The sequence below is a fragment of the Nycticebus coucang genome, chromosome 8 (genome assembly GCF_027406575.1).
Source record: "Nycticebus coucang isolate mNycCou1 chromosome 8, mNycCou1.pri, whole genome shotgun sequence".
NCBI classification, from domain to species: domain Eukaryota; kingdom Metazoa; phylum Chordata; class Mammalia; order Primates; family Lorisidae; genus Nycticebus; species Nycticebus coucang.
In genome coordinates, this window is record NC_069787.1 from 41,510,124 (window position 1) to 41,798,481 (window position 288,358).

The 288,358-nt window shown below is 42.4% G+C and overlaps 6 protein-coding genes and 2 pseudogenes across 24 annotated transcripts in view; 3 read left to right on the forward strand and 5 right to left on the reverse strand.

Moving 5' to 3' along the window:
* Window positions 1–28,165: 28,165 nt before the first annotated feature.
* PDHB (pyruvate dehydrogenase E1 subunit beta) lies at window positions 28,166–34,429 on the forward strand. Its single transcript, XM_053599971.1, has 10 exons — window positions 28,166–28,288; window positions 28,375–28,428; window positions 29,885–29,992; window positions 30,082–30,144; window positions 30,234–30,269; window positions 30,430–30,715; window positions 31,119–31,229; window positions 31,816–31,907; window positions 33,095–33,236; window positions 33,889–34,429. Exons 1-10 carry the CDS (start codon window positions 28,247–28,249, stop codon window positions 34,032–34,034), a joined length of 1,080 nt encoding a protein of 359 aa, XP_053455946.1. The 5' UTR covers window positions 28,166–28,246; the 3' UTR covers window positions 34,035–34,429.
* Window positions 34,430–35,277: 848 nt separating this feature from the next.
* On the reverse strand, window positions 35,278–138,391 carry PXK (PX domain containing serine/threonine kinase like). 11 transcript variants are annotated; one of them, XM_053599967.1, is made up of 20 exons: window positions 138,157–138,389; window positions 102,081–102,131; window positions 90,717–90,764; window positions 77,490–77,676; window positions 70,738–70,815; window positions 70,193–70,266; window positions 69,626–69,700; window positions 65,317–65,421; window positions 64,469–64,570; window positions 63,113–63,274; window positions 62,562–62,679; window positions 61,256–61,334; window positions 57,525–57,573; window positions 53,325–53,402; window positions 52,689–52,775; window positions 51,610–51,679; window positions 48,323–48,382; window positions 41,507–41,536; window positions 38,026–38,058; window positions 36,452–36,538 (listed from the first exon to the last, which is right to left on the reverse strand). In XM_053599967.1, exons 1-18 carry the CDS (start codon window positions 138,256–138,258, stop codon window positions 41,520–41,522), a joined length of 1,542 nt encoding a protein of 513 aa, XP_053455942.1. In that variant the 5' UTR covers window positions 138,259–138,389; the 3' UTR covers window positions 36,452–36,538; window positions 38,026–38,058; window positions 41,507–41,519. The 11 variants fall into 11 exon arrangements, with proteins under 11 accessions (XP_053455936.1, XP_053455935.1, XP_053455945.1 ...); XM_053599964.1 differs by having other exon boundaries at window positions 48,323–48,385; window positions 138,157–138,388; XM_053599963.1 differs by having other exon boundaries at window positions 41,507–41,539; window positions 48,323–48,385; window positions 138,157–138,388.
* RPP14 (ribonuclease P/MRP subunit p14) lies at window positions 90,717–165,194 on the reverse strand. 7 transcript variants are annotated; one of them, XR_008381776.1, is made up of 9 exons: window positions 164,560–164,920; window positions 164,389–164,486; window positions 161,225–161,322; window positions 159,910–159,994; window positions 156,232–156,308; window positions 155,826–155,904; window positions 154,976–155,113; window positions 102,081–102,131; window positions 90,717–90,764 (listed from the first exon to the last, which is right to left on the reverse strand). XR_008381776.1 is itself a non-coding variant. In XM_053599978.1 (7 exons), the coding sequence occupies exons 3-7, from the start codon at window positions 161,299–161,301 to the stop codon at window positions 155,057–155,059; spliced, it is 375 nt and encodes a 124-aa protein (XP_053455953.1). In that variant the 5' UTR covers window positions 161,302–161,322; window positions 164,389–164,486; window positions 165,056–165,194; the 3' UTR covers window positions 154,472–155,056. The 7 variants fall into 7 exon arrangements, 5 of the variants coding, with proteins under 5 accessions (XP_053455953.1, XP_053455954.1, XP_053455955.1 ...); XR_008381775.1 differs by lacking the exons at window positions 90,717–90,764; window positions 102,081–102,131 and adding an exon at window positions 148,522–151,045; XM_053599978.1 differs by lacking the exons at window positions 90,717–90,764; window positions 102,081–102,131; window positions 164,560–164,920 and adding an exon at window positions 165,056–165,194 and having other exon boundaries at window positions 154,472–155,113.
* HTD2 (hydroxyacyl-thioester dehydratase type 2) lies at window positions 153,269–154,936 on the reverse strand. The gene has a single exon (XM_053599976.1). It carries the CDS (start codon window positions 154,934–154,936, stop codon window positions 154,430–154,432), a length of 507 nt encoding a protein of 168 aa, XP_053455951.1. The 3' UTR covers window positions 153,269–154,429.
* Window positions 165,195–174,605: 9,411 nt separating the features above from the next.
* ABHD6 (abhydrolase domain containing 6, acylglycerol lipase) lies at window positions 174,606–227,190 on the reverse strand. 3 transcript variants are annotated; one of them, XM_053599972.1, is made up of 10 exons: window positions 226,847–227,190; window positions 215,434–215,498; window positions 204,797–204,939; window positions 193,863–194,019; window positions 192,161–192,274; window positions 190,796–190,928; window positions 186,745–186,902; window positions 185,025–185,079; window positions 184,714–184,814; window positions 174,606–176,164 (listed from the first exon to the last, which is right to left on the reverse strand). In XM_053599972.1, exons 3-10 carry the CDS (start codon window positions 204,913–204,915, stop codon window positions 175,988–175,990), a joined length of 1,014 nt encoding a protein of 337 aa, XP_053455947.1. In that variant the 5' UTR covers window positions 204,916–204,939; window positions 215,434–215,498; window positions 226,847–227,190; the 3' UTR covers window positions 174,606–175,987. The 3 variants fall into 3 exon arrangements, with proteins under 3 accessions (XP_053455947.1, XP_053455949.1, XP_053455948.1); XM_053599974.1 differs by lacking the exon at window positions 226,847–227,190 and adding an exon at window positions 226,077–226,460; XM_053599973.1 differs by lacking the exon at window positions 215,434–215,498.
* LOC128593102 (uncharacterized) lies at window positions 199,988–200,096 on the reverse strand (annotated as a pseudogene).
* Window positions 227,191–254,686: 27,496 nt separating the features above from the next.
* Window positions 254,687–255,084, forward strand: LOC128592131 (60S ribosomal protein L36a-like; annotated as a pseudogene).
* A 19,872-nt stretch (window positions 255,085–274,956) lies between these two features.
* The window catches only part of DNASE1L3 (deoxyribonuclease 1 like 3), a 20,468-nt gene continuing 7,066 nt past the window's right edge, over window positions 274,957–288,358 (forward strand). The window contains exons 1-4 of the mRNA XM_053599975.1: window positions 274,957–275,400; window positions 281,151–281,239; window positions 284,527–284,616; window positions 285,198–285,310. Of these exons, the coding sequence (XP_053455950.1) occupies window positions 275,260–275,400; window positions 281,151–281,239; window positions 284,527–284,616; window positions 285,198–285,310 (433 nt within the window). The 5' untranslated portion in view covers window positions 274,957–275,259. The remainder of the gene's footprint in view (window positions 275,401–281,150; window positions 281,240–284,526; window positions 284,617–285,197; window positions 285,311–288,358) is intronic.

Consider the following 288,358-nt stretch of genomic DNA (forward strand, 5'->3'; position numbering starts at 1 on the left):
GCCAGATTTGAACCCACCACCCTTGGTATATGGGGCTGGCGCCCTATTCACTGAGCCACAGGTGCTGCCTTCAAAATAGAATTAAAAAAAAAAAAAATTGAGTTTGAAAGCATACCTGGTTTCTGAAATCTCCCTTTCTAAGCATTCTGCATAAGTTCTGATAAAGTGGAAAGATGGATATGCCTTTCATACACAGAAAGCTTCCTTATTCTTTTTACAGCTTCGAAATATTATATTTTGCAACTATACCATATACAACATGTATATATATTTCACATGTCCTTCCAATGAAGTATCATACTATTTTTTAACTCAGACCCTAAGCCACAAATATGCATATTTAGGTTAGTTCCATTATTTTGCTACCATAAATAGCTATTATAAACACAAATAGTTGTCAATGATTTATACATAAATCATTTCATCCATTGTTTTTGTGACTATGTTTGCAGTACAAATTACTCAAAGTGCCAAAACTGGTCTTAAATTATTATTGTTGTTATTGTTATTATTTTTATAAATCCTTGTGTGAAAGGCTGACTATCAGTAGATCACAGTAATCTATCTGCTACATAGGAAACCCTGACCCAGAGGTACGTCATCTAGGAATGGTTTAACCTGGGTTCTCCAGGAAGGTGTTGTGTGACCCACAAGAGGGAAGCCATTTTTCTGGTTCTTCCCTGTTCCCACCTGACTGTCCTGGTGTATGGCTTGCCAGTGGGAACAACAGCCAAAGCCAACTGAGGCTCTGTGGTGGTTTTGTTAATGGCTGTGCTATATTTTTATATTTATTCTGTATTTTAGGCCAACATACAATTTTTTTCAATCAGCCACAAAATTCTGAAAATAGATATTTATATCTACATTCTATTTATTATTACTGTTATTTTCTTTCAGAGCTGGGGTCTCACTTGTTACCCAGGCTGGTCTCAAAACTCCTGGGCTTAAGTGATCATCCCACCTCAGTCCCCCAAGTAGCTGGGATTACAGGTGCAAGCCACCACACCTGGCCTGTATCTATGTTCTAGATGGCAAAAATATTTAAACTAGTCATTTATCTATTGGTGTTGATTCACATACTTTTAAAATGGAATACACTCGCTATTATAATATAGTTCATATTTACACAGATCCAGAAATAATATAGTGAAATCTTGTCTCCCTAAATATACCTACACACAGAAATATAACCACACTCAAATTATTTTTTCCCACTCTATTTTTTCCTTTCCACAAATTATTTTTTCCTTTTTTTTTCCCCCTCAGTGGTAAGATAGGATTTTATTAGACAGAAAGGAATACAGAAGCAGTAAAAAACATCACCAGAGCTTCTGGCAAGGAGAAGACCCAAGTCAGAACAATTTTTTTTCCTTTTCATAATTTCTTAAATCACTGAACCTGTCCCATCTGCTTTAGCTTAAGTCTCTGTCTTAAGCCCCCCAAAAAATAGAAGTAACATAAAAAAGGACTGGAGTTACTACTAAATTAGAGAGACCTTTTCTAACTCCAATGTTATACAGTTCTAATGCCTTTCCTTTAGTCAAAATAATTTTTTAACCTAGTCAAGTAGTCAGCATCAAAAAAGTGTGTCTTTGGTGCCTGGAAATGCGCTTTTTATTCATCTTCTGAAGGTTCATAGCACAAGGTGTGGGCGAAGCTTTTTGGGCAACTTTTACCTTTTCCAGCCTTTGCCTCTTCAAAGCCAAAATGTTGAGTTCTGAGTCTGAGTTTGCAGCCCACAGAAAAAACGTAGCTAAGGCCAGAGAACATAAATATTAATATTGTCAAAAGGGCACACATCTCATGAATCACAAGGTAGGGCCCTGACCTTGGTGCGTGCACCTTCTGGGTTAGTTGAGACTAGTCAAGCGGAGAGTCCGCCCTCTAGGGGTAAGCCTGGGTAACAAAATAGTTCCCTTCCCCTGGGAAAGCAAAAGCGGGAATTCCTGGCTATGCTTGTAAAGCTTTCAAGACTGAAAGAGCAGTAAGGTACCCTAAATAACCGAAAGGATCGATGTTTGCGCATGCACGTGTCTGCATGTGTGCACACCCATATAAACCAAGTATCTCCGTTAGGATGAGCAGTAATCTAGTTTCAGTGCTGGCCTCCTGGAAGGGGAACCCCGTATGAGACATGGGCATAGGAGAGAAGCTCACTTTCCCTTTTCCCCAAGTTTTATTACGAAAAACTTTCAAACAGACATACTTGTTGAAAGCATGGTGCAATAAATCCCCACATACTCACCAAGATTCCACAACTAGTACCATTTGTCGTATTTGTTTTATATTAGTTTGCCTGTATTGTTTGATGTAAATTCACATTCCACAGTAAAGTCCCTTGTATCCTTTCAATTGTGTGCTGTGTATATATCATCTCTTCAAATGAGTTTATTAGTGATAATAATAACCGCCTCTCAGAGGAGTTGTGAGGGAGGGTTAAATTAAGTAAGGAGGTGTGTGTAACATACTTGGCACATTGTCAGACACAGACTACCTACATGATGAATGCTAACTCGAGTCATTATTAGATTTCCTTTCATTTGCTTCTCAGAACTTACTACCTTTGATTTCGTGACAATCAACTCATTGCCTTTGATTTCACAAAGGTGCTGTTAAGACAGGCAGCACAGAGGGCTCCAAAAAGTTCAGTGATTCAGAATCTGCCAGGTAGCAACAGACTCGAAGAGGGGCTTGGTATCTGGGTCTTTTCCCCAGTCAGCCTTCTTTCCACTTTTCTGCACCTCTCTCATTTCTCTCTGGCTCTGGCAGGCACACTCTGGAATACTATAAAGTTGTGAAGATGAATAAGGGAAATCTGCTGGCACAGATGTTCAAAGTCCCTCCGAGGTATATTTCTAAGGAAAAAACAAAGTGGGGGAGGAGGGCATAGGTGTGTCTTAAAAGCTAATATACGTGTCAAAGGATGGGGTTCTGCTTCCAGGGAAGATAAACATATCCACCCTTTTTATCAACATATGAATTTGGTGCTAGTGACCAAACTGAATTTGTTCCCATATCAACATAAGAATTTGTAAGGGAGGGCGGCACCTGTGGCTCAGTCGGTAAGGCGCCGGCCCCATATACCGAGGGTGGCGGGTTCAAACCCGGCCCTGGCCGAACTGCAACCAAAAAATAGCCGGGCGTTGTGGCGGGCGCCGGTAGTCCCAGCTACTCGGGAGGCTGAGGCAAGAGAATCGCTTAAGCCCAGGAGTTGGAGGTTGCTGTGAGCTGTGTGAGGCCACGGCACTCTACCGAGGGCCATAAAGTGAGACTCCGTCTCTACAAAAAAAAAAAAAAAAAAAAAAAAAGAAAGAAAGAAAAAGAATTTGTAAGGGATACAATTCAGCCTACAGTGGGGCGTTAGTCTCCCTGCTCTGGTGCACCCTTATCCCCACGGTAACTGCATCTGGAATCAAAGGAGGACAAAGAGAAGAAAACAATAAGGTCCTCCCGCACTCTCCCTTCCCACGCCCTGGGAACCACACCTCCTTGGGTTAGAGACAAACATCCCTCCTCAGTTTTAAGTGCCTGCCCGCCTGCTGCCGCCACCAACACCAACGAATTGCCTGCAGACAGGGACAAGAAAGAACAGAAAAACAAAAGACAAAACGGCAAGCTCCCCCCAAATCTCACCACCCGCCAAACATATGCTGTCACTCCAGATCAGAAAGAGAGGACGGACCTCCGGGCGGCGCCTGTGGTTCAAAGGGGTAGGGCGCCGGCCCCATATCCCGGAGGTGGCGGGTTCAAACCCAGCCCTGGCCAAAAAACTGCAAAAAAAACGAGAGAAAGAAAAGAGAGGTCTTCCTCTTCCCTTCCCTCTTTCCGTCTGCACCCTACTGCACGCCACTGAGTTCCCAGCAGCTGTCTTTGAGTCCAGGCTGGGCAACAATGAAGGAAAAAAAAAAATTGTAAACTCTTCCTCACCGCGTTGGTGAGACTTTGAACTCTCGTTCTTTCCCCAACCCACCTACTACCATTTGCTTCTCAGAGTCCGTAGGTCGCTGCCCCATGCATTCTGAAAAGATCTGGAGTTGCAGTCAGTGTGATCAGAAAGCACAGGAAAGGTCACAGAGGTGAAGGAGATCACAAGACATCCCAGAGAGACGGGTAGGTGGTGGCGTGCGAGGATTTCCCGCCTCGCGGGGCCCCACAGGCTACGCGAGCCGAGCTGCAGGCAGCCCTCCGCCAGGTCCCGGACCAGCCACTGGGGGGCGCACGCGCAGGACTGACCCCAACAGCACCGCAAACGCTTTCAACGCTGCGCAGACTTTGGAATCACAGCCCGCAGAAGGCAAATTGAAGCTTGCAACCTGAACTTCGCTTTCTGGATTACTTGCTAACATTGAAAATATCAACATTATCTAGCCAGACTGAAAAAGAAATAGAAAATATACAAGTTACTAAATCCAGGAATGAAAGAGGGAATAGCACTATAGTCCCCTGAGACTTTAAAAGGTTCTTACCTTAATATTATGAACAAATTAACGTGGCAACACAGATGAAATGGACACACGCCTCAAAAGATACAAACGATCACCTTTGCCCAACAGCAGATAGAGACCCTAAATAGTCCTACATCTATCGAAGAAATTAAATTTGTAGTTAAAAGCACCCCCCAAGAAATCTTCAGATGGTTACACTTGAAAGTTCTACCAAACATTTAAAAAAGAAAAAAATGCCAAGTCTATACAATTTCTTCCTGAAAAAAAAAAAAGAGAGAGAACACTCCCAACTCATTTTATGAGCCCAACATTACTTGGATACTAAAATCAGAAAATACAGGAAAACTACAGACCAATTATCTTTCATGAACTTGGGCATAAATCTCCTCAACAAAATATTAGCAAATTAAATCCACCAATATGTGCCTGCAAATGTGTGTGTGTGTGACCATGACCAAATGAGATTTTAACCATGAATTCAATAATGGTTCAATATTTGAAAATCAATTAATGTAATCCATCATGTTAACAAACTAAAGAATTTTTTTAATCACATAATTAAATGAATTAATGCAGAAAGCACTTTTGACAAAATTGAATGGCCATTCACAATAAAGGGACTCAGCAGACTAGGAACAGAAGAGAATTTCCTTAACTTGAATAAGGTCATCTACAAAAAAGCCTAAAACAAACATCACACTAATGATGAAAGATTGGATGCTTTCACGCTGAGATTGGGAACAAGGCAAAGATGTCCATTCTCACCACTTCTATTCAATACTGTACTTGAAGTCCAGCACTAAGGCAAGAAAAACAAACAACAGAAAAAAAAAAAGATACACTTATTAAAAAGGAAGAAAGAATTACTATTTCACAGTCAACAAAATTATCTATGTAGACCATCCCATGGAATGTACAAAAAATCCTAGAAATAATAAGTGAGTTTAACAATGTTGAAGGGCATAATGTCAATGCATGAAAATCAACTGCATTTCTATATACTGGGAATAAATGATTGGAAACTGGAAAAAACTTTAAATGGCATTTACAATGACTTAAAAATACTTCAGTGTAAATCTAATAAAATATGTGCAGGTCTGTATGCTGAAAACTACAAAACCCTGATGAAAGGAATCAAAAGACTTAAATAAATGGAGAAACATGCATTCACGGATGGAAAGACCCAGTTAGGATGTCAGTTCTCCCCAAAATATTCTATAGATTTCACACTATTCTAAACAAAACTGTATCAAGACTTTTTTGTAAATCCAGATAAGCTGATTCTAAAACAATTTTGAAAAAGAAGAGCAATGTTGGAAGACTCTACCTGATTTTACATATTACTATACAGCTAACAAAAATCAAGACAGAGTAATATTAAAGAAAGGATAAACACACAGAATGAGTCCAAAAATAGACCCACTCAAAACCACCAGTTGATTTTTTTTTTTTTTTTGAGACAAAGTCTCACTTTTTCACCCTTGGTAGAATGCCATGGCATCACAGCTCACAGTAACCTCAAACTCTTGGACTCAAGTGATGTTCTTGCCTCAGCCTCCCAAGTAGCTGGAACTCCAGGTGCCTGAGACAACACCCAGCTGCCCAGCTATTTTTGAAGACGGGGTGGGGGATCTCACTCTGGCTCAGGCTGGTCTCCAACTCCTGAGATCATGCAATCCACCCACCTTGGCCTCCCAGAGTGCTAGGATCACAAGCATGACCCACCATGCCTGGCCCCAACTAGTTGATTTTTGACAAAAATCCAAAGGCAATTTGATAAAGATAAGATGGTCTTTTCCCCAAATGTTATTGAAATAGTCAGATATCATATGAAAAAAAAGACCCTCGAACCTAAACCTCACACTTATACAAAAAGTAACTAAAATTAAACAAATATAAAACTATTAAAAAACTTTAGGATAAAAACAATAAAAGAAAAACTTTGTGACCTGGAATTAGGCAAAGAGTTCTTAGATATGATACCAAAACATGATTTGTAAAAGCACAATTTGATAAATTGAATTACATAAAAATTTATTTTTACTTATTTATTTATTTTTGAGACAGAGTCTCACTATGTCACCTTTGGTAGAGTGCCATGGCGTCACAGCTTATAGCAACCTCCAACTCTTGGACTTAAGTGATTTTCTTGTCTCAGCCTCCCAAGTAGTTGGGCCTACAGGCACCCGCCACAACGCCTATTTTTTTGTTGTGGTTGTTGTTGTTTGGCAGGCCCCGACCAAGTTGGAACCCACTAGCCCCAGAGTATGTGGCTACCGGCACCCTAACCGCTGAACTATGGGCACTGAACTGAATTACATAAAAATTTAAACTTTTTCTCTGCAAAGGACACTGTTAAGAGTATTAAAAGACATGCAAAGCTGAGAGAAAATATTTGCAAATCACATATTCAACATAGGACTTATATCCAGAATAGATGGATAGACAGATATCAACTGTTAGAAACTGTAAAAAAACAAACAACCCATTAAAAAGCAGGCAAAAATTTTGAACAGATGTTTCACCAAAGATAATATACATATGGTCAATAAGCTCAACATCATTAGTCATTAGGGAAATGAATATCAAAACTACAGTGATACTACTTGGAGACTGAGGCTGGAGGATCACTTGAGGCCAGTACTTTGAGGATAGCCTGAGCAACACCGTAAGACCTTGTTTCTAAAAAAAAAAAAAAACCCGCTAACACACATGCACAATAGGACATCAACATCCTACACACCTATTAGAAAGGCAAAAAACAAAAACAAGCAAAAAGATGATAATACCAAGTACTAACAAGGATATGGGGCAATTGGAACTCTAGTACACTGTCAGGGAGAATGCAAAATGGTATGGCCACTCCTTAAAAAAGTTTCACAGTTTCCTTTTTTTTTCCACATGGGTGTTGGAACAAAAGTTTGCCAGTTTTTAAAAAGTTAAATATATAGTAGTTCTACAGAAATAAGAATATATGTTCACACAAAACTCTGCACAAAAAATTTATGTTCACTCTATTCATCATCACCAAAAACTAAAAACAACTCAAATGGTATTCAACAAGTAAATGTATGAAACGAAAGTGTGGTACATCCATAGGGTAGACAACTACTCAGCAATCGAAAGGAATGACAATATGTATGCACACAATAACTGGGATTATGCTGAAGCATCATGCTGAGTAAAGAAAACCAATCTCAAAAAGTTACATACAATATATTTCATTTATATAACAAGCAATAGTATAGCAACAGAGACACAGATTAATGATTGTCAATGATGTGAGGTGGAGGGTGTGCTCACCCTCCCAAGGGACAGCACTTGGGAATCTGGGGAGTGACAGAGATCTGTTCTGTATCCTAATTGAGATTATCATTACCCAAATCCATATAGCCTTCACAACTCAGAGCTGCGCACACACACACACACACACACACTTCATATTACTTTATGCTCATAGTTGTTTTCTTATTTTGTTTTGTTTTGTTTTTTGTAGAGACAGAGTCTCACTTTACCGCCCTCGGTAGAGTGCCATGACGTCACAGGACTCACAGCAACCTCCAGCTCTTGGGCTTCTGCGATTCTCCTGCCTCAGCCTCCCGAGCAGCTGGGACTACAGGCGCCCGGCACAACGCCCGGCTATTTTTTGGTTGCAGTTCAGCCGGGGCTGGGTTCGAACCCGCCACCCTCGGTATATGGGGCTGGTGCCCTACTCACTGAGCCACAGGCACCACCCATTTTCTTGTTTTTTATTATTATTCTTTTTTAGGTAGAATCTCATTCTGTTCCCCGGGCTAGAGTGCCATGGCCTCAGCCTAGCCCACAGCAACCTCAAACTCCTGGGTTCAAGCCATCCTCTTGCCTCACAGCCTCCTAAGTAGCTGGGACTATAGATGCCTGCCACAATGCCTGGCTAATTTTTTTATTTTTAGTAGAGATAGGGTCTCACTCTTGCCCAGGCTGGTCTCAGACTCCTGAACTCAAGTGATCCTCCTGCCTTGGCCTCTCATAGTGCTAGGATTACAGGTGTAAGCCACTGCACTAGGCCTAAAAATAGTGTTTAAAAAGATAACAGTCGGGGGGGCGGCGCCTGTGGCTCAGTCGGTGGGGCGCCGGCCCCATATACCGAGGGTGGCGGGTTCAAGCCCGGCCCCGGCCAAACTGCAACCAAAAAATAGCCGGGCGTTGTGGCGGGCGCCTGTAGTCCCAGCTACTCGGGAGGCTGAGGCAAGAGAATCGCTTAAGCCCAAGAGTTGGACGTTGCTGTGAGCTGTGTGAGGCCACGGCACTCTACCGAGGGTGGTACAGTGAGACTCTGTCTCTACAAAAAAAAAAAAAAAGATAACAGTCGGGGCGGCTCCTGTGGCTCAGTCAGTAAGGTGCCGGACCCATATACCAAGGGTGGCGGGTTCAAACCTGGCCCCGGCCTAACTGCAACCAAAAAATAGCCGGGCGTTGTGGCGGGCGCCTGTAGTCCCAGCTACTCGGGAGGCTGAGGCAAGAGAATCACTTAAAGCCCAGGAGTTGGAGGTTGCTGTGAGCTGTGTGAGGCCACGGCACTCTACCGAGGGCCATAAGTGAGACCCTGTCTCTACAAAAAAAAAAAAAAAAAGTCAAAAAAAAAAAAAGATAACAGTCATAGAAAGAAAGAAATATAGAGACATACCTGCTTAGACACAAAAAGCCCTTCTCTGTAAATACACAGAAAAAAAGGAGTCACAATGGTTGCTGTGGCAGGGAGAGAGGCAGAGTCGCTGTGAGAAGGGTGCCATGATGGTTAATTTTAGGTAACCCTTTACTAGCTGGTAAAGCATTATTTCTGGGTGTGTCTTCGAGAGTGTTTCTGGAAGGGATTGGCATTTTATTGAGTGGTCTGAGTTAGGACCCTCACTCAGTGTGAGCCAGCACTAGTTGAGGGCCTGGATTGAACAAAAAGGCAGAGGAAAGGCCAATTCACTCTCTCTCTCCCTGTGCAGGGCCACCCTTCTCCTGCCATGGAGTCCCATGAGAACTCCAGGATCTCTGGCCTTCAGACTTTATGTAGCCATGCTGTCCCCTTCCCTGGTTCTATTGCTTACAGATGGCCTGTTTGTGGGACTTCTCGGCCTCCTTTAATCATAAAAGTCAACTCCCTTAATAAATTCTCTTTCATACATCTGTGTTTCCTACTCGTTCTGTTTCTCTGGAGACTCCTAATACAGGCTCCTATTATGCTTTATACCTTTCTGTACAACTTGAATTATTTTTCCTACAATGGGATGAATTTCCTATACAAAAACATATTTGAGAGGCCCACCATACTGTACTCAAGTCTGTAATTCTAAACACTGGGAACCTTTGGGAGCCTGAGGTGTGGGTGGATCTATTGAGGCCAGGAGTTTGAGACCTACCTAAGGAGCACAGTCAGATCCTGTCTCTACCAAAAAAAAAAAAAAATTACTGAAATGATCCAGTGGGGTGGCATGTACCTGCAGTTCCAGCTACTTGGGAAGCTGAGTGGGATCACGCAAGCCCTTCTGGGTTACAGTGAGCTATGATTGCCCCACTGTACTCCAGCCTGGGCAACAGAGTGAGACCCCCCCACCTCTAAAAATTTTTTTAAATCAAAAAATATGCAAAAATTATTTAAAATATTATGTTTCTAAGTGGGACTTATTATAAATCTTCCTTTTTTGTTCATAAACATTGGGTTATGCTACTTCCTTAATTCTTTCTAGGTATTTTTCTATGCATACATATTTTAAAATAAAATTAGGATTTCATTTCAAAATTATATTCTTTTTTTACTCTACATTATTTTATAAACATTTTTGCATATTATTAAATTTCCTTGAAAACATATTTTAGTTATTATGCAATATGTCAACATCTGGCTATACCCTAATGTATCTAAGCATTCTTCCAGAAACCTAAGTAGTTTAAAAATTTTCATTGTTTTATGAATCTTTTTACTTAAATATAATCACAAGCAACCAAAATTTAAGAGGACAAATTCCTACAAGTATAAAAACAAGGCCAAAAGGATGGAGATATATATCTCAATGACAGGGTGCGCACACACACACACACACACACACACACACACACACATATATATAACATAAAAATAATGTATAATATATATGTTCAGCTAGTATAAATTATTCCAATATTTTGGAAAGCTATTAGAAGATACCAAGGACCTTCAAAAGCATATATTCATATTATAAATAAATATATGATATGATTTATTATTTAATAAATATATGATATAAATGTCAAATATTTATGACATGTATGGTATATAGATTCATATTATAAATATTGAATTCATATTTAGATTCATATTATAAATAAATATATGATATAAATGTCATATTTATTTATAATATGAATCTATATACCATATATTTATGTATAATATGAATACATTAAAGTATATATATCATATATTTATTTATAATATGAATATATGCTTTTGAAGGTCCTTGATATTTACTAATAAATAGCTTTCCAAAACATTGGAATAATTTATACTAGTTGAATTCTTACCAGTATTGAGTACAATCACTTAGTTAAAGCTTTGGCAATTCGAAGAGCCAAGAACTGAGGTGTGATTGATGGCTTTGATTTCTTTTCCTTTGGGTAGCAGTGAAGTTGAACCGCTTGTGAGTCATTTCCATTTCTTTGTGAAGGGTCCTTCACATTGTTGCCCACTTTGCCTAGTCATTTTTGTGTTTCTCGTCATACTTTAGAATTTCTTTATATATTATATACAAGGTATATTTTATATAATATATACAATATATTTAAATAAATATATTGTCATATCTGTCGCAAAGATTTTCCAGTATATTTGTCTTGCAATTTTGTTTATATCTTGCACATGTAAACAATCAATTAAATGAAAGAAATACATTCTCATTATTTAAAAATTTATACTATATAAAAGACATTAAAACAAGTTTCCTTCCTTTGCGTTAGGAACCTTCTCCCTCACCCTAAATAGCCTTCATTTTTTTTCCCCACAATTTTTGATGGATTCTTTCAAAACACTTTTTTTTTTTTTTTTTGAGGCAGAGTCTCACATTGTCACCTTCGATAGAGTGAGATGGCGTCACAGCTCACAGCAACCTCAAACTCTTGTTTCAAGCAATTCTTTTGCCTCAGCCTCAGGTGCGAGTAGCTGGGACTACAGGCACCTGCCACAACACCTGGCTATTTTTAGAGACCAGGTCTCCCTCTGGCTCAGGCTGATCTCACCCTGTGAGCTCAGGCAATCTACCCACCTCGCCTCCCAACTCCCAAGTGCTAGAATTATGGGCGTGAGCCACTGTGCCTGGCCCTAAAACATATTTTTTTTTTTTTGCTTCAAACATTCTTTCATAATTGTATTGATTGTGGTAAGGATCAGTACACAGACATTTCAATTTGTACACAATTTTAACATACATACTAAAACTCTAAAAAGCCATGTATTGTGATTCTTTTTTAGAAAATTATTTCAGGGAGTTTCAGCTTAAATTTGGAAGGCAAATTTTCCTTAAGATACCAAGTACTAATATTTCCAAATGTTGATATGCTTTTACATAAGTCTCATCAATTCACAATTTAATATCTTGCATTCCACATACTCAAATTTTGAATGTTTCATTGCACGTTGGCCAAATTATTAGGAAAATTGGACTATCACAACCAAAGATATTACAGAATGCACATCATTCTGATAGGGAGAGCCACAGCCAAGGAGTGGGTTTTTTAAAGAACAATTCTACTAAAAAACAACATAGGAATAGAAGTAATTTTATTTTATTTTTCAAGAACAGATTTATTTTATTTTTCAGTAAGAATAACTAATTATTGTAGCATAATTTGTTGAATGCTGTTTTCCTATCCTGTAATGGGGTAAATGTTTATTAATCCCATTTGGGTTCGCTTTTCTTCTTTAAGCAGTCAGTTTATTATCAATTTTGGGAAAACTTAAGACATTATCTCTTTGAATATTTTTTTCCTGTGTTCTTTCCATTTTCTCTTTCTTATGTTAGAACTCTGTCAGATCTCATTCTATTGGCCATGTTTCTTAGCTTCTTTTTCACACCTTTGATTGTTATCTTGCCTTGCTTTGCAATTTCCTCGGATATAAGTTCCCTCTTAATAATTCTTTCCTTAACTGTGTGGAATAGAATTTTAAATGTTCAAGACATAGTAAATGCACAACTATGATACCAAATTGCCATTCAGTATGCTTTGCGTTACAGGTTGGCTCAAAGGAGTAGGGCACCAGCCCCATATACCGGAGGTGGGGGGTTCAAACCCAGCCCTGACCAAAAACTGCAGAAAAAAACAAAAACAAAAAAACTACTTCCCCTCCTCCCCACAAATGTTAAACTGGTACTGAAGACAATCAAAGCCATCCATGATCCAACATCCCACTGTTTTCTGGTTGTACTAAAAGGAAGATGTAATCTTACAGAGAAAAATAAACTATCTAACAGAAAAAAACAAGGAGAAAACTCAAAACACATAATTGCTCCTTTGAAGAAAAAGATCACAGCACTCAATATCCCTTTGTTGGATTAACTACTTGGGGCTTAACTTGTTGTTTTTAAGATTAACCACCTGTGGCTGCTTAAGAGTTTGTTTTTTACAGCCCTTAAAAAGAAGGGAGAAGCTAGAAGGAGGGTCATTCATCCCCAGCTCCTGCTCTTGTCAGGCCAGATTCCAAGGTCAGCCTCACAGAGAAGAAGGGGGAAAAAAAAGGAAGACTCAACACAGCTGCTTCACAGCCACCTCAGCTTAGAACAATCTTTTTTCTCTCTCTTTCTCTTTATCCCAAAAAAAACCTTGAACCCCTCATCCTCCAAACTGGCACTTCTTTCATTCATATGCAGTTCCTTCCTCTTCCTTGGGAAGTAAAATAAACTGTTTACTTCTTTCTATCCTAATTTTTGTGCTGTAAATTCTATCTTAGCCTGTGCCACGAGCTCCCACTCTAACATATACCCCAAAATAACCAGCAAATGATCTCACCCTTTTTACAAAAAAGCGTTTATGCTTCACAAGCGGGATGAAGAGGGATTCCTTCCCCCTTTAAAATGTTTCAAGAGCTACTAGGAACTTTGCATTTACAAAACAGTTTATAAAAATATTCCTCTGGATTGTACAAGAGGGGAAACAGAGGCCGCTGACACATGGGATGTGATATTAATAAGACTCGGCTTCTTTTCCTCCTGCTTCATTAGAAGCTGGACTCTTCTTATATTTAGTTTCACCATTTTTTGCCGATAAAACTTCTTTAGCTTCTTGTCTTCTTATATTTAGTTTCACCATTTTTTGCCGATAAAACTTCTTTAGCTTCTTGGTTAGGCCCTTGGGCCTGTTTTCCCTTTTATTTTTTTTGAGACAGAGTCTCCCTTTGTCACCTTGGTAGTGTGCCATGGCCTCTTAGATCATAGCAACCTCAAACTGTTGGGCTCAAGTGATTATCTTGTCTCAGCCTCCCGAGTAGCTAGGACGATAGGTGCCCTCCACAACAACCAGCTTTTTTTAGAGATGGGGTCTCACTCTGGCTCAGACTGTCTTAAACCTGTGAGCTCAGGTTTAGGCAATCCACCTGCCTCAGCCTCCCAAGGGCTGGGATTATAGGTGTGAGCAACCTCACCCAGTCTTTCTGTTTTTTTGTTTGTTTGTTTTTTGTTGTTTTGTTTTGATTTTTTGAGACAGAGTCTCACTATGTCGCCCTTGGTAGAGTGCCATGGTGTCACAGCTCACAGCAACCTCAAACTCTTGGGCTTAAGCGATTCTCTTGCCTCAACCTCCTGAGTAGCTGGGACAACAGGTACCTGCCACAACTCTCAGGAGGCTGAGGTCAGAGGATCTCTTGAGTCCAAGAATTTGAAGTTGCTGTGACCTATAATAATGCTATCACTCTTCCCAGGGCAACAAGAGGAGACTCTGTCTCAAAAAAATATATATCAATACTACCAAAGCAATCTACAGATCCAATGCAATCCCTATCAAAATCCAAATGCCATTTTTTGTGAAAATAGTAAAATCCATCTTAAAATTCACACAGAATCTCCAGGGACCTTGAACAGCCAAAACAATCTTGAAAGAGAATAACAAAGTTGAAGGTCTCATATGTCCTGATTTCAAAACTTAACTACAGGCCTGTGCAATAGCTCACACCTATTATCCCAGCACTCTGGGAGGCCGAGGTGGGTGGACTGCCTGAGCTAAGGAGTTCCAGACCAGCCTGAGCAAGAGTGAGAACCTGTGTCTCTAAAAACTAGCTGGGCATTTTGGTGGGCGCCTATATTCCCAGCTACTTCGGAGGCTGAAGCAAGAGAATTGCTTGAGCCCAAGAGTTTGAGATTGCTGTGAGCTATGCGGCCACGGCACTCTAACAAGGGCAACAAAGGGAGACTCTGTCTAAAAAAAAAAAAATCCTTACTACAATGCTATACTACTCAAAACAGAAAGATAGACAAATAGAGGCAGCGCCTGTGGCTCAACGGAGTAGGGCGCCGGCCCCATATGCAGGAGGTGGTGGGTTCAAACCCAGCCCCAGCCAAAAACTGCAAAAAAAAAAAAAAAAAAATCTAGCTCTTCTGAGACCTTCCATTTCTTAGCCGGGCGTTGTGGCGGGCGCCTGTAGTCCCAGCTACTCGGGAGGCTGAGGCAAGAGAATCGCTTAAGCCCAGGAGTTGGAGGTTGCTGTGAGCTGTGTGAGGCCACGGCACTCTACCGAGGGCGTAAAGTGAGACTCTGTCTCTACAAAAAAAAAAAAATAATAATAATACGAATCTCAGTACATATGGGATTATTAGGACTTAGGACATATTGAATTGTCAAGAAACATATTTAGGCTATGCTTTTGGAAATTAACTTCAGCAGTGAAATAATCCTGATTAAATTTCATAGTAAATCAAATGTGTATTATTTAACAACTAGAAGCAGTCTGGCCGCAGAAACAAATAGTGGGAATATCTTGATTCAGTTTTTTTTTTTTTTTAATTATAGGAAGATATTTAGGCAAAGAAATGGATTATAAATTTAAGCACCGTTAGCTAGAGGGCACATTTTAAAGTAGTAAACATTGTATGGTTGCATCCAACTTTATAACTTATAATACTTTGACAGGCTTTTGTGCGGATGGACAAATAGGCAAATAGAATAAAAAAGAGAGCGCAGATATAAACTCTTGAATAAATTGTCAAATGATTTTTGATAAGGATGTCAAGATCATTCAATTCTTGTTTCAAGTGTTTTCAACAAATGATGTTGAGAAAACTGGATATCTATATGCAAAAGAATGAACTTAGACAGGGGCGGCGCCTGTGTCTCAGTGAGTAGGGCGCCAGCCCCATATACCAAGGGTGGTGGGCTCAAACCCCGCCCCGGCCAAACTGCAACAACAACAAAAAAAGCCAACATTGTGGCGGGCGTCTGTAGCCCCAGCTACTTGGGAGGCTGAGGCAAGAGAATCGCCTAAGCCCAGGAGTTGGAGGTTGCTGTGAGCTGTGTGAGGCCACGGCACTCTACCATGGGCAACAAAGTGAAACTCTGTCTCTACAAAAAAAAAAAGAATGAACTCAGACCTTTACCTAATACTATTCGATTGACCATGAACAGCAAAGGTTTGAACTGCAAAGTTCTGCTTAAATGCAGATTTTTTTTTCAGTAAATATATTGGAAAAATTTTTTGGACATGTATGACAACTTGAAAAACTTTGCAGATGAATTGTGTAGCTTGGAAATATTGAAAAAAATAAGAAAAAGTTAGGTATGCCATGAATACATAAAATATATTTGTATGAACTACTCTATTTTGTCATTTGCTATCACAAAATACACACAAATGTATTACGAAAAGTTAAAATGTATCAGAATGTATGCATACACAGATTGTACATGACAGTATTCCCGGGGGAGAGAAATGTAAACAAATGTAGCTATGCAGTATTAAATCACAACTTTACAAAATTCACCATAGTACATACTGTACTATGGTAATAATTTCATAACCACCTTCTGTTGCAATTATAGTGAGTTCAAGTGTTGTATCTGCTTAAAACACCCTATGACACCAATCGTCTCAACATGAGCAGTTTGTCTCACCAGTAAACTGCATATTTCAGTAAAAAGTGATCTCTTATGTTTCTTGCATATTTTTGTCATGTTTAGTGCCGTATCATAAACCTTGACTAACTCCATGGGACTGTTCTGAAGTGCCACTAGTGATGCTGGAAGTGCTCCTGAGAAGCAGGGAAAAGTCATGACATTACAAGAAAAGGTTGAACTGCTTGATATGTACATAGATTGAGGACTGCAGCTGTGTTTCCCCACCGCAGGATAAGTGAATCCAGCATAAAGTGTGTTGTTAAAAAAAAGAAAAGGAATTCGTGAAGCTGTCCCTGTAGCTATACTGACAGGCAGGAAAACCTTGCACTTTTAGCAAAATATCTTTTTAAGCTTGTGCTGAAAATGCAGCTTTTACTAGCATTCTGGGAGGATGAAAAGGGTGGATTGCTTGAGCTCAGGAGTTTGAGACCAGCCTGAGGAAGAGTGAGACCCCGACTCTAAAAATAGCTGAGCACTGTGGCGGGTGCCTATAGTCCCAGCTTCTCAGGAGGCTGAGGCGAGAGAATTACTTGAGCCCAGGAGTTTGAGGTTGCTGTGAGCTATGATGCCATGGTACGGCACTCTACCGAGGGTGACAAAATGAAATTATGTCTCAAAAAAAAAAAAAAAAAAAGCAGCTTTTCGTGGAATTGAAATGTTCCTAAAACACACACAAAAAATGTTAAATGCCTGAGGTTATAGATACTCCAATTGTCTTGATTTGATTAATTCACATTGGATGCCCATATCACAACACACATACCCTGTAAAGCTATACAACTATTATGTGCCCATAATAATTAAAAATAATTTTTTTTTTTTTTTTTTTGTAGAGACAGAGTCTCACTTTATGGCCCTCGGTAGAGTACCGTGGCATCACACAGCTCACAGCAACCTCCAACTCCTGGGCTTAAGCGATTCTCTTGCCTCAGCCTCCCGAGTAGCTGGGACTACGGGCGCCCGCCACAACGCCCAGCTATTTTTTGGTTGCAGTTTGGCCAGGGCCGGGTTTGAACCCGCCACCCTCAGTATATGGGGCCAGCGCCTTACCGACTGAGCCACAGGCGCCGCCCCAAAAATAAAATTTTCTTTAAAAGAAAGAAAATGCAGGCTCGGCGCCTGTGGCTCAAGCGGCTAAGGCGCCAGCCACATACACTTGAGCTGGTAGGTTTGAATCCAGCCCAGGCCCACCAAACAACAATGACGTCTGGAACCAAAAAATAGCCGAGCATTGTGGCGGGTGCCTGTAGTCCCAGCTACTTGGGAGGCTGAGGCAGGAGACTCACTTGAGCCCAGGAGTTTGAGGTTGCTGTGAGCTATGATGCCACGGCACTCTACCCAGGGCAATAGCTTGAGGCTCTGTCTCAAAAAAAAGAAAGAAAGAAAGAAAATGCAGCATTTATGTGAGTGCTGCATTGCTGTCAGAAAGGCATACCTACAGACTCTAATATGATTTGAGAAATGTCATATATGTTATATGACAATTTAAAGCAAAAGGAAGAGGAAGGACTTAAAGCTGGAGAATTTAATGCCAGTAAAGGATGGTTTGATAATTTCAAACCATCAAGTCAACAGGAGAAGCAGATTCTGCCAGCCAAGAAGCCACAGACAAGTTCCCAGACATCATTAAGAAAATAAGTGAGTCCCATTAATTCCCCTCCCTCCCCTCCCTTTCCCCTTTAAAAAAAAAAAAAGAAAAGAAGTGAGGAGAAAGGATACCTGCCTGATCCAGTTTTTAATGCAGGTAGAAGTGTCCTATTCTGGAAAAATTAAAAAAGAGGCACAAGTGATATTTATTAGCAAAGAAGAGAAGCAAACAGCAGGATTTCAGGCAGGAAGGGACAGACTAATTCTACTGTTTTATACAAATGCTTTTGAGTTTATGCTCAGGACTGGCTGTACCAATAAAGTTGCTAACCCCTGAGCCTTGAAGGGAAAAGGTAAACACCAGCTGCCAGTCTTTTGGTTGTAAAACAAGAGGGCCTCAACAACGAGAACACTTCTTCTGGATTGATTCCATCTATGCTTTGTCCTTGAAGTCAGGAAGTACCTTGCCTGTAAGAAACTGCCTTTTAAAATCCTTTTGATATTGGACCACGGCCCTGGCCACCCAGAACCCCACGAGTTCAACAATGAAGGTATTGGAGTGGTCTACTTGCCAGCCAACACAATGCCTCTAACTCAGCCTCTGGATCAGGGAGTCATAAGGACCTGTAAGGCTCATGACTCTTGATAGTCTATGGAAAGGAATGTCAACACTAGAGAAGAGAACCTTGTTATCATGAAGGTCTGGAAGGATCACACCAGAAGGTGCCATCATTGTTATAGAAAAAGCTTTGTAACCCATCAAGCCCTAAACAATAAATTCCTGCTGGAAAAACTTTATCCAGATATTGTGCACAATTCTACAGGATTTATGGCAGAGCTTATTGAGGAAATTATGAAAGAAGACTGTGGATATAAGCTCAAAAAAGCTGGGGAGTGAAGGGTTTCAAAATATGGATTTTGGAGAAATTCAAGAGCAGATAGATACCCTATCAGAGAAATTAACAGAAAACAAACTGATAAAGATGAGTGTTTCTTCCTCATTGCCAGATGATGAGGAAGAAGACAAGAAAAAGCAGTGTCAGAGAACAAAGGAACAGTGTTACTTTTTATATTTGCACTAAAATATTTCCAGGCTGCATTTGTTTTTTGGTTTTTTGGTTTTTGGGAGTTTTATTGAGACAGAGTCTCACATTGTTGCCCTCAGTCGAGTGCTGTGGTGTTACAGCTCACAACAACCTCAAACTCTTAAGCTTAAGCGATTCTCTTGCCTCAGCCCCCCAAGTAGCTGGGACTGCAGGTACCACCAGAATGCCTGGCTATTGTTTGTTGTTGTTGTCATTGTTGTTTGTATATCATATATCTGATAAGGAATTAATATCCAGAATACACATAAAACTCCTGCAATGCTGGCTCGGCACCTGTGGCTCAAGTGGCTAAGGCACCAGCCACATACACCTGAGCTGGTGGGTTCCAATCCAGGCTGTGCCAGCCAAACAACAACAATGGCTACAACCAAAAAATAGCCGGGTGCTGTGATGGGCGCCTGTAGTCCCAGCTACTTGGGAAGCAGAGGCAGGAGAATTGCTTGAGCCCAGGAGTTGGAGGTTGCTGTGAGCTGTGATGCCACAGCACTCTACCCGGGGCGACAGCTTGAGGCTCTGTCTCAAAAAAAAAAAAGAACTCCTGCAACACACAGCAAAAACCCAGCAACCCAATACAAAATGGGCAAAGGACCTGAACAAACATTTCTTTAAGGAAAATATGCAGATGGCCAACAAGCACATGAGAAGATACTCAATCCCTAATCAGAAGGGAAATAAAATTTAAATCATGATGACATATCACTTCAGACACATTAAAATGGCTATTACTTAAAACACGTTTTTGGTTTTTTTTTCAGGTTTTTTTTTTTCCTTGTCGGGGCTTGGTTTGAACCCACCACCTCCAGCATATGGGGCCAGCGCCCTACTCCTTTGAGCCACAGAGATAATAAGTGTTATCAAAGATGTAGAAAAATTAGAACCTTTGTTGTGTGTGTTCTGACTACACCACGGACCAGCCATTCCCCCTAGCACCCCAGCCTCATCTCTCTCCTTCTCCCAGGGCCTCCTCAAACACAACAAACTGAAATGAAGCCAATTAATAACCCTACAATGGCCTCATCTAAGTGTTCAAGTGAAAGGAAGACACACATGTCTCTCACTTCAAATTAAAACTTAGGTGAGGCACGGTGGCTCACACCTGTAATCCCAGCTCTGTGGGAGGCTGAGGAGGGAGAATTGCTTGAGTTCAGGAGTTGGAGACTTGTCTGAGGGAGAGTGAGATTCCGACTCATAAAAAAATAAAAAACCCAGCCAGACGCTGCTGTGAGCTCCTGTAATCCCAGCGGCCAGAGGCTGAGGCAGCGGGATGCGCATAGCACAAGTCTAAGGTTGCAGTGAGTTCTGATGCCATTGCACTCTGCTCAGGGCATAGGGTATGACTCTGACTCAAAAAAAAAAAAAAAATCTAGAAATGATTAGGTTTAGTGAGGCAGGCATGTTGAAAGCTGAGATAGACTAAAAACCATGCCTTTTTATGACACAAAGTCTCATTTTGTTGCCTAGGCTAGAGTGCCGTGGTGTCAGCCTGGCTCATAGCGATCCTCCTACTTCAGCCTCCCAAGTAGCTGGGACTAGAGGCACCAGCCACAATGCCTGGCTTATTTTCCTGTTTTTCTACTGAAGAGATGGGGTTCTGACTCTTGCGAGGCTGGTCTAGAACTCCCAAGCTCATGCAATCCTCCAACCTTGGCCTCCCAGAGTACTCAGATTATAGGCATGAGCCACCATGCCTGGCCTAAACTATGGATTTTCAAAGATGATGAAACAGCCCTCTATTGAAAGAAGATGTCTTTAGAGTTTGATTTCCTAAATATTTTAAGCCCATTAGTGAGAACTACTACTGGAAAAAGAAATTTCTTTCAAAAGATTACTGCTCATTGACAACATACCTGGTCAAGAGCTATGATTAAGATGTACAAGGAGATTAATACTGCTATTATGTAGGCTAACACAGTATCCATTCTCAGCCTGTGGATCGAAGAGTTAATGTGACTTTCCAGTCTTTTTTTTTTTTTTTCTTTTCTATCATCCTTTACTACCTGAAGATCTTATTGAAGAAATACAATTCATAAGGCTATGGTGGCATAGATAGTGATTCCTCTGATGGGAAAGTAAATTGAAAACCACCTAGACCAGGCACTGTGGCTCACGCCTGTAATCCTAACACTCTAGGAGGCTGAGGTAGGTGGATTGCTTGAGTCACAAGTTGGTGACCCACCCTACGCAAGAGCAAGATCCCATCTCTACTAAAAATAGAAAAACTATCTTGGCATCATGGAGGGTGCCTGTAGTCCCAGCTCCTTAGAAGGATCAGGCGAAAGGATCACTTGAGCCCAGGAGTTTGAAGTTACTGTGAGCTATGATGAAGCCACAGCACTCTGCCAAGGGTAACAGAATGAGACTGTCTCTAAAAAACAAAAAAAAAACAAAAAAAAAAAAAAAAAGAAAAGAAAAGAAAAGAAAAAAGAAAACATTCTGGAAAGAATTTACCATTAAGAATACTTGTGATTCATGGGAGAAGGTAAAAATATCAACATTAGCAGGAGTTTGGAAGAAGTTGAATCCAACCCTCATGGGTAACGTTGAGGGGCTCAAGACTTCAGTGGAGGAAGGAACTGCAGATGTGGTGAAAATAGCAAGAAAACCAGAATTAGAAGTGGAACCTGAAGATGTGACTGAATTTCTGCAGCCTCAAAATAAAACTTGAATGGATGAGGAGTTGCTTCTTAGGCTGAGCAAAGAAAGGGGGTTCTTTTTTTTTTTTTTTGTAGAGACAGAGTCTCACTTTATGGCCCTCAGTAGAGTGCCGTGGCATCACACAGCTCACAGCAACCTCCAACTCCTCAGCCTCCTGAGTAGCTGGGACTACAGGCGCCCGCCACAATGCCCAGCTATTTTTTTTTGGTTGCAGTTCAGCCAGGGCCGGGTTTGAACCCGCCACCCTCGGTATATGGGGCCGGTGCCTTACCGACTGAGCCACGGGCACTGCCCTAGAAAGGGGGTTCTTGAGATGGAATCTATGCCTGGTGAAGATGTTGTGAACACTGTTGAAATGACATCACAGTATTTAGATTATTACATAAACTTAGTTGATAAAGCAGCAGCAGATCTGGAGAGGATTGAGTCCAATTTTGAGAGAAGTTTTGTGGGTAAAATGCTATCAAACAGCATCACCTGCTACAGAGAAATATTTCGTGACAGGAAGAGTCAATCAATGAGGCAAATGTTCTGCTGCCTGATTTTAAGAAATTGCCACAGCCACCCTAACCTTTAACAACAACTACTTTGATCAGTCAGTGTTCATCAACATTGAGACAAGATAATTATGACTTGCTGAAGGCTCAGATGATAGCTAGCATATTTTTTTTTTGCACTTTTTGGCCAGGGCTGGGTTGGAACCCGCCACCTCTGGTATATGGGGCCGGTGCCTACTCCTTTGAGCCACAGGTGCCACCCTAATTTTTTTTTTTTTTTTTTGCAGTTTTTGGCCAGGGCTGGGCTTGAACCCACCACCTCCAGCATATGGGGCCAGCGCCCTACTCCTTTGAGCCACAGGCGCTGCCCAATAGCTAGCATTTTTTAGAAATAAAATATTTTAAAATTAAGATATGTACTTTTAGAAGTACTATTTCAGGCTCGGCACCCTGTAGCATAGTGGTTATGGCGCTGGCCACATGCACCGAGGCTGGTGGGTTTGAACACAGCCCAGGCCTGCTAAACAACAACAACCATAACAATGACAAAAAAAAAAAATAGCTGGGCATTGTGGCAGGCACTTGTAGTCCCAGCTCCTTGGGAGGCTGAGGCAACAGAATTGCCTAAGCCCAAGAGCTGGAGGTTGCTGTGAGCTGTGACGCCATAGCACTTTACCGAGGGTAACATAGTGAGACTGTCTCAAAAAAAAAAAAAAAAGAAAGTGCTATTTCATACTTATTAGATTACAGTATAGTGTAAATATAACTTTTATAAGCACTAGGAAACAACAAAACTTGTGTGACTTGACTTATTGCCTTTGCTTTCTTGTGCTAGTCTGGAACTGAACCTGCAATGATTCCAAGATATGCCCATGTGTGCAAAAGAATTGAAAGCAGGCACTTGAACACATTTATACGCCAACATTCACAGCAGCATCGTTCACAAATCCAAAAGGTGGAAACAGGGCAGCACCTATGGCTCAAGGAGTAGGGCGCCGGTCCCATATGCCGGAGGTGGCGGGTTCAAACCTAGCCCTGGCCAAAAAAAACAAAAAAAACAAAACAAAAAAAAAGGTGGAAACAACCCAAATATGCTTCAACAGGTGTATGGATAAACGAAATGTGGTATATGCATACAATTGAATGTTTTTCAGCCTTAGAAAGGAATGAAATCCTGACATGCTACAACATGAGTGAATCTTGAACACATGCCAAGTGAAATAAGCCAGACACAAAAAGACAAATACTGGATGATGCCACTTATGTGAAGTAGGTAGAAGAGTCAAATTCATAGACACAGAAAGAATGGTGATTGCTAGAGGATGGGAGGGGAGGAGAATGGAAAGTTGTTTACGAGGACAGAGTTGTAGCTTGAGAAGATAAAAGTTCTGGAGATGGATAGTGGTGGTCAATGTGTATGTACTTAATGCCACTGAACCATACACTGGAAAATGGTTAGAATGGTAAATTTTATGATAGGCACATTTCACCACAATTTTAAAAACAATCTAATTAGAATATGGTAAAAGGATTTAAAAAGATACTTCACCACAGTGGATGACACTTCACCAAAGATGGATGCCCAGTAAGCACATGAAAAGATGACCAATATCATTAACCATTAGAAAAAAAGCAAATTAAAATTATAAGGGACACCATGTTTGTTAGAAAGACTAAAGTAAAAAGTATTGATATTGGCAATACTGGCAAGAATCCACAACTGGACATCTACATTACTGGAAGTAACATAAAATGAGACAGCCACTCTGGGGAAAGTTTGCCAGTTTCTGAAAAGTTAAATTTACCATACAATTGTATTCTTGCATATTTACCTGGAGAAATGAACCCCCAAACTTGTAAACCAATGTTCTATGGTGAGCAAGTCTACACAAACCTACTCCCAAAGGCCAAGGGAGCTGAGAAGTTGAAGAAAGAGAGTGACCATCCAGTTTCTCAGAAACTTAACAGGGACTTACAAACAAAAGCGATGTCTGCTGGCCGAGAAATGGCAGATCCCTTCACCTGCCCTCCAGAAAATATCTTTTATAAAGCAAGCATTTTTTTTTTTTTTTTAGAAAACATGTGCAGCTGGTCATGGCTCAGACCCTTTCACAACTCCTGACCACTGCGGAAGGTATATAAGGATCTTTATGAGGAATGATCTATGCTATAAGCATTGTTCCTTAACCTTGCTGTGAAATGACTTGGTATGCAGAAGTCGAACATCCACCATCATGGCGGTTTCAGTTCAAGATGGAGTTTCTTTTGCTACGCAACAGGCCGTTTTCTTCCAAATAGTGTTGATAACAGTTTTATTGGAATAGCTAAAATTGGAAATGGTCCAAGTGCCCTTCAGTGGGTGAATAATCTGATACCGCCATACAACTATTCAGCAATAACAAGGAATGAAATTTGATATACGATTTAAATGGATCTCAAGGGCATTAGGCTGATGACAAGAGCCAATCTCAAAGAGTTAGACTGTATAATTTCATGTTTATAATATTCTTGAAATAAAAAATTAGAGTGATTGAGAACAGATCCGTGGTTGCCAGGAGTTAGGGTTGGGGGTAGATGTAATGATGAGGTAACATGAGGGGGTTTCTTTGTGGTGACAGAACAATTCTGTATTCTGCTTGAGAGAGTGGTTACATGCATCTGTATATGTGATAAAATGTTATAGTACCACACACACACACATATACACAAATAGAAGAATGCATATATAATAAAAACCAGTGAGATCTGCTCAGGTTAATAGAATAGTGGTAGCAATGTCAATTTCTGGGTTTTGATGATATGTGATGCCTATATAAGGTATTATCATTGGACAAAACTAGATGAAAGCTACACACAAACTCTACTATTTTTGCAACTTCTTTTTCTTTTTCTTTCTTTTTTTTTTTTTTTGAGACATAGTCTCACTTTGTCGCCCTCGGTAGAGTGTTGTGGCATCACGGCTCACAGCAACCTCCAACTCTTGGGCCTAAGCGATTCTCTTGCCTCAGCCTCCCAAGTAGCTGGGACTACAGGCGCCCGCCACAGCACCCAGCTATTTTCTGTTGCCAGTTTGGCCAGGGCTGGGTTCAAACCCTCCACCCTAGGTATATGGGGCCGGCGCCACTGAGCCACAGGTGCTGTCCTGTTTTTGCAACTTCTTATGAGTCCTAAACTCTTTCAAAATAAAGTTACAAGAAAAAAAAGAGAGCTTGGGGCCTGTAGCTCAGTGGTTAGGTTGACAGCCACTTACACTGGTGATGGCGGATTGGAACCCAGCCCAGGCCTGCTAAACAACAGTGACAATTACAACAAAAAATTGCCAGGCATTGTGACGGGTGTCTGTAATCCCAGCTATCTGGGAGGCTGAGGCAAGAGAATGGCTTAAGCCTAAGAGTTTGAGGTTGCTGTGAGCTATGACACCCCAGCACTCTACCGAGGGCGACATACTAAGACTCTGTCTCAAAAAAATTTTTTTAAACAGAGGAGTAAATTACCTACTGATACCTTTAACAACATATATGACTCTCAAAAATATTTTACTGAGTTAAATGAAGGGAGACAGAAGAGTTTTCATCATATAATTGCACTTATTTCACGTTCTAAAACAGCAAACTAAAACATAGTGTTGGCAAGACCCCGTCTCTAAAAAACAGCTGGACGTTGTAGCAGGTGCATATAGTTCCAGCTATTGGGAGGCTGAGGCAAGAGAATCACTTGAGCCCAAGAGTTTGAAGTTGCTGTGAGCTATGCAATATGGCATTCTACTGAGGGTGACAAAGTGAGACTCTGTCTCAAAAAACAAACAACCACCATAGTGTTGGGAATCAGGCCTGTGGTTTCCTATGGGCTGTTGTGTGGGGGAATAACTAGGAGGGGACATGAGGCAGCTTTCATGGAAATGTGTATTTTACTGTGCTGAAGTTATACCTAAGAAAGAGGGGGAGCATAGGAGGAGTGAAAAGCTCTCTTTAATAAACTTGCTTTCAATGACAAAAAAAGTTCATCAAGGCTGTAGAGACCAAAAACCTTGAAAAGGACCTTCCAATGACTGAGAAAGAACCCCAAAGTGACTTGAGGACAGACGTTCCTTGTAACTCTGTGAAGATTTAGTTCTGAGGCTTGGTGCCTGTAGCACAGTGGTTATGGCACCAGCCGCATACACCCAGGCCTGTGGGTTTGAACCCAGCCCAGGCCAGAAACAATGACAACTGCAATAAAAAAAATAGTTGGGTGTTGTGGCTGGTGCCTGTAGTCCCAGTTACTTGGGAGGCTGAGGCAAGAGAATTGCTTAAGCCCAAGAGTTTGAGGTTGCTGTGAGCTGTGACCCCACGGCACTCTACCCAGGTTGGTGACTCTGTCTTAAAAAAAAAAAAAAAAAAGAAGATTTATTTCTGAGAGAGGCCTAGTTGGCCAATTTACACCTTGTAATTCCTTTCAGGAAAATCTCATGAGCATATAAATGTAGATTAATTTTGAAAAGGCTATGGATTGAAAATTGAGCCTTCATCTTTTGTATCTCTTAAACAAAACTGCACCCAGCCTTTCCAAACTGGCCAGTTAGAATTTGAAAGAAAAGCATGTGTACTAACAAATGTACTTTTAATGTATCTACAATGTCCACAGCCATTATTTCAAAGGAAAATTCTCAGCCAGCCACAGTGGTTCACACCCGTATTCCTAGCACTCTGGGAGGCTGAAGCAGGTGGATTGCTTGAACTCACAAGTTCAAGACCAGCCTGAGCAAGAAAGAGACCCCATCTCTACCACAAGCAGAAAAACCAGCTGGATGTTGTGGTTGGTGCCTGTAGTTCTAGCTACTGGGGAGGCTGAGGCAAGAGGATCTCTTGAGTCCAACAGACTGAGGTTGCTGTTAGCTACCCAGGGCCGCAGTGAAAATTCTGTCTCAAAAAAGACAAAACAAAACAAAATTCTCATCTGAGACCTTATAAGTCACATTGCCTTCCTGACTGAGCTGCTCTAACTAGCTGCACAGACTCACATTCCTGGCTTTTTTTGATCTTTGTGTAAATATTGCTCAGGAATACTGCCCTTTGTTTAGACTGCAGTACAGATTTTGACTTTTTGTTTAGGCCATTGCTCCATCACGTTGAAGTCTTTTTGTTAGTCCAGCTCTCTCCCTGCCACAGACTCCCTGGGGTCTAACTGCTTCAGCCTTCAACCTCACGCCCTCTCATTCCCACTCCCAACCAGACTGATTTCTCCTCCTCATGTAGTGACTCCCCTCCTGCATTGGCTCTCCAGAGTCCTTACTTTTAACCGAGATTCCTGTCCACAAAGCCCTGATGAAGAGATTGCAGACTGGCCAGCTTGCAGCTGCGAACCACAGAAGGGAATGTTTGGAATGTCTTGGGGGCATGTGTCCCTCCTGACCCCACAGGGCCAAAGTGAGACTAATGACTTCCAGAGGATGCCCCTATGGTCAGTTGTTTGGTATCTCCCCAAAGGCTCCCCTCTAAATGCAGATTGTTATAAGTAACTTTCCCCCAGCTGAGACCCCAACTTCTGCTTTAGGAAGTAGTGAGAAAAGACCACCCTTCAGAATCAGACAGTCCTAATTCATATCCAGGCTCATTTAATCAATTCCTGCATCGGCGACGTGGACGCCACATGCATCACGCATGCCGGCCACCGCCTGCAGTCAATGAAGTTGATTTGAACTGGCCGGAGGCAGAGGGGCAGGGCCAACCACACGCCACCTCGGCCCGGCCCCTCTGGACGATGGGCGGGACACGCAGACGCAGCTCCCTGCTATTGGTCCGCTCTCGCGGAGAGGCGGGGCCTGCTAGTGACGGCACACCTGCTGTGTTGTCGGCTGCTAGAGGACACAGTCAAGATGGCGGTGGTGTCTGGGCTGGTTCGGAGACCCCTTCAGCAGGTGGGCAACAGTACGCGGCCCCGATGGCCCCGGGCGACCTCTGCCCCCCTGCGTCTTCTCTCAGCGTCCTTCTCTCTTCTCGCCAGGTCTCCGGACTGCTCAAGAGGCGTTTTCACAGGACCGTGCCAGCTGCACTTCAGGTAGGTGACGGCGGACGTTAGCCGGAGTAGAACAAGAAGGGGGCCTTTCCGCTCGGACTGAAGCCGGGGTCGCGCCTGCGCTGTGACCTGCGGGCGCCGCGGGGAGGGTTTGCGGACGCCCGCATCCTGCGTGGGACCCGTGCTGCCTCTGTCGCCAGTTATACCGGCCTGTCACCCCACCTCAAGACTGGTTGTGATTAGATGAGCAATTGGAGAAAACTGAGACTAAACGTTTCCTTTTTCACTCCCAACTTTCCCCCTTTAAATTGTGGTAAAATATACTACTCGGGAGGCTTAGGCAAGAGGATCGCTTGAGCCTACGAGTTTGAGGTTGCCGTGAGCTATGACGCCACGGCATTCTGCGGAGGGCCACAAAGTGAGACTCGGTCTTTAAACAAAAAGTGTGTGTGTGTATATAAACTGTTTCTTGATATATACGTACACACAACTTTTCGGAAGTGTATAATTCAGTGTCATTGAGTACATTCACAGCTATCTGCACTATTTATTTCTAGAGCTTTTTCATCATCCCAAACAGAAACTATCCATTACACAGTAACTTGTCCTTCATTCACCGTCTCCATCTTCTTTTGTACTTTTCTATCTCTGTGAGTTTGCCTGTTGTAGAATTTCCTATAAGTAGAATCATTTGTCCTTTTATGTCTGGCTTATTTCACTTACCATAATGTCCTCAAGGTTCATTCATGTCATAGCATATGTCAGAAGTTTATTCCTTTGTAAAGCTGAATAATATTCCACTGTATTTATACAAGGTGGCCATAAAGTTCGTGTGCGATTTAAAATCAGACATGGACTTTATGCCACCCAGTATACCACATTTTGTTTATCCATCCATGAACATTGGGTTGTTTTCACTCTTGTGGATAATGCAGCTGGGAGCATTGGTGTGCAAGTGTATGTTTGAATCCCTGCTTTTAGTTCTTTGGGGCATATACCCAGAAGTGAGATTGCTGGATCATGTGGTTCCTCCCCTCCCTTTTTTAACTAGAAGAATCCACCATTCTGTGGATTAAGATAAGAACTGCAACCTGAATGCAAAGCATTTGGCAGTGCCTGGCACCTGGTGATCGATATTAGCATGAATTAGGCATCCTTGACAGTTCTTTGCCCCATAGTACTGCAAGTGTGGCGATAAAACAACCTAGTATATTTTCTACTTTGGAAACTGCCTGTGAACTAGTCTGGCCAGCAAGCAGGTTTCTTAAGCATGGCTACACATCAAGGAAAGTGTTCAGTATGTTTATCAGTAATACATCCAATCGAAGACTGACTCTGTGTGATAGAAGTATTACTTTTAGAATTCTTTGAAAGAGAAGCCTATTCTAGTGCTAGTTTTTATATTGTATGCTGTGGACATTCTAGGTATAAAAGAGAATATCAATAGAATCCTAAGTAATCCTGTATCTTATCAGCTATTTTCCCATACCTATGACAGGTGACAGTTCGTGATGCTATAAATCAAGGTATGGATGAGGAGCTGGAAAGAGACGAGAGGGTATTTCTGCTTGGGGAAGAAGTTGCCCAGTATGATGGGGCATACAAGGTAACTAAAAGTGTGAAAGTTATACAAAATTGAGGCAGCTATTGCCCCCACATACGCTTAAAAGTAATGAGATCAATTCTTAATTGTAGGTTAGTCGAGGCCTGTGGAAGAAATACGGAGACAAAAGGATAATAGACACTCCTATATCTGAAGTAAGGAAGCACACCTTTGAGTATATCTGTTAGCATTCATTATCTTAATTCTTATGGATTTTCACCTGTGTTTGTATTTTACTTTATAGATGGGATTTGCTGGAATTGCTGTAGGTGCAGCTATGGTATGTGATACTTTTTATGAAGCTCATCCAGAGAGATTTCTTTTAACACAACCTTTTAAAGACATTATCTGAATGTTGGAGGAATGGAGGGGTTGTTTGCTAGTCTTCATTGCTGTTTCTCATCTTTATATAATAACATCCATGTTTTTGTATTTGACAGGCTGGATTGCGGCCCATTTGTGAATTTATGACCTTCAATTTCTCTATGCAAGCTATTGACCAGGTTATAAATTCAGCTGCCAAGACCTACTACATGTCGGGAGGCCTTCAGCCTGTGCCCATAGTCTTCAGGGGGCCCAATGGTGCCTCAGCAGGTGTAGCTGCTCAGCATTCACAATGTTTTGCTGCATGGTATGGGCACTGCCCCGGCTTAAAGGTGGTTAGCCCTTGGAGTTCAGAAGATGCAAAAGGACTTATTAAATCAGCCATTCGGGATAATAATCCAGGTCAGCAAAGTGAGCCTTGGGTCTCTTCTGGATATTAAAAAACTAAGATGGAGTCTTCGCATTGAAGGAACCATTTAAGGCTTCTAGTTAGGCTTAGATATAGCATATAAAATGTTGGCTTATAGATATAGTAAAGAATGTGGTTATTTTTCTTATTATAAGGAGGCCAGTTAGGTAAAGGAGACATTTCCTGCATACCCACAACACTGGTTTAACCTCAGTTGATAAAATTATATTGACAACTACCCAGTGTAAATACCTAAACCATCCTTACATCTACTAGACATGAAACAAACAAGGCCTCCTAATCAGCACAATGAAACTTTTCACAGGATAAATGATACTGCTATATATACATTTTTAGTCTTGTTACTTTTGTTTAAATATTTGTAATATTTTGCAGTGGTGGTGCTAGAGAACGAACTGATGTATGGAGTTCCTTTTGAACTTTCTGCTGAAGCTCAGTCAAAAGATTTTCTGATTCCTATTGGAAAAGCCAAAATAGAAAGGCAAGGTAAGAGAACTTAGCATACATTTAAACATTATTTTTAGTTTAGGTCCTGAATTTATGTGGTCAGATGTAATTTAGACATTTTGTCAATTACTCTGACTAAAAAATTACAGGATGAGCTCAGGTTAAGAATATGTGATGTAGGCCAGTTGCAGTGGCTCACATCTATAATCCTAGCACTCTGGGATGCGGAGGCAGATGGATTGCTTGAGCTCATGATTTCGAGACCAGCTTGAGCAAGAGCAAGATGGCATCTCTAAAACCTTGGGAAACTGAGGCAAGAGGATTACTTCAGCCCAAGAGTTTGAAGGTTGCTGTGAGCTATGATGCCATGGCATTCTACTAAGAGCAACAAAATAAGACTCTGTCTCAAAAAAGAAAGTCTGATGCCCTGATTTTTCATTCAGCTGTGCCTTTCTCAGTCTCAGTCCACTAGATTTATATTTTGTTTCTAGGAAGGCTGCCACATTCTTCAGCTCATTGGAATGAAGTTGAGTTGCAGACTGTAAATGAATAAGAGCCACAGCTACATGCAGAGTGGTACAGCATCTTTAGTTTCAAACTCTGATTTGTGACCACTCTGTTTCAGGGACACACATAACTGTGGTTTCCCACTCAAGACCTGTGGGTCACTGCTTAGAAGCTGCAACAGTGCTGTCTAAAGAGGGAATTGAATGTGAGGTAAGTGGACATTCACTTACTCTTAAATCAGAAAGGCTTCTTTTAATAGGCTTCCAGAAATAGGAATTTGAGTTTGTAACAGGTTAACTAGATGTAAAATATTGCTTTTTATCACTCATTTCTGTCTCTGCTTAGAACTAGGAACCTGAGTGCTTTTCAAATACTTAGCTTTTTGCCACTTAGGTTCTGGATCTTGTATAGTAGTACTTAACTTTCTCAAGTTAAGATCCAGCCTTGGAGCTAGATTGGGGGAAAACTCAAAGTCAATGATTCTAACCCTTGTATCCAGAACCTATCACTTGCTAGTAACACTTGGGCAAGTTATGTATTCTAAATCTCAGTTTCATCAGCTACAAAATGGGTATAAGCCATATAAAAATTCTGCTTTATCATAGGGTGGTTGTAAGAATTATACTTAGTGTTGTGTCTGATACATAGCCAGCACTCAGCTGCTAACTATTATTTATTTTGGTAAGAAGAAAGTTAAAGCCAGAAGGATAAATGAACCCTATCAGAACTGAGCTGCCTGTAATAAAGATAAAGGTGTTTTTTTCTTTCTTTCTTTCTTTTTTTTTTAAAGACAGTCTCTGTTACCCAGGCTGGAGTGCCATGATGTCAGCCTTACTCAGAGCAACTCCAGCCTCAGTCTTCCTATGTAGGTGGGGACTATAAGCACCTGCCACAATGCCTGGCTAATTTTTCTATTTTTAGTAGAGATGGAGTCTTGTTTTTGCTCAGGATGGTCTGGAACTCCTGAGCTCAAGTGATTATCCTGCCTTGGCCTCCCAGAGTGCTAGGATTACACATGTGAGCCACCTCTAGCTGAGACTTTTTTTGTTGTAATTACACTTTCTCCTTATACAGTTTGAATACTCATGTACCTGTTCATAGGCAGATAAGATTTCTGTAGACCTCTAGCCAGGCGTAGTGATACACACCTGTAGTCCCAGCTACTTGGGAGGCTGAGTCAAGAGGATCTCTTGAGTACAAGAATTTGAGGTTGCTGTGAGCTGTGATGATGGCACAGCACTCTACCCAGAGCAAGAGAGTAAGACTTTTATTTTTTTTTTGAGACAAAGATTTCCCTAGACCTAAAGATAAAGAAGAAACAAAAAAGGGAGTGGCATTCTGGGGACAAGGTTCTACTTGTGATGGAGTGGCTCTATGAGGCTTATTTATTTGTTTAGGTGATAAATATGCGTACCATCAGACCAATGGACATTGAAACGGTAGAAGCCAGTGTCGTGAAGACAAATCATCTTATAACTGTGGAAGGAGGCTGGCCACAGTTTGGAGTAGGAGCTGAAATCTGTGCCAAGATCATGGAAGGTATTTAAGAAATTGGTTCTAGAATATAGTCAAGCTATAATAAACATTCTGTACCTGAATACCTATTGGATAAGGAGATTGAGAGCTAGGGGTGGCCAAATGACTTGAACTTTAAATCTCTCAGTTTGGAATGTCTCCTTAGAATAAATATTTAAAAAAGCAAAACCAAAAACAATTCCCAGTGCCTGTGGCTCAGTGGGTAGGGCGCCGGCCCCATATACTGAGGGTGGCAGGTTTGAACCCGGCCCTGGCCAAACTGCAACAAAAAAATAGCCGGGTGTTGTGGTGGGCGCCTGTAGTCCCAGCTACTTGGGAGGCTGAAGAAAGAGAATCGCCTAAGCCCAGGAGTTGGAGGTTGCTGTGAGCTATGAGGCCTTGGTACTCTACCGAGGGCGACAAAGTAAAACTATCCCAAACAAACAAACAAAAAACCCACAGGCAGCACCTGTGGCTCAAAGGAGTAGGGCACTGGCCCCATAAACCAGAGGTGGCGGGTTCAAACCCAGCCTGGCCAAAAAAATGCCACAATTCCCCATAATTAGCATTTCTTTGCCTCATGTTATCTCTTCTGAGCTGCCACACCTCTGTGCCAAGGTGATAGTGCTGGCTGGTTTTTCTTGCCTGTCTCAGCTGGGCATGCCTTCTCTCCTAGGTCCTGCCTTCAATTTCCTGGATGCTCCTGCTGTTCGTGTCACTGGTGCTGATGTCCCTATGCCTTATGCAAAGATTCTAGAAGACAACTGTATACCTCAGGTCAAAGACATCATATTTGCAATTAAAAAAACATTAAATATCTAATTTAGACTTGAATATCAAGTCATTGAAATTTATTTGAAATAATTGCTGGCACTTCACCTGAATTTACTGCAAGACTTTACTGTTAACAAAGCAAAATGATCTCTTAAGCAACAACAGATGTTTTTGTACTGGGAAGAAGTTTAAATGTGTTTGTATGTGGAGAATTCTCCACTCTTCTGCCCTATCTCCATTCTATCTTTTGTCTATTACAGTTGCCATGTTATTTGAATAAGATTACTGTAAAATTTTACTTTCTTTCACTCTAAGGACAAAATAAGAATCTTGATGAAAGGTATATGCAAACAAAGGTAACTTATATGTATAAAATGAAAGCATACAATCTACATTTACTGTTAGATTGTTTTGATAAGGAATAAAAGAATACCTAACTATGACTAATTGTATTTTAATATTCTTGAAAGAATAAATGTGGGTGGAAGTCCTGAAATTCTATCAAGACATTAGTGCCAAACGGTTCAGTGCCCATATCCCAGTGGTTAGGGCACCATCCAAATACACTGGAGCTGGCCTGCCAAACGACGACAGCTACAACAAAAAAACAGCTGGGTGTTGTGGCGGGCATCTGTAGTCCCAGCTACTTGGGAGGCTGAGGCAAAAGAATTGCTGAAGCCCAAGAGTTGGAGGTTGCCATGAGCTGTAATGCCATGGCACTCTACTGAGGGCGACATAGACTCTGTCTCAAAAAAAAAAAAAAAAAAGGGAAATTAGTGCCAGAGTAAATAAGCTGGTACTGTACAAAACCATTGCCTGTTTTTATTCTAACGTCTGAAACTATCCAAAATAGCAAAAACTGACTTCATAAGGACTCAGTCCTCACAACCTCCATCAGGAACTAATCACCTAAATTACATCACACTGGGACAGGAACTTGTCCACAGACTCTTCAAGAATGCCTAATTCTAATAAGGACCCCTTTAAAATGAAAGCACAATCTATGTCAGGTATTTTTGCCATTACCAAAACCAGTCTGTCATAACGTTGTCCGCTTCAGAAATTGAGATGGAAAAGATGGGTTTAAATTAGTTATAAAGGCATATTGATAGTACCTAATTGAAGGAGCAAGACAGGATTATTAGCTCTTATTAGGAGGGAAAATAACACACAGAAGAAAATAGAGACAGGATAGATAGGAAGGAAACTTTAGATAGGCTGTGTGAATTTATATGTTCACAAAAGCTACAAAAAGTTCACTTGAATATCTAGCCAACCTATAGACAACACATTTTCTTGACATGGTTTATTTTAATAAAAAATACAGCTGACATTTATGACAGATTACATGAAACTATACACAATGACATTCTCTCTGCATAGTAACCAACACTGATGTGTGTACTTCAATTTTTAATGGATTATTTATAATCCTTTAAAGTGCAATTTATTTAAAGGTTTAAAATCATAGGATGAAGGATCTTTCTAATAAATGAGTAACATTAAAAAGATGATGTATTTAAATTTTTCAAAATTAAAATCGTTTTCTATTGATGCCAAATTTACTTGTGTTGTAATAATGACCCTCCAAGCCCCAAATTTGACTTAATTGCAAGTCAAAGATTGGCAAGAGCTCTTTATGATTTTAAACTTTTTAAAAAAATCTGTTTCGGTACAATAACTAAAAAGAACTATGGGTCTAAAGTTGTTGCTTTAGCAGCCCTGAGTTCTAGAATCTCAATGGTATTCCTGTTAGAACTTAAGAGAATGTTAAGAAACATCCCCATCCTACTTGAGAGGAAAATGAACTCAGTTGCTTCTGACTCAGCAACAGAACTATGCTTTGGGCTACAGTGTTATAGCTAAGATAAAGGTCGCAAAAATGGGTGTTATCTAAGAAATAACCAGAAAATGCTTTAGAGAAATGAACTACATTTCTAGGAGCTGTCTGATGGGGTAGAAGGGATTGCAACACAAAGGCCATTCACTGCTGTGACTGAATATTGTCATTGTTTTTCTGTCCATTTTCTTTAGTTGATGAAAATACTGATTCCAATATGTTGCTGCCTCAAAAAGATGCCCATCAGAGGATGAATAAGACTCCTTTACAATGGTAATAAAGGAGCAAAATATTTCTTAAGGCAGCAGTGCCAGCCTAATTTTATTCTACTTGAAGAATATATCACTCTTGAAAAGCCTCTTACGTGAGCATCTGCAAAATAGTACTGGATGTGGTTGTACTGGCTCAGCAATTATTTATCCAGGAAGAAGATACTTTGTGGGGGGCGGGGGTGAGTAAAAGAAAATAGAACTTTTCTGTCCAAGTATAAACTGGAAGCTTTAGCCAATCTTAGGAGCACTGTGATCACAGGTTTCGGCTTTCCTCAGAGTTCCTTTTTGGAAATTCTGGATGGAGCTGAGCAAGGCTCCTCGGCTCACACCATTCACAGCCTGTGGCAAGAGCTGGACAGACACCTCCGTGCTCGCTGGAGGCAAAGGAGCTGCTGGTGGTGGAGGCGGAGGGGGAGGAGGTGGAGGTAATGCAGACATCCCTGTGGAGGAAGAAGGCCGAAAGGGGACAGTCAGTCATTCTCTCTGCAACAGCTCTGTACACATGCTACTTCTCCGTCCCAGGGAGAATGGACTCAATGTTCTCCTAACTGAGTACGCACTGATTGTTTAAAATGCTAAACAGGGCCTGCAGGGCGGCTCATACTTGTAATCCCAGAGATCTGGGAGGCTGAGGCAGGTCCATTGCCTGAGCCCAGGAGTTTCAGATCAGCCTGAGCAAGAGCAAAACCCTGTCTTTAAAAATAGCTGGGTGTCGTGGCAGGTACCTGTCGTCCCAGCTACTCAGGAGGCTGAGGCAAGAGAATCTCTTGAGCCCAAGAGTCTGAGGTTGCGGTGAGCTGTGAGCTGTGATGCTATAGCACTGTACTGAGGGTGCCAAAGTGAAACTGTCTCAAAAAAAAAAAAAAAAATACTAAACAAAAACTTAGAAGCATCAAAGGGGAAGGATTGTCATTTCCCTCAAATAACAGTCATATGAGAAAAGACTGTAGGGATAAATACTATATATAAATAACATGAAACCATACAAAGTGATAGTCTTAGTACATGAGGCCCTGATCCCACCTCCAAATTTTAGTAATGATCCCCCCACAAGAGTTCCATCCAACTGTATCAGCCAGGTCCTGGGCAGCTCTATCTACTTTTGAGCTAGCAATTAAAGACAACATCTGTATGCACAGAATTGAGCTATCTGAATGTCAATTACTCAGATGAACAGTTCCTTAGCTGCTCCAATACACACAATATTTCAAGGATGTGATTTAATATAAAATAACAAACTACTCAGGATTCTCAGCAAGGAACCACTGTCTGCATTTCTCAGAGGAATCTGTCTGGAATAATCATTTGCTATTAGGTTGCCTTAAAGAACTGTAAAATGTTAATAACTGCTAGCAATGCAAAGGGGGGTGGCAAAAGGGTCTCTACTCTGGCAAGGATATTCTTAAGGAGGAGTCTTTCTCAAGTACCATTCTTTCCACTGGCCCAGTGAAGGGACTGCCCCAAACAGACATGTTGGCTGAAGCATCAGGAGAAACTAGAAAGTTGTGCTATACCCTAGTGGGCAAGGGGAGGGACACTGGACAGGTTTCTAAATCTTTAGCTTTCAGACACATGAACATTTGCAATTTGAATTTTATATTCAATGAAGGATTGTTCTCTTAGGACAAAATAAATCCTGGAAACAGGAAAAGTACTGCCTTAAAGAATTTTCCTGTGCCCCATCTCCAGTGAACCTTGCAGCTCTCTGAGATTGTCTGTCGCTGTCACTTCTCCTGGGGCTAGGAGACATTCTGCTCGTTGGCTTCCCCCAAACTGCCACTGAGCTGTGGTGAAGATAAGTGAAGATACCTGTGACTACTTGAGTTTGTATGGATGAGTGATTCAGGATCACCAATAAAATACCTGAATAAGTACATCCTATTTACCAAGTGTGACAGGTAGCAACAATTCATAGAAAATCACTTACCTTCCTTTACATCTTTACCCAAACCTAAGGCAGCTGAAATTAAAGAATCACACAAATACACATACTCATGCTCTGCAATCTTGGAATTCTCAAATAAAATAGCAATACGAATGGAGATTAAATATAGACAAATGAACAAAATGTAATTTTCATTGGTTCTACATGGTAACAACTAATACATGAAGTTCCATTATTTCTATACCAGTGGTTCTCAACCTTCCAAATGTTGCGGCCCTTTAATACGGTTCTTGTGGATTGCAACCCACAGGTTGAGAACCGCTGTTCTGTACTAAAGCAGATTGTGGGAAAGTGTTCCTGGCCCTATGTCACAGGGTTATAAAGAGAAAAAGGATTTTAAGCCTGTTGTAACTGTTGAGGTGAGACAACTGTGGAGAATAAACATGTAACAGTGACCAGTGAAATACAAGGTGTAGTAGAAACTTCCACTGAACGCCCTTGGAACCGAGTCTCTTGACTGTAGTGTCAAGTGAGCTCAGAGGAGTGAGCTCTGTCCACTTAAGGATACGTGGGTGCCACTGCCCTGCCCTCACGCACTCCTACCGATTGGCTAGAAAAGGGCAGCAGTGGGCGGCGCCTGTAGCTCAGTGGGCAGGGCACTGGCCCCATATACTGAGGGTGGCGGGTTCAAACACAGCCCCGGCCAAACTGCAACAAAAAACATAGCTGGGCATTGTGGCGGGCGCCTGTAGTCCCAGCTTCTCAGGAGGTTACAGCAAGGGAATCGCCTAAGTCCAGAGTTGGAGGTTGCTATGAGCTTATGTGATGCCACGGCACTCTACCGTGGGTGATAAAGTGAAACTCTGTCTCTACAAAAAAAAAAAAAAGAAAAGAAAAGGGCAGCAGAATCTGGACTTGACCAGCAGGGCCCACCCCTCATAAGGAGCTGCAGAGTTTCTTCTCCTAGGTTTGTGCTTCCTCTCCAGGCAGAAGATTCACTGTATGGTTAAGGACGAGAAGGCAGGGTCTGGGCTGTAGCTATAATTGAGGGTTTTATGGAACTGGCTATCCAGAGACCAGTTACACCTCCAGATGAGAATTTTGGGAGGCTAGAAATAGGCCTCAGAGGCTGAGTCAGGGGTATAGCTACCATCTTGGTGCAGGACAAAACTTGGCCTCAGAGAGAACCAACCCGACTTTGGCCTCATTAGCACACACTCAAAATTAAAAGTGCAAATTTACTACCACAGGGTTTGGAAGTCAGAAATGGGGTTCAGTACATGGATCTTCATCTTCCAAGTAAAGGCTGAAATTCTTGTTTTAAACAAATGCCTTTGAAAATGGAGGTAGTGGGCGGCACCTGTGGCTCAGTGAGTAGGGCGCCGGCCCCATATGCCGAGGGTGGCGGGTTCAAACCCAGCCCCGGCCAAACTGCAACAAAAAAATAGCCGGGCGTTGTGGCGGGCACCTGTAGTCCCAGCTGCTCGGGAGGCTGAGGCAAGAAGAATCGCATAAGCCCAAGAGTTAGAGATTGCTGTGAGCTGTGTGATGCCACGGCACTCTACCCGAGGGCGGTACAGTGAGACTCCGTCTCTACAAAAAAAAAAAAAATGGAGGTAGTGACCAGGTGTGGTGGCTCATGCCTATAATCCTAGCACTCCCAGGGGCTGAGGCAGGTGGATTGCTTGAGCTAACAGAGTTCGAGACCAGCCTGAGCAAGCGTGAGACCCCCCATCTCTGCTAAAAATGAAAAACAAAAGAAAAAAAAAAAACTGAGACAAGAAGATCACTTGAGCCCAAGAGTTTGAGGTCGCTATGAGCTGTAACGCCATGGCACTCCACCAAGGGTGACAAAAAAAAAAAAAGAAAGAAAATGGAGGTAGTGTAAATAGATAAACTGCCCAAAGCTCTACAGTGTAGCCTGTGCCTCTAAAGCATGTGAATACTGAGGGCTATGTGAAAGGAGAGGCTGCTCATCCGAGGGTAAAGGACATCAAGCCCTTGGGACTGGTCTGCTCACAGGGTGCCACACCAGTCCCAAGGGCTTGATGTCCTGGGAGGTCCACTCCTCCTCACTCTGGTGGATCTTGATTGTGTGTGTTTAGGGCAAGGCAGGCCAGACCCCAACTTGTCAGATGGGACACTCTGGAGGGGAAAAGGTCTGGGAGTCAGAAGGTCAAAACTGGAGGAGGCAAGAACACAGACCTGGGACTCACAGTCTCTGGCTACAAGTGCCACTGATTGCCTTTGGCTTTTTCTTCTTTCCTTTTGCATGGTCTGCAAGCTTCCTTTAAAGGTTCATCAGGGGTTAAGGTACCCACATGATAGTAACAATATGTGAAACTTGAGGGTAGGGGAACCAAAGGCCATGTTAGTGATTTGGCCTGTGACAAACATGGGAATAACTGCCTGATGCCCGAGCTCCCTCCACGCCTTAAATGTGAGTGAGCTCCCCCTGTCAAGAGGCCTCTAACAGCCCTTATCCCCAGTCCATAGACAAGAGCAAACAGACTCCATGTTAGATTGACAGCAACTGAATTCACACAGGGGATGGGGGTGATGCTCCAGACCAGCCTAACTTTAATTGTAACCAGGTTGGTCCTGATTGCTCCCATCTCATTTTCTCTTAGACAAAAACCCTGAAAGCCAACCCCCAACCCCCAAATCCCCTCCACCAAACAAACGGGAGCCTGGCCATCCACCAAAGGCCTGAAAAGGACACAGACTGATGCAGTGAGAGCAGCAGCCAGACCCAGGGAGCAGCACCAGGCTAGAAACAGCCTCCCAGACATGTGGGAAGGACACCTGATGGTCCCCTTTCCTCAGAGCGATTTTAGTAGTTAGCTGTGGGCAATCTACAGAGCTTGGTAGCTCCAAGGTCCTTTGTGGTTTAGGCATGTAGGTGGGGAGAGTCAAGTGGCCACTAGACCACACAAGAGCAACACCAAGCATACTAGCTACCCTTGGGAGAGAATGGAGAGCTGTGACCCCCAGAAGCAAGTCAGCCCCCCCGCTCTTGGAACCACCTTCTCCTTTTGCTTCAGGCAGATCATGTTCCAACTTGAGAATTAAGGATGCTTTAAAAAGAACTGTTTTCCCCGTGATTAGTAAAAGGCCAGTAAGTTGTCTCTCTGTAATCAGACACTGTTAATTCTTCATCAGAGTAACTAGGAACCAACATTTTTACACCAATGGGACTTGGAGAGTCATGGTTTCCAAAATTAAAATATACCAAAATGCCATGCAGTTGATTTGCTGGTTTTAGGGTTGTATTTTAAAACTAAAATCAAAGTGAAAATGAAGATTTTGAAGGTCATGATGAAAATGAAATGAATATAAGATGAAGTTACTTGGGTGCTTTTTAAAGATGCTGTATTTCATTTAAATATTCAGATAAGGAAATAGTCTCAAATCCGCTTTCCTACTTGTTTATCACTTCAGTGATTGAGATGCATTGGGTCCTATTTCACATACAGAAACAGAGCATCTTTAAAGTTAGAGAAATCAGCATAGTTTACTTTACCGAAAATTCACGTTCAAAATGGTGCATGCTCTACTGAAAACAGCAAAGAGAAGGAAAAAGAGAGAGGGGACACAAGTCATTATCCAGATTTTAGTGTCATTTAATCAAATAGTAACAGACAATAAAACATTAGTCTGAATCACATGCGGTTATTCTTTCTGCAAAACTGAGATATACTTAAATTATCTACAAAATGTACTGGTTTGTAAACTTGATTGTGACCCTTTTAGGACATGGCAAATATGATCAATGAATCACTTTCCTCTTCACATTCTTCTTCTGAGCCAGTTGGGTGCTATTTTTATGTATTTACAAGTACAACACTCACTTCAGAAGAGCCAGGAAGGTTTTACCCCATCTGAAGAGCAGAACGGAGGCAAGCAGTGTACTTAGTTCTGCTATTAAACAAGGACAGTTCATCAAGAGGAGAGAAGAAGGGAAACTCACCACTTTTTCCTAAGCACGTTCTAGAATACAACACACACTCGTCTTTTTAGCACTGGGAAGTGTAAAAGCAGGACGTAGGCAGAGCCCCTGGATAGGTGGCCTTCCAGGCAAAAGCCCATAGCCCCCCTTCCCAGAGGCTGCTGTGGTCTAGAGACTGAACTGAGCAGTGAAACTTACTTAAAACTTTCAAACCATCTTTAAAAAAGAAAGCAAATGCTTTCCCTGTCTTCTTTTTAACTGACCAGATTCTGGGTTAAATGTGAAGAGTCGTGCTTTCCCAGACAGTGAATCCGAGAGTTCCTAGAGACCTACCTCTGCCCCACTGCCTTCTCCTGGGGACAGGCTGGGAAAGAGACTGCCGTGGGGCAAGGCTGGGCAGGCTGATCACGCAGAGCTAGGACAGCTCTGGAAGAAATAAGGATGCGGGGAGACTCTGGGGAAGGCTCACACACTTGGGGCTCGAGCTTTTGAGTGTGGGAGGACGGCTCTGAGTAGGCACAGCAGGCTGCAGCAGCAGACATGAGGACTGGGCCCACACACACCTCAGAGATGCACTGCAGGGCAGAGCTCTTCACATCCAAGATAATCACTGCTTTGTGCATGTGTAGCTTATAAGACAGGCAATTCTCATGACTAGACATCAATTTTGAGCCTAGAATTGGTTTTAGACTATGATTTGGCTATGCAAATTCTGGAAATTCTACCACTTCAGACAAATTATCTCTCTTTATGTGCTTTATTAAGTCTGTTTTTTTTTTATTATTAATTTTTTTTTTAAACTGGAAACTCCATATTGTCCGACTTCCTCATAAATTCTTAACCTTCTTTCCTGTTACTTAAGCTCTCAGTCACTCTCTGTGCCCATAAAGGTCTGTTTTCCCTCCTCTAGCCCTCCAGATTCAAAACTTCCCTTTCCTTCCATTCATTACAGACTGGGTTTTCCCTAAACTGCTAGCTCTCTTGCCTTAAAATTATTGCTCAAAATGTAAACTTCATGCAAGAAGGGCTAGAATTCTCTGATTGCAAGGCATTCATAGCTTCTACTTGGCACACTTTACAGCCTATACAGCCTTGCCATATACACTATCTACCAAATAAGAGCAGGAATTCTCTTAAAAGCAGCTTCAAAGAATGGAAATCAGTTGTCCAAGGTCACAATTAGAAAGTAGTAGAACTGCCAGGTGCTGTGGCTCATGCCTGTTATCCCAGCACTGTGGGAAGGCTGAGGAGGGAGAATTGCTTGAGCTCAGGAGTTCAAGATTCCCCTGAGCCAGAGTGAGATCCCAACTCATGAAAAAAATGGAAAAACTCAGCTGGGCACCATGGTGAGTGCCTATAATCCCAGCAGCTTCTGGAGGCTAAGGCATCGGGATGCCCACAGCCCGAGTCTGATGTTGCAGGGAGCTATGACACCATTGCACTCTGCTCAGGGGCACATAATGAGACTCTGTCTCAACAACAACAACAAAAAAAGCAAAGAAATAAAAATAAATGAGCAAGGAAATAAACAAAAAAAAAAAAAAGAAAGAAAGAGAGTAGTAGAACTATGAAACTAGGACTCAAGCCCAGGTTTGCCGACTCTACGTTCAGGGTTATTTTCATACTAATGAGGTGCAGTGTTTGACAGCAGTGCATCCCAAAAAAAAAGAGACACTCAATAAATTAATGTGCTGAATGAACAAAGAAAGACCAATTAGAATCCTTGCTCTAGCATCTCCTCAACTTGTTTAGCATCTCCCCAATTTGTATGACCTTGGCTAAGGTCTCTTAACCCTAGTGGAGCCTCAGTTTCTTCATCTGTAAAATGGAACTATGTGGGAATCCACACACAGTAGATAGGACAGGAAAGTATGCATGAAGATTAAATAAAACAATGACTATAAATCATTTAAGCAATGCCTGGCACAAAATGACCATTCAAAATATGTTGGATATCGGGCAGCGCCTGTGACTCAAAGAAGTAGGGCGCTGGCCCCATATACCGCAGGTGGTGGGTTCAAACCCAGCCCCGGTGAAAAACTGCAAAAAAAATAAAAATAAAAAATAAAAATATATATATATGTTGGATATGATTATCTTAAATAATAACAATAATTTAGGGCCTCCTGCTTACTTGGCTTTCCTACTTTTTTGTAAACCACTTAAAAAAAAAAAAATAGCAATCTCCACAAAAGAAAAAAAAATAGCAAGGAACCAGGCAGGTCTTCTCCCAAAGGAGAGGGTGGGATAAAATATTTGTGTGTATAAATGGAGACCTTTTAAACTCAGCTCCATGAATTCAGAGTATAAACACTAGTTGGTGACATTTACCATGAAATAAGTGAGGATAAAGAGTTTTAAATTTCTTGACCTTCCTGAGGCAGGAAACAACCTTTAGCAGAAAAGAAAGTGAAATAATAGGGGATTTAGCAAAAGAATAGGATGGGGTGAGGATTACTTATGGAAATTTAGGGAAATGATATTTCTCCCCCTCCCATCAATTTGGTAAGGACCTCAAGAGGAGGCCCCAAGAAAGAGAGCAGCAGTGAGGGAGGGAGGGGCCCCAGCCCTTATGCAACTGCTGCAAAGAGTAAGATTCCTTCACTTAGAAACAGCTGTTACTTCTGCCCTGTCCCAAAAGAAACTGAGATTAAATCCCCTTTAGCTACCATAAATGTGCCTAAAATTGCCACTTTCAGGAAGAAAGTCACTGCTGCCCAACTCAGCTTATTCAAGCAAACGGCCAAAGGGCAGAGTCCACAAAGGATTTAGAGCATGTTCAGTTAGAAAGAACTGTGAGATGGTCTCCTCTAACTTCTGCCTTTTTGCCCCCTCCAGGGGAGGTAACCAAAACCCAAACATGGAAGTGACTAAGTAACTAAATGGTATTTCGAGGCCTCCATGCCAGGCTCTCTCCTAAGCCCCTTACATGTGGAACTCACTAAACCCTCATAATAACCCGACAGGGCAGGCACTGCTATTATCCTCATTTATAAATGGTAAGCCTGAAGCACAGGTAAGTCAAGTGCCTAGCCCAAGGTCCCAGAAACAGCAACTGGTGGCCTTAAAGCTTGGGTTCGCCAATTCACAATGCAGTTCTTAAGGGTTCCCAGGTCAAGCTGTATTTGAGATGCTACATTTCTCAAAGAATTCTCAGGAATTCTTTTTCAATACTAGTTCTTGAAAAGAAAGACTTTTCTTCATTTCTGAAAGCTGAATTTCATTATAAGGCTTGATTTTGCTTCTACATTAGCATGCTTTAAGAAAAAAAAAAAAAACATAACAGCTCGGCAGCTGTAGCTCAGTGGCTAGGGCACCAGCCACATACACCAGAACTGGTGGGTTCAAATCCAGCCCAGGCCTGCCAAATAGCAATGATAACTACAACCAAAAAGAAAATAGCCAGGCGTTGTGGTGGGTGTCTGTAGTCCCAGCTGCTTGGGAGGCTGAGGCAGGAGAATTGCTTAAGCCCAAGAGTGTGAGGTAGCTGTGAGCTGTGATGCCACTCCACTCTACAGGGGGCGACATAGTGAGCCTCTGTCTCAAAAAACAAAAACAAAAACAAAAACATAAACTTAGCCTAGAAGTTAAGATGTAAATTGGAGTAAATATGATTCAAGATGGGCATCGTGCAGAGAGGCAGTTAGATAGGACCAACAAGAAGTCAGCCTCTTGGCCTGCAAAGAGGAAGAGTCTAAGCACAGTCAATGAGACAGAAGTTGCCACCCCTAGGCTCACAGTCTTGCCCTCACGGGGCAGACACCTTGAAGGTAGACCAAGCCTATGAAAATCAAAGGTTTACTATGCATCTCCCACAGGTACAACATCAGAAGGCAAATACCTGTTTGCATCTCCCTGATGCTTTGCATGGATAGAACAGTGCTCAGATGGTGCTTGTTAATGGACTAGTTTTTTAGGTGAAGATTCTTAATTTAAGGGGAACTATTGGGAGAAAAATTGCCCTGGTCAGATCCTGAAGGAAAGCAGTTGCCTGGATTGTGCCTACCATTTGGAGCTCCTGAGAGGTGCTAGAAATGTGACTCCACAAGAGCTAGGGCCTTGTCTGTCTGTTTCTGTAATCCAAGGCCAAGCACAGCCACTGGCAAACCCCAAGCTCTTAATAAATGTACCCTGAATACATACTGGATGAATAAACTCTCTGTGGGCACCCTGTTTAGGGCCTGAAATGCTAGGTTGCCAGGCAAATGCTAAGTATTATTAAAATAGCTATCATTTTTACCAGTTGCATTATAAGAAATGCCCAGCAGAGGTCAGAGTTCCGGCTGAATCAATTTCCTCCACACCAACACTAAAAGGAGTCAGTATCTACTAGGAACGTCTCATCTCTGCCAGGCATTTTCCTTATGGCCTCACACTTTTCACCTCTAAATCCTCAAGACTCTTTTTCAAGGTGGGTACTGTTGAATTCACCGTAATGGCCCCTATCACTCCCATTCACATGAGACAATGTTTTTCTAACACTGTCTATCATTACAAGAGTCTTCCTTTTATTGTCTCATCCTAAAAGTTACCTCATCTCATGCTAACTTGCCACTATATGGGAAAGCTCCCATTTAAAACACAGGTACGGGCTCAGCACCTGTAGCTCAGCGGAGCTGAGCTGGTGGGTTTGAATCCAGCCTGGGCCTCCCAAACAAAAATGACAACCAAAATAAATAAATAAATAAATAGCCAGGCATTGTGGCAGGTGCCTATAGTTCCAGCTACTTGGGAGGCTAAGGCAAGAGAATTGCTTAAGCCGAATAGTTTGAGGTTGCTGTGAGCTGTGACGCCACGACACTCTACCAAGGGCAACATAGTGAGACTCTGTCTCAAAAAACAAAAAAATAAAAATAAATAAAACACAGGTACATTAAAGAATTCCCCCAGAGTCCAAATAGGCTTTAAATTCCCTAAGGAATTTAAAGATGAGAACCGGTAGTTAACTGCCGGGAGTCACTTCTAATGCACACAACAAGGTGCTCTAAATAGACACCTCCCTGGTTAAAGGAGGCTTATAGATTCTCACTATTTTCTCCAGTTCTCTTAATATGTCCAAGTACAGTTAAATTAATCCTATCATCTAGAAAATGGCTCAACATAGTCTGGGCAGTAGATTGCCAGAAATTTCTGATCAACCTAATCAAGTCATCTCTATAAAAGATAGAAGTCTATTTTCTGTCTCGATCAATATTTGGGGGCTTTCCTATAAAATCTGCTGACAAAGTCGGACAAACACAAGAATATCATTCCCATGAGCCAAGTATTTTGCTTAAATAATAATAAATGTGATCTCAACCGATATGTTAAACCCCCACCAATGAGTCTCCCTATTTTGCCCTGTCCTCAGAACATTCTATAATAAGCCACCAGTAACCACCTTTGGCCAGTAAAAAGAGCTGCCCACCAGCCAGCAGTAAGTAAAGTAGTCCCCTTACATCTGCTTATGTTGTTTTCTTAGGAGGGTCAATTAGAAGCATTTGAGAATAGATGAATAAGACTCTTCATAGCTCCTGGGTGCTGCCTTAAACATTAATAAATATGGTATCAACCGATATGTTAATCCCCCACCAATGATTCTCCCTTAAAGCAGGTGCAGAAAGCCATCCAAGCACAGCTGGCAAGCTTTAAGTGGCAGAACGAGCTCCCCGGACATTGAGAATATATGATTCATTTAAGAAGCAAAAGGAGACACTGGTGCCCCAATGTATTTTTATGAGGTTTGCAATGTGGTTAGGAGAGAGATCTTAGTTCAAAAAGAAAAGAAGGAAAGATAGCCACAAAATTAGAGATTTTCATAAATAGTCCCCAAGATAAATTCTTTTTACATTTTTCAAACACTACTTACAGTATCTGATTTAATTCACAACAGTTAACGACAGAAAAACTTCCAGATAATTGAATGTATTACAAAGCAGAATACAGTTACCAGAAAACCAGAAACTCGTGGTTATTTCCCTCCTGCACTTAGGCATCTCACCAGGTTTGCTCTGTGACAAACTGACATTATGCATGTCAGACTCCCTGAGGAAAGAGCTCTGGCAGGACAGGGTCCCTGGGCAGCAGCGCATTTATTTTGTTCAGCCGAGCGTGAACAAAGACAAGCTCTGATCTGAGGAGCCCTGTTTGAGGCATTTTAGCAGAGGGCAAGCTCAAGCCAGTGGGTGGCTAGTGGCCCTGAAACCAGTTCATCCCGTGACATCTGAGCTTGGAAATCTAGACCCTCTGCTCTCCCAAATAACACTATTAATTTACACTCCCACTGGTCTCTCTTGAGAAGGCTGCTTCTGTCTACCCCTGAAATGCTTGGGCCAAGGCAGGAAGAGAAACGGCCCTGCTCCTTCTGTTGGTGAAGTGGAGGGAGCTATGTCACTCTCCCCCATTACTAACCTGATGTAGAGGGTGGAGTCGGTGATGATGGAGACGTGAGAGGCGAGCTGGCCCCAGATCCTGCTAAAATAAAACACAGAGAAACACCCTATGGGGACCAAAGATAGACATTTGGAATTTGGCCCAAGCCGCTGTCTGAGATTCTGCACTTGACTTACTGTGCAGGTCTTATGGAACAAGGTGATGAGGGAAAGAACATCAAGACTAGACCCAGTGATGACAGACTTTAACCCCAGTGTAGGGTCTGCTGCCTTTGGCAGGCCACTGAAGGCTCCTTGCCTCCTGCTGCCTCCCACAGCCTGCCTGGTTTGAAACCACCTTTGCACAATCACTGGCTTAAGCAATCGCTACAGTATCTCATCCTGATCTAACCTGTATCCCTAGATAATGACAAATTACAGTGGTCACAAGCAATATAGAGGTCAGAGAGGTGAAGAGCAGCCTAGTGGAACCCTCTCTAAGGGAAGCGAGAGCTCACTACAGTATCCACCCAGTAAAGCTTTTTGTAGAAGTTCCATTTTATCAGTAGGTACATTCAATTAGATAGGGACGGCCTATTTGTGGATTTGCCAGGCCATTTCTTACCTGAAATTAAGTAAATATACTTAATTATATTAAAACAATGTGCAAAATCCCATGTGTTGCATGATTTTTCTGGACCTAGTAACCTTATTACATTTCTAATATTCTGAAGTTCTCAGCTTAGAATGCATTCTATTCCCTATTGCTTAGAAATGCATAGAAAAATATCCCTTCATTCTGACAAAAATACCCCAATGAGCAGACAAAGGTTCCTACATAATCCTCTTCTATGGAGATATAAAGCCCCCTCTCATACGGGGAGGACCTACGGAGAGGTTAACAATGAGCCATTAACCAAAGCTCCCTAATCTGGTGCTTCCTGGGCTGACATCATAGGCACCTAAAGGGAGGGTTGTAGTCACATGCCCCGAAGAAGCCACCACTGTCTGTCTGGTTAAGCCTCCAGCCATCACCTCACTCACTACCCACAGGACACGTTGGTGCTGCACTGTCACTGGGCATATGAGAAATATCCTAATTAAACAATACCTCCTCCAGTTTAATACCTTTCCATTATTTGCAATATTCCCTCAGCTCCCTATAAAATATGAGAGGTGTTTTACTGGAAGAGGAGGTAAAACTCAATGCATGCTGCTTTTATATTGTTGATAGTGTTATGAGATGTTAATAGGGAGAAAGCAGAACTTGTGATTCTAGTCGGGTCTGGGAATAATCTGTACATTTCCATCAACAACCGCTACTTCACTTTCCTAAACTCCTTGAGGGCACAAAAGTGTCTTAGAGTATTTGGAGCTCCATCTGGCTGCATGTAGCACAGAACTTTGCAGGCAGGCAAGGTCTCAGGAAGGCGGAGAGCACAAAGTTAAGCTTTCTCTATAAAAAATGAGCTGATAGGCTTGGTGCCCATAGCTCAGTGGTTAGGGCACCAGCCACATACACCGAAGCTGGTGGGTTTGAACCTGGCCTGGGACTGCTAAACAACCACGACCACTGCAACAAAAAATAGCCAAGTGTTGTGGCAGGCACCTGTAGTCCCAGCTACCTGGGAGGCTGAGGCAAGAGAATCGCTTAAGCCCAAGAGTTTGAGGTTGCTGTGAGCTGTGATGCCACAACACTCTACCGAGGGTGACATAGTGAGACTGTCTCAAAAAAATAAAAACAGGGGCGGCGCCTGTGGCTCAAGGAGTAGGGCGCTGGTCCCATATGCCAGAGGTGGCGGGTTCAAACCCAGCCCCGGCCAAAAACCACAAAAAAAAAAAAATAAAAATAAAAACAGAATGAGCTGATAGAACGATTGCTGGCTGCAGACCTGAGTCTCAGCCTAATGATGACAAGGACGGGTCTATGTTCATCCCATCCACCAAGGAAAAAACAGACTTTCAACTCTGAAATGACGTGCTGCGCACAACAGCATTCACCCCTCAGAAGCCTGCCCTGGTCCTCACGGGGGCCTCCGCTCCTTCCCCAGCCTGGACTCTGCAGTAGTGGCAGTCCTCAGCCTCCTCCTGGAGTCTCTGGTCTTTCTCCATTCCCACTCTTCTAATTCTCAGCTGGGCCTGTGTTCTCCAGCTGCAGTCTACTCATCCTGCGCACTTGTCAGTTTCTCTCCTACTGCAGGCAGACATCCTCCTTGCCAACTTTACTGAGAAGACTGAGGCATGATCTGTGAACACCCTCAATTTCCTCCCTCCCTTCCACTTCTAAACTTCTCTGCCTCTTCACCTGCCACTCCTCACTCCTCCTCTCTCCAAAAAAAAAAAAGATGCGTAGATTTCCTCCAAAGCAGAAAGTGACAGCTGGCCTCTTGGTTTTCTAGCACTCTAATCATTGTCTTTTTTGTACTTGTAGTCCCAAGTAGCTAGCACCCACCACCATGCCCAGCTATTTTTTTCCTCGCAGTTGTCACTGTTGTTTAGCAGGCTTGGGCCAGGTTCGAACCCGCCAGCCTCAGTGTATGTGGCTGGCGCCCTACCCCCTGAACTAGTAGGTGCCACCTGTTTTCCTTTTTGTATCTTCAAATTCTCCCTCTCTGCTCAGTTCTTCCTTTGCCTAAAAGTATAATCAACTGCCCCAAATCTACCCTTCCCTTGGCCCTCTAGGGCCGAGCCAAACCTGCCTGGTTGAGGTTGAAACCTTCCCTTCTTTATGTGGAACTCTACAGACTCATAAACTGGAAGAATGGGAAGTCCCGGGGGATTATTCAACCTGGATCTGAATTCCGAAGATGGGGACATTAAGGAAGCGGAGCTGGACGAGGGGCAACTGGGAGTGGCAGTGAGGACTGACGACTCAGGCCAGTGCTCTCTGTACCGTGCTGGCCTGTCGGGAGTGATGCTTCTTGCCATTCCCTTCTTTTCCTTATCCACACAGGAAGGCATCCTTCTACCATGTGGGGTCCACAGCAGAGGGCAGGATTTAAGAGCATTTCTGTTCACGTAGGCTCTACCAAAAAGCAGGAGGCATTGCATTTTACGTTGGGTCTGTTTTTCTTCCCTGGCTAATGCTCCTGTGCCTTTGGTGGTCTAGTCTTGCCATCAGGGAAGAGGTTGTGCTACCTGACAACCTCTAGGGTCTTTTCTAGCACTTGAGTTCTGTAAGCCTGTGAATGCTGTTGTAGTCCTCCATTATTCTCCATATTCATTACTATACAGCCTGGTCTTTGGCTGACAGAGCCTCTTCACTGACGAGAATCTCCAGATTCTGACCTCTGGGTCCTGGTCCCACTATAGTCTATAGCCAGTTACCTGAATTATTGGAGTTGCTGTACTTTGCTGAATGTTCTTCACTATTTTCAATAGCAGATCGTTTTGACTTCTTTAAGAATAAAACAAGGGAAGGGGGAAGAAAAGAATAAATACACCGAAGCTGGGAATGAGAATAAAAATATTTTCCAGGCACGCAGTTATACTAGCTATAGACAAGGTCATATTTGGCCTTATAACTTAATATACCGAAGCAGCCACAAGCCAAAACTAAAGGGTGAAATAAAACCAAGAATGCTGACTTTACTATCTCAAGCCAATCATTTCCTCTAATTATATTCTGCCATAATGAGCCCAGCAAGCCAGGAAACTACATGGTCCATTTCTCTGCTGATGATTACATGTTTCTTCTTTAAAAGCCAAAACCAGTCATCTGGAAATAGTTTTAGCTTTCAAGGAGATATAGAACAAAATATGTAAATGTGCACCATTAACCTAGAACTTTCTCCGTATGTAGTCAAGAATTCATAGAGGCCAGGTACAGACTCATGCCTGTAATCCTAGAGTTTGAGAGGCAGAAGCAGGTGGATTGCTTGAGCTCAGATGTTCAAGACCAGTCTGAGCAAGAGTGAGCCCCTGTCTCTACTAACAATAGAAAAATTAGCCAGGCATTGTAGCAGGCACCTACAGTTCTAGCTACTTGGAAGGCTAAGGCAAGAGGATAGCTTGAGCCCAAGAGTTTGAGGTTGCTGTGAGCTATAAGGATGCCACAGCACTCTACCCACAGCAAAACAATAAGACTATTTCCAAAAAAAAGGAATTCATGCAGATGCCAGGCTTACCTTTCTTTTTCGTTTTTTTTTGTTTTTTTTGAGACAGAGTCTCAAGCTGTTGCCCTGGGTGGAGTGCTACGATGTCACAGCTCACAGCAACCTTAAACTCTTGGGCTTACGCAATTCTCTTGCCTCAGCCTCCCAAGTAGCTGGGACTACAGGTGCCTACCACAACGCCCGGCTATTTTTCGGTTGTAGTTGCCATTGTTGTTTGGCGGGCCTGGGCTGGATTCGAACCTGCCAGCTCTGGCATATGAGCTTGAGCTACAGGCACTAAGCCAGGCTTACCTTTCGAGCTAAAATTTTTCTTTTTTTTCTTTCTTCCTCGGATCCATGGTGTGACTGAGCTCTTGTCAGTCTTCGATGCTGGTGAATCTTTAAGAGATCACAATTTGCCACAAATATAAGCATATCCTATAGAAGGCAGTTGCCTAATGAAAATCTTCTCCAACATGTTTTGCCAGACCAAATTTCATTTTGCATTAAAAATATTTGTCCATGTTCAGCCTACCTCCTGGTAAGAATGTGGATGTCTAGGTGATAAGTATGCCAGAGGATGAAGACCTTCTCACTCTTCCAATTTCCTTCCTGCCTTTCTCTCTTTTACAGAAGAGGAATGTGGTCCCCAGCACAATTAGAGAAAGCACAGACCATGAATGCTCCCAACCACCATCACCCACACACCCTGATCACAAAGCATGGCCATCCTTCATGGGCAAATTCATTTCCCCCATCGACTGAGCTCCTGGAGGGCAGGACTGTAAAATATTCAGCTTTGCAAAGCAGTATCTAGCCTAGAGCCTGGTTGAGCACAAAATGTTTGTGCAGTGAACAATTTGTTAAAAGTCAACAACTTTAAACACCATGGTAGAGGATGGAGACACCACAAGATTAATGGAGAATGAGGAACTATTATCGACTTACCTGTTTCTGTTCTTCAATTAGTCTCTTTTCTATACATTCTTTGGCAATTCTCAATGCCTCTTTTAACTTTGTAGGGATCTGAAAGAAGATAAAGCACATAATCCATTGACTAAAGTAGCTGAAGAGTCTCCCAAGTCTTGGAATCAATGAAGGAGTAGTTGGTTATGAAGAAGGTCATCTGGAACAAAGTCAGTAAAATTGTCCACTCAACTCCTATCCCTGTCACTTTTGGTATCCACAACATATTTACTTCTCTAGCAATGATTAGCAGTGAACATATAAAACTAAAACACAAATAAACATGATATGTGTTTCAAGTAATTCAAGTAATTCTCAAGAACTCTGAATTGTCAAAACCATCGTGAAAAAGAAAAACAAAGTTGAAAGCTTCACATTTCAAAACCTGTTGCATAGCTACAGCAATTAAAATAGCGTGGTACTGACACAAGGACAAATACAGAGACCAAAAGAACAGAATAGAACAGAGACCGCAGGAAGAAACCCTGGGGTATATTGTCAGATGATCTTTGACAAGGGTACCAAGAAGACAAAATGGGGAAAGGACAGTATATTTAATAAATGGTGCTGGGAATACTGGACCCTTACCTTATACCATACACAAAAATTAACTCAAAATGAATTCAAGTTCCAAACATAAGACCTAAAACTACAAAACTTCTAAAAGAAAAACACAGGGCTCAGTGCCTGTGGCTCAAGCAGCTAAGGCACCAGCCACATAAACCCGAGCTGGTGGGGTCGAATCCAGCCCAGGCCCGCCAAACGACGGCTGCAACCAAAATAGCTGGGCGTTGTGGGGGGTGCCTGTAGTCCCAGCTACTTAGGAGGCGGGGGCAGGAGAATCACTTGAGCCCAGGAGTTGGAGATTTTGGAACCCCTACTCTACCCAGGGCTACAGCTTGAGGCTCTGTCTCAAAAAATAAAAATAAATAAATAAATAAAAAACCACAGGGGAAAAGCTCCATTGGATTTGGCAATGATTTCTTAGATATGACACCAAAAGCACAGACTATAAAGGAAAAATAATTTAATTAAACTTCATCAAAATTTAAAACATCTACATAACAATGGACACTATAAACAGAATAAAAAGGTAACCAAGAAACAGGACAAAATATTTGCAAATCATACATCTTAAGGGGTTATCCAGATATAGAAAAGAACTCCTGTACTCAACAAGAAAAAAATATAAGTTACTCAATTAGAAAATGGGCAAAAGACCTGAATAGATACTTCTTCGAAGAAAATATACAAATGGCTAACGAGCATTGACGAAAAGCTGGTCAATGTCTCCAATGCAAATCAAACTACACACACCCATTACCTCACACTCATTAGGAAGGCCACTATCAAAATAAAATAATAAGCACTGGTGGATGTGGAGAAATTGGAACCCTTGTGCGCTGCTGTTGGAAATGTAAAATGGTACAGCTGCTATGGAAAATAGAATGATGTCCCTCAAAAAACTAAAAATAGAATTACCATATGATCCAGCAATTCTACTACTGGACATATATCCAAAGGAGTTGGAAGCAGGATCGCAAAGAGACATTTACACACTGGTCTTCATTATAGCATTATTCACCATGCCAGAAGGTGGAATCAACAGACGCATGAGTAAAGAAAATGTGGCACATACATACAATGGAGTATTATTCAGCCTTAAAAAAGAAGGAAATCCTGTCACCTGCTACAATACGGATGAACGTTGAGAACATTATGCTGAATGAAATAAATGAGTCACAGAAGGTCAAATATTGGATAATTCCACTTATATAAGATCTCTAGAATAGTTAAAATCATGGAAACAGAAAGGAGAATGGCAGTTACCAGGAGCTGGGGAGAAAAGGAAGTAGGGAGTCGTGCTATGGGTATAGAATTTCAGTTTGTAAATTCTGGAAATCTGTTACATAACAATGTGAAGACAGTTAAAACCACTGACCTGTACTCTTAAAAATGATTAAGAGGGTTATTTTTACCATAATTAAAATAAAAATATAGGGTGCACCTGTGGCTCAAAGGTGTAGGGTGCCAGCCCCATATGCCAGAGGTGGCGGGTTCAAAACCCAGCCCTGGCCAGAAACTGGAAAAAAAAAAAAATATATATATATATATATATGTGTGTGTGTGTGTGTATATATATGTGGCTTATTAGAACACACACACACACATGCTAATAATCATAATATTTTATAATTTCAGAGGGATTTTCTCTGTGAAAGATTTTTGTTCCGAATTTCACAAGATTAAGATTTTTTTTGTTGTTGGAAAACATTCCTAACAACTGCCCAGTTTGCTTCTGAGTCTATTATTTCTTAATTTATCAGCTTTTCAAACCTTGAGAAGTCTGGGCCTGGAAAATAGACACCCAGATCATATTGAACTTTTTGTCTTTATTGTTCTTTAAAAATTATAAATTAAAAAAAAAAAAAAAACTTTGAGTAGGTAATACAGTCACACGATTCAAAATTCCAAAGGTATAAAAGGGATACACACACATTCAGTGAAAAGTCGCCCACCTAGTTCTCTTCCATGGAGCCAATTCAGCATGGAGGCTGAATACATTTCCCAAGAAGTTTCAGTGAGGAAGAGATCAATTTAAATATTTTTTCTTTCTTACTTCAGATCCAAAGAAGCTATTTTTGTCAGAACTCCTCTGCCTGGCAAAATAGGACAGAGGAAACCATCTCTCTCACCTGTATAATCTTCTAACCCTCCCCACCTCGGTTTCATTTATTTTCTAAATTTATGTTCATCATAATAGTATTACATGTTCTTTTGGAACATAGAGAAAAGAGAGAGAATTACCCTGCAATCTCCCATCTGAATCACACGAATAGTGAGCACTGAGAACCAGGCCCTTAATGAGGCATTTACATAGACGAACTCAGTTGTCTAATGACAGCACACAGGCATTACTCACCAATTTTACATAGAAGCACTTGCAGACTCAAAGATTAAGTACTTGCCAGTAGGTAAGTGGCTCTTAACTGGAGTAATTTTGTACATCGCCCTCCAGGGGACATTTACCAATGTCTGGAGACATTTTTGTCACAGTGGGGAAAAGGAAGGCAGGGAGTATCACTGGGATCTAGGGGGCAGAGGCTGGGATATGCTTCACATCCCACAGTACACAGGCCAGCCCCTACAGCAAAGAATTATCCAAAATGTCAAATGCTGTGATTAAGAAGCCATGGATAATGGCTTACTATTATAATAGCAATGTAAGGCATTAATAGGCATTTTGGGTTTCAAAACCTATTCTCTTTCTTTCTTTTCTTTTCTTTTTTTTGAGACAGTCTCACTTGTCACCTGGGTAGAGTGCCCTGGTGTCACTGAGGTTCACAGCAACCTCAAATTCTTGGGCTCAAGCGATCCTCTTGCCTCAGCCTTCCAAGTAGCTGGGACTATATGTGCCTGCTACAATACCCAGCTAGTTTTTCTATTTTTAGTAGAGATGGGGTCTGCCTCTTGCTCAGGCTGGTCTCAAACTACTGAGCTCAAGCAATCCATCAGCCATGACCTCCCAGAATGCTAGGATTGCAACATGAGCCACTGTGCCCCCCCAGTTTCTTTCTGTGACATACAACATCACTGCTTCCCAGGAGACTTCCTTCTCGTCTTGTTTCTAAATACAGATACATTTTTTTTTTTTTTTTTTTGTAGAGACAGAGTCTCACATACCGCCCTCAGGTAGAGTGCCGTGGCATCACACAGCTCACAGCAACCTCTAACTCTTGAGCTTACGCGATTCTCTTGCCTCAACCTCCCGAGCAGCTGGGACTACAGGCGCCTGCCACAACGCCCGGCTATTTTTTTGCTGCAATTTGGCCGGGGCTGGGCTTGAACCCGCCACCCTCGGCATATGGGGCCGGCACTCTACTCACTGAGCCACAGGCGATACATTGTTTTAAATGCTCTTCTTTTTTTTTTTTTTTAACCTTAGCCCAGATCGTAATCATTTTCTATGTTACTACAGTGTCTTTATAAATTTCACTTTTATTAGATAAAAATATCTTATCAAATAGGTAATATAAATTATTAAATTTAGGACCTTTAGACTATTCCAAATTTTCCCCATCAGATACTTTCTTTTTTAGACTTAAAAAAATAGCCTAAAAGCTAATTTTCAAAGTCAATTTAGTTATGTCACAAACCAAAAAATAATATAATTTGCTTTACCTTAAACTGTGGTTTTTCAGAAGTGGTTAGTAAAACATCACTGAATAATCTGTAAAAAAAAGAAAGAAAAAACCTTTTTTGAACCTGATGCACTCTCAGAATAGGATTCAAGCAGATTTAGCCCATGAGGTCCCCTCTCCTGCTCCACATCCCCAGCTTCTGCACCCAGGCCACAATTCCACGATAGTCACCACACCCAAAGGAATGTGTACACCTCCCTGTGTGAGTCCCCCCCACTGTGTCATCAAAGGTGTAAGCCAGCTGTGTACTAGAGGTGATCTTCCTATAGTAGAGAAACAACATTGTAAGAAGATAATTTTTGCAAATACTAATTTGCAAAAATATTGTAAATACTATATGTAGTAGATATTTCTAAATAGAATAATTGGTTTTCCTCTTTTTTTTTTCTTGCCTCAGAAGAAGATAAAATTTATTCTACAGCTCAAAAATGTTCAAGTAGAAAGGAATTATCCTGATTGGAATCTAATAGGAAAATATTCATTAGATTAGAAAAAATTCATTTTAAAAGACAGCAGGTTGGGCGGCGCCTGTGGCTCAGTGAGTAGGGCGTCGGCCCTATATACCAAGGGTGGCGGGTTCAAACCCAGCACCGGCCAAACTGCAACAACAAAAAAATAGACGGGCACTGTGGTAGGCACCCATAGTCCCAGCTATTCAGGAGGCTGAGGCAAGAGAATCACCTAAACCCAGGAGTTGGAGGATGCTGTGAGCTGCAATGCCATGGCACTCTACCAAGGGTGATAAAGTGAGACTCTGTCTCTAAAAAAAAGACAGCAGGTTTTGGAGTATATCAATTCTCTCTTCATAAGTATGTCATTAAAAATAATAGTGGCCAGGCACAGTGGCTCATGCCTGTAATCCTACCACTTGGGGAGGCTGAGGCCGGATTGCTTGAGCTCAGGAGTTTGAGACCAGCCTGAGCAAGAGTGAGACCCCATCTCTACTAAAAATAGAAAAAGTAGCAAGATATAGTGCCACATACCAATAGTCTCAGCTACTCAGGAGGCTGAGGCAAGAGGATTGCTCAAACCCAAGAGTTTGCTGTGAGCTATGACTTCACAGCACTCTACCCAGGGCAACAGAGTGAAGCTCTGTCTCAAAATAAATAAATAACTAAATAACATAAATAAATAAATTATAAATAGATAAATAAATAGTCTTGCTATGTTGGCTTGACTAGCCCTAAACTCAAGAGATTCTCTTGCTTCAGCCTCTGGAGTAGGTGGGACAACGGGTACATGTCACTACCTGGCTGAATATTCTGCTTTTTGAAAGACAGGAAATGCATCACAAGTAGAAATTATAGGGTCAACTTTTCCCCACAGTACTTCCCAGAGTCTTGTCTGTCCCTTGGCCACATGCCCATTTACTTCCAGATGATCCCTTTTTTTTTTTTTTTGAGACAGAGTCTCACTATGTCACCCTTGGTAGAGTGCCGTGGCATCACAGCGCACAGCAACCTCAAACTCTTAGGCTTAAGCAAGTCTCTTGCCTTGGCCTCCCAAGTAGCTGGGACTTTCAGGTGCCCACCACAACACCCAGCTATTTTTTTGTTGTAGTTGGCTCAGGCTGGATTCGAACCTGCCAGCTCCAGTGTATGTGGCTGATGCCCTAGCCACTGAGCTACAGGTGCCAAGCCTCCAGATGACACATTTTAACAGAACACAGTTCACACCTTTCCAAGTACTCTTTTCAAGGCAGAAGCCCATAGGGTAGAAAGACTTAGGTAAATAAAAATATTTAGATTCTTTTTGTTTACATAAGGTCTCACTCTGTTGCAGGAGCTCGAGTACAGTAGCTCCATCCATCACAGCTCACAGCAACCTCAAACTCCTAGGCTCAAGTGATCTTCCTGCCTCAGCCTCCTGAGTAGCTAGGACTACAGGTGTGTGCCACCATGCCTAGTTAATTCTTAAAAACTTTTTTTGTAGAGACAGGGTCTTGCTATATTGCTCAGGCTGGTCTTGAACTTCTGACCTCAAATGATCCTCCCACCTTAGCCTCCCAAAACGCTAGGACTAAAGGTATGAGTCATCATGCCTGGCCTTGGATTCACCTTACGACTAGAAGACTGTGAGAAAAATGTGAGAGCTTTGGAGTGGGAAGTGCAAATACAAACTCAAGTAAATCAACCTGCATATAGGCTGTTCTCTAACTACAATAGAATTTTGTTCTTAAAAGTCTGTGAGAAGGCTTGGTGCCCATAGCTCAGTGGTTAGGGTGCTGGCCATACACCGAGGTAGGCAGGTTCGAACCCAGCCCAGGCCTGCTAAACAACGACAACTGCAATAAAAAAATAGCCAGGCGTTGTGGTGGGTGCCTATACTACTTGGGAGGCTGAGGCAAGAGAATCACTTAAGCCCAAGAGTTTGAGGGTGCTGTGAGCTGTGACACTACAGTACTCTACCGAGGGAGACTCTGTCTCAAAAAAAAAAAAAAAAAAAATGTCTGTGAGAAAACTATTTTGTTTTCCAAACTGGATCTATTTTTTCATGTTCACATTGTCATGAATGTTGATGGATTAGAGCCTGATGCTCCAATGTTGCTATACATCAGAATGTCACATCCACAGGGTGGGAGCTTGGTTTCTTCTGTTCCTCATAGCCTGCCAAGGGCCTAGAACACCTGGTCTCTAGTAGACCCTCCCTAAATACTTGTGGAAAGAACAGGAATCTGAGGTTATCTCTACCTCCTCTGAACTCTTGCTGCAAGTACTTTGAGCTGTCCTCTGCCTGTTTCCCCATATTATTGTTTCACAGTGTATCTGTTACACAAAGACAAACAAAGCCAGGGAATACTGCACAGTACATGATACTCAAAAAATACTGCCTGAAAAAATATTAAACATAACTAACACTTCATAAGCCCTGATTAAGTACCTGGCACTTACTAGGAATCACCTCATTAAGTCCTCCCACCATTTACTAAAGAGGGGACTATTATTATCATCATCCCCATTTTACATTTGGGGAAATGGGAAACTCCACTTTCAGATGTTGGACACCTTGCCTGAGGTCACCCACTTAGAAGTGGGATCCACCTCCAGGTCTGTATGACCCCAGCTGCATCCTTCTTAACCATTCTGCCGCCTCTCCATGAAGGAATAGACAAGGTACCTAAAGGGAAACCCCCAATGCACTATTTCAACTGTCTTGGTGGATTATTCATAACCCTGTCCAAAAGAAAATGTCTTCTGAGTGCTAATCCCCTAGCACAGTGCAGGTACGTGCTAGATGTTTCGTAAAGAGTACTCAGTAAGTAAAATAACAAATAAAAGCGTGGGGCCCCAGAAACACACTGCCTTTTTCCTAGAGAGCAGACCCTCTAAGACCCTGTGACTATTCACAGAGAGGGGTCAACTGGTTTGCTGATTCAGGGTCAGAGAAGAGAGACACTGACAAGGGCCCTCCTTTGGTGCTTCCTGAGCTGGGGGCTGCCACATGGATACACACACAATGCTAAGAATGAATGAGAAGAGACACATGTGGAAATGAAACTGATCTTAAAGGAGAGCCATCAGACTACGAGAGCACAGAGATCACAAAAGAAAGGGTCATGACACCATGCTGTGAGTGCCCATCAGCAAGCAGGTCACTTCAGTTCTGCAGGGACCACAACTGAGTCTTTACTATAACACCAGGTGCTTAGTCACATGGTCCAGTGTTCAACACAGTTATCAAGATTACAACCAACGCATATGATTGACTTACGGCATCTGTAAGAGCCGGGAGACGGTAGGCATGCCATTTTTACAGGCTTCACAAGACAGCGTAGACTCCAACACGGCCACTTGAAATGAACAGATACACATTTTAGTTCCACAGAACACACTGGCAAATCCACTTGCTGATGAAAAGTTTGACACTGCTTTGCAATAACTGTCTGCAGGCTAATCAGGACAGTGTCAAAACTCTTCACACACAGACAGATGGCATACATGGGGGGGGAATGTTGGCGACACTGGTGTTACTGATGACTCAAAAGAAAGGGTTTAGAAACCACATGCTGACAGAAAGCTAAATATATTTCAAAGGTAATTGGAGGAAGGAGTCAAGATCACTCAGAAAAGTGTTTGTTCTCTTAAAAGAGAAGTAAACACTACACAGAAGTAAAATTCTGAACTTGAGAGACATTTGGCTGTTTGCCTGCTTTTAATCAAAACCAGCACACAAAATGTGAATTGTTAATAGCCATCATCTGACTCTTTGGGTACTATAAACAAGCAGCCGGATTTTTCTAGCCACAGGTCACTGCTCAGTTTCAGCTGTTCAAATTCAACACAAAATAGTCCCAGAGCTTGTTCTCTTGAACTTTCTCGTTTGACACAGTAACACTTGGTGGAGGGTTGACTGGCGTGCTTCAGAGGCACAGTGGTCCAAGGCCTGCCCTCCCCACAATCCCCTGCTCTAGCCATGAGTTCTGAGTTGGCTGTGGAGGGGATGAAAGGGTCCCTGGGCCAGTCTGTACAAGTTCTTATGTCCCTACTTCCTAAAAGTGTCTCTTACCTCTCCTCCAGCTCCGTGTCCACCTCAGGTAATGCTAAAAGAGCTCCTGGATCCTATCCGTCTGGGTGCCTGCCCTAGGTCTGGGTCCACTATACCCTTATCTACTAGGCTTCTGGCCTATGTCTCTCTTGTTCCTTGCAAATCCCAGTCCAGCCTTGGTCTGACTCCTGACACCTGCCAGAGTTCTCAAGATTGGCTTCAAGTCACTTGACTGGAGTCTGCTTACGCATTAGGCTCATGCTGGCCATACTTCTCTTTACCTCTTCCTGCTAATGCATTTTATGAAAAGTTCTGGAAAGATTTCAAATATCCTGAAAATGGACAAACCATTTCAATTTTTACCAAAATATATTTAAGTAAATTACTCAAATTTGGTCTACTTTTACATTGAATATGAATTTCTGGCTGTGGAGGACAGCAACTTCCTCTGGGTCTTTCCTGGACTCTGGAAAAGGTGAGTACCTCTGCAAACCACTGGGGCCCAGAAGACCCCTCCCTATCTCATACTGACCCACAGTCATGGACGGGGCAGGAGGGAAGGAGTCTACAGGCACGGAGTCTGGTGGTCGTCCGTAAGTCATTTCATATAGTAAGTGGCCAAAGCAGTGGACGTCTACACTTTCCAATGTCTGTGGAAGAAAGAGAGCAGCGGCACATTCATCCTTCAGTTTGGCTTTGTCGATCCCAGTGCTCCTGACCCAGACCTCCTCTGAGCAATAAGGCCTGGGGCAGCCCCACTCCTAACTGGTAGTGAAAAAATCTGAAAGCCTTTTGTAAAAGCTCACAAGGTACTGCTCTAACCAGAGGTCTTGGTCTTAGCCTCCAAGGTTTTCCAGTTAATGCTTCTAGTCCCCTCCTTACTCTACCCATCATTTCAAACAGCCTCTCAGGGCTCCAGCAATGCTGCTCTGTGTGACACACAGGACCAAGGAGCAATGCTGACCCCAGCTGGACCTTTCACAGCTTAGTGCATATTTCTTACATGGGCAGATCATGGGTCTTGCCATGGGGATAATTTACACCTAAAAATAAATCTGCTGCTTCATTATTTTAGCAACTTACATTGATTTTCCTGAATTGTGAAAAATAAGACCGGTAGAAGGATGGAAGTCCCAGTAAGGAATTTTCAAGGTCTAGCAACCGGCAAGTGTCCCCATCTAGCATCACATTGGAGGCATGAAGATGTCCATAAGGGAAGCCCTTGTCATGAAGAAACTTTAGTACCTATTAAAAAATATGTAAAGGTTATTCAGATACAAATCAGGTTAAACTTAGTTTTTCAAGTCAATATATTTTGAAACAAAATCAAACAAATCAGTGGGGAGATTGCTGAAGAAAAATTCCACCTGCACCCAATTCTTTGGAAAAGGAAGTAAAACTGAATGCTTTCCATCTGTAGGCAGTAACACCACACCAAATTCTCTCTTTTCCAAAGAACAGAGAAGCAGCCTGTGTCTGCTTAGACTGAGTAACTTTAATGCCAAAAGGCTCTACTTTAAGCACTTTCTGATCCCAACAGGCCAGCTCTCTTCAGGACAAAGTCTTGATCCTCTTAAACAAATGAACAAAACTATCATATCAGCGCTTCCGCAAGTTATTCAGGAAAAAGGGTTGAGTTAAAAATATCTCTAGTTCAATTTCTCCTCAGAATATATTTTCCTGTTTATTAATAGAAACACACCACAAGCTCCCACAAAAAGGAGCAAAGTTTTCAGCTGCCATTTAAGTAAACAGTGGCTCACTCAGTTATAGAGATGAGGCCTTTGTACAGCCCTACAAAGACCTGGTAACTAGAGGAGTGCTAGCCCAGGGAGATCCACTGAGGACTGGAAGAAAATACTATACCTTCTCTTTTCAGTTGCTGCTTTTTTAAAAATCGAATTCTTTTTTAACTTAAAATGTACAAAATAATCTTAGTGGCTGTATATGCATAAAATTTACAGTGAAATATACATAGTATGGGGGTGGTTATGCTTAAATTGGTTATTACTGATAAAGCCACACAATCCCAGAAGCTTGGAGAATACTGACAGAAGGTGATATGGGAAAGGCTTTTCACTGCTGGTTACTATTCTGTAATGGAGCCACTGGGGTATGTATATGACATAACAAAATAAAAAATCTTGGCATAGAGATAAAGATCAACCAAAGATAAAATAAAAGTTGATATCCACACTGTAAAGGTGTTAAACTCAGATACCAAATTCCAATAGTTCAAGCGTTTGGAAGTTTGGAAGTTTAAATTACTGTTACCTTAATCTCAAGCATTTGCTTGTTGAGGTACAATATGACAACACCATCAGTTTATAAGTAATCAGACAACTTAAGTGATTTTGGATACTGCCTGAGAACTTTTCCAAAAACCTAATGTGATTTTCGATGAAATTCCAATGTAACTTAGACGAAAGTACTTCTTACCTCTAATATTTGTCGGCCATATGTTTTTATTTGCTGGAGTTCAAGGCCCTGAATCTTCTTAGGGTTACAGTACTTCTTTAAAAATGGGTCTTTTGGTTTTGCCTTTGGAAAAGAAGAGGCAAGAATTTTATAAAGGCTGGAGTGCCAGAGACAGCCACCCTGCAGAATATGGATTTTTAAAATACAACAGTTTATGTAGTTGAGAGAAAGAGGCTGACCTGGGTTCCATCCCTTCTCTAGCCCAAAGAAGATGTGCCTATTCTTGGTCTTAACAGACCCCAAAGTCTTGCATAGTGCTAGAATTCTTCAGTATTGCTTTCTTCAGGGCAAGATGCAAACTTTAAAATTGACCTAAAGATGTAATCCTAGCACTCTGGGAGGCCGAGGTGGGTGGATAGCTTGAGCTCACGGGTTTGAGACCAGCCTGAGCAAAAAGCGAGACCCCCGTCTCTACTAAAAATAGAAAAATTGAGGCAAGACGATGGCTTGGGCCCAGGAGTTGGAGGTTGCTGTGAGCTATTATGCCACGGCAATCTACTCTAGTTTGAGACTCTGTCTCAAAAAAAACCTAACAAAATTTAAAAAAATAAATAAAACAAAATAAAATTGACCTAAGAGAGCAACCTACAATGTAATGAACATGCTTGTTTCCCCTAGTGTGGGGAAAGGAATACTCTATTTAACCAAACTGGATAGCTTTTATTGCTAGAACAAAAATAAGTTCCAAATGAAATCAAAATTAAAGTAAAATCCTCAGGGCATCTGGAACCTTAGGAATTAAGCATTGATAATGGGTTCTAAAGGGAGTTGAGGACTTCTTTAAGCCCATGGACTTGCATCACAAGTACCTTGTAGATCAGATCCTTCAAAGTTCCTTTTTCATTAAACGTCCTAATTAACAATGCTGAAGATTCATTAGCTGTGGCAAAGGTAACCCGATAGATGTAAGGGTGCTGCCAAAACAAAAAAGAAATTCATATTGAGTTGCATTAGGATGTAGATCTTTTTAGATCCAGGATCTAGTTATGCAGAGCCAAGTGCAACCTTTTGGTTGCATACAAATGTGGTGTTATTCCCTGAACACATGGCATTTTCAAGTTATTTGGTGATCAATTAGTTGTTCCTTCTTCAAGGAAGGGGCATCAACTGTAGTGACAAAAGTATGTGGGTAACTGACATGGTGAGCTCTACCTGTGAAGTGTCTGCTTTGGTGTGTGTACTCTCATAGTAAGGTAAAAGTATGGAAGAGAGAAATAGCATGGATTTTTGGAATAATGGTTTTACTATTCAGCCCCTTTAAATTGATACAGAATATAACCAAATCTCAGAACAGCAAAGTGGAGTTTAAGATAAATGTGTCTTTGGTCACAGCTTTGCCTAACATTCCACACTGCTGTTTGAGTGCCAAGCTAGGGAGCATGACAGCCAGAAAACAAGCAAAAGTAGCATCTTCTGGCATCTCAGCCCTTTTCCAGAGCAGTTGGCATGAATCTTTCTGTTCTACAGAAGTCTGCAGTATGATGATTCACAGTGTCCTTCTCAGATGGGGACACTGACATCAACCAAATGGGGTAGGGGAAAGACAGATTACTTAATCACTAAAAGTGCTCATATGACCTAGAATTTTGATTACATGAAACAAAGTTGTTCCAGACAGGTATTTCAATGCCCATTGGCTCAAAGGAATTACATTGAAAATATGAACCTATGGGAGCTGAGCCATGAGGAATTTTGAGGGACGGCATGGAGTGGGTTGGGGATGAAAGGGTATACCCAGGAAAATAGAGTAATTGATCATGAAGTTTCTCCTGATCAACCCATCAAAAAAGTAGCAGTTTTTATTTATTTATTTATTTTTTTTTTGTAGAGACAGAGTCTCACTGTACCGCCCTCGGGTAGAGTGCCGTGGCGTCACACGGCTCACAGCAACCTCTTAACCCTTGGGCTTACGCGATTCTCTTGCCTCAGCCTCCCGAGCAGCTGGGACTACAGGCGCCCGCCACAACGCCCGGCTATATTTTGGTTGCAGTTTGGCCGGGGCTGGGTTTGAACCCGCCACCCTCGGCATATGGGGCTGGCGCCCTACTCACTGAGCCACAGGCGCCGCCCAAAGTAGCAGTTTTTAATAGCTTTATGAGATATAATTCACATATAATGACAATTTACCCATTTTAAATATACAATTCAATGGCTTTCACATAGTTATGCAACCATCACACAATCTAATTATAGAACATTTTCAACATCCCCAGAAGAAACTCAATAAGTAAAATAAAGTACTTGAGTCTATACGGATGTAAATACAAAAAGAAGGGAAAAGAGAAGTTCTTCTTTATGGTACAATGCCAATTAACAAATACAGCAGGAGCCTGGGCAAGGTGGATCATGCCTGTATTCCTAGCAGTCTGGGAGGCCAAGGTTGGAGGATCTTGAGGTCAGTAGTTTAAGACCAGTCTGTCTCTACAAAAAATAGAAAAATTAGCCAAGCACTTGGGGTACAGATGGTGGCACACATCTGTATTCCCAGCTACTTGGGAGGCTTGAAGCAAGATGATCACTTGAGCTGAGTAGTTTGAGGTGGCAGTTGAATTAAGATCATGCCACTGCACTATAGCCAGACAAAAGAACAAAACTCTGCCTCAAAAACAAACAAAATTGGAGAAGGATTGATAGAGTATCACTCTGAATGCTAAAACTAGTAATTTTGATAAAGACAGGAGATTTATGTAGTCTCAAAATATCTCTCTGTTCATTACTTACTAATTCTAGGTATTAATCTCAAGAAAATAATTAAAGGTGGGTACAAATGTTTAGCTAAATTTGTTCACAATAGCTTTTTTTGTCTTTTTGTTGCAGTTGTCTTTGTTGTTTCAGCTGGCCCGGGCGGCCGGGTTTGAACCCGCCACCTCGGTGAATGTGGCCAATGCCCTTACCCATTGAGCTATGGGTGCCTCCAGGCTTTTTTTGTCTTTTCTTATGGGTTAAGGGTCATCCAAATATCCAGTAGAAAATTAGTTGAATAAACTAAGGTACAGCCAATGATAACTTTTTTCTTTTTCTTTTTTTTTTTTTTAGTAGGGGACAAGGTCTCACTCTGTCACCTAGGGTACAGTGAAATGGCATCATCATAGCTCACTACAACCTCAGACTCCTGGGTTCAAATGATTCTCCTGCCTCAGCCTCTAAAGGTACAGATGTGTGGCACCATGCTTGGCTAATTTTTCTATTTTCTGTAGAGACAGGATCTTACTATGTTGCTCAGGTTGGTCTTGAACTACTATCCTCAAGCAATCCCCTCAGTGTGAGACACTACACTCAGCAGAGCCAATGATAATTCTATTCAACCAAGAATGATATAAGACCTTTTTTACTGACAACTAAAGATGCTCATGGTACACCATTAATAAAAAAGATCAGGTTTTAACATTGTATATATAATGTAATTTAAAAAAATCATACGAATTGTAGAAAAGTAACAACTCAACATTTTGGTTCATAATTCTGATTGGTTGGGATTACAGGTACGTTTTATTTTCTTATTTTTGCTTATTTATGTCTTCCGACTTTTTACAATTAATATGTACCACTTGTACGTACTATCTTTTTTAATTCATTTTCAATGGTTTTAATAGAGACTTATACCTATAATCCTAGTGCTTTGGGAGGCCAAAGAAGGAGGATCAGTTGAGGCCAGAAGTTTGAGACCAGCCTGGGCAACACAGTGAGACTCTGTCTCTACAAAAAATTTAAAAATTAGCTGGGTATGATAGTGTATGCCTGTAGTCCCAGCTGTTCGTCAGGCTGAGGAAGGAGGGTTGTCTGAGCCCATATATTTGAAGTTGCAGTGAGCTATGATCACACCACTATTCTCTAGTTTGGGCAACAGAGCTAGATCCTGTCTCTTAAGGAAAAAAAAAAAGGAAATTTAGAACTGAGTGCTGACATCCTGAGTCACATACCCAATCAAACTCAAAGACCATAGCATTTTTCTTGGCCACACATTATACTTCATTAAAAGCTTGGTTTTGCTAGCTTGACAACACACTATATTTTCAAAGATGAACTTGACAACCCAAGTCTATCTTCAAGAACGAACTTGCCAATCCCAGTGGACAAGTCAGCACAATTGTGCTCAGTCTATGAATGCCTCATTCTGGGGATCTACATCCTCATGCAGATATTAAGATAAAGAACATCAGCACAAATTCAATTTCCTGGCCAGATTAGTCTTTGCTGAAAATATTCTGCATATTTCGAAATACAAGGGCTGCTCAGCAAGTATCCAGTCATTGGTGATACTATTTTTCATACTGCATGGCTGGATACTTCCCAGACAGCCCTCACACATCAATGTGGTTCTTCCCACTGAGGGCCTGTATTAGAATTGTGTATTAGCCTAAATAATGCCATGTACTTCTAAAGGTTAATTAGTTAGCTTGTGAAGAGTAGTAACTCAGACAGCAAAATGGCTATTTTGCCTTTTTCTCATTTGGCTTATCCAAATCTTTATGAGTTCTGTTTTCTCAGGCTAGAAAAAGATCTTTCAATTCCATTGATATTAACACTCTTACCAAGAACAAGAGGCTTGGGCCCAGGGCCGGTGGCTCATGCCTGTAATCCCAGCACCCTGGGAGGCCGAGGTGGATGGATCACCTGAACTAAAGCTAGAGTGAGACCCTATCTACAAAAACAGCCAGGCACTGTGGCGGGCACCTATAATTCCATTTACTCTGGAGGCTGAGGCAACAGAATTGCTTAAACCTAAGAATCTGAAGTTGCTGTGAGCTATGACACTGCAGCACCCTACCGGGGCGACAAAAGTGAGACTGTGTCTCAAAAAACAAACAAACAAAATAAAAAAGAACAAGAGGCTTGGAGAAATAGCTGCTTTCCTACTTTGATATTTACTTAAAATACAAAAGCTATATTTAAATTACCATGTTTCGTGGACGGCACAGATGTCATGAATACATTTCAAATGGCCCATAATCTATGGAAGAAGCCCAACACAACTTCAGTCTGAACCGACACATAATGTATCTCTCTATTCTCTCAAACCTACATGGTTATTTCCAGCTCTTCTGTCCATGTGTACCCACAAAAAAACATTGCCAGTCTGTGATCAGCACTGACAATAACGGAAGGACTTGTACTCACCAAACAGGAAGGAAGAAGTTTGATTAGACACTGAAAATCTTTATCTGACAAGTACTTGTCCGGGCCAAGGTCAGCCTGAAAACAGGAGAGGAAACATTAGGGTACTGCCTTGGTCATCAAAAGGAAAATGCCTTATGTCTTTTCTTTTCTTTGTCAAAATAAATGACTATAAACCAAATATGAAAACCACACTAAGTCTTGCTGCCTCAAGGCCTTTCTGGAGAGGTAGTATACAAAAATACCAGGACTTAACTGTAATTCTACCTAATTCCACTAACCAAATATATCCCTAAAACTTCCAAATTGAAGAGATAAACTAATGCCCAAGTATTTTTATTTTTTTGAGTTAAACTCCAAAACTGTCAATGCTAAAGAGACTCTAGGATCTATTTTATTTTTTTCCAAATGTTTACTAGTTGAACAAATATAATTACCTTTAAATCATCACTGAAGAGCACAGTATAGTTTTGTAATTCTCCTGTCAAATCTTTCATTTACCTATCAACAGCCCTTGAGCCCCTAAAATGAGACTGAAGAAAAAAAACAAACAAACAAAAACTAGCTTACCCAGCTTAACACTAGCCGTTCCTTTGGCTGATTTTTAATCTTCATCAAGAAATATTTCTTCCTTATCCTCCAACCTGCCATAAAAACAGAAATGTGTTAACAGCTGCATACTTTTTGCAATAATTGATATGTTTTACTGATGAAGTAAATAAAAATTACTAGCAATATTATCCACAGCTACCTAGGTACCAATTAAAGAGCCATTTGATAATGTTGGCATAGGGAAGGTGGCATATACTAAGAAAACCAATAAACGAAGAAATCACTATATTCATGGAAATAGTAGGAAAACGGCATTTCACTTCAGGTTTAGTAAAAAAGATAAATGAGGAATTAATGGTGGTTTTGAAAACTACTATGATCCAAGTCCTCTGATGGGGATTCATTAAGTATTAAAAGTTACGGACTGTATCTTCAAGCAATAGGGAGGCAAAAAGAAGTCACCTGCATTTAAGAGCGTTCTTGGGAAACATATCAGAAAACATGACTAAGAATCCAGTTCTGTGATCCATCTTTTTAACAGAATGAGCATGCTAGTTTCTCACCTATGTCTTTCAATGGTTCTACCACCTCCCACTTTGGTTCTGATCGGAAGAACATGGAAACCTGTTGTAAGGCAATCTCTGCAATGACATTTTAGAAATTCATTAGTCAAACACATCAGGAAAGAGCCATATGCTTAAAATATTATTCTTATAAATGAAATCCTGATAGTCTATGACCTTCTTAAAAAACTTAATTACCAAAAAAAAAAAAAAAAAGGACACAGACAAAAAGCAATATGGGATTCTAGATTGGATCTTGGACCAGAAAAAAGCACATTAATAGAAAAATTGGTAAAAATCTGAATATAGCCTTTAGTTAATAGTAACATGTTAATATTGACTTCTTGGTTTTGATAAATGTACCATGGTTACATAAGAGGTTAACATTAGGGAAAACCAAGATAAAAAATATAGGGAAACTGGGCGGCGCCTGTGGCTCAGTGAGTAGGGCGCCGGCCCCATATACCGAGGGTGGCGGGTTCAAAACCGGCCCAGCCAAACTGCAACCAAAAAAAATAGCCGGGCATTGTGGCAGGCACCTGTAGTCCCAGCTACTCGGGAGGCTGAGGCAAGAGAATCGCTTAAGCCCAGGAGTTGGAGGTTGCTGTGAGCTGTGTGAGGCCACGGCACTCTACCGAGGGCCATAAAGTGAGACTCTGTCTCTACCAAAAAAAAAAATTTATATAGGGAAACTCTGTACTATCACTCCAACTTCTAAGTAAATCTAAAATTATTCCAAAGTTAAAATATTTTGGAATATTTTAAAAAACATAATTATTAATGAATAAAAAAATATTTTTAATTAGAAAATCTAAAATATGTAAACTAACTGATCTAAGCCAAGAATTCAATATATGAATTGAATTAATGTTGCTCCAGGTAATATTTATCCCATCTTCATTCTTTGTGGAATTATAGCTTTCACCAACAAAAAAGTGATTAGCCTTAAATATACATTAGCAATAAAAGTGAGGATACAGCAACAACATGCTTCTATTGTGGGAAGTCAACAAGTACCTATTTGCTAGGAAAAAAAAATCCATCCTTCTTTTTGGGTTGTTTTATTATGAGAACTTTCCCCCTTTTAAGACACCAACGAAAAGAGGAAGTTCTTTAACGTTCACTGTATTAAGAAATTATCAGAATAACTGTACTTTTACATTTCCTGTAAAAAGCAACATCTGTAGTTTGCCACTTCCCCTCAACACAGTGAGTAAATGAAGCCACTCCAGATCCTTGAAAGCAAACAGCAATCTTCCAGAGGCACTGTGGAATTTCACTTCTGCCTAGCACTAATTACATTCCCGGCAGACTGGTGAGGCATAAAGGATTTGGCAGAAAAGTTCTCCATATGTCAAAATGACCTTGTTCGGAATTATCATACCAAGAGGCTGGCAAACAGTATCATTCTGATATATTTTATAGTACATTTTCAGTTAAGAGATTCAAGAAAGAAAACAATTTACTAGCTATTTGTTTACAGGCTGAATATGTAAAGTGTCATTGGTATCTGCTCAAGAGAAAACATGTGATAACCAAACACAAAATGGCTCCATTCACTTTTGTTCTAATTACCCCAACATGTGACAAACCATTTGGAGGGACTTGGGTGTAGCAGAAACATACGAATTTTCCCTATCGACACTAGGAACTCTGTACCTCCACTATAATTAATGTCAATATAAAGTGTTTTTAACATTTCCCAAATAACTTGAACCTAAACTTAAAAGGAAATTAAGTGAAAATTATATCGATTTTGAGAAAGACTATGTAAAATAATCTTCTAATGTATACAATGTCATTCCAAGAGACTACAAGGACAGTTGCTCAAAACTAACAGTGACTCACAAAATAAATTATTCAACAATATTTATTGTATGCTACTATGTGCCATACCTTGTTTTAGGAATGAGGAAAACAGCTTTGAACAAATGTAACTTGCTAAATTTGTTACTGATAAATAAAGGCCTGGGAAATAGTTTTTTTTTTTTTTTTTTTTTTTTTTACTTTAAAAGGGTTAGGAAATTTGAGAAAGGATATTTTCTTTCCTTCAAACTGTGATTTATTGTCAAATAAAATGCATGACTACTGTGCTCTCAATATTAACCTCCTCCCTCCCCAAACTCAGGCAACATATTTCAATCCTAAACATCTATCCTTCTGCTTAGAAGGCTTTACTGGCTCCCCACTTCCTTACCCAATCAAGACTAAGCTTCTAAACCTAGGGCTCAACCTCTCTCTCCTCTGTATATCCCCAGGGCTATGTCTGTCTCTCTCTAATGTGATTACCCACTGTATGTCCTGTAATAGGGCTACTCTCTTCCACTAGACTGTAAACTCTGGCTGGAAGGATACATCTTAATCTAAGGAAAGCCCAAAGTCATATGAAAATACTTCTCTCTCTTCTCGTGCTGCTATGCCTGGAGCATTGGGCCCTGCCTTGTGACCTGGCTAACTCTGACTCAGCACTGAGATTTCTGTGCAGGTATCACTTCTACTGGGGAGCCTTCCTCCATTTTCAGGTCTGGCTCATTTGTGTCCTCACCTTCATCCCCAAGGTACTGCCTACTGTTTACTCTGCCACAGCCTTCACCTGTCAATTTCCCTGCATAAGTGTCTTGGGGAGGGGCGGGGCCTATGGCTTCCTTGCTGCTACATACACAGCACCTGGCACATAGCAGGTGCTCAATAAATAGGTGATGAAGCAAGAACAAAGGGTTCAATACATGTTCAGGGGATGTGGGACCTCTCCCCCACTTCATTAGGGCTATGTCTGTCTCTCTCTAATGTGATTACCCATCACAAACTCCATGAAAAGGACAGCATCTGCACTTTATTTCTTTAACACTAACTGCAGAAAAACTGCACGCTCAGAAAAAGTGCTGATGAACAAGTGGAGACAGGAAATGTAGAGCAAAGTCTTCAAGTCCGCCCTGTGTTTCCCATGGAGCTCAGATGTACTAGTGTCTCCATTGTGTGCAGTCTTTGAGCTCCTAGATCTTAGCCCCATGAAGTTGACTGCAGAGAATAAACACCGATTCCTGCGGGCCTGGATCTAAGGTCCAGATCCCCAGTTTACTGCAGCAAGTCATGTTGCAGAGCCCAAAACCTCTCTAAAACATCCTGCTCTTGTTCTGAATCTAACCCCCACCCCAATTCCTCCCTCCTTTTATCCTGAAGTCCACTACTACCCTACCTGTTCAAGAGATTCTTGGTGCTTTTAAGACTAAGAAAACTTAACACTCACTGGTCCATTTCCCCCTCCTCAACTTCTTGTTTTACAAACCTATATAAGGGAAACACTATTAATAACAAAGCTGGGACCAAGATCCAGGCTTCTTGATTTCTGGTCCATAGATGACTTTTGTGTAGACATGACAACCCCTTTACTCTAAGGGTGTCTAAGGCTTGTGGTGGGAAAATGGCTATAGTGCAATAAGGCTTTTAAATGATGGTAGTGCCTTGTTAATAAGATGAATATGGTGGAAGTGGGTGTATAAGAGTCTCAACATAAGTGCCTCATGGCTGGGAGACTCCTGTTTTCCCTGTACAACTCCTGGCTCTCAGTTAGACCCCTCACAACTCCACATAAGACCAATGGCATACCATTCCTTTCTGTGGATTTGCTCATTTGGAAAAAACAAGAAAAAGAAAGAAAAGGCCCAGCAATTCCAGGCTGGGAACCCAGAAAAGACAGAAGCGGCTGCTGATGTTCTGAGAGCTTTTGGTTACCTGTCCCCTGAGGACCACAATATCACAGTCTCCCTCCAGCAAGGCACCCTCCACTTCAGTCACAGCGACAACAGGAAAAGTGTTTTATTGATTTTGGCCACCACTTGAACACAGAACTCAAATCGTACTCAAGTGAAGCTTGGTAGTGACAGCAGACTATTTGGAAAATGAGAAGTGCCACAAGTTGGGAGTCATGCCGGCAACCCTCAGGGAACCATGAGCCATGCTCTGAATTTCAGGAATGTTTCAGTCAAGCTGGCATGAAGGTGGTAGCCTGTGATTCCTTTTCCTGAGGTAGCTGGTAAGTCAGCCTAAACTAGAGGCAAGACAAATTCTGACACTTCACTCAAAGGGAAAAAAAAATGAGGCTGGTTTGGGTTCTGGGAAAAGTTTCTGGGGGTCTTTTTATATCCCTGCCCACATCTGCTTTGGACTTCTAACCATCTGCCATGCTGGGGGCAGGGAGGGGAAAGATCAAGGACAACAGCAGCATGTGGGGGAGGTACAGAAAGAAATACAGAGACCTGACAACCTTCCAGAAGCCAAGTAGCATTTTAAAACTTGAAAGCACTCGGACCAGGGCCGGGCATGGTGGCTCACGCCTGTAATCCTAGCATCATGGCAGGTGCCTGTAGTCCTAGCTATTCGGGAGGCTGAGCCAGGAGGATCACTCAAGCCTAAGAAATTGAGGTTGCTGTGAGCTAGACTGACAGCAACCTCAAAGGCACTCAGACCAGACAAAGTCACACAAATGTGCAACCCCAGATAAAGCCCTCTCTCCCTATCTGCGGTCCTTAGTTTAAACTATCTATAAAAACAGAGGGCTAGTTTTTATACGTCTGCTCTAAGATCTCTTTCAGCTCTGTAGTTTTGGTCCAAACTCACTGAGAACAGGAAGCACATTTGTTTTGCCTCTTTTCCCCCCCCGCACACATCATGTTTGCTGAATGAATGGCATCATTACATGTACACTGTACCTTGATGCTTGCCCTCAGAACATTAACAGGCACTCTCAGAATATGCTGTAGACAACCACTGAGTAGGGCTGGGCTGGGGCTGGGATTTGATAGCTTCATTCCAGATGGCCTGCTGTCTGACAATTTTAGGAACAATCGAGACGTATGGAGAAATCAAAGCCACAAAAGATGCAACTCTGACAGAATTTGAAATGTTTCAAGAGCCCCAGTCTTATCTGTGATGTTTTTTATGTGAACCAAAAAAACAAGTTGGGGAAGAATGGAATCCTTATTAACAACTCATAATGCTCGATTTTGTAACTTGAAGCACATACGAGTTTCAAATAAACTTTACTTCTTTTGGTTACATTCCAGAAAGGCATTTTCCTTAGCCCTACACGGTAGTTGCACTAGCAAACAGCAAGTACATTTCAGAGCAAGGCTTCTCAGACTTCTTACGTGCATGCAAGATCACCTGGGGACTTAGATCCTGATTCAGGAGCTCTGGGATGGGGACTGACCCTACAATTGATAAGCTCCCAGGAAGGCCAGGCTGCTGGTCAGAGAACCACACTGTGAATAGACAGCCTCAAGGATCGTAGTTGTCAAACTTGGCTGAATATTGGAATCACTTGGGGAGCTTTCCAAACTACAAGTCCCACCCTCCTATCCCCCAGACTGAGATTTAACTTGCATGCATGCAGCCTGGGCATTAGGATTTTTAAAGCTCCCCAAGTGATTCTACTATGCAGAAAGTTTGGTGCCTGACAAGAAGGCCTCTATTTCCCAGACTCTGAATCAGGAATAAAAAGGGACTCCCTCTAATTTCTTCAAAGGCAATGTTCTGAGAACTCAACTACCTGATACAATCTATTCTCTTAGCAAGGAAATTAATAATACCCAGAGTTCCACTTAGAAAGCCTCTAAAGCAGGGGTCCTCAAACTTTTTTTTTTTTTTTTTGTAGAGACAGAGTCTCACTGTATTGCCCTCGGGTAGAGTGCCATGACATCACATGGCTCACAGCAACCTCTAACTCTTGGGCTTATGCGATTCTCTTGCCTCAGCCTCCCAAGCAGCTGGGACTACAGGCGTCTGCCACAATGCCTGGCTATTTTTTTTTGTTGCAGTTTGGCAGGGGCTGGGTTTGAACCCGCCACCCTCGGCATATGGGGCTGGCGCCCTACTCACTGAGCCACAGGCGCCGCCCTCAAACTTTTTAAACAGGGGGCCAGGTGCTGCCTGTGGCTCAAAAAGGAGTAGGGCGCTGGCCCCATATGCCAGAGGTGGCAGGTTCAAGCCCAGGCCCCGCCAAAAACTGCAAAAAAAAAAAAAAAAAAAAGACACTAGTCCCTGAGAAACCTATGGATTTCTGGAACCAATTAAACAGGGGGCCAGTTCAGTGTCCCTCAGACCATTGGAGGGCCGGACTATAGTTAAAAAAAAAACTATGAACAAATGCCTATGCACACTGCACATACCTTATTTTGAAGTGAAAAAACAAAAACGGGAACAAATACAATCACACCACCCCATGTGGCCCGCAGGCCATAGAGGACCCCTAAGCATGGTGTGGCTTTTAACAAACCAGTTAAAGTCTATCCACTAGTTCAGTTCTATAGCAGTTTCTATTGGTTTCTTGAAAGCCACCCCAAAGTGAACTAAATATTTAGTTCCTCATTCTGCTGACATCAGCTTTAGGTTTTGATGCTGGCTTTGTGTGTGATCAGCATTGGAAGAGAAGCCCTTTCCACCTCAGCCCTTTGGCAGCTGCCCTGGTCCAGGGAAGATCTGGAAGAGAACTATCTACTTTGTGTTTCACTGAGTGCATCTCAGGGGTCAAATGGGAAAACAAAGAAAGGACCCTTCTGAATCAGTGTGGTGACTAATGTAAATTCCAGACACACTATATATTGTATAAACAAAACCAGAGGCAAATACAAATTGAATTGAGATTACGGTATACATTACTGTGAATTATTTACTCTCTGTTCTGTGAGGGAAGATAATACATAGTACAGTGCCTCTTAGTCATGTGACCACAGCTCAGCAATTCCTTTGCTTACCAGTGTAGTTTGCGGAATAGTTGTTTGGATCTAAAAACTTCTTAACCAGCTCACAATTAGACAAAATATGATTTGTGGTGATAACATTGAGATAGTTCTGAAGACCCTTCTGCCTCTCAGCTATAAATTCACGATCCATGTTACCAATCAATTTTTTGGGAGGAAGAGGTAGACTTAGGCCTGCAATCTTAAAAAAAAAAAAAAAAGTATTATATACAAATAACATTCAATACCAAAAACCTGAACATCATATTCATTATAACTGAGACAACATAGGTTTTATTATACATTCTAATTTCACTGTTATTATAAAAATGTAAAAGAACTTGGCATCTTAGAAATAATAAAACACTATATATATTAAGCATAGTAACTTTAAAACTTTACTTTTAAAATATGCATTTTTATTTTTATTAAAGCTATATATGAACATAATTTCAAGATCAAATAGTTTAAATTTTTATTATTGGCAATCCAACCCCTGCCACCTACCCCTATCCCCCAAGACAGCCACAAAGAATTCTTTCAGCTGATCTTTTTGCATTGGGAAATGCTGATATTGTTATATCTTGATTTTTCAAGATAATTTTTACAGATAATGCCTAATTTCCCATTATAGAAGATGAGGATTAAGTTCTCTTTCACAATCCTGACCTCACACCACACACACACATCCTATCCCTAATCTTCCTAATATCATCATGTTATAATTTTATTTAGTGCAATATTCACATTTACATCTGGTAAATGATATTCACAACTGGGCTGAAGAGCTATGCCTACTTTTCCTTTCCAGCAACTTGTGGTCTTTATTTTCAGTCTTCTATTCAACTCCAAACTCTCCACTCAAACTTTCACTCAATACTCAGATAAACAGAAACATCGATTTCATCTTCTTGAGGAGTACCTTGTGGGGCCCACCCACCTGCTCCAAGCAGGAATGGTGGTCCCTACACTGCTGTAAAGCGGGTGTCCTGAAATCATCCCTTCATACTCATCCTGGACATGCCTTTGCCTTTCTCTTGCTGAATCCCATTCTATATCCCATACCTTTCTTTTTCCTACATAATTCTCTTATTTCTGAGAGATCATACCCTCTCGTCATCTTTTAAAAGGAGACCAAGAAAAATAAATGTTTTGAAAGTTTGTATGCATAAAAATGTCTTTATTCTCCCCATGGCTAGTCTTGATGTGGAATTCTATACTGGAAATACTTTTCTTCAGAATTTTTAAGAACTACTTTATTGTCCTCTAGGTTACAGTACCATTGCCAATGCTTCAAACATACTGATTCATGGGCCAGGCACAGTGGCTCACACCTGTAATCCTAACACTCTGGGAGGCAAGGCAGGACTGCTTGAGCTCAGGAGTTTGAGACCAGCTTGAGCAAGAGTGAGACCCTGTCTCCACTAAAAAATAGCCAGGCATTGTGGGGGGAGCCTGAGGCAAAAGAATCGCTTGAACAGAGAGTTTGAGGTTGCTGTGAACTATGAGGCCAGGACACTCAACCCTAGGGTGACTGAGTGAGACTTTGTCTCCAAAAAATACTGATTCTTGATTTGTTTTGTTGTCATTGTTGTTTCTCCCTGGAAGCTTTTAGGATCTTCTCTTTGACCTCAGTTTATAAATTTCACGTGCCTTTATATAGGTCTATTTTCATCCTTTATGCTGGGCCCTGGGCCCTTTCAATCTAGAAACTAATTCTGTTAAGTTCTTTGGTATTTTCTTACATTAGTTCATTATTTCTTCCCCTCCCTATTCTCTAATTTCCTTTTTTGGAATTCTCACTTTTCAATGTTGGCCCTCCTGGACTGGTGCTCTTAATCTTATCTTCTAATTTCCATCTTTAAAAAAAAAATTCCTTTATCTTTCCATTTTTTGTTTTCACTTCTACCATTATCTTTTTTATTTGTAAGTACTCTTTTCTATTCTTTTTTCCTTAATAGCATCCTGAATATAATGCAATTTCTTATCTAAGATGATAAAGGATAGCCTTTCTGAAGTACTTGAAATATTTTTCTTAGTACATACTTTGTGCTTCCTGGAGGTTCCTTTTTGTCCTATTTATTTGAGATGCTATTTTTCATGTTAAAAGTGTTTCATAGTAGGAGTCAGATATGAACAGGAACTGGCATTTAAGAGCCATCCTTTGGGGGTATCCCAGTCTATTTTCTGTTAGAAACAATGGGGAGATAATGTTGTGGAATGACGCAGTGGAGTTTAAAAAAAAAAAGAAGAGTCCTACAAAATATATCTAGAAGAAGAAAACTAAAAGAGCAACTTACACCAAGCAGGTGGAAAGCAGATGCTTCAGGAACACGTGCGGAAGAACATGGCAAAATTTTACCAAAGGTAAATATGGAACACGATGAAAACGTGAAGTGGTTCTTAGGTATAAAAATAAAGGGATATCAAAATACAGTAACCTCTGTAAGTTGACCACCCAAGGGACCATCCAGTATAACAAACTGGCCAACACATGGAGGTGGTCAACATACAGAAGTAGACCTACCGTACTATACTGACACGTGAATGTGGTGCAGGTCAGGTCTATGAAAACTATGTTAACTTAAGGAAGTGGTCGACTACAGAGGTTCTACTACACAGTAACAGTTGATCAGACTAGTTATATATCTATATACTCTTTTTTGCATATTAATAAAAGAGTACATATAATTAGGTTACTAGGAAAAGTCCAAGTTGTATTTGAGTGTGTGCTGTATACCCTGATATTGTACCCATCAGGCAGGAGCTTACTGAGCTCTTACCACCACCACCACCACCACTTACCTCCTGACTTCTTGAATTTATTTATTTATTTTTATATTTTTAATTTTTTTTTTTTTGGAGACAGAGCTTAAAGCTGTCACCCTAGGTAGAGTGCTGTGGCATCACAGCTCACAGCAACCTCCAACTCCTGGGCTCAAGAGAGTCTCCTGCCTCTGCCTCCCAAGTAGCTGGGACCCACAGGCACCCACCACAATGCCCAGCAGCCGTCATTGTTGTTTGGTGGGCCCGGGCTGGATTCGAACCCGCCAGCTCAAGTGTATGCGGCTGGCGTCTTAGCCGCTTGAGCCACAGGCACCAAACCCACTTCTTGAATTTAATTGTGTTTTTCCTCTCATATGGGCCCAAACTTGTTCATTAAAACTAGTTTTAATATATACTCTTTAAATCAACTTCAAATCCAATCAGAAATTCAAATCTGCAGTCCCCAACTTTTTTTTGTTTGTTTATTTTTTTGGTTTTTTGCAGTTTTCCGCAGGGGCTGGGTTTGAACCCACCACCTTCAGCATATGGGGCCGGTGCCCTACTCCTTTGAGCCAGGCGCCCTACTCCTTTGAGCCAGGTGCCACCCTGTAGTCCTCAACTTTTTTAGCACCAGAGACCAATTTCATGGAAGACAATTTTTCCATGGATAATGGAGGTGGGTATTAGATTCTCATAAGGAGCACATAATCCAGATCCCTTAAGTGTGCAGTTTACAGTAGAATCTACACTCCTTATAGAATTTAATGCCATCTCTGATGTGACAGAAGGTGGAGCTCAGGAGGTGATGCCAATGGGGAGTGCTGACCTCCTGCTGTGTGGCCCAGTTCCCAACAGGCCACAGACTAGTACTGGTCCACCACCTGGGGATTGAGAGGAATCACAGATTTAAATGACAAACGGTGACCCTTGGTTATGTGTTCATATTTAAGAGTGGAGCACCAAAAGCTGACTGGAACTTCTGGGTGAGTAGCTGAGGCTTATCTATTGTAGGCTTTATCTTATCAGATGACCCCAATTCAGCTATTTCATTGGAGAACCTTTAGCTCCTTTCTCTGAGGCTGGGAAGATCCACCAGAAAAGAACCTTCTAGTCTTCAGCCAGGAGCCTGACTGGCAGAATTGTAGGAGCTATGAGGAAGAAAGTTGGGGGGTGAAGGGTATATCCATGCACATTATGTAAATGTTTTCAACTGTGTCTTCATTCCCCAGCCTAAAGTCCCTCTCCAGAGAATAAACTTCTAGTTTTTTACTGGAGAGAGGAGAGCAAGTATAAGTTGCTCAGATATGGTGATCTGTTTCTTAAACAAACTTTCAACTCTAGATTCTAGCTTGACTGTCACCTCCCCACCCCCCCCACCCCCCACCCCCGTGCACCTAAGTTCTGTAATGTGAAGTGGGTCCCATAGGATTATCTGCTTCCATCTCAGAATTCTGCTTTCCCACATCTCCTTAATGAAGTAGTTCTCACCTACTGGATTTAGAGTTTAAAACTTGTTGTTACTGGGCGGCTCCTGTGGCTCAGTTGGTAAGGCGCCGGCCCCATATACCGGGGGTGGTGGGTTCAAACCCGGCCCGGCCAAACTGCAACCAAAAAATTAGCCGGGCGTTGTGGCGGGTGCCTGTAGTCCCAGCTACTCGGGAGGCTGAGGCAAGAGAATCGCTTAAGCCCAGGAGTTGGAGGTTGCTGTGAGCTGTGTGAGGCCACGGCACTCTACCGAGGGCCATAAAGTGAGACTCTGTCTCTACCAAAAAAAAAAAACTTGTTATTACTATTTTTTCTTCTCCCATTCTATTTATACTTGAGGGGGGGTGTGTGTATAAAGTCAATTCACTATGATTTTAGAGTAGTTTGAGGACAGAGGAAAAGTAAATACAGGTACTCAACCTACTTTCATTTTCCAATCATTTAAAACTTTGAGTTTACTTTTTGAACTTCAAAAACAAAGCATCAAACTGGCATTTTAATTTAATGTGCAAAGTCACTTTCAAGGAGTAGTGCTATTCTTTTTTTTTTAGACACAGTCTCACTTTGTCACCCTCAGTAGAGTGCCGTGGTGTCACAGTTCACAGCAACCTCCAGCTCTGGGGCTTAAGTGATTCTCTTGCCTCAGCCTCCCAAGTAGCTGGGACTATGGGCACCCACCACAATGCCCAACTATTACTGTGCTTATACTAAAGCAACCCAATGGCACGTACGTTGATTGGAGAGTACGAGTTCAGGGGCAGCGCCTATGGCTCAGTGGGTAGGACGCTGGCCCCATAAACTGAGGGTGGCAGGTTCAAACCCGGCCCTGGCCAGCTAAAATAGCAGTGGCAACTGCAATAAAAATAGCTGGGCATGTGGCGGGCACCTGTAGTCCCAGCTACTTGGAAGGCTGAGGCAAGAGAATTACCTAAGCCCAAGAGCTGGAGGTTGCTGTGAGCTGTGACACTACGGCACTCTACTGAGGGCAACAGAGTGAGACTCTATCTCAAAAAAAAAAAAAAAATAGCAGAGAGTACGAGCTAAAGAGAAGGGCATCTTAAATTCAGAAAAGGATGTAATCTAAACCATGAACGTGGGCAAAACCTAATTTAGACTGTTGTACTCTGTATTTTTCAAACAACAAAGATGCAGCCAAATGAAGACCTTGAACTTGATACTGGACAAGATGAAAAGGTTGGCTGACAATTCAAAATTGCCTATATCTCCAACATCGCTATGAAAATTGTTGGAGCATACTTAAATTTTCTATCATGGCATAATTCATTTCCAAATAAACACTCAGGCTTCAGTGTTAGCCTAATTCACAAAACTAGGCTTTATCTAATAACAGTTTCTTTATTGACTAAATAAAATGCATACTTTATAGCCAAGTGCTGTGGCAGGTGTCTGTGGTCCCAGCTACTCGGGAGGCTGAGGCAAGAGAATCGCCTAAGCCCAAGAGCTGGAGGTTGCTGTGAGCTGTGACATCACAGCACTCTACCAAGGGCAACAAAGTGAGGCTCTGTCTCTAAAAAAAAAAAAAAAATTATCTGAAAAAATATATAGATATATACTTATCAAGAAAGTAAATCACTCAGCTATTCCATATCCCAGCCAATTTATTCTATTTTATTTTATTTGCTTTGGGGTTCTTTTTTGGTTTTGTTGTTTTGTTTTTCAGACAGAGTCTTACTGTTGCCCTAGGGTTGAGTTGCCACAGCATCATCACAGCTCACAGCAACCTCAAGCTCCAAGGCTCATGAGATTTTCCTGCCTCAGCCAGGAAACAGGCACCTATCACAATGCCTGGCTAATTTTTTTTCTATTTTCTTTTTTAATCTTTTTTTTTTTTTTTAGTAGAGATTGGGTCTTGCTCTTGCTCAGGCTGGTCTCAAACTCCTAAGCTCCAGCAATCTGCCCACCTCAGCCTCCCAGAGTGCTAGGATTACAGATGTGAGCCACCACGTCCGGCCCAATCATTTTACTTTTTTTAATGTTTTGTTCAGTATAGGCAAAAGGCCTAATATGCCTCTGGCCAAAAAGGCAGTTTTAGAGGGGGCAGTGAAAAGACTTTGTGCCGGTATACTTGTGAGAAACTGAGGCAGAATCCCATATGGCCGGGTTGGTTGTGAGCATAAAACCCCCCTGACTTAAGGCCCACATGGGAGCGGAGGCTTGCAGACAGGTTTCTGTATGTCTTAGGAATTTCCTGACTATGCCTTGCTTAAAGACTAAAGTAACTGCCTCCATACAGTGAGACCAGTAAGACAGATAGTCAATCTATTTTTCTCCCCCAGAGCCTCAGGCTTCATCAGATAAGAGCAAAGAAGTAATGGCTAACAACATGTTCTCCATTAAATCATGATTTTTAGGAGGATTAAGTTAGATGAAGTAGTTATCAGTTAATCTGGTTAAATCTTAGCCCATAATGATGCTTTAGATAATGTTAGTAAAATGGTTATCAGTTATTCTGGTTTATCCCTAAAAGGCCTGGGGCAAAGGTTTAAGTCATGTGTTTATTAAGTTATGTGCCTATATAAGCTTTGGTGGAAGAAATAAAGATTGCCACTTGCCACGAGAGTGTAAGTGGTCCTCCTTGTTACTCAGGCTATTTCACTGCAGGACTCTTATTCTCTGCATCATCGATCAATTGGGAGACATTCACGCAACAGTTCAGGGGCATTAAGTATTTAATCAAGGGTAATATATTACCTAAAACACAACCGATATATCGTTCTTAAAACTGTTTTATGAAATTGCAGACTTATCTCATTTGTGTGTGTGTGTGTGTACAGTAAATTCTCCCTTTATGTTCTTGGAAACTGTGACTTTAAGTGCAACAAATAACATAACCAATTTTGCCACAGACTAATTAATACACATGTAAACAAGAGTTAAGTTCCTACAGCATATTTCTGGTCACGAAACATCACCAAACTTCTTTTTTTTTTTTTTTTCCCACCCCAGCCTCTCAAGTAGCTGGGACTGGCTGGGTGCGGTGGCTCACACCTGTAACCCTAGCACTCTGAGAGGTTGAGGTGGGTGGATTGCTTGAGCTCAGAAATTTAAGATCAGCCTGAGCAAGATTGAGACCCCATCTCTACAAAATAGTTGGGTGTTGTGGCAGGCACCTGGAGTCTCAGCTACTAGGGAGGCTGAGGCAAGACAATCACTTTAGCCCAAGAGTTGGCGGTTGCTGTGACCTATGACACCACAGCACTCTCCTGTGGGTCACAACATGAGGCTCTGTCTCAAAAACAAACAAACAAACAATCAAACAAACAAACATAAAAACCAAAGTAGCTGGGACTACAGGCATGTACCCACCCAGGGTTTTCACTCTATAGGGGAGGCACTGGTGAAAATATAGTGACTCCCCCACTCCTAAATTACTCAGTGACCAGCCAACTATTAACATATACTTTGAAAGGGAAATTTCTCCTTGAATTCACAGAGCTCAAGCTCTAACTAAGGACACAGTAATGTATGTAGAAGAGATGAAAGTCTAGTTTGATAAGTACATTCTTAACTGAGACTCTTTATAAGTAAACACCTGTAACTACTGTATTTTATCTAATCCTGAACATTATTGTTTTATTGGTTCTGGAAATACTTGATGATGCAGGAATGGTAGAAATGTCCGGGGATGTACTTCAAATCAAGAATGGAACCTCCGCTTGTTGTCAACAGGTCAGTTTTGTTTCTTTTTCATTAGAAATCGTCACTAGTGACTCTACTTGGGGGCACACCATTGATCCTCCTATGACTTCTCTTCAGAAAAAGAGAATACAGTGTGGGGAATTGGGGTTGAGTTTTTCTTTTTTTTTTTTTTTTTATTGTTGGGGATCCATTGAGGGTACAATAAGTCAGGTTATACTGATTGCAATTGTTAGGTAAAGTCCCTCTTGCAATCATGTCTTGCCCCCCATAAAGTGTGACACACACCAAGGCCCCACCCCCCTTCCTCCGTCCCTCTTCCTGCTTTCCCTCCCCCCCATAACCTTAATTGTCATTAATTGTCCTCATATCAAAATTGAGTACATAGGATTCATGCTTCTCCATTCTTGCATCACCAAACTTCTAACTTAAGACTCAAACAAACACTTCTAATATTAAACATTGACGTAAATGTAAGCTGGGCGGCGCCTGTGGCTCAGTGGGTAGGGCACCAGCCCCATTTACCAAGAGTGGCGGGTTCTAACCCGGCCCTGCCAAACTGCAACAAAAAATAGCCGGACGTTGTGGCAGGCGCCTGTAGTCCCAGCTACTCGGGAGGCTGAGGCAGGAGAATCGCCTAAGCCAGGAGTTGGAGGTTGCTGTGAGCTATGTGCCGCCATGGCATTCTACCAAGGGCAACAAAGTAAGACTCTGTCTCTACAAAAAAAAGAAAGAAAGAAAGAAAGAAACATAAGCTATATATACATTTGGGAAAGATTAATAAAAACCAGATAATTATTTACTCAATTTTCCCAATTCAGGGTCACAGGTAGCCAGAGCCTATCCTGGCAGCTCTGGGTACAAGGCAGGAACTCAGCCTGGACAGGCTGTCATTCCATTACAAGTGCAAACTGACACCCACACTCAGACAGGGACCAGGTAGCCATGCCAATCACCCAACCTGTACGTCTTTGGGATGAGGAAGGAAACTGAAGTACCCAGAGAAACCCCACCCAGACATGGGGAGAATGTGCAGACTCCACTCAGATAGTGGCCCCTCATCAATGTTACAACTAAACATTGCTGAAACAGGATTATTCAAAGTCTTGCTGTATAAACCCAGGGATATGGTTATATAGGCACAAGAACGTGTAAAAGGACTCACACCAACTACTTAATGCTTAACAATAGCTACCTTTGGGAGCTGGCTGGTTAATTAATTTTTACTTCTCCTCTATGAAATGTTTACAATTTTCATTTACTACTTTTTCAATTAAAAAAGGAAAAAAATCCCTTTTGTTTGTCAAACTGATTATATATGCAGCAAGGATTTTTTTTTTTTTTTTTTTTTTTTTTTTTTTTTAGAGACAGAGCCTTACTTTGCCACCCTCAGTAGACTCCTGTGGCGTCACAGCTGACAGCAACCTGCAGCTCTTAGACTTAGGCGATTCTCTTGCCTCAGCCTCCCAAGTAGCTGTGACTATAGGCACCTGCCACAATGTCCAGCTATTTTTTTGTTGTAGTTTGGCCAGGGCCAGGTTCAAACCCACCTAGGTATTTGGGGCCGGTGCCCTATCACTGAGCCACAGGTGCCGCCCTGCAGCAAGGATTTTAAAAGTTGCCACTGGGGTGGTGCCTGTGGCTCAAGGAGTAGGGTGCTAGCTCCACATACCAGAGGTAGTGGCTTCAAACTCGGACCTGGCTAAAAACTGAAAAAAAAAAAAAAAAAAGTTACCACAGACGAGTCTTAACAGATTTACTGGCATTACTTGAGTAATAGCAGACCCAATGGAATCCACTTCCTTAGAATGGAGAGTCATGTCTCATACCACCATGTTCAAATCCCAATATTTTGGCTATTTTTTATTCACAGTGGGAATGTGAGAATGAATCTGATAAAGTGCCTGTTTTGAATTTTGTGGTATCCAAGCTTCAACCAATCTATTTTTCCAAGCTTCATTTCACATTAAAAAATGTATTGATCTCCCCACGTATTCCATCAGTTCTTATAAATCATTGGGTAAAACAGAGTTCTTTTGCCAACAGCTACAGTTATAGTGTCCCTGCTAATGTCAGACACAATGGAAGTGGTTCTCCTGCCCAAGTTTAAGCACTCACAATAAATATTTCTAAAAGTATTCAAACTATACAACTTGTGTTATTTTGAAAGCTTTCCCTTTAAAAAAGATTAGCATTCATATTTTGACTTTTTCCTAGAATTTCTAAAATGCTTATCACTTACAGGATATAAAATTTAAAATTCCAGGCTCGGCACCCATAGCCAGCCACATACCCCAGGCTGGCGGGCTTAAAACTGGCCCGGGCCAGCTACGCAACAATGACAACTGCAACAAGAAAACAGCCGGGCTTTGTGGCAGGTGCCTGTGTCCCAGCTACTTGGGAGGCTGAGGCAAGAGAATCACTTAAGCCCAAGAGTTTGAGGCTGCTGTGAGCTGTGATGCTACAGCACTCTGCTGAGGGCATCATAATGAAACTCTGTCTCAAAAAAAAAAAAAGTCATTTAGTTCAACTCCTTCTTTCCAGATAGGGAAAATGAAGCCCAAGAGAAGAAATGACCCAAGGTTTCAATACTGGCAAGATGCAGAGATTGACTTCTTTCCCTCGCTTGGAAAGAGTTTCTCAGTTTCCAATATTTCAACCTCCTGCTTCTTTCTTTTCCATTATTGTAGCCTGTCTTCCTAGGTGGTTGCCAATTTGATGTGGCATTTAAAATAAAGTGATTTTTTTCTTTGTTGTTACCACAAAACATGCTCACTATAAAAAGTTTGGAAAACATAGCTTTTTTCTATTTTTCTACTTGCATAACTTATATGTATGTTTGTAGAGAACTTGGAAAGTACAAAACAGTAAGTATGAAGAACCAGAAAAAAAAACATAACCCACAATCCCTGTATCTGGGGATTACCATTAACACTTTGGCATATTTACTTCCGATGCTTTTTTGCTAAGCATTTCATGTAACTATATTGCATGTATAATTTTACACTATGCTTTTTTTCATATAGACATGTCCTATTGGACACAGACAGCTCTGCGTATGTGTATTATATTTCTCTTTCTTTAGCAGGAACTTGTTTATCTGTCAGAGGGTAATCGGACACTGAAAATCATGGTCACAGTTTTATTCTGAGGTTTTGGAGTCTTGTTTTATAGAAGTTGTTTTGAAATTATTTTGTTGCCAAAAATCTGTATGTACTTTCTTCTGTTTGTTTACTTGGTTCCAGAAAAACCTCCCACTGAAATGATGTCTGGCCATATTTTGTCTAACACAAGCCAACATCAATACATGAGAATATTTGCATTTGAAATAAAATTCATGGGTGGCGCCTCTGGCTCAAGGAGTAGGGCGCCTGCCCCATATACCAGGGGTCGTGGGTTCAAACCTGGCTGCCAGCCAAAAACTGCAAAAAAAAAAAAAAGAAAGAAAGAAAGAAGATTCACATTGAAAGTGACCATTTTAAAAGGTAAAATTACAAAGAAGCAAAAATAAAATTCATTATATTAGAAAGACCGTAAGTGGGCCAGGCACAGTTGCTCACACCTGTAATCCCAGCATTTTAGGAGACTGAGGCAGGAGGATCACTTGAGGTCAGGAGTCCAAGACTAGCCTGAGAACCTGCCTACAAAAAAAAAATAAAAATTGGCTGGCTATAGTGGTATGTAGCTGTAGTTCTAGCTATTCAGGAGGCTAAGGCAGAAGGATTGCTTGAGCCCAGGCAGCAGCCCTGAAAACAGGTAAATCTTTTTTTTTTTTTTTTGGTGGTTTTTGGCCGGGGCTGGGTTTGAACCCACCACCTCCGGCATATGGATCTGGCGCCCTACTCCTTGAGCCACAGGCGCTGCCCAGACAACAGGTGAATAGTTGTGGAGGTTCAACCTTTTATCTCTAAAATATAAGCAAACAGAAGATAAAACTCGTTTCCCCACACCCTCTTCTCAGCCACCAGGTCTACACAATTTCAATTTCATAAATATTTCTCCTATAATTCTTACTCGGCTCTGGCCGACTCACATTATACAAAGATCACTGCCCCCTTCTTTAATACTGAGCAGAGGTTCACTTGTACATAAAGGCAGAAACACTTACTAGGCCCAGTGTTAACTCCCAAATGCTTATACCATTTGTGGAAATGTCCTGTGGGCCACTGCATAGGGCAAGGGGGGGGCTTGAGAAGAAAATTCACCATTGGCATAAACTGCACATTGTTGCCTTATCTACAATGTCATCATAGGCCCAGCTTTTTGTCTGAGTGCAAATGCTATTAAAATCCAAAAATAAAATCAATTAAACCCAACAATGAGGACAATTCAATCTCTGCCAATATTCTATCTATAGATTTAAACTGGTCATACTAACTCCTCCAGAAGGAAAATAAAGCATTCATGCTTTCAGCAGTGTTGTAAGTAAATGTTAAAGTTTGGGCTCTAAAAATGCTAAGAAGTCTAATCAACAAAATGTGGCCTTTTAAAGGAAAGTAAGCATTATACTCCCATCTAGCCTCTTGACCTTTATGGACAATATCAGAGGTCACTCAGAATAAGTAATGATGGCTAGTTGCTGGTTTACCAACGAAGGGAGCAGTTCTTTACCTCCTGGCTGACCTGGTCATGAGCCAAGAATTCCAGTTCAGATTAATAAGGTTTTAGGTTACCAACCAAATCTGAGGTATAACACAAGTTCAATGGTCTTTGGTAATCCTCTGCACTTGAAGACTGCCAAGTAAAGACCTGGCTGGTATCGTCAGCACTTCCTACGATGCTAAAACCCCTCTTGGACCCTTTAACCATTACTGGCTGTGTTTCTAGACAAAGATTTTGCAGTTCATCCTTCTTTCCATTATGGCCATCGAGTTAGGAACATTTAAATCAAAGGGATTTTGAAATACATATTTAGGAGGGAAAAAAAGTTAAGCCAAAGATGCTGAGTCTCTACAGTTACTGGTGCAATGTGAATCTGCAATGCTGACTGTGCAGCCTAGTGCAGTGGAGAGAGTTTAAAAGACACCCAACTCTAGCAATCAATTTAATCATTCCTAACCTATGAAAAGGAGATAACACGTCAATGGCCTATGATTGTGGTAAGGATACAGCCTGGCACAGGGTAATCAGGTGAAAGGTGACCGTTAATTACAAATTACATGTTTATTACCAAAAGTTTATTTTTAGAGCCACACATCATCTGTTTAAGGTATGAATTTATCTTCCTTGCCAGGAAAATGTACTCTTTTCTTGTTCTTGATATTGGTATTTCCAATCAGTTTCTGAGACACCCCAAGCAATCAACACATACCACTGGAATTTTAAGACAGTTACCTGCAAGTTGTTGTTCAGCAAATCAAAGTCACTATATCTTCTAATAATCTGTAAGAGACAAGACAGTGGTATTCTGATTCAGCAAAGACCATTTTTTTCATTTCCTTATTTAATATTTACTAATATTAGTTATAGTAGCACTCTAGAGCTAAGTCACTAGTACTAAAGGCAGTAGGACATATACCTGATGCTTAACTTGTTTAACTTGACAGGCCCAAAAAACAGACGTAGCAGAGTCCCAGAGTTTTGTGGGCCATGGGAAACAGGAAAATGCCAGCTAATCTCACAAGACATCAAAAGGTAAGGGAGAATATTTGTTATCGGGACAAATAGCCCTTCAAATATCTTTCTTTTTTATTTTATTTTATTTATTTATTTATCTAGAAACAGTGTCTCACTTTTTTACCCTTGGTAGAGTGTCATGGTGTCACAGCTCACAGCAACCTCAAACTCCTGGGCCCAAGAGATTCTCTTTCCTCAGCCTCCCAAGCAGCTGGGACTACAGGTGCCTGCCACAACACCCAGCTACTTTTAGAGACGGGGTCTTGCTCTAGCTCAGGCTGGTCTCAAACCCATGAGCCCAGGCAATCCACCCACCTTGGCCTCCCAGAGTGCTAGGATTACAGGTGTGAGCCAAATATCTTTCGTATTAACCAGGTACCTAGTAAGATGAATGATTTACAAAAAAAAAAAAAACAATTCTTTTTTTCAGAAGTTTCACTGAATGTGGAATGAAACATTTGTTGTTCCTGATAAAACTTCCTCCAGTTGAGATATCACCATCCTGCAGAAGACTGGACTATACGTGCCAGCAGAGCTATCATACCTCACCCTCATTCCCCAGGCTTCTCCCTCCTGGCTGACACTTCACCTTCCATTGTCTAGGTATTCTCTCTTAGTTGTACTGATGTCATTGATTAAACCACTGTCAAATTCTACTAGTTTTTCTGGCTCAAATCAAGGAAATTATTTTGCTTTACAATAGTTTTTCTTTTTTTTTCTTTCTTTTTTATTATTATTAAATCATACCTGTGTACATTAATGTGATAATGGGGCACCATACCAGTGTTAACCATCACACTGGTTAACATAGCCTTCCTGGCATTTTCTTAGTTATTGTGTTAAGACGTTCACATTCTACATTTACCAAGTTTCACATGTACCCTTGTAAGACGCACCGTAGGTGTAATCCCACCAATCATCCTCCCTCTGCCCATCCTCCCTGCTTCCTCCCCTCCCCCTCCCCCTCCCCCATCCCCCTATTCTTAGGTTGTAACTGGGTTATAGCTTTCATGTGAAAGCCATAAATTAGTTTCATAGTAGGGCGGCGCCTGTGGCTCAGTCAGTAAGGCGCCGGCCCCATATACCGAGGGTGGCGGGTTCAAACCCGGCCCCGGTCAAACTGCAACCAAAAAATAGCCGGGTGTTGTGGTAGGCGCCTGTAGTCCCAGCTGCTCGGAAGGCTGAGGCAAGAGAATCGCTTAAGCCCAGGAGTTGGAGGTTGCTGTGAGCTGTGTGAGGCCACGGCACTCTACCGAGGGCCATAAAGTGAGACTCTATCTCTACAAAAAAAAAAAAAAAATTAGTTTCATAGTAGGGCTGAGTACATTGGATACTTTTTCTTCCATTCCTGAGATACTTTACTAAGAAGAATATGTTCCAGCTCCATCCATGTAAACATGAAAGAGGTAAAGTCTCCATCTTTCTTTAAGGCTGCATAATATTCCATGGTGTACATATACCACAATTTATTAATCCATTCGTGGATCGATGGGGACTTGGGCTTTTTCCATGACTTAGCAATTATGAATTGGGCTGCAATAAACATTCTGGTACAAATATCTTTGTTATGATGTGATTTTTGGTCTTCTGGGTATATACCTAGTAGAGGAATTATAGGATTGAATGGCAGGTCTATTTGTAGATCTCTAACTGTTCTCCACACATCTTTCCAAAAGGAATGTATTAATTTGCATTCCCACCAGCAGTGTAGAAGTGTTTCCTTTTCTCCACATCCATGCCAACATCTCTGGTCTTGGGATTTTGTGATATGGGCTAATCTTACTGGAGTTAGATGATATCTCAAAGTAGTTTTGATTTGCATTTCTCTGATGATTAAGGAGAAGGAGCATTTTTTCACATGTCTGTAGGCCGTGCGCCTGTCTTCTTCAGAGAAGTTTCTCTTCAAGTCCCTTGCCCAGCCTGCGATGGGATAACTTGTTTTCTTGCTTATACGTTTGAGTTCTCTGTGGATTCTGGTTATTAAACCTTTGTCGGAGACATAACCTGCAAATATCTTCTCCCATTCTGAGGGCTGTGTGCTTGCTGTACTTACTGTGTTCTTGGCTGTGCAGAAGCTTTTTAGTTTGATCAGGTCCCAGTAGTGTATTTTTGAAGCTGCTTCAATTGCCCGGAGGGTCCTCCTAATAAAATACTCACCCAGACCGATTTCTTCAAGGGTTTTCCCTGCACTCTCTTCTAGAATTTTTATAGTTTCATATCTTAAGTTTAAATCTTTAATCCAGTGAGAGTCTATCTTAGTTAATGGTAAAAGGTGTAGGTCCAGTTTCAGTCTTCTACAAGTTGCCAGCCAGTTCACCCAGCACCATTTGTTAAATAGGGAATCTTTTCCCCACTGAATGTTTTTTTTTTCCTTTTTTTTTTTAATTAAATCATAGCTGTGTACATTAATGCGATCATGGGGCACCATACACTGGTTTTATAGACCATTTGACACATTTTCATCACGCTGGTTAACACAGCCTTCCTGGTATTTTCTTAGTTATTGTGTTAAGACATTTAGCCACTGAATGTTTTTAATTGGCTTGTCAAAGATCAAATAACGGTAAGTAGCTGGGATCATCTCTTGGTTCTCTATTCTGTTCCAGACATCTACGTCTCTGTTTTTGTGCCAGTACCGTGCTGTTTTAATCACTATCAATTTATAGTATAGTCTGAAGTCTGGTAGTGTGATTCCTCCTGCTTTGTTTTTATTTCTGAGTACTGTCTTGGCTATTCGAGGTTTTTTCTGATTCCATATAAAACAAAGTATTATTTTTTTCAAGATCTTTAAAGTATGACAGTGGAGTTTTAATAGAGATTGCATTAAAATTGTATATTGCTTTGGGTAGTATAAACATTTTAACAATGTTGATTCTTCCCAGCCATGAGCATGTTATGTTTTCCCATTTGTTAATATTTTCAGCTATTTCTTTTCTTAGAGTTTCATAGTTCTCTTTATAGAGATCTTTCACATACTCTGTTAGATAAACTCCCAAATATTTCATCTTCTTTGGCACTACTATGAATGGAATAGAGTCCTTAACTGTTTTTTCAGCTTGACTATTGTTGGTATATATAAAGGCTACCGATTTATGAATATTGATTTTGTAACCTGAGATGCTACTGTATTCCTTGATCACTTCTAAGAGTTTTGTAGTAGAATCCCTGGTGTTTTCCAGATATACAATCATATCATCTGTGAAGAGCGAAAATTTAATCTCTTCTGACCCTATATGGATACCCTTGATCGCCTTTTCTTCCCTAATTGTGGTGGCTAAAACTTCCATTACAATGTTAAAGAGCAGTGGAGACAATGGGCAGCCTTGTCTGGTTCCTAATCTGAGGGGAAATGATTTCAGTTTAACTCCATTCAATACAATATTGGCTGTGGCTTTGCTGTAGATGGCCTCTATTAGTTTAAGAAATGTCCCTTCTATACCAATTTTCTTAAGTGTTCTGATCATGAAGAGATGCTGCATATTATCAAAGGCTTTTTCTACACTGATTGAGAGAATAGTATGGTCTTTGCTTTTTAATTTGTTTATGTGCCCAATGATACTTATAGATTTACGTATATTGAACCAGCCTTGAAACCCTGGGATAAAACCAACTTGGTCATGATGTATAATTTGTTTGATGTGTTGCTGGATTCTGTTTGTTAGGATCTTGTTGAATATTTTTGCATCTATATTCATTAGTGATATTGGTCTATAATTTTCTTTTCTTTTTGGGTCTTTTCCTGGTTTGGGGATAAAGGTGATGTTTGCTTCATAGAATGTGTTGGGGAGTCTTCCTTCTTTTTCTACCTTTTGGAACAGGTTGAGTACTATAGGTACTAGTTCCTCTTTAAAGGTTTGGTAGAATTCTGATGTGAAGCCGTCTGGTCCCGGGCTTTTCCTTTTAGGGAGATTTTGTATGGTTGATGCTATTTCAGAACTTGATTTTGGCCTGTTCAACATTTCCAGTTGATTCTGGCTAAGTCTTGGAAGGTGACATGCTTCCAAGTATTGGTCAATTTCCTTCAGATTTTCATATTTCTGAGAATAAAGTTTCTTGTAATATTCATTAAGGATTTTTTGAATTTCTGAGGAGTCTGTAGTTGTTTCATCCTTCTCTGATTGATGAGATTAGAGATTCTACTTTTTTTCCTGGTTAGCCAAAGGTTTATCTATTTTATTGACCTTTTCAAAAAACCAATTCTTTGATTTATTGATCTGTTGTATAATTCTTTTGTTTTCAATTTCATTTAATTCTGCTCTAATTTTGGTTATTTCTTTTCTTCTACTGGGTTTGGGGTTGGAATGTTCTTCCTTTTCCAGTTGCTTGAGATGTCCCATGAAGTTGTTAACTTCCTCTCTTTCCGTTCTCTTGAGGAAGGCTTGTAGTTCTATAAATTTCCCTCTTAGGACTGCCTTTGCGGTATCCCAGCGGTTCTGATACTTCGTGTCTTCATTGTTGTTTTATTTCAAAACTTTGGCAGTTTCCTGCTTAATCTCATCTCTGACCCAGCTATCATTCAGCATAAGGTTATTCAACTTCCATGTTTTTGTATGAGTATGCAGATTCCTGTTGTTACTGAGTTCAACTTTTATTCCATGTTGGTCCGAGAAGATGCAAGGAATAATTTCTATTCCTTTAAATTTACTGAGGTTAGACTTGTGACCTAAGATGTGGTCAATTTTGGAGTATGTTCCATGGGCTGATGAGAAGTATGTGTATTCAGTTTTGTTGGGATGAAATGTTCTGTAGATGTCTGCTAAATCCAAATGTTGGATGGTTAGGTTTAAATCTAAAATTTCTTTGCTCAGCTTCTTCTTGGAGGATCTTTCCAACACTGCCAAAGGAGTGTTGAAATCTCTGACTATTGGGCGGCGCCTGTGGCTCAGTCGGTAAGGCGCCGGCCCCATATACCGAGGGTGACGGGTTCAAACCCAGCCCCGGCCAAACTGCAACCAAAAAATAGCCGGGCGTTGTGGCGGGTGCCTGTAGTCCCAGGTACTTGGGAGGCTGAGGCAAGAGAATCGCTTAAGCCCAGGAGTTGGAGGTTGCTGTGAGCTGTGTGAGGCCACGGCACTCTACGGAGGGCCATAAAGTGAAAACTCTATCTCTATAACAAAAAAAAAAAGAAGTCTCTGACTGTTATGGAGCTGGAGGAAATCAAGTTGCTCATGTCTGTTAGTTTCTCTTATAAACTGAGGTGCATTCTGGTTGGGTGCATAAATATTAATAATTGAAATCTCATCATATTGAGTATTACCCTTAACAAATATGAAGTGACCATTCTTATCCTTCCTTACTTTTGTTGGTTTAAAGCCTATTGCGTCTTCAAATAGAATTGCAACACCTGCTTTTTTCTGATTACCATTTGCCTGAAATATGGATGACCATCCTTTCACCTTGAATGTATATTTATCTTTTAAGGTAAGATGTGACTCTTGTATGCAGCAAATATCTGGCCTGAGTTTTTGTATCCAGTCAGCTAACCTGTGCCTCTTTAGAGGACAATTTAAGCCATTCACATTAATGGAGAATATTGATAAGTCTGACAAAATTTTGGGTATCGAGTTTTTCGAAAGTCCAGTGGACATTTGTAATCCTTTTGCCACTGTGGAAGTTGGAGTTTGATTGAAAGTTTCTGAGTGAGTTTACTTTTGTGGTAGAGGATTAGGCTGGTCATTATGGAGGGTAGGTCTGAGAATATCCTGAAGAGCTGGTTTGGTTATGGCAAATTTCTTCAACATATGAATATCATTAAAGTATTTAATTTCTCCATCACAAATGAAACTCAGTTTAGCTGAATACAGGATCTGGGGTTGAAAGTTATTTTGCTTTAGGAGACTAAGTCAATGACCACCCTTTCTGGCTTGAAAAGTTTCAGCAGAGAGGTCCGCAGTCATTCTAATATTCTTCCCTTTGTAGGTAATGGATTTCTTACGTCTGGCTGCTTTCAGAATTTTCTCCTTCATATTAACTTTAGTGAAGTTAATTATGATATGCCTGGGGGATGTCTTAGTCAGACTGAGTCGTGCTGGGGTTCTGAAACTGTCTGCTATCTGAATTTCAGAATCTCTTGGCATGTCTGGAAAATTCTCTTTCATAATTTCATGGAGAAAGGCCTCTGTGCCTTGCAAGGCCACTTCATCACTTTCAGAGATTCCAATGAGGCAGATATTAGCCTTCTTTGAATTATCCCAGAGCTCTCTGAGAGAATGATCTGTTTTTGCTCTCCATTTCTCTTCCTCTTTGAGAGTTTGGGAGTGTTCAAAGGCTTTGTCTTCAATGTCAGAAATTCTTTCTTCTGCTTGCTCCACTCTGTTCCTGAGGGATTCTACTGTATTTTTCAGATCTTTGAGGGCTGCAAATTTGCTTCAGTGTGTCAAAATCCTTGATGGTTTTGTCTTTAAATTCGTTAAATTCTTTAGACAACTTTTGAATTTCTCCTCAAATTTCTAATTCCAATTTTTGAATTTTTCCTCGAATTTCTAATTCCAAATTTTCCTCCATTCTACTTATCTTGTTTGCGATCCAAATTCTGAATTCGATTTCTGACATCTCGGCCAGTTGTTTATGAATGGGATCTTCAGTTACATCTGCCATATCTTTCCTTGGGGGGGTTGATCTATTCTGGTTATTCATGTTACCAGAGTTTTTCCACTGATTCCACCCCATGATTATTTTACACCATTTGATTTTTCCCCTGGAGCTTTGTTGAGGACCCATACAGTGCTATGGCCTGAGAAACTGGGGACCTGTTTGGTGTGGTGGAGCTAAGTCGTTCTGTCTTGTCTTCAGCTGGTCTCTTTCAACCCTAGTTAAACAGTTACTCTGGGTTGAAGTCTCAGCTGTGGAGAAATACCAGCAATTAAGTCACCCCACCCCCCACAGGCAACAATTGGAAAAGGAAAATCAACCACACACCCAGGGCACCACTTGGATAGTCCTTGGGCGATTGGCTCAGTTCAAAAGGTCCAAATCAATTGTCTCAGTCAGCACCTGTCTCAGGTGGGAGAGTTTAAAAGGTCTCTGGCAACTGGATGGCAGGGGTCTGGTGACAACTCAGATATGACTTGCTCCGGTGCTCCGTGAAGTCAGGAGGACCCACTCAGCAAATAGATTAGTCTGGAAAGGTTGATGCCTCCTTCCCCACCTTGCACCTCTGTCACATCCAGTCACTGATAGCCCCACAAGGCTGTGACCCAGTTGCCTCTAGTGAACAGATACTCCAGGGGTTTGCACCTGCCTGAATCACAAGGAAATCTATTTCTGCTCAGCCAGGCCACTGCGCTCTGCCTCTATCCAGCAGGGGGAGGTGAAGCCTGACAACCTCGGGCACTTGATGGAGGCTGGGGGCGGGGGTTCACTCAGTTCCAGCCCCACCCCTGATTGATGTTACTGACAGAACAGAACAACTTTATGGAAATTTGTTTGTGTCCCTGCTAAATTCCCCTGCAGAAGTGATGCTGTTTTGAGTTCCCAGAGCCTGCGCCTCAGGCCCTGTCTTTGCTCCTACAGGTTTGTATTCGTTCAGCTGTTAGTTCTAGCCTCCTGCCTTCCTTTGTCTATAGGCTGACGATCCCCTGAGGGCGGGGTGCGTCTTAGGCTCAGTAAAGCGGTCCTCTGGGTCAGCCCCACCCTGGGAATTTCCCGGCTCTATGTGTGCATTTTCTAGTCCCCACGCTCCACCCAGGCCCGTACCGCCTCAAGCAAACCCTTTACTCACGGGGCATGCGTTTCCATCCCAGATCTGTTCCACGGTGGTTGCCACCTGAGAAGATGCCCGACCTCCTCTGGTTGCCCAGGGAGACAGGGGGTGTGGCTTCAGAATATCTCAGAGTGAGCCCTATTGTTGCCCAAAAAACGGCTGCTGCTCTGCACCTCGGGGCACCACCGCTCTGGTGTGGTTACCTCTCAGCTGGACCATCCTCTCCTCACTCCCATGCTGCAGAATCAGCACTGACCAGCAGCAGTTCAGGCTCTATCCACACCTCTCGAGAAAACACCCAAGAATATGGACTCCTGGGGGACAGGCCTCCAAACTTCAGAGTGAGAGTGGAGGGGAGTGCTGGGAGCTCAGAACTGTAGGTAGAGAATATATACAGTTTTGTGCCTAGCAGGAGAATGCTGTGGCACCCTAGTAGGGGAGGTAGGTCCAGTTTTTGAGGGTCTCTCCCATGGAGTGTAGTAGGAGGACCTTTGAACTCTGCTCTTTTGTTTGTGGGGCACTCTGAGCCGTTCTCATGTGGAAGGGGACTCCCGTCCGCTTGGTGATGGATTTTGTACCTTTTGTTTGTATCCTTGGGGTTACAGCTTGCCTCAGCAGGGTTGATGTGTGTTCTTCAACCTTCTCTCTTGGTGCAGCTCTAATCCACCAGGTTACCTGCTAAATTTCTGTCCTTTAACTCTCCTTCTGGATGGGAGCCTCCTAAGGCAGGTCTGCTGCCCCAGCCGGCCGCTAGCATTTCCTCAGCTTCTGAGCGCACAGCGCACAGCCCCAATAAGTTTTTCTTCATACTGTATTGGTGATTTTCTTTTTCTTGTTGCAGTTGTCATTGCTGTTTCAGCTAGCCAGGGCTGGGTTCAAACCAGCCACCCTCAGTATACGGGCTTGGTGCCCTACACACTGAGCCACAGGCACCGCCCTGTATCAGTGATTTTCTTTTTTTTATTATTTTTTTTTTTGTAGAGACAGAGTCTCACCTTATTGCCCTTGGTAGAGTGCCGTGGCGTCACACAGCTCACAGCAACCTCCAAATCCTTGGGCTTAGGCGATTCTCTTGCCTCAGCCTCCCAAGAAGCTGGGACTACAGGCGCCCGCCACAACGCCTGGCTATTTTTTTGTTGCAGTTTGGCCGGGGCTGGGCTTGAACCCGCCACCCTCGGCATATGGGGCCGGCGCCCTACCCGCTGAGCCACAGGCGCCGCCTGTATCAGTGATTTTCAAAAATTAGCTGGCAAAAGAACTAGCTAGAGATAACCCAGGATCCTTCTGGGGCTCAGAAAGTGCTGCCCCAATGTATGCCTTTCTGGTATGCTCAGTACTTTGAACTAAGGGAGATTAGAAGGCCTAAGAAGCAAGGTCTTTCTCTGGCATTCTGCCTTCCTGTCTCCAGCCCCTCTGTCTTCTCTCAAGTGAGTAATAAAAACCAGAATCCCTCTTCTTCAAGGCAGGTCATAGAAACTAGAAACCCTCTCTCCCAAAGCAAGCTGTGATACCTAGAAAGGTCACTCTCTCACTTCTCCTTTGAATACTCTTATTCCAAAGGTTGCTGGAGGATGCTGCTCCTACCCGGGAGGATGGACTACTATCCCAAGAGGTCAAGAAGTCTCTGAAGAAGAATCCTCATTCCCCCAGTCTATTAACATTAGCTCATACCCTTTTTGTCCAATCACATTTCTACATGGCTGTCCATTTTTTATCAAATCTAAGCATAAAAATGGACAGTTTTCTATTTTTCCTGGGTCTTTGGGTCTTCATTTCTAAAGGCTATTGTGTCATGTAAAATTTAATTAAATAAGGTTGGGCATGGTGGCTCAAACCTGTAATCCTCGCACTCTGGGAGGCCAAGGCAGGTGAGTTGCCTGAGCTCACAGGTTTGAGACCATTCTAAGCCAGAGTGAGACCTCGTCTCTAAAAATAGCTGGGCATTGTGGCAGGGCATTTGTTTATTTTATTTATTATTATTGTTTTTTTTTTTTGTAGAAACAGAGTCTCACTTTACCGCCCTCGGTAGAGTGCCATGAAGTCACAGGACTCACAGCAACCTCTAGCTCTTGGGCTTACGTGATTCTCTTGCCTCACCCTCCCGAGCAGCTGGGACTACAGGTGCCCCCTACAATGCCCGGTTATTTTTTGGTTGCAGTTTGGCTGGGACTGGGTTTGAACGCGCCACCCTCGGTATATGAGGCCGGCGCCCTATTCACTGAGCCACAGGTGCCGCCCAGGGCATTTGTTTAATTAAATAAATTTGCTATGCTTTTCCCTTGCTAACCTACCTTTTGTCACAGACATTTTGGCCATGACATGTACAATGAGTGAGAAAAGGTATTATAGTCAATACCTTTTCTCCCCACTCACAGAGAATCTCATCAGTAGATCTAGGATGGGGCCCGAATCTATATAGTGTTTTTTTGTGTGTGTGTGTGTGGTTTTTTTTTTGTTTTGTTTTTTTGTGAGACAGAGCCTCAAGCTGTCACCCTGGGTAGAGTGCAGTGGCATCACAGCTCACAGCAACCTTCAACTCCTGGGCTCAAGAGATTCTCCTGCCTCCGCCTCCCAAGTAGCTGGGACAACAGATGCCCGCCACAGCATCTGGCTATTTTTTGGTTGCAGCCATCATTGTTACTCAAACAAAAAGCAGTTTGAAATTTCAGGCAAAGACAAAGTATGGGCCGTTGTGGTTAGAGCCTGCGTAAAGTGGGAGGTTTAGGTTTGAACTGGGCTGCAGAAGACAAGATTTTTGGATGAGAGGAAGGGGTAAGGGATGGTAGTTAGAATTACTAAGTCAGGAAAGAAACTGCCCCTACAAAGAATTTAGGCATCCTCTAAAGTGAAATGGGATGGGAAGGATCTCTAGATCTGTCGAGGAAGTCTTTTTTTCTCTGAGAACACCACTGAAGAAAGCAAAGCCTGAGGTCCCAAGAAGACCTTCACTTAGAGGAAATGAAGGAGCTAGCACCAGAAGTTGCCCACAAGTGGACTTGGAAGTCCATAAAATTTAGTGTCCCAAACTGTATTCAGGACACTATATCACCTTTCTACCAGGTAGAATAAACTTGCCACAGGGAGGAGGTTTGAATTTCTAGAAATAAAACAAGTAATTTGCACATATTGCTTGTTCTGGGTTGAGCTGGAGAACAAATTACTAGACATTCTCCATGGTAACATCACACACAATCTAACCAAACTGAGATCAGACAGGCTTTTATAATATTTGTCTTAAAGCTAAAAGTTTATAGTTAAAACAAATGTGATTTATATTTATTCATGTTCTGATTCTTCCAGATTTTTAGATGTCCCAAGTTAGGGTTTTTGTCACAAATTTAAACATTTTTCAAATTGATTTAAAAAAAAAAAATGCTTACCTGCCAGCTGTTTTCTACAGAAATTCCTCTTTGCACCCGAATGATATATTCCTTTAAAACAGAAGGGGAAAAGAGGCTCAGTTATAAAATCCCCAAGTCAGGGAATTGAAAATAAATAAAAATATCAGATAAACCAGACTTCAGAGCAAAAGAATTTACCAGAAACATAGGGGACATTACATAAAGACAAAAGAATAATCTGCCAGGAAAACAGCAATCCTAAATGTGAATATCTCTAGCAACAGAGCAATGAAATATGTGAAGCAAAAACTGATAACACTGAAAGAAGAAACTGACAAATCTATAATTCTAATTGGAGACTCAACAATTGATAGAACTAAACAGAAAACCAGATAGGATATAGAATTCAGCAATACCATCAACAACAATATTTAATTAGTTTTCAGAGCATTCCATCCAATAATAGCAGAAGGGGAAACAGAAGGGGACCATGAACTATAGACCAATATGAATCTAAGCCTGAGCCATAAGACAAATCTCAAAATAAAAGAATGGAAATCAGGGCCAGGCATGGTGGGTCATACTTGCAATCCCAGCACTGTGGGAGGCTCACTTGAGGCCAGGAGTTCCAGGCAAGCCTGGACAATATAGTGAGACCTCATCTGTACAAAAAATTACCTGAGCATGGTGGTGTGCACCTGTGTTCCTAGCTACTTGGGAGGCTGACGCAAAAGGATTGCCTGAGCCCAGGAGTTTGAGGCTACTGTGAACTACGTACTCCAGCCTGGGTGAGAGATAAGACCCTGTCTCTGTCTCAAAAAGAAAAAGTAAAAAAAAAAAAAAAAAAGAAAGAAAAACAAGAAAGAAAGAAAGAAAGAAAAGAGAAGAACTCACACAAAATAGAAATCAATAATAGAAAGATAACAAAACAATCTCCACAGTTGGAAACTAAACAACACACTTCTAAATAATTCATGAATCAAAACTGAAACTTCAAGGGAAATTTTTTTTTTTTTTGTAGAGACAGAGTCTCACTTTATGGCCCTTGATAGAGTGCAGTGGCCTCACACAGCTCACAGCAACCTCCAACTCCTGGGCTTAGGTGATTCTCTTGCCTCAGCCTCCCGAGCAGCTGGGACTACAGGCACCCGCCACAATGCCCAGCTATTTTTTTTTTTGGTTGCAGTTTGGCCGGGGCTAGGTTTGAACCCGCCACCCTCATGATATGGGGCCGGTGCCTTACCGACTGAGCCACAGGCGCCGCCCTCAAGGGACATTTTTAAAAACACATTGAACTGAAAGAAAATACAGCATATCAAAATTCATGGGACTCAGCTAAAGTAGTGCTGAAAGGGAAATTTAAACACCAAATGCCTCTATTAGTAAAAAGGAGAAGTATTGAATCAATAATGTAAGCTCTACTTCAAGAACCTAGAAAAAAGCAGAGGAATAGGAAGAAGAAAATAAACTCAAAGTAATCAGGAGAAAGGAAATAAAGAGCAGAAACCAATAAAATTGAAAACAGAAATAGAGAAAATCAATGAAATAAAATGCTAATTATTCAAAAAGATCAATAAAACTGACAAACCGCAAGCAAAACTAACAAATGTATCACAAATTACTAATATTAGGAATGAAATAGGATATCACTATAGACTCTATAGAAACCAACAGGATAAAGGAATACTACAGATATGAATTTGACAACTTAAATGAAATGAATCACTTCCTCAGAGAACACTAGGTACTACAAACTTACCCAGTATGAAATAAGATAATTTGAAAATCCCTGTAACTATTAAGAAAATTAAATTTATAACTTAAAAACTCACCTCCTAAGAAAATGACCAGGGCCAATGGTTTCACTGCAGAGTTCTACTGTTTAAAGAATTGACATCAATTCTACACAAATTCTTCCCCCCCAAAATTAGAAGGAATAGATCCCATTTCAAAGAATACTAACATATTACCCTGATAGCAAAGGACATTACAAGAAGGGAAGGGAAAGGAAGGGGAGGGGAGGGGAGGGGAGAGGAGGGGAGGGGAGGGAAGGGAAGGGAAGGGAAGGGACGGGACTACAAATGAGTACCCATATCATTCACAAACACAGACTCAAAAATCCTTTCCAGGGCCAGGTGAGGTGGTTTGCATCTGTAGCCCACCACTCTGGGAGGCTAGAGTGGGCAGATCACCTGAGCTCAGGAGTTCGAGACCAGCCTAAGCAAGAGAGAGACCCTAAGGGGCGGCACCTGTGGCTCAGTGGGTAGGGCGCCGGACCCATATACCGAGGGTGGCAGGTTCGAGCCCGGCCCTGGCCAAACTGCAACAAAAAAATAGCTGGGCGTTATGATGGGTACCTGTAGTCCCAGCTACTTGGGAGGCTGAGGCAAGAAAATTGCCTAAGCCCAAGAGCTGGAAGTTGCTGTGAGCTGTGATGCCACAACACTCTACCGAGGGAGACGAAATGAGACTGTCTCTAAAAAAAAATCAATTAGAAAATGAGCAAATGCCAAGAACAGATATTTCGCTGCCAAGTGTATACAAATGGCAAATAAGCACATGAAAATTTGTTCAACATTACCAGCCTTCAAGTAAATGCAAATTAAGGACGCAATGAGGTATCACTATATACCTATCAGGATGGCTGAAATAAAAAGTACTAATAACTAATCAACGTGGGCTAGGATACAGAGAAACTGCATTACACGTACTGCTGATAGGAATGTAAAACGGCATAGCCACTCTGGAATAGCTTGAAAGTTTCTTTAAAAACTAAATATGCAGGGCAGCACCTGTGGCTCAAAGGGGTAGGGCGCCGGCCCCATATGCCGGAGGTGGCGGGTTCAAACCCAGCCCCGGCCAAAAACTGCAAAACAAAAGAGAGAGAGAGGTTTAAAAAAAACAAAACTAAATATGCAACTACCATAGAACCCAGCAAATATACTCCTGGGCATTTATTACAAAGAAATGAAAATGGTGTTCACATAAAAACTTGCACACAAATGTTCATAGAAGCTTTTTTAATAATAGCCCCAAAATGGACACTATTATCGTTCAATTCTATTATATGTGTACCATGAAATCCTACTCAGTAAAAAACAAATAATGAACTATTAATACATACAATGTGGCTAAATCACCTAAGAATTATGCTGAATGAAGAAAACTAATCTCAAAAAAATTATATACTGTGTGATTCTATTTATAGAATCAGATAGAACAGATTACTGGCTGTCAGAGTTAAGGCTGGAGTACTGAGATGGGCACTGGGGCTGGGGGATGAAGAGGATGTGGCTATAGAAGAACAAAGTGAAGGATGCTTGGCTTAATGGAAATGTTCTCTATTTTTTTTTCTTTTTTCTTTTTTTAAGAAAAAAATAGTTTCACTTTGTTGCCCTCAGTAGAATGCCATGCCATGGTATCATAGCTCACAGCGTCCTCAAACACTTGGGCTCAAGTGATTCTCTCTCTCTCTTTTTTTCTTTTTAGAGACAGAGTCTCATTCTGTTGCCCTTGGTAGAGTAATGTGGCGTCACAGCTCACAGCAACCTCCCGAGTAGCTGGGACTACAGGCGCCCACCACAACTGAGCTGATTCTCTTGCCTCAGCCTCCTGAGTAGCTGGGACTGCAGGCGCTTGCCATAACGCCTGGCTATTTTTTGTTGCAGTTTGGCCAGAGCCGGGTTCAAACCCACCACCCTCGGTATATGGGGCCGGCGCCCTACTCACTTAGCCACAGGTGCCACCCTCAAGTGATTCTCTTGCCTCTGCCTCCCAAGTAGCTAGGACTACAGGTGCCCACCACAATGCCTGGCTATTTTTTTAGAGATAGGGTCTCCCTCTTATTCAAGCTGGTCTCGAACCTGTGAGCTCAAGCAATCCACCTGCCCCAGCCTATCAATATCCTGGTTGTGGCATGTTACTATCATTTCCCATGATGTTACCATTAAAGGAAATTGAGTAAAGGGTATATGGGATATCTGCAATATTTCTTACAACTTCATGTGAATCTCCAATGATCTCAAATTAAATTTGAGAAATAAGCGAGGCAGCTCAGCGCCTATAGCTCAGAGGCTTGGGCACCAGCCACATACACCGAGGCTGGCGGGTTCGAACCCAGCCCAAGCCTGCGGAACAATGGCAACTACAACAAAAAATAGCAAGGCGTTGTGGCTCAAGCCACTAAGGCGCCAGCCACACACACCTGAGCTGGCAGGTTCGAATCCAGCCTGGGCCTGCCAAACAACAATGATGGCTGCAACCAAAAAATAGCCCCACGTTGTGGTGGGCACCTGTGGTCCCAGCTGCTTGGGAGGCGGAGGCAGGAGAATCGCTTGAGCCTATGAGTTTGAGGTTACTGTGAGCTGTGATGTCACAGTACTCTACCCAGGGTGACAGTTTGAGGCTCTGTCTCAAAAAAAATAAATTGGTTCGGCACCTATAGGACAGTGGTTATGGCGCCAGCCACATACACCAAGGGTGGTGTATGGTGACCTGACTCAGGCCAACTAAACAACTGAAACCAAAAAATAGCCGGGCGTTGTGGCAGGCACCTGTAGTCCTAGCTACTTGGGAGGCTGAGGCAAGAGTATTGCTTAAGCCCAAGAGTTTGAGGTTGCTGTGAGCTATGACGCTACAGCACTCTATTGAGGGTAACATAGTGAGACTCTGTCTCAAAATAAATAAATAAATAAATAAAACACATTCCTAGGACTTGCACCAGACCTGTTGAACCAGACTCTCTAGAACAGAAACTCAGGAATTCAACATTTAAATGGCCTACCTAGATGACTTTACTAATAAGTAAGCAAGAAATACAGACCTAGTCCAGCCTCCTACTTATATGCATACATACAGGGAGGTATAGATTAAGTCATAACAAATGTTAATTTTTTCCCCCAAATACTCAGACTTGTTCTACTAATGCCAAGTGTATGATTTAGACATTATTCAGAGTCACTGTTCAACAAATGCATATTAAGTGAGTACTCAACTAATCCTTTCTATTGAATTAATTCCACTGATTTAAATAAGTTATTTAAAAATCAAAGCCAAATAAACATGTTAACCTGGTAACTGAATTTTAAAATTGACCTAATTATACTATAATTCATTTTTATTCTATTTATTTAGCAAAAACTAATAGAGTCCACATAAGCAGTAATTTCTGCCTCTTCTGGAATATATTAAGGATGGTACGTTCAACAATATCCACTCAATTACTATGAGTGAATCAACTCTGTACCTGGCATCATGCTTAGCTGGTTTCATACAGGGTTTATAAAACTGATTTGTGTAGTGTGGCAAATCTCTGAAGCAATATGCTAACATAATTATTTCTGAATACATAAATATAAAATGCTAAAAACTTCTGACAGTCTTAACATTTGGAAGTCAGTCCTCTAGCTTTGAAATTATCTTTTCTTCTTAGAATTGTTTTACTAACACATTTTCTGACCTTTTATATTCTTACAGTTGAACTGTAAATTAGCATATATAATTAAGTAATTCCAAAGAACTACACATAGACAAGTATTTTTTGACATCTAAAGTAGAGGAAAAGCATTAAATCTCAATGGTTACTTTGAGCATCCATTGCTTCATTTAGCATAAGAATAATATTAATTTTTAAAATTCCAGCTCAATGTTGGGTACCTACTAGGTGCTAAGTTAAGTATTTGTTGTCCTGCTTTAGATAAACTTATAAAAAAACACAATAAACTTTGGGCTGGACGCAGTGGCTCACACCTGTTATGGTAGTACTCTGGGAGGCTGAGCTGGGAGGACGGCTTGAGCTCAGGAGTTTGAGAACAGCCTGAGCAAAAGTGGGACCCATGTCCCACTGGTTTCATACAAGGTTTGAAACCTACTAAAGATAGAAAAATGAGCCAATTACTCAGAAGGCTGGATCAGGAGGATCACTTGAGCCCAGGAGTTTGAGGTTATAGTGAGCTATGAGGATCCTACTGTACTCTAGCCAGGGTGACAGTAAAATTCTGTCTCCAAAAAAAAAAGGAATGAGACTCCGCAGAGAGCAGAGATGGGGATGAGGTGAACCAACAAAGATGAGATGTTGTTGGTCAAAGGGTACAAAGCTTCACTTAGATAGGAGTGATTTAGTGATCTGTAGTAAAGCATGATGACAGTAGTTAACAAAAAAGTACATTTCAAAATGGCTAAAAGAGTAGATTTTAAATGTTCTTACCATAAAGAAATGGTAAATACATAAGGTGATGGTATGATAAATAACTTGATTTAATCATTGCACAAAGTATATACAGTCATGCACCACATAACGTTTTACCTATTTACTTATTTATTCATTTTTAGTTCTGGTCCCCCTCATCCCACCTCTCTTCATAACAACATTTTTTTTAGAATGATTATTTTTTTTTTTATTTTTAATTTCAGTGTGCTTGTTCATTCTTCTTTGTTTGAAGTACTCCTTTTTTGTTGATTTTCTTCTTCCTCTGGCGGTGCTGGCTGTTTTTTTTTTTTATGTTTTTAGTAGAGACGGGGTCTTACTCTGGCTCACTGCTGCTCATACAGGTCTTGAACCTCTAAGCTCAGACAATCCACCCGCCTCGGCCTCCCACAGCACTGGGACTACAGGCGTGAGCCACCATGCCCGGCCATGATTCTTTATTTTATTTATTATTATTTTTTTTTTGTAGAGACAGAGTCTGACCTTATCACCCTCAGTAGAGTGCCGTGGCATCACACGGCTCACAGCAACCTCCAGTTCCTGGGCTTAGGCGATTCTCTTGCCTCAGCCTCCTGAGTAGCTGGGACTACAGGTGCCCGCCACAACGCCCGGCTATTTTTTTGTTGCAGTTCGTCTGGGGCCGGGTTTGAACCCGTCACTCTCGGTATACGGGGCTGGCGCCCTACTCACTAAGCCATAGGCGCCAGCCCCATAACAACATTTTAATCAATGATGAACCATACATATGATGGTGGTCAATAAGATCATAATGGTTATAATGAAAAATTGCCATTGCCTAGTGATGTCATAGCTGTCTTAAAATCCTAGCACAGCACATTACTCATGTATTTGTCATCATACTGGTGTAAACAGATTTACTGAACTGACAGTCATATAATAGTACATATAATACTTGTTAATGATAGTAAATGACTATGTAATTAGTTTTCTGTATTTGCTATATTATTCTCCTGTTTATTAAAAAAAAAAAAAACATACATTGTAAAACAATCTCAGGCAGGTCCTTCAGGAGGTATTCTAGAAGAAAGCATTATAGTCACAGGAGATGACAGCTCCACGTGTGTTACTGCCTCTGAAGACCTTCCAGGGGGACAAGATGTAGAGGTGGAAGATAGTGATACTAATGATCCTGACCCTGTGTAGGACTAGGCTGATGTGTACACAGCCTGATGTTTGTGTCTTACCTTTTTTTTTTTAAAAAAAGAGTCTCACTATGTCGCCCTCGGTAGAATGCCGTGGCATCACAGCTCGCAGCAACCTCAAACACTTGGGCTTAAGCAATTCTTTTGCCTCAGCCTCCCAAGTAGCTGGGACAATAGGCGCCTGTCACAACACCCAGCTTTTTTTTATGTTGTTATTGTTGTTGCAGTTGTCATTGTTGTTTTAGCTGGCCTGGGCCGGGCTCAAACCCACCATCCTTGGTGCATGTAGCTGGCGACGTAACCACTGTGCTATGGGCGCCAAGCCTATGTCTTACTTTTTAAACAAGAGTTTAGGCTCAGCATGTGTGGCTCAAGCAGCTAAGGCACCAGCCACATACACCTGAGCTGGCAGGTTTGAAACCAGCCCGGGCCCGCCAAACAACAATGACGGCTGCAACCAAAAAATAGCCTAGCACCTGTGGTCCCAGCTACTTGGGAGGTAGAGGCAGGAGAATTGCTTGAGCCCAGGAGTTTGAGGTTGCTGTGAGCTGTAATGTCATGGTACTCTACCCAGGGTGACAGCTTGAGGCTCTGTCTCAAAAATAAGAAAAAAATTTTAAAAAAGTTTAAATAGGAAAAAAACTCTTTCAAATATAAAGAGCTTATAGAATACTAAAGAAATACTTTTGTGTAACTGTACAATGTATTTGTATTTTATGCTGTGTTATGAAAAAGACAAAATGTTAAAAAAATTAAAAGTTCATAACGTAAAAAAACAATTACAGTAAGGTAAGATTATTGTATTATTCAAGAAAGAAAAATATTTTTAATAAAATTTAGTATAGCCTAAGTATGCAGTGTTTATAAAGTCTACAGTGCTGTACAGTAACATTCCAGGCCTTCACATTCACTCACCACTCATTGACTCACCCAGAGTAACTTCCAGTCCTGCAAGCTCCATTCATGCTAAGTTCCCTATTACAGGTGGACCACTGTCTATCTTTTATACCGTATTTTTACTCTATTTTTCTACATTTACATATGTTTAGATACACAAATGCTAACAGTTGCTTGTGTGACAAATGCTGACTGTTTTTAGTACACTAACATGCTCTCCGGGTTTATAGCCTAGGAGCAATAATAGGCTGTACTATGGAACCCATGCGTACAGCAAGTTAGATTATCCAGGTTTGAGTAAGCACTCTGTGGTGTTCACACAACAATGAAATTGCCAGTTCCTCAGAACATTATCTCAATTGTTAAACAACATATGGCTGTATACATCACATCACATTGTACCCCATGAATATATACAATTGTTATTTTTAATTAAAAATGCAATAAAATCTAATTTAAAAGAAAATTATAAAATTGACCAGACTTATTTGTTAAGGAACCAAATAAGGGCGGTGTCTGTGGCTCAGTGAGTAGGGCGCTGGCCCCATATACCGAGGATGGTGGGTTTGAACCCAGCCCTGGCCAAACTGCAACAAAAAATAGCCGGACATTGTGGCAGGTGCCTGTGGTCCAGCTGCTTGGAAGGCTGAGACAAGAGAATCGCCTAAGCCCAAGAGCTGGAGGTTGCTGTGAGCTGTGACGCCACAGCACTCTACCAAGGGTGACAAATTGAGACTCTATCTCTTAAAAAAAAAAAAAAGGAACCAAATAAAATTATAAAAAGTAAAAAAAAAAAAAAAAAAGAACAAAGGTCCAGTGTAGTCCCCAATCTCATCTGTTATGTGGTTACAGATAAGAAATAGAATGGGAAACATGATAAGGTGATTTAGCTCAGAAATATTTCTATTCCACTTCACTGGAACACGTTATAAAACCATTTAATTTTTTTTAGATTGCTTGATACCAACATTCAGCTGAACAACAGAAAACAGCACAACTGTCTCATGCTTGCAACTAGGTTGTTGTGCTTATTAAAGCAAAGAGAAGAGAGCCCTGGAGACCAGTAGAATCCCCACATTCGAGGTTAGGTCTCTGCCTCCCATGCTGTAGTCAGCAGCCCAGAATCCTCCAGTGAATCATTCCCAACTTTACTACCCTCTCTGATGTGGAATAGAACCTACAGCACATATAAAAGAGAAGAGAAAGAGCCCTGCAGGGCAGCCCTGAGTCAGATGGATCTGTGCCTGCTACCAAACCCTGACATCTGCTGCCACTTCCCCAAAGGGCCCATTCCTTCCTGCTCCTCAACTTGGCATGGCACCCCCAGTCTTGATATGGCAAGCCTTGTGGCATGTGGGCATTTTGGCTAGTCAGTGTGATCTGGTGCTAAAGTTTTTCAAACTGGAAATGCACTAGGACCATGTGATATCTCACTTAAGTGAAGGAAGAAAAGAGAAAAGTAATGTATAATGAGCACTGATCATGTGCAAGAAACTTTGCTAGGCCCCTAAGCCAACATTCTCATTCAAGCTTCATAGTCACCCTAGCAGGTAGAGATTTCAGCCCAGCAAACTTAACATGAGCTGTCCAAGGACGCACAGCTGGGAAGCAGTTGACTGGGAACTGGAACCCAAGTCCTGCTGATTCCCATGACCGTCCAAACTGTCAAACATGACTGGTGACTCCCAGTGACCTGGGGAAGCCCTGAGGCCTTCTGTAATCCTGAAAGATGGGGTGCTCACTAATAGCCTGTGGAACTCCACTAATTCACCCCTAATGATGTAGCCCTATTGACTGTTAGCTGCAGGGGCAGGCATGGCAGCTGTCATTGCTACAACTGTTGATTAATGCTCCCAATACAAACCATTTTCCAAGTAAGCACTCCCACTGGCAATTTGTTTTCCTGAGTTTATGAAAGTGTATTTAGGATTTTACTGCATAGTAACTGGTACTTGAAGTTACCTTGGTTTGATGAAATTTTATGAAAACTAAAGAAGAAAACTTATTTTGACTTTGACCTCAAATTACTTTAGTAGTGAAGTTACAAACACAGGTTACTGTGAAAAAAAAAAAAGGGGGTTAAAGAGCTACAGCAAATCTTCAAACCAGCCTAATCCATGTAATTCTCTCTTCCCTTTTGGCATAGCTATCAGATTTACCCGGAAACACAAAGTACAGAAAGATACAGGCAGCTGTTCAGAGATGTTTTGCGGATACCTGTCAGTGTTCCCATCTCTCTACCTCTAAAAGAGGTTCTCAACCCTGTTGCACTCTAGAATCCTCTAGAGAGCTCAAAAAGAAAAAACATCTATGCTTGGGCCCTATCTCTCAGAGATTCTGAATTAATTTGTCTGGGCCCGGGCACAGGCATTATGGTCTTAAAAGTTCTCGTGATACCAACATGCAGCCAGGAGCAAGGGTTGCTGTCCTAATATCTCATAAAGATATCGGAAGCAGCTCCACACCCCAAAAATAAAAACCTTTGCATGAGGGGAAGGAAACAGACAAACCAACCACCCACCAAACGTCACAGTCTCCTCCACCCCTCACCCCGTATATCCTGCCTCTTCTTAATAGCCCAGCTCTTCTGTCTTCTTGAGCATAGTTAGCACCTACCTGAGCCTCTAGGGATCCCCCATGCTGGACCGTGTGGTGGTGGCTCCATAGGCACCACTTACACCATCTGCCAATGCTCTTTGAGGGAAGCAAGGAAGAAACACTGCTGGCATCTGACAGGGCAATGAGTCTCTGAACGACAGATGCCTTAACTAGAAAGGCAGGCTGCTGCTTTGTCTCCAGCACCTACTAGCTGTACCATTCCTCTGGGCTGACTCCCAAATTCACTTCTCTCCTGGCCTCTTTCTTCATAGAAAGGCCTGAAAGAATGCTGGAAAAAAGTGACCTTGCTGGGCATCCCAGTCTGCTCTGGAACTTTCCATGGCTCCCATTGGCCACAGAATAAACCAGAACTCCTTGGCCAAGCTTCCACAGTTTTCTACCACCTGACCAAACTGCCCTTCTTTTCTATTCAAACCCTCCTTCACCCAGTCAGACTTTGTATCCTGAACACCCCTTACCTACTCCCCTTGCTTTGCTGTTGTAAAATCTAAGAAGCTCAGCTTTATAATCATGTTACTGCTATTTTTGTTCCATGTCTGTCTACATTTGGGAGGGGAACTCTCTTCACCTGGATTAAGTTTTTCAAAAGCTACAATTACACATTTCATTATGTTCCAAATAGTACCTAGCAGAATGTCAGGCCAATAGCAGAAGCACAGCAAATACCCACTCATATTGATAAGTATTTGTTGACTAATTGCTTGCACCTTTGGGAAGGAGGAAGCCTATGCATCCACAAGTAGGTAAAGTCAAATAGCACTTTAAAGTAAAGCTCCGTGAGCTCTCTTAAGGCTTAGACTTACCCCTTTATAGGAATCAGTGTTCAAAATCACAGCGTTTTACAGCACAACAACTGCAGCTCAAGGCGGTGGTCAGCATCACCCTAGCACAATGTTTTTCAACCTATTTTACCTCACAGCACCCTTGAGCCTATACTTAAACTTCTACAGCACACTTAAATTATGTTGGTCAACAAAAAAGTATAAAAAAGAATATACTTCCTGTGCTTTCAAAAATAATTTAATTAACAATCTTTTTTTTTTTTTTTTTAAGACAGTGTGAGCACTTTGTCACCCTGGTAGAGTGCCATAGCATCCTAGCTCACAGCAACCTCAAACTCTTGGGCTCAAGCAATTCTCTTGCCTCAGCCTCCTAAGTAGCTAGGACTACATGTGCCCGCCAGAAAGCCCGGCTATTTTTTTAGAGACCAGTCTCTTGCTCTTGTTCAAGCTGGTCTCGAACCTGGAGCTCAAGTGATCCACCAGCCTCAGCTGAGCCACCATGTGCCCAAGGAGGCTGAGGCAAGAAAATTTGCTTAAGCCCAAGAGTTTGAGGTTGCTGTGAGCTGTGACACTATAGCACTCTACCAAGGGTGACATAATGAGACTTCGTCTCAAAAAAAAATTTTTTTTTCACACCACACTAGTTGAAAATCACTTCTCTAAAGGATAGCAAAGTTTCTAGGAGAAATTGTCATGGCAGATTCAGCTTGCAGGATTTCTGCTTAGCTCACTGGCCACCTGCTTTGCTGTCTACAGCCCTTACTTAATACTTCATTTAAAAGCAAAGATTACTCCTTGTTCTGCTAAACAGTCATTATTTATTGTCCTTTTGTCTGTAGATTTTCAGTGCTAGAACCTACCTTTCTTTTATTTCAACTCTCAAGCAACCCAATAAAGAGCAAAAACTGCCCCCCGCCCCAACATTAAGGGTTTTAAAAGGCAAGTAAGAATCACCACTGTCCTAACCTAAATTTTGGCAGGTGAGTGAAGCCAAATGCATCTCCTTTTCAATCAAGTGAAATAAGTTTCATTTAAAAATCTAACGAACCGACCAGGTCCAGTGCCTCAAGCCAGTAATCCTAACACTCTGGGAGGCTGAGGCTGATGGATCCCTTGAGCTCAGGAGTTTGAGACCAGCCTGAGCAAGAGTGAGACCCCCATCTCTACTAAAAATAGAAAAACTAGCCCAGGTGTACTTGGTGGGCACCTGTACTCCCAGCTACTTGGAGGGTGAGGCAAAAGGATTGCTTGAGCCCAAGAGTTTGAGGTTGCTGTGAGCTACGATGTCACAGCACTCTACCCAGGGCAACAGAATGAGACTGTTTCTAAAAAAAAAAAAAAATCTAACTGACCAAATCATAGAATTGTGGGCTTTAACTTTATGCAAAACAAATTCCCCAGTTTCTAGTCTGTGTTCATAGAAGAGACAAGAAATACATCATAAGCACACTTAGATCCCTGCAGTGAGATGAGAGGCATGGTCATGCATGCTTCTTCCTTCTCTAGGCCTTTTGAAGTCCCTATTCTTCTCTGTGGGACAGTCCCCTGCCCTGCCAGGAGAGCTGGTCTCTATACCAAAGACAGCTGATTTTCCAGCTAGAAGAAATACTTCAAATAAACACTCCAAAATCCTTTGACCTCAAAACAGAACTGCAGATGAACATGGCATTTTAAATAGCCAGTTCCTGCAGCATTCTATAATATAATGGCTCTTAAATGATACCAAAGTAAACTGCATAATTTGCTGAAATGGAAACCCAGTAATTCCACCTTACATCAAAGTAAAGAAACAAACACCCTGGAAAATCTGAGGCTCAATTAAATAGTAATTAAAAACAGAATATGAGGGATGCAAGGCTGGTTTAACATACGCAAGTCCATAAACGTTATCCACCATATTAACAGAGGCAAAAATAAAGATCACATGATCCTCTCAATAGATGCAGAAAAAGCATTTGATAAAATCCAGCATCCTTTTCTAATTAGAACACTGAAGAGTATAGGCATAGGTGGCACATTTCTAAAACTGATTGAAGCTATCTATGACAAACCCACAGCCAATATTTTACTGAATGGAGTAAAATTGAAAGCTTTTCCTCTTAGAACTGGAACCAGACAAGGTTGTCCTCTGTCACCTTTACTATTCAACATAGTGCTGGAAGTTCTAGCCAATACAATTAGGCAAGACAAGGAAATAAAGGGAATCCAAATGGGAGCAGAGGAGGTCAAACTCTCCCTCTTTGCTGACGACATGATCTTATACTTAGAGAACCCCAAAGACTCAACCACAAGACTCCTAGAAGTCATCAAAAAATACAGTAATGTTTCAGGATATAAAATCAATGTCCACAAGTCAGTAGCCTTTGTGTACACCAATAACAGTCAAGATGAGAAGCTAATTAAGGACACAACTCCCTTCACCATAGTCTCAAAGAAAATGAAATACCTAGGAATATACCTAACGAAGGAGGTGAAGGACCTCTATAAAGAAAACTATGAAATCCTCAGAAAGGAAATAGCAGAGGATATTAACAAATGGAAGAACATACCATGCTCATGGATGGGAAGAATCAACATTGTTAAAATGTCTACACTCCCCAAAGCAATCTACCTATTCAATGCCATTCCTATCAAAATACCAACATCGTACTTTCAAGATTTGGAAAAAATGATTCTGCATTTTGTATGGAACCGGAAAAAACCCCATAGAGCTAAGGCAGTTCTCTGCAACAAAAATAAAGCTGGGGGCATCAGCATACCAGATTTTAGTCTGTACTACAAAGCCGTAGTGCTCAAGACAGCATGGTACTGGCATAAAAACAGAGACATAGACACTTGGAATCGAATTGAAAACCAAGAAATGAAACTAACATTTTACAACCACCTAATCTTTGATAAACCAAACAAGAACATACCTTGGGGGAAAGACTCCCTATTCAATAAATGGTGTTGGGAGAACTGGATGTCTACATGTAAAAGACTGAAACTGGACCCACACCTTTCCCCACTCACAAAAATTGATTCAAGATGGATAAAGGACTGAAACTTAAGGCATGAAACAATAAAAATCCTCCAAGAAAGCATAGGAAAAACACTGGAAGATATTGGCCTGGGGAAAGACTTCATGAAGAAGACTGCCATGGCAATTGCAACAACAACAAAAATAAACAAATGGGACTTCATTAAACTGAAAAGCTTCTGTACAGCTAAGGAGACAATAACCAAAGCAAAGAGACAACCTACACAATGGGAAAGGATATTTGCATATTTTCAATCAGACAAAAGCTTGATAACTAGGATCTATAGAGAACTCAAATTAATCCACATGAAAAAAGCCAACAATCCCTTATATCAATGGGCAAGAGACATGAATAGAACTTTCTCTAAAGACGACAGACGAATGGCTAACAAACACATGAAAAAATGTTCATCATCTCTATATATTAGAGAAATGCAAATCAAAACAACCCTGAGATATCATCTAACCCCAGTGAGAATGTCCCACATCACAAAATCTCAAAACTGCAGATGCTGGCGTGGATGTGGAGAGAAGGGAACACTTTTACACTGCTGGTGGGACTGCAAACTAGTACAACCTTTCTGGAAGGAAGTATGGAGAAACCTCAAAGCACTCAAGCTAGACCTCCCATTTGATCCTGCAATCCCATTACTGGGCATCTACCCAGAAGGAAAGAAATCCTTTTATCATAAGGACACTTGTACTAGACTGTTTATTGCAGCTCAATTTACAATCGCCAAAATGTGGAAACAGCCTAAATGCTCACCAACCCAGGAATGGATTAACAAGCTGTGGTATATGTATACCGTGGAATACTATTCAGCCATTAAAAAAAATGGAGACTTTACATCCTTCGTATTAACCTGGATGGACGTGGAAGACATTATTCTTAGTAAAGCATCATAAGAATGGAGAAGCATGAATCCTATGTACTCAATTTTGATATGAGGACAATTAATGACAATTATGGTTATGGGGGGGGAAACAGAAAGAGGGAAGGAGGGAGGTGGGTGGGGCCTTGGTGTGTGTCACACTTTATGGGGGCAAGACATGACTGCAAGAGGGACTTTACCTAACAATTGCAATCAGTGTAACCTGGCTTATTGTACCCTCAATGAATCCCCCCCCCCAAAAAAAAAAAAAAAAAAAGAATATGATCTTCTATATTCCTCCCAATGCCCTAAAACCACTAAAATGTATGAAATCAACATAATCTCAGAGCTACGCACCACATATTTAACTGGTTAGAAAAGACAATTAAACATACAAACTCTGATCTGGTTGGAAATGATGGTTTTTATGGGGCCTCTTCATCCCTCATCCTTTTAGCTAGTACTGTCCGGAGTCCCTGCTGAAGACTGAAATGCTTCCTCCTGGGGCCATGTCTTCTCAATCCTCCTGGGGATCTGAGAGAGGAGCTGGCCAGGGTGTAATGATCAGTCACAATGTGCCATCTCTCCACAATTCCCCAGGGACTGATTAAGATCCACAGAGATCTGTCTTCAAAGTCCAACCGTCACTTACTCACTTACTAGCTTTGTGATCTACCTTCCCTGAGCCTCAGTTTATTCGTCTGCAAAATCATACGTTTCCAGCAGGGTGATGGTGAGTATTAAATGAGTCAGCGCTTTAGAGCAGCCAGCCCTAAGCGCACTTAGTTACAGCCTGCTTTGTAACTGTGAGTTTTCATCCCTAAGAAAATATGGAACAAAGTATCTTCAAGTGAATAAATACATCATGGCTTTAACTGGTAAGCAGAGGAGACAGAAGCAGCACCATGAAGACTAAGAAGGAAAAAGGAAAAGCAGCCATTCTCTTTGAATAGGAGAAACAAATGTATCAGTATCTGATCTCTAAGAAAGAATAACATTACTCCAGCCTCTCTTGTCCCAGGTTCTATGACTACTTTTGGCTATTTTTTTATTTTTCAGGTTCTTATCAATAAACATAAATTAATTTTACAATCAGGAAAAACAATCTTTTTTTTACTTTTTTTTGAAGACAGAGTCTCAAGCCCTAGGTAAAGTGCTATAGTGTCACAGCTCACAGCAACCTCAAATTCTTGGGCCTAAGCGATTCTCTTGCCTCAGCCTCCCTAGGAGCTGGGACTACAGGCGCCCAGCACAACGCCAGGCTATTTTTTGGTTGTAGTTGTCATTGTTGTTTGGCAGTCCCAGCTGGATCAAACCCGCCAGCTCCGGTATATATGGCTGGTACCCTAGCCGCTGAACTACAGGTGCGGAGCCAGGAAAAACAATCTTTTTAAAAGTTTCTTAGTTTGCTACTCATGTAATTTAAAACATGTTACTTTTTTTTAGAGACAGGGTCTGACTATGTTGCCTTCAGTAGAGTGCCGTGGCATCACAGCTCATAGCGACCTCCAACTCTTGAGCTTAAGCGATTCTCTTTGCCACGGCCTCCCAAGTAGCCAGGACTACAGGTGCCCACCACAATGCCCAGCTATTATTTGTTGCAGTTATCATTGTTGTTTAGCAGGCCCAGGCCAGGCTCAAACCTGCCAGCCCTGGTGTATGTGGCCGGCGCCCTAACCACTGAGCTATAGGCACCAAGCCTAAAATGTGCTACTTAAAATAAGGTGTTAGGTAATTGCCTCAGTCACAAAACTCACCTCATCTCCTTGCCCCAATTACTCGCTGAAAATTTCAAACTTATGGCCTGCCCCAACAGCTCTTCCCACTAGAGCAGTAACTCCTTACTGGCCATTCTACCATCCCGTCACCATTCTAAGACTTCCCCTAACCAAACTTATAAAGGTGCATTCTCTCTTTTCTCTCTCTCTCTTGCTCTTGCTCTCCCTCTCTCTCTCCCTCTCCCCCTCTCTCTCTTTCTTCTGCTTTCTCTTTTCTCTTTCTCTTCTTTTCTCTCCTTCTTGGTGCTGCTCTGCAGCATCCCTCCCTCGCCAATAAGAGGGACGAGTGCCACCCTTTCATAAGGAATCCCAAGTGATAAAATAAGGATTGCTGTCATCTGAGTTTAGATAAGAGCCCAGTATGTTATCAATGAGAAATACAGTGATCCCCGTTTTTCCCCTTAACACTCACTTCTATGCTGGGAAGACTGGCATGACAAAAGATGAAAGTAAAGTAACTCTTCTATTTGTATCAGGGCTGGTAAAACACGTGGTGAGAAATGAGTTTCAAACTATGAGAGTACACTAAGCTAAAGGAGTCCCTACTTGTTTTAATAATAGTCACCATCACCAGGGAAAACAGAAACACATTAGTCTACCTGTCCTGAAAATGTCACTGTGTTATCCTGAGACACTAGCTCCAATTTCATACACAACCACGTATGTGACTGTGGTATACACGCCACGCTGCCATATGTTTATCAAAGTGGAAGGTCATAACTGCTATGCGCATGGAGCACTTACTCTCTGCCTTCCAGCTCTCACCTTATTCCATCTCCAACAGTATTGGAGATAGCACTACCTCCCCCTTTTTTTAGAATATAAAAATACAAGTTTATTTTATATTAGAAAGAGGGAAAACAGTGCGGGGAAGAGATGAGAAATAGAGAAAGAAAAAAGCAGAGAGCAGGGAGTGAGAGACGGAAAGATGAGGGCAGGGGGAGAGAAACGGAACAAGAGAGAAAAGCTCCCCTGGCATCCCAAAGAAAGAAAGGACAACTGCCCACTACCTCTCTTTTACAATCAGAAGCTCCACTACCTCAGAAAGGGTAGATGCCTTAAACAAGAGCACACAGCTAGTAAGTGATGAGAGTGGACTCTGCCCCAGGACATTCCTGCATTCTAATGGCCTTTGACAGAATGCTTTCACATAACTGAGGTCTCACTTAGATAAACAGAGGTACCTGGCAGGCAGAACCAGTCCAACAAGCCAAGAGAAAGCTAGTAAGGTGAAGGCCAGAGTAAGGACAAAAACAAAGGCCTGGGTAATTAATATGAGTTAATATAGCAATAGAGCTCTCAAGACACCACCCGCTGAGTTGCCTAACTTTAATACCCTTGTTCTTTGCAACTACCTCCTACTGTATGGACACAAACTGCTGGAGCTGAATGTATCTGGGCATCGCAGTTGTGTACAAATAAGAAAACTATTTTTCTCCACACTGTTAAACAAGTCCCATCATGAACATTAGGCAGGTTCTGAAGAGGCAGGAAGAAGCATTTTTATATGAACACTCCTCAAGGGGACTTCAGGTTTATGGGTTCTCAGCAATTTGAATGGCAGTTAATTTCAGTCATACAAAAATGGAACAGCGTCCTTGAAAAAGCTCTTGTGCTTCTACACTACTATTAAACTCCCCAAGGTAAGGGCCAGGTGCAGGGGCTCACAATTATAATCCCAGCACTCCGGGAGGCTGAGGTGGTTGGATTGCCTGAGCTCACAGGTTTGAGATGCACCTGAGCTGGAGAAAGACCAGGACCCACCTCTAAAAATAACCTGGTGTTGTAGTGGGTGCCTATAGTCCCAGCTACTTGGGAGGCTAGAGCCCAAGAGTTTGAGGTTGCTATGAGCTATGATGCCATGGCACTCTACCAAGGGTGACAAAGTGAGACTTTGTCTCAAAAAACAAAATAATTCCCCAAGGTACTAAGAATGGTTACATATCAATGAGCTTTCTTCCTGTGCTTTACTCTTAAAAACCAAAGAGGTTCTGGGACTCAGTGATCACAAAGTCCCCATGGCTGAAGGACCAGCAGATCCTATGCTCCAGCTCAGTCTTTCTCAACCAGTTTAGCAATCTGAAGACAGCAGCAATATAAGACTTGACACCCAGTAATAGTAGCCACTATACACATGGGACCACACTCTCTTAAAATGTGGCTAGTGTGCCAGATGTGTGGTTTACACCTATAATCCCAGCACTAGGGAGGCCGAGGCAGGTGGATTGCCTGAGCTCACAGGTTCAGGACCAGTCTGAGCCAGAGTGAGATCCCATCTCTAAAAAAATAGCTGGGTGTGGCTCGGCGCCTGTGGCTCAAGAGGCTAAGGCGCCAGCCACATACACCTGAGCTGGCAGGTTCTAATCCAGCCTGGGCCGCCAAACAACAATGATGGCTGCAACCAAAAAAAATAGCTGAGCACTGTGGTAGTACCACTACTTAGGAGGTGGAGGCAGGAGACTTGCTTGAGCCCGGGAGTTGGAGGTTGCTCTGAGCTGTGATGCCAAGGCACTCTACCCAGGGCAACAGCTTGAGGCTCTGTCTCAAAAAAAAAAAAAAAATAGCTGGGTGCTGTGGTGGGTGCCTGTAGTCCCAGCTACTTGGAAGGCTGAGGCAAGAGGATCATTTGAACCCAAGAGTTTGAGGTTGCTGTGAGCCAAGATGCCATGGTACTCTACCAAGGGTGACCAAGTGAGACTCTGTCTCAAAAAAAAAAAAAAAAAAATGTGGCTAGTGTAAATAAGGGGCTGAATTTTTATTTTATTTAATATTATGAAATTAAAGTAGTCTAGTGGCTGCAGTCAGAGACTGTACAGTTAGAGACTATTTGCAGTCATAAACATGGGCATTTATGTTGTAGGGGTTGTACAGTCAGAGACTATTTGCAGTCATAAACATGGGCATTTGTAAAAATGAAAGCATATTAAACATAATATGTTATGACTTTTTTCTCCACTTAATATAACATAGATCTCTTTCCATACAATGTCTTTGGATATTATTGGATATTTTTACTTATTATATTAACCACAAGCCTTCACCTTCCCAGCTTGCTCTTGGCTTGTTAGAATGTCTGCCTGCCCAGGTGATGTCTGTTTATCAAAACGAGACTGTATGAAGTGTGAAAGCAATATGTAGCTACTGAGCACCCCAAGTGTGGCTAGTCCAAATTGAGATGTGTTGTAATTGTTTTTTGGTTTCTTTTTTTGAGAGTCTCCCTTTGTCACCCTGGTACAGTTCCATGGCATCATTTCTCACAGCAACCTCCAGCTCTTGGGCTTAAGAGATACTCTTGCCTCAGCCTCCCTTGTACCTGGGACTACAGGTGTCCACCACAATGCCTACCTATTTTTAGAGATGGGGTCTTGCTCTAGCTCAGGATGGCCTTTTTTTATATTTATTTATTTATTTACTTATTTATTTAGAGACAGAGTCTCACTGTGTTGCCCTTGGTAGAACACCGTAGCATCACAGCTCACAGCAACCTCACACTCTTGGGCTCAAGGGATCCTCTTGCCTCAGCCTCCCAAGTAGCTGAGACTACAGGTGGCCACCACAATGTCTGGCTATTGCTCTTGCTGGTCTTGAACCTCTGAGCTCAGGCCGCCCGCCTTGGGCTCCCTGAGTGCTAGGATTACAGACGTGAGCCCACTGCGCTGAGCCGAGATGTGTTGTAATTGTAAAATACGTACCAGATTTCAAAAACTTTGTATGCCAAAAGTTTGGCGTAAAATATATTACTATTTTTTATATTTACTGCATGTTGAAATTACAATATTTGGAATAGATATTGAGTTAAGTAGAACTACATTATTTAATTTCACCTGCTTCTTTTTACTTTTTTAAAATGTTGTTACTAGAAAATATAAAATTACATATGTGGTTCTCATAAGATTTCCACTGGGCCATGCTGCCTTAAGGCCTCCACTGTATGCAATGAATTAACTCCACTCCTATGCAGCCAGGACAGGAGAACTAGGAAAACAGTCACCCAGATCACTGTCGTCTGGCTCTGCAGTTCATAGGAGACCCCTAGCTTGTCTTCTTTTAGGCCTAGGCTTAGTGCGGCCATCAGTCACATCCACCACTCTGTGGGTCCTGAGAGCAGATCAGCTTGGGGATGGCTCCCACTCATGTCCCTTTCATTTAAAGTTTACTGGTGTCATGCAAACCTTCATTGCATCCATCACTCCCAGCCCTATGGCCTAGGGCAAGTCACTTATCCTCCCTGTCCCTATTTTCAACTATTTCTTCATAATAAATGCAATTCACAATTGTCATAACACTCAAATGAAAAACTAGAACACTTAGCCTATCCCCCAGCAAATCCATTCTAGGTATTTATTCAAGAGAAATTAAAATATATATCTACACAAAGACTTTACCCAAATGTTCATGATAACTACTTATAATAGCCCTAACCTGGAAACCATGTCTGCCATCTGGTGAATGGAACAAACTGTGTTATATACATATAGTAGAATACTACTCATCAGTAAAAAGAAGCACGCAACATCACAGAAGAATCACAAAGCTTCATGATACCTGAAAGAAGCCAAACAAAAGAGGACTAAATCCTATAAAATTCCACTTATAAATGATATTCTAGAAGAGATGAAATAAGAATAACAAAAAGCAGATCAGAGGTTGCCAGAGACCAGAAGGAGGGTACCGCTTTCAAAAGGACATCAAGAAAACACTTGGAGTATGAAAATATTACGCTGGTTACATAGGTATATATATTTGTCAAATTTATCAATTGTATACCTAAAATTGGTGAATTTTATTGTATGTAAACTTTAACAAAGTAAATGAGAATGAGAGAGAGAATTAACATAAAGCACTTAGCTTGGCACACAGTAAGTGCTCAAACAATGTTAGCTGTTAGGACAAGTAACATTCTCTTTTCAGTATTAATCAAAATGGCTAAAACCAAAGTTGACTCATCATCTTCCCGGACGATCAGCTACCGCTCATTTACATTACCCTAGTCATCTAGTCATTTCTGGTGCCTCTGTTTCCCTCAAAACCTTTACGTGGCAGATCTTTGTCGGAAGCCATATAAGGTACAGCTCGGCCTTACTTCCTCTTCAAGTAAAAAACAGTTTTACCTTTTCCCGGTAACTTTACCTGGCAACTTTACCTGGCAACTAGCCAACCAATCACCTTATGCCCCATCTTACTTACTCTAGCCAATTCCCAGTTAACAACTCCTCTGAACCTCCCAACAAGACACACCCACCTTCCCCGTAATGCTTATAAGGCACAAGTTTTTTCAATAAAGTTGGAGACTTGATCAGAAAACTGTCTTGTCTCCCTTTCTCACGCCCCTTGTTTGTTTTTCTCCTTTAGGTGGTTCCTGCGTCCCCCATTGCTGTCCCGCGGGTCGGGACATCCTGGCGCCCAACGGGGGGTGATCGGGACCCCCTGGAGGAGAACGCTTGCCTACAGAAGCCCCGGCCGGGCACCCTTCGGAGCTGCAGCGAGGACCTGCATGCACTCCCCATTCAGATCGCCTCAGTTCACCCGCCGTGAGACGGATCAGAAGAGAAGGTAGGCAAACGATAACTTACAAGATTTCAAACATTTCACCCCTTTGTCTTGGCTGTTATTATTGGCTCTCCCGGATCTAATCCACTTATCAACACTCACATCGCCAAAGCGGGGAAGGATGAGAGGTACCCGTTTCGGCAGTGAGAACTCCAAAACACTTGGACTAGTTTTTCTGCCTAACACTCTCTCACAAACTCTGAGCTCGCTACATCTTATACAGTCGTCCACCTCAAGGGCACTCCCAGGGACGCTGCCTCCCAAAGGCTATGCCTGAGGGCGGTAGGCAGCTGTCCTGCCTGAGAGGGTCCGAGCAGGTGGATTATACCTGCCGACCTATGACACGTGAGCAGAGATCATAAGGCACAGAGAGAGTGGTCACAGAGAAACTTAAGTTCCGAGTCGACTGGAGACTTGCATGAACCGAGATCCTGAGAGAGCCATCCAGCCAACATAATGGGGAATTCGCTTAGTACACATGAAATGTTCCTTGACGGACTCAAAGGATCACTCAGAGTGCGAGGAGTAAGAGTTAAAAGAAACGACCTTAAAGAATTTTTTAATTTTATTCATAACACCTGCCCCTGGTTCCCTTTAGAGGGAACAATCAGCCAAAAACGCTGGGAATGAGTAGGAGATGCCTTGCAGGACTTTTACCACACCTTTGTCCTGACAAAGTCCCAGTTACAGCCTTTTCCTACTGGAATTTAATTCATGATATGTTAAAAGTTCATTCACTAGATCCTGACATTCGAGAGTAGGAGAAGAAGTCCTTAAAGAGGCTTCTTGCCCTCCTTCCACTTGCCCCTCTGTCACGGTAGAAATTCCTGACAACCCCCCAGTTTCCCCTAAAACCCCGAACAACCCCAACAACGCTCTTAAAACTCCAAATGTTACCAACCCTTTCCCTCAAAAACCTTCATCTCCCAAACTCTACCCATCGCTCATTTCTAATAATCAAATACATCATTTAAACCCTGAGGAAGAAAAATCCCTAGAAAATCAGGCTGTCCATTACCATGATAACCCCTGGGGCCTTACAGCCCCTGTCATCAATAAACCCCCCCCTATAACCCACACTCTTACAACCTCAACACCTCAGTTATTCCAAAACCTCCCTCTATACCCAATAATCTCCCACTTGACCCCATCCGACTAGCAAAAACAACACTCACTCAAGAAGTCTCCTCCCTCAAAGAAATATTAAAAACCAAGCGTGAGCACCTTCACCTTATTAAAGAAATTCAGGCCCTTGAAACTGAACTTTTTAAACTAAACCCCAACCTCACCGCCAATAATCCATCTCCCTCACCACCACAAAAAATAGGGAGAACAAAAGGGCCAAAGACAACCCCCCTGTTCTTACATTTCCAGTCACCCGTAGCCAAAATTCTAACCCTGCCATAATATTCTTTACCTTATTAAACACTACCCTAGGTGGCATGGGGCCCCCAATTACCACAGAACAACTACTCCAAAAACTATATGGGGCACCTTGTGACTGTAAGGGAGGAACAACTACAATAATACCCACCTCCCATACTAGCCAAGTTGATTGCAGCGGCAAAACCGCCTATTTAACTTTCACGTCACAGGTAGGAGGAGGACATAGACAAAACTGGCAGTGTGTTAATGCACCCAAAATAATACTCCCAGTTCAAAACAAACCAGGACCTTGTCCCACGGAGTGCGAAATAACCGATCAAATGCACTCTATGTGCTACAGTAGTGTCCAACAGTGCACCCACACAAACGGCAACACATATCTAACAGCCATTTTACAAAGAACTTATTCTGGCTCCTTTGGAGGTGAGCTTGATTCTACTCATAACCTGGGACACTCCAAATATGCCCAAGCTTCCTGCTTAGGCACTATTGGCAAAAATGTTTGCTGGCCACTAAAACCACCAATTCACACATCTGATGGCGGTGGGCCACAGATAGGGTAAGAGAAGATGCGGTCCAAAAACAAATTGAAAAAATAATTAAAGAAAAATACACTCCCCTACAATACCACCCCTTAGCTTTACCTAAATCTTGAGACATAGATCTCGACATCCAAACCTCTGATATTTTAGAAGCCACTTTCAAAGCTTTAAATAATTCCAACCCAACCCTCGCGGAAAACTGCTGGCTATGTCTAACTCTTGGCACACCTATGCCCCTAGCCCTACTAACAAACACCTCCACTTCACATCTAAACAACTCACATCTAAACTGTAGCGACAGTCTACCTTTTAGAGTCCAACCTATAGAATTTACACAAACCCCTTGTATATACAAACCTCCCCAGAACAATGATTATAATGTAAACTTAGGAAGCATCACCTTCACAAACTGCTCCTCCATTTCTAACAACACCTCACACCGGTGCCCCACTCCCGGACATGTTTTTGTATGCGGAGGAAATTTGGCCTACACGGCCCTACCAGGTAACTGGACAGGCTATTGTGTAACCGCCCAACTACTCCCTGATATCTCTATTATACTAGGAGATCAACCTGTTCCTCTCCCCAGTCTTGATTATATAGCTGGACATCCACGCTCTAAAAGAGCTATTCAACTTATCCCACTAATAGCAGGACTAGGCATCACTACAGCAGTAGCCACAGGAGTTACCAGAACAGGAATATCTATACATTCCTACCACAAACTGTCTCGTCAACTAATAGAGGATGTCTCAGCTCTTTCTGAAACAATTCACGATCTTCAAGATCAAATAGACTCCCTAGCAGAAGTAGTCCTACAAAACCGTAGAGGCTTAGATCTCCTCACGGCACAGCAGGGAGGTATCTGTTTGGCTTTACAGGAAAAATGCTGTTTCTACGCCAACAAGTCAGGCATTGTTCGAGACAAGATAAAAAACCTGCAAGACCAGCTCGAAGAAAGAAGAAAGGAACTTCGTGATAACCCCCTTTGGACAAGACTCAATGGACTTCTCCCTTATCTCCTCCTGCTCCTAGGCCCCCTTTTAGGTCTTCTATTAGTCCTTTCCTTCGGCCCCTGGCTATTCAAAAAGGTCACCACTTTCATTAAACAACAAATAGACTCTGCACTAGCAAAACCAATTCAAATTCACTACCATCGCCTGGCTTTGTCTGACCAAGAAACCGACTCTCATGGCTTCCCCTCATAATGAGGGCAGTGTATAGATCAGAGGTACACTTACCCATTCCTAATAAAAGGAAAAAAGGGTATGGGCACCGAGTTGAGTGCACAGCAAGGCATTGCAAGAGAAGGTCCCACAATCCTTCGACCTCCCGATCCCAAGGAGAAGTCAAATGAAGGATCAGACTCCCTCTGATTTTTCTCTGAGAGCAAACCTGGCTTGCATAGAGGTTGGTATCAAAAATTTCGCTTACCTCTCCTCTCCAAAAGAGAGGCAAATAACAAATGTGGATCTGGGAAATCCACGAGAGGAGCCAGGTCACTACTCCCTCTCTTGGTTAATGCCCACCTCCTTAAAACAAAAAGGGAGGAGATGTCGGAAGCCATATAAGGTACAGCTCGGCCTTACTTCCTCTTCAAGTAAAAAACAGTTTTACCTTTTCCCGGTAACTTTACCTGGCAACTAGCCAACCAATCACCTTATGCCCCATCTTACTTACTCTAGCCAATCCCCAGTTAACAACTCCTCTGAACCTCCCAACAAGACACACCCACCTTCCCGTAATGCTTATAAGGCACAAGTTTTTTCAATAAAGTTGGAGACTTGATCAGAAAACTGTCTTGTCTCCCTTTCTCGCGCCCCTTGTTTGTTTTTCTACTTTAGGTGGTTCCTGCGTCCCCCGTTGCTGTCCCGCGGGTCGGGACAGATCTTTCCTCTGTGTGTTCCTCCCTTCCTTCTCTCCCTCTTTTCTAGTCACTGCTCCATTATCGCCTGCCTTCCCTCACCCTTCTCACTTCACCTTGCACACTGAAAGCACATTCAGTTTCCTACAACAACACTTTCAGGAGCCACACATGCATTTTCAAATCCCTTAGCCTGGCATCTAAGAGGCCTCCAAATTGGCTCTGGTATCCCTTTTCCACATTTTACCTCACACCAGAAATCTTCTAAAATCCCTTAGGAAGATGTATGAACCAAGTTTGTCTTGCTTAAACCGGCACCCCAAGTACCTACAACATTCTAGGAACTCAGGACATGCAAAAGTATCTGCCAAATGATCTAGTGAACTCTTTTGCTCTCCTCCCAGATGTCATGGAAAAGTAATGAACTCTTGAAGCCTGCAAAAGCAAACTTAACCTCAGACAACACAGGTAATCATTCTTTGGTTCTTTTTTAAACTGAGATACTTATAGTATAGCGGTTCTCAACCTGTGGGTCGTGACCCCTTTGTAACAATGAAAATATATCATGGCATTAGGAAGGTTGAGAACCACTGTTATAGTAGGTTAGCAACAGTTTGAAAACAGTATAAACTAGGGGCTTCAAAAGGTGTTTCAGATTTACATGCTAAAACATAAGTCTTCCGTTTCTATTCAACTTTTTAAAACTCTATCAACTAGGGTGGCGCCTATGGCTCAAAGGAGTAGGGCGCTGGCCCAATATGCAGGAGGTGGCGAATTCAAACCCAGCCCCGGCCAAAAACTGCAAAAAAAAAAAAAAAAAAAAAAAACTCTGTCAACTCCAGGCACAGTGGCTCATGCCTATAATCCTAGCATTCTGGGAGGCCGAGGCATGTGGATTGCTTGAGCTCAGGAGTTCAAGACTAGCCTGAGCAAGAATGAGACCCCACCTCTACTAAAAACATAAAACCTATAGCCAAGTGTTGTGGTGGGCACCTGTAGTCCCAGCCACTTGGGAGGCTGAGGCAAGAGAATCACTTAAGCCCAAGAGTTTAAGGTTGCTGTGAGCTGTGACGCCACGGCACTCTACCAACGGTGACATAGTGAGACTGTGTCTCAAAAATAAATAAATAAATAAATAAAAATAGAAAAACTAGCTGGGTGTCGTAGTGGGAGTCTGTAGGCCAGCTACTCAGGAGGCTGAGGCAGGAGGATCTCTTGAGCCCAAGAGTTTGAGGTTGTTGTGAGCTATGATGACACCATGGCACTCTACCCAAGATGATAAGAGTAAGACTCCTTCTCAAAAATAAAAAAAATAAATAAAACTCTGTCAACAAAATAATAATTTAAATATTTTCTACCTTTAATTCCGAAGAGACTAGGAGCCACTAGTTGCGCCCACAAGGAAGCAGGGAAGAGGTCACGGAAATCATGTGCTCATAATTCAGTTTGGTTAATCAAGTTCTGACCATTACACAGTATTTTAATTGATTTTGCTCTTTGTCACATATGGTTTTATTTACACACATAATGAACCACTGGCTAAATGCAGGATCGAGGAACACCAATAGCAAAATACATGTTAATGAGAAATTAGTGAGAAATACGAGAAGCAAGAATCATCATAAAAATGGTAATTCTGGGGGGCGCCTGTGGCTCAGTGAGCAGGGCGCCGGCCCCATATATCGAGGGTGGCGGGTTCAAACCCGGCCCCGGCCAAACTGCAACAAAAAAATAGCCGGGAGTTGTGGCGGGCGCCTGTAGTCCTAGCTACTCGGGAGGCTGAGGCGGGAGAATCGCCTAAGCCCAGGAGTCGGAGGTTGCTGTGAGCTGTGTGATGCCACGGCACTCTACCGAGGGCAATAAAGTGAAACTCTGTCTCTAAAAAAAAAGGTAAATCTGCTGCATGAGTGCGGAGGTTCACATCTATAATCCCAGCACTTTGGGAGGCTAAGGCCAGAGAACTGATTGAGTCCACGAGTTCAAGACCAGTCTGAGCAACATAGTGAGACTCTGTCTCTACAAAAAATAAGTAAATTAGCCAGGTGTAGTGGCACATGCTATAGTTCCAGCTACTTGGAAGGCTAAGGTGAGAGAATCACTTGAACCTAGGAGTGGAAGACTGCAGTGAGTTACAATTGCACCACTGCACCCCAGCCTGGGCAACAGAGCAAGATCCTATCCCTAAAACAAAACAAAACAGAGTAGGGTGCATAAATTCTAGCACTCTGAGAGGGCAAGGCAGGTAGATCACCTGAACTCAGGAGTCCAAGACCAGCTTGAGCAAAAGTGAGACCCTGTCTATAAAAGGAGCTGGGCATTGTGGCAGACACCTATAGTCCCAGCTACTTGGGAAGCTGAGGCAAGATCACTTGAGCCCAAGAGTCTGAGGTTGCTATGTGCTACGACACTACGGCACTCTACCTAAGATTACAAAGTGAAACTCTGTCTCGGAAAAAAAAAAGGGCCAGGCACAGCGGCTCACGCCTATAATCCTACCACTCTGGGATGCTGAAGCAGGTGATCACCTGAGCTCACAATGAGATCAGCCTGAGCTACAGTGAGACCCCGCCTCTAAAAACAGCCAGGCTTTATGGTGGGTGCCTGTAATCCCAGCTACTCAGGAGGCTGAGGCAAAAGAATCGCTTGAGCAGAGGAGTCTGAGGTTGCTGTGAGCTATGACGCCACAGCACTCTCTCTACCAAGGGTGACAAAATGAGACTGCCTCAAAAAGAAAAAAAAAAGACAGTCTGCAAATTGTCTGAAGATCTGAAGATGCTATGTCTCAGCATCTTCAGTTGTATTCATCTTATCATAATTTCTTACCATCCCTGCTATTTAAAAAAAAAAAGTATAATTGGGCAGCACCTGTGGTTCAGTGGGTAGGGCGCCAGCCTGAATACCAAGGGTGGCGGGTTTGAACCTGGCCCTAGCCAAACTGTAACAACAAAAAAAAAGCCGGGCGTTCTAGCGGGCGCCTGTAGTCCCAACTACTCAGGAGGCTGCGGCAAGAGAAATGCTTAAGCCCAGGAGTTGAAGGTTGCTGTGATGCCATGGCACTCTACCAAGGGCGATAAAGTGAGACTCTGTCTCTAAAAAATAAATCAATCAATAAAATAAAATTAGCTGTTGTTTCTGAAGAACAAAATGCACCAAATGGAGGATAAATGAGCCCTGATCAAGACCATCCCCACTGAAGATTATTTAAAAAGGAGAAAACTGAGATGAAAAGCTATCACAAGGCTCACAAGGTGTGAGCCGGGCACAGTGGTTGGCTCACACCTGCAACCCCAGCCCTTGGTTGGCCAATTGCTTGAGGCCAGGAGTTGGGGACCAGCCTGGGCAAAGTAATGAGATCCTGTCTTTGTGAGGAGAGTGGAGCTGTCACAAACAGCATATCAACCAGCAAAAATCAGATATGCACATTTGATAATACAAAACTGTCAGTTTCTGTAGGTTTCCATTTTAGCTAGATAAGCATTTTTTTTAGTCTAGTGACTGTAAAAGTTTATACTTTCATGTAGCCAATAACTTATTTTCCTCTTGTCTTCTCTTAGTCCTCCCAAATTTTCTCACAACTCACCTGTGTGGTTTTTTTTAGCAGAATTCTTTTTGTTTGGAAAATCCTCCCCCTTCCTCTGACTTCAACCTGAAAACATCTCCCCATAAATACCAATCCGTCTGATTTTATGGAAGTTGTTTCATATCCTTGCAGCAGAGGCCTAGTCTATTTCTTAAAGCTAAATTCATTGTGCCTCATAAACATAAAATCATTCAAACCACAGCCAGGCACTGAATCACCTACCAACACGCACCCTTTCTGCCAATGAGTGGCTCATCCAAACATATTTTTCTGGTGGTGACCTTGTGTTTCCTTCATTCTTCTGGCACCTGTATTTTCAAATCCACAGAATTTTGCCCACCCTACCAAGTTCATAAAATGTAAACCATTTTCTGCTATAAATTCTGTTTCCCAAGGCTAAACAACCTTGATAAATGAAAGGAACTATGAACAGAAATGAACTATGAAAGAATTAGTGGCAATAATATACTTTAATGTGTCTAACCCTTTGCCCATTGTCTGAAGAGATAGAAGAAGGAAGGAAGAAATGTGCTTTACAAATACTTCATAAAGATTAGGTCATTTGATCTTTGTAACAACTTCGGGAAGCAGTCAGGGCAAGTATTTATTACTCCCATTTATAGATGAAAAACCTAAACTTCAAAAAGGTTTAAGTGACTGGCCCAGCCAATTCCACATGACCAGCAAGTGTCTGCCTAGGACTATATTAAGGTCTTACATCTTCCAACCCAAAGGTTGTCTACTATTTATTCTCTCCCTATGTTTCTGTCTACATCCAAGTAGCAACCTCCTAGAGATTTAGCATCTCAAAGGGAGGGTAGATCTCTGCCTTTTAGGACACCATCTCCCTTCAGCTAACAAGGAGAAAGCCATCTCAATCTTCCCAATGGAAAATAATGCCTTTCTCTTTTACATACCACTCTTAACAACTATTTGTTTCCAAAATAATTCTCAACAGTTCCTCTTTCAAAAAGACTTACTCATGGCTCAGTGCCTGTAGCTCAAGCAGCTACCAGAGCTGGCGGGTTTGAATCCAGCCCGGGCCCACCAAACAACATGACAACTACAACAATGACAACTACAACCAAAAAAAATAGCCGGGCATTGTGGCAGGCACCTGTAGTCCCAGCTGCTCGGGAGGCTGAGGCAAGAGAATCACTTAAGCCCAGGAGCTGGAGGTTGCTGTCGTGAGCTGTGATGCCACAGCACTCTACCCAGGGCAACAGCATCAGCAATTTTCTTAATAAAATTCGAGCTGATAATGGGCGGTGCCTGTGGCTCAGTCGGTAAGGCGTTGGCCCCATATACCGAGGGTGGCGGGTTCAAACCCGGCCCCGGCCAAACTGCAACCAAAAAATAGCCGGGCGTTGTGGCGGGCGCCTGTAGTCCCAGCTACTCGGAGGCTGAGGCAAGAGAATCACTTAAGCCCAGGAGTTGGAGGTTGCTGTGAGCTGTGTGAGGCCACGGCACTCTACCGAGGGCCATAAAGTAGTGAGACTCTATCTCTACAAAAAAAAAAAATAATAATAAAATTCGAGCTGATAAAACATGTCTCAGTCTCAAACTTTACAGCTAAAATAACAAGAACACAGAACAGTTAAATTACGCAAGATAATGTGTTGGGGTTTTTTTTTTGTGAGTCATTGTCTTTGTGTTTAGTCATCGTTATACAAACTGCCATTTTCTACCCTAAATTATTTTATGTTTTATTTATTTATTTTTGAGATAGAGTTTCACTTTTGTTGCCCCTGGTAGAGTGCTGTGCTGTCATAGCTCACAGCAACCTCAGACTCTTGGGCTCAAGTGATCCTCTTCCCTCAGCCTCCTGAGTAGCTGGGACTATGGGCATCCCCCACAACAGCCAGGTATTTTTAGAAACAGGGTCTCTGTCTTGCTCAGGCTGGTCTCCAACTCCTGAGCTCAGGCAATCCACTCACCTCAGCCTCCCAGAGTGCTGGAATTACAGGCATGGGCCACCGCACCTGGCCTTTATTTTATGTTTTAAAGAAATAAAAATGGAATCCTAGTACATCTTTCACCACCTAGCTATGCACTGATCTCCAAGTCCTCAAAGTTATGGTTCCAATTTTCATACTTACCAGCTTTACACAAACAGAAAATGAGACACAATAAGACTACAACTTATTTATTCACTCAACAGATACATATGAAATCCTATCAGATACCAGGGAGGGGAAACCAAAAGTGAACAGAAAGTGTCCCTCCTCACAGCCTAGAGAAGAGAAAAAGTAAAGAAATAATGACACAAACTGATCAAGATTAAGATGGGGAAGGCTGAGTCTGAGTGGCTCATGCCTCTAATCCTAGCACTCTTATGAGGCCTAGGTAGGAGGATTTCTTTAGTTCAAGTGTTCAAGACCAGCCTAAGCAAGAGTGATACCCTATCTCTACTAAAAACAGAAAAAAATAGCCAGGTATTGTGACAGGTGCCTGTGGTCCGAGCTAGTTGGGAGGCTGAGGCAAGGGGATCTCTTGGACCCAGAAGTTTGAGGTTGCAGTGAGCTAGGCCAATGCCATGGCACTGTAGCCTGGGGCAACAGAGTAAGATTCTGTCTCAAAAAAAAAAAAAGATTAAGATGTGGAGAAGAAAAAAAGATTTAGGTGGGGGTAGGCGCATGCCCTGGAGCAGTGGAAATCATGAGATGCTTCCTGGAGGAAGTGGTCTGTAAGCATTTATAAGCATCTGTTTCTCTCTCAGTACAAAATAAACCTAATAGACTCAACTTTATTCCTTAAAAGGATATATGATATACTTGTAGTCAAGTCAAAAATCTAACAACAGAGTTAGAGCATCCTTTAAAATAACTAAAAGGGCGGCATCCCTAGCTCAGTGGGTAGGGTGCTGGCCACATACACCAAGGCTGGTGGGTTCAAACCCGGCCTGGGATAGCTAAAACAATAATGACAACTGCAACAAAAAATAGCCAGGCATTGTGGTGAATGCCTGTAGTCCCAGCTACTCCAGAGGCTGAGGCAAGAGAATCGCTTAAACCCAAGAGTTTAAGGTTGCTGTGAGCTGTGACTCCATGGCACTCTACCCAGGGCGATAGCTAGAGACTCTGTCTCAAAAATAAATAAATTAATTAATTAATTAAAATAAAATAACTAAAAGAGTGGAACTGGAATTTTCTAACACAAAGAAATGATAAATGCCCCCAAGTTATGGACACCCCAATTACCCTGATTTGATTAATTTGAATTGTATCCCTATATTAAAACATCACATGTACCCTATAAAGATATACAACCGGGCAGCGCCTGTGGCTCAGCGGGTAGGGCGCCGGCCCCATATGCCGAGGGTGGTGGGTTCAAACCCAGCCCCAGCCAAACTGCAGTAAAAAAATAGCCGGGTGTTGTGGCGGGCGCCTGTAGTCCCAGCTACTTGGGAGGCTGAGTCAAGAGAATCGCCTAAGCCCAAGGATTTGGAGGTTGCTGTGAGCTGTGTGACGCCACGGCACTCTACCAAGGGCAATAAGGTGAGACTCTGTCTCTACAAAAAAAAAAAAAGATATACAACCATTATATACCCATAATAATTGAAAATTCTCATAGCAGAGGCAGAGGTGGGTGGATTGCCTGAGCTCAGGAGTTCGAGACCAGCCTGAGCAAAAGTGAGACCTTGTCTCTAAAAAAATAGCTTGGCTTTATGGCAGAAGCCTGTAGTTCCAGCTATTTGGAAGGGTGAGGCAAGAGAATGGCGTGAGCCCAGGAGTTTGAGGTTACTGTGAGCTATGATGCCACAGCATTCTACTGAGGGCAACAAACGAGACTATCTTAAAAAATAAATAAATAGGTGAGGCGCCCCTAGCTCAGAGGTTAGGGTACTGGCCACATGTTCTGGGGCTGGTGGGTTCAAACCCTGCCCAGGCCTGCTAACCAAAAGAGAAAAAAAAATAGCCCGGGGCAGCACCTGTGGCTCAGTGGGTAGGGCGCTGGCCCCATATACTGCCCCGGCCAAACTGCAACAAATAATAGCTGGGCATTGTGGCGGGTGCCTTTGGTGCCTGTAGTCCCAGCTACTTGGGAGGCTGAGGCAAGAGAATCACCTAGGCCCAGGAGTTGGAGGTTGCTGTGAGCTGTGATGCTATGGAACCCTACCAAGAGTGATAAAGTGAGACTCTGCCTCTAAACAAACAAACATAATAGCTGGGCATTGTGGCGGGCACTGTAGACCCAGCTACTAGGGAGGCTGAGGCAAGAGAATCGCCTAGGCCCAGGAGTTGGAGGTTGCTGTGAGCTGTGATGCTATGGAACCCTACCAAGAGTGATAAAGTGAGACTCTGTCTCTAAACAAATAAACAAACAAACAAAAAAAATAACTGGGCATTGTGGCGGGCACCTGTAGACCCAGCTACTAGGGAGGCTGACGCGAGAGAATTGCTTGAGCCCAAGAGTTTGAGGTTGCTGTAAACTATGATGCCACAGCACCATACCAAGAGTGACAAAGTGAGATTCTGTCTCAATAAAAAATAAGTAAATAAATAAATAAAAATAAAAAATCTAATAGAATTATTCTTGACTACCAATCCTAAAGTTCAACCTTTAATTTGTACTTCCTTAGGCACAAATTATAGCAAGTTTAATCAATTCTGTCCTATAGAATAGGATTAAAGATACACCCAAAGAAATAAATTGCCATTTTAAAAAAGAATCATTTTCTTAATTGGAAATGAATGCTTTGAACAACCCAAGCCCTACAAAGCATAGCTGGTGGAAGAGGAAACTGAGGTTCAAAGAAGTCCCACTTTATTACAGAATGAAAGGTCTCTTTGAAGTCACCAGAAGAGCTTGAACAAAAAGAGAAACAGAAGGCTATTGTGGGCCTTTAACATCCAGATGATGAACCCCAAACACACTGCAATGGTAAACAAACAAGCCTCTGAGCCTGAATCTGATTCCGTGGCCCAACCAAACATTACAATTTAAGGAATGTCTCTCACCACTCATTACTTCCCCAAAAAGTCCCACTGGCTGGCAGCTCCAGGTTTTTTGCTATTCCCTGGGTTTATTGCTTGTAAATTATAATGCCTAGCATGCCTTTCAAAAAGAGGTATAGGCAAATGAAAACAACCACGGTTTTAAAGCCCCATAAAAGACAGTATATGTAATAGAAATGAACTCTGCTTGCGTTTACTATGAGGACCTATTACTCCTTTATGCTACTCCAGTGGATTTTAAACTCAAATAAATGCTACTGCTGCCCACTAAAGAGCAGGTTAGAAACGGAAAGGAGCACATATACACCTGCCTCAGCCGGACCCAGATCGCCCTGCACTCCATTCCTCCTTCCACCCCTGGCCAGGTCAAAAGGCTGACCTGGAAATGCGGCTGCAGACCTCAGCTATTCACTCTGCTGTCCCAACAAGCAGGCTCTAAAGTCATACTTCCATTTGGCTTGGCACACCCTCATCCCCATCGCTCAGACCTTCAGATGCAAAGAGGAAACTCTATGGCCCCCTAAAGGAGAAGACTGGCAGCAGGCAGAAGTGGATGAGAGGGTCCTGAGCGGTTCTCTTGACTACTCCCCCAGCCTGGGACTCCAACACCTCCCCCAACTCGGAGTCGTTTTCCAGAGCACCGCTGAGCCCTTTACCCCTCGCCTCTGGGGGCTGTGGTTCCCACCTTGGCCCCTCCGGAGGGCCTCCCTGTTCGCCCGGGCCCCGGGGGCCCTGACCCAGACCCACCGTCACGCCAGACCCGTCCCAGCCAGCCAACCCACACCCCGCCCTGGTCCCGGTCCGAAGACCCTGCCTGGCCCGGCCCGCTCCGGGCAGCCCGCAGCCCTCTCGCGGCCCGGGGCCGCCCCACACCGCCCGCCCGACCGGAGGGCCGCTCACCGTGTGGGACTGCAGGCTCTGGCTCGCCTCGATGGCTGCTGTCAGCGGCACAGTGTCGTCCAGCAGCACCTTTCCGGCTGGAGGCTTCTCCATGAAGGCCATCCCGGGACGCCCGGCCGCCGCCGCCTCGGGTCGCGGGGCAGGAACCGGAGGCGCCTACTCCCGCCGCCCGCCCGGCTCCACCGCTGCCGCTGTCAACACGCGCCGCCCAAAGCGCCGCCGCCACCCGCCGGCCCCGCGGGGTCCTAGCGCCGCCTATCCCCACCACCGTTTCTGTCAACACTGGCTGCCTTCTGCGCCGCCGTCTCCCCCAGGGTCCTAGCGCCCACCCGCTACATTGGTCCCGCGGCCGCCAACAAGGGCCACCCACCCTCATCTTCCGCCCCTTCCCTGCGCCTTCCAGACAATGGACCCGGGAACACTCCACCCTCAGCCATCAACACCAGAGATCCTCAGATCCCAGAACACTTTATCCTGAATGCTGGGATCCAGGAAACTTCAGGCTGAGATTTCCAAACCAAGTCTCTCAGAATTGGGCTTTTCAGATCAGGCCCTAAGATTTGAAACCCTTACAATTCGACCTCCCCCACTCAGGCCTTCCAGGCCCCAAGACCCTAAGACAGAAAAAGGGCCTTCAGGACGGGACCCTCGGTTTGAGCCCTGCAGATGTGGAGACAAGCTCTTCAGGCCCGACGTAGTGGCTCACGCCTGTAATCCTAATACTCTGGGAGGCTGAAGTGGGTTGACTGCTTGAGTTTACAAGTTCAAGACCAAACTGAGCAAGAGTGAGACACCTTCTCCCTCCCACTCCACACCACCACCCCCACCTCCGTGTGTACTAAAAATAGAAAAACTGAGGCAAGAGGATCACTTGAGCCCAAGTTGGAGGTTGGTGTGAGCTTTGACCCCACAGCAATTTACAGGGCAACAGCTTGAGACTCTGTCTCAAAATAAAATTAAATAAATAAAACAAGCCCTTCAGATTCAGATTTTACAGGGACTCTTGAACCTTGCTCCTCGGACCTTAGAACTTAAGAGCTGGACAGGAGAACCCTCAGACCTATGTTCTAAGAAGTGGAGACCCTCTGAACTACTCCAGAGACTCCAGCCTCTACTTTTAGTCTCTACTCTCTGCACCAACAGGCCTTTAAGCCCCAGAAATTTCAACCAAATTCCTCAGACTTGGGAGTATTCAGTTCCACTGTACTGGCTCCAAGAACCTCAAACCTAGAGACAGAGAACCTTGGGGTCAACTTCTCAAATCTGCCTCAGTCAGCCTGAATACGAGGCCACAATTGTGGCAACACATTTCTTCATCCTTCCCACTAACCTCCACCATGCACTGCACTCCCTTTACACACACACACACACACACACACACACACATTCTCCCGGACCACCCTCTCCCAGTGCAGCATTCCAGAATGGTGTCAGGGTAGACTTGAAATCAGATGACCAAGATACCCAGGGCTCTGACATTTACCAGCTTTGTGATCCTACGTTACCCAACCTATCTGGGCCTCAACTCCCCCATCTGCAAAATAGAGATATTATCTGTATGGAAAGTGTGAGGAATATCATAGAATGGGAAGGGGCTTGCACATAATAAAAGATGAAACAGTATTAGTTTCTTCCTTCCCCTATAGTTCACAGAAAAGAGTTAAGACAAACTTAGTCTCTATTAAATTTTTACATTTTATACAAGAAGGGAACAAAGTTTCTTAGAAATCCCACAACTACCAAAATTCGACATCACAGGAAAGACCTAGATTGTACATAAAGGTTCCTCTCTACAGATCTCAAGCCTAATGGGATTGTTGGGCAACTCCAAGTAGCCAAGTAGCCATGACAGATTGACTTCTAGGACCAAGACTCGATAAAGAGAGATGTGAAGAAGGAATCATGAAACTTCATGATTCAGCCCTAAAATAATCAGAACTCTTCCTCCATTCCATTTTTGTCCAGCAGTCTATTAAAGTAAAACCCTATGTCATTTATGGAGGATTCAACATTTTACTTCCTTCCAGTTTAAGGTAAATAGATTATTTCATTGCCAGAATCACAGAAACCAAAATCCTGTTTCAGTCATTATGCTATCATGATGTGAACTGAGCAAAATAAGGGTCTTTTCCTGTATTGCTGGTGGGAGTATAAAGTTTTCCAATCTTTTTGGAGGGCACTCATTCATTCATTCAACAATTATTTACTGAGGGCGGCGCCTAAGGCTCAGTGAGTAGGGCACTGGCTCCATATATGGAGGGTGGTGGGTTCGAATTCAGCCCTGGCCAAACTGCAACAAAAAAAAATAGCCAGGCGTTGTGGCTATTGGGAGGCTGAGTCAAGAGAATTGCCTAAGCCCAAGAGTTAGAGGTTACTGTGAGCTGTGACGTCATAGCACTCTACCTAGGGCAACAGCTTGAGACTCTTGTCTCAAAAAAAAAAAAAAAAATAGAATTTAGGGTGGCGCCTGTGGCTCAGTGAGTAGGGCGCTGGCCCCATATACTGAGGGTGGCGGGTTTGAACTCAGCCCCAACCAAACTGTAACAACAACAACAACAAAAAATAGCTGGGAGTTTTGGCAGGTGTCTGTAGTCCCAGCTACTCAGGAGGCTGAGGCAAGAGAATTGCCTAAGCCCGAGAGCTGGAGGTTGCTGTGAGTGTGACACCACGGCACTCAACCAAGGGCGACAAAGTGAGACTCTGTCTCTATTAACAAAACAAAACAAAAAACAATTATTTACTGAGTACCACTCATGTAATAGGCCTGGTACTAGGAGCTGAGATCAGGCAATATACATTAAATGCTTTGAAAATGGTCTCACCCTGTGACTCAGTAATTTTGTCTCCAAGAGAGTATCCTATGGAAATAATCAGACATCAGTGCCAAAAAACAAAAGAACTTACAAGGACAAATATCTAACATAGGGAATTAGACAAATCTTGGTATATAAATGTGAATTTTTTATAATGCTAAAAATCAGATTATGAGCTAGGCATGGTGGCTTGGACTGTAATCTCAGCTACTCAGGAAACTGAACCAGGAGGATTGCTTGATGCTAGTTGTTCAAGACCAGCCTAGACAACATAGCAAGCCCCTGTCTTTACATAATATAAAAATAAAAAATCAATTTGTCAAAGAATATTTATGATATTGGGAAATGCTCTTGATATAATATTAAATGAAAAAAGTAATATATGGATCCATATAATCCCAATATATCTATGGGAGAAACACCAGAAACAAACACAATGTTTGGTGTTGCCTGTGACTCAGTGGGTAGGGCACTGGCTCCATATATGGAGGGTGGTGGGTTCGAACCCGACCCTGGCCAAACTGCAACAAAAAAATAGCCAGGCGTTGTGGCAGGTGATGTAGTCCCAGCTACTTGGGAGGTTGAGGCAAGAGAATCGGTCAGCCTAAATACAAGGCCACAATTGTGGCACCACATTTCTTCATCCTTCCCACTCCACCTCCACCATCCACTGCACCCCCTCTACACACACATACATGGAAATTCAGGAGTTGGAGGTTGCTGTGAGCTGTGATGCCACAACAGTCTACCGAGGGCAATAAAGTGAGACTCTGTCTCAAAAAAGAAAGAAAGAAATAAAAGAAAGAAAGAAAGAACATAATGTAACTGTGAGCCTCTAGGAAACAGAATGAGGATGATTTCTTTTTTATACTTTTCTGTATTTTTCAAAATGTCTCAAATGAAAATATTAATATGATTAGAAAAAAATAATCTTAAACTGGGGTCCAGTTCTCTGTTATCAGCCACTGGTTCCATGATGTAAATTTCTGAGAGTTAAGAGGAAGCCTTCTTTGACTCTAGCATCTGGGGCTTAGCTCCATTTTTAATTTGCACAAACACACAATCCAATGGCTTAGTATGAAAAATCAACTTATCCACAGTTCATACCTTATGAGCAATTTCACGTGTTCTGAGGAATACATTTTACATACTATTTTCCAAATTAGATTTTATTTATTTTTTGAAATAAGAGTCTCACTCTGTCACCCAGGCAGGCAGGCAATAGTGGAATCATAGGTTACTGTAATCTCAAACTCCCGGACTCAAGTGATCCTCCTGCCTAAGTTTCCTAAGTGGGGCTACAGGTGCACACTACCACATCTGCCTAACTTTAAAATTTTTTTGTAGAGACAGGGTCTAATTAAGTTGTCCGGGCTGATCTCAAACTCCTGGCCTCTAATGATCCTCCTGCATAGACATCCCAAAGTGCTGGTATTGCAGGCATGAGCCACCATGCCTGGGCTCTAAATGAGATTATTTTTAATCTCATTTAAGATAATGTGATTAGCCCTGTGCAGTGGCTCACACCTGTAATCCTAACACTCTGGGAGGCCAAGGCAGGTGGATTGCTTGAGCTCAGGAGTTGGAGACCAGCCCGATCAAGAGGGAGAACCCGACTCGGCGCCTGTGGCTCAAGCGGCTGAGATGCTAGCCACATACATCTGAGCTGGCGGGTTTGAATCCAGCCCTGGCCCACCAAACAACAATCACGGCTGCAACCAAAAAATAGCCGGGCATTGTGATGGGTGGATGTAGTCCCAGCTACTTAGGAGGTGGAGGCAGGAGAATCACTCGAGCCCAGGAGTTGGGGGTTGCTGTGAGCTGTGATGCCACGGCACTCTACCCAGGGCAATAACTTGAGGCTCTGTCTCAAAAAAAAAAAAGAGTGAGACTCTGTCTCTAAAACTACCCGGGCATTGTGGTGGATGCCTATAGTACCAGGTACCAGGGAAGCTGAAGCAAGAGAATCACTTGAGCCCAAGATTATGAGTTTGCTGTGAGCTATGACACCACAGCACTTTACCAAGGGCAACAAAGTGAGATTGTGTCTCAAACAAAAAAAAAAAAAGATAGTGATTGGAAGATGACAGTGACAATATTGTAGTGATTTTTTCAGAGTCAGTATTACTAGAAGACATTCAATGTTGTCAGGTCTTATGAAGGACAAGATGGAAAACCAGCAAAGTTCTTTCCCTCCAATGATTTTTTAGAAGGATAGGAAAGACTATCACAGAAAAAATGACTTCTAGACAGCCTGTATTGAGTACTGGAATTGAGGGACCAGGTATTGGGAGAATCAGGGAAAACAGAGTAATGACAGCTAGAGTAGACCATGTGGTAGTTCATAGAAGAGTTCAGTGTGGTCTTTAAGGACAAAAGAGATTTAGTCCATTTTATCCTCCATTTAGCAGGATATGGAGAAAGAATTTTTCACTCATTCTTTTAGCAAAGAACATGTAGTAGATGCCAGATACTGTGTCAGGAACAGGAGAGTTAAAGACAAAAATGTTGCTTGTTATCCAGCTGCTTAGACACACAAACAACTGGAAACCTATATGGACATGCAGTGACAGGCCAGTGCAGAAGTTCATGAGCTCTGGGTATTGTAAAGCCATGTAGACTAGAGGACCAGAGAGAAGGATGTGTGATGGGCTGAGCAGGAGACACTGAAGAGAAGGAAAGATGGACAAAGGAGCCCTTTCACACCCGTATGTCCCTGGGCTGTCACACCTCTCCCTGATAGCTAGGTTAAGGACATTTTCAAGAGATCACATATCTCTGAAGTTTGACAACTTTGGGGAACCACTTTGAGACTACAGTGGTCACTACAACGTCTAGCCTGGGTTCTGCCACTTCAAGGAGGGACACATAAATATTAAGCAGATAATATAAGAGTAAAGGAAGGGGCTCGGGACCTGTAGCTTAGTGGTTAGGGCACTGGCCATATACATCAGGGCGGCTGGCGGGTTCAAACCTGGCCTGGGCTTGCTAAGCAACCGTGACAACTGCAACAAAAAAATAGCTGGGCATGGCTTGGCACCTGTGGCTCAGTGGCTAGGGCGCCAGCCACATACACCGCAGCTGGTGGGTTTGAACCCGGTCGGGGCCTGCTAAACAGCAACTACAACCAAAAACAGCCAAGCGTTGTGGTGGGCACCTGTGGGCCCATCTACTTTGGAGGCTGAGGCAAAAGAATTGCTTGGGTCCAAGAGTTTGAGGTTGCTGGGAGCTGCCATGCCATGGCACTCTACCGAGGGCAAAATACTGAGACTTGGTTTAAAAAAAAAAATAGCCAGGCTTTGTGGCGGGCACCTGCAGTCCCAGCAACTTGGGAGGCAGAGGCAAAAGAATCTCTTTAGCCCAAGAGCTTGAGGTTGCTGCTAGGAGGCCACAGTACTCTATGAAAGGTGACAAAGTGAGATTCTGTCTCAAAAAGAAAAAAAAAAAGAGTAAGGGAAGGAGGGAGATAGGTGAAAAGTCTGAAGAGAGGTAGGGAGAGGTAAGCAGATAGATAGGGGGAGGTTTGACATTCAAGGAAAAAAAAAGACACTTGGATGGAGTTGAAACACATAATTCTAAGTATCATGAGAATGGAAAAACAAGAATCCAATGTACTCAATACTAATATGAAGCCAGTAGACAATCTAATAATGCCCACATAAGGGAAAAATTCAAATCATTTCAAGATGGGGGTGGAGGAATGAAAGATGGAGAAAAGGGAGGAGGGTGAGAGATGGGTGTGCTTCTACTTAAAGGTACAATGTTAGGGTGTATGGCACACCTCTTGGGGGTGGGACACAATTATAAGAGAGACTCTACCTAACAAATGCAAACATTGTAACCTCATTCTTTGAACCCTCAAATTAACCTGAAATAATAATTTTAAAAAAGACAATGTTGGATGCAAGAACTAGGCAAAAAGCTACCTTCATAAACCAGAGGAAGAAGTTAAAGACAGTTTTGGTTGTGGTTAAGGGCTCAAGCTCCACAGTGACACCTGGCTCCAGCTCACTGGCAGTCTAACCTGTCTGCTTCAGCGTTCTCATCTGTAGAAAGAAGATAATGATAGCCTCCACCTTGTAGGATTACTGGGAGTACTCAATGTGCTAACGTAGGTGGAAGACAGGCTGGTACAGAAGTAATGCACAGTATTAGCTCTTACATTATTAAGAAAAGCAGCAGAAGAACCATACAGGGAGAGATAAGTTGTTCTACAGAAAGGAATTTAGGTATTTCTCTCTCTGTAAAGGAAGGAAACAGAACAGGAATTAGATTTGAAGATCAGAGTTGCAAGGGTCACAAAATAACAACCTTGTCTAGTGTTCCTTACTAGAGAAAGGAAACTGAAAGTGAGATATCAGGTATTTGATGGAATGAAGCCAGGGGCAAACTCTCAGTCCAGCCTTTCCCTTTCTCTGGAAGTTCTCAGAAGCAAGTGCCTTAAAATAAATCTCTGGTGAGCCTCATAATTTTTATCTACCCAAATCAGTGTCTTCTAGGTAATCCCCTGAGGATCCTAGACTTAACCTGGATCCCATGATCCACTGGGGACCAGGCCCTACACCCTAGTACAGCCTCATTATCCATTTGGCTTTTTTTTTTTTTTTTTGAGACAAAGCCTCAAGCTGTCACCCTGGGTAGAGTGCTGTTGCATCACAGCTCACAGCAACCTCCAACTCCTGGACTCAAGCAATTCTCCTGCCTCAGCCTTCTAAGTAGATGGGATTACAGGTGCCTGCGACAATGCCTGGCTATTTTTTGGTTGCAGCCATCATTGTTTTTTGGCTGGCCTAGGCTGGATTCAAACCCGCCAGCTCAGGTGTATGTGGCTGGTGCCTTAGCTGCTTGAGCCACAGGCTACAAGCCTCCATTGGCTTTTGAAATGGCTCAGGCCAAATGTGGGGAACTCTTCCCAGGCTAGAGCTAATCTACACCAAATGAGCTTTGTTTCCAGTCTTAGGCTCCAAAGCTAATGAGGAATGAGGGAACCTCAGCTTCTGCCACCTACATAAATACTCAAGGCTAGAAGGAAAAAAAAAAAAGTGTTTTCAAATGTTTAGATGGCCCCTAAGTTGTTTATCTAACAACTTAATGTTTGGCCAGATTGACTGAATATAATGAGTTTTAGTGAGGATGCTTCTAGACCTGGCAACTGCTCTATAAAATCAAATCATTCTACTTGTGAAAAACTGTGTTTCCCAAGAAGCATGGCCTCTCAACTCAAAATGATTTGATTTCTTTAGATAGTCATGATCTAGATATAAAATAATAAAAATCAACTCACAATCATTCTTACTTCCCTCACATGTTCATACTTTTTCACCACATCACAAGAGGATTTCACCCAGCGTTTATAGGATCATTTGAACTGCTTCACAGATAAAAACCACCTTAGAAATTAACTGTGAGTCATGCAGGGCACAGTGGCTCATGCCTGTAATCCTACCACTTGGGAGGCCAAGGCAGGTGGATTGCCTGAGCTCACAGGTTTGAGAGCAGCCTAAGCTAGAGCAAGACCTCATCTCTAAAGATAGCCAGGCGTTGTGTCAGGCACCTGCAGTCCCAGCTACTCGTGAGGCTGAGGCAAAAGAATTGCTTGAGCCTAGGAGTCTGAGGTTGCTATGAGCTATGACTCAATGGCACTCTATTGGGGGCAACAAGGTGAGACTCTGTTTCAAAAAAAAAAAAAAAAAGGTAAATCTGCATGAGTGTGGTGATTCACATCTATAACATCTATAATCCCAGCACTTTGGGAGGCCGAGGCCAAAGAATTGATTGAGCCCAGGATTTCAAGACCAGTCTGAGCAACATAGCGAGACTCTGTCTCTACAAAAAGTAAGTAAATTAGCCAGGTGTAGTGGCACATGCTATAGTTCCTGCTACTTAGAAGGCTAAGGGGAGAGACGCACTCGAACCCAGGAGTAGGTTCCACTCTACAAAGGGTGACAAAGTGAGACTCTGTCTCAAAAAAAAAAAAAAAGAAATTAACTGCAGGTGCCTCTATTAATCTTGTCGTATTATTTATGTAGTATTAACATTAGTGTTGGGTTTCTTCTAGCTTCAACTGAAAATTTCTCTGAAGATGCTGAGAATTCATGTTTCTGCTGTATTGGTAACCCAAAATAAAAGCAAAGATAAGAACAAAGGAAGTAAAACATCTGGGACTCAGATACTTAAGTGTAACCCAACATTAATTCGGCAACATTCCCATTCTACTCAGACAAAGGTAGGTAATAAATTTTGCTGAAGTGTCACCGGATGAAGAGGGTCTGGCTGGCCATCACCATCAGCCAATATGCAGAGACAGGGATAGGTCCACCAAACTTTTTTTGTTTTTTTGTAGAGACCGAGTCTCACTTTATCACCCTCAGTAGAGTGCTTTGGCGTCTCAGCTCACAGCAACCTCCAACTTCAGGCCTAGGCAATTCTCCTGCCTCAGCCTCCCAAGTAGCTGGGACCACAGGCACCCACCACAATGCCCGGCTGTTTTTTTGTTGCGGTTTGGCCAGGACTGGGTTTGAACCCACCACCCTCTGTATATGGGGCCAGTGCCCCACCCACTGAGCCACAGGCACCGCCCAGGTCCACCAAACTTTGTCAGAAGGCTGGGATTCTGAAGAAGAGTGAGAGTAGACTCTCCAAGACTGTTCTGTACTTCCATTTCCAAAATCACAGTTTCATACATAAAAGTTCAAAGCAAAGGCCACATTAACCTTATTTTAAATAATAATCAGCATAATTCAGTGACCTATTATAACATTCCAATGTCCTAAATCAATCCACCTAACCTACTCAAGATAGGCATCTTTAACACGGGAGTTGATGGGTGGTGCCTGTGGCTCTAAGGGGTAGGGCGCCAGCCCCATATGCTGGAGGTGGCAGGTTCAAACCCATCCCCAGCCAAAAACCGCAAAAAAACAAAACCCGGGAGCTGAATTTATAAAACAGTTAAGAATGGCAGACAGGATGTAAAGGTCACTTAGGACCTAACTGACCAGACCAGCTGTGTCCCCTTGGCCCTAGCCTGACTGACTCCATCTTATTCTCACTACATGTGCTTTCCTTAGTATGAGGCATTCATGGTGGCAGTCACTCAGAGTGACAGTCATCTCTTGGTAGAAAATGTTTTAATATGAAAACTTAGTAGATATAATTTAATAGCAATTTTCTTTGGAAGTAAATTGGTCTCTGAATCATCCTCTAAAAACATAAAAGAATAATGACTAATAAGTCAGCATAAAATGAAAACCTGTGATTACCTAAAAGGTATTCAGTTGTGCATTTAGCAATTTTTCTTTTTTCTAGATGAGTACACACGCCAGGTCCACAGACATGGTGGCTGTGGCAAGGCATTCTCTCTGTTGCTCAGAAAAAGAAATGAGTGGCATTTCACCAATAAGAAAATGTTTCTAATAGAGTATAAAAATCCTTCAAGCAATTTTCTAGTATATTAGGCTGAAAGTGCTTAAAATGGATATTTCTTTCTGTGGCAATCAAACATCACATAAATTACAGTCCTATAATGTAATGTAGCAAGTGGAAAGTGCTAGCACAGTTTGGCCTGAAATGTCATTACTTTTGTACTCCCACACATGACCTGGAGCAGTCAAGACCACCTCTCAATTATTTGGGAGAGATTTTCTAATTTTAGGGTTACCCAAGCCTTCATTTGAAGTCACTCTGGAGCAGTGTGGAAATCTTGGCTTTGGGAGAAAACAAGTTGTCAAAGAGAAGTATTCGTAACTTTTTACCTACTTTTTTATTCCAACTGCTTAGCTTATTGATTTACAGGAATTAAACACCATGATTCTTACGGAGTACAAGAAATGTGAAAATGCTCACACTGAGAAGCTACTTTTGAAAGTTACACAGTATAAATCAGCCAGATCTGATATGCTTCCCCAACACCATAGTTGGCCCACACATAACTTTTTCTTTTTTGAGACAGTCTCACACTGTCACCCTGCGTAGAATGTAATGGCATCATAACTTACAGCAGGCTCAGCACCTGTGGCTCAAGCCACTAAGGCACCAGCCACATACACCTGAGCTGGCGGGTTCGAATCCAGCCTAGGCCATCCAAACAACGATGGCTGCAACCAAAAAAAAAAAAAAAGCCGGCCGTTGTGGTGAGCACATGTAATCCCAGCTACTTGGGAGGCGGAGGCAGAGACTCGCTTGAGCCCAGGAGTTGGAGGTTGCAGTGAGCTGTGATGCCATAGCACTCTACCTAGGGCGACAGCTTGAGGCTCTGTCTCAAAAAAAAAAAACAAAACAAACATAACTTACAGCAGTCTCAAACTCCTGAGACTCTATCTCTACAAAAAATAAATTAGGCAGGTGTTTGAGCAATCCTCTTGCCTCTGCCTCCTGAGTAGTTGGATACAGCTGCCTGCCACAACACCTGGCTAATTTCTCCATTTTTAGTAGGGACCGGGTCTTGCTATTGCTCAGGTCTTAAATTCCTGACCTTAAGCAATCCACCTACCTCAGCCTCCCAGAGTGCTGGAATTACAGGCGTGAGCCACTGTACCTGGCCCACACATAACTTTTTATCTTTAGACTAACCCTTTTAGCACTTCTGTTCTGAAGACACATAATCACTTTTCTCCTAGAAAAAGTGGAGATGATGTGCATGAGTGGACGCCATCAACTAATTGTATACAGGAAAATCCTACAACTCTAGCAGAGAAGATGAACTTTCTTTTTTTTTTTTTTTTTAAGAGACACAGTCTCACTTTATGGCCCTCGGTAGAGTGCTGTGGCCTCACACAGCTCACAGCAACCTCCAACTCCTGGGCTTAAGCAATTCTCTTGCCTCAGCCTCCCGAGTAGCTGGGACTACAGGCGCCCGCCACAACGCCCAGCTATTTTTTTGTTGTTGTTGTTGCCGTTTGGCTGGGGCCGGGTTTGAACCCACCACCCTCGGTATATGGGGCCAGCGCCCTACCGACTGAGCCACAGGGGCCGCCCGAGATGAACTTTCTGATCATAAAAAAACTCTATAGAATGATTCCAATTGTGTTAATGCCGTATAAAAAGATGCTATTATAGAAACTGACATTGTTCCACTAATTGGAATGAAGAAAATAAAAATATTTCACCCCTAAGTATCTTTCCTTGACATATATTGAAAGGGCGGCACTCGTAGAAACAAGAGTCTCACTTAATCACCCTTGGTAGAGTGCTATGACGTCACAAGCTCACAGCAACCTCAAACTCTGGGACTTAGGCGATTCTCTTGCCTCAGCCTCCAGAGTAGCTGGACTACCGGGGCCCGCCAAAATGCTTGGCTATTTTTTGTTGCAGTTTGGCTGGGGCTGGGTTCGAACCTGCCACCCTTGGCATATGGGGTCGTGCCCTACCCAATGAGCCACAGGTGGTGCCCTCCTTGACATATTTCAATAAAGGGGTTCAGAGTCAGAAAACAAAAGTAGCCCTGCAAAACTGTTTTTTTTTGTGGGGAGATTTGCATCTGTAGAGAATCTGCATTCCAGATCTAGGGAAGGTTAACTATGAGTCTGACATCTTTAAAGGTCTGACAAATATTTACCATATATTCTCTTTGGGGGCTGCTAGCAGTGAGGTTTCATTTATGTAACAAGACCACGTTCACCAGGGAGGCCTCATCTTCATCACTTTCATAACCTCAATTCAAGCCCTTATTCTTTGTGAAGTCTCAAGATGGTATAAAAGATTCTCAACCCCATTAAGGTGTTTGGGGTAGTAACTGTGGTTCTCATTAATAAACTTGTACACTTTTTCTCCAGTTAATTTGCTTTCTGTCAGTTTTTAGCTAGTATTCAGAGGACAGAGGGGAAATTTTCCTTTGACTCCTATAAGAAACAAGACCCACAAGATGATGGAAAAAGCCAGGTAGCCCCAAGTTTTAATCCCAGGTGCACTGCATGTTAACAAGTCACACAGCATGTCTGTTTCCTTGCTTGTTTATAAAACAAGACATTAACTTCACAAAGTTGGAACAGGAGAATCGCCTAAGCCCAAGAGCTGGAGGTTGCTGTGAATCCTGTGACATCATGGCACTCTATCGAGGGCGGTAAAGTGAGACTCTGTCTCTACAAAAAAAAAAAAAAAAGACTGATGTTAAGTCCCAGGGAGTGAATTCTGCAGGAACAAGCAGTCTTGGTTTCCAGTCCATATATTGTGCCTCAAGTTCCCTATTTTGTTTTGAAGTTATAACAAATTTTCAAAATTTTCAACATGTCTACTGATTCACCATAAGTTAGGTGGATCTCGGCCTGCATGTGCTGCCTATCTGAGGCTCATGGAAACAGTAGCCTTGCTCCTCACCTAGGCTTTGGTCTTTTCTTCTCACCATTCACACACTGGAGTAATGGTACAAATGTTAATTTTAACTCACTTTGTATAATACATATTACTGCCCTCTAGTGACTAGAATAATCCTTTCTAGCAATCTGTTCCTCTTGCATTAAGAAAAAACAAAAAAATTAAAAATCTAGTTACTTATCCACCAGCAGGAGGAAAATCTCTTTTCCAGTGAATGTGATTGACCTAACCAGTTACACTTGAACTTACCTTCTTTTTTTTCTTTTGAGACAGAGTCTCACTTTGTCACCCTTGGTATGGCAAGGCATCATAGCTCACAGCAACCTCTTGGGCTCAACAGCAAATTCTTGGGCTTAAGCTATTCTCTTGCCTCAGCCGCCCAAGAAGCTGAGACTACAGGTGCCCACCACAATGCTCAACTATTTTTTTTTTAGAGAGACAAGGTCTAGCTCTTGCTCAGGCTGGTCTCGAACCGGTGAGCTCAAGCAATCCATCCACTTCGGCCTCCCAGAGTGTTAGGATTACAGGCGTGAGCCACTGTGCCAGCCTGAACTCATCTTCTTAATCAAAGCATCTAGCTGCGGTAAGCACCACCAACTAAAGCTGGAGAGCAAAAATAAATAATAAAAAAAAAAGCTGGAGAGCACAAATGGACCACTGGTATATTCTGTTATAGATGATTGTCTTAAAAAGTGTTAGTTGGCATTAGAGAAATGCAAATCATAACCACAATGAGATACCACTTCATACCCAACAGTACTTTACAGAACAATTCGACTTAGTTACCACGTGACCGAGCAATCTATTCCTAGTGAGAAATCAAAATATGACCACAGGGTGGTGCCTGTGGCTCAAGGAGTAAGGCACCAGTCCCATATACCAGAGGTGGCAGGTTCAAACCTGGCCCCGGCCAAAAACTGCAAAAAAAAAAAAAAAAAAAAAAAAATATATATATATATATATATATATATGACCACATAAAACCTCTCCTAGAATGTTCACATAGCATTACTCACATCAACCAAAAAGTGTAAATAATCCAAGTATCAATCAATAGGCTTGGTGCCTATAGTCTGGTGGTTAGGGCACTGGCCACACGCACAGGGGCTGGTGGGTTCAAACCCAGTCTGGGCATCGTGGTGGGCACCTGTAGTCCCAGTTACATGGAAGGCTGAGGCAAGAGAATAGCTTAAACCCTAGAGTTTGAGGTTGCTGTGAGTTGTGATGCCACAGCACTCTTACGGAGAGCGACAAAGTGAGTCTTAAAAAAAAACAAACCGGGTGGCACCTATGGCTCAAAGGTGTAGGGCGCTGGCCCAGCCAAAAACTGCAAAAAAAAAAAAAAAACCAACAAAAAACCAACCTCCCCCCCCCCACAAATATCAATGTATGGAAAAATATAATGGAGTATCATTCAGCCAAACAGGAATGATACACTGATACATGCTACACACATAACATGCATGAACTCTACAAACATTGGGGTTTTTTGTTTTTTTGAGACAGTCTCACTATGGTGCACTTGGTAGAGTACCGTGGCATTACAGCTCACAGCAACCTCAAACTCTTGGGCGATTTTCTTGCCTCAGCCTCCCAAGTAGCTGGGGCTACAAGTGCCCGCCACGATGCCAGACTATTTTTTTTTATTTGTTGCAGTTGTTTAGCTGGCCCAGGCCAGGTTCGAACCTGCCACCCTCAGTGTATGTGCTGGTGCCATAACCACTGTGCTACCGGCGCCAAGCCCCTAAAAACATTGTATGTAAAAGCTGCTAGTTACAAAGAATGATATACTGTAGGAATTTATTTATATGAAATGTCCAGAACAGAAATCCATAAAGACAGAAATTAAACTGATTACCTAGGGCTGGAAATGAGGAGAAATGGAGAGTGAGTGCTAATAGATGTTTCTGTAGGAGGGTGGTGAAAATGTTGTAAAATTGATTTGGTGATGTTGTATAACTTTGTGGATATACAAAAAAACAACAAGGGAATTGTATACTTACCGGTGAATTTTATGGGTAAAAACTTAGTTTCCAGTGTCTATTTTTTTTATGATTTTTAAAATAATATACATATAATGTTTATATAATAGGCGGTAGATCCACATTTTAAAGGGAGGGAGAAAAGAACCTGTACTCTTAAAATACAAACTTCTCATTCAAAAACACTAAGAGATTGACTGACATCCTGAAAGTCTGGTTATTTGTTCAACTGTGAGCCTGTTGGCTTTAAACTCAAGAAAACCCTGAACCTCGGTCAGGGGCAATGAGCAATAATAGTAGCTACTGTTTACAGGCCCAGCCCTGTGCTTAACACTGTTTACTGTCTCCACCAATAATCTCATGTGGTATACATTATCATCATTTCGTAAGTCAGACACAGTTTATATAGCTAATCTAAGACTGCACATAAGCTCTTCTCCAATAACAGGAATACTACCTGAAAGCCAAGGCCCACTGAAAGTTGAGCAAAATGCCACTCCAGCACAAATAACAATAATAAACTCCAACTCAGAAACTGCCGAATAACACAGGCTAGTATTTACTGGTAAAGGGTAGATATTTAAAGATAATTCAACTTGTATTGTCTTCAATAATTAATTAAATGCTAGATTATAAATTCAGTAAGAAACTGATTGTACAGATATAGACAGGTTTTTTGTTATCTAAGTGCTTATTTATCTACGTTTGAAATCCCAAAAGTAGAGACTTTACAGTTTAGGCCAGGGCTGCGCTTGAACCCACCCCCGCACCCCCGTATATGGGGCCGCGCCCTACTCCTTGAACCACAGGGCTGCCCCAAAAGTAGAGCCTTTAGATAACCTCAATACTTATTGAATTTAAAAAATCTAGACACTACTTGACAAACACAATGTAACCTAATCATATATACCCTTATATTAGTCTGAAATTTTTTAAAGATAATAACACATATGCTTTAATAATCCTACAAAATAATGAAAACCTAGACAGATGATGAAATCTTGCATACACTCAAGTTTGCGTGAAACGTAAGGCCATACTAGAGAGTGGACATGTGAACACTCCTGTCTCTGCTCCCTTCCCCTAATATAGGTTTCTGGGCCTATAGCCTCCCCAATTCCCCAGCCACAATGACATTGGTGTCTGAACTTACATCTTTAAACACATATTTCAGGAATTGGGGATTTCTGGGACCATAACTTTAACCCAGCCTTCCATAACAGTCTTTCTACTTTCTATTACAGAACATGACACTTCAATAACAGCAATGAACCGCTTTAGTTTTTTCACTTCTGCAGAAGCTAAAACAACTTCTCCAATATATAAAGGGGCTGGAAAGTTAATTTCCTGAGAAAGAAATACACAGCCTGGCCCTGGCATTTTAGTACCCAGGAGAGCTGAGATAAGTCCATTGATCAAAACCCCATGTACAATTGTCTTTCCGAACTTGGTGTGTTTTGCAAAATCTTCATTTAAATGCAAAGGATTGACATCGCCTGTTAACTCTGAGAAGGTAGCCACATCCCTGTGTGTGAAGGCCCTGCTAAGTTCAGCCCGGTCTCCAACTTTGACATGCATACGCTGACAATGCTGCCTGTTCAGTACTGGCTGGTTCAGGCAGACTCTCCCCCAAAGCCCAGCCCACCAAAGACGACGGCTGGAAATTACTGGGAACATCTTTCAGCACCCTCGAATTTCATAAACAGAGGCTTTTACCCTGCTTCAGTCTTCAAACATCATGCAGGGACCAAAAAATGTTTTTTGGAGTGAAGAAATGTTTCTGAAATTGCAGGCTATTCAGTCCAATACTAGTTCCCTACTATTACCAGATAATGCAAGGAGAAATGGAGAAACCTACAAGAGAAAGAAAAAGGTTAAGACAATATCCAACATAGGAAGAAAATTGCACTGAAACACAAGGCAATGAGGAATAGACTTAGTTTTACAGCATAAATAAAGCTGACACTGTAACATTTTAAAGATCATCCTGGGAGGAAGCTTTAGTTAAGTATTTGCAAGCTCAGAAAGAACATTCCAATACTTAAAACACTAGGCATTAAGCATTAAATGCAAAGTTAAGTTTTTACCATAAGACTTGCGGGTTTTATACCAAAACATCTCCCACAAAAACCAAAATTTAAGTGCTTTATCTCATATTTTTGGAAATAATAAAATCCTGGGGTTTCCCCCTTAGATTGATGTTAACCATATTACATTTATGCCAGCACAAAAATGGGACCCTTATATATTAAGAAACAACTGACCCACTGTTCATTCTTGTATAGAATACATGAAGAAACTGTCTTTTTTTTTTTAGAGACAGAGTCTCACTTTACTGCCCTTGGTAGAGTGCTGTGGCGTCACAGCTCACAGCAACCTCCAGCTCTTGGGCTTAGGCGATTCTCTTGCCTCAGCCTCCTGAGTAGCTGGGACTACAAGTGCTCACCCCAACGCCTGGCTATTTTTTGTTGCAGTTGGCAGCGGCCAGGTTCAAACCCACCACCCTTGGTATATGGGGCCAGAGCCCTACCCACTGAACCACAGGCACCACCCCTGAAGGAATTACCTGAATCACTCTGAAAGCACATTTTTTGCCTTTGTAGGATCCCAATAGGGTCAAAGAGCTCCACAATTTGACAAGACCACTGCAGAAAGGTCAAGAAAATGCATGTGTCACGAGCAGAGAAAAAATGAACTAAGAACATTTTTAAAATACACGTTTCTAACAACCACAACCATCAATTCGGAAACTACAGTTATAACCAAATTATAGTTTTGCTCTCTCTAGAGTTTAAGTTTCTGGTGGAATGTTCATAATCGCCCCAGTTTAAACTCCCAAAATCTGCTCAGCATTCACAATAACAAATTCACAATAAGAAAACTCTTCTCATTCTCAGAAGAGCATTTTTGTCTTCTTTCTCCACCAGTCTCTCTGTCCTATTATACTAGAAATGTTCCAAAGACTGTCATACCTGCTACATATTCTCAAGATGGCTGACAAAGTCTTTTCTTCATAGGTTAGGATGTCCAAGGGTAAGGCAGCATCAACCTACATATGCAATAATGCCATTAGCTGACTATCATCACATTAATTCTGAACTCTACTAATCCTGTCAACTGTTTCTGAGTTTCTCTCCTCCACAAAACCAGTATTTTATTTAATGGTGCTGGTCATTGAAGTTGCCTCCTTACATTTCCTTCTGCTGGGAATATTCTTCTTAAACTTTTTTCTATGGCTGATGCCTCCTCCCACTTCCAGTCTTCATTTTAAACTGCTCCTTCCCTGATCCCCAACATTAGACTCGCTATTAAACCCTGCTTGCTATTTAGGACACCATACTTCTTCCTTCAAAATTCTCATCATCCTTGTCGCTGATTTTTTTTTTCTTTTTTTTTTGAGACAGAGTCTCAAGTTGTCGCCCTGGGTAGAGTGCCATGGTGTCACAGCTCATAGCAACTTCCAACTCTTGGAGTCGAGCGATACTCTTGCCTCAGTTTTTCTGTTTTTAGTAGAGACAGGGTCTTGCTTTTGCTCAGGCTGTAAGCTCGAGCAATTCATCCACCTCAGCCTTCCAGCATGCTAGGATTATAGGCATGAGCCACAGCTCCTGGCCGTCACTGATTGTTTAACATGTTTTCCTGCTACAAGAACCATTAGTTCAGGGGTTGAGGCCATGTTTGTTACCTTAGAAAACCCTGGAAGCAGGTTTTATACCTGACACATAGAAGGTGCACAGATTTTTTAAAACCCTTTTTTAAGGGACGGCACCTGTGGCTCAGTCGGTAAGGTGCTGGCCCCATATACCGAGGGTGGCGGGTTCAAACCCGGCCCCGGCCGAACTGCAACAAAAAAATAGCCGGGTGTTGTGGTGGGCGCCTGTAGTCCCAGCTGCTTGGGAGGCTGAGGCAGGAGAATCGCTTAAGCCCAGGAGTTGGAGGTTGCTGTGAGCTATGTGATGCCATGGCACTCTACCTACTAGGGCCATAAACTGAAACTCTGTCTCTACAAAAAAAAAAAACAAAAAAAACCTTTTTTAAGAAAAACTATAGACTCACCCTTTACTCAGCCTTCCCCAATGTTGACATCTTGCATAAGTATTATAATAGTACCAAACGAGGAAAGTGGTATTGGTACAATCCAAAGCTTATTCAAAGTTTACTAGTTATGCATGCACTCTTAACTAGTAGTATGTGTGCACCTAGGATTCTAATGTGATTTTACCAAATACATACCTTCATGCAACTATCACAATCAAGATAAAGAAATGTATCATTCCAAGACTCCTTTGTTCTACCCTTCTTTTTTTTTTTTTTTTTTTTTTTTTGTGGCTTTTGGCCAGGGCTGGGTATGAACCCGCCACCTCCGGCATATGGGACCGGCGCCCTACTCCTTGAGCCACAGGCGCCACCCCTGTTCTACCCTTCTATAACCATACCTGTCTCCTCCACCGTTAGCCCCTAACCAGAGTCTAATCTTTCTTCAGATAATATTATATTTTAAGAGCATTACATAAATGGAATCACCCAGTATGTAATCTTTTGGGACTGGCTTTTTTCACTCCCCACAATTCTCTGGAGTTTCATTCAAGTTGTGTGTATCAAGAGGTCATTCCTTTTTATTGAGAATTATATTCCACGGTATGAATGTAACATAGTGTAACTAATTATCTACTGAAGAATATCTGGGGTTTTCTAGTTTTTAGTTATTATAGAGAAAGCTGCTATGAACCTCTGTGTACATGTTTTTGTGTGAATGTAAATTTTCACTTCTCTGAGATAAATGCCCAAGAATGCTAATACTGGGATATACAGCAGGTGTGTGTTTTTAAGAAACTGTCAAACTGTGTTCCAGAATGGCTGCAGCCTTTTACATATGCTGCAGTGTACAAGCAAACCAGTTTCTCTGCATCTTTGCTTGCATTTAGTGTGATCATTATTTTTTAATTCAGCCATTCTAGTTGCATAGTAATATCTCGTTCCAATGCACGTTATTATCATGTGTGTTCCCCTAGTGGCTAATGTTAAAAATCTTTACATGTGGTTTTTTGAGACAGTCTCACTTTGTCACCCTCCGTAGAGTGCCACGGCGTCACAGCTCACAGCAACCTCAAAGTCTTGGGCTCAAGCGATTCTCTTGCCTCCGCCTCCCAAGTAGCTGGGACTACAGCACCCACAATGCCTGGCTATTTTTAGAGTCAAGATCTTGTTCTGGCTCAGGCTGGTCTTGAACCCGGGAGCTCAGGTGATCTATACACCTTAGCCTCCTAAGTGCTGGGATTATAGGTGTGAGCCACCGCGCCCAGCTTTCCCTGTGTTTCTTTACCTATTGTGTATCTTCTTTAGTGAAATGTCTGTTCATGTTTTTGTTGCTTACTAATGGGGTTGTTTCGTTTTTTTTACTATTAAGATTTGACAGTTCTTTGCACATGCTATTAATAGATATTAGTCCTTCATCAGATAATGTAGTTTGCAAATATTTTCCCCAATCTATAATTTGTCTTTTCATCCTCTTAACAGCTCTTTTGCGAGTAAAATTTAAGTTATGATGCGTGCTTAACAGATTTTGATTTGATAGACTATATAATTTTATGGCTCAAAATTATATAGTCTATCAATCCTAGCAATCTAGGAGGCCGAGGCGAGTGGAATGCTTGAGCTCAGGAGTTCGAGATCAGCCAGAGCAAGGATGAGACCCCTGTCTCTAAAAACAACTGGGTGTGGCTGGGTGCTGTGGCTCACGCCTGTAATCCTAGCACTCTGTGAGGCCAAAGCAGGTGGACTGCTTGAGCTCAGGAGTTTGAGACCAGCTTGAGCCAGACTAAGACCCCATCTCTACTAAAAATAGAAAAGCTAGCTGGGCGTTGTGGTGGACACCTGTAGTCCCAGCTACTTGGGAGGCTGAGGCAAGAGGATCACTTGAGCCAAAGAGTTTGAAGTTGCTGTGAGCTACGACACCATGGCACTCAACCAGGGGACAACAAAGTGACACTCAAAAAAATAAATAAAATAACCGCTTGTTGTGGCAGGTGCCTATAGACCTAGATATGTGGGAGGCTGAGACAAGAGGATTGCTTGAGCCCAAGAGGTTCCGGTTGCTGTGAGCTATGACCCCCCAGCACTCTACAGAGGGCAACAAAGTAAGACCCTGCCTCAAAATAAATAAATAAATAAATTTCCTGAGAATTCTCTTTTCTCTCTCTCAACTTCCAATACTACTTCTGTTCTCAAGTGGATGCTAGGATAAAACTGCTCAACTGAAAGTAACCAGTGATAAAATAAGGAGTTGAATCAGAATGTAAATGAACAATATCACTAAGCACACTGTTTAGTTCAGCTCACCTTTTTTTACAATGAGGGACTTTTTCACTAAAATAGGTGGTACTCAGTTTTTGATATGAACCCCTTATATCTTCAAGAATGCAAAAAAAAAAAAAAATACAGTTTGCAGGCTATCTGTCCAGATCATACCTTGAGTAGCACTGTGCTAAAATATCTAACAAGTTCCTTGTCAAGTGGAAGGCATATTAGACTCTACGAAAAAGTCACCAATTCTCAAAGTGTGCTTCTGCAATTTCATAGTTTTAAAAGTATTCTTTTTGTACTATTTACAAAGTCTTCAGGAATGTTCAATTTACAAAATGATTCCATACCTCTCCAAACAGGTCTTTCAGGGCTGAAATTAGCAGATGTTTGAACTGTGCAGCATTCAGTCCAACTCCATGATCTTGAAATTCTCTGTTTAAAAACATTAAAAAAGACATTGTATTAAATTTCATGCTTTTCAGACTAATTTTTTTTTGAGACTAAGTGTCATTATGTCGCCCTCAGTAGAGTGCCGTGGTGTTACAGTTCACAGCAACCTCAAACTCTTGGGCTAAGCGATTCTCTTGCCTTAGCCTCCCAAGTAGCTGGGACTACAGGCACCCACCACAACGCCCAGCTAGTTTGTTGTTGTAGTTGTCGTTGTATGGCAGAACTGGGCTGGGTTGGAACCCACCACCTCTGGTGTATACGGCTGGCACACCAACTGCTGAGCTATAGGCACTGAACCTCAGACTAATTTTTATTTATTATTATTGTTTGAGACAGAGTCTCACTTTGTCGCCCTGGGTAGAGTGCCATGGAGTCATCATAGTTCACAGCAACCTCAAACTCCTGGGCTCAAGCAATCCTCCTGCCTCAGCTTCCCGAGCAGCTGGGACTATAGGCACCTGTCACAATGCCCAGCTAGATTTTCTATTTTTAGTAGAGATGGGGTTTCACTCTTGCTCAGGCTGCTCTCAAATTCCTAATCTCAAGCAATGCACCCACCTCAACCTCCTAGAGTGGTAGGATTACAGGCATGAGCCACCACACCTGGCCTATTCAGACTAATTTTTTTTTGAGACAAGAGCCTCACTTTGTTGCCCTCGGTAGAGTGCCATGCCATCAAAGCACATAGTAACCTCCAACTCTTGGGCTCAAGTGATTCTCTTGCCTCAGCCACTCAAGTAGCTGGGACTATAGGCACCCGCCACAATGCCCAGCTATTTTTTAGAGACTGGAGTCTCACTCTTGCTGAGGCTGGTCTCAAACCTGTGAGCTCAGGGCAATCCCCTCGCCTCAGCCTTCCAGAGTGCTAGGATTACAGGCATGAGACACTGCAGCTGGCCTTTTTTTTTTGAGACAGAGGCTCCGTAGAGTGCCATGGCACATAACTCACAGTAACCTCAGACTCCTGGGCTCAAGCAATTCTCTCGCCTTAGCCTCCCAAGTAGCTGGGATTACAGGTGCCCATCACAATGCCTAGCTATTTTTAGAGGTGGGGTCTCGCTCTAGTTCAGGCTGGTCTCAAACTCATGAGCTTAGGCCATCCACCTGCATTTGCCTCCCAGAGTGTTAGGATTATAGGCAGAAGCCACCATGCCCAGCCCCCAAACTAATTTTAAAAATAATCTAAAATAGAACTTAGGAAACTGAACTTACAGGCAAACTTTCATGTAGTGGTGCTCAGAAGGATTTTTGTAAACTATTCTTTCATATGTGGTAGCTGGGGCAGGCATCTTTTCCAATGCTGATCACACCTATAGTAAGTCAAGAGGACTAGAAATTACCAGGGTACAAGCTATTTTTCAGTTTTGTTTTTTTCAGACAGTCTCACCTTTGTCAACCTCAGTAGAGTGCTGTGGTGTCATAGCTTATGGCAACCTCAAACTTTTGGGCTCAAGCAATAGTCTTGCCTCAGCATCCCAAATAGCTGGGACTATAGGCGTCCACCACAACACCCAGTTATTTGTTTTGAGATGAGGTCTTGCTCTGGCTCAGGTTGGTCTCAAACCCGTGAGCTCAGGCAATCCACCCTCCTTGGCCTCCCAAGGGCTAGGATTACAGGGGTAAGCCATGGTGCCTGGCTATTTTTCTGTGTGTGGGGTTTTTTTTTTTTTTGAGACGGAGTCTCATTCTGTCACTCTGGGTAGAGTGCTGTGGCGTCATGGCTCACAGCAGACTCAAGCTCTTGGGCTCAAAGTGATCCTTTTGCCTCAGCTTTCCAAGTATCTGGGACTACAGGCACCCACCACTATGCTTGGCTACTTTTTGGAAACGAGATCTCACAGGCTGGTCTCAACTCATGAGTTCAAGCAATCCACCCACCTCGGCTTCCCAGAGTTCTGGGATTACAGTCATGAGCCACCATGCCTGGCCCTATTTTTCTGTTTTAATGAGAATTTGGCTTGTTTTGTTTAAAGACATCCTAATACAGTAATTCATCTAATTCTGATTAAACTAAGATTACCCATACAGATAGAAAAGTTTTTAGATTTGTTTAGATGCCAAACCACTGTACTCTTACTTAAATCCTAGTATCATAATCCAAACTAACATTTTCTTTTTTTTTTTTGAGACAGAGTCTCAAGCTGTCGCCCTGGGTAGAGTACTGTGGCGTCACAGCTCACAACAACCTCCAACTCTTGGGCTTAAGCGATTCTCTTGCCTCAGCCTCCATAACCACAACGCCCAGCTATGTTTTGGTTGTAGCTGTCATTGTCGTTTGGCAGGCCCAGGCTGGATTTGAACCCGCCAGCTCCAGTGTATGTGGCTGGTGGGCTAGCTGCTTGATCTACAGGCCTTGAGCCCTAACATTTTTCTTTACTGAGCATCCTGTCTGATAAACATTTCACATGCTTTAGTTTCCATGTTTTCAAAATGATCCTATGAGGTAAAAGCTATCAATATTCCCATTTTTAAGAGGACACAGAAGCTTAACAAAGATAGGTAAACCTGCCCAGAGGCACTCGGATATTCCAACTACTCCCGACCCCCTCAAGACCACACTTTTTTTTTTTTTTTTTTTTTTGAGAAAGTCTCATTCTGTCACTCTGTGCAAAGTGTTATGGCATCATAGCTCACAGCAACCTCAAACTCTTGAGCTCAAGCAATCCTCTTGCCTCAGTCTCCCAAGTAGCTGGGACCACAGACATGTATAACATGGCCTAGCTAGTTTTTCTGTGTTTAGTAGAGACAGAGTGTCATTCTTGCTCAGGCTGGTCTTGAACTCCTGAGCTCAAGTAATCCACCCACCTCAGCCTCCCAAAGTGCTAGGATTATAGGGACCTCTTAATCCAAAGAAAAAGTATGAAGGAGTAAGATCTGAGATCTGAGGCCCCCTTGTTTACTCTCAGTCAACACAGAACACAGACAAGAGAATAAAGGGTAGCAGTTCTGCTAACCCCTATCATCCTGGGTCTGCCTATTTTGTCAGTCCAGAGGCCAGGCCTGTGCAGCCCTGTGAGAGACTAAGCTTGAATAAGGGAAAACAATTTCTGGAATGAGCATTCCATTCCATTTCTAACAGAGCTAGAATTTTCAAGATATTAGAATACGCTGATCTCCCTATAAATACCTCACCTTGGCAGGGTGCAGTGGCTCATACCTGTAATCCCAGCCATTCTGGGAGGCCAAGGTGGTGGACTGCTTAAGCTCAAGAGTTTGAGACCAGCCAGAGCAAAAGCATGATCTCCATTTCTAAAAATAACTGGGTATGGCCAGGTGCCATGGCTCACACCTGTAATCTTAGCACTCTGGGAGGCTAAAGCACTTGAATTGCTTGAGCTCAGGAGGTCCGACCAGTCTGTGCAAGAGTGAGACACTGTTTCTACTAAAAATAGAAAAACTAGCCAGGCATTGTGATGGGAGCCTGTAGTCCCAGTTATTCAGAAGGCTGAGGGAAGAGGATGGCTTGAGCCCAGGGATTTGAGCCATGGTACTCTAGTCTGGGCAACAAAGAGAGACTCTGTCAAGGGGAAAAAAAAAAGAGAAAGAACAAGAAAAAGAAGCATTCAGGAGATAGTGGTGATGGCTGTTCAATAATGTGAATGTACTTAGTGCCAATTAACTGTACACTTAAAAATAGTTAAAATGATAAATTTTATGTTACTCATATTTTACAATTAAAAAAAGACTTATGAAGCAAATATTTATTGAGCATTCTCCTCCCCACAGGCCTGAGTGCTTACAGTAAGTGACAGCATTGCCTCTACCAGGTGTTCTGAGATTAAAGGAAATGATGCCTGGGAGATCCTCCCCTACAGCTTGATATGTTCATCATGCTCACTACAAAATGTGGTTCATGCAGTTACTGTCATTGTTTGAAGACAGCCTTTTTAGTGGCTGCAGAGCATCACTAACAACAAATGTCTGTACTTCCACCCTAACTTCTTTATAGCCGAAAATGAGGCTATTAAAAAACTACTCAAGCTACACCATTCCTCTGTTCAAAACCTTTACCCAGAGTAGAACCAAAAACATCACAGCGCCCTGCAAGGCTCTACCTGACCTGCACCCTGCTCTCCCCACAGCTCTGATCACAAGTCATGCCATTCTTCCCCAGCTCAATCTCCTCAGCCACACAGACCTCCCAGCTCTTTCTGACATGCCAGCCTCCGGGAGTTGGTTCTAGTTTTCTGAATGCTGGGAATGCTCTTCCTCTCGGTAGCACATGGCTCGCACCCTCGCCTCCTCAGCTGTGTTCGAATTCTTACTCAATTTGGCCCAGTGCTATCCCCGCTAATACCGCACCCACTGATGCCCTTGCTCTTTTTCCTCCGAACATCTGCCACCTTCTAACACAAAGTCAGTCATTTATTCTTTACCGGTACTCCGCTTTCCGACACCAACCAGACGTTCACTCCACGAGACAAGGGTCTTGTTCTCTGTAGTTTCCCAAGGACCTAAAACAGTGCGTGGCACACTGAAAGACATTCAATATATAATTATTGAGCTAAACCAATGATTTAAAAATCAATAATTAAAAACCAACCTACCATTGGACACTTGGGTTTTTTTTTTTTTTTTTTTGGAAACAAACAAAAAAAAAAGAGCCTCAAGCTGTCACCCTGGGTAGAGTGCTGTGGCATCATAGCAACCTCAAACTCCTGGGCTCAAGCGATTCTCCTGCCTCTGCCTCCGAAGTAGCTGGGAGTACAGGCGCCTGCCACAACGCCCGGCTATGTTTTGGTTGCAGCTGTCATTGTTGTTTGGCGGGCCCGGGCTGGATTTGAACCCGCCAGCTCAGGTGTATGTGGCTGGCGCCTTAGCCGCTTGAGCCACAGGTGCCGAGCCAGACACTTGTTTTTTTTTCCACTAACGACCTCCACTGACTTATCGCCCACCTCGCACCTGGCACTTGCAGCGCGCTCAGTACAGAACCCCGTAGTCCCACGCCGGCCTCGCTACCACCCTCTACGACCCAGGCACACGCCGCAGAGGCCCGCGGTACCTTGGCGGCGGAAGCCGGACAGCAAGGTCCGCACCGCCCACCTTGCGCATGCGCTCCTGGGGAAACCAGCGCGACCGACTGAGACCACTCTCAGAAAGCAGCTGCTCTTGTGTGGACTTCCGCCTGCCCGCTCTCGGTCGGACAGTATGACATCTTCTCTGACTCCTGTGAGCAGCAAGGATCCGCCAAGGTTTGAAAACGCCCCCGTAGCGGCCAGAGCCTAGCACCAGGGAAACTCCTTGTACGTTTACGTTTGGCTCCTCCCTGCCCCGCCCCGCGGTGCGAAACGTCCGGGAGGATATGACGTCACCTCTCGGCGTCTCTTAAATACCCAGGAGCGACTCTGGGAGCTGAAACGGGCTGAGCTTAGCGCCCTCTGGTGCCATTTCTGGAGAAAACCGTGTGTGTAATTGGGTGTGGCTTAGGATGTGTTTAATGGGCCCTACGGAGTGTTTCTTAGTCCTTCATTTCTTCATATATGCATTCATTTAATTTAATTTTATGTTACTTTGAGACAGAGTCTCACTTTGTCTCCCTGGGTAGAGTGCCATGGCGTCACAGCTCACAGCAACCTCAAACTCTTGTTTAATCGCTCTTGTTTAAGCGATTCTCTTGTCAGTCTTCAGAGTAGCTGGAACTACAAGCACCCGCCCCAACATCCGGCTATTTTTTAGAAATCTGGCTCTCGCTCTTGCTCAGGCTGCTCTGGAACTCGTGAGCTCAAGCGATCCGCCCGCCTTGGCCTCCCAGAGTTCAATACATTTATATCTAGCACCCAAGTCAGGCACACCCCAAGGGCAGGACCCACTCTCAGTGTCCCTTGGAGTTCCCAACATGTAGTGGGTGTTCTATCTGGGTTGACATGGAAAGGCCCAGCTTGTCCTATATGCCAAGTTTTGTCTATACATGTACTCACTATGTACTTGTTAAGCGAATCTTATGTGCTAGATGCTATTCTATGTGCTGGGAACTCAACTAAGAACAAGATGTGTTCTCTGCACTCAAGAAACATAGTGTGTATAAGTGTATTTAATGATAATAATGATAGCTAATATTTATCAAGTGTTTACTTTAGGCCAGGCACTATGCAAAAAAATGTTACCTGGTATTTCATAAGGTAGGTGTTATTATGATCATCCCTGTTTGACAGAGGTGAAAACTGAAGCACAGAGAGGCTAAGTTATTTGCTCAAGTTCACACAGTTGTAAGTGGTGAAATGGGCTGTCTGATTCTAGCCAGTGGTCCCCACACTGCACCCTATTACTACCAATTAAGGGGTTGGGGTGAGAAGAGAACCTCCAGTGTAAGCCCCATGAAGACTTGTCTGTGTCCCTACTCTATTCCAGTGCCTTGGTCCCATTATTCACTCAACACCTATTTATTAAATGCCTTAGTCCATAAATGGATGTGCTTATTCTGACTGAGTTGAGGGGCAAAGGGTTGCCTTTTACAGCCAAGCCTGAGCTTGGGTCAGTAGGTACCTCCTCCCTCATTTCCTTTCTCAAAATCTAATTGTCTGCTGTTTCCTGAAGCTTCAGGCCTTGGCCTTGACCGCATTCTCCAGTCCTGTGGCTCCTCCTGCTTCCTTTTCTTCTTCCCTCAGAGGAGCCAGGATCTGACCCAGATGAGGAAAGAAGTAGTGGAAATCAACAAAGATCGCACAGTGTTTTGTTTTTTGTTTTTTTAGAGATAGTCTCACTTTATCACCCTAGGTAGAGTATTGTGGCATCACAGCTCACAGTAACCTCCAGCTCTTGGGCTTACGCAATTCTTTTGTCTCAGCCTCCAGAGTAGCTGGGACTACAGGCGCCTGCCACAACGCCTAGCTATTTTTTTGTGGCAGTTTGGCTGGGGCCGGGTTTGAACCCGCCACCCTCATTATATAGGGCCAGTGCCCTACTCACTGAGCCATAGGCACCGCCCTCAAACAATTCTCTTGCCTCAGCCTCCCAAGTAGCTGGGACTATAGGCACCTGCCATAATACCCGGCTTTTTTTTTTTTAGAGACAGAGTCTCACTTTGTCGCAACACTTGGCTATTTTTTAGACATAGGGTCTCCCTCTTGCTCAGGCTGGTCTGGAACCCATGAGCTCAGGCGATCTGCCCTCCTTGGCCTCCCAGAGTGCTGGAATTATAGGCATGAGCCACCACATCTGGCCTCGCTCCCTCATCTTTCATCTGGAGAGATTATTAACATTCACCTCACAGAGCTGTGAGGAAAAAAGTAGCTGATGGTGTAGAGTGTCTGGCAGCCTGAAAATACTCAGTAGTGGGAGAGAGTCACCCTAAGCCAGCTGCCTGGCAAACCATTCTGCCAGGCTGTGGCCCTGAAACACCAGCAGCTCATGCCTTTCTTTTTTTTAACCACCCATCCCAAAGTTTTGGCGCTTCATGCATTTTGGATTTCAAAGAATTTCACTCTCCCCCTGCACCAAACCCTAAACACAAAGCGCCTTCCCAGTGGCCAGAATTCTCAGTGCTGTTTTATTCATCCCAAGTTGAGGATAAGAGATGTCTTTGAATGATAAAGACCTAGTTGGTTGATTTTTGGTTTTCAACTAAATTTTATTTTTTTCATAGATACTGTAGGCTTAGGGCATACATTTCAAATGATATAAAGGAATAAACCAGGAAAAGTGAGTCACCCTCCCCAGCCAACCTCTCCCCTTTCTAAAGGCAACTACTGGTATGAGTTTCTTAAGTGTTCTCCCAGAAATGTGATATGGGTTTTTTTCCCTCTTTGATGACATATCTAAACAGCACTCCAAATTAACACACATAAGCCTGAAGGGTCTTTATAAAAGTTGCTTCTGCAGTGCATTGAGTAGAATCAGTTGGCTCTTGAGGGGACCACACAGGACACTCTCTGTGTTTCAAAACAAAGTTACTAGGCAGGTCTGTGAGTATTTTATGTTCCTAAAAGACATGGCAGCCAAGAAGGAGTTAAGTCCATACTTCCCCTCTGCTCTGTGGCTCCCCTCCCTTCCTTCCTTACTGGTGCAAAACAGATTTTGCTGAAGTCGAGGAACTTTTTCAACTTGGGGAAGAAAAAGCAAGAGAGGGGTCCAAGTGGGATTCCAGTCCCACAGTTCTCCACTGATCCTATGTCAGCGGATTGTGCAAGTAGGAGAAAAGAAGCAAAAATAATCAGAGGTTAAAAGCTTTGGAACTGCAGCTATTATTTCCATTTAGGGAGGGCTGCCAAGTGCCAGGTAACTTCCTCACATTCTATCTACCATGTAATGTCACTATTTTTACCACCTTTCACAGATGAAGAAAACAAAGTTCCAAGGGGTTAATGTTATTTGTCTAAGGTGGTGAGAGGCTCTGCCTAAGAAGCTGTAGAGCAGGGGTCCTCAAACTTTTTAAACAGGGGGCCAGTTCACTGTCCCTCAGACCATTGGAGGGCCGAACTACAGTTTAAAAAAAAAAACTATGAACAAATTCCTATGCACACTGCACATATTTTATTTTGAAGTAAAAAAACAAAATCACACCACCGCATGTGGCCCGCGGACCGTAGTTTGAGGACTCCTGCTGTAGAGTAATCCATCTCTCCTGTGTGCAAGGCAAGGCTGGGAGCAGCTCCCTTGATGCAACTGTGAGCATCATCTCCAAAAAAGAAACTCTGAAAAGCAGGCAGTGCTTCAGAGTGCCCAGAAGCCAAGCCTTCACAGGAACCCTTATGAAAGCGATTTACAGGGGGGACAGCTCTCAAGGGAGCTATTTTTTAAGAGATGGGAGTCTCGCTCTGGCTCAGGCTGGTCTGGAACTCCTGAGCTCAGGCAATCCACACACACCCTACCCTCTACCCTGGCCTCGGCCTCCCAGAGTGCTAGGATTTACAGGTATGAGCCACCATGTCCAGCCTAAAGGTACATCCTTATACTAAAAAAGTACTCACTGTTTATCTGAAATTAAAATGTAACTGGGCATGCTGGGTTTTATCTGGCAACCCTAGGAGGTGAGAGAATGAGATAGAGCCTCTCAGCCATCCGCAGTAGTTTGAAGGTACTTTCTGTAAGCTATCAGGGACCAACACTCAGCGGGTGGGGAGGAGGTGGGGCAGTGAGAACAGGGAAGGACAGACCCGGGAAGGATGTGAGCAGCACCAGTGCAGGCCCTCTGGGGCAGCTCACCAGACAATGGGAAAAAAGACTAGAAGCCCCTACCTAGACCATCAAGTCCAAACTACCCGTCTCCTGGGGAGCAGCAAGATGGCCTGTCCCTGGCTGCCAAGGGAGGGTGGTTCTGCTCCTCAACCACTCACTCCACTACCTGTCTGGGGGCTGGAGCTGCAGCCAAGCTGTTTGTCTCATCCAGCATTCTGAAGTGTATTTAGAAAAGATCTCAGAAAACATCCCTCTCCCCCCAAAAAAAGCCTCCAGGACCCCAGGGAGAGTCTGGGGAAGAGATAACTATGCTGTAATGAAGTGGCCTGTTTGGAGAGTCCTGAAATCCTTTTTTAAAATTCAGAGATCCTGCTCTAAGGGTTCAGAGGAGTGCCTACAAAGAGGTTCTCACCTTCCCCCTCTAACTTCCTCTGGAGGACTCTGCACCCCCCTTATAGGAACCAGGGTGATCTGTGGGTTTGGACCTAGAAGAGTATAAAGAGAAGGGCAAAGGTTGGTCAACAGTAACATCCAGCGTGACTCCATTTATGTAAAAAAAAAAAAAAAATCCAGAAAACCAGCCTGAGGGTCCTGTCTGTGTACATGCACATATGTGTCTACATCCATGCTCAAACGCTCAGTGGGCTGACGAGGGAAGGGTGGGGCTGTGAAGAAGGTGTAGGAGACTCTCACTTTTTAGCATTCTTTTCTTTTGATGTATTTTAAAGTCATTTTTGTAACACTAATAGTTATTAAATAAAAATGAGGACCTGCTGCTTCTAGTCAGCATAAGAGGGAGCTGTGGACCACACCCCTGTCTCCCCACAGCTCCTTGTGCCTGGGAAGAATGGAGTTTCTTCCTCAGGACACTGCCCACCCCTGAGCAGGACAGTGGGACCTGGAATGCAGGCTACCTTCCCATAGTATGCAGTAGTAAAATCTGAAAAAATTCTTTTTTTTTTTTTTTAATTAAATCATAGCTGTGTACATTAATGTGATCATGGGGCACCATACCCTGGTTTCATAGACCATTTGACACATTTTCATCACACTGGTTAACATAGCCTTCCTGGCATTTTCTTAGTTATTGTGCTAAGACATTTAATTTCCACATTTATTAAGTTTCACATATACCCTTGTAAGATGCACCGCAGGTATAATCCCACCAATCTCCCTCCCTCTGCCCATCCTCCCCCTCCCTCCCCTCCCTTTCCCCCTTCCCCCTATTCTTAGGTTATAACTGGGTTATAGCTTTCATGTGAAAGCCATAAATTAGTGTCATAGTAGGGCTGAGTACATTGGATACTTTTTCTTCCATTCTTGAGATACTTTACTAAGAAGAATATATTCCAGCTCCATCCATGTAAACATGAAAGAGGTAAAGTCTCCATCTTTCTTTAAGGCTGCATAATATTCCATGGTGTACATCTGAAAAAATTTCTTCATCTGGTGCCACGTTTAATCTGAACTAAGGTGAGCCCTATAATTACAGTGCATGTTCCATGCCTATGTTGCACAGAAGAATGAATGAGAACACGTGTTTACTTGATCATGTGTGGCGGCCCCAGACCCCACTGAGGGTGCTACATGAGCTATGGTACACACACCAAGATACTTTTCTAGATTAGAACAGTTCTGAATTTGAATGAATCTGGCCCTGGAGCTTTGGTGAGGGATGTGGGCCTATGCTCACACCCGGGCCTTTCCAGGAATTGTCCTTCAGTGAAAGCAACCTGCCTTGTAGCCAATTTTGGCCTTGAGTCATTGGGATTGTCACCCCACTTACTAACCCTAAAAATCCTTCATTCTTCCATCCCTTCCTGGAGCTCCTGGCCTCTAGGTGTGGCCTAGAGTTTCTGTTCATTGCCTTGAGGATTTAAAGACCAAAGATCCAGAAACTAATGAAAGGAAGGTCCCTCCAGGAGCCGAAGGAGAGGGACTGTCCTGCTGCTGAAAGGAGAGCGGAGCAGTCAGATGTCCTTTCCCTTGGGCCAGGCTGACGATGGTCACTCAAGACTCTGGTTCCTCCCACCACCACCACCCCTTCCCCGCCAAGAGGCACCCCCCAGCCCACATCCTGGTTGTTACCAGCCTAGAGAGCACAGACTGAGCCCCAGGCCCCTGTGGCAGCTGAGGAGATGGGAGAAGCAGCCCCAGGACCTTCACCTTCCAGTGCTGACCTTGGTAGGTAATTTGAGGACACCTCTGCTGCCCTATCTGTGGCCCCCACCCTTTTCTACTTTTTCTGCCTTCTTTCAGGAAATGGAGGGCTTGTGAAAACAGTACCCAATTGGGGAGTTGTGAAGGGAAAAATGGCTGATGAGAAAGTCCAGTTTCTGTTAAAGGAGTAATGTTTAAAGAGATAAAAGATGATGGCTCAGAAGAGCCAGGCTTCGAGCTGTTAGGAGAGAGTATGCCTGTGTGTGCCTGTGTATGGGTGGCAGAGAGGGAGCGGCAGACATACAGACTTGAGACAGATAAAGTGATGAAACAGAGGGGTGTGGAGGGAGGGGAACTGAGGGAAGTAGAGAGAGAACTCCAACCAAGAATAGCTGAAAATACACACATCTAGCCAAGGCATATTTCGATGAATGTATTTCTGAAACAGAGCTACTGAACTGCCATTTTTATTTTTTATTTATTTATTTTTTGAGACAGGAGTTGCACTTTGTTGCCTTAGGTAGAATGCCATAGCGTCATAGCTCACAGCAACCTCAAACTCTTGGGCTCAAATGATCATTTTGCCTCAGCCTCCCAAGTACTTAGGACTACAGGAGTCTGCCATGATGCTCGGCTAATTTTTCCTATTTTTAGTAGAGACAGAGCTCAGACTGGTCTCAAACTCCTAAGTTCAAGCAGTCTACCTGCCTTGGCCTCCCAGAGTGCTAGTATTATAGGCATGAGCCACCGGGCCCAGCTGAATTGCCATTTTTAATAAAAGATTTCTCAGTCTAGTACAAGGAAGTCCCCCAAAGCAGAAAGCTGGTACCCATAGATGTTAAAACCTTCATCCATTATTTTAGAACAACGTTAATTAACCAACTAACACATGACCCTGAGATCCATATCCAGGGCTTGCAAAGTGAGGGGGCTACATTCAGCATTTATAAAGACAGGGAAAGGTCCTGGCCAGTAAGCAGTCCTCCAAAGGGTGCCTGAGCTGACCCCAGCAGAGCTTCTGAAGTGGCAGCTAGCAGTGGGTACCTCTCTTGACTACTTTCCATGCCTGACCCCAGAGAGGCACCAAGGCTATGTTGAGACTTCTTCTGAAACAAGACATTGCCTTGGACAAACAACACTATCATCTCCAGAGTATGGGAGGATCAGGGAAGGCACCAGCAAAGTGAATGAGCCCTTCCAGGATGGGCGAGACACCAGTCCTGGTTATTAAAGAGGCTGCAAAGAGGAAGGCAAGCTGTGCCTTACAGAATTATGTTGGAATCCAAGTGAATTCTGTTTCCTGTCCAGCAGGAGGCTGGGCAATGCGAAGTCCTTAACTATGCTGGATAAATGACTGAGTCACCTTCAATAGGGGCCCACCAGGGGCCCTGGCCTCAGCAATCTGTGGCTGAAGCTGCTCCACCCTGGCCTGGTCCCAGGGGAGCCAACAGGGCCCCATGCCGATTAGTAAGTTGGGCAGGAGAGCCCCTGCCTGAACCAATAAAAGCATTGTTTTTACCAGTCACCTTCAACTGGAAACCAAGAGGCTGCCCTCTGCTTCTTGTGTCCTTGGCCGAGAGACATCACATCTCTAAGCCTCAGTTTCTTTTGCTATATAATGCGTACAGCGTCCTACTTAGGGCTGCATGAGAACTTCCTAAGGGGGAGTGTAGGGAAAACACTTAGAGTGGCCCCTGCACATAGTTATAAGATTCAGGCCTCAGGCCAGACCTGACAGACATTCTAATTCCCCAGTATTTTCTGAAACCATTCTCTGGGCAAAGTAAGGTTCTCTGGGATGGGGAATGCTCAGCAGTGCTAAAGGAAAGTACAGACTCACACAGGCAGTACCAGCAAACTTATACATCTGTCCCATTATCACTCCTGGTGTTACCTCTGTCCTGGATAAGGAGTCCAGGCTGATTGCAAGTTGAGTTCAAATCACTGCTTGTCCTTCAGCCTCTTCAACATGTGACCAGGAGGGTCCATCTACAGCAGCCTGTAGGCCCCACCTTCAGGCAGTAGGATCAAGAACCCGGCTGTGATTGCTGGGGCTTCCTGCTGCTAAGTCAGACATTTCTGGCAGTCTTTCAAGAAGTGCTGTGATGAGTGGCCCCTTTCTTCTTTCTGGGACTGTCACCAAAGGCACATGCTGCAGAGTTGCATGTAGCTGGCAGTAACCAGCAGGCCTGTTAAAATCCTAAAGGCACGAAATGGGGTGCCTGGGTCTTCTTCCTATCACAGTGGGATCAGAATTGCAGGGCAGCAGAGTACCTAAAAACCCACTTTATAGGTTTTTCAAACGACTCTTTCCCATTCTCTGCTCACATCTAGTCAGTGCTCTCTGGTGACAGCAGAGGAGGTGGTAGTTGTGTCCTGAGGCAGAACCTGCTATCCTTCTGTGCTGTGATGGACAGCACATGGCCTGCCTGAAAGACCCCTCAGTGGGCACAGCACAGGAGCACCTTTTATGTGATTCAGCCAAGTTATCAATAGGGTTTTTGATTTTAGGTACTTGTCCCAGGCCTGGGCTTCTTTAGTGATCACAAGGAAACCACCTCTTACCACCCAGACCCATCCAAGACTGACTGCCTCCCACCCAAATAAACTCAGAAATCTTGGTAAATATAAGAAATTGGAACAGATAAAATGTCTAATATCTACTTTGTTTTTTAATTCATTGATTTTTATTTTCATTTGTATTACTTCATTTTTCTCTGCCTTTGATTTACTATTTATTTTTTAGCTTCTTCAGGTAGGGGCTTAATTCATTTTTTTGCAGGACAGAGTCTCACTATGTCACCCTTGGTAGAATGCCATGGCGTCACAGCTCACAGCAACCTTAAATTCCCGGGCTTAAGTGATTCTCCTGCTTCAGCGTCCCAAGCAGCTGGGACCACAGGTGCCCACCACAATGGCCGGCTATTTTTTGTTCCCCTTTTCTAAAGGCATGGAGCCAGGTAGAGGCTTATTTTCAGCCTTTCTTCTTTTCTAATATGTATTTGGCCTATAAATTTCTTTCTGAGCACTGCTTCGGCTGTATCCTACAAGTCTGATGTCACGTTTTCATACCTTCTTATTTTTAAGATTTATACACACATTCCATTCTCTGATAGATTAAAATATTCAAACCAAGTCCTGAATTCCAACTCAAACTATAAAGTTTATGTCACTTTATTCCCAGAACTCCTTGGCTATACACTCTCTGTAAAAAGATCTGAAATAAAACCGCTCCTGAGGAGTTTGGGACTCCTATATACAACAGAAGAGAATCAAAAGGAATGTTTTGATGATCTTGCCTTTTGTTTCTGATACACAATTTCTTTTTTTTTGGCCAGGGCTGGGTTTGAACTCGCCACCTCTGGCATATGGAACCGGCACCCTACTCCTTGAGCCACAGGTGCTACCCCTGATACACAATTTCAATGGAAAACTGCAAACGTGATTTTTTTTCTTACCCCTTCCTTCCTCCCCTCTCGCCCCTCCCAAGTTGAACTGAATTGACTTTTTCTCTTATGTGGGCATGCATTAGATCATCTACTGGCTTCATATTAGTATTGAGTACATTGGATACTTGCTTTTCCATTCTTGTGATGTGATTTCTTAAAATGAAACTAATAAATCATCTGTGCAAAGACTTCCAAAGCCTGCAGAACCAGCCGTACTTTAAAAAACACATTTTAAAGTTAACAGAAAATCTGCCCAGTTTGCCCTTAATTAGGAGCTCAGGAATAGAAACCACCTGCATGGTTGCCAATCTAGACTTATTAAATTTATTTCATGTCATTGTGGTCCTTTTATAGCTGTTTAGACTTATTCTCAATTACTGTTCACAGAATTCACAGAATTCATTAACATATTTTACATCCAAGCATTTCAGTGCAGAATAGAAAAGAGGCCTATGAATTGTTGCTTACGTGTGGAATCTGAGTCTGATTAGAGATATGTCTAGAACATTATTGCTTTATTATTAGTCCTATTTTTAAAAACAATAAATTATTCCTAGGAAACCCACCCTGCCAAGTGTTCTTCATTCTGTGACTGTTCTGGGTTCACTCACAACATATCTGGTTTATGGGTGCCCAAAAAACCACCCACCTGTGTGCTCTGCTGCTCCAGCAGGTCCAGGGGCTGGCTGGGGCAAAACAGTGCCCCTCCGTGTGTGGAAATACACTATACCTACAGCTTGCCATTTTCCTCCCCGGTCTTGCCTCTCATGGACTACATTCACACGAGTCTCTATGTAAAACTTAAATTAGACCTAAACAAGAGGGTTCAGAGAATGGGGACTAATGCTCCTATTAAAGCCACTGACCATGCAAGGAAATAGATCTGAAGCAACAAAATATCCAGTCTTAATCTATAAGGAATGTCTTAAAATGTCCTCAGTGATTATGGTCCAAGGTGGCTGTTTTGCACAAGCTCATCAATGACATGAACTTGAAGACTTCTTGGTCTATTTCATGGCTGGGTTTCTTATTTTGTTACATATAAGTTTTTGTTTTGTGAAAAAGATCTTGGAGATTTTCTCGTGGCCCCGGAGCTCTGTGTAATTGTGGATACCTAGGAGAGAGGACTGGTTTCCTCAGGGATGCTGGCACACCGACCACATTTGGGGCAGGATCCCTGAGAGTGGTGGCCATGTCAGATTTGGGAATGGGAGTAGATGCCGTGTGCAGAATGCAGGCTACAGATGGCACCTCAGTCCAGCTTCTTATTGTTGTCTGTGTTGTGCACGGAAGCTAAAAAGTCAACGATGAGCTTGGCTGTCTTCCTGGGTCTCTCCATCACCACAGAGTGCCCACAGTTTTCCAGAAGTTCTACCTGGCAGTCAGCAATTGACTTGGCCAACATGTCTGCACCAGACACATCGAGCACCTGCCGGGCAAGAGAAGGAGCTAGAAGATACACAAAGATTCAGACACCCACATGTGTGTTCCCCATGGACAAAACTTTCACTAAGGATGGGAGTGGGGCAGGGGTGTTGGGAGGTGAATTTTAGGACCAAGTCACTTCGGTGTTGGTCTCTGCTGGCAACACTGAAGTGGATAGTGCACATTCCCTGCCCTTGAGTAGGCAAAACTGGACAGGTCAAGAGACAAATGCAACACAGTGTGACAAGGGCTCTGATGGGGGAGGATCCTGGCTGCTGAGAGAGCATGTATGGGGAGTAGGAAGATATCATCCCTGAGTCCCGGAAGAGCACAGAGGGGACAGTAGAGGAGTATTTGTGGAACAGGGAACAGCAAGAGCTGGGAAGTCATGGCAAGTGCAGGGACAGCAAAGGGCTCACTGGCCCAGACACAGCATGTAGGGGCAGCAGGGAGCAACCTGGTGGAGAGAAGGAGCAGCGAGGAAGGGCTGCTACTCCAGCCACGTTGGGACAGTGGGGAGCCATGGGCTATGTTAAGTAGAGAAGCTGGGGTAGGGTAGCCCAAGCTATGATTAGGACACATAGGAAGATGCAAAAGGTGAGAGGCAATTATCATAAGCTGGGGGTGCAGTGCGTGGATTGCTCTTTGAAGATTCTTGAGAATATCCAGAACTATGTGACTCTGGCCCTGGAATTTGTAAATAACAAGGAATGGTCTTACAACATGAAAGCTGGCACTTTCCCAAAGCTAATACTTCTCAAGCAACTCATTTCTTTCACATGGCTCACCCTGCTCTTATGCTAATCTAGCTTCATCTTTTCCCCCCAACATTCTCCCTCAGAAGTAGATTTGCATCCACTCTCCTTCTCTAAATCACCTTTCAAACTCAACCAATCACTCCTTCAACTCATCCCAGACAAGAGGGCCCCTCCTCTCCATCCTCAGCAGCAAAAGTAAAAAGGCCAATAAGCTCAAGCACCTTCTGTTCTTGAGCCTTATCTCATCAAACCAGTTCATTAAATCCAAGATTTTTCGCCCACTTGGAAGCTGGGTAAGCAGAACATCTCAGCCAAGAAATGGAGCACTGCAGAGAACTCCTGCACCATGACTAGGAAAATGGAGAGCTTAGCAAGAGGGGAGCACCCAGCTGAGGAATCAGAAACCTCTCCCTGGTCACTTGTTCATAGGTAAGGCTGCTATGGCAACTGCCTGAGCAGAAAGAAGCACAGCTGCCCTGGAAATATCCAGGGGAAATGCAGTTGAGGTCAACAAGTGAAGAAAGCATGATAAAGCAGAAACTCCCAGCAGAGTATCTATTCTGCAGAGAGATCAGAAACTATAACTCACAGGCAAAATTACCTACATGAGCTTCTAGCTTTGGCACTGTTATGCTGGTCACCATTATAAAGCCAGCACTTCCTCTGGTCACCCAGAGGCATGCAAAATCACTGAATGGGCCCTGATGAGATATGCATGTCTGTGGGAGCCTTATCAACTATTTTTTGGACAGGATATTCATATAAATGGTCAAAAACTTTTCTTATATTCCATTTCAGGCAAGAACAGGATTAGGGAGAGGCAAGTGCAATAGCCACTTGAAGCACAGAATTTAAGTAGGTACCAAAAAACTCAGCAATCAAGGTGAAAAAAAAAAAATTTTTTTTTTTTTAGGCAGTCTTACTTTGTCACCCTCAGTAGAGTGCCATAGCATCACAGCTTACAGCAACCTCAAACTCTTGGGCTCAATTGATTCTCTTGCCTCGGCCTCTTGAGTAGCTGGGACTACAGGCACTCACCACAACACTAGGCTATTTTTAGAGATGGGGCCTCAAACTCAGGCAATCCATCTGCCTTGGAGTGCTGGATTACAGGCATGAGCCACCGTGCCTGGCCAAGATGAAAAATACTTCAATGCAGTATTAAAAAATAAACATGATGGGGCGTGGTGGCTCACGCCTGTAATCCCAGCACTCTGGGAGGCTGAGGCATGTGGATTGCTCGAGCTCAGGAGTTCAAACAAAAGTGAGACCCTGTTTCTAAAAAAAAAAATAGCTGGGTGTTCTGGCAAGTGCCTGCAGTCCCAGCTACAAAGATTGTTTGAGCCCAAGAGTTTGAGATTGTTGTGAGCTACAATGCCAAAGGCACTCTGCCCAGGGTGACAGAGTGAGATTCTAAATAAATAAATAAAACAAGCCATTAAGACAGATGCATGATATTCAAAATATCAAAAAATTATAAATACAAGCAGCACCCAACCCTGAACATCTCTCACCCTACCCTACTCCCAGCCCTGCAGTACTCTATAGCAGTAGGCAGATCATAAGGTGTTGGAGGGAAGGGTCTTGGCTGTCTTGGTCCCTACTGTATTCTTATGGCCCAATACACCATCAGGCACATACTAAGTGCTCCATAAATACCTATTAAGTGGCATAAAAGTGATCTCCACAAGGCCCTCCCACTCTAGCGGATGAACACAGAGGACAGATGCATGGACTGATATGCAGGGTTCTCAGGTTCAGTTGTGCAGGCTGTATACTGTCCAAATTCAGGGGATATTATTCACACAGATAATAATGCACAGGGCTTCCCTTGCAGTTGTGCAGCACAGCAGCCTGCCTACAGGGTTTCAGAGAAGGAGGCTGAATTCAGTCTGGCAGAGGTGGGCCACTGTAATACCAAATGTGGATGAGAAAGCAGAGAAAGAGCAAGAGAGCTTGGGAAGCAATAAAGCCATGGAATGAAAGCCTCTGCTACTTGGCTGTGCCCTAGGGATAGTCCACAAAACAGAAAGAATGTGATCACATTTGTAGTAGCCCCATAGAATATTATGTTCTTTTTCTGGAATAAAATGAACTTCAGAGTCTGAAAGGAAATTCTGGACCATGGGCTGAGGCCAGCTATCAGAAGCAAAAGACATGCCAAAAAGGCTCAGCACCCATAGCACAGTGGTTCTGGCGTCAGCCATATACACTGAGGGTGGCAGGTTCGAACCTGGCCCAGGCCAACTAAACAACTACAACAACAACAACAACAAAATAGCCAGGCATGTGGCAGGCACCTGTAGTCCCAGCTACTTGGGAGGCTGAGGCAAGGGAATCGCTTAAGCCCAAGAGTTTGAGGTTGCTGTGAGTTGTGACACCACAGAACTCTACCAAGGGCAACACAGTGAGACTCTGTCTCAAAAAAAAAAAAAAAAAAAAATACATGCCAAAAAAATGTATACACATTTTAAGAAAGGAAAAAACTACATTAAAATTATAATACTCAAGTCACGTTTAACTTCTGCAATTACAAGAGATACAAGATAACAAACATTATCGGTACGTAGTATTAAGTATTACAATTGGAATGCAGTTTTTTCCTTGCTTCAAACCTGTATACATTTTTTTTTGGCACCCACTGTATATTATCTCACGTGAGGTTCATAATAACTCTCATAGGGTAGAAGAAAAATCCTTGATTTTGAAGGGCTGAGTGATTGCTCAAGGTCACAGGCTGATAAAGGGCAAAGGCAGGGCTAGAACACAGACTTTCAGACACTGAGGCCTCGCTCTCAGTCTGCACTGTCACCACAGGACAGGACATGGCCTCTCCCTGTTGGTCCCCAAGGGCCCCAAATCACCTTTGGGATTTTTAGAATGGTGAAAGGCCTTCATTGTTCTGTCTCTATTTTTTGATTCAATGACTTCCTGCTGGCTTAGCTTGGAACTCAGGCACACACAAGCTTCTTTCAGCCCTGGACTGCTGCTGGAGGGAGGACTTGAGACCCCCTCCTTTCCATGGAAACACTTCTGCACTATATATCCTCAGCCAGGCCTGGCTGGTCTGAGACACATGCCCTGGGCACATGGCTACTTCTCCCTGGTCCCTCCTCCTGGGCCATCCACTCACCTGTAGGCCTTTGTAAGCCACAGCCTGAGTTCCTGCCTTTGTTCTCAGCAGCCCTGGCAGGACGCACAATGGCAGCTTCCACTGTAGGGTCCTTAGAGGAATCATCCCAACAGGGAAAGCTTTTCTCTCATTTTCTTTTCTCACAATTAATAGCACAAGACTCCTGGACACCATTCAACACACACTGTCCTTCTGTTTATCTTGTGAGCCTTATAAAGGCTCCATTTCTCAGTGCCTCCTTTTGCTTTAAAATAATGTCATTAAGGAGTGCATAAACTTCAGTAAGACATGCTTTCCAATACACAAATTATAAAAAAGGAAGGAGCTTCTGGGCCAGGCGCGGTGGCTCACGCCTGTAATCCTAGCACTCTGGGAGGCCAAGGCAGGTGGATTGCCTGAGCTCACGGGTTTGAGACCAGCCTGAGCCAGAGAGAGATCCCATCTCTAAAAATAGCCAGGCATTGTGTCAGGCACCTGTAGTCTCAGTTACTCGGGAGGCTGAGACAAGAGAATTGCTTGAGCTGAAGAGTCTGAAGTTGCTGTGAGCTGTGAAGCCACAGTACTCTACCAAGGGAGACAAAGTGAGACTCTGTCTCAAAAAAAAAAAAAAAAAAAAGGAGCTTCTGGGGGCATAAATCTGTATCTCTGTGGAAGGCCTGTAATGGGTTGTGTTTCCCCCAAATCTGTATGTTAAAGCCCTAACCGCCAGAATGTCAGAATGTGACTTTATTTGGAAATAGGGACATTGCAGGTGTAATTAGTTAAGATGAGGTCACATTGGAGCAGGGTGGGTCCCTAGTCCAATATGACTGACATCATTATAAAAAAAGGAAAGTGGAACACAGAGACAGACACACAGAGAGAGAATACCAGGTAAAGATGAAGGCAGAGATCAGAGTGACGCTTCCAGAAGCCAAGGAACACCAACAACGGCCAGTAAACCACCAGACACAAGGGGGAGATATGGAAAAGATTCTCGCCACACCCTGACCTCGGACTTCCAGCCTCCAGAACTATGAGAAAATAGATTTTGGTTGTTGATGCTGCCTAGTCTGTGGTACTTTGTTACGGCAGCCCTACTAAGCTGCTGTATGGGATCACCTGAAAAAAATCTATTAATTTTTTTTTTTTTTGAGACAGAGTCTCACTATGTCCCCTTGGTAGAGTGCCATGGCGTCACAACTTACAGTCATCTCAAACTCTTGAAGCGATTCTCTTGCCTCAGCCTCCCAAGTAGCTGGGACTACCACAACGCCCAGCTATTTTTTTGTTGTAGTTGTCATTGTTATTTGGTAGGCCCAGGCTGGGTTTGAACCCACCAGCCCCAGTGTACATGGCTGGCGCCCTAGCTGCTGAGCTATAGGCACCGAGCCAAAAATCTATTATATTTTATTATTGATTGATTGAGTTTTTTGAGACAGAGTCTCACTCTATCACCCTGGGTGAGTGCTGTGGCATCACTGTAGTTCACAGCAATCTCAAACTCCTGGGTTCAAGCAATCTTCTTGCCTCAGCCTCCCAAGTAGCTGGGACAAACAGTGTGAGCCACCATACCTGGCTAGTTTTTCTTCTTTTTTTGGCCAGGGCTAGGTTTGAACCCGCCACCTCCAGCGTATGGGACTGGCGCCCTACTCCTTGAGCCACAGGTGCCATCCCTGGCTAGTTTTTCTATTTTTTTTCCTTACTCAGGCTGGTCTCAAACTCCTGAGCTCAAGTAATCCACACATCTTAGCCTCCCAGAGTGCTAGGATTACAGGCGTGAGCCACTGCACCCAGCACAATCTATTAAATTTTACATGCACATGCCCTTTGACACATTAATTTAACAGCTAAGAATCTACCCTTTAGATACGCTCATTTGTACACTGCACAAACATACATGCATGATGTGTTCTGTTTTGAAGTGTTACTCAGCAAATAAATGACCATCAGGGCACTAAATTAAATAATTTGGGGCAGAGCCATATAATGGAATACAGCTCTTAAAAAGAACAAGGTAAATATTCTTTCAGGCAAGAATCACCATGGATGGAAAATCTAGCGAGGAATATTTGATGAGAAGCAGGGTAATTGCAGGACCTCAAAGTGTCTTCTAGTAGACTGCATACAGGCTCCATAAGCAAGAAACAGACACCTCCCCACCTCAAAGTTAACATCCCCTGAAAAGGGCACATGAACACTATGCGTCTGAAGACTGAAGCCTAATCACTCATGAGACATTCAGGCCAGGAATATAGAACCTGAATTTCATCGTGATGAAGCAGCAAATTCAAACTAGAGGGCGGTGCCTGTGGCTCAGTGGATAAGGCGCCGGCTCCATATACCGAGGGTGGCAGGTTCAAACCCAACCCCAGCCAAACTGCAACAAAACAGTAGCCAGGCATTGTGGTGGGCGCCTGTAGTCCCAGCTACTCGGGAGGCTGAGGCCAGAGAATCGCCTAAGCGCAGGAATTGGAGGTTGCTATGAGCTTGTGACGCCACGGCACTCTACCGAGGGTGATAAAGTGAGACTCTGTCTCAAAAAACAAACAAACAAACAAAAACAAAACAAACTGAAGAGCATTTGACAAAATAAATGGCATATACTCTTCAAATTCCTCAACATCATGAATGACTAAGGCAAACTAAGGAATTGTTTCCTAAAAGGAGACTAAAGAGATATGACATCTAATCTGTGATCTTGGACTGGATCCTGATCAGCATACCAGGACGGGGAGGAAGACACCACTTAGAGCATCCCTGAAGCAAATGATGAAATCAGATCCATGTGAAATTTCCAGAATGTGTTGTATATAAAACCAGCGCATGGTACCCCATCATTGCATTAATGTACATAGCTATGATTTAATAATTAAAAACAAATTTCCAGAATGTGATGCTGTGCTGTGTTTATGTGAGAAAATATTCTTGTTTGCAGTAAATATACGTGGCGGTATTGGGGGATAAAAGGACATAAGGTAAGCAACCTACTCCAGATGGTCCAAAAATACATGGTAAATGTTCAAAACATTGCTAATAAATAAAATGTGATACATACATACCATGGAGTAACACTCAGCAGCGAAATGGAGCAAACCACTGACATATGCAACAACACAGATGAACCTCAAAAACATTACACTTGAGTGAAAGAAGCCATATTAAAAAGACTATGTACTTTATGATACTGTTTATATGAAATTTCTAGAAAAGGTAAAATTGTAGAAACAAAAAATAAATCAGTGGTTGTGTAGGGCTGAGGTGAGAGTGGAGATCAAGAGCAAATGTGCGGGAGGAAAATTTTGGGGGTGCTAGAAGTGTTTTACAACTGAGTTTTGGTGATGGTGCACCTTAGGTGAATGTTATGTAAATTATAGCTCAATAAAGCAAATATTTCATTAATTTAGGTAAATGGTATACGGGAATGCTCTGTACTCTTAAAACTTTTCTGTTAAGTTTAAAATTATTGCAAAATAATTTTTTTTTTTTTTTTTGAGACAGAGTCCACTATGTTGCCCTCAGTAGAGTGCTGTGGCGTTACAGCTCACAGCAACCTCCAACTCTTGGGCTTAAGTGATTCTCTTGCCTCAGCCTCCTAAGTATGTGGGACTACAGGCGCCCACCACAACACCTGGCTTATCTTTTATTGCAGTTGTCATTGTTGTTTTGGTTGGCCTGGGCTGGGTTCGAACCTGCCAACTTTGGTGTATGTGGCTGGCGCTATGACCACTGTACTACCAGCACCCAGCCTCTTTTTTTTTTTGAGTCAGAGTCTCACTCTGTTGCCCTGGGTAGAGTGCCATGGCATCATAGCTCACAGCAACCTCAAACTCTTGGGCTCAAGAGATCCTCTTATCTCAGCCTCCCAACAGCTGGGACTATGGTTGCCCTCCACAGCATCTGGCTAGTCCATCCATCCTTCCTTGCTCCCCTCCCCTTCCCTCCCCTCTACTCCCCTTCCCTTCTTTCTTCTCTCTCTCTTTCTTTCTTTTTTAAAGACAGAGTCTCACTTTGTTGCCTTTGGTAGAATGCTATGACATCATAGTTCACAGCAACCTCAAACGGTTGGGCTTAAGTGATTCTCTTATCTCAGCCTCCTAAGTAGCTCGGACTACAGACACCCGCCACAATGCCCAGCTATTTTTTAGCTATGATAAAAATAAATTTTAAAAATGATTTAAAACTACCTTTCAGCTGGGTGTGGTGGCCCATACCTGTAATCCTAGCACTCTAGGAGGTCAAGGCAGATGGATTACGTGAGCTCAAGAGTTTGAGACCCGTCTGGGTAATAGTAAGACTCTGTCTCTATTAAAAATAGAACAATTGAGGCAAGACAACTGCTTCAGCCCAAGAGACTGAGGTTGCTGTGAGCTATGACACCACAGCACTCTACTCAGGGTGTCAGAATGAGACTCTGTCTCAAAAAAAACAAAACAAAAAAACAAAAACCCATACACACAAAAAAATTGCTTTTCATTTGAACAGACCAAATGTTGCTTTCAACTCAAAGAACTATGTTTCCTGTAAACACTGGCACCTGATGCAGGTGTATTTCACTTTTTTGGATAACAGAATTGGCCAGGGAGGCTCACTTCATAAAGCCCTCTTGTTCTTCTTCAAGGACATTTTTCCTCACAAGTGGTGGTGACTGGCACAGACATCTGCAGGAACGGTGTTACGTACCTGGTCCTGTTTTCCCCAGATGATCTGTGTTGGGACTTTGATCTTGTCCATGTTCTGATGGAGAGAGTATCTGGACTTCTCACTGACGATTTCTAAAAACACTTGCCAGAAAAGGAAAACAAAGTGAGTGTGTGCTGGGTTGCACCTGTGGGTACCACTGTAGAGTCGAGGGATAATCACCAACTCCAGCCATTTTTTCCTCTTCAGAGGCCCAAGAAAACACTTAAAGTATTACAGAGTTAAGAAGGAAAAGCCAGCCAGCCACAAGGCTTCACTTGTGACAAGCTCAAGCTAAAAGCAGGGCTACTTACACTTCCGGTAGAAGTTGTTATGAGGGATGCGGACATCAACAAGGCCTTGTAGGATCTAAGGATAAATAACTCACAGTTAGAAAACCAAAGCAGACTCATTTCCTCAAGGTCCCTAACAGCTGTGGGACAGTGAAGGAGAATAAAGTCCAGCAACTTGCAGCACTGTCAAGGTTTTTAGGGCCTGGGCCTCTGATTCCTGTGATGTGGCAGATGGTGGAATAGGGAGTTAGCCTCACAGAGCCTTTTTTTTTTTTTTTTAATTTTTTAGAGACAGAGTCTCACTTTGTCACCCTTGGTAGAGTGCTGTGGCGTCACAGCTCACAGCAACGTCCAGCTCCTGGGCTTAGGCGATTCTCTTGCCTCAGTCTCCCGAGTAGCGGGGACTACAGGCACCTGCCACAATACCCGGCTATATTTTTGTTGCAGTTTGGCTGGGGCTGGGTTCGAACCCACCACCCTCGGTATATGGGGCCAGTACCCCACTCACTGAGCCACAGGTGCCACCCCGCTTTTTTTTTTAGAAAGGAATTGGGTAATATTATGAAGTCAGAGGTACCCTACATCATGTAATATGACACCTGAGATGGATGGATTAGCTGTTTTATCTAGAAAATTCACTGCTTAGCTTAAGACACATTCAGGATGAACTTATTATCAAACAATTATTCAATATTATCCAAATACAGAACAAGGTCTATTAAAAAAAATTAAACCAGAGGGGATGATGGGACCATTAAACAACAATAAACACACTATTTAGAAAATTGGGGGGAAGGTTCTATAGTCCTTTATCATTTACCATTGACTTTGCCTTTTCTGCTGAGGACTGGTGAGGAATGAAGACAGGCCAGATCTGGACCTGAGTTACTGGCCCAAAGGGGTGGCTGTGGCCAAAGGGCACAGTCCTCTTCTTCCTCCTGTCCCAGGATTCTTGAGGTTGAGTACAGGGTTTACATTAGCAGATGCAACTTCTCTCATCTACCTGGGAACAGGTCTGAACCCCGTTGATGTATGGTCTCAGGAGTCCCTTACCCTCTGGGCTCTGGCCAACCAGGCCTCCTTCCATTGTGTTGAATGTGTATGTTTTTTACAGCCTGCAAATGCTGTTCCTCAGAGAGGTTTATCAAACTACCCCTGCTCCCTGTTCACAATCCCTATACCATCTTCATTTCCTTTATAAAACTCATTAAAATAGGGTGGTGCCTGTGACTCAGTGGTGGGGTGTTGGCCCCATATACCAAGGGTGGTGGGTTCAAACTCGGCCCTAGTCAAACTGCAACAAAAAAATAGCCGGGTGTTGTGGCGGGTGCCTATAGTCCCAGCTACTCGGGGGGCTAAGGCAAGAGAATCGCCTAAGCCCAGAAGTTGGAGGTTGCTGTGAGCAGTGTGATGCCCCAGCACTCTACCAAGGACACAAGTAAGACTCTGTCTCTAAAAAAAAACTCATTAAACTAGGCAATTATTTGTTTTCTTGTTACTGCCTGCCTCCCCTACTGAACCGTGTCTACCCAGGGACTTTCCCTGTCTTACTTATTCACCACCGTGCCCAGCACAGTGCCTGATATATCCCATGCACAACAGAGATACCTGTAGAATGAAGAAATGGAAGAGGACACAGAGGAGTTGATGAGTAGGTGAAGGAGGGATGTATGAAGGAAGCTGGTATTTGCCCCCTGAGCCATGGGAGAGGGCAGGTACCTCGCTGCTGAGACCACCTTACCTGCTGGGGCACCTTGAAACGAACATATGAGCAGAGCTGGAGCATTTCACTCATCTCTTCTGGGGTGGACGGGATCAAGGGAATCTTCTCAACAGCAGCAGAATCCTTCAGCTCTTTCAGCCGCTGTACAAACTGATTATCAGATGAGTACTGCAGGCCTGTAAGGATTCAAACCGAAATGGCATGACAATAAATCTACTTTCTTACCAACACCCATTTTACGTAGGGAACTTCCAACAGCAGCTCATACTTCAGGTTTCCTTCATGAGTAGATTTCTTTTTTTTTTTTTCTTGCAGGCATTCTGCAAACAGGAGAAGTGAAAGAGTCAGAGTGAAAGAACGTCCTGCTCCGAGTAGATTTCTTTTTAACTGGTACTTCCATCCTTGCTCAAGGTCAAAACCACACTCTGAGAAACACAGAAAAAAAAGCCCTTGAAGATATTTCAAGGACTGGTTACTCACACTGTGGCCTCGGGACAGAGAGCACCAGAAGCCCACAAGAAATGCAGAAGCTCAGCCCTTCCCTAAGCCTCTCGAATCAGAATTTGCATTTTTACCAGTTGCCAGGGGATTCATATGTATGACAGAGCTTAAGAAGTCTAGAAGACAACTAGGCTGAGCACATCTGTGTTGTGGAAAGGAGAAAATATACTATGGGAAGAAAACACCGGGCTGGAGGGACTGACTACTCCATCCCTTGGTGTGGACCCACCCGGCACTGTTACTTGGGGTCAATGCACGAAACACAGGGAGGGTGTGAGCCTTCTTGTGAGCTGTCCCCTGTTGCACTCTACATAGTCCCTCTTCCTCCAGAACATCAGGGGAATCACTGAGACTGATTCTCCTTGAGACTGCATGATTCCTATTACCCAGAGTTTGACACAAGGAATCCACAGAAGCTGACACAATACAGGAAGGCAAAACTCATTTTCACTTCCAACACTGAGCAAATTCTAGGTGTTTAGCTTAGCCAAAAACCTAGATCTTAGAAAGAAAGGCCATAGCATCAATAACATTGGTCAAGGTACAGAAATCCACACTTATAAATCTACATCCAGTAACCCCTTTAAATCTAACATGATACATGGCTTTCACAATGCAGTGGAGCACATTACATTTTTTATGTCATCGCTTTTATAAATAATCCTTGGCTAAATGTCATGTGGTATCCTGATTTGGATCCTGCAACGGGAAAAGGACATTAGTGGAAAGCTAAATGAAATCCAAATAAAGCCTGAGGCTTAGTTAATAGTACTGTACCAATGTTAGTTTCTTAGTTATGACAAATTTATTGTAACAGTGTAAGCTGTTAACAAATGGGGAAACTGGATAGAGTATGTGGGACTCTCTGTATTATATCTGCAACTATTAAACAACAGAGAAATAAACTATTGAGCAAATTTGGGGGAAGCAAATTTTTGTAAATTTAAAATTGTTTCAAAATAATAAACCTGTTTTAAAAAAACTTAGGTAGGCTATAATCCTGATTTCTACTTTTTCATTTTCACATACCAATAAACTTAATTTAAAATTTCCACTTGAAACTCAGGTGTAAAATTCTTCACTGAGCAAATGAACATATACCTTTAAGCACCAGTTAGACTTGACTACACATATTTGATTTAGAATCTAATAACCTTCCATAGGAACTGTTCGTTTAATTCTCAAATTTTATTATTAAAAGATAAAATGATTTCAGATGCGGTGTTTAGAAAAAAAAAGAGAAAACCCTTTGGGGGCTTGTCTTCAACTTCAATGTCCTTAAAGGACCTGAAAACTTACAGAGTGGCAGAAGAATTTTAAAGGTTAATTAAGTTTCAGTAAAAGACATACATGTTCAACTCATGGCTAGATTCTAGCTGAATCATATAAAGGGGGTAGTGATTGTGAGTCATATAAAGAAGTATTACATGTGAAAAGACTTCCAACAAAACCACAGCTTGGGTTTTGGAGTCAGAGAGCCTGGGATCTATTCCTATCTTGGCTCTGGAACTAATGTAATTTATTTGTATCTTAAAGTTCCCATCTATAATATCTTGGGATAATATATTGGGCATAATATCTTGATCTAGATGGTAACTGCATATGTAAAATGTCATGCACGTTTGAAATTTGGCCAACTTATTATGTGTAAATAATATCCCAATAAAGTACGAGAGAGGGAGAGAGAGAATTAGAAAAAAGAAAAATAAGATTTTATCTATTATAAATTATAAATCGAAGTTTGAAGACCTATGAAAGAAAAATGAATTTTAAAAATCCAACTGCAGATGATAATCTCCAGAGACATGTTAAAGCTCATGTTGACACATATATACCTAAGAACAGAGAAACTAAAGTATGTTGATTTTTTAAAAATATTTTTGTAATGAATAAAGATCTGAGTTTTCAGCAAAAAAGAGGAGAGGCATAATAATAGTACCTTCACTTCATAGAGAAAAATTAAAATAGTACCTTCACTTCATTACTGGCAAAATTAAAATCCATATAAGGAACTTAGCTAGGAAGAACTCAAAAAATGTTGGAGGTTAATGTTATAAACATTGTATTTCAAAGTATTCATGTACTGCAAAGCACTATACACATTTTAATTAACTACCTCACAAGGATAACTTTGTATTTTCTTTGAGACAGAGTTTCACTATGTCGCCCTCAGTAGAGTGCTGTAGTATCACAGCTCACACCAACCTCAAACTCTTAGGTTCAAGAGATTCTCTTGCCTCAGCCTCCCAAGTAGCTGGGACTACAGGCGCCCGCCACAATGCCCAGCTATTTTGTTGTGGTGGTGGTGGTGGTTGTGGCTGTTATTATTGTTTGGCAGGCTGGGGCTGGGTTCGATCTCTCCAGCCTCGGCGCATGTGGCCAGTGCCCCAGCTGCTGAGCTACAGGCATCGAGCCTATATTTTCTTTTTAAAATGTTTTAAATTTTTACTGTGTATCCTCAAGGATTCCCCAAAAATAAACATAAAATAAATAAAATGTTTTAAATTTTAAAATATCTTTTATTTTTATTTATTTCTTTATTTTATTTATTTATTTTTTTGAGACAGAGTCTCACTCTGGGTAGAGTGCCGTGGCATCATCATAGCTCAGAGCAACCTCAAACTCTTTGGGCTGAAGTGATCCTCATGCCTCAACTTATGGAGTAGCTGGGACTACAGGCACCTGTCACAATGCCAAGCTAATTTTTTCTATTTTTAGCAGAGACGGGGGTCTCATTCTTGCTCAGGCTGGTCTCAAACTCCTGAGCTTAGGCAATCCACTTGCCTCAGTATCCAAGAGTGCTAGGATTACAGGCGTGAGCCACCGCACCTGGCTGTATCTTTCTTTTTTTCTATAGAGACAGAGTCTTGCTATGTTGCTCAGGCTGGACTTAAACTCAAACCGTCACTTCATTATTGGCAAAATTACAAGTATGCAGGATTCAGCTGCTCGGGAGGCTGAGGCAAGAGAATTGCGTAAGCCCAAGAGTTAGAGGTTGCTGTGAGCTGTGTGACACCACGGCACTCTACCCGAGGACTACAGACATGTGTCCATCATCACACCTGGCCCTGGCTCTGTATTTCCAACTCTATCTGGTTATGATTATGATTATACTACTACTGTTTGGTTAGAGCAGTGATTTGCAACCATTGTACTGCAGCACACTGGTGTATGGTGAGACAATCTTAGGTGTGCTGAGAAAATTTTTAAAGATTAATTAAATTATTTTTGAAAGAAGTTCAGCTTATTGTACCCTCAATGAATCCCCAACAATAAAAAAAAAAAGAAAGAAGTTCAAAGCACAGGAAGTAGATTCTTTTTTTCACTCTTTTTTTTTTTTTTTTGATCAACATAATTTAAGTGTGCCACGGAAGTTAAACTATAGGTTCAAGTGTGCCATGAGATAAGAAAGGCTGAAAAACACTGGGTTAGTGTTATCAGTCAATGCTGCCTATCTCTAAAGTACATATCAAAAAGATGATTCTAAGAAACATGCATTGCAGAGACTCGCCACTTGTTTCGTCAGTGACTCATCTCCACCGAGTGACGTTTTAACCTCATAACTCACCAGCGGGGCATACGAGGCATAGGCTGGAGACATCTGATGGGTAGTAAGCAGCGTACACCCCAGCAACATTGCCACCCATGGAGGTGCCTACCAGGTGGAAGGGTTTTTTGTTCAGCTTAAGGCATTCTACAAACTAGAAAAGGAAATGAGAAGGAGGCTTTGTTAGAAAGCTACAATGACAAGGATGATAACAGAGTAGAACACCCCTATACTTCCTTTAGACAACTGAAAATGGCTATTGATAAAGAGGGTCTGAAACTCTACTAGATCCACTATCAAGATGAACCCTGTGGCATCTTGCATGTACTTCTCTTTACCTGGCATAAGTGATTGAGGGAGGAGTCATTTATATTTATGAGTCACCAAACTTTTCTACAGAGGTTCAAAGAATAAATATTTTTTGCTTCAAGAACTATCTGATCTCTGCTGCACCGATTAAACTGTGCCATTGTAGCACAAAAGCAAAGACAATATGTAAATGAATGAGTGTGGCTATGTTCCAATAAAATTTAGTTTATAAGAATAGGTGGTGGGCCAAATATAGCCCATGTGTGGTAGGTTTATGACTCCTGTCCTAATTTAAAGCTCTTCTCATCCACCTGTTTATTCAACCATCTGTCTGTTCAACTGTCCATGCATCTATCCATCCAATCATACAATAAGGTTTCCAACCAATCATCTACCCCATCTATCCATCCACCTAAAAGATATTTATTGGCTATCAATTATGTACATGGAACTAGGGTTAGCTGCTAAAGATACAGCAAAGAGCTAAAGAGGCAAGGTTTCTGACCCTATTAAAATACATAATTTCATGAAGAGAAGCAGATACTAAATAAATATCCTCATCTGGGGCAAATAATGTCAACCTGAAATTTATGGGCTACTTACTAAATTCTGAAATGGCTTCTGCACTACTAGGCCTTTGAAATCCAGCTAGAGGAGGCAAGAAGTAGATGCTAAAATAGGATAAATGCAAAAAGCACCTTCTCCAAACAGGCAAAGGGGGCTACTACTCTTATCATCAGCTGGAAGGTGGAAAAATAGATCCCCTGAGAGGGAATTGGTTTTAAGGAATATTAAACTCCTTTTCAAAGAGTTGAGAAAATTCTTCAATTGTATTTCTTCACAAACTAAATGTAACAGACTTATAGGCAAATAGTCTGTAATAAGCCCTGGCTCTCCATGGCTGACCAAGGATATCACTGTGTTGCCATTTTGTTCACAATTACTTGTAGACAGAATGCATTGGAGACTGTTCCTGAGTCAGCATGGAATTCTCTTGCCTCCTCTTGAATTGAGCACGCAATGGTAGATGGTCGAGACAATCTGTCTGCACAATCTTTGGTGGAGCCCCTTGCTTACCTGGCGTATCCTCTTGACTTGCCCATCTATGGACAAGTCATCCAGGGAGGAGCGAGTGGTGCCCTCATGTCCTGGCATGTCCACGCAGACCAAGTGTAGGTTCTTTGGAAGGAACTGAGGACACATAGACCCAGAGAGTCAGTATGTGGTGCATAAAACATGTCTGCCCACTTTTCTAGACATGCCTGGGGATGTATAGGTCTTGACCACTCAATGCTTTACCCTACTAATGTGAACAAGCAATGCCTGCAGCCCTTCAGGAGCAGAGGCCCATGAAGACTAATGCACAGATAAAAGAGGGCTCAGAAGATGACTGGAAAGGACAAAAGTCAGGGTGGCAGGTTTAGTCTCTTGTCATTTCTTGACACCAGTTGACAGGTGCTACTGCCTTCTCCATACAGCTACTGATGGGCAACTAGAAGAGATGGTTCTGTTATCTCAGAACCCTGGCCAGCTCCAGAGCCAATAGGAGTGATGTCTTCCCCAAGAACTGTGTCTAATCACCCTGATTCTGGTTTTAACTTTTTTTTTTTTTACGTTAAGGTATAATCCCTGGGATAAATACCAATTCTAACACACCTTCTTCCATTTAGATATTTGCCACTTTTAACCAAGAAACTGAGAAACATCCGTGATCCACAAAAAGATACCTAGTTAGAAGAAAGGTGTTTATCTGAGGTGGGGACAGCAAGTGAAGGGTTCACTAAGGCATGAAGATGACTGTCCTCATAGTGGCATTTAGAAATGAGAACACAAAGGTCATGTGAGCCTTTGCCTCCTGGTGTAGATAATACTTGGATGCCTCAAATACGGTCTTGCCTGAGGTAAGAGCCAGGGGTGCTTCCCACCCGAGACTTCTGCCACCCCAGCCTTCACAGCAGGTGGCCATGCCAAATAAACCAAGACCGAGGTGATTGGGAAAGCTCTTGCAGAAAGCTGCCAGATCAAGTCAGCTTCTCTAAGTGGTTAAGGGAAAGTAGAAGGAGGGGGAAAGGGAAAAGGAATAGGAGTAAAGGGAGGAGAAGGAGGGGCCGAAAGAGAAGAGACTGTGATGATAAAAGAACAAATGACATTTTAGAAGCCTCATCTTGATCATCATGGCAGTTCTGAGATGATGATATGTCAGAAACCTCCCCTAAGAAATATTCCTAATGTGAAAAGATTTTTTTGTTTTTTTTTTTTTTTTTTTAGAGACAGAGTCTCACTTTGTCATTCTTGGTAGAGTCTCATGGCGTCACAGTTCAAAGCAACCTCCAGTTCTTGGGCTTAGGCAATTCTCTTGCCTCAGCCTCCCGAGTAACTGGGATGACAGGCGCCTGCCACAACGCCCAGCTATTTTTTTGTTGCAGTTTGGCCGGGGCCAGGTTTGAACCCTAACTTGCCACCCTCAGTATACAGGGCCAGTGCCCTACTCACTGAACCACAGGTGCCACCCACATGAAAAGATTTCTAAGGCACATATTTCATAAATAATATTCAATTCAAATAAATTTTGTCTGACCAAAGAATTTGGACAATATACTGCATAAGTTTTACGATGACTTGAACTACAGCTCAGGGTTCCCTTTGCTTTACACCACTGCTGGTGACATCACATCCAAGTGGAAACCATTTTCTTCTAAACCTTCCTAATGCTGCAGCCCTTTAATACAGTTCCTGTGGGTCGGGGCCCACAGGTTGAGAACCGAATCTAGGACAGCACCTTGACCACACTGAGCCACATGTCCTTGTGTGCAGAGAATCCGTGGAGCATGAGGATGGAGGGCTTGGGCCCAGGCCTGCCCCGGAAGGAATAACAGAACTGATAGTCTTCATGGTGAACATAGCGGACCTGCATGCCCAATGTCCTCCGCCAGTACCTGGGGAAGAAACAAAGGCAAAACAAAAGCAGAAAGCTGGGGATAAGCGGCTTGGAAAAAGGCACATATCCTCTCTGTAAGTCTTACTTAGGGGTAAGATAAAAACTTTCCCCAGCCCCTGTCCTCCATGAGTCTCTGGAGTCCACCAGAGCTTCACCTTCAAGGACCACTAAAGCCAAACCATTCTAGAAAGCTTCTTAAATGAACCATTTTGGAATGCATTTTATTACCCGCTCTTGGAAGAGAAAAGGAGTGTTTTATTAAGAGCATGTCACACATAATAACCTTTTGTTAATATGTATTTCTGAGACTTTGCAAGTGATAACTTATTTCTTGAGAACCGTCTGCACTGGTCCTCTGGCTTAATTCCTCACAACATACGGCAGCTGGCTGAAAGCTCAGCTTCTGTTGGTTACATAAAACTTGGCAGTGCTGGAGTTTGGCCCCAAATCAATTTCAATATGAAATTACCATCTAAACAAACTGAAATCTTGGCATGAAGATCTCTTCAAGATGAAAGATAATTAATTCAATCAGAGATTCATTTTTGTAATATGCTTCACACTAAAGACATAGCCAAGTCTTGCAAAAGCAAATAATCTAACCTGATTACTTGAACTTAACTCTTTGTACACAATAAGGGGAGGGGGGGAAAGATATATACTCATACTTGCATCTGCAAAAGAAGGGGGGGGCATACACAAGATATTATAAAGATTGAGTATCTAGTGAGGGGGTAGGGATGAAGTGAGAAGGTGAACAGGGAACTGACAAGGAGGGAGATTTTACTGCATTTCTTTTAATGCTTTTTCAGTGATAGCACTGCCCATTCAAAACATTAAAAACACAATAAAAATGGCTACTTAAAAGGTCTTCTCATGACAGAGAAAGCGTATTTCAAAGTTCTAAGTCATGGCACTGTGGAGCATGAGTTTGTGCATCCATTCATGTCCCAGCTTGTCTGTTTACCACCTGCTCTGGTTTGAATGTCCTCTTCAAAACTCATGTTGAAATTTCATTCCCATTGTGAGGTCCCACCTTTTAATACAATAAGAATTGTATTAAGAGGTAAGACAGTTAAGAGGTGACCAGGCCTCTCTGATGAATGGATTAATGCTGTTACTGCAGGAGAGAGTTCCTGACAAAAGTGGCTGTTAGACTCTCTTGACCTTTCCACCTTCCATGAGATAATGCAGCAATGAAGGCCCTTGCCAGACATCAGTTCCAGGCTCTTGGACTTTGTAGCCTCCATAACTGCAAGCCAAATAAATTTCTTTTCTTTATAAATTGCCCAGTCTATGGTATTATGTTACAATGACACAAAACAGACTAAGATGCTATTTGATCTTGAACCTCAATGTCCTCATATACATATAATATGGGAAAATGCTCCATTCCACTGAAGATGTGGCAAAGATTAAATGAGATAATCTGCTGGGTGTGGTGACTTACACATTTAATCTTAGCACTCTGGGAGGCTGAGGCAGGAGAATCACTTGAAGGAGTTCAAGACCAGCCTAACCAAGAGTAAGACTCCACTCTTAGCTGGGAGTGGTAGTATGTACTTGTAGTACCAGCTATGTGGGAGGGTGACACAGGAGGATTGCTTAAGGACAGAAGTTTGAGGTTGCAAACTCATTCAGCAGTAGATGCCACTGTATTCTATCCAGGATGATAGAGCAAAATTGTGTCTCAAACAAACAAAAAAATAATCCATGCATAAAGTTTTGCTCACCACCCAGCACATGGTTAAGTATTCAATAAATGGTCATTATTATATAAAAATTTTCTGTTCTTTCAAATATATTACTTGCCAACCTTTGATGGATAATTTAGGGGAAATATTTACAACAAATATGACAGCCTCAGATTAATATCTTTAATTATAAAGAGCTTACCAACCCCCAATTTGACACTGGGCAATATAAATGAAAAGGTAATTCAGAATAGAAGAGATATTAATTGCTTATAAACTTACATAACATGTTCAAGTGGGTAGGGCACATATACCCAAGTTGGCAGATTCAAATCCAGCCCCGGACAGCTAAACAATGACAACTGCAACAAAAAATAGCTGGGTGTTGATGCTGGGCACCTATAGTCCCAGCTACTTGGTAGGCTGAGGCAAGAGGATTGCTTAAGCCCAAGAGTGGAGGTTGCTATGAGCTGTGACAGAACAGCACTCTACAGAGGGCAACATAATTAGACTCTAACTCAAAAAACAAAAGAAAACATTAAGTAAACACTCATAAGGTGGGGAAAAAGAGGCAGCAAGAACAAAAGAGGCATTGAAGAATATGATTCAAGGGGATATGAGTAATTTATTATTTCTTTCTGTTACCTTTTTATAATCATCAAATTCTCTGCAACTCTCACACAAAGTCCAGGGAGAGCTCAAGGGAGAAGGGGAAGGATCCTGTGGACAAGGTGAGACTTGAGCAGGCTACTGAATGCTCAACGTATATTAGCTGGAAACAATGGAAAAAGTGCACCAAGGGTTAGAAACAGCAGAAGCAAGCCTGCTGGAGAGAGCCCCATACAGCTTAACCCAGAGGGAAGGGAGACAGCCCTAGAAAGTAGCCAGAGTGCCAGGTTTAGGAATGAGGGCTTCTTCATTACCAGGAAGAACTCCTTGGTAATACTCAATATTTTTCATTTAATTGGTACATCCACTGGAAAACTTTAACCTAAGATCCAGAAATAAGAAGCTGCGGAACGAACTTTTTTTTTTTTTTTGAGACAGAGTCTCACTTTGTTACCCTCAGTGCTATGGCATCATAGCTCACAGCAACCTCAAACTCCTGGGCTCAAAGCGATTCTCTTGACTCAGCCTCCCAAGGTGATGCCTGCCACAGCACTCTGCTATTTTTAGAGATGGTGTCTCGCTCTTGTTTAGTAAACTTCTGAGCTCAAGAAATCCACCCGCCTCGGCTTCCCAGAGTGCTAAGATTACAGGCGTGAGCCACTGCGCCTGGCCTGAGAATTAATATTTTCAACATTTTCAAATGATCCCCTCAATGAGAGAGTAGGAAGAAAACTCTAACCTTATAGGGAAGCTAAAAAGTTATGAAAGACCAGAGGGGCAAAAAAGACAACTTCCTTGGTTAAATGATAATAAAAAGTAAACTACCTTTCCACAAAGGTAGAGATTAGCAGTAGCTGTAACCTTACAGGAAAGAAATAAAGAATTAGAGAAAATAAATGTCTCAGGAGCCAGATCGTTTACAAACAATCTCAGTACAGGAGCCAAATTGCTCCTGTTTGAGAGATAGAAGTCAGTCAAGTTTCCCTCTACTGACCTAAATAGAAAAGCCCTAAAAAGGAACTTCCCCAGGGTCCCTCTTTGATCAAGCCTCCTGGAGCCCAGATTCCTCACCCTAGAAGTCTCTCCTCTAGTTAACAGAAACCTCTAAAGAAAAATACTTATAGAGCACTCACTTTTTACTGTGGTAAAATAGAAAATAAAATTTATCATTTTAACAAAATTTTTTCTTTTTTCTTTTTTTTGAGACAGAGTTTCTGTGGTCCCGGGTAGAGTGCCTCACAGCAGCTTTGAATTCTTGGGTTCAATCAATCCTCTTGCTCCTTAATAGCTAGGACTATAGGTAGCCACCACAATGCCTGGCTAGTTTCTTTCAATTTTTAGTAGAGACGGGGTCTTGCTTCTGCTCAGGCTGGTCTGAAATTCCTGAACTCAGGTAATCCACTGGCCTTAGCCTCCCAGAGTGCTAGGATTACAGGCATGAGCCACCGAACCCAGCCTCATTTTAAGTGTACAATTCCATGGCATTGATGTATTCACAATGCTACGCAACTATCACCACCATCCATTTCCAGAACTTTTCTTTTTTTTTTTTTTCTGAGAGAGTCTTACTTTGTTGGCCTTAGTAATAATTCTTCATTCTCTCCATCCCCAGCCTCTAGCAATTAGCTTTCTGCCTCTATGAGTGTGTCTATTCTAAATACCTTTTATTTATTTATTTGAGACAGTCTCACTTTGCCCTCCTTGCTAGAGTGCTGTGGTGTCACAGCTCACAGCAACCTCAAACTCTTAGGTTCAAGCGATTCTCTTGCCTCAGCCTCCTGAGTAGCTAGGACTTATAGGCGCCCACAAGGCCTCACTATTTTTAGAGAATGGATCTTGCTTTTGTTCAGGGTGGTCTTGAACTCCTGAACTCAACCAATCCACCTGCCTTGGCCTCCCAGAGTGCTAGGCTTATAGGAGTGACCCACTGTGCTTGTCCTTATTCTAGATACCTTGTGTAAGTGGAAACATAAGACACTTATCTTTTTATGTTGGCTTCTTTCAATTAGCATAATGTTTTCAAGGTTCATCAATGTTATAATACACATCAGAATGTCATTCCTTTTCAAGGCTAAATAATATTCTATTGTGTGTGCCATAATCTCCCTGTTATCCAGCACCCATGGCGATTGGTAGTTTCTGGTTGCTTGAGAGTTACCATTAAAAACAAACCTAACTAATTCTGTACTCTATACTATCCCATACCATAAACTCTGTATTGACTTTTTATTAATATTGAAATACACTAATTAAAAGCAAAGTAAGACAAAGACAAAATTCACTCACTGTAACATAGTTTTACTGTATTATACAACAACTTTGTAAATGCAGGGTACAATTTTAGTTAAATGACAGCCAATATTCTACTTCACTACTATATTTTTTTAACATCAAGTAATACATATTAACACTTAAAACTGTCGCAGAGAACACATGGGAGCCGCAGGAGTGATGCAGGGAGCCTCAGCTTACTGACAGCACAGCATAGCAAGTTTAAACTCTGATTTTTTTTTTTTTTTTGCTGGGTCACATGGTGGGTGGTTGAGCATTCTGGTTGCCTGAATTGTGGGTAACAGGGAGTTTACAGTATACATTATATTTTGTTTATCCATTCATCTATTGATAAACTTTTGAGTTGTTTCTTTTTTAGCTTGTGAATAAGGCTGCTATGAACATTGGTGTACAAGTATTGTTTGAAACTTTTTCTTCAGAACATGTACCCTGAAGTGGAATTGCTGGATCATGTAGTAATTCTATGTTGAACTTTTTTTTCTTTTTGAGACAGATTCTCGCTGTCCCCCAGAGTAGAGTGCTTTGGTGTCATCATAGTTCACAGCAACCTCAAACTCTTGGGCTCAAGAGATCCTCTAGCCTCAGTTCTTCTATTTTCAGTAGAGATGGAGTCCTACTCTTGCTCAGGCTGGTCTCAAACTTCTGAGCGCAAGTAATCCACTCGCCTTGGCCTCCCGGAGTGCTAGGATTACAGGTGTGAGCCACCATGCCTGGCTTCTATTTGAATTTTTTGAGGCACCAACAGATTAGCCCACAACAGTGGTACTACTTTACATTTCCACCAGCAATGCACTGGGATTCTAATTTCTCCACATCTTTACCAATACTTATTTTCCATTTCTCTATGTTGTAGATATTTTACCACAATAAAAAGAAAGAAAGAAACCCATACCCATTAGCACTCACTCTCCATACTCCCCTTCCCGCAGCTCCTGGCAACCACGAGTTTACTTTCTGTTTCTAAGGACATTTCCTACAAATGGGATCACAAGATATGGTGGCCTTTTATCTGCTGCTTTTGCTTAGCATAATGTTTTCAAGGTTCATTCACGTTATAGCATGTATTGGTACTTCATTCTTTATTTTTAGGATATAAAAATATAAATTTACTTTATACTTCATTCTTTTTTTTAAATATAAATGTATAAACTTGTTTTATATTAGAAAGAAAGAAGAGAATAGGGGAAATAGATGAAAGAGAAAGAAGAGAGAAGGGCGTAGACAGCAGGGAAAGAGAGAAGATGTCAGGGTGAGGGGAGAGAAGAGAGCAGAGCAGGGCGCTGACGTGGCATCCCAAAGAAAGGAGGAATGCCAGCGGTACTTCATTCCTTTTAAAGGCTAAACAATATCCCATTGCATGGATGTGCCACATTTTGTTAACCCAGCCATCTGTTGATGTGCATTTGGATAGAAGACATAGCACACATTAAACTGATAAAAACAGATACTACAATTGATCTTAGCCAAAATGCTGAGAGGTCACGTTGATACGTTGGGTTGTCACTACTTTTTGGCTATTATGAATAATGCCACCATGGACAATCATATACAAGTTTTTAATGTGGATATATGTTTTCTTGTCTTTCTTTCTTTCTTTTTTTTTTTTTTGAGACAGAGTCTCACTATGTCTCCCTCAGTAGAATGCCGTGGCGTCACAGCTCACAGCAACCTTAAAGCCTTGGGCTTAAGCAATTCTCTTGCCTCAGCCTCCCAAGTAGCTGGGACTACAGGCACCTGGCATCAACGCCCAGCTATTTTTTGTTGCAGTTGTCATTGTTTAGCTGGCCAGGGCTGGGTTTGAACTCACCACCCTCGGTGTTTGTGGCCGGCGCTGTAACCACTGTGCTACGGGCGCCAAGCCTGGATATGCTTTCAATTCTCTAGGTTAAATATCTAGAGTGAAAGTAGTAACTCCATTTTTAATCTGATGAAGAACTGCCGAACTGTTTTCCAAAGCAGATGTACCATTTATTTCACTTTGCTACCAGTAGTATATGAGAATCCAATTTCTCTACATTATTAGTTATTGTTTTTCAAAGAAATTTTTAATTGAAATGTAAACCACATAGAAAAGTGTATAAACTACAAGTGTATAGCCTGAAGAATCTGCCCAAAGTGAACGAACCCACATATCTGCACCCAGATCAGGATCCAGGACCAGCACCGCAGATGCCCACTTCATGTCCCTTCATCTACTTAGAAAATGAGAAAGTATTCATGAGCCTTTTTAAATTTCTCTCATGAATACTCTTATTTTCTGTATAGATGTCTTCCACATTGCTTTTCTGATTTAATCTTAGATATTTCATGTTTGTTGATATTATGGTAAATGGTATCATTAATATACATTTTTCTGTTTTTAAGATAGAGTATTGCTATGTTGGCCAGGCTGAACGTGAACTTCTAGGTTTAGGTAATCTTCCTGCCTCAGCCTCCCAAGTAGCTGGAACTATAGGCATGCACCATTATGCCCAACTTATTTTTTCATTTTCTACTTATTTGTTGCTGGTATATTGGAATACAACTGGTTTTTGTTTTCTAATCTTGTATTCAGCAATCTTACTGAATTTACTTACTAATTTTAACAAACTACAGATTCTTTTGGACTTTCTATTTACATAATCATGTCATCTGCAAACAATGTCAGTTCCATTACTTCTTTTCCAATTCTTACTCCTTTTTTCTCTCATATTTATATAAGTGACTTGCCTGCTATAATTTCTTATCTTGATTTAATAATTGAGTTTCTTTGGGAAAACAAAACTCAGAAAATTTCAGTCTTTTTCATCCTGTGAGTAGTCTTGGTATTTTCATTACACAATAAAAACCTAAGCTGGCCCTGACGTCCTCCACAGTGGCTGCAGTGTCCTCAGTTGTGGTGCTCTGTAGACTTGTGGCAAAAGCATGTGGTTCCTCCTGCAGGAGCAATGCTAGTCCACACTGCAGTGGAAACGAGCTGGCCATGCTCCAGAGACACTCAGACCAGAGAGCTGCTCAGAAGACTGACTGTGGCCTACTGGGACATCTGTTCCTGTTCCCTGAGGACCTAAGATCTCACGGAGGGAACTCCGAGAGCTTGTACCATGTGATAATTTCACCATATGGCAGGGAACAGGGGAAGGAGGGTTGGCTGCCTGCTGTTCCTGTTTATGTAGCAATCCTGAAAATTAACCTGACCCACCCAGGTCCCCACGCAGGTCTGCAAGGTGACCCCTCTGGTGTCATTATTGGCAACTGAGCACACGAAGGTTTCTGGAGGAACAGATGTGGAAAGGGATACAAATGACTCATGGTACAGTTGCTCATCCTACGGCAACCACAGTGTAAATGTCTCTTGCAGTGAGGCAATGTGGAGGAAACAGACTGCATTTAAGTGGGGCGGGAGAAGCCACTCATAGGCTTTCTGACAGTTTTTTGCAATGGCATCATGGGTTCTATTACTATACTCATAATCCCCCATGTCACAATGCCGCCTGGCATAAGCTGAAAGGTTTTCCAGGATTTTCATCCTCTCCAGCCAACTGGGTTTTCTTCTTGGCCTGCATGCCTGAGTTCACAAAATAAAGAGCAGCGTCTTTGTCTTTCAGCCACAGCTCAGAGCTTGGGACAGCATGGGCAGGTTTTAAGATCACATGCATCTGTGCTGCCACTTCATTAATGAGGGACTGAATGCTCTGATCTGTGCAAGTCTCTGGGTTTTCTGTGGTATCTGTTCATTAATAAAAGTGAATTATTTGCTATGCAGAATTATTCATAATAGCCCCAAACTAAAGAAGCAACCCAATGTCCATCAACAGGTAAGTAGATAAACAAAGTATGGAATAACCCATACAATAGAATTATTCAACTATTAACAACAAATGAAGTATTGGCACCTGCTACAACCTGGATAAACCCTGAAAACATGCTAAGTGAAAGAAACCAGACACACATGTTCTGATCCCATTTATATGAAATGCCCATAATAGACAAATCCAAAGAGAGAAAGTAGATTCATCTGTGGTTGCCAAGGGGATGAAGGGAGAGAGAAGCTGGGAGCGACTGCTACCACATGGGGGTTCCTTTGGAGAGAGAGAGAGAGATGTTTAGAAACTAGACAGTGGCTGTAATACACTATGAATATATTAAAGCCACCGAACAGTATACTTTAAAATGGTGAATTTTATGTTATGTGAATCTTAATAGAAAAGTAAATTACTTGCTATGAACTTATTTTTTTCTTTAAAAATCAAGTATCAAAATTACTGTAACACACTGACTCTGAAAGCGTTCTCCTTGACAACCCAAGGAACGTGGGGGTTGGAAGACCATGCAGGATTGAGGCTGGTTTCTCTACGAGGTGGGTGGAATTAGCCTTCATATAATCACATCTCTGTACAAAGCCATATCCATGGTTATAGGCCACATCTGTGAATTGCATTCTTGGCTTCAATTTGACTTAATACAAGTGGCATTTGTGTGTGGAGGTCCACGATGCCTCAGCAGGGCCATGAGAAGGAGCAGACAACTCTGGCCTTTCCATGTCAGGAGCCACCCAGGAGGCTTGGCCCCCAAATCACAGAACTCCTGCTACTAGTACTGCATTTAAGCAGCTGGAGTCTCAGTTTTGTCAATGCAGAAGGTGGGTCCTGGGTGACTCTCTAAAAGGGTCATACACACTCCACAACCAAAGAGCAAGAGTGAAAGATGAATAGTTCTCTTCCATTCAATTAGCTTATTCTCAAGGATCAGAGTCTGCCTGGCAGGCAGAAAATTCCACCCTGTAGTGAAACAAAAGGGAGCCAGAAAGGAGGGCAAATAAAGGTCGCAACAAACTCCCTGCATTCTTTTCTCTGTGTATAGAAATTCTAACTCTAAGTCCTGGTTAAATCATAGTAGGGTTACCTATAGCACAGAGAGAAGCCAGACCAATTTCAGTATCCCCTTCACCAAGGGATGCTGGGGTAGAAGGGGTGATTTTATTTGATAAATGGACAGTGGCATGAAAAAAATCAATGAAGTCTCATGACAACACCACGAGAAAGTCACTTTGTTTCCAACTGTTAACTTTCTGATTCCATTAAGGAGAAAGGCTCTGCTCAGGGTTGCTAAATCTTTCAAGCCTTTCTTATGCTTTGGAACAAAGAGGAGACTTAGAGCCTTTATAGGCAGAAGTATCTGGGCTTGAATTTTGTGACATTGTTTAATGTCATTGTGTTTATTTTTACTTTTAAAAATCAATTAACTATTTATGGAAAATATGGTAAGCTTCCCACTTAAGGTCGTGCTATTTATACCACTTTTTAAATAAACTGATTTAAGGTTTAAAAAAAAGTGACTCACTCTAAAGGAAATACCAAAGAAAAGGACAGGTGGTGCAGAGAGGGCACACATCATAAAGGTGATACAAGAATGACATATTTTTGAAAATTTTTTTTCTTTCTGTTACTCTACTGATGAACATTTCTAGAACAACTCTAAAAACATTCTGTCCTACCAATACCAGCTCAATGGTCCTCATTTTTCTAATTCACTCTTTAATGACATCACTGCACCTGTCAGTACATGGCAGGGTCAGAATCCAACGAGCAAGAAAATGCCAAAGGAGTTTCCATAAACATGCATAATACCTGCTTGAAGACAGAATCAGTGACTTTGGGAGTGTGGGTGGATAAAGAGGCTATCAGAAACCTGAAAGAACTTATCTGGTATAAGCTGCCACCAATTCGTCAAGAATACTCCCCAAATTCAAAAGAGGATGAGTGCCTTTTAACTTTTTAAATTTTTATTCATTTATTTATTTTTTTGAGACAGAGCCTCAGGCTGTTGCCCTGGGTAGAGTGCCATGGCATCACAGCTCACAGCAACCTCAAACTTTTGAGCTTAAGCAATTCTCTTGCCTCAGCCTCCCAAGTAGCTAGGACTACAGACACCCACCATAACACCTAGCTGTTTTTTTTGTTGTTGTTGTAGCTATCATTGTTATTTTAGCTGGCCCAGGCCAGGTTTGAACCCACCAGCCTCGGTGTACATGGCCCGTGCACTAGCCACTAAGCTACAGGTGCCACCGTGCCTTTTAATTTGTCTGTATGTTTGAAATACTTTATGATACAATGTTGAACGATAACAACAAAAGAGACAAGCAGAACAGATGACAATAATAGGATACTTGTGAAAATGTCAATTACAAAATTAGCTTACCAATAATAGATTCTTATCAGTGCAGAAGGCCACAGGAGAAATGAGGCTACAAATGCCAGGATTGGGATGGCCAGTGTCCCTCCCGCAATCACAAACATGTTAACCACGTCAAGATCCATCCTGCTTTTGAAGTTGGCTGACACCTGCAGGGACCAGAGTGAAATGGTATTAAAACTCTATCTTAAGAGAAAAACTAAAGGAGCAAAGGAGACAAGTGAAGGGAAGGCCCAAGGATGAAGGTAAAGATCAGGAAGAAAGGAAAGAAGGTAAGTGCTTAAAAAAACTAAATACATAGACATGACAACTAAATGTAATGAGGAATCCCTCAGGGGACCCGGGATTAATCCTTCAGAGCCAGTAGCTCACACCTGTAATCCCAGCACTCTGGGAAACCAAGGCAGGTGGATTGCTTAAGCTCAGGAGTTTGAGACCAACTTGAGCAAGAGCAAGACCCTGTCTCTACCAATAAACCGACCAAACCAAACCAAACCAAACAAAACTAGTTAGGCATAGTGGCAGGCACCTGTAGTCCCAGCTACTCAGGAAGTGGAGGGAAGAGGATTGCTTGAGCCCAAGAGTTGAAGGTTGCTGTGAACTACGATGCCACAGCACTCTACCTAGGGCAACTGAGTGAGAATCTGTCTCAAAAAAAAAAGAGGAAGAAGAAGAAAACAAAGCTATAAAGAACATTGTTTGCACCAATGGAAAAATATGAGTAAGGACTAGGTATTAGTACTTGATAATCTTACTACGGTAGAACATCTGTAAGTTGACCACCCAAGAGACTGTAACAAACGAGTCAACATATGCAGATGGCCAACATAAAGAACGTCCACTGAGTACATGTGGTACATGCTCTATGAAAATTAGGTCAACTTTTTTTCTTGAGACAGTCTCACTCTGTTGCCCTAGGTGACTGCTGTGGCGTCATCATAGCCCCCAGCAACCTCAAACTCTTGGGTTTGAGTAATCCCAAGAGTTTTTTTTCTTGAGACAGAGTTATTCTGTGACCCTAGGGTAGAATGCAGTGGCATCATCGCTCACAGCAATCTCAAACTCTTGAGCTCAAGTGATCCTCTTGCCTCAGCCTCCTGAGGCGCCTGCTGTTTTTAGAGACAGAGTCTACAGGCGCCTGCTGTTTTTAGAGACAGAGTCTCGCTCTTGCTCAGGCTGGTCTCAAACTCCTGAGCTCAGGCAATCCACCTATCTCAGCCTCCCACAGTGCTAAGATTACAGGCTCGAGCCACCATATCCAGCTTCTTGAATGATCCTCTTGCCTCAGCCTCAAGAGTAGCTGAGACTATAGGAACCCACCACAATGCCCAGCTAGTTTTTTGGTTTTTTTTTTTTATTTTTTAATTTTTTTGAGACAGAGTCTCACTATGTCATCCTCGATACAGTGCCATGGCATCACAGCTCACAGCAACCTCCGACTCTTGGGCTTAAGTGATTCTCTTGACTCAACCTCCCAAGTAGCTGGGACTACAGGCGCCTAATGCCCAGCTATTTTTTGTTGCAGTTGTCATTGTTTAGCTGTCCCAGGCCAGGTTCGAATCCACCAGCCTCGGTGTATGTGGCTGACACCATAACCACTGTGCTACGGGTGCTGAGCCTTGGTTTTTTTTTTTTCTATTTTTTGGTAGAGCCGGGTCTCACTTTTGCTCAGGCTGGTCTCAAACTCCTAAGCTCAGAAGATCCACCTGCCTCAGCTTCCCAAAGTGCTGAGATTACAGGCATGAGCCATACCACCGGCCTGAAAATTAGGTCAATTTAAAGAGGTGGTCAATGTAGTGGGGTAGTCAACTATGGAGGTTCTACTGTATATCAGTGATAAAATTCTTTTTTTTTTTTTTTTTTTTTTTTAAGAGACATTCTCACTTTATCACCCTTGGTAGAGTGCTGTGGCATCACAGCTCACAGCAATCTCCAACTCCTGGGCTTAGGTGACTCTCCTGCCTCAGCCTCCCAAGTAGCTGGGACCATAGACACCTGCCACAACGCCCAGCCATTTTTTTGTTGTTGCATTTTGGCCAGGCCCGAACCCGCCACCTTTGGTACATGGAGCTGGCACTTCATCCACTGAGCCACAGGTGCAGCCCAGTGATACAATTCTTGAGTGGGATGATGAAATTATGAGAATATCCTTCTTGTTAGGAGTACCTGCGAAAGTTTTTTTTTTGGTTTTTGGCCAGGGCTGGGTTTGAACCCGCCACCTCCGGCATATGGGACTGGCACCCTACTCCTTGAGCCACAGGCGCCACCCAATACCTGCTAAAGTTTTAAGGGGTGAACTATAATGGTATCTGCTACTCACTTCTAAAACTTGAAAAGAGGCTTGGCACCTGTGCTCAGTGGTTAGGATGCTGGCCACATACACAGAGGCTGGCAGGTTCAAACCTGACTTGGGCCTGCTAAACAACAACAACTACAACAAAAAAATAGCCAGATGTTGTGGCAGGCGCCTGTAGTCCCAGCTATTTGGGAGGCTGAAGCAAGAGAATCGCTTAAGCCCCAAGAGTTTGAGGTTGCTGTGAGCTAGGATGTCATGGCACTCTACCGAGGGTGACATAATGAGACTCTGTCCCCCCCAAAAAAAGAGAGAAAAAATAATGTGTGTGTATATGTGGGGGGGGGGTTGGGAGGAGAGAGAAATAAAGCAAATATGGTACAATGGTAACCACCTTCCAAGCGAAGGTTACATAGTATTATCTTTTCTTTCAATTTTTTTTTTGCAGTTTTTGGCCAGGGCTAGGTTTGAACCCGCCACTTCCGGCTTAAGGGCCAGCGCCCTACTCCTTTGAGCCACAGACACTGCCCCCTATCCTTTCAACTTTTCTATAGGCTTGCAATTTTTAAAAATAAAAATGTTAGAAAGGATAGAGAAACTTAAAGAGTGAAAAAAATATATATATAGATATAAATGCTTGTATACATTTAGAACACCACTGGAAGGGTATATAAGAAATTGGTAACAGGGCTGGGCATGACGGCTCACGCCTATAATCCTAGCCCTTTGGGAGGCTAAGGAGGGTGGATAGCCTGAGCTCAGGAGTTCAAGACCAGCCTAAGCAAGAGGGAGACCTGGTCTCTAAAAATAGCCAGGAGAGGCCCGGTCTCTATAAAAAAATTGACAAAAAAAAACAAAAATAAAACTAGCTGGGCATTGTGGTGGGTGCCTATAGTTCCAGCTACTCAGGAGGCTAAGGCGAGAGGATCTCTTGAGCCTAAGAGTTTGAGGTTGCTGTGAACTATGACGTCACAGCATTCTACCCTGGGGTGACAGAGTAAGACTCTATCTCAAAAAAGAAAGAAAGAAAGAAAGAAACTGGTAACTAGGATTGCACCTAAGGTAGGGAATTAAAAGCTAGGTGTCAGGATTTTTCACTGTAAAATCTTTTAAGTTATTTACTGTGTACATGTACAACCTATTCAGAAATAATACACAATAAAAAGTGGGGAGAATATGTCAAAAAAGGTAGTCTGCAGTTTACTGTCTGATGTCTTTTCAAAGACTTAACAGACACATCTGAAGGCTAGAATGTGAGCTCCATGCAGGCAGAGACTTGGTGTCCACAACACTAATACTAGGACCTGATACATAATAGGTGCCTAGAAAGCCTGGCTGAACCAGAAGCCCCACCCTGTCCTGTCTGATGAGTTTACAAAATGGTTCATTCTAGCACAGAATGAAAAATATTTTAAGTCCTATCCTCCTCCTTGATACACAAAACAGCTGCCAAAGACCTCAAAGCCAGTGCGGCCCTCTGCCTTGCTTCCCAGCCACCTGTGCAGGATTAGCCAAACATAAAATAGATTTCTTCAAGGAAAAGCATTAATGGCTAACAAACTATGGCTTTCCTTATATTTCCTATGAACTGCAGAGATCTCTCCATATAACTCTATTAACTGATATGTAATTCAGTTTTAAAAAAATCAATGATAGTACAGCATGACCTCAGAACCTTTTTTTTTTTTTTTGAGACAGAGCCTCATTCTGTCATCCTGGGTAGAGTGCCGCGGCATCATCATAGCTCACAGCAACCTCAAACTCCTGGGCACAAGTGATCCTCCTGCCTCAGTCTCCTGAGTAGCTGGGACTACAGGCATTAGTCCACCACGCCCAGCAAGGTTTTCTTCTACTTTTAGTTGGGATGTGGACACCTGCCTTGGCCTCCCAGAGTGCTGGGATTATAAGCGTGAGCCACCATGCCCTGCCCCTCATAACTATTAGGTACAAGGGTCAGCAAACTTTTTTGCAAAGGGCCACATGACAAGTATTTTAGTACTGTGGCCCACAGAGTCTCTGTCCCGACTACTCAATCTGCTACTATATTAAGAAAGCAGCCGCAGACAACATATAATGAATAGGTGTAACTGTGTTCCAGTAAAACTTTACCAAAAAATAGGCTGTAAGGCCCCATTTGATCCACAGGCTATAATTTGCTGACGCTTGATATGGTACATCAACCCTGTCAAATAGGCTAGATCTGGGTGTTTTCCCCCCATTTTATAGATTGAGGAAACTAAGGCTTAAAGAATTAAATAATTTTTTTTTTTTTTGAAGACAGTATCTCACTCTGTTACCCAGGGTGGAGTGCAGTGGTATCACCATAGTTCACAGTAACCTCAAACTCCTGGGCTCAAGTGACCCTCCTGCATCAGCCTCCTAGGTAGCTGGCACCATGGCTGTCTAAGTTTTCTATTTTTTGTAGAGAGATAGTCTTGCTCTTGCTCAGGCTGCTTACCAATTCCTGCCCTCAAGCAATCCTCCTGACTTGGCTTCTGGGAGTGCTAGGATTACAAGCATGAGCCACCAAGCCCAGCCAAAGTTAAGTAACTTGCCCAAGGTCACCCATCTGGTAATGTCAGAATTACGAAACAGGTTTCTGACTTGGATTCAACCAACCCCTTTGCACCAAGCTCTAGTTTTTATTTATTTATTTATTATTATTATTACTTTTTTTTTTTTTTTGCAGTTTTTGCCAGAGGTCGGGTTTGAACCCACCACCTCCAGTAAATGGGGCCAGCACCCTACTCCTCTGAGCCACAGGTGCCACCTGCCAAGCTCTAGTTTGTGTAATACATTTTTCAAAAGGCCTTCCCTCAAACCCTGTAACCTTTTCGCTGTCAGACACCTACACTTATCATCCCTAATTTCTCCATGAAGATGTTGAATGCCCCATCTCTCTAAGAGGTTGGGCCAAACAACCCCTCACATTCCGGAGGAAGAGACAGATACACAGAAGACAGATAGGTGGATCAAATGATTCTTTTCAGTTATACACACACATACACTCTGTCTGGGTACAGTCCTGAGTCTACAGTGATGAAAGCTGCCACCTTGCCAGGGCATAAGCACTGCCTTCGTTTCCTACTTATCTGCCTTCTCAGTTTCTTAGTCAAGGTAAGCAGTTTTCCCAGCACTCTTAAATCACTGGCCTGTTTCTCCTTCTAGAACCAGAACTCCTTGAGGGTAGGGACAATCGTGAGTTGTTTTTCAGTGCTTAGTGTAGCACAGGATGCAAATAAGGCATAAATAAATGAATTACTGAAAAGCAAAGTTACAAAGTGGACTCGATTCTGTTTAATTTCTTTTAGAGACAACCCTTGCCAATTATTTTGTAAGAGACCTGACATTTTCCCTCTTTCAGTAATTACAAAACTCCCTGGAGAGAGTGTCACCTATTTAATGCTGGGTACAATGTACTCTGCTAAAAGGCCTCAGCATCAAAGGGTAAGCAAATTAATCACAGAGTGAGAAGAATTTGTACAAATATTTTTGAACATCATAGATCATGAGTTGATAAAAGATGGGAAGAAGCTTCAAGAAGACTTAACTGCTCAAAGGCCAGGTTTGGTGGCTCCTGCCTGTAATTTTACACTTTGGGAGACTGAGGCAGGAGTATCTTTCGAGATCAGGAGTTCGAGACCAGCCTGAGCCAAGAGTGAGACCCCTGTAATTTTAGCAGTTTGGGAGGCTGAGACAGGAGGATTGCTTGAAGTCAGGAGTTTAAGATTAGCCTGAGCAAGAGTGAGACCCCGTCCTACAAGAAAACAAAAAAATAGAAAAATTATCCAGGCATCATGGCATGTTATCTGTAGTTCCAGATACTCAGGAGGCTGAGGCAGAATAATCACTTGAGCCCAGGAGCAGTTTGAGGTTGCTGTGAGCTCTGATGATGCCACTGCACTCTAGCCTTGGTGAGACAGCGAGATCTTGTTTCAGAAGGGAAGGAGGGAGAGAAAGATGGAAGGAAGGAAGGAAGGTAGGTAGTAGTGTGGATGATTTAGGTAGTAGTGTGGATGAATCTTAAAAACATGAAAGAGTATTGCTCTATGATGAACTTTCCCTGTGTCGCTTGTTCTTAAAAATACAAAAAACAAAAATACTACTGAGGGCCACTGTGAATTCTGATCCTTGAGTGCCAGAAAGTTAATCACATGACGGTCCTTTAGATTAGGAATTATAACATGTTGTGCCTGGAGCCACAAATATCATAATCTCTGACCTTATAGATGGTAGCCCTGAGGTGAAGGTGTGATCATAAAAAACCCTCATGCCTGGGGCAGCGCCTGTGGCTCAAAGGAGTGGGATACTGGCCCCATATGCCAGAGGTGGCAGGTTCAAACCCAGCCCCGGCCATAAACTGCAAAAAAAAAAAAAAAACCCATGCCACAGTCAGTTTCAGGGAAGGTTTCCTCTGGTTCTATTTCCCATTTAATGTCAGAATAAAGTTTTCATAAGGAACTGTTGAAGAATATGATCAATTTAGTAAGGCTTGGGCACATTACAGAGAGCCCTGCACACTTTCCCCAACAAGGTCAAATAAAGCCAGGTCCTAGTTGAAGAAGCATCAATGCTTTCTGAGTTTCTACACAGACAAAGAACTGGCAATTATTCCTATCTTGGCATCATCCTTCATTTCACAAAGGACTTGCCTTAGCCCCAGCTTTCCTTTAAAAAGGCAGCTCCCTTGCCCTTCTGTTTATTTATAGAATACTCTGCATACCCTGGGGGGAGGCTAGAGACAAAAAAACTGAAGCCTTGTGAGCCAGGAACCACCAGAGACCAAAAATTAAAAAATCAACTAACAGGTCTAACATGGGGCTTCCCAAAGTAGAAGGCCCATACATCTAGTAGTTTGCAAGATGACTTTAACCAGTAGGAGACTACTAATAATGCCTCAGGGGGTACACAGCATTAGATAACACTGACATACATACTAAAAAAGTCACCTCCTTTCTTTTTTTTTCAACTTACACATTCATCCCTGAAAAAGTCACCTCTTTTCAATCCTTTTTGTCAAAGAGGAACTCTCAGTGTGATGGCCTTGATCAGCTCTCTAACCCCTTGGGCCTCCTGCAAGCAACAGTATCCTGCTAGCTAATAACATTGTTTCTTTTTATTTAAGTGAATACATTTAATTTATGGTAGGGAAGCAAAATAATTTTAAAAATAAATTCAAGTTAGAAGGAATCAATCGAAAGAAAAATATGAAGCAGGTAATATGTGGTTCTGGTAAAAATTATGATGGTAGTATGATGGCTGCCCCTAAGAGGCAAATTCAGGCCATGGGGGTGGGGTGTCCAGGTGGCTCTCTTTAACCCGCTCTTGCACACACCAGCTGTGAGACTTTGGTTTCCTCATCTATCAAGTGAGAATATTCAATCACATCATCTATTCTGTTCTTTCCTACTCTGGTGTGTTACAAATTTCTGAAATTATGCCAGGCAATTGAAGAGTAGGATTTGGCTTGCCTCCACAGTTATCTTGTTCCCTGTCATATTTCCCAGCATCTAACACATTACCTGGAAAAGACTCAGTGCTTGATAATATTGATCATCTGGTTGAATAAATTGAAAGAGAAAAAATACACTCATTTTATATATATCTCATGGGAAAGGAGGCACCCCTGGGTTAGAGGCAGTGGTGCCAACGTCCCTGCAGCACAACATGAAGCAGGTCACGTCAGGAAGGAGGGCAGACCTCACAGCCCAGACTCGGACTCTTCTGCCTCCTGTGAACAGCCACGTTGCGCACTTGGGGGCCTGTATTTATGAACAGAGGGGTAAGGATTAATGAGATAGACATCAGTGGATGCAGGTAAACACTGCACAGGGAAATGGAGTTTAATCTGGGGTTGGCGGTAAGGCACATTTCACAATTCTCTTTTAATGTTCCTACTGATTCTGACATCTGGGGATCTTAAGATTAATACCTGAACCTTTGGAGTATAAAGCAAAATTTAAGAATAAACAATGTAAAACATTGTCATAGAATACTGCCTTTCTCTGGACATCTATCTATAGTCCATCAAATTTGACTATCAAACAAGTCCTAGTCCTTCCAAAATAATAATGATTATCACAACAACAGCAACAGCAATCGCTCACCATGGCGAAAGACATAAGAGCAATGGCTTCTATCTATTAGGTAACTTCTCTACATCAGGCTCCATGTAGATGGTTCATATACGTCCTATAACTTTACCTCTCACTATATGATGAAGAAGCATTTCCCTTATATAAAAATGGAAAAACCAAGGCTTAAATACATTAACACCCTCAAGGTCACCTGGTTAGTGAATGGTATGACCTGAGTTCAGCCCCATCCTGTAGGTCTCCCTGGTTCTTGCTGCCTTTGCCTTTTCTCCATGCTTTCTGTATCAGACAGTCACTGTGCATCAGTTATATACCAGGCACAGGGTTCAATGTCCCACTGACATTCTTTATACTTCGTTGGAACTGTTTTAACAGCAAGCAACATGTTAACAACTTTACAAGTTACCAGTTGGCTTGTTAACCTTATTACTGCTGGTACATTTTTAAAACTATCCAGTAATGCTTACAATTTTTTCTTCAATTCTGCAATATAAAAATTCTTCTCACGATGTTTTCCCCTAGGAAAATACCATGTTTTGGAAATCTGAGTGTAAGACCCCAGCTGTTAAACAGTGTTGCATCTAACCTTTACTGATCTCTGAAACCAGGTTCCTATAAAGAGAAACTGATTCCTTGAAACTCAATAATGATTAACAGCTAAAAATGACACAAAGAAGAAAATACTCCCTTGTGTGGAGGCCCCAGGATGGATGAGACACAGTAATTTGAGACATAGGCCATTCTAACTCCTTGTCATATGTATCTTCTCTATCACAGAGAAAAGTCATGCTCAAACCCAAGACAGTGGGTTAAGCTTGTGAGTCATCAACACAAGCACGGCCCAGCCCCCTGTCCCAGGATGCTCCCCTCAGTCTCTCTCCTGGATATTCCCATAATGCTCTCTCCACTCTTCCTCCCGGACATTTCCATGATGCTCTTCTTACTTTCTCCTTACCTACATTCTCCACCACTCCCTCCTGTAGGGAATTTGAAAGTCAACATAGCTAACAGGCCCTCGTTCCAGGCTTTCTCAAAAGGCTGCTTGACCACCCCTATAATCCCAAAGTTCCTACAATGCCCCAGATACATCTCTCCTCACTTCTCCTGACTGACTAGTTCCTGCTGACAGTAACCAAAATTAGTCGGGCTTCCTAGACACCAAAGCATCTTTCGTTCACTTTCCTTCTTGCTCACTCACTACTCCTGTTATACAAACGTAGAGAGGGACCAGCACTGCAGTTCAAGCACTTGTCCAAGCCTAGACAGACTGTGCTGCCCAAAACACAGCAATTTAAATTAATTAAACCTAAAGAAAATTCAAAACTCAGTTCTTCAGTGGCACCATGTTTGACAATTGCTAGGAGCTATCACACTAGCCAGTATAGCTTTAGCGGGTTTACATTCCTGAAAGCTTCTTACAACCAATCCCTTAGACCAGTGGTTCTCAACCTTCCTAATGCCACAACCCTTTAATACAGTTCCTATGGGTTGTGACCCACAGGTTGAGAACCACTGCCTTAGACCATTTTAGTTTAGCATTTACTATGAGTATAGGGTGGGAAGTTCGCACCAGGTGCTAGATTTTTGTGAATCAGACCACAGCCCTCAGCCACCAGACTGGATCCAGGTCCTCCTGTCCTCCTCTTCTCGTTTCTGTAAAGGTTGCTCTTTCACACCCCAGTCTTTCCACCCCCAGCTGTCAGAGGAATCTTCTTAATTTACACCAGGCTGCCAGTCTACTGTCCACCAGATAAAACATGAACTCTGACCACCCAACATGGTCCCAACTCAGCTTCCTAGCCCTGACTCCCACATCTTTGCCTACAACCCAAATAACCTGTCCCCATGCAAGCCCTACACAGCCTCCTGCCTTCCATCCTGCTTCCCCTCAGTGTGAAACACTCCCACACTTGGCTGCCTGATGAACACTTCTCTGCCTTCGAGATCGGTCCAAGTGTCACATTCCCCAGGAAAGCATCACTGTCCCATAGGCCCATGCCTTCTAGACACCCTTCAAATTTAGGGTCCTGCCCCTGGCATAGTCTTCGAGAACTATTTTTAGGGGGCTTTTTGGGTATGTATCAGAGCTTTGAAACCCTCAGGTGTCCAATCCCTTCCCATCTGACCTACTGAACTAGAGAATCACCCACCAACAGAAGAGTGGAAGGGAGAGTGGAGATGACAGCAGCAGTCCCAGGCTCATTAAGAGCTGTCTTTTCAGGGGGTAATCTGTAGCGTTAAAAATCCATACTCACTCTTTAAAGAGCACAGCCTTCTTTCCCAACTGCTATCAGCTCTGGCAGAAGCTGAAAATGAGATTCTGGAATCACAAGAAATAAAATGACAAAGCATTAAATCACACTAGGGAATATGAGTGAAGTGCTAACAGCTGGTCAAATTGCTGGCTTCGCGGAGGTGGGGCACCCTCCTCCTGAGCACAGGCAAAGTACAAATATACCATGGCTTTATAGTGTGCCTCTTGTTCAGGTTGCCTCCCCCAATTAAGCAAATGTGCACAAAGGGCAGGGAATCGCAGATAATGAGCCAGGCCTTGGAAGGGTTGAAGGAGATCAGAGAAGAAATCTAGTGATTTCTTCAACATAGAATGTGCCGCGTAACAGTTAAAGCTCTGCTTCTCCACCTGGGTTTGGGCTTGACCTAAACATTGTATTCAGAAAGTAAGGGAAGAAAGACAGTCACCAATGGGCAACTGAGGATAATACTGCTGCTAAGATGACAGCAAAAGGGCTGCCTCACTCAAAAACTGGGAGGGGCGGAAGCAGGGGTAATGGCAGCCGGGCAAAGGAAATGGTATCAGTGAGGCCCCTGAATTGTCAGATGGACCAAAGAGTTAAACACAAAAAACAAAACCATGACATTTATAGAAGGAAATATGAGAACTCCGTTTTAAAATATCTCCATGGGGAAGGGCTCTCTAAGTTAGATATAGAATCCAGAGGCTACAGTGAGAATACTAATTGCATAAAATATTTTAAAATGTCCAGATGGAAAGAGATATCATAAACAAGATTGAAATTTGTTAGTACATATTAGAGGCGACAGACTAATTATGTACCCCTTAGTGTATAAAGGGTTCCTACATATCAGGAAAAACAACAAAAACAAAATCTAATAGAAAAATAAGAAAATGATCTAAGCAGATAATTTACCAGAAAGGAAACACAAATGACAAACATATAAAATGATGCTCAATCTCATTTACAATAAAGGACACACAAATTAAACCTACAGGGTAACAGTAATCTTTACTTATCATACTGGAAAAGAACAAAAAGTTTAGTGACAGATTGTGTTGCCAAGATGATGGAGAAATAGATGCTCTCATATAATGCACCAATTTACATTCCCATCAACAAACTCTACAGATAGCAATTTAGCACAATCTGTGGCAATGCAAAATGCACATACCCTTGCCCTAACGATCTTTTCTTCTTTTAGTAATTTATCTGTTTGTAACAGAAGATGAATAAAAATATATTTATATAAGGTTATTACAATATAATTTATAAGGGCAAGAGAGGGGAAATAATTTAAGTGCTCACTTATAGGGGGCCTGCTAAGTAAAGAAGGACAGCTTTACAAAGGAATATTATATATAGCCATTAAATACAAATGAAAGTTAGATATATGGTATTAAAATAATTAGACAATCCTATTTATCCCTATGGGTAACAACGCCCAAGATACATTAAGCATGGAATAGAAAACAGTGGATAAACACCTCCAATATTAAAAGAAGAGAGACAGAATATATATGTTATGTTTATATGTGTGTAAAATATTTCTGGATAGATACACAAGAAATTGGTAATAATGGGGGGCCATTATTGGAACTGGGGGGCCAAGGACAGAGATGAGAGGCAGGCTTTTCACTGATACCTTCTATACCTTTTGAATTGTTGCCATGTGCATTTATACAGTTTTTTCTACTTAATGAATTAAAAACTACTATATACACTCAAATAAAATGATCTATCTTATAGTGTCCAATGTAGTAGCCACAAGCCACATGCGTGGCTATTTAAATGTGTATTAAGTAAAATTAAATACAATTTAAAATTCAATTCCTCAGCCACATTCACATTTCAAGTGCTCCACAGCCACATGTAGCCTGTGGCTATCACATTAGATGACAGAAACAGGGAACATTTTCATTATCACAGTAAGATCTACTGAGTTCTTTACTTCTGGACTCTACTAATTCAAAAGGCCCATTAGAGACAGCAACCAAACCTTAACTGTCTCTGCTGATGAGGGAAGAAATATGGTGGATGCTGTCAGGATGAAAATCCCTATATCTGCACACACCAGCCCCGTCACCTAGCTGCCTGCTATATTAACATTCCGTGATTGGGAGACAACGATCTATGTGACTATCCAAAGGTTAAGCCGGGTTGGCAAAAACTTCAGTCCTTAAGGCTCAAAGTCCAGCCCCCTGCTATAGAATGTGATAAGAATTAAATTTTTTTAAATGATAAACATTCTTATCATTCCATCCCAGAACCACAGGACCACTCATAAGCCATAAATTCTTATCTCCTTTGTAGTTCAGGGAGAGGTGCAGATTAGAGGGTTCACTCTCTCCTACTTTGTACCAAAGCACTAGCAACTGGTTTCCCAGGGAGGATTCTTGGTCAAGAACCAGCCCAGCCCACAGCCCCTCCCTGCTTCTGCCACCTGAGCTGCCCTGTGGGCAGGAGAATTCAGCCCAGCCAGACTGGTGCTGTAGGGGAAGCATCAGAGAGAACCATAAAGTCCTGCTACTCAATTCCCTGATAAGTGACAGCAGGGGAGGTCAGTTGTATGCTCAGCAGGAAGGTAGGAGGTAAGCTTGAGCATAGCTTTTCAAAAGTAATATTTGCCAAGTGGCAAAGCACACAGGCCCTGACTGAGCCCAACACCTGGAAAACATCAGCCTCTTGGGTCAAGATGTGAGCTGTGGCCATAGTCTGAAACAACCACCTGCTTGCATTCATGTTTAAAACAAGACAACCCTACAGAAATACAAGCCAGTCAGTTTCCTGCTGGATAAAACAGAAGCCAAAATCTACCTGAGCCTTTACCTCCAACAAGCTCAAAGTCTACAGGCTTTAGCAGAGCACACAACAAGTTTTTATTTACACACTTCTCTCTGAATTAGTGTAAACACAAGTGCTGTCATCAGCGAGGTGATGCAAAGAAACTATTTAAAGCAGTGACTGCAGGACACCAAGTGCTCACACTGCACAGCTAACCTCTTGCCTGACTCCCAGGCAGTTAGGCAGTTCTTCCAGACCACTGTCACATCTGTATAAAGGTAAAGTGCTAGAAAGGGCATCCTTTAAGTGACTATTTTCCACACGACTGAAAGGAATTAAAATAGTCCTCTCTTGGTATGTTACAGCAAGAGGGGAAAAACAGAACCTTAGCACCCAAACACGTTTCCCTGTGGCCCAAACTTGTACTCCTAAGTAAAAGGAAAAGCAAGATTAAAGAGGGTGTTGTCACTTCTAAAGGAGGTGAAGTTAGTCTAGGTACTTTTGATGCAGGAACAAAGCTGATATTATATTAAAAGGAGCCCCATTAACAAATAGCTGGCAGGTTTTAACAGGACAATAATTGGGGCTCTCAACACAAGGTCAAGCATTTAGGGCCCTTCTTGAGCTAATCCCCACCTTCTTTCCAGCCAGAATCTTTTCCCCAGAGATTTCAGTAACTCACGAAAACGCACCAGGAAAAGGAATGTGTAGTGAAGCCACATTCAAAATTTCATAGTTTAAAGAGTAAAATACAGTTTTGTTTGGACCTTTTCTAAACAAACAAAACAAAAATCAAATCTGTGTATTTGAAAAGCAATAGTGGGCGGCGCCTGTGGCTCAGTCGGTAGGGCGCCAGCCCCATATACCAAGGGTGGCGGGTTCAAACCCGGCCCCGGCCAAACTGCAACCAAAAAAAAAAATAGCTGGGCGTTGTGGCAGGCGCCTGTAGTCCCAGCTACTCGGGAGGCTGAGGCAAGAGAATCGCTTAAGTCCAGGAGTTGGAGGTTGCTGTGAGCTGTGTGAGGCCACGGCACTCTACCGAGGGCCATAACGTGAGACTCTGTCTCTACAAAAAAAATAAATAAATAAAAATAAAATAAAAAAGAAAAGCAATAGTAAATACTAAACAAAATTTAGGTTGTAACCTCAACCCTGGGCTAATTCTTAGGATAAAGAATACATCTCATGTAGATTGTTTTATGGTACAGTTAGTCTTTCTACTTCACCTCTGGTCATCACAGTGTTACGACAGGGGCCATTTTTGCAAAAATATGATATGGCTTCATTGATTCATTGATTTCTCAAGGTCCTTTCAATTGTTTGATTTCCAAGTCTCTCCCCTAAAGGAGTGCTCATCCCTTCTCATCATCCTTTGTTGACAAGTCTCACATTGCCAGACACTATAATTGCCAGGTCATTCAAACAGTCCACTTTGATTTCATGAAATTTTAATTCTCTTGCAAGAGTTGCAATTTTATTTTCACTGTTTATCTTGTATTAATAAAACATCAATGACCTAGGAGACCAATGAACAGAATAGGGATGTCTCTGGAACCAGCTGGCGACTAGCGTTGGAAACAGAGGAAGGGATGATAGACTGGGATCTAATTTTGTTCAAGTCCATTAATGAATAATTTCCTGTTATGATAGCTTCTGCTTCCTATCCATAACATCGGGATTGTGAGCAATCAGATAGCAGATCAGCTAATAATCTGACTCTTTCATGACTGTACCTGCACTAGCTTTCTGTTTTTTTCCAGTTTCCCCTCTTTCTCTACCTAAAAGACCCTCTTTGCCTATCCCATCTTCCATTTAAAAATCTTTCTGGCAGGCGGCGCCTGTGGCTCAAAGGGGTAGAGTGTTGGTCCCATATGCCAGAGGTGGCAGGTTCAAACCCAGCCCTGGCCAAAAACTGCGCAAAAAAAAAAAAAATCTTTCTGGCAGCTTAGCAGCCCAATTTACAATAGCAATGATGTAGAAACCTAAGTGCCCTTCAAAAAAATGAATGGATGAATAAACTTTGGTATATGTATACCTTGGAATACTATTCAGCCATAAGAAGATGGGAGATTGTGTGTCCTTTATTACAACTTGGATGGATTTGGAGAACACTCTCCTGAGTGAAATATCACAAGAATGGAAAGACAGGCATCACATGTACTCAATACTAATTTGAAACTTATAGATTAATAACACGCTCACATTGGAGAAAAATCCAATTGAATCCGAGGAGGAGGATGTGAGGGAGGGAGGGTCAGTGGGTCCCATCCCAGGGGGGACAATATGTGGGTATATGGCACACTTCTTATAGGAGGGACATAGCTACAAGTTAGACTTTTCCTTACAAAGGCAAACAGTCTGGCCTAGCGGTACATATCTTTATTTAATCAGACATTTTTTAAAAAATCTTTCCTCTCTGATGGCATTTGGGATTTGTTCCTTGTGAGGAGAGGACTGCTGTACTCTTCACTAACCTGCAAGCTTCTCAAAGACAAGTTGGACCACATCTTTATATCTGTTATAGTCCCTGGCACCCACCATCCTTTGACCCCCGTGGGCACTTGGTAAATCCCAAATGATAAGCTGGAAAGTCAAAATAGAACAACTGCTCAGACTGAGAAGAAAGAGTCCCCACAGCCACCACGCAGCCTTAGGTTGCCTACCAGTGTTAACACAGGACATTCCTTCACTCCAACCAGTATGGCCACCAACTAAATGAACATTCCTCATCAGAGCAGTATAATGTTAGAGGCTCTAGTTGAGCTGGGCAGCTGGATTCCAGAGAGGTTAAGCAAGCTGCCCAATGTTACACAGCTATTTCTTCCTCTTCCCCTAACCACCAGTGGCTCACAGTGGCCCTCAGCATGATGTGAAAGACCACATAGGATTTGATGCCTGCCCATATCTCAAGTGTCTTCTTTTGTCACTCTCCGTCACCAGCACCTTATCTTTCCTAGAATGAACTGCAATCCTCAGATATATCATGCTCCTCTACACCTCCAGGGCTTTGGACACATGCTCTCCTCTCCTGGGCATACCGAGTCTCCCTTTTGCTTAGTGAGCTCCAGCTCATCCTACAAGTCTTAGCTATTAAAGCATTCTCCCTATCTGCAAATGCTTCCTGAGGGTTCAGTTTTGCAATTCAATACCTGGGGTTAAATCTCTGCTCTGCCACTGATGAGATACGGTGGCAAGTTACTCTATCTTAGAATGTCAGTGTGGGGATGAAATGAGATGATGCAAGGAACTCAAAGCAGTGACTAGGGACACTAAGTGCTCACACGGCACAGCTAAGCTCTTGCTGATTCCCAGGCAGAGTTAGGCAGTCCTGCCAGACTTCCATCACCCTGCACTGGCACCATTCAGGTCCATTCAGATGCTTGAGAAGTCTGTGGGCAGGATCTGCATTGCCATCTTCAAACTCGCAGCCCATAGCTCAGTTTCCAAACTTTATCACATGTAAGGTTTGACTCCTTTTCTGGGTATATCACAAGGCAAATGCTCAATGCCAACAGCCAAACAGCCAGAGCTTCTGGAAAAAATACCTAAAAGCAAAGACTGCTATTACTTTAGGTAATTACTTAACAAGAAGAGGATTTCAAACTGCAGCAGTGTATAAACTTCTGCACACTACTTCCCCACTGAATCAGCAGTTTCCTTGGCGCAGCACCAGAGAGCAATACAGAAACCTGTGACAAACCCCAAGTGCATCCAAACACAGGCAGCAACACCCTACGTGGCCTCTAGGATTGGAAAACTTGAATATGATCAAGAGGGTTTCTGAGGGTCTGGTTTAGGAGAATACCCTGATCTTCCTTTGAAGAAGCAACTACATCTAAGGTCAGAAAGGACTTGAATGCTGTGCAAATCATGTCCGAAACAGAACTTCTCAACTGTGGCACGAGTGACCTTGGGGCCCATATAATTCTTTGCTATTGGGCTGCCCCGTGCACTGCAGAATGTTTAGCAGTGCCCCTGGCCTCCACCACTGGATGCTACCCACAAGTTGTGACAACCAAAAATATCTCCAGATACTGGACAAATGTCCCCTGGGGGACAAAGTTGTCCCTGTCTGAAAAGTCTTCTAGATGAAGTAAGCCCACTCAACTCAAACCCTTGCAGTAAATTAGTGAGGAACATTTTTAGCTATGCACTAAAACTATCAGAAACACCATCTTCAGGTATGCTTGTTTAAGGTCACTGTCTTGATGGCAGTTGTTCTCAACTCTGGCTGCACATTAGAATTCCTTAGGGAACTTAAAAAACAAAATAAAACAAAATTTCCTGGGCCTCACCCCTAGGGATGCAGATTCAGTTGGTCTGATCAGCACAGCTCAAGCATTTTTTTTTTAAGTTCCCAAGGTGGTTGTAACCCACAGGGAGGGTGGAGAAGCACGGTCATGAAAGTGAGTTTGATTCTGTTCTCTCCCCCATCCTCTGACTCGTGAAAAGCCAGTCAGTCAGGCAGCCAAAAATGAGGCTAAGGGGACTTATTAACTTCTGATTCTTGACAATGGAACATCTTCTGCCCTCTCCATTTCTGGGCCAGAAGTGGAGCACACAGATGACTTGCCAGAAAGAATGGCATTTAAACCCATCATCAAGCCACTGTCCCATGGCCTTATTGATCTAAACAGCGCTGTCCCAAAGCACTTTCTGCAAAGGTAGAAATGTTCTCTATCTGCTCTGCCCAATATAGTGGCCACTGGCCAATGTGCCTATTGAGCCCCTGAAAGGTGAAAAAGTGAATTTTATTTTAATTAATTTAAATTTAAATACCACATGAAGCTAGTGGCCACTGTACTGGAAAACTCAGAGAATGTTTTGTCTCTCCAGGGTTACAGAAATTTTAAAAAGTCTGCTAAATTCTGTAGAACTGTGAAATTTACAAAATTTATCTTAAGATAGCTAAACTCAATGGTCTTTAAATTATCAAATGGAATCTTAACTTACTCAAATTAAGACTCAATTAGGAGAAATTTTAATATAATTTTTCAGCTTGGAGGACTAGCTTCCTAGCATATTCTAAACACTGTTTTAGGTTTTTTTGTTTTTTTTTTTTGAGACAGAGCCTCAAGTTGTCACCCTGGGTAGAGTGCTGTGGCATCATAGTTCATAGCAACCTCCAACTCCTGGGCTCAAGCGATTCTCCTGCCTCTGCCTCCCAAGTAGCTGGGACTACAGGTGCCCACCACAAAGCCCAGCTATTTTTTGGTTGCAGCCATCATTGTTGTTTGGCGGGCCAGGGCTGGATTTGAACCCACCAGCTCAGGTGTATGTGGCTGGTGCCTTAGCCACGTCAGCCATAGGCGCCGAGCCTAAACACTGAGTTTTGAAGGGGACATCCCTGCCCTTTTCTTTTGAAGACTCATCATGGTAATAATTGAGCTAGTCACCAAAATCACCAGGAGTTTGATGAAGAATAAGATACCATGCGCTAGGTGGAGTGGCATGCACCTATAGTCCCAGCTGCTCTCAGGTGGCTGAGGGCAGCCTGGACAACATGGTAAAATCCCATCTCTAAAAAATGGGCCAGGCACAGTGGCTCACACCTGTAATCATAGCACTCTGGGAAGCTGAGATGGGTGGATTGCTTGAGTTCAGGAATTCAAGACCACCCTGAACAAAGCAAGACCCTGTCTCTTACTAAAAATAGAAAAACTAAAAAAAATAGAAAAACTAGCCAGGTGTCGAGTTGGGCACCTATAGTCCCAAGCTACTCATGAGGCTGAAGCAGGAGGATCACTTGAGCCTGAGAGTTTGAGGTTGCTGTGAGCTATGACATATGGCACTCTAGCTTGGGCAACAGACTGAGACTCTGTCTCAAAAAAATAAATAAATAAAATTTAAAAATTAAAAAAAAGAATATGACACAGTGAAGCTGATTTCTACTCTTAGCTACTAGCTCTGCTCATTTACTGGGATAAAACACTCACTCTTGCTTTCTCTTCCTTCAAACTGCCTTTTCTTCTTTCAAACCAAGATGTGATCTTTCATTTAACCACTTGCCCCCAGGACAAGTCTGAATCAACACTCATTGCAAACCAAGGTCACCTCTAAGGACAAGTTTTTCTTGAATCAAGTTTCATAATTATTTCCAATTATACCAACTGCATTCCCATGTTCACTCTAGGTATGCAGACTCTCACAGAACTTAAAGTTCACACATTTTAAAAGCTTAAAAAAAAAAAAATAAGGGCAATTCTGTCTCCTGGAGCAAAAGTAAAAGATAGTTTAGAGTTGAAGCATGCCTCATAGGCACTTCTGAGCACAAAAGTGCTTACTTTTGTTTGGCCCAAATCCCCTTGCCCACCTCTAAGTAGAATCAATGTGAGCCCTTTATCAATGATTTAATATTTCTCCAGTAATTTAAAGTAGTAGTCAACTATCTCTCACTTTCTAATAATAGCTGGTGCTTTCTGAGTGTTTACTATATGCTAAGCCCTATACATTATTTACCTAAGTATTACTACTGTCCTCTGAAACAGGTACTATCAACAGAAGCTGAGGCTCAGAGAAGTAAGGTAACTTGCCCATAGCCACATAGAAAGAAGGGTGAGATCTCGACCCAAGACTATCTGATTTTCTGGTGGAAATCCTTTGAGTTATGAACAAAAACAAACATGCAGTTACAGTGTTAGGTTCAAGGCTGAGCGATTCCCCCTGTGATCAGACTACAGCTCAGTGAGGGGGTTTGGTGTTGCAGGGTTCAGAAATCCTGGACCTTTGTCTCTGTTTTAGGGCTTCACCAGGACAGAGAGTGTAAAGAGGGGCCTTGGGATGGTTCTGCCAGCACAACTGCACCCAAAAGGTAGTGAAGTAGGGGGATCCAGCAATAGGATTCTAAGGGAAAGGAAAAGCTTTCACTTGGGAGCAGGGGAGAATCAGAGGAGTGTTCCTGGAGGGAGCAGCTGAGCAGGATCTACTGCTCCTACAGGGTAGGTAAAATTTAGACTTCAGAGATTCCAGGGAGGGCATTCCTAGAGGAGAAAACAGCATAAGCAAAGGCAGCAAGTGGAAAAGAAGGATGTTCACTGGCCTGGGCTACAGCAAAGGAAGCAGGAAGGGAGGTGGTGGTCAGGATGCAGAGTGGGCAAGAAGCAGGGTCTCCAGGGGGCTAAGCCAGGGCAGAGGGAGCCCAGAAAACACCCAGTTAACCACCCAGGACTTGTTTTGCATGCCAGACCTGGCACCCTAGCCCTTTCCAGCTGTGTGGCCTTGTCCGAGTCCCTTCTTCTCTCTGGGCCTCACTTTCCCTGAGGAGGGCACTGAAGGTCCTTTGGTGATCTGTGAGCCTAATTTTAGAAAAATAAACTGGTGCTAAGAATACAGGTTATTAGTTTTTCTTACTTCTACATTTTTGCAGTTTTGGCCGGGGCTGAATTTGAACCTGCTACCTCCAGCATATGGGGCCGGCGCCCTACTCCTTTGAGCCACAGGTGCCACCAATATATTAAGAAATCTTAAGAATGTATTGGTTAAAATTGGGTAAAAAGCCTATTGGTTCAGAGTGAGGGCACTGAGGTCAGACTATGTGTCCTAAGAAGGGACCACCTCCAGAAGCCTCACATTCCTCGTCTGAGTAATGGGGACAGCAGTGATATTTACTTCATACGACTGTTGGGGGAAGTACGCAGGTAATTGCTTTGAGGGGCTTTGAACAAGACCTGGCACCCAGTACTCGCTTATTTTACATCAGCTATTATTCATTATAAACTATTTTAAGCTCCCAGCCGGGTGGAGCCTGCCATTAGGGATTTCTGAGCAGGTGAGAGAAATAAGACAAATCCTGGCCTCCGAGTCCCTGTTCTTTTTAATCAGCTAGCTCCTAGGGTACAAAAAGGGCTCAATGTACTTACTCCCTGAATGCACAGACTCTGGCTGGGCCTTCTGGCACCTTCTTCCCCAAACCTCACTCTGTCAACTTGGCCTCCTGCACTGCTGGTGGTTTGAGGGGTGCAGATCTTGCACGCGCTCTGCCCCGCAGCCCGCGTTACACAATCTGCATTTCTAAGGCGGCCCGGAAGCCCGAGTCAGCAGAGGCGGGGGACCGCAGGGTGGCCGGCGGGCATCAGGCTGTCAGGGCAACTGGACAGCATCCTGACTCCAGGGTTTGGAGGAGCGGGCGCATGGGAACTGGCCCTAGGGCAGGCTGGAGAAAGCTGAAAGGCCGCTGGGGGAGGTCCTGGGGTGTGTGTGTGTGCAGTCGTTGGGGACGACGCGGGGAAGCTGACCAGGAGCGTAAAGTGTGGGAGTACGAACTGCAGCCCTTCTCCAGGAAGTGAGAGAACGAGGGTGCTGAAGCCCGCAACAGCGCAGGCACTGGGGAGGCCGAATGGAAGGAGGGTGCAGGTCCCCGACCAGCCCTCGCTCCCGGCTTAAGGGGACTAGCAGCCTGACCCGGGAAGTGAGGGTACCGGAGTTCGGGAACCTCAAGGCACCGGAAGGGAGGGCTGGCGCCGACGCGGGAAAACGGAATAGAAAGTGAGGTGCAGGTCCGGGTCTCCTGCTCACCCGGGTGTCGCTTGGGGGGAAGCGAGGCTGCCGTACTCAGCGAGGGAGGAGTAGGTCACCGAGCTACTGCGGGCGCCCCATTCCTCTTGTCCCGCCCCGCCTCGCCCCTGCTCACCTGACCGCCTCAGCTACCTGGGTCCCGCCGTCGGCGCCCGTCCCCAGCCCCGGCTCTGCCAGCCGCAGAGCGCCCTCGGCTCCCGGCGCCGGCTCTCGCTGTTCTCGACTCCCTTAAAGACGCAGAGCACTGGCCGGCATCCTCCGACAGAAAAGCAGCACCGCCCGCACCTGGTCTCCCGCACTGTCTCCAGCCGCCTAGTTCTGTTTTGGGGTCTCCGGGGCGCTTATGCCCCGCTCCTCCGCGCCCCGGGCCCACAGCTTTAAACTCGGAAGGTAAAGTTAGTATCCTGCACAACCCCGGGCCCTTCTTCCAAGCACCCGAGAGCCAAGGCCAGAGCGCAAGCGCCTACTGTGTTCCAGAGGCAGACGTCAATCATCCGGGCCCCGCCTCCGCCCCAAAGGGCTCTTGGTGGGGTGTGGCGTGGGGGAGGGCATCCCAACCCGAGGAGTCGCAATTCCGCAGTAAGAGCCCAGAATTCTAGGGGCTTTGTTTCATTTGCTGGGCACTTATTGTGTGCCCGGCGCTGCTAGGCGTTGCACCCACCAAAGTTACCCCCTAAAGGGCCCAGAGAGAAAGAAAGGGAAAGACACTTGTTGGCGAGCAAGCAAAGGGACACCTCTTAATGTCAGTCGTCTCATTTGATCCTATGACACTACCGTTGGCTTGCTTTCTCAAAAGAAACTGAGTCTCAGGGACATGGAGACTTGCGCGAGGGCTCAGCCCAGGGTCCCAGTAAAGGCAGAAGTGGGAATTCCAACCCAGGATCTTCTGATTCTAAAGCTGGGGGGTGGGATATGGGCATCTGGAAAGGCATTCAGCCACCCCTAGTTATAACCCCACTATGGTCGTTTTTTCTTTTTTTTTGGCCAGGGCTGGGTTTGAACTCGCCACCTCCGGCATATGGGACCCGCGCCTTACTCCTTGAGCCACAGGTGCCGCCCAGGTCGTTTTTTCTTTTTAGCAATAGTTAAAAAGCTTGGCCTGGCTACTCCTTCCTGTTTTACACGTCTCAATTTAGCTGTCACTTCCTCCAGGAAGACTTCCCTAAGCCCTCTTTGGGCTCACACGGCACTGTGGGCTTCTGTCAAAATATACATTCCTGGCTTGGTGCCCATAGCTCTCAGTGGTTCGGGCGGCGGCCACATACACCGGAGCTGACGGGTTCCAACGGGCCTGGGCCTGCTAAACAACAATGACAACTACAACAACAACAACAAATACTCAGGCACTGTGGCGGGCGCCTGTAGTCCTGGCTACTTGGGAGGCTGAGGCAAGAGAATAGCTTAAGCCCAAGACTTTGAGGTTGCTGTGAGCTGTGTGGCACTCTACCAAGGCAACGTAATGAGACTCTGTCTCAAGAGGAAAAAAACAAACAAAATATATATATATATATATTCCTTCCTTCATATAATGAGTATTTACTAAGCACCTGTTAAGTGCCTTCATGGCACTCCTGTCTTCCTGCGGCACTAGCTCTTGGCTTGCTAATCCATCTCCCACTCCAGACATTGGAGGGCCACGGCTCAGCAGGAATGTTTTGCTCATTTAAATCTACCACAAAGGTAGCCCCAGGCCTAAGCCCACCAACCTCTAGGCTGGTGGAGCCTGGCTGAGTTGGGCAGGTCCTGAGTTTTAGTTATTTTTTAATTAAAAGAATTAATTTCACAAGGCTGGGTGCCATGGCCCACAAGTGTAACCCTAGGATTATGGGAGGCCCAGGTGGGTGGACTGCCTGAGCTCAGGAGTTGGAGACCAGCCTGCACAAGAGTAAGACCCCATCACTACTAAAGATCAAAAAACTACCCCAGAGTTGTGGAGGCACTTATTTTCCCAGCTACTTGAGCCCAGGAGTTTGAGGTTGCTGTCAACTATGATGCTGCAACACTCTACACAGGGCAACAGAATGAGACTATGTCTCAAAAAAAATTAATTTTGTAAAGATGGTCAAGGATGGCCCCAAGCAATCCTCTTGCCTCAGCCTCCCAAAGTGCTGGGAGTACAGGCATGAGATGCCATGCTCAGCAAAGGTCCTGAGTTTTGGAGTGGGACATGGGCAAGAAGCCCCAGAGATGTGGCAAAGGAGCATGTGTGAGGCCACCTGCAACCACTCATGTCTGTAAAGACTGCCTTTTCAGGGCAGATGGAACTCATCTGGAGTTTAAGACAATCTCCCCGACTTGGGAGCATCTTTTTTTACTTTATTGGCAATGTCATCATTCAGACTTCAAGGGCTGCATTTGACTCACTTCAGGGAACTAGAGCTTCAGTGGCAATTTACTCATCAAAGGGTAGGTTGCGCAGTCCTACTTCTCTGGCCTTATTTTTGCTCATGGGCAAACTTTAAACTTGCCAAGGCAGCTGTCCACCAAGATCCCCAGAGCAGGCCCAGAGAGGCAGCAACAAATAAGACTGACCTGCCCTTTAATCCCCATGGGCCACTTACTGGCCCTGCAACCTTGGGCTCAGGGAGCATCAAACAGGAATTGAGGGTAGGAATAAATGAATGAACAATGAAATCAATAAATGACTTCCTGGAAGGCCAAACCTGGAAGCTATCAGTAAACTTTACCTGGTATATTTGAAAACAACTGTTCTTTAGTTTTTAAGTTTTCCCTCTCCAAAACCTTAAAAATGGATAGTTCAATAGTTTTGTTTGGGTCCAAGGATCCATAATTTCTGTATGCAGAGGGGCTTTTTTCCCCTCAGAGTTTTATATTAATATTTTAAAATATGTGGTTGAGCCACAGGTGGGAGACACATTCTGGATGACTGTTCTCTACCTGATGACTGACAGGGGAGAAGCATTCTTGGCTCCAGTTTTACAATGATGTCAAGGAGGCAAAGGAGATAAGGGAATTTACCTCTGGTCGCTTCATGAGTCAGCAATCCCCCTGAGCGTTGAAACTGAGAAATCAGGGGTAGGTGGGAGGCCTGAGAGCAGTCCCAGAGGCCTCCTACTTCCCAGATGACACCTTCAGTCATGCTCAATAGAAACTCTTTAGCATCTGCCAGGTCTCACCCCAGCATTAGGAAAGAGTTTGGAAACCTCGCCCCTGCCAGCAACAGCAAGAGAATCCTCCAGGCTTTGCCCTATCACGTAGTCTATAGATGTGTCCTGGATTCAGCAGTACATCAGTCAGAAGTGAATGGTGTCTGTGATGCACTGTTTAAGTACACTTATTACCTGCAGGGGCTGGGCATCAGATCACTTAGTCCTCCCACCACCCTATGAGTTGTACTAACTTTACAAATGGAACCACTGAGGCGCAGAAAAGTGAACTGACTCGCTCAAGATCCCATAGCCATCACATAGGGGGGCCAGCAGTCAAAGGAGTCCTTCATTCATTTATTCAACAAAAATTTCTAAGAACTTACTACATGCCAAATACTCTCTGAGTGAACAAGGACACACTTCTTGTCTTCAAGGACTTAGAGTCTATTTCCAATAAGAAAATATTAGAAACTATTTAATTAGGAAATCACACACCCACAGTATGATGGAATTACACAATGGTCATGTCAGCACATGGACATGTGTGTAGGAGAAAAATGAAAAACAAAAGATTCCATGTGTGTACAGATGCCAGCCGGGCAGTACCCCTAGGCTAATGGGCCAATTGTATGAGCCATTCCCCAAGCACTTCTCTGTGGCAACTCCGAGCCAACCACTGAGCCCTCTGCCCAATCTGCAACTCCAATGTCACCACCTAGCAGCAGCCTTACCTGTTTATCCAGACAAAATTAATTGTTCCATCATCTGTTCAGCAGCACACTGTACGTGAGGATATCTTCATTCATTTAGGCATTATGAGTAGCACAGAATAGATAAATAGTAATTAGTTACCATGTGTTAAGCTTTTCCTATGTGCCTCACCTTATGCTCAGTACTTTATATTCATAAGACTCTTGAATCCTCTCACCAACTCTATGAGGTGGGTACTATTATTAGTTCCATTTTGTAGGTGATGAGATTTGTGAGGCTCAGAGAGGTTAATGGCCTACCAAACGTCATACAGCTTAGTGATATTGCAAGGATTCAAACAAAGTTGTGTATGTCCAAACACAAAATCTATTCTCTAACCACTAAGCTACCTGCTGACATACAAATAATGGAATTAAATATGAAAGATATGACAAAGTTTCACCTTGAAAGTGCATGGACTCAGCAATCTATTAAATAGTAATACTTTTGGCCAAAAACTATCTTTCCAACTGTCTCAAAATATTGCTTATTCATTTATTTGCAAATTAAATGTTATTGAGCACTTATGAATAGGACTGAAGCTATGGAAGATACAATTTGACTTTTTCCTTCAAGGAGAACAGTCTAGGGGATGGGTGCGATGGCTCACACCTATAATTTTAACACTCTGGGGGGCCAAGGTGGGTGGATTGCCTGAGCTCACAGGTTCGAGACCAGCCTGAGCCAGAGCAAGACCTTGTCTCTAAAAATAGCGTCAGGGGTTCTAGTGGGTGCCTGTAATCCCAGCTACTTGGGAGACTGAGGCAAGAGGTTTACCTGAACCAAAGAGTTTGAGGTTGCTGTGAGCTGTGACGCCATGGCACTCTACCAAGGGCAACAAAGGGAACTCTGTATCAAAAAAAAAAAGAAAAGAAAAGAAAAGAAAGAACAGTCTAGCCAGGCATGGTAGCATGTAGTCCCAGCTACTCAGGAGCTGAAATTGGAGGATTGCTTGAGATTGGGAGTTCAAGACCAGCCTGGGCAATACAATGAGACCCTCGTCTTTTTTTTTTTTTTTTTGATAGTTTTCTAGTTTTTTTATTATATTTTTTGAGACAGAGTCTCACTATGTTGCCCTCAGTAGAGGGTAGAGTGCCGTGGCATCGCAACTCACAGCAACCTCAAACTCTTGGGCTTAAGTGATTCTCTTGCCTCAGCCTTCAAGTAGCTGGGACTACAGGCACCCACCACAATGTCCAGCTATTTTTTGGTTGTAGTTGTCATTGTTGTTTGGCAGGATTCAAAACCCGCCAGCTCTGGTGTACGTAGCTGGCACCTTAGCCGCTGAGCTACAGGCACTGAGCTGAGACCTTCATCTTAAAAAAAGAGAACAGTCTAAATTATGTACATCTGAAAAAAAGAATATCAGTGCAGTCTGGGTGCCCGTATCTCAGTAGTTTCTGCTCCGGCCACATGCTCTGGTGGGTTCAAACCCAGCCCAGGCCTGCTATACAAACAAACAAACAAACAAACAAAAAATAGCTGGGCGTTGTGATGGGTAGCTGTAGGTCCAGCTATAGGGAGGCTAAGGCAAGAGAATTGCTTGAGCCCAAGGGTTTCAGGTTGCTGTGAGCTATGATGCCATGGCACTCTACCAAGGGTGACAAAGTAAGACTGTCTCAATAAAAAAAAGGAAAGAACATCAAAGCAGGAGTTAAAGTGATAAGAATATAACACAAGACAATAAGTTAACATATGTCAACATATGTCGTATACAGTACATAATCAAAGAAAGGACTCGATGATCAGGAAGTTCTAAAGTTGTGATTCTTCTGTATTGATTCATTTGCTGAAAATCCCAGTTGAGCACAGCTCTAGGCCAGAAACTATTTTGAAGGGGAAGGAGAAAGGGGACTCTGAGAGAGCAGTGTGATGCTTGTGTAGCACTCTGATAAGCTCAGGCTTTCCAAGCACCTGAATAGAAGCTGGGAGGTGCTATAATTAGGAATGGTTTATTAGTCTCCACCAAATCTCATGAGAAATTTTGATCCTCAGTGTTGGCGGTGGGGCCTAATGAAGGAGTTTGAGTCATGGTGACAGATACCTCACAAGTGAGTTCTCTATTAGTTTCTGTGACAGCTGGCTGTTTAAAAAGTCTAGCACCTTGCCCCCGTCTCTCTTGCTTCCTTTCTAACCATGTGTTGTCTGCACATGCTGGCTCCCCTTTGATACTACCATGAGTGGAAGCAGCCCGAGGCCCTCACCAGATGCCCAATCTCAAGCCTTCCAGCCAGCATAATCATGAGCCAAATAAACCTTTTTTCTGTATAAATTACCCAGTCTCAGGTATTCTTTTATAGCAACACAAACCAAAACAGAAGGGGATGGATAATTTCCAGATGATTAACATGGACCTTTAACAAGATGCAAGGAGACTAAAACCAGAATGGTTGCAACTCAAGTGGGAAAGACAGAAAAAGTTTAATTTATCCAGAGTAGGAACAAGAACATGAATAAAAAAGGAACTGAGCATATGGAATGTTAACAAATGGCAGAGGGAAAGCTAAACTACCAGTGTGGTATTTCACATCATCCTCATCATGGAAGAAGTGCTTCTGTTTAGTCAATTAGAACATCACAAGGAGAGAACTGAGCTCTGGATAGGAAGAAAAGATAGGGGAAGAACACCCCAAAACTGAAATTAGTTCAAGTCACCAGATTAAGAGAATTTACTATCCAGACTCCCAAAAGGATTTTTAGGTATGATCTCAAAAATGTATTCCTGGCCGGGCAAGTTGGCTCATGCTTGTAATCGTAGCACTTTGGGAGGCCCAGGAAGGAAGATTGCTTGAGCTCATGGGTTCGTGACCTGCCTGAACAAAAAAGCAAGACCCTGTCTCTACTAAAAATAAAAAAAACTGAGGCAAGAGGATCGCTTGAGCCCAAGAGTCGGAGGTTCCTGTGAGCTGTGATGCCATGGCACTCTACTCAGGGCAATAATTTGAGACTCTGTCTCAAACAAAAAAAAAAAAATAGAAAAATTAGCTGGGCATTGTGGTGGGTGCCTATAGTCCCAACTGCTCAGGAAGCTGAGGTCTGAGGATCGTTTGAGTGTAAGAGTTTGAGGTTGCTGTGCGCTATGATGACACCACACCACTCAACCCCAGGGTAACAGAATAAGACTCTGTCTCAAAAAAAAAAAATTCAAAACTGTATTCCTCAAGAAATTATGTTAGAAGACTTTAATGAATGAGGGTCCCATTTTAAATAGAAGAGAAAGATTGATACAAAGCCAAAGATTGATACAATACCAATACCAAGAGGTATGGTATTGATTTCGGCAAAGTTCTGCACCTGATTATTAAACTGAAACAAAAGAGGTGAGTAATAAGAATGATTATGGGTTTATTGTGAGTAAATACACCAATAGAATAATTTTTCAAAGTTACTAGTGTAAATAGATCTGGAGACTGTTGTAGGAAATTGTAGACAGAACCTTGACTATAGTTGGCTTTGGACAAAGCATGCTCGGAAATATCATAGTTCAGTGGATTTATAGAAACTTAAACAACAGTAATCCAATTTTGTTTAATCCAACAATATGAGACTTGAATGAACTTTTAAATGGAATGTTCCAGCTCTGAGTCCTTGAAATTTAAAAAAGAATTTATTAATTTTTTTTTTTTTTTTTTTGTAGAGACAGAGTCTCACTTTACTGCCTTCGGTAGAGTGCCGTGGCGTCACACGGCTCACAGCAACCTCCAGCTCTTGGGCTTATGTGATTCTCTTGCCTCAGCCTCCCGAGCAGCTGGGACTACAGGCACCCGCCACAACGCCCGGCTATTTTTTTGTTGTTTGGCCGGGGCTGGGTTTGAACCCACCACCCTCGGCATATGGGGCCAGCGTCCTACTCACTGAGCCACAGGCGCCGCCCCAGAATTTATTAAATTTTTTTAATTTAATTAATTAATTTATTTATTTTGGTAGAGTATTGTGATGTCATAGCTCACAGCAACCTCGAACTCTTGGGCTTGAGCAATCCTCTTGCCTCAGGATACTTGCTGGGACCACAGGCACCCGCCACAACACTGGCTAGTGTTTCTATTTTGAGTAAAAATGGGGTCCCACTCTTTACTTATTTTTTATTTTTTTATTGTTTGGGAATTCATTGAGGGTACAAGAAACCAGGTTACATTGATTGCATTTAAGTAAAGTCCCTCTTACAATTGTGTCTTGCCCCCCAAAGGTGTGGCACACACCAAGACCCCACCCTCCTTCCTGCTTCCCTCTCTCTGCTCTTCCTTTCCCCCACCCCTCCTTCCTTTAAAGACCCCACATCCCCTTCCCCCACCCCCACCATGTCATTAATAGTCATTAATTGTCCTCATATCAAAATTGAGTACACAGGACTCAACTGAGTACATGCTTCTCCATTCTTGTGATGCTTTGCTAAGAATAATGTGTTCCACTTCCATTCAGGTTAATACAAAGGCTGTAAAGTCTCCATTTTTTTAATGGCTGAATAGTATTCCATGCTGTACCATATACCACAGCTTGTTAATGGTGGGCATTTAGGCTGTTTCCGCATTTTGGGGATTGTAAATTGAGCTGCGATACAAAGTCTAGTGCAAGTGTCCTTATGATAAAAGGATTTTTTTCCTTCTGGGTAGATGGACAGTAATGGGATTGCAGGATCAAATGGGAGGTCTAGCTTGAGTTCTTTGACGTTTCTCCATACTTCCTTCCAAACAGGTTGTACTAGTTTGCAGTCCCACCAGCAGTGTAAAAGTATTCCCTTCTTTCCACATCCACACTAGCATCTGCAATTTTGAGATTTTGTGATGTAGGCCATTCTCGCTGGGGTTAGATGGTATCTCAGGGTGGTTTTGATTTGCACTTCTCTAATAGATAGGGATGATGAACATTTTTTCATATGTTTATTAGCCATTCATTTATCTTCTTTAGAGAAGGTTCTATTCATGTCTCTTGCCCATTGATATATGGGATTGTTGGCTTTTTTCATGTGGATTAATTTGAGTTCTCTATAGATCCTAGTTATCAAGCTTTTGTCTGATTCAAAATATGCAAATATCCTTTCCCATTATGTAGGTTGTCTATTTGCTTTGGTTGTTGTTTCCTTAGCTGTATAGAAGCTTTTCAGTTTAATGAAGTCCCATTTGTTTGTTTTTGGTGTTGTTGAAATTGCCACGAGAGTCTTCATGAAGTCTTTCCCCAGGCTGATATCTTCTGGTGTTTTTCCTATGCTTTCTTTGAGGATTTTTATTGTTTCATGCCTTACATTTAAGTCCTCTATCGATCTTGAATCAATTTTTATGAGTGGAGAAGGTGTGGGTCCAGTTTCAGTCTTTTATGTGTGCATATCCAGTTCTCCCAGCACCATCTATTGAATAGGGATTCTTTCCCCCAGTGTATGCTCTTTTTTGGTTTATCAAAATTTAGGTGGTTGTAAGATGTTAGTTTCATTTCCTGGTTTTCTATTCAATTCCAAATATCTATGTCTCTATTTTTGTGTCAGTACCATTCTGTCTTGACGACTATGGCTTTGTAGTATAGCCTAAAATCTGGTATGCTGATGGCCCTGGCTTTGTTTTTATTACTAAGAACTGCCTTAGCTATATGGGGTATTTTCTGGTTCCATACAAAATGCAGAATCATTTTTTCCAAGTCTTAAAAGTACGATGTTGATATTTTAATAGGGATGGCATTGAATCTGTAGATTGCTTTGGGAAGTATAGACATTTTAACAATGTTGATTCTTCCCAGCCACGAGCATGGTACTTTCTTTCATTTGTTAATATCCTCTGCTATTTCCTTTATTAAGGTTTCATAATTTTCTTTATAGAGGTCCTTCACCTTAGTTAGGTATATTCCTAGGTATTTCATTTTTTTGAAGTTATGGTGAAGGGAGTTGTGTCCTTAATTAGCCTCTCATCTTGGCTACTGACTTGTGGACATTGATTTTATATCCTGAGACATTACTGTATTTTTTGATGACTTCCGGGAGTCTTGTGGTTGAGTCTTTGGGATTCTCTAAGTATAAGATCATATTGTCAGCAAAGAGGGAGAGTTTGACCTCCTCTGCTCCCCTTTGGATTCCCTTTATTTCATTGTCTTGCCTAATTGTATTGGCTAGAACTTCCAGCACTATGATGAATAGTAATGGTGATAGAGGACAACCTTGTCTGATTCCAGTTCTAAGAGGAAAAGCTTTCAGTTTTACTCCATTCAGTAAAATAATAGCTGTGGGTTTGTCATAGATAGCATCAGTTAAGAAATGTGCCACCTATGCCTATGCTCCTCAGTGTTCTAATTAGAAAAGGATGCTGGGTTTTATTGAATGCTTTTTCTGCATCTATTGAGAGGATCATATAGTCTTTGATTTTGCTTCTGTTGATATGATAAATGATGTTTATGGACTTGTGTATGTTAAGCCAGTCTTGCATCCCTGGGATGAAACCTACTTGAACATGATGAATGACTTTTTTGATGATAAGCTATAATCTATTGGCTAGGATTTTGTTGAGAATTTTTGTATCTATATTCATTAGTGAAATTGGTCTGAAATTCTCCTTTTAGTTGGGTCTTTTCCTGGTTTTGGTATCAGGGTGATGTTTGCTTCATAGAACATGTTGGGGAAGATTCCTTCCTCCTCAATTTTTTGGAATAATTTCTGCAGTATGGGAATAAACTCTTCTTTGAAGGTTTGATAGAATTCTTGTGTGAAGCCATCTGGACCAGGGAATTTTTTTGTTGGAAGCTTTTTTTATTGTTTCTTTGATTTCAGTGCCTGAAATTGGTCTGTTCAGGAGCTCTATTTCTTCCTGGCTAGGTCTAGGGAGAGAGTGTGATTCCAAATATTGATCCATTTCCTTCACATTGTCAAATTTCTGGGCATAGAGTTTCTGGTAGTAGTCATAGATGATCTCTTGTATTTCTGTGGCATCAGTTGTTATTTCCCCTTTATCATTTCTGATTGAGGTTACTAGAGATTTTGTTTTTCTATTTCTAGTTAGTCTGGCCGAAGGTTTATTTATTTAAAAAAAAAAACAAACAACTCCTTATATCATTAATTTTCTGAATGATTCTTTTGTTTTCAATTTCATTGATCTCTCATTTAATTTTGGATATTTCTTTTCTTCTACTGGGTTTAGGCTTAGATTGTTCTTTTTCCAACTCCGTAAGATGGCTTGTGAGTCTGTTGATGCGCTCTCTTCCTGTTTTTAGAATGTAGGCATCTAAAGCAATAAATTTTCCTCTCAGAACTGCTTTTGCAGTATCCCACAGGTTTTGGTAGCTTGTGTCTTCATTGTTAGGCTCAAGGAAGTTAATGATTTCCTGTTTTATTTCTTCCTGCACCCAACTATCATTCAACAGAAGGTTGCTTAACTTCTATGTCTTTGTGTGGGGTTGAACATTTTTGTTGGAGTTGAGTTCCACCATTAGTGCCTTGTGGTCTGAGAAGATACAAGGTAAAATTTCACTTCTTTTGATTCTGTTGAGGTTTGTTTTATGTCCTAGGATATGATCAATTTTGAAGAATGTTCCATGGGGTGATAAGAAGAATGTATATTCTTTATCTTTGGGATGGAGTGTTCTATATGTGTCTATCAAGCACAGTTGTTCTAGGGTCTCATTTAAGTCCCTTATATCTTTGTTTAATTTATGTTTAGAGGATCTATCCAGCTTTGTTAGAGGAGTGTTAAGTCCCCTGTTTTTATGGTGTTGTAGGATATCATATTGCTCAGACTGAGTAAAGTCTGTTTTAAGAATCTGGGAGCATTTAAGTTGGGTGCATAAGTATTTAAAATTGAAATGTCTTCTTGTTGTATTTTTCCCTTGACCAATATCAAGTGACCATCTTTGTCTTTTTTGACTTTAGTTGCTTTAAATCCACATGTATCTGAAAATAAGATTGCAACCCTTTTTTTCTTCTGAATTCTGTTTGCCTGAAAAATTAATTGTCTTCCAACCCTTAACTCTGAGTTTTAATTTGTCTTTTAAAGCTTGGTGTGTTTCCTGCAGACAGCAAATGGATGGCTTGTGTTTTTAATCTAATCAGCCAATCTATGGCTCTTCAGTGGGGAATTCAAGCCATTAACATTTATTGAGATAATTGATAATTGTGGTAGCATTCTATTCATCTTTTTTTTGTGAGAGTCCATTGCTTAGTTTTATCTTTTGCATCATTGTGGCAGTTAGGTTCTGTCTTTTAATTTCTCACTTCTTACTTTGCTTTTGATCCATTGTGATGGTCAGTGTGTAGAACAGGTTGAAGTATTTCCTGTAGAGCTGGTCTTGTTGTGGCAAATTTCCTCAATTTTTGTATATCAGTAAATGATTTGATTTCTCTATCAATTTTAAAGCTTAGCTTAGCAAGATATAGAATTCTGGGCTGGAAATTGTTCTGTTTAAGGAGATTAAAGGTAGATGACCATTGTCTTCTTGCTTGAAAAGTTTCATTAGAGAAGTCTGTAGTCACCCTGATGGATTTGCCCCTATAGGTCAACTGGCACTTACTCCTGGCATCTTGAAGAATGTTTTCTTTTGTCTTGACTTTGGACAGGTTCATCACAATGTGTCTTGGAGAAGCTCTATTAGAGTTGAGGTGACCTGGGGTTCAATATCCCTTTGAAAGGAGTGTGTCAGAATCTTTGGTGATATTTGGGAAATTTTCATTTATAATATTCTCTAGTATGGCTTCCATTCCTCTCGGGCATTCTTCTTCCTCTTCTGGGATACCTATAACTCGTATGTTTGAAAATTTCATAAAGTCCCATAATTCTGTCAGTGAATGTTTTGCTTTCTCTCTCTTCTTTTCTGCCTCTTTAACTATCTGAGTTATCTCAAGAGCTTTGTCCTCTACCTCTGAGGGTCTTTCTTCTATATGGTCTAATAGTTGTTGATACTTTCTATTGCATCTTTAAGTTCCCTAATTGACTGCTTCAGCTCCTTCAGCTCTGCTATATCCTTTCTATATTCTTCATATCATTCATCTCTTATTTGATTCTGTTTTTGGATTTCCTTTTGGTTATTTTCCAGTTTCCTTCATTGTTTCCATCATTTCCTTCGTTGTTTTCATCATCTGTATTCTAAATTCCCGTTCTGTCATTTCTAACATTTCTTTATAGGTGGAATCCTCTGCAGTAACTACCTCATGGTCCCTTGGGGGGGAAGGGGTTGCTCTGAACTGGTTTTTCATGTTGACAGGATTTTTCTGCTGATTCTTCCTCATGAGTGTTTTCTTTTATCTGTTTCCTTTCCCTAATTTTCCTTTCAGTTCCTCTTGCTCTTTAAGTTGCCATGCCTCTGGCTTAGGGTTTTGATGAGTCCTTTTGGTACAGGACCAGAAGGATGAGAAGATTGAAGAGCAAGAAGGGAAAAAATATTAAAAAAAAAGAAAGAAAGAAAGAAAAGAAAAGAAAAAAAGAGAAGGGCAGCGCCTGTGGCTCAAAGGAGTAGGGCACCAGTCCCATATGCTGGAGGTTGTGGGTTCAAACCCAACCCTGGCCAAAAACTGCAAAAAAAAAAAAAAGAGAGAGAGAGAAAGGAAAGGGAGTAAGTAAAAGGGAATAATGACACGAAGAAGAGAGCACAGAAAGAGGGAGACAGGAGCAATATAGGTGTACAGTAGGATACTTTGACCCAACGTCTGGAGGTGCCGGGTTGGGTGGTTCCCTTGAGGTCAGTAGTTCTTTGTCAGCCTGTTCAGACATAGTGCCCCACCTCCACCAAGTAGAGAGGAAAGACAAAAATGCTATAAATCGGGCGGCGCCTGTGGCTCAGTCGGTAAGGCGCCGGCCCCATATACCGAGGGTGGCGGGTTTAAACCCGGCCCTGGCCAAACTGCAACCAAAAAATAGCTGGGTGTTGTGGCGGGCGCCTGTAGTCCCAGCTACTCAGGAGGCTGAGGCAAGAGAATCACTTAAGCTCAGGAGCTGGAGGTTGCTGTGAGCTGTGTGATGCCATGGCACTCTACCAAGGGCAATAAAGTGAAACTCTGTCTCTACAAAAAAAAAAATGCTATAAATCAAAGCAAAACAAACACACAGAAAACTTTGTGGGATAAAGTTAGGGGAAAAACCAAATAATAGGGGTAGAAACACTAGCAAAAATGAAGTTCGAATTTTTTAAAGAAGGCAATTATGGAAAATTGTAGGGGCAGCTCCTGTGACTCAAGGAGTAGGGTGTTGGCCCCATATACTGGAGGTGGTGGGTTCAAACCCAGCCCTGGCCACAAAAAAAAAAAAAATTGTATTTAAGCTAGAAAACTGAAGAAAGAAAAAAGAAAAATCTAGAGGGAAAATGTTGAAATTAAAGAAAAAACAAAACAAAAAGATAAAAAACAAAAACAAAGCAGTATATATATCTTGCTGAATATTGTCTGGGCAACAGGTGATCTTCTGGAGTATGAGATGTTAATCACAATGCTGATACAGCTATATGAGATGGAGACTGGAAGCTTCTGCTGATTTCTCAAATCCCGCAGGGTGGAAAGCCAAAATCTCTCCTCAGCCCTCTTAAAGGGCACTGTAAACTGTCCACCTTGGCTAAGCAGAAGCTTTCCCAGGAAAGCACTTGTCACTGGGATCACTCCTGAAATGGCTGCCCACTTACCCAGTGTGCCAAAACTGGTCTCACTCTATGCCCCTGAGGGCCAAGACTATAAGGCATCTCAATCCCTGCCTTTAGGCCACTCAGTCTCTAGATAACTCGCCCAAGGTCTCCCTGATCCTCGATCTGTGACCCTGAGGGCGGAACTTGCCTGGGCAGTTCTCCAACAATGGCTCCACATGGCCCACAGCAGAATACTATTAGCTCCCCCAGGCTCAGTTCCGGGCCCTAAACAACGCTTAAAGTCCTCTGCACTCTTTTTTTATTTTTTATTTATTTATTTTTTTTATTGTTGGGGATTCATTGAGGATACAATAAGCCAGGTTACACTGATTGCAATTGTTAGGTAAAGTCCCTCTTGCAATCATGTCTTGCCCCCGTCCTCTGCACTCTTGCCCAAGCTCTCCCAAGGTAGTTCAACTGAGTCCCCAAGTCCAAAAAAAAAAAAAAAAAAACAGCCCACAGGGAAGGCCTTTCCAGTTTGCAATCTCACTGCTGTTGTGCTTATAGCTGCCGAGGGGACTGGACTGAACGAACACATGAAACCACTTGCCAGGTCCTCCACTACTTTTGTCCTCCTTGTGGGGTCCAGAAGTCTCTTGCTAACTTCCTGTGTCCCCAAGGGATGTTTCTGGGAAGATCCTACCAGCCAGAGATGCCTGAATTCTTCTACCTTTTTTTTTCTTTTGAGACAGAGTGTCAAGCTGTCACCCTGGGTAGAGTGACACCTGCATAGGTGAGTACACCTGTATAACCCTTCAACTTTTGGGCTCAAGCGATCCTCTTACCTCAGTTTTTCTATTTTTCTTTTATTAAAGACAAGGTCTCACTTTTTTTTTTTATTGTTGGGGATTCATTGAGGGTACAATAAGCCAGGTTACACTGATTGCAATTGTCAGGTAAAGTCCCTCTTGCAATCATGTCTTGCCCCTATAAAGTGTGACACACACCAAGGCCCCACCCACCTCCCTCCTTCCCTCTTTCTGTTCCCCCCCCATAACCATAATTGTCATTAATTGTCCTCATATCAAAATTGAGTACATAGGATTCATACTTCTCCATTCTTGTGATGCTTTACTAAGAATAATGTCTTCCACGTCCATCCAGGTTAATACGAAGGATGTAAAGTCTCCATTTTTTTAATGGCTGAATAGTATTCCATGGTATACATATACCACAGCTTGTTAATCCATTCCTGGGTTGGTGGGCATTTAGGCTGTTTCCACATTTTTGGCGATTGTAAATTGAGCTGCAATAAACAGTCTAGTACAAGTGTCCTTATGATAAAAGGATTTCTTTCCTTCTGGGTAGATGCCCAGTAAAGGGATTGCAGGATCAAATGGGAGGTCTAGCTTGAGTGCTTTGAGGTTTCTCCATACTTCCTTCCAGAAAGGTTGTACTAGTTTGCAGTCCCACCAGCAGTGTAAAAGTGTTCCCTTCTCTCCACATCCACGCCAGCAATCTGCAGTTTTGAGATTTTGTGATGTGGGACATTCTCACTGGGGTTAGATGATATCTCAGGGTTGTTTTGATTTGCATTTCTCTAATATATAGAGATGATGAACATTTTTTCATGTGTTTGTTAGCCATTCGTCTACCATCTTTAGAGAAAGTTCTATTCATGTCTCTTGCCCATTGGTATATGGGATTGTTGGCTTTTTTCATGTGGATTAATTTGAGTTCTCTATAGATCCTAGTTATCAAGCTTTTGTCTGATTGAAAATATGCAAATATCCTTTCCCATTGTGTAGGTTGTCTCTTTGCTTTGGTTATTGTCTCCTTAGCTGTACAGAAGCTTTTCAGTTTAATGAAGTCCCATTTGTTTATTTTTGTTGTTGTTGCAATTGCCATGGCAGTCTTCTTCATGAAGTCTTTCCCCAGGCCAATATCTTCCAGTGTTTTTCCTATGCTTTCTTGGAGGATTTTTATTGTTTCATGCCTTAAGTTTAAGTCCTTTATCCATCTTGAATCAATTTTTGTGAGTGGGGAAAGGTGTGGGTCCAGTTTCAGTCTTTTACGTGTAGACATCAAGTTCTCCCAACACCATTTATTGAATAGGGAGTCTTTCCCCCAAGGTATGTTCTTGTTTGGTTTATCAAAGATTAGGTGGTTGTAAAATGTTAGTTTCATTTCTTGGTGTTCAATTCGATTCCAAGTGTCTATGTCTCTGTTTTTGTGCCAGTACCATGCTGTCTTGAGCACTATGGCTTTGTAGTACAGACTAAAATCTGGTATGCTGATGTCCCCAGCTTTATTTTTGTTACAGAGAACTGCCTTAGCTATATGGGTTTTTTTCCGGTTCCATACAAAACGCAGAATCATTTTTTCCAAATCTTGAAAGTACGATGTTGGTATTTTGATAGGAATGGCATTGAATAGGTAGATTGCTTTGGGAAGTATAGACATTTTAACAATGTTGATTCTTCCCATCCATGAGCATGGTATGTTCTTCCATTTGTTAATATCCTCTGCTATTTCCTTTCTGAGGATTTCATAGTTTTCTTTATAGAGGTCCTTCACCTCCTTCATTAGGTATATTCCTAGGTATTTCATTTTCTTTGAGACTATGGTGAAGGGGGTTGTGTCCTTAATTAGCTTCTCATCTTGACTGTTATTGGTGTACACAAAGGCTACTGACTTATGGACATTGATTTTATATCCTGAAACATTACTGTATTTTTTGATGACTTCTAGGAGTCTTGTGGTTGAGTTTTTGGGGTTCTCTAAGTATAAGATCATGTCGTCAGCAAAGAGGGAGAGTTTGACCTCCTCTGCTCCCATTTGGATTCCCTTTATTTCCTTGTCTAGACTAATTGTATTGGCTAGAACTTCCAGCACTATGTTGAATAGTAAAGGTGACAGAGGACAACCTTGTCTGGTTCCAGTTCTAAGAGGAAAAGCTTTCAGTTTTACTCCATTCAGTAAAATATTGGCTGTGGGTTTGTCATAGATAGCTTCAATCAGTTTTAGAAATGTGCCACCTATGCCTATACTCTTCAGTGTTCTAATTAGAAAAGGATGCTGGATTTTATCAAATGCTTTTTCTGCATCTATTGAGAGGATCATGTGATCTTTATTTTTGCCTCTGTTATTATGGTGGATAACGTTTATAGACTTGCGTATGTTAAACCAGCCTTGCATCCCTGGGATGAAGCCTACTTGATCATGATGAATGACTTTTTTGATGATAAGCTGTAATCTATTGGCTAGGATTTTGTTGAGAATTTTTGCGTCTATGTTCATGAGTGAGATTGGTCTGAAATTCTCCTTTTTGTTTGGGTCTTTTCCTGGTTTTGGTATCAGGGTGATGTTTGCTTCATAGAATGTGTTGCGGAAGATTCCTTCTTCCTCAATTTTTTGGAATAATTTCTGCAGTACAGGAATAAGCTTTTCCTTGAAGGTTTGATAGAATTCTGATGTGAAGCCATCTGGACCAGGGCATTTTTTGGTTGGAATATTTTTTATTGTTTCTTTGATCTCACTGCTTGAAATTGGTCTGTTCAGGAGCTCTATTTCTTCCTGGCTGAGTCTAGGGAGAGGGTGTGATTCCAAATATTGATCCATTTCTTTCACATTGTCAAATTTCTGGGCATAGAGTTTCTGGTAGTATTCAGAGATGATCTCTTGTATCTCTGTGGGATCAGTTGTTATTTCCCCTTTATCATTTCTGATTGAGGTTACTAGAGATTTTACTTTTCTATTCCTCGTTAGTATGGCCAATGGTTTATCTATTTTATTTATTTTTTCAAAAAACCAACTCCTTGTTTCATTAATTTTCTGAATGATTCTTTTGTTTTCAATTTCATTGATCTCTGATTTGATTTTGGATATTTCTTTTCTTCTACTGAGTTTAGGCTTGGATTGTTCTTCTTTTTCCAATTCCATAAGATCTCTTGTGAGACTGTTGATGTGCTCTCTTTCTGTTTTTCGAATGTAGGCATCTAAAGCGATGAATTTTCCTCTCAAAACTGCTTTTGCAGTATCCCACAGGTTTTGGTAGCTTGTGTCTTCATTGTTGTTATGCTCAAGGAAGTTAATGATTTCCTGTTTTATTTCTTCTTTCACCCATCTGTTATTCAACGGAAGATTGTTTAGTTTCCATGCCTTTGGGTGGGGTCGAGCATTTTTGTTAGAGTTGAGTTCTACCTTTAGTGCCTTATGGTCTGAGAAGATACAAGGTAAAATTTCAATTCTTTTGATTCTGTTGATATTTGTTTTGTGTCCCAGGATATGATCAATTTTGGAGAATGTTCTATGGGGTGATGAGAAGAATGTATATTCTTTATCTTTGGGATGGAGTGTTCTATATGCGTCTATCAAGCACAGTTGTTCTAGGGTCTCATTTAAGTCTCTTATATCCTTGTTTAATTTCTGTTTAGAGGATCTGTCCAGCTCTGTAAGAGGAGTGTTAAGGTCCCCTGTTATTATGGTATTCTCAGATATCATATTGCTCAGACTGACTAAGGTGTGTTTCAAGAATCTGGGAGCATTTAAATTGGGTGCATAGATATTTAGAATTGAAATGTCTTCTTGTTGTAGTTTTCCCTTGACCAATATAAAGTGACCATCTTTGTCTTTTTTGACTTTAGTTGCTTTAAATCCACATGTATCTGAAAATAAGATTGCAACTCCTCTTTTCTTCTGAATTCCATTTGCCTGAAAAATTGTCTTCCAACCCTTGACTCGGAGCTTTAATTTGTCTTTTTAAGCCAGGTGTGTTTCTTGCAGACAGCAAATGGATGGCTTGTGTTTTTTAATCCAGTCAACCAATCTATGTCTCTTCAGTGGGGAATTCAAGCCATTAACGTTTATTGACATAATTGATAAGTGTGGTAGTATTCTATTCATCTTATTTTGTGAGAGTCCATTGCTTAGTTTTATCTTTTGCATTAGTGTGGAGGTTTGGTTCTGTCCTTTAATTTCTGAGTTCTTACTTTGCTGCTGATCCATTGTGGTGGTCAGTGTGCAGAACAGGTTGAAGTATTTCCTGTAGAGCTGGTCTTGTTGTGGCGAATTTCCTCAATGTTTGTATATCCGTAAATGATTTGATTTCTCCGTCAATTTTGAAGCTTAGCTTAGCAGGATACAGAATTCTGGGCTGGAAATTGTTCTGTTTAAGTAGATTAAAGGTAGATGACCATTGTCTTCTTGCAGTTTCATTAGAGAAGTCTGCGGTCACTCTGATGGATTTGCCCCTGTAGGTCAACTGGCGCTTACTCCTGGCAGCTTGCAGAATGTTTTCTTTTGCCTTGACTTTGGACAGGTTCATCACAATGTGTCTTGGAAAAGCTCGGTTAGAGTTGAGGCGACCCGGGGTCCGATATCCCTCTGAAAGCAGTGTGTCAGAATCTTTGGTGATATTTGGGAAATTTTCTTTTATAATATTCTCTAGTATGGCTTCCATTCCTCTGGGGCATTCTTCTTCCCCTTCTGCAATTCCTATAACTCATATGTTGGAATGCTTCATAAAGTCCCATAATTCTGACAGTGAACGTTCTGCTTTCTCTCTCTTCTTTTTTGCCTCTTTTACTATCTGAGTTATCTCAAAAACTTTGTCTTCTACCTCTGAAATTCTTTCTTCTGCATGGTCTAACCTGTTGCTGATACTTTCCATTGCATCTTTAAGTTCCCTGATTGACTGTTTCAGTTCCTTCAGCTCTGCTATATCCTTTTTATATTCTTCATATCGTTCATCTCTGATTTGATTCTGTTTTTGGATTTCCTTTTGGTTATTTTCCACTTTATTAGCAGTTTCCTTCATTGTTTCCATCATTTCTTTCATTGTTTTCAACATGTGTATTCTAAATTCCCTTTCTGTCATTCCTAACATTTCTGTATAGGTGGAATCCTCTGCAGTAGCTACCTCCTGGTCCCTTGGCGGGGTTGTTCTGGACTGGTTCTTCATGTTGCCTGGAGTTTTCTGCTGATTCTTCCTCATGGGTGATTTATTTTATCTCTTTCCTTGCCCTAATTTTCCTTTCACTTCCTCTTGCTCTTTAAGTTCTCGTGCCTGTGGAAGTTGCGGGCGGGTTTAGACGGATTGAACACACGCGACCACTTGCCGGTTTTCCACTGTTTTAGTCCTCCTCTTGGGGTCCAGAAGTCTCTCACTGACTCCCTGTATCCTCTCAGGGGTGATGATAGGCAGATCCCACCAGCCAGAGATGCCTGGAGTCCTATATCCCCAGACTCATGGTGCCCAGATGCAAGGAAGCTGTTACTCGGCTGCCATCTTGCTCCGCCTCCCCCAAGGTCTCACTTTTTTGCTCAGGCTGGTCTCAAACTCGTGAGTTCAAGCAAACCACCTGCCTCAGCCTCCCAGAGTGCTAGGATTATAGGTGTGAGCCACCTCACCTGGGCTGAAAAAGAATTTAGATGGTCCTAAATCTAGACTTCTCATCAAATTTTAAATCAAACAAAGCTGAGAAGAAAATTAGAATTTAAAATGTTTCAATAATTTGGAATATGCCAAAAACATTATGGTGCGATTTAAGCGTCCTCCTTTTAAGCTTTTAAAATTCAAATTACATCCCAGCAAACAGCAGACCTGGCCAATCTGTCTTAAAACACCTCTGTCCTGGATAAAATAGACTTTGGCATGTGTTGTTGGGCAGGGAGCATATCAAAATAAAAGTGGGGAATAGTGAGTAACAAATGTGAAATGCAGGGTTCTTCTGAGACCAACTGTATGTATTATACCCATAAACAATATTGGGAGACTAGATGTTGGTCAGCTGTAACTTAAAGCTGAACTTGAGAGTTCAGATAAACAGTATTCCTTTACTCCAAGCATATACAAAGAAAGATGCTCTCTATAAGAAAGGATCCAGGATTCTCATAGATCACAATTAACCACACACCAGCTTATTGAAAGAAGCCAGACACAAAAGAGCAGATTTGTATGAGTTCACTTCATTAAGTTTAAAAACAGGAACTACTCCATAAAAATTAGAATAAAGGTTATGCTTAAGGGGGGAAGTGTCTGGAAAGGGACACGAGACTGGTATCTAAAGTGCCAATAATTACTCTTTATCTTGATCTGGGTGGTAGTTATACAGGTGTACTCACTTATGCAAATTTGTCAGACTGCATACTTAAGTGCAATTTTCCATGTGTATGCTATGCTTAAATAAACATTTATTTTTAAAAATGAGGTCAAAACCACTATCAAGGCCAGGTGCAGTGGCTCACACTATAATCTTAGCACGCTGGGAGGCCAACACAGGTGGATCATTTGACCTCAGGAGTTTGAGACTAGCCCTGAGCAAGAATATGATTCGGTCTCTACTAAAAACAGGTTAAAAAAAAAAAAGAAAAGAAAAAAACTAGCCGTCAGGCATTGTGGTGGGTGCCTGTAGTCCCAGCTAGGCAGGAGGATTAGTTGAGCCCAGGAGTTTGAGGTTGCAGTTACCTGTGATGACGCCAGTCCACTCTATCCAGAGTGACAGAGACTCTGTCTCAAAGAAAAAAAGAATATTAAAAACGTACAATGAAACAAGTCCATAAGAGAGACAGAGAAAAAGGAAGAGAGGAAGAGAGTCAGTAGATAGAGCAAACAACAAATTTAGAGGAATCTTTAGATATTAGATTTATTAGATATAGAATATAAAATAATTATGTATATAATGTTAGCATAAATAAAAGGTGGAATCACAAAAATGAGTAAATAACAATATGTTTTTAAATGACCAGATAGGTTCTTTAAAGGACAAATAGAGATTTTAAAAATAAAATACCTATTGTGAAGTTGAAAGAATAGATATTCAAAGGATGTGCATGGACAGTCAATATTCAACGGATGGGTCACCAGCAGTTAAGACACAGCTAATGAGACAAATTGACAATTGGTAGCTAGATCTGGAAAATTTCCAAGAATTCAGCACAGTGGGATATGACATGAAAACTATGAAAAAGATATTAGGAACATGCAGGATAGACTGAAGAGATCTAATATCCATTTATTAATTAGTATCAAAGAAGGAAGGAAGGAGAGGCCATATTTGACATAGTAATGGCTGAGAATTTCTAGGGCAGAAAATAGACATGACCCTGCAGATAGCAAAAAGTGCAACATACCTAATGAAGTGTAAAATAATAAGTCTATACCAAGAAACGCTACAGAACACTAACAACAAAGAAAAGACTTTAAAAGCAGCTAAAAAAAGAGATTTTTTTAAAAGGACAGATTACTTGCAAAAGAACTAGATTGCCACCAGATTTCTTTTTCTTTATTTTTTTGAGACAGAGTCTTACTTTATCACCCTTGGCAGAGTGCTGTGGCATCATAGCTCACAGCAACCTCAAACCAGCAATTCTCTTGTCTCAGCCTCCCGAATAGCTGGGACTACAGGTGCCTGCCACATCACCCGGCCAATTTTTTGTTGCAGTTGTCTTTGGTGTTTTAGCTGGCCCAGGTCTCGTTCTAGTTTCAAACTCATGAGTTCAGGCCATCCACCCACCTCTGTCTCCCAGAGTGCTAGGATTATAGGCGTGAGCCACTGCACCCAGCCTCAGATTTCTTAATAGCAACAATAGAAGCCAAAAGATAGTGACATAATTTTGTCAAAGGCCTGAGACTTGGATATCCAGCATTTCAACAAAGAGGATGAAATACAGATAAAAACTAAGATTTGACAAACTGATCTTTGTTTTTTCCTTAAGAGATGTGGTTTTGCTTGTTCCCAGGTGAGAGTGCAGTGGCTGTTCACAGGTGCAGTCATTGAGCACTGCAGCCTGGTACTCCTGCTTCTGGGTCTCACTCTCCTCAAGAAATCCTCCTGCTTCCCTGGAGTTGCTGGTACTCTGGCATGAACTTCACTCCTTCTTTCATATCATCCAGGAAAAAGAAAAATCATCCCATTATGAAGAAAAAATAAAAGGAGTGGAAAAACTGGTAAGTATAATGAATCTAAACAAAATTGTCAGTACAAAATAATAATGATGATAACAATAATACATAACTTGAGTTCGGAACAAGGACAGAATTATCATGCTGGGCAATAATAAATTAGGAAATTGCTGCCTGGAGTTAAGGTGTTCTAATGAGTTTGCATTTACGTGGGAAGGGAATGAAGATATTAACTTCAGTCTTTGTTAAACATGTATAGTAAAACATCAGTGGTAGTCAATAAAATAATACAAATAAGATATGTCGCTTTCATATCACTAGAAGAGGGGAAATAAGAACCAATGAGAAAACAAACAAAAAATTCCCATCAACCCCAAAGAAGCATATAAACAAGTGAAATAAAAAAGGGTAGCCAACTTTGTGAGGCTGAGGTGGATTGCTGGAGCTTAGGAGTTCAAGAGTAGTCTAAACGAGAGTGATACCCTGTCTCTAAAAGTAGCCAGGCATTGTCTCAGGTGCCTGTAGTCCCAGCTACTGGTGGTGGTGGTGGTGGGGGGGGGTGTTAAAGCAAGAAAATCACTTGAACCCAAGAGTTTGAGGTTGCTGTGAGCTATAATGCCATAGCACTCTACCGAGGGTGACAAAATAAGACTCTGTTTCAAAACAAACAAACAAACAAAAAGATAGCAAAAATAAGTGTAGAAATAGCAGTAATCAAAGTAAATGTAAATGAACTAAAATTATCAAAGTAAGTAATTGTCAAACTGGATTTAAAAAACCCCAAAGACACTGTTCCAAGATGCATTCCTGTAACACAGGAATTTAGAAAGTTTGAGAGTAAAAGTGTGGAAAATGGCATATCTAACAAATACTATCCAAAAAAAAGCTAGTGTAGCTGTATTTACATTAGATAATACAGATTAACAAAAAATACTATTAAGGATGGAGAGGTTCATGATATAATGACGAAAAGTTCAATTCCTCAGGAAAATATGTCAGTTTTGAACTATAGAAAGTATAAGTCCTAGAATTATTAATGGGATTGATGAAATGTTTAACCTAAGAAAACATTAAACCCAGATGGTCCTAGAAGCAAGTTCTGCTGAACTTTCAAGGAATATATCATAACTTTTCTGGAAAATGGAAAAGGAGAAAACACATCCCAACTCACTCTATGATGTCAGTACAACTAGATACCAAAACAAAACCAGTCCAACATCACTCAGAAATCACTCAAAAACATAGAAGTAAAAATTCTGAATAAAGTACAGTAGAACCTCCATAGTTGACCACCTACCTCCACTGATCACCTTGTTAAGCTGCCCTAATTTTCATAAACTGGACATGCACCACATGTACATATCAGTATAATAGGCCTAGTTCCTTATGTTTACCCCTCTGTATGTTGATCAGCCTGTTACAGTCCCTTGAGTGATCAACTTGCAGAGGATCTATTGTATTAGTAAATTGAATCCAGCAATATAAAAAAAGCATAATATGTCATAAACAACTTAGACTTATCCCAGGAATGCTAGGATAGTTTAACATTTGAAAATATATTCTTGGGCTGGGTGCAGTGACTCACGCCTATAATCCTAGCACTCTAGGAGGCAGAGGTGGGTGGATTGCCTGAGCTCAGAAGTTTGTGACCAGCCTGAGCAAAAGCAAGATCTCATCTCTAAAAATAGCCAGGAATTGTGGCAGGCTCCTGTAGTCCCAGCTACTTGGGAGGCTGAGGCAAGAAGATAGCTTGAGCCCAAGAGTTTGAGTTTGCTGTGAACTGTGGTGCCATGCACTCTACTGAGGGTGACAAAATGAGACTCTGTCTCAAAAGAAAAAGAAAGAAAGAAAATATATTCTTGGGGTAACTATATTAACAAATCAAAGGAGACTATAAGATCACCTCAAGAGTTGTTTAAAAATATGTTACATGTTTTTATAAAATTCAATAATTCTTCATAGTAATAACTCACAACAGACAAGAACTTCATTAACTGTTAAAAGGTATCTATCAAAACCTTTCTAGCAAATATCATTCTCAACAATGAAAAGTTAGAAATGTTTCTTTTGAAATTAGAAACAGGACCATTACAATCAAAATTTCAACAGGATTTTTGAAGGAAGATGAAAAGGTGACCCCAAGATTCATATGGAAGAACAAAAAGGTCTAAGAGAAGCCAAAACATTCCCAATGAAGAATGAAAAGAAGACATCAAGACTTCTAAAAAACACCATTGGAACAGAATATAAATCATAAAAATGGACTCAGGGACACAGGGAAACTTGATTTATGACAAAAGTGACAGTTCTAATTGCTGTAAAAAGGAGGGCCAATTTGGTAAAAAGTGCTAGGACAATTGATTATTCATATAGAAAGATATGGAATCTAACTGCGCTCTTTTACTCACCCACCCTCCATCAATTCAAGATGGATTAAAGACTTCAATTTAAAAGGTAAAACTTTAAACTTTTAGAAGATACTATCAGAAAATATATATATATTTTTTAGACAGAGCCTCAAGCTGTCACCCTGGGTAGAGTGCTATGGCATCACAGCTCACAGCAACCTCCAACTCCTGGGCTCAAGCGATTCTCTTGCCTCAGCCTCCCAAGTAGCTGGGGTTACAGGCACCTGCCACAACGCACAGCTATTTTTTTTTTGTTGTTGTTGTTGTTGTTGTAGTTGTCATTGTTTGGCAGGCCCAGGCTGGATTCAAACCTGCCATCTCTGGTGTATGTGGCTGGCGCCTTAGCTACTTGAGCTACAGGCGCTGTGCCAGAAAATATCTTTAGAATCTTAAAGTCATCCTTGGCAGGGCGGCACCTGTGGCTCAGTCGGTAAGGCGCCGGCCCCATATACCGAGGGTGGTGGGTTCAAACCCGGCCCCAGCTGAACTGTCAACCAAAAAATAGTTGGGCGTTGTGGCGGGCGCCTGTAGTCCCAGCTACTCGGGAGGCTGAGGCAAGAGAATCGCTTAAGCCCAGGAGTTGGAGGTTGCTGTGAGCTGTATGATGCCATGGCACTCTACCAAGGGCCATAAAGTGAAACTCTGTCTCTACAAAAAAAAAAAGTCATCCTTGGCAATTAGACTTTTTGGCACAATTAGACTTTTTCTAATCTAGTGAGTGCAAAATGGTAACTCATGAATTTAATCTTCACATCCATGATTACTAATGGAGTTATGTGATTTTTCATGAATTTATTTGCCATTTATGTTTCCAGGTATGTGAAACACCTGTTCATGTCAATTCCATATGTATGTATATTTTTTCCTTTACAGACAAGAGTTTCACTCTGTTTCCCAGGCTAGAGTGAAGTGGCTAATTGTAATTGACAGTAGTCTCCAACTCCTGGGCTCAGGTGATCCTCTTGTATCTGGAGTGGCTGGGACTACAGCTCATATTTCCTGACCAAGTTTTCTTTTCACTTTTTTGTAGAGAGGGAGGCCTCACTATGTTGTCCAGGCTGGTTTGGAACTCCTGGCTTCAGTGATCCTCCCACCTGAGCCTCCCAAGGTTTAGGGATTACAGGCATGAGCCACCATGCTGGGCCAAATCCCCATATTTCTAAGTGTCCTTGTTTTAATAATCTGTAGCTATATATGTGGCAAATATTTTCTTCTAGTTTGTGGCTTATCTGTTCACTTTCTTTCGTGATTCTAGATAAACAGATATTAACACTGGTGGAGATGCCGGGGCGTGATTCTAGATAAACAGATATTAACTTTAATTTAGTCAAATTATCCTTTATGTTTAGTGCTTTAGTTTTGTTTAAGAAATCCTCACTTCACATAAATCACATGGATTGAGATTAAGGAGATATAGCACCCCACTGAAACAGGGGGCTGGGGTGCTGAATCGGCCTCTGGGCTGGCAAAAAACAACACATGGCAGGACGGAGGAGGAAACACAAGCTTCAAGTGTTCAAGTCACTTGAACACATCCCACATCCCAAGTGAAGACAGTGAGCTCCAGATTTATAAAGTCCAGCTGTGCCACTTATTAGCTATATGGTGGTCCAAACCTCAGTTTCTCCATCAATGACTGGAGAATGATGAAGAGGAGTTAATGATGACACCAACCCGCAGGGCTGCAGGTCAGCACTGCACATGGCACAGAAGAAATGTGCATAATGCTAGCTCTTAGCAGCAGCAGCATCCATAAAACGTTTGTTGGACTCAGCTAGTCCCCACAGGCCTGAAAACTGCCTTTGAATAACTGAAGGTCAATTGAGAGAGAGATTGTGAAGACCCTAAATGCAGGTGGGGAATTGATGTGTGAAGGTTGCCAGAGGTGTGAATATGCACGTGGGAATGCAGGGAAGAGTTCTTTCTGCTAAGAAAACACCTTTCTCCAAGACTTCATGCTGGATGCCTCTCCTGGGCTTCACTTCTGTATCCGTATCACACATGTTGTTGTACAAAGACCTCTCCCACTTAGCTGTCCCTGACGGCTCTCCTCGGACCTTCAAGCACCATATCATACAGCTACTTACATATGAACATCTGCATCAAATTTCCATAATGCTTGCCATATTGTGCCATTTAAATCATGACACTCCTCATCCACCTAATTTATCAAAAGGATGGTACATCTTCTGTGAGCGCCAGCAGCAGGAGGCAAGGGCTGTGAACCCCGTGCTTCACGATTTCATCGTAGAGACAGTTCTGTAGAGATGGTCAATGCACCTAAAACCCGAAGAACTTTCTGTAAGAAGTGTGGCAAGCATCAGCCTCACAAAGTGATCCAGTATAAGAAGGGCAAGGATTCCTTGTATGCTCAAGGAAAGAGGCGCTATGATCGAAAGCAGAGTGGCTATGGTGGGCAGACAAAGCCAATTTTCCAGAAGAAGGCTAAAACCACAAGAAGATTGTGCTAAGGCTGGAATGTGTGGAGCTTAACTGCAGATCCAAGAGGATGCTGGCCATTAAGAGATGCAAGCGTTTTGAACTGGGAGGAGATAAGAAAAGAAAGGGCCAAGTGATCCAGTTCTAAACTTTGAGACTTTTTGTCTTTTTGAGGAGAAAATGTTGAAGCTATACAAAAATTACCTGTAGGGAAATAAATATGATGATATTCAAAAAAAAAGGATGGTACATCTTCATCTGTTCCCATTTCATCCCTTATCTGAGTTGCTGAGGTCATGTAGGTGGGTCATGTGCTGGGTTACACATCCATCTGGATGGATCATAGTCTGGTTATCTGTCAGTCAGTGTTCCGGTGCCTGCCTGGGTTGGGGTTCTGAGGACTGGGAGTACAGAGGACCCAACGGGGCCAGGAACAGGAGGACCCAAGTTTGGTCATCTCTTCCCAGTGGCACAAAAGTGGCTGGGAATAGGCCAAAAAGACAGAATGGGATGGACCTTGGGACAGGGCAGAGAGAAGGAGCAGGCAAGCAAGATAGAAGGAAAAGACAGTAGAGGCGCTGTCATCCGTTCCTTACTATTAGTTCTCAAGTGGATCGTTCTCATTTAAAGATACAGGATGGGCACCTGGCAATGAGCAGCTGGCATACATTTCTTTATTGCCCACTCTGGACCTGGCATTGTGCTTTTTATGTTTTATCCCATTGTTTTTGTCTTCACAACAGCCTTTGAGTATGAGTACCATTATTTCCACCATTTACCCATGAGGAAAGGGGACTTAGAAGTTGGGTAACTTGCCCAAAGTCACAGAGCCAACTGATGAAGTAGGGAGTTGTTTTCTAAATCCATGCACTTAACCACTATAGCCCATGGGACTCAATGAACACCTCTTGGGACTTTGTGCAAGACTTACATTTTGAAGGCTGCCATGGAGACTCCATTGAAGTCACAAATGACAGAATGCACACTGGGATCCCTTCCTTAAGAGATGCATCTCATTTTAGTGACAGGGGCTCTGCACAGTTGTGGCTTGCATTTGAGCACAGCCTGATTGACTATGATTGGATCTCCATGGAAACACGGCTCCCACTGACTTCTGCTTCCAGAGGGGTGTGGTTCCAATCTCTGAGAATTAATTTCAAACACAGTTTCAGGACTTGGTCTGTACCACATGTACACATCAGCCCTCTAAGGCAGTGCAGAATAACAAGTGGGAGCACAGGATTTGCTCAATGATCTGCTTGACTGTGCCCTTTACAGAGTAGACACTCAATGATAAGTTGTTCCCTCTCACTGGATCTCAGTTTATATCTCTGTGAAATAGGCCTATTATAGTACTGACCACATAAAATAAGCATTAGCTATTTATTCTTCTTCTTCTGCCACCTGCTGATCTCCCTCCCACTACCCCTGTTCTCAACACCACGACAAACCATTCATCCCAGTTTGTTTCCGCTTGCTCTGATGTAGCCATGAAAGCCAAGCATCCTTGGAATCTGCCATGCTTGGGCAAACCAGGATGGTTGGTCACCCTCCCTCATACTTCAGTGGGAGAAGTCATAATTGTCTAGATCAGTGGTTCTCAACCTTCCTACTGCCGCGATGTATTTTCATTGTTACAAAGAGGTCGCGACCCACAGGTTAAGAACTGCTGGTGTAAATAGAACGGTAGCCAGTGAGACTTGGGATTGTTTGAGTTCAGTATTTACTTTGTTAATTCTAAACTGTGACAGTTTTGTGGCCATTGAATGTAGAATGTTAACTCAGACTCACAGACAACCCAGTGAAACCACAGGTAAGTCCAGTGAATTATTCTGTTTTGAATCCTCAAGGGCAGGAACTGCCTCATTCATCTTTATATCCCCCTCTGCACTTAGAAGGATAAATTGTTAAATGAGTGACTAACAAATCCCCTAAAGACCCACATGCCCAGTGATCCCAAGTGCAGGGACAGGAGCTGCTTGTCTCAATACATCTCCGGGGCTGATTTCCTAGGGCCATATGTTATGCAAGACACTAGCCTGCATCTTAATCTAGTTCTGGATGATTTCAAAATGGGCTCTGCCTCTGGCAGGGGAAATCCCATCCTGGGAGTGCGATTCCTGCATGAAGAGTCATTCATGGATCACTGTCAGGTTAAGGATTGGCATCTTCTGCTCATACCTGCTCTCCTTGCCTGTCTTTAGAACTAATCCTGGTTTTGAATAGATTTGTAGATAAATGCCTAATGTGTAATGACTCAGGAGGAGTGTCTGTTTCCAGGGAGCGCCATACAACCTACTGGGGACTCTTATAGCCGCACGTCCCCAAGCTCTCATGTTCCTTATGTAGGGGGAACATAGGAGGTTTCAGAATATGGGGACACAGATTGTTCTCAGTGTTCCGAGCTGGAATCATGGCAGGTTCTTGTCACTGTAATGTGCCAGAGAAGAAATGGTATAGGAGAGTGGCCAGGTGCTCACACTCTGGTGTCAAACAGTCTTGGTTGTGCCTCTTACCAGATGTGAGAGCTGAGGCAGGTGACTTACCTTGTCCGAGGCTCAGTTTCCTCATCTGTAAAATGAGAAAAGTAATAGTAGTCAAGAAGTTGTGAAGCTTAAAGGACCTACCCCATGTAAGAAGAATGTGCAATATGGGACCCAATACAACTCAGTAACCCATACACACTGTCACAGGCATACCTTGCAGAAATTTCAGGCATAGTTCCAGACCACTGCACTAAAATTAATATTGTAAATCAAGTCACAAGAATTTTTGGCTTTCCCATTTATCAGTAAATCAAGTCACAAGAATTTTTGGCTTTCCCAGTACATATACAAGTTATGTTTACACTGTATAATAGTATTAAGTATATAGTAGTATTATGTCTAAAAAATGTACATCGCTTAATTTAAAAATACTTTATTGATAAAAAATGCTATAGTTTATCTGAACCTCCAGTGAGTCACAGTCTCTCTGGTGGAGGGGTGGAGGGTTTCATTGCTGATTGCTACTGACTGATCAGGGTGGTGGTTGCTGAAGGTTGGGTGGCTATGGCAATTTCTTAAAATAAGACAACAGTGATGTTTGCCACATCAATACTCTTCCTTTCATGAAAGATTGTAGCATGTGATGCTGTTTGACAGTATTTTAATCACAGTAGAACTTTTTTCAAAATTGGAGTCAATTTTATCCAACCCTGCCACTGCTTTTTCTCTTTTTGTATGTGTATTGCTTCATATTTATTTATTTATTTTATTATTAAATCATAGCTGTGTACATTAATGACATCATGGGGCACCATACACTGGTTTTATAGACCATGTGACATATTTTCATCACATAGCCTTCCTGGCATTTTTTAGTTATTGTGCTAAGACATTTATATTCTACATTTACTAAGTTTCACATGTACTCTTGTTAGATGCACCATAGGTGTAATCCCACCAATCACCCTCCCTCTGCCCGTCCTCATCCCTCCCTCCCCTCCCTCTCCCTCTTCCCCATATTCATAGGTTATAACTGGGTTATAGCTTTCATATGAAAGCCATAAATTAGTTTCATAGTAGGGCCGAGTACATTGGATACTTTTTCTTCCATTCTTGAGATACTTTACTAAGAAGAATATGTTCCAGCTCCATCCATGTAAACATGAAAGAGGTAAAGTCTCCATCTTTCTTTAAGGCTGCATAATATTCCGTGGTATACGTATACCAAAATTTATTAATCCATTCGTGGATTGATGGGCACTTGGACTTTTTCCATGAATTAGCAATTATGAATTGGGCTGCAATAAACATTCTGGTACAAATATCTTTGTTATAATGTGATTTTTGGTCTTCTGGGAATATGCCTAGTAGAATTATAGGATTAAATGGCAGGTCTATTTGTAGATCTCTAAGTGTTCTCCAAACATCTTTCCAAAAGGAATGTATTAATTTACATTCCCACCAGCAGTGTAGAAGTGTTCTCTTTTCTCCACATTTGCGCCAACATCTCTGGTCTTGGGATTTTGTGATATGGGCTAATCTTACTGGAGTTAGATGATATCTCAAAGTAGTTTTGATTTGCATTTCTCTAATGATTAAGGAGGATGAGCATTTTTTCATATGTCTGTAGGCTGTGCGCCTGTCTTCTTCATAGAAGTTTCTCTTCAAGACCCTTACCCAGCCTGTGATGGGATCACTTGTTCTTTTCTTTCTTATACATTTGAGTTTTCTGTGGATTCTGGTTATTAAACCTTTGTTGGAGACATAACCTGCAAATAACTTCTCCCATTCTGAGGGCTGTTTGCTTGCTTTACTTACTGTGTTCTTGGCTGTGCAGAAGCTTTTTAGTTTGATCAGGTCCCAGTAGTGTATTTTTGAAGCTGCTTCAATTGCCTGGGGGGGGTCCTCCTCATAAAATATTTGCCCAGACCCATTTCTTCAAGAGTTTTCCCTGCACTGTCTTCTAGTATTTTTATAGTTTCTTTTTTTTTTTTTTGTGGTTTTTGGCCGGGGCTAGGTTTGAACCTGCCGCCTCCGGCATATGGGACCAGCGCCCTACTCCTTCAGCCACAGGCACCACCCTATTTTTATAGTTTCATGTCTTAAGTTTAAATCTTTAATTCAGTGAGAGTCTATCTTAGTTAATGGTGAAAGATGTGGGTCAAGTTTCAGTCTTCTACAGGTAGCCAGCCAGTTCACCCAGCGCCATTTGTTAAATAGGGAATCTTTTCCCCACTGAATGTTTTTAATTGTCTTGTCAAAGATCAAATAATGGTAAGTAGCTGGATTCATTTCTTGGTTCTCTATTCTATTCCATACATCTACCTCTCTGTTTTTGTGCCAGTACCATGTTGTTTTGATCACTATCGATTTATAGTATAGTCTGAGGTCTGGTAGTGTAATTCCTCCTACTTTGTTTTTATCTCCGAGTAATGTCTTGGCTATTCGAGTTTTTTTCTGATTCCATATAAAATGAAGTATTGTTTTTTCAAGATCTTTAAAGTATGACAGTGGAGCTTTAATTGGGATTGCATTTAAATTTTATATTGCTTTGGGTAGTATAGGCATTTTAACAATGTTGATTCATCCCAGCCATGAGCATGGAATGTTTTTCCATTTAAAATGTTAAATGTTTTCTAACATTTTCAGCTATTTCTTTTCTTAGAGTTTCATAGTTCTCTTTATAGAGATCTTTCACGTCCTTTGTTAGATAAACTCCTAAATATTTCATCTTCTTTGGCACTACTGTGAGTGGAAGAGTCCTTAACTGTTTTTTCAGCTTGACTATTGTTAGTATACATAAAGGCTACCGATTTATGAATGTAGATTTTGTAACCTGAGACGCTACTGTATTCCTTGATCACTTCTAAGAGTTTTGTAGTAGAATCCCTGGTGTTTTCCAGGTATACAATCATATCATCTGCGAAGAGTGAAAGTTTGATCTCTTCTGACCCTATGATTGCCTTGATTGCCTTTTCTTCCCTAGTTGCAATGACTAGAACTTCCATTACAATGTTAAAGAACAGTGGAGACAATGGGCAACCTTGTCTGGTTCCTGATCTGAGTGGAAATGATTTCAATTTAACTCCATTCAATACGATATTGGCTGTGGATTTGCTGTAGATGGCCTCTATCAGTTTAAGAAATGTCCCTTCTATACCAATTTTCTTAAGTGTTCTGATCATGAAGGGATGCTGTATATTATCAAAAGCTTTTTCTGCATCAATTGAGAGAATCATGTGGTCTTTGTTTTTTAATTTGTTTATGTGCTGAATTATATTTACAGATTTACGTATATTAAACCAGCCTTGAGACCCTGGGATAAAATCAACTTGGTCATGATGTACAATTTGTTTGATGTGTTGCTGCATTCTGTTTGTCAGGATCTTGTTGAATATTTTTGCATCAATATTCATTAGTGATAGTGATCTATAATTTTATTTTCTTGTTGGGTCTTTTCCTGGTTTGGGGATCAGGGTGATGTTTGCTTCATAGAACATGTTGGGTAGTCTTCCTTCTTTTTCTATATTTTGGAACAGGTTGGGAAATATAGGTACTAATTCCTCTTTAAAGGTTTGGTAGAATTCTAACATGAAGCCATCTGGTCCCGGGCTTTTCTTTTTAGGGAGATTTTGTATGTTTGATGCTATTTCAGAATTTGATATAGGCCTGTTCAACATTTCCACTTGATCGTTGATAAGTCTTGGAAGGTGACATGCTTCCAAGTATTGGTCAATTTCCTTCAGATTTTCATATTTCTGAGAATAAAGTTTCTTGTAATATTCACTAAGGATTTTTTGAATTTCTGAGAAGTCTGTTGTTACTTCATCTTCATCATTTCTGATTGATGAAATTAGAGATTTTACTCTTTTTTTCTGGTTAGGTTAGCCAAAGGTTTATCTATTTTATTGACCTTTTCAAAAAACCAACTTTTTGATTAATCTGTTGTATAATTCTTTTGTTTTCAATTTCATTTAATTCTGCTCTAATTTTGGTTATTTCGTTTCTTCTACCGGGTTTGGGGTTGGAATGTTCTTCCTTTTCCAGTTGCTTGAGATGTCCCATTAAGTTGTTAACTTCCTCTCTTTCTGTTCTCTTGAGGAAGGCTTGCAGTGCTATAAATTTCCCTCTTAGAACTGCCTTTGCAGTATCCCAGAGGTTCCGATAATTCATGTCTTCATTGTCGTTTTGTTCCAAAAATTTGGTAATTTCCTTCTTAATCTCATCTATGCTCCAGCTATCATTCAGCATAAGGTTATTTGACTTCCATGTTTTTGTATGAGTATGCAGATTCCTGTTGTTACTGAGTTCAACTTTTATTCCATGGTGGTCCGAGAAGATGCAAGGAATAATTTCTATTCCTTTAAATTTACTGAGGTTAGACTTGTGACCTAAGATGTGATCGATTTTGGAGTACGTTCTGTGGGCTGATGAGAAGTATGTGTATTCAGTTTTGTTGGGATGAAATGTTCTGTAGATGTCTGCTAAATCCAAATGTTAGATGGTTAGGTTTAAATCTAAAATTTCTTTGCTCAGCTTCTTATTGGAGGATCTATCCAACACTGCCAAAGGAGTGTTAAAATCTCCGACTATTATGGAGCTGGAGGAAATCAAGTTGCTCATGTCTGTTAGAGTTTCTCTTTTAAATTGAGGCGCATTCTGGTTGGGTGCATAAATATTAATAATTGAAATCTCATCATATTGAGTATTACCCTTAACAAATATGAAGTGACCATTCTTATCCTTCCTTACTTTTGTTGGTATAAAGCCTATTGTATCTGCAAATAGAATTGCAACACCTGCTTTTTTCTGATTACCATTTTCCTGAAATATGGATGACTATCCTTTCACCCTTTTAAGGTAAGATGTGATTCTTGTATGCAGCAAATATCTGGCCTGAGTTTTTGTATCCAGTCAGCCAACCTGTCCCTCTTTAGAGGACAGTTTAAGCCGTTTACATAAATGGAGAATATAGATAAGTCTGGTAAAATTTTGGGTATCGAGTTTTTCGAAAGTCCAGTGGACATTTTTAATCCTTTTGCCACTATGGAAGTTGAAGTTTAATCAAAAGTTTCTGAGTGAGTTTACTTTTGTGGTAGAGGATTGGGCTGGTCATTATGGAGGATAGGTCTGAGAATATCCTGAAGAGCTGGTTTGGTTATGGCAAATTTCTTCAACATGTGAATGTCATTAAATTATTTAATTTCTCCATCATAAATGAAATTCAGGTTAGCTGGATACAGGATCCGGGGTTGAAAGTTATTTTGTTTGGGGAGATTAAAAGTCGATGACCGCTTATTGTACCCTCAATGAATCCCCAACAAAAAATAAATAAATAAATAAAATAAAAGTCTATGACCACCCTCTTCTGGCTTGAAAAGTTTCAGCAGAGAGATCTGCAGTCATTCTAATATTCTTCCCTTTGTAGGTAATGGTTTTCTTACATCTGGCTGCTTTCAGAATTTTCTCCTTCATATTAACTTTAGTGAAGTTAATTATGATGTGCCTGGGGGATGTCTTATTCAGGTTGAGTCGTGCTTGGGTTCTGAAACTGTCTGCTATCTGAATTTCAGAATCTCTTGGCACGTCTGGAAAATTCTCTTTCATAATTTCATGGAGAAGGGCCTCTGTGCCTTGTGAAGCTACTTCATCTCTTTCAGGGATTCCAATGAGGTGGATATTAGCCTTCTTCAAATTATCCCAGAGCTCTCTAAGAGAATGATCTGTTTTTGCTCTCCGTTTCTGTTCTTCTTTCAGAGTTTGGGAGCATTCAAAAGCTTTGTCTTCAATGTCAGAAATCCTTTCTTCTGCTTGCTCCACTCTGTTACTGAGAGATTCTACTGTATTTTTCAGATCTTTGAGGACTGCAAATTCTTGCTTCAGTGTGTCAAAATCTTTGGTGGTTTTGTCTTTAAATTTGTTGAATTCTTGAGACAACTTTTGAATTTCTCCTTGAATTTCTAATTCCGACTTTTGAATTGCTCCTCGAATTTCTAATTCCAAATTTTCCTCCATTCTATTAATCTTGTTTGCGATCCAAATTCTGAATTTGATTTCTGAAATCTCGGCTATCTGTTTATGAATGGGATCTTCAGTTACATCCGCCATATCTTTCCTTGGCGGGGGTGGAGGGGTTGTTGATCTACTCTGGTTATTCATATTACCAGAGTTTTTCTGCTGATTCCGCCTCATGATTATTTTATACCATTTGACTTTTCCCTGGGAGCTTTACCAAAGACCCATACAGTGCTACGGCCTGAGAAACTGGGGACCTGTTTGGTGTGGTGGGGCTAAGTGGCTCTGTCTTGTTTTCAGCTGGTCTCTGTCCAACCCTAGTGAAATAGTTACTCTAGGTTGAAGTCTTAGCTGTGGAGAAATACCAGCAGTTAAATCACTCCACCACCACCACCCATCCCTCCAGGCAACAATTGGAAAAGGAAAATCAAACCTTCTTACAACCACACACCCAGGGCACCACTTGGATAGTCCTTGGGCGATTGGCTCAGTTCAAAAGGTCCAAATCAATTGTCTCAGTCAGCACCTGTCTTAGGTGGAAGAGTTTAAAAGGTCTCTGGCAACTAGATCACAGGGGTCTGCTGACAACTCAAATATGACTTGCTCCAGTGCTCTGTGAGGTCAGGAGGACCCACCCAGCAAATAGATTAGTCTGGGAAGGTTGATTCACCTCTGCCACACCCCACCTTGCACCTCTGTCACACCCAGTCAGTGATAACCCCGCAGGGCTGTGACCCAGTTGCCTCCCATGAGTAGATACTCCAGGGGTTTGCACCTTCCTGAATCACAAGGGAATCTATGTCTCCTCAGCCAGGCCTCTTCTCTCTGCCTCTATCTGGAAGGGGGAAGTGAGTCCTGACAACCTCAGTGGCTTGATGGAGGCTGGGGAGTGTTCACTCAGTTTCAGCCCTGCCCCTGATTGATGTTACTGACCAAACAGAACAACTTTGTGGAATTTGCTTCTGTCCCAGCTACATTCCCCTGCAGAAGAGAAGCTGTTTTGAGTCACAGAACCTGCATCTCAGGCCCTGTCTTTGCTGCTGCAAAGGTTTGTATTCACAGGTTAGCTGTCACTTCTAGCCTCCTGTCCTCCTTTGTCTAGGTTGATGATCCCCTGGGGGCCGGGTGCATTTTAGGCTCAGTAAAGTGGTCCTCTGGATCAGCCCCGCCCTGGGAATCAGCCGGCACTGTGTGTGCATTTTCTAGTCCCCATGCTCCACCCAGGCCAGTACCACCTCAGGCAAACCCTTTACTCACAGTGCCTGTGTTTCCATCCCAGATCTTCTGCCGGTGGTTGCCACCTGAGAAGATGCCCGGTTGTCCAGAGAGACAGGGGATGTGACTCCAGAATATCCAGGGGTGAACCCTATTATTGCCAAAAACAGCTGTTGCTCTGTGCCTTGGGGCACCACCACTCCAGTGTGGTTCCCTCTCAGCCGACTGTCCTCTCCTCACTCCCATGCCACAGAATCAGCACTGACCAGCTGCAGTCCAGGCACTGTCCATGCCCCTTGATAAATCACTCAAGAATCTGGACTCCTGGGGGACAGGCCTCCAGACCTCAGAGTGAGAGTGGAGGGGAGTGCTGGGAGCTAAGAATTGCAGGTAGAGAATATATACAGTTTTATGCCTGGCAGGAGAGCGCCATGGCACCCTAGTAGGGGAAGTAGGTCCAGTTTTTAGAGTGTCACTCCCGTGGAGTATAATGGGAGGACTTTTGAACTCTGCTCATTTGTTTATGGGGTACTCCAAGCCGTTCTCATGGGGTAGGGGACTCCTGTCCGCTTGGTGATGGATTTTGTACCTTTTGTTTGTATCCTTGGTTTCACAGCTTGCCTCAGTAGGATTGATGTGCGTTCTTCAACCTTCTCTCTTGGTGCAGCTCTAATCCACCAGGTTACTTGCTAAATTTCTGTCCTTTAACTCTCCTTCTGGATGGGAGCCTCTGTGGAAAGCTGGCTTCAGTCAGCCATCTTGTCTCCTGCTCCTGACACTGCTTTTTCAACTGAGTTTATGCAAAATGCTAAATCCTGTGTTGTCATTTCAACAATGTTCTTAGCATCTTCACCAGAGGTAGATTCCATCTCAAGAAACCACTTTCTTTGCTTATCCATATGAAGCAAATCCTCATCTGTTCTCATTTTATCATGAGATGGCAGCAATGCAGTCACATTTTCAGGCTCAGCTTCTAATTCTAGTTCTCTTGTTATTTCCATGACATCTGCAGTTACTTCCTCTACTGAAATCTTGAAGCCTTCAAAGTCATTTATGAGAGTTAGAACCAACTTCTTCCAAACTCCTGCTAATATTGATATTTTTACCTCCAATGAATCAAAAATATCCTTAATGACATACAGAATGGTGAATCCTTTCCAGAAAGATTTTCAATTCACTTTGCCCAGATCCATCAGAAGAATCACTACCTATGGCAACTATATCTTTATGAAATATAGTTATTAAATAATAAGACTTGAAATTCAAAATTACACCTCGATCCATGGTGTAATGGATCCATTAATCCATGTACAGAATTAATGCTGTGTTAAAAGGCATGAAAACAACATTCATCTCCTTGTACATCTCCATCAGGACTATTGAGTGACCAGGTGCATCATCAGTGAGCAGTAATCTTTCGAAAAGAATTTTTTTTCCAGAGCAGATCTCAACAGTGGGCTTAAAATATTCAGTAAACCATGCTATAAACAGATGTGCTGTAATCCAGGCTTTGTTGTTCCATTTATAGAGCATAAGCGGAGTAGATTTAGCCTGATTCTTAAAGGTCCTAAAATTTTCAGTATGGTAAATGAGCATTGGCTTCAAGGTAAATCCACCAACTGAATTAGCCCCTAACAAGAGCAGTAAAGAGCAGTATGTCGGCAGAGAGCAATACAGTGAAGTACGATAGAATGAGGTATAGCCTGTATTACGCTCCAACATAAGCACCCCCACACGACATTGTTCTGAAGGGAAAATGCCCCCCAAATTAACAAATGCTGAGAGTAGTGTGAAATAGCTAGCATTTAATAAATGTTAGCTGCTATTATCAAGAGCTTTTAGAACATAATCTGCTTGTGGTGGTGCCTGTGGCTCAAAGGAGTAGGGCACCGGCCCTGTATGTGGGAGGTAGCAGGTTCAAACCCAGCCCTGGCCAAAAACTACAAAAAAAAAAAAAAAATCTTCTTGCTGTGCCTCAGAGTCACCCAGCTCCCCTGGGAGCTCCTTTAAGAAATTCCATGAGGTTCAGTACCCATAGCTCAGTGGTTAAAGTGCCGGCCACATACACTGGGGCTGGTGGGTTTGAACCTGGCCTGGGCCTGCTAACCAACAATGACAACAACAACAACAAGAACAACAAATAGCTGGATGTTGTAGCAGGTGCCTATAGTCCTAGCTACTATAGGGAGGATGAAGCAAGAGAATTGCTTAAGCCCAAGAATTTGAGTGAGACTCTAAAAAAAGAAACAGAAAAAATAAAGAAATTCTGTGAGACACCTCTTATTAATTTGCATTCTTGACCAAAATGCATTACCTGAATCTAATCATGACAAAACCTCACATAAACCTAGATGAGGGTGATTTAACTGAATAATTGGCCTATACACTTCAAAAATGTCAGTTGTGGAAGACAAGGAGAAGGCTGAAGAGCTGTTCAGATTAAAGGGAAGCAAGGAGACAGGACCATTAAATTGATATATAATCTTTGGATCCTGGACCAGAAAGAAAACATTGCTATGAAGTTTTATAGAACAGTTAATTCAAATTTGATTGAAGTCTGTAGATTAGGTTATAATACTGCATCATTGCTAAATCTGGTTTTGAGGATTGTCCTGTGGTTATGTAAAAAACTATATTTGTCCTTGAGAGATACACCCTGAAGGGTCCAGGATCACAGTCTCCAACTGACTCTTGAATGCTCCAGAAAGAAAATAATGTGTCTGTGTGTATAATATTACACATATTCCCATATATGTGTGTATACACACACACGTAATGAAAAAGCAAATATGGCAAAATGTTCCTTGGTAAATCTGGGGGGAGGGTGCATAAGAGTTCTTTGTGCTGTTTCTGCATCTTTGATGCATATTTAAAATTATTTCAAAAGAAAAAGTAAAATATAAATAAGATGAAGCTAAGAAATGACTAAAGCCAAGGACGAAGAAACTGCGTTTAGACAAGCAGTCAGCGCCCTGCCATCTGAGAAGCCCTCTTGTTTCTTCAACATGCCCTCTTGTGGTCAGCCTGGAAAGGCAAACTTGATAGTTAACAGGCTGCTTTAGAACCTGCCTTCAGAAGTGGTGACACGTCCCAGCGCAGGTCTGCACAGGGGGTAATGAGAAAAAAGCAACGGATCCACGATGGTGCCGCGGCCAGTGGCAAGGGACAGGGCATGAGCTCCAATGGCATCGTTAGACATGCCTGCGGTAACCTACGTGTCTCATGCAGAGTCAGGATGCGGGCTGGGAAGCACTGCGGCCCCGGGGAAAAGACTGATCCAGGCGGAGTGCTGCCTTCCGGGGAAAAGGTGAGCTCGGCTTCCCAGAAGAGAAACAGTGCTCTCTGTCGGCCGGAAGAGGGCGCTGTTTCCCCTGGTGTTGTTTGAATCTGCCCTGGCAGGCTTTGACCTCCACTTGTGCCCACTCAGCAGTTTCACAGATCTGCAAATCCCAGGGGCAGAATTAGGGTGAGGTGAATGAGGCAGAGTCAAATGCAAGTGCGAGGTTGAAACATGTTTTTATTAAAGATTTTAATACTTTGTTCATCATGGATTTTTCTACATTAATTTTGGTTTTTCAAAATATTGCATCAAAATATTATTTATCTTGATTATTGATTTGTTTTGTAAATTTCAAGATTTTTTGCCTGAGGCCAGAGTCACTCTCCTTAGTTGCCTTGCAGAAGCTAATCCATTAATTGCAATACCACCATCTCAGAGTTAGCAATTGGTCAGATGAGGTCTGGAGTTAAATAGCCCCTTTCGTAAAGAAAGGACCAGAAAAGGGAATTAATCCTGGGAACTCAATGCTTGCTTTTGATGTTACTTCACTGCTGGTAGCTGGAGCCTAAATTATTTGTCTCCAAGTCTCAATCCCCTCATCTGCAAAATGGGGATAGCAATACTTTCTTTCAATTCATTCTGAAAACAGTATCATCCTAAATGAATGTCCCTAAGGTCCAGGCACTGTGCTGAGTCTGCCTTTTCATTATAAACTCTCTAAATGTCCACATCCTTACCATGTAAGAAATGTTATTATCACCATTTTAAAGGTGAAGAAGAGGGCACAGAGAAGTTTACTTATTTGTCCGAGGTTGAACAGCCAGTCAGTGAAAGTGTATATGCTTTAACCTCCACATTAACATTCTCAACATGGAGCGATCCCCACACCACTGGGGCCAGTTGGCAACATCTAGAGACATTTGGGTTGTCAGAACAGGAGGGTACTACTGGCATCTAGTTTGTAAAGGCCAGAGATGCTGCTAACCACTCTATAATGCACAGGAAAATCCCCTGCAGCAAAAGAACTATCTGGCCCCAGAACATCAATACTGCTAAAGCCGAGAAGCCTGTTTTATGCTCCTGCATGCACTTCCAACACCAGTTTGCAAGATGCATCTGGAAATAAGGACAAATATGATCACTGTTTCTTGGAGATTCATACTCCACGTTAGCATTTTAAATGTTCTGAAAAGTCCTGCAATTTTAAAAGCTGCTTTACTGCATTGAAACAGGATGACCCAAACTTATCCATGTGGCCCTTTTCTTCATAAAATTCCTTTGACTATCTTGAGGCAACATCTACCTTGGGAACATACCTCATTTTATCACACTTTGCTTTATTGCTCTTGACTGACAAATTGCTCTTTATTGCTCTTGTTGGGGGCTAATGCAGCTGGTCACTTTAATTTGCATATCTTACAAATTGAAGGTTTGTAGAAACCCTGCATTAAGCAAATCTATTAAAGTCATTTTCCCAATGGAATATGCTCACTTTGTGTCACTGTGTCACATTTTGGTGATTCTTGCCATATTTCAAACTTTTTCATTATTATTATAATATCTGTTATGGTGATTTGTGGTCAGTTATCTTTGACATTACTATTGTAATTTTTTTTTTTTTTTTTTTTTTGTGGTGCCATGAACTTAGCACTTAGTTCTCCGTGAAAGGCAAATGTTGTTGTGGTGGTTGTTATTATCTTTTGTCCTATGGCCAAGGGTTCCCTTGGCCTGAAGCGAGTTTCCCTGGCTAAGACCAACACTGTGGTCAAAATCTTGGGGTCTCCACTGGCAATCGCAGCAACAATAAAGATAAATAAATGGAACTGAATCAAGTTAAAAAGCTTCTGCACAGCTAAGGACACTATAAAAATACAACCTTCAGAATGGGAGAAGATATTCTTATGTTACAAATCTGATAAAGGGCTAATAACCAAAATCTATAGAGAACTCAAATTAATCAACAAGAAAAGAGCAAATAAGCCCATTTATTATGGGACAAGAGACATGAACAGAACCTTCTCCCAAGAAGACAGACGAGACCAACAAACACCGAAAAAAGGCTCATCATCCCTAATCATCAAAGAATTGCAAATCAAAACGGCCTTGAGATATTACCTAACCCCAGTGAAAATAGCCACATCACGAGGTCCTGATGCTGGCATAGGTGCAGAGAGAAGGGAATACTTAGATGCTGTTGATGGGATTGCAAATACAGCCTTTTTGGAAAGAAGTATGGTGAACTAAAGAACTAAAAGTATACCTTCCATTTGATTCCACAATCCCATTACTAGGTATCTACCCAGAAGAAAAAAAGTATTTTACCATAAGAACATCTGCACTAAAATAGTTATTGCAACTCAATTCATAATTGTCAAGATGTGTAAATAACCCAAGTGCTCATCAACTCACTAGGGTATATGTATACCATGGACTACTACTCAGCCATAAAGAAAGATAGAGACTTTGCATCTTTTAATATTTACCTGGATGGATTTGGAGAACATCCTCTTAAGTAGTGTATCACAAGAATGGAAAAGTAAGTATCCAATGTACTAAAATGAAACTAGTATATGAATAACTACATACCCACATGACAGAAAAATATAATTAAATTCAAGAAGAGGGGCTGGGGGAGAAGAAAGGAGGAGGGGAGTTTGGTAAGCTCTCACAATATAGGGGTATATGGCACACCTCCTGGGTGAAGGGCTCAACTGCAACTTGGACTTTAACTGACAAATAATGTAACCTAATTGTATGTACCCTTATATTAATCTGAAATTTAAAAAAAACCAACAAGGCCTAGAGCCAGCCAGAGCATCATATCATGCAATCAGCAATGATTTATAGAGCACCTGCTATATGCCAGTCCTGTCCCAGGCATCACAAACACTCTTAGGTGCCCCTGCTCTTTTAGACCTGCCTAGTGGGAAGACAGACTTCAGACAAGGAAACACCCAAGCTCATAAGTAATACTCCTTTAGGACACATGCCGTGAAGCAAAATCCCTGGGTGCCATGAGAAAGAGAGGGGACAAGAGGGAAGACTCTAATGGGCTGAGGGGGCCCGGAAGTCTTCTCTGAGGGAGTGCCATTTAAACTGAGACATGGTCCAGGAGTGGTGGCCCATACCTGTAATCCCAGGACTTTGGGAGCCTGAGGCAGGAGGATCACTTGAGCCTGGAAGGTTTGAGGTTGCAGTGAGCTATGATGACACCACTTCACTTTAACCTAGGCAATAGAGCAAGACTTTGTCTCAGAAAAAAAAAAAAAAGCTGAAACCTAGAGGTGGAAGGAAGATGAAGGTGGAGGGAACAGCAGTGCAAAGGCCCTGTGGTTGGAAGTGAGAGTCTGGTGGTATGAGGGGAAGCCACTGGGCGAGGAAGAAGGGAGCAGAGTGTTATGACCTGGAAAATGTAGGTATGTAGAGGACACATTAAGGAGTTTTGTCTTCTTTGAGGATTTTGATCAGAGCAGTGACACACCCAGTCCTGCCCTTCAGAAAGTACCACTCTTGTGGTCCATGCTTAGATAGCCCTGTGTGGAAGATGCTGTGTGAGATTAAAACCCAGAGCCTGTTTTATCAGGTGGAAACTATCACACAAAGGTGAGGTTTGTTACAATTATGAAACTTTAAATAATGCACCTTCCTTGCCTCAAACCCAAGCTGATTGTGAAATGTGATGATGGAGCATTTTGCATGTTACGAGATTATTCCTAGGGCTCATTCATTATTAGACAAAGAACCACATCAGTCACAGGAAACACCTGTTTGGGTCACGCGGCCCATCCCCGACAGCAGCAGGGACTTTCCTGCCGGCTCCTTGTTTCTTCTTGCTGCTTTTGGGTGACTCAGCTTGTGACACTTTTGCTTCTCCTGGTATCTCCATCTTGCCTTTCTCAAATTCCAAAGGAACCTTTGTCCCAATGTATCAACTGCTACTGACTTCTGTCCCATCAGGGCCCATGGTGGGGTGGCTGTTTGGGGGCCATGTGTCTGAACTCCTCATCCTTGTTTCACCCCTTTCATATGACATGCATGGGACTCTTTGGCAGGGACTTATTGGCCAGCACAAGAGCTTGAGCCCTTGAGGGGATCTAATTGTCTCTGTAAATCAGGGACAGTATTCCCCAGGTGGATGTTGCTCACAATACTCAAAGGAATTATATGAAGGAAAGGGCTCCGTGGACAATAATTTTGGGAAACCCTGTTTCAATGCAGGTAAATCGTAGGGCTTTTTAGAATGTTTACTATGCTAACATGCTCAAAGACTGGTGTTGGAAGTACATGCAGCAGAAAATGTCACCTTCAGGAAGGAAATCTCGGAGCAGTGTCTGCTTTTCCCTCTAGGCTCCAAGCTTCTGGCAGGAATGGCCTCAAAATTCCCAATTCCCAGCTTAGGAGCCAACTGAACAATGAGAGGGAGGGTTTCTGCCATCCTTGGGCCCTCCAGGACAGCCTTGTTCACTTAACCCCACCCCCACCCCTGAGTTATCAAGTGACTGCTGGGGTGGGAGAAAGTTCCCTTCACCTCCTTATGCACAGACAGTAAACGGTATTTGCATGGGCATTGTTTAACCTGCTTAAAAGAACGAAAAGTTTTAGCACTTTTTTCTTTGTCTTTATTACTACACAAGTACATGTTTGAGTTTTAAAAAATACACAAGTGTATACAGTAAAAAGTGGAAGTCCTCCTTTCATGCCCCCATCCCCCACCTGCCCCTACAGAGTTCCTTGTTGAAGTTTTGTTATGCCTGGGTCAGTGGGTGAGAAGATTGTCTGGAGTCAGGGTGAATCCCAGCTCTGCCACATACTGTATCCTTGGGCACAAGCCCCAGTTTTCAGGTCTCTAAAATGAAGTGACCCTGGTGAGGACTTGGGGAGGGAAGAAATGGGATGACATACAGAAAGCACTCAACCTAGGTGGAGTCGGTTATATTTGACTCTTAGGCTTTTCCTTCCAGAATCTTAAGGCAATTTTTAAATGTCTGAGCAATACATGTGCTAATTGCAGAATGGGATTCATCCTTTCAATCTGTTCGATTGAATTTTTTTTTTAGTCCTCAAAAGCAGTTTCTATATGCAGAAACCACTATTCGGAGCTTTATTTTTCAAATTATTAGTCAGATTATCAATGTTAAAAATTAAAGAACAGATTAGTTGACTCCATTCTACTAGAGGTTAGCTCTTTTTTTTTTCTTTTCTTTCTTTTTTTTTTTCTTTTTGAGACAGAGTCTCACACTGCCCTGGATAGAGTACCACGGTATCATACCTAGCTCATAGCAACCTCAAACCCTGGGGCTCAGGCAATCCCCTTGCTGTAGCCTCCCAAGTAGCTGGGACTACAGGTGCCCATCATAACACCTGGCTAGTTTTTCTATTTTTGGTAGAGATGGGGTCTCACTCTTGCTCAGGCTGGTCTCAAACATCTGAGCTCAGGCAATCCACCCACCCTCAGCCTCCCTGAGTGCTAGGATTACAGACGTGAGCCACGGCACCTAGCCAGTTAGCTCATTTTTTATGCTAAGAGCTTTTTAGCAGAATTTTTTTCCAGAACTCTGATGTGATTATTACTATCTTAGAAAATGCCACATTTTTACATTCAGCTTACAAAAGTTCTTATTCTTTGTATATGTCTAGCTAGGATTTTAGATAAAATACAGGTTGCCCAATTAAATCTGAATTACTCAAATCGACTTATTACTCTGTATTTTTATTTGCCAAATCTGGCAATGCTAAATTCAGTATACCTAAATAATTACTTTTAAGGCGTTTTGGGCCCATTTATGAACATTTAAACTTTTAAAAATAAATTTAATGTACCCTGTTTCCTTTTTAATGTTTAATTTTCTGAACTCATGCAAAAAAAAGTAATTTTGATTCCAATAAATTAAACTTGCAAAGGTCTCATAAATATTCCAAAACAGTATGGAAACTTAGTAAGGTTTCAACTTAAAGTTACAAACCTAAATCAACCCCCCACCAATTGCTTGTTTTATATTGGAGTTAAAAGATTATGAACTTAAGAGGCCAAAAGTTTCTCATACCCATGTTACAAGTTCATAAAATACCACATACGTATAGATTTGATCTTAAAGCACACATAAAAAAAGTGTACCATACCTCTGGGTCCATAAACATTCCTATACTTAATTCTAAGTCTCTCTCTGATCAGAAGATGCCCATTCACCAAGAAAGACAATTAACTACCCATTAACCAGAGCTGCCTTTAACCAGGGATTCAGCCAGGCCTGAGGTCTGAGGTTGCAGACAACAGGCAGATTCATCTCATCGTGAGGGCAGGAAACCATCATTTCCTTCCATGTACTATTTGGAGTTATCTCTTAGAATTCCTGGCATGCTTGGCCAGGATGCTGACTGGATGGATGTTGGTGATATATGCACTCTTCCCTGTAGCTATGGCTACAACCCCATTGCTTCTAGAGGGAGTGTTTAGGAGGTCACAATGCTGGCTTCAAGTTATTTTCCTCTCCTATCCTTTGCACACAACTGTCCTTGCCAAAGTTTGTAAATATATTATAACCTGATTGAATTTTGCATTTCTTTTCCTTTTCAGATCTTTGTTCTTCCTGCCAAAATCTCTAAAAGTCATTTTACTTGGACTGAAATCCTACAATTCTTGCAAGATCTTCCTTTCTAAGTGTCTCACCAACATTAAATTACTATCAGGTTAAATAATGGATCTCTCTAGGGGCTATTTGTTCTTAAAGTCTAGGGACATTTTCCTGACCCTTTCTAGCAAATCCCCAATTGCACTCCCTGGCAACACACTCCCAATATTTGGTGTGCTAAATTGTGCAAAGTAAAACTGCCTAAAAAAATTAAGTAATGCAAACTAGACTTGACCTTAATTTATACCCATCAGAGTGGTTAGACTCAGTACCTGGGTGTGTCCAGGAACAGCAGGCCGCCAAATCCCAGTGATTTAGAGAAAATCCAGCAGAATTTCCCATGCCTCTTGCCTCATTGTCCCCCCGCAGAAGGCTCCATCACCCCAGGTGCCCTCTGGGGTGGACCACTTCCGAGTTTGTCAATTGTCAGGAAAAGGTACATGGCATTCAACCGCAGGAGACATGACCAGACGTCAGAGCTGGCTCCCGTTTGGGATATGAGTGACTTTGGATGGTGCCTAAATTAGGCGTGCCAATTTCCTCACCAGGGTGAGAAAAACAGGGGCTCCTAAAAATCTACCCAATATCTTCATTTCCTTGGGGATTAAACCCATGATCTTCAGTTCCTCAGAGAATTGAAAGTAGCAACGAGGAATCCAGTAATTCCTGTTATCTGTAGGCTTTATAAGGCAGTGGTGCCGGCGGAGGTGGCCAGGATCCTGTACTCCAAACACTGCTGCCTTCTCCTGGAGCCCTGAAGCCAGAGCAGTGCTAGGATGTCACAGAAGCTGGCCCCTCTGCTGCTTCTCCTCCTCTCTGTCCAGGGTGCCCTGGCCCTGAGGATCTGTGCCTTCAATGTGCGATCCTTTGGGGAAAGCAAGAAGGAAGACCAGAAGGCCATGGATGTCATTGTGAAGGTCAGTAGCATTCTGGACACCCCTCACAGCCTCTCCCCTGTCTTCAGCTTTAAGAGACTCACGAGAAATTTAACTGAGGTTAGCCCTTAGGTTGAAGGTAGCAGCTGTCTTGGGTCCTCTTAAAAGAGGGTTATGACTGTGCCTCCCTGCAGGATTGTTGGGAGGACTACCTAAGTTGATGAATGTAAAGTTCTTAACGTTTACCCTTGACAGGTAAGGGTTGACTAGTATGATGATTTTTATTACCATTTATTAAAAGCCTATGTCAGGCACTATAAACAGATGATTTCATTTCATAATCCTAATGAGGAAGGATTATTATTCCCCATGCAGCGATGATATATAAAGAAAGATGAAGTAACACTGAACAGCTGGAGGGTGGGGAGCTGCAAAGCCAGCCCAGCCTGGTCTTTCTTTAAAAAATATTTTCGGTAGAGATGAGGTCTCGTTTGTAGCCCCAACTGGTCTTGAACGCCTAGCCTCAAGCAATCCTCCCAGCCATATGGTGTGAGTCATAGCACCTTGCCTCAGCCTGATCTTTTTAACCGTCAGTGAAGATCATTCCCCCCATCCTCAACCCTCCCTCCATCCTCATCCTTCCTTTCTCCCTCTCCCCACCCCAGCATCCTCACCCTTCCTCCCTCTCTTTCTTTCCTTTCTTCCTCTCTTCCTCTTTTCCACTCCCCCCTCAGCCTCCTCTCAACTATCAGTTCTGCTCTTTATCTCCACCTAGGTAATGATTTCTTTGAGTACTATGATCATGCCTAGGGGCAGTGCTCCCTTTCTCTGGAGTCAGTCAACTCTCTTTATCCTACAGGTTAATTTATTTTTGATGCTGGGAACTAAACTCATTCTCAGGACTCTGGAAAGTGAGTCATGAACTTAGTAAACCCCAGAAGCACCACAGTGTGGTGGGAACTCCAGGAGCTCTGGATTCTGATCTCACCTGCCAGCCGCATGAGTTCAGGAGTCCCTTCAACTCCCTGAGCCTCCAGCTCCTTTCCGTACAATGGGGTTACCCCACCTGTAGCACCAGCTGGCTGAGAGAACTCAAGGTGCCTTAGGCGCCCTGCAGCGCCTGCAACAAGGCAAGTATTCACAAACAGGAGCTGCTGCTGTTATTGTTAGGCAAACAGAATTGGAGTGAGGACTGGCAGGCTCTGTTCTTTTTAGACAAGCTTCTCAGATCTGGATGGCCTGGCCCTTTGGACGGTACCCAAGGCCTTCTAAATGTTGTTTAACCAGGATAGCCATGACAAGCCTGTGGGAACCATGCACAGTGCCTCCATGGGAAACCCTGACGTGTGTTTTTTCACATGTGGCCCATGGAGCCGAGGTACCTACTGAGTTCCCATCATCTTCCTCACTGATTCAACCCAGAAAATGTCTCCACAGTCTTAAATGGCCGTCTTTTGTTCTTTAGGAATTCCACTGTAGGGGGTGCCTGTACTCATCATCTCCTGCGTTGCCATGCCCTGCCAGGGGTGTCTAAAGTCTTGGTCAAGGCTGCCTTTCCCTGCCATGGACCCCAAGTAATCCTTCCAACAGGCCATCCCAAAACATTGCAACAGCCACTCAACAGAGTACTCTCAGTCACCCCAGAATGTCAGGCACTCAGAATAGAGCTATTTCTAGGAAATTTATGTTCTTACTTATTACTATGACTTAGGTGGCACTGCCCCTAAGTGAGAAAACTGAGGCTCAGAGTGCAGTCAATTTTCCAGGTTTCCATAGCTAGTAAAGGAGAAGAGCCAGCAGCAAACTCACCCCTAGCAGGTGAGATGCCCTTTCCATTCTCCGGCAGCACTGTACTATCGTTCTGACCTTCACTGGGAGGCTAGAGAGTGAGGGAGCCCTGCCTTCTCTACCCATACTGTGGGCAGCTGTCCAGATGCCAACCCCTGCCTAGCTGAGCCCCCTTCTGTCTGTGTTCTTCAGTTTGTGTCCTTAACAAGCAAAGCTTGTTCATCCAACAAATATTCATTGATGATAGGCCACGTGCCAGACATTCCAAAGCCGTGGAATGTGCCAGGCCCTTAATATGCAACATCCAAGTTCAGCCTCGCAGCCACTCTTATTATTGTGCCCATTTTACAGATGAGGCACTTGGAACTCAGAGAGGTGAAGGGAGTTGGGCAAGGTTATGGAACACATAAGTGGTAGAGTGAGGGCTAGAACCCAGGCTCTTTACTCCCGTGCTGTGCTGCCCTGTGGAGAGGCATGAAATAGGGTTTCAGGAGCCACCTTCTGCCTCAGGTATTTCAAGACCCTTCGAGACCATCCCTTCCTCTCTCCTCAGGCGCACGCATGACACCCCTTGCTGAGATTCCCTCAATTCTAGCCACAATCACTAAATTTCCCCTCACCTCTGGTGAACAGAGTCAGAAATTTGGTTTTAGTCAGGGAAACCTGTTGGTTTCAGGTCTCAGCTCTCAAAGGGCTTTCCCGGGGCCCTCATCCTTGGAGTCTCCTCTTGAGGCAATGGAGCTAGGAGGAATATATTTTTTATGGTAGGAAATATGAGCAAGGAAAACTTGTGTCAAGAATGGCTCTGAAAATGGAATATTTAATGATGGGGAAAAATTCACAACATAATGTTAGGCTAAAAAGCTGTGTGATACCAAATCATATGATACCACAACTGTGTGGTAAATATTGCCACTGTTTGCTGAGCACCTGTTCTGTGCCAGGAACGGGGCTGAGCGTTTTATATCCATCATGTCATTTGATCCCCATGACAACACTATGAGTGGGGTATTATTATTGACCCAGTTCTTGGATAAGGAACTTGGGGGTTCAGGAAGCTTAAGTGACTTAATCAAAGTCAAGACATGAACCCAAGGCCATTTGACTCAAAGTCCCCACACTTTTAGCCAATGGCCTGATCATTGTGATGCCAGTTTTGTAAATAAGCATGGAAATCAAATGGAAAAGTATTTAGATGTGGGGTTATAGGTTGATGATTTTTGTAGTCTTCTCTGTCTTTTCTCTATTTTCCAAATTTTCTATAATAAGAAATACATATATATATATAGTTGTTCTTTTTTTTGGCCAGGGCTAGGTTTGAACCCACCACCTCTGGTATATGGGGCAGGTACCCTACTCCTTTGAGCCACAGGTGCCACCCAAGAAATATTATTTTTAAAATTAGAAAACCACAAAAAAATATTTTTTAAAGGATTGAATAAACAATTTATTCCCATTTTTCTTACAATGCCATAGGAAGATTTAAGAACAGAAAGATGTTTGTGCTTCATGAATTTGGCTTAACTGGTTTCAATATGGTCCTTTCTCCCTCCCTCCCTTCCTCCTTTTCTTTCACTCATGCCAGATACTGTGGCAGGAATCGGAGATAAAGCCAGGCCTAGCATGTTGTCTGGCATACAGCAGCCAGGCCCATGATAAATTTTTGTTGGAGGAATAGATGAACCAATGGATGGGTGAGATTGGTGGATGGTTGAAGGCCAACCAGTCAAATTTACAGATTCCATCTCCAGGAGAATTTTGATGATGGGATCTTCACCTATTGCTCATTGCAGTGTAGATTCTCATTTATAGGATGGATTCCCAGAAGTGCCGAGGAGACCCAAGGGAAGTGGAAATTAGGAATTGCTAGAGATGTGAGGCTCAAAAGTGTTTGTTAAGCAAGGAAAGGGATTGTAATCAGGAAATCTGGAGGCTGAACTCTCTACTCAGGAAAGGGAATCTGATCTGAACCCAGGGTTTGTATTTGCCCTGCACTGATGGGTCACACTCACAGAAGGGACTTGGATCTTTGAGGAGGAGTCACAAGAACATGCTGATTTCCTTGGTTGTTGAATATAGTGATTAAGAAGGGACCTTGTAGTGTAGAGATTATCTCATATTTACTTGGTGTTCAAATTACTAAACCTCAGTGAGCCTCAGAGTATCAACTACTCGGTGGGGATATTAAGAGGTCTGATGTCAAAGGGGTATCATAAAAATTAATGAATCAATAATAAAAGCTAACTTTTATGAAGCTCTTCCTATGTGCCAGGCACTGTATTTTATATAAGATGACTCATTTAACTTATATTAAATAAATTAGAAATGTGCCTGTCATGTTCTGCTAAATTTTGGCCATCAGCTCTTCCCCTACAACTTTCCTCACCAAGCAGTTTTCCTTCTAAAATAACACTACAACTTTTTAAATTATAAAGATATAAAGTTTTAAAATTCTATACTTTTTATAAATTATAAAATAATTCAACTAAGTGAGAAATAATCATTATGGACTATTTTGAAAACACAGAAACATATAAAGAGGGAAAAAATCACCCATTATCCTGTCACTGAAAGACAATGGGTGTTGACATTTGGGTAATTTTCTTATGGGTGTCTTTTTTTGTGTAAAAATAAATACATAAGTCTGCATCTATTAATATTTTGCAGCATGGATACCATTCTATGCCATTGGTTTTTGTATTCTGCTTTTATACTAGAAACATTTCCCATGATGTTCATATTCTTTTAAAACGACTCAGGTGGCTCACACCTGTCATCCTAGCACTCTGGGAGGCCAAAGCTGGCAGATTGCTTGAGCTCACAAGTTCGAGATCATCCTGATCCAGAGCAAAACCCCATCTCTAAAAATAGCTGGGAGTAGAGGCAGGCGCCTGTAGTCCCAGCTACTTGGGAGGCTGAGGCAAGAGGATCACTTGAGCCCAGGAGTTTGAGGTTGCTGTGAGCTATGATGCCACAGCACTCTACCGAGGGCAGCAAAGTGAGACTCTGTCTCAAAAAACAAACAAACAAAAACAAATATGACTTTTAATGCTATGTAATATGCTATCCTGTGTTTGCAACATACAAACACCAGGATCCCATACACAGAATGCCCCTGTGGTCACCAAAGGTTAGTCTGTTGCCCACCCTGAAGGAAGCTCTGCCGTGTTCTCTGCTTGGTCTTTCTCACCTTTCAGGAGCAGCTCCTCCTTGGAGCCTTCCCTAATAATTACTCCAAAAGTAATTATTAATAATTATTCCTCCACATTTCCACAGCTTGTGACTCTGATTTAGCACAAAATCTATTTGCCTCACATTATAGCTAGTTGTTGCCATTTGTCTCTCTTAGGGACTATATTTTAACAGTTAGTATAATGGGCTTCGCAGTCACACAGTCCTGAGTCCAAATCCTGGCTCCAACACTTATCCTGGCTGTGTGCCTTTAACCTAGTCACTTAACCACTCTGGGCTTGGTTTCTGTCTATGTTTAATGGGCTTATAATTATAGTCATCTCATAGGGCTGTTGTGAGGCTCAGAGTAGGTTATCAATAAATGTTAGCTTTTATAGTTATTGTCATTGTAGTCACACCTCTTTATTTCTGTAGTATCCAGCCTGCTGCCTTTGCTTCCAAAAGGCTTAGTAAGTATTTATTAATATCATTATCATTATTGTAATTATTCAAGCAGAGCCAAAAGGTAGGATGTGAGGGGGTCACGATTGTGAGCTCTGGACTTAGACGCCGAGGTTCAGATTCTGCCTGGGTCACTTTGTAGCTGCATGCTGGACGATTTACTCCACTTTCCCTGAGCCTCAGGCTCCTTGTCTTTAAAACAGACATAATAAAAACACCAACCTCAGGGATTCCTTCATTTAGTACAGTGAAGAAATTAGATCATTTTAATAAGCACCCAATATAATACTTAAAACACAGTAAGTGCCCAATAAAAGGTTTTATTATTTATGGCAACTGGCCTCAAATCCCTAGGAATTCTCTCTCGGCAGGTCATCAAACGCTGTGACATCATCCTCCTGATGGAAATCAAGGACAGCAACAACATGATCTGCCCCATGCTGATGGAGAGGCTGAACGGGTAAAGTTGGGGGAGGGTAGGCCCCGGGGGCTCGGGGTTACGTGTGCAAGGACATCTGCAAAACCACGGGAACTGAAAGTAGCGTGAGAGCCTGCACTTGACCACCAGGTCACATGGCCGACACCACCTAGGCTTCCAACTCCCTTAGCTATGTTCCTGAGAACTTTCTCAACTGGTCTGTTTTAATGTGATAAAGCAGAATAGGGGAGATAGCTGGGGAGCCAGGACAGAGAGAGAAGTGAACAAAGCAGACAAGAGGCTGAGCTAAAAGTATTGTTAGAAACAGTATGTTGGGGGAAAAGGGAAATCAAGTAATAGAACTATTGCCAAAAAAAAAGAGAGAGAGAGAGATTGAAACATAGAAGAAAGGGTCAATGACACTGGAATATTATGCAGCTATTAAAAATCATGCTCACTACAAAGTAAGTTAAAGCCACATATTCCCTCAGGGAAAGGTAGCCACAATATTTTGAAAAAAATCAAGTTCAAAATTGTAGGCAGAACAGCCTATATTACTGACCACATTACATGAATAAGGGTGTGTTTGTGTTTGCAAGAGCCTAGAAGAAAGACTGGAAAGATGTGCTCCAAACTGTTTATAGAAGTTTCTGAGAGGTTCGATTGGAGAGCCATTTTGAAAGGGGTCAGGAAAAGGGGGAGCCCCCTTACTTTTTTTATAATACTTCTGTGTACTTTGAATATTTTGCAATATGTCCAAATTGATTTTGTATTTTAAAGAATAATAAGGACAAAAAATGAATGTCCTCAAATTATTTTTAATGGATTTGTATGATTTATGATTTATATTCTTTCTTAAATTATTTATTTATATTACAAAATATAAATTTAGGAAGTACAAGTGTTTTTGCTACAAGAACATCTTATAAAAGGCATAAGTCAGGGCTATATTCTTTCTTAAAGAATGATCAGCAGATCTGCCCACCTGCAAATAACCCCAGAATGAGTTAAAAATATACATTCATGTGCCGCTGGTCTATTGGATGAGAATATCTGTGAGAGGGAAACTTGTGTTTTAACAAGCTTCCCTGTTGATTCCGATGCACCCTAATGTTTAAAGGCTTCTAATGCAATTTCTGTTTGTAGATTTAAGATTAAACAACAAACTAGAGTATATAATATATACCATGTTAGCTGGATCACATTTTTTAAAAAATGTGAAAGATTCAAAGGAAATGCACCAAATTGTTGATGGTGCCTATCTCAGAATTTAAATGTTATTTTTTGTGTGTGTTCTCTGTATTTTCCAAAATTTTTACAGGGAGTCTGATACATTCCCCCTTTTTCTTATAAAATTTCTTAAACATGCTTAAAGCAAAGAGAAAATTCTAATAACCAGCCATGTATCTACTCCCAAGATTTAACGCATAGTAACATTTGGCTATTATTTTACTTGAATCATTAGAAAACTTCACATCATTTGTTAGCAATGCAGAGTCAATCCAGACTCATTAGGCCAGGGAGTGCGGGGAGCAGCTCTGAATTCACGTCTCAATACAGAGGGCCTCTTACGCTCCCTGCCCCTTCTCTAGGCCTCAGTTTCTCATCTGAAAATTAAAGGAATGAAGCGAGCTTATTCTTCTTAGCCTCAGCAAGTCTTCTGTCTCTGAATCTGATCTCTGACAATGAGAGATGTTGTGTAGCACACGGTTTAGGAGTTCACACTTAGTTCAGACCCCCTGGGTCTGGATGCAGCTATGCCATAAACTTGGACAAGTGATGAGCTTCTTGGTGTCTTATTATCTTCATTATTAAATTGGGGCTGGTAATAGAACAATGTTCCTGGCATGTCATGATAATGAAATCATGCCTGCACATGTTTTGAGCAGTGCCTGACACATAGTTGGGGGATCAATAAGTGCTAGTGGTATCTATCACTAGTAAAAGGAAGGGAATTATAATGGCAGGGGATGGTCCAGGGGCCACATGTGACAGCTATCATTGATACCCTGACTATAGGCCAGATTGCCTGTGAATCTATTTGCATGTGCTATTTCACCTGCTCCCCAGAGCAGCCCTGGGGGTAGGTACTATTTCTGCTTCCCCATAGCTTAAGGTACTGAGGTACAGAGAGGAGGGACCTGCCGAAGGTCACCCAGCCAGTAAATGATCATATCTGAATCCAAATCTAGTGCTCTATTTGCAGCCTTCTCAGACTTCCTTGGCATGGCACCAGCCAGTGACTGAGAGGACAGGTGGGCTCCAGCCAAGTCTTTCCCCCAGTAGTGTCTTGGCGCTCTCCAACCTGTCTAGACTGTGCCTTGGACTCCAGGCAGAGCCAAGCCTGTTTGTCTCTCTCAGTCACCTTGCAGCTGAGTCACCACAAGCAATTCTCCAACACAGGACTTAGCAGGCTAGATTCAGAATGAGGCCAGCCTCCTCAAGTGGAAAGCCCAGCAGAATCTACTGTGCACACTCCTGGGGCCCCAGTGGCTGGGTCTGCCTTAGACAAATGCGTTGGAAGTCCCAGAAATTTCTTTAGGGTCTAAGTTGGCCCCTAAATTGGCTTATTTCCAACTGAACCTGAGACTATGCACAGCTTCAGACATGCCCTAAATCTTTTGTGGACAAATAGAATGAAACTGTGTCACGTTCTGCCCAGAGCGGACTTATCAGCAGATTTGGCAAACACACACACACACAAAGACCCCAATTTCCCTGGTCTAGATGAGAGGCAAGGTCAATGGAACTTCATGGCTGAATCCCCAGCCCCCAAGATGTAAATGACGATTTGAAATTATAGTCCAAGGACCTGTGAAAAAATGCCTGGTGATTTTCAGAGGAGAGAATGTTCCTGCACACCATAAATGCTCAGGAGTGGTGCCTGGATGTCGACGGGTGATCTGATGAGGATCACTCTACGAGAACTGCAGGCGCAGCCATGGGTCAGCCAGAGCTGGGTCTGGAGTTGATTCTGGGCCTGAATGGTCTTCTATGGTCTCAATGGCCTCCCACAAGTGCAGGCCAAAGCATGTGGGTTTGGGGTGAGTTAGATGTAGATTCAAATCCCATTGCAAACTAGAAAAGGGGATAACTGTAAAAAGAAGTACTAACCTCATGAGGCAAGAAATAATGGCTGTAAAGATCCTGGCAGATGCTATACTGTAGTTAACGGTGGCCCTTTCTATTGGAATCAAAGATTATGGATGAACAGCAGCCTTCCATGTGCTGTCAGTGGGTAGATGGAGGCAGCCTGGAGGGAGGGAAATGTATATAGTAGGAGAATGTTAATTCTTTAATATGCAATGTGAAATCTTTATATTTTCTAGAAATTCAAGGAGAGGTATAACATACAACTATGTTATTAGCTCTCGGCTTGGAAGAAACACCTATAAAGAACAATACGCCTTTCTCTACAAGTAAGTATAATCTATATTCCTGGGAACACGGTCCACTAATAAATTATGAATTGAATCAAAATGCCATTCTTTACTTTAAAACCAGGCTTTGATCTCTAATTGGTTCTCAATGTTGATCAAAACAATTGCTATCAAAACTGGGACTGATGCAAAGTATTAACTCTTCAAACTAAAAATCACAAGCATCCTCCTAACCCTTAATTTGTTGGTTGGCTCAATGGTTGCCTGGGTCAGAGGCCCTTTATTCCTCATAGTCATACCTGGCCCACAGCTGGAAAGCTGAGCTGCCTGTGCAGCTGACTCCTGAACTTCATATTCTTGTCTTCTTCCTACTAGTAATTTGTTTTAAGTCTGAACATTAACTTGTGGGTGCCCCCAGATAACTAGTATGGCTCAGGTTCTTAGCTCTCAAGGGCCCTGGCTGGTGAGAAGGGTTGACTCAGCCTTGTTTTCAGGCAAAAGATACCTTTCTGCCCACGAGTCTTCTCTGGAGAAGACAAAGTCATGGGAACTTACATCTCTGCTTCTTGGAAGAAGAAAACAACTGACTCAACAAGGGGGCTTCCTTTTCTCTCTTCCAGGGAAAAACTGGTATCTGTGAAGAAAAACTACCTCTACCATGACTATCAGAATGGAGACACAGATGTATTTTCCAGAGAGCCCTTTGTGGTCTGGTTCCAGTCACCTCACACTGGTGAGATACAAAGGCTCCTCTTGTCTGTGACCTCCCCAGCAGCCCATGAAAGGGCCACAGCCCTGGGAATGAGCACAGGTTTATGCAGTGTTTTTAGGGAGGCATTAGGTTGGAGATGACAGTGCATTGCATCCCCTCATGCCTGAATGTATAGGATACAGGTCAGTTTGATGACACCAGGCTTGCTTGTTAGAATGCCGTAACTGAAGGCCTCCCCAGTCTGGGACATACCTTCTGGAATCAAGGTAGCTCTACTCTCTTTGGAGCATTTAGGCTTACAAATATTATTTAGTACAATTCCTTGGTCCCTGCCAAGTACAACTCTTCCTTCATTCTTTTTTTTTCTTTTTTTGAGACAAAGCCTCTAGCTGTCACCCTGGGTAGAGTGCTGTGGCATCACAGCTCAGAGCAACCTCCAACTCCTGGGCTTAAGCGATTCTCTTGCCTCAGCCTCCCAAGTAGCTGAGACCACAGGCGCCCGCCACAATGCCCAGCTATTTTTTTGGTTGCAGCCGTCATTGTTGTTTGGCGGGCCCGGGCTGGATTCGAACCCGCCAGCTCAGGTGTATGAGGCTGGTGCCTTAGCTGCTTGAGCCACAGGCACCGAGCCTCTTCCTTCATTCTTAAAAATCCTAAGGGATGGCTACCAAAGGTGAACCCCCAGCCTAGAGGCTCACCCTCCCTCTTGGAGCCACAGACTGCAGGGAGAAAGGAAATCCAACTGTGTTGCTCCCTGAACTGTCCCAATAGAACCTGAATTGGTCCCTGATTAAGGGCTGGCCTCCTGTAATCCTACATGGTAGGAAATGGGAGTGTCTCCACTTTATACTACGTGTTTGAGGAAACAGAGATTCAGAAAAGTGAAGCCAGTTGCCCTAGTCATTCAGCTATTGAGATGAGCCAGGATCGTAACCCCAGCAACCACCTCAGGAGCCCATGCTCTTAACCAGTTTGTATCGCTTAATGAAAAGTCAAGAGTTTGGTTTGCAGATTGCAACTACATGGAATCAAGTATTTTTTCAGTACCTACCATATGCCAGGCTCTGTGAGGGTACCAGAAAAAGAAAAAGATAAGATTCCTGTCCTCATGAAGTTGTACTGTAATAGGGGAAACAGATCATGAACAGAGTTATAAGTATGTACCTATTACAGCAATGTAAACATCCTGAACTATGAAGTTAACCATTTTTGCTCAGGGTTAATTAGCTCTGGGGCAAGAAAACAACAATTTCAGGAAAAACAACATGGGAAAGCAGTGGGAAAATTCCCAGGAGAAAAAGAAAAGGAGGAGGGGGCTACTCAGAGTAGGACATGCCCTTCAGAGAGCACATGTAATAAGTCTTTGTCATGTACATAATTCCATGTGGCTGACTAGGACAGTGTTTAGAGAGCTCCCCAGAATAATTATTTCCTCCTGAGAGAGTCCTGAGTCTTTGTGAACAGCTAAATAAACCTGTTTGTCCTGAGCCTCCACCCTTCCACCTTTCCCTTTTCCCTGCCCCTCCTTCTCTCCCCTGGAATAGCACCCTTGTTACAAGTTTTCACTCTTTTCTTTTTTTTTTTTGCAGTTTTTTTTTGGCCTGGGCTGGGTTTGAACCCACCACCTCCGGTATATGGGGCCAGCGCCCCACTCCTTTGAGCCATAGGCACCGCCTACAAGTTTTCACTCTTTTACACTCTTTTTCACTCTCTTATATCCCCTTGATCTGGGATTAAAGACCATGGAGTTGACTATTCAGGTATCTTTTCTTTCATTCATTCATTTATGCAAGAATTCATCTATTCATGCATTCAGTCAACAGACATTTTTGAGTACCTCCAATGTGCCAGGCACTGGAAGCAAGAGGGTGAAAAGACAAATAGCCTGCCCTCCCAGATCTTAGGTTCTAGTGCATGAAGAAAAGTAATTTCAGAGCATAAAGGAAGTAATAAGCAGGGGGTGTTCAGGAGTGGAGTGAGGGGTGGAGACTATCTTAGGTGGGGCCTCTTGGAGATGACATTGGTTTGTGACCTGAAGAAGGCAGCCATGCAGAGGACTGGAGGAAGGGCATTCCAGAAAGAGGCACAGTGAACAGAAAAGACCAGAGGTGAGAAAGAGGTTGGAGTGTTCAGGGGCCCCCAGAGAGCTTGGGGACTGAAGTGGAGGCCTGAGGAGGAGTGTTAGAGATGAGGCTGGTGGCAGAGTGCTGGGTGGAGCCCTGGCCTCTGCTGTGGGACTTAAGTAGTGACACTTCCACCCCCCAAACACAACCCCTTACATCAGAAGGTAGAGGTGGGGATCCAGGCAGAGAATGAGGGGACCATCCCAGGAGGAGGTGCTCAGCTGGGCAAGACAGGGCTTTCAAGGCACCCGCACCACCACACTCAGACTCTCTCAGTTTTCAGATACTTCATAAAAGACCATTTCAATTTCTGAATAACTTTTCAGAGCTTTTATTCCTGATTACAAAAGGAGTATAAACTGATAAGTCTCACTTGTTTTCTAATTAGAATTTTTTTTTTTTTAGTACGAAAGCCAAACAGGCTTATTATTTTTTAAAAAATAGAACCGGGTGGCGCCTGTGGCTCAACGTGTAGGGCGGCGGTCCCATATGCCGGAGGTGGCGGGTTCAAGCCCAGCCCCGGCCAAAAAAAAATAAAAATAAAAATAAAAATAAATAAAAAATAGAACCATAAATATATACAATATTTATTTGTCATTTTAATAAATAAAGATGAAAAATACATCGGGGGAAAAAGAAAATACAAGTTTGCAAAAAAAAAAAAAAAAACAAAAACAAAAAAACCCTAGAAAATACTAGCACCCACGGTGCCAGCAAGGAACATTGTCTACCGGCTTTCTCTTAGCTATGAAGGACAAGTGGGAGAAAAAAGTCTTTCATGTACTAAAAATAAGCAGCCTAATGAGCCTAAGATCATGAAAATCTCAGCCACTGGCTGGAACCTCTAAGAACTGTGGACCCAGCCCATGCCTTCTGAGGGAGGGGGAAGAGCCTGTTTCCCTAAGCAGTGTTGGGGGGCCTTGAGAGGGGAAGTGTGTGACCTCTG

What these genes read in the sequence shown, in the direction of transcription:
- PXK (XM_053599969.1), bottom strand. Translation starts at nt 138,258, where the DNA reads ATGGCCTTCATGGAGAAGCCTCCAGCCGGAAAGGTGCTGCTGGACGAC. An exon ending in AACGGCTAGTGTTAAGCTGG is followed by an intron (nt 69,701 to 70,192) that starts GTAAGCTAGTTT and finishes TCCTGTTTTCAG; the next exon opens with GCTGACCTTGGCCCGGACAA. An exon ending in AACTTCTTCCTTCCTGTTTG is followed by an intron (nt 65,422 to 69,625) that starts GTGAGTACAAGT and finishes TTGTTTTGGCAG; the next exon opens with CACCCTTACATCTATCGGGT.
- PDHB (XM_053599971.1), top strand. Translation starts at nt 28,247, where the DNA reads ATGGCGGTGGTGTCTGGGCTGGTTCGGAGACCCCTTCAGCAG. An exon ending in AGTATGATGGGGCATACAAG is followed by an intron (nt 29,993 to 30,081) that starts GTAACTAAAAGT and finishes TCTTAATTGTAG; the next exon opens with GTTAGTCGAGGCCTGTGGAA. An exon ending in AAGAGGGAATTGAATGTGAG is followed by an intron (nt 31,908 to 33,094) that starts GTAAGTGGACAT and finishes TTATTTGTTTAG; the next exon opens with GTGATAAATATGCGTACCAT.
- HTD2 (XM_053599976.1), bottom strand. Translation starts at nt 154,936, where the DNA reads ATGTTCCCAGTAATTTCCAGCCGTCGTCTTTGGTGGGCTGGGCTTTGG.
- RPP14 (XM_053599978.1), bottom strand. Translation starts at nt 161,301, where the DNA reads ATGCCTGCCCCAGCTACCACATATGAAAGAATAGTTTACAAAAATCCT. An exon ending in TGAAAGACCTGTTTGGAGAG is followed by an intron (nt 156,309 to 159,909) that starts GTATGGAATCAT and finishes TTGCATATGTAG; the next exon opens with GTTGATGCTGCCTTACCCTT. An exon ending in ATCTTGAGAATATGTAGCAG is followed by an intron (nt 155,905 to 156,231) that starts GTATGACAGTCT and finishes ACCTTTCTGCAG; the next exon opens with TGGTCTTGTCAAATTGTGGA.
- ABHD6 (XM_053599973.1), bottom strand. Translation starts at nt 204,915, where the DNA reads ATGGATCTTGACGTGGTTAACATGTTTGTGATTGCGGGAGGGACACTG. An exon ending in AAGTCAAGAGGATACGCCAG is followed by an intron (nt 190,929 to 192,160) that starts GTAAGCAAGGGG and finishes TTCCTTTTCTAG; the next exon opens with TTTGTAGAATGCCTTAAGCT. An exon ending in GTTTCAAGGTGCCCCAGCAG is followed by an intron (nt 185,080 to 186,744) that starts GTAAGGTGGTCT and finishes ATTTATCCTTAG; the next exon opens with ATCCTACAAGGCCTTGTTGA.